General features: G+C 53.6%; 1 protein-coding gene and 1 long non-coding RNA gene across 3 annotated transcripts; one reads left to right on the top strand and one right to left on the bottom strand.

The window, feature by feature from the left end:
• Positions 1-52,565: 52,565 nt before the first annotated feature.
• Positions 52,566-178,480, top strand: LOC143773727 (uncharacterized). Its single transcript, XM_077261090.1, has 2 exons — positions 52,566-52,600; positions 177,321-178,480. The coding sequence occupies exon 2, from the start codon at positions 177,372-177,374 to the stop codon at positions 178,440-178,442; it is 1,071 nt and encodes a 356-aa protein (XP_077117205.1). The 5' UTR covers positions 52,566-52,600; positions 177,321-177,371; the 3' UTR covers positions 178,443-178,480.
• Positions 178,481-204,267: 25,787 nt separating this feature from the next.
• On the bottom strand, positions 204,268-287,669 carry LOC143776232 (uncharacterized). 2 transcript variants are annotated; one of them, XR_013215792.1, is made up of 7 exons: positions 287,408-287,669; positions 282,303-282,615; positions 280,845-280,913; positions 280,604-280,752; positions 269,037-269,243; positions 267,900-268,048; positions 204,268-204,390 (listed from the first exon to the last, which is right to left on the bottom strand). It is a non-coding gene; the product is annotated as an uncharacterized LOC143776232 (long non-coding RNA). The 2 variants fall into 2 exon arrangements; XR_013215791.1 differs by lacking the exon at positions 287,408-287,669 and having other exon boundaries at positions 282,303-282,719.
• Positions 287,670-288,358: the final 689 nt, after the last annotated feature.

Here is a 288,358-nt window from a genome sequence, read left to right as displayed (position 1 = left end):
ATCAAACACGCACTATACCCCCTCTTTGGGAAGTCTTTTGGGATGCTTTCCAACATAGTTTTAACCCTCTAGATGTAGAAGTAGGAGAATTAAGTGATTTTTCGCAAAACCTGAAAACGTCAAAAAATCTAATACCCGGCCAAGCCAAAAATGGCTGATTTTCAGCCAAAAATTTTTTTTCCACAAATCAAACACACACTATACCCCCTCTTTGGGAACTCTTTTGGGATGCTTTCCAACATAGTTTTAACCCTCTAGATGTAGAAGTAGGAGAATTAAGTGATTTTTCGCAAAACCTGAAAACGTCAAAAAATCTAATACCCGGCCAAGCCAAAAATGGCTGATTTTCAGCCAAAAATTATTTTTCCACAAATCAAACATGCACTATACCCCCTCTTTGGGAACTCTTTTGGGATACTTTCCAACATAGTTTTAACCCTCTAGATGTAGAAGTAGGAGAATTAAGTGATTTTTCGCAAAACCTGAAAACGTCAAAAAATCTAATACCCGGCCAAGCCAAAAATGCTGATTTTCAGCCAAAATTTTTTTTTCCACAAATCAATCACGCACTATACCCCCTCTTTGGGAACTCTTTTGGGATGCTTTCCAACATAGTTTTAACCCTCTAGATGTAGAAGTAGGAGAATTAAGTGATTTTTCGCAAAACCTGAAAACGTCAAAAAATCTAATACCCGGCCAAGCCAAAAATGGCTGATTTTCAGCCAAAAATTTTTTTTCCACAAATCAAACACGCACTATACCCCCTCTTTGGGAAGTCTTTTGGGATGCTTTCCAACATAGTTTTAACCCTCTAGATGTAGAAGTAGGAGAATTAAGTGATTTTTCGCAACACCTGAAAACGTCAAAAAATCTAATACCCGGCCAAGCCAAAAATGGCTGATTTTCATCCAAATTTTTTTTTCCACAAATCAAACACGCACTATACCCCCTCTTTGGGAACTCTTTTGGGATGCTTTCCAACATAGTTTTAACCCTCTAGATGTAGAAGTAGGAGAATTAAGTGATTTTTCGCAAAACCTGAAAACGTCAAAAAATCTAATACCCGGCCAAGCCAAAAATGGCTGATTTTCAGCCAAAATTTTTTTTTCCACAAATCAAACACGCACTATACCCTCTCTTTGGGAACTCTTTTGGGATGCTTTCCAACATAGTTTTAACCCTCTAGATGTACAAGTAGGAGAATTAAGTGATTTTTCACAAAACCTGAAAACGTCAAAAAGTCCAATACCCGACCAAGCCAAAAATGGCTGATTTTCAGTCAAAATTTTTTTTTCCACAAATCAAACACACACTATACCCCCTCTTTGGGAACTCTTTTGGGATGCTTTCCAACATAGTTTTAACCCTCCAGATGTACAAGTAGGAGAATTAAGTGATTTTTCGCAAAGCCTGAAAACGTCAAAAAATCTAATACCTGGCCAAGCCAAAAATGGCTGATTTTCAGCCAAAATTTTTTTTTCCACAAATCAAACACGCACTATACCCTCTCTTTGGGAACTCTTTTGGGATGCTTTCCAACATAGTTTTAACCCTCTAGATGTAGAAGTAGGAGAATTAAGTGATTTTTCGCAAAACCTGAAAACGTCAAAAAATCTAATACCCGGCCAAGCCAAAAATGGCTGATTTTCAGCCAAAAATTATTTTTCCACAAATCAAACACGCACTATACCCCCTCTTTGGGAGCTCTTTTGGGATGCTTTCCAACATAGTTTTAACCCTCTAGATGTAGAAGTAGGAGAATTAAGTGATTTTTCGCAAAACCTGAAAACGTCAAAAAATCTAATACCCGGCCAAGCCAAAAATGGCTGATTTTCAGCCAAAATTTTTTTTTCCACAAATCAATCACGCACTATACCCCCTCTTTGGGAACTCTTTTGGGATGCTTTCCAACATAGTTTTAACCTTCTAGATGTAGAAGTAGGAGAATTAAGTGATTTTTCGCAAAACCTGAAAACGTCAAAAAATCTAATACCCGGCCAAGCCAAAAATGGCTGATTTTCAGCCAAAATTGTTTTTTCCACAAATCAAACATGCACTATACCCCCTCTTTGGGAAGTCTTTTGGGATGCTTTCCAACATAGTTTTAACCCTCTAGATGTAGAAGTAGGAGAATTAAGTGATTTTTCGCAAAACCTGAAAACGTCAAAAAATCTAATACCCGGCCAAGCCAAAAATGGCTACTTTTCAGCCCAAATTTTTTTTTCCACAAATCAAACACGCACTATACCCCCTCTTTGGGAACTCTTTTGGGATGCTTTCCAACACAGTTTTAACCCTCTAGATGTAGAAGTAGGAGAATTAAGTGATTTTTCGCAAAACCTGAAAACGTCAAAAAATCTAATACCCGGCCAAGCCAAAAATGGCTGATTTTCAGCCAAAAATTTTTTTTCCACAAATCAAACACGCACTATACCCCCTCTTTGGGAAGTCTTTTGGGATGCTTTCCAACATAGTTTTAACCCTCTAGATGTAGAAGTAGGAGAATTAAGTGATTTTTCGCAACACCTGAAAACGTCAAAAAATCTAATACCCGGCCAAGCCAAAAATGGCTGATTTTCAGCCAAATTTTTTTTTTCCACAAATCAAACACGCACTATACCCCCTCTTTGGGAACTCTTTTGGGATGCTTTCCAACATAGTTTTAACCCTCTAGATGTAGAAGTAGGAGAATTAAGTGATTTTTCGCAAAACCTGAAAACGTCAAAAAATCTAATACCCGGCCAAGCCAAAAATGGCTGATTTTCAGCCAAAATTTTTTTTTCCACAAATCAAACACGCACTATACCCTCTCTTTGGGAACTCTTTTGGGATGCTTTCCAACATAGTTTTAACCGTCTAGATGTACAAGTAGGAGAATTAAGTGATTTTTCACAAAACCTGAAAACGTCAAAAAGTCCAATACCCGACCAAGCCAAAAATGGCTGATTTTCAGTCAAAATTTTTTTTTCCACAAATCAAACACACACTATACCCCCTCTTTGGGAACTCTTTTGGGATGCTTTCCAACATAGTTTTAACCCTCCAGATGTACAAGTAGGAGAATTAAGTGATTTTTCGCAAAGCCTGAAAACGTCAAAAAATCTAATACCTGGCCAAGCCAAAAATGGCTGATTTTCAGCTAAATTTTTTTTTTCACAAATCAAACACGCACTATACCCCCTCTTTGGGAACTCTTTTGGGATGCTTTCCAACATAGTTTTAACCCTCTAGATGTAGAAGTAGGATAATTAAGTGATTTTTCGCAAAACCTGAAAACGTCAAAAAATCTAATACCCGGCCAAGCCAAAAATGGCTGATTTTCAGCCAAAATTTTTTTTCCACAAATCAAACACGCACTATACCCTCTCTTTGGGAACTCTTTTGGGATGCTTTCCAACATAGTTTTAACCCTCTAGATGTAGAAGTAGGAGAATTAAGTGATTTTTCGCAAAACCTGAAAACGTCAAAAAATCTAATACCCGGCCAAGCCAAAAATGGCTGATTTTCAGCCAAAATTTTTTTTTCCACAAATCAAACACGCACTATACCCCCTCTTTGGGAACTCTTTTGGGATGCTTTCCAACATAGTTTTAACCCTCTAGATGTAGAAGTAGGAGAATTAAGTGATTTTTCGCAAAACCTGAAAACGTCAAAAAATCTAATACCCGGCCAAGCCAAAAATGGCTGATTTTCAGCCAAAAATTATTTTTCCACAAATCAAACACGCACTATACCCCCTCTTTGGGAGCTCTTTTGGGATGCTTTCCAACATAGTGTTAACCCTCTAGATGTAGAAGTAGGAGAATTAAGTGATTTTTCACAAAACCTGAAAACGTCAAAAAATCTAATACCCGGCCAAGCCAAAAATGGCTGATTTTCAACCCAAATTTTGTTTTCCACAAATCAAACACGCACTATACAACCCTCTTTGGGAACTCTTTTTGGATACTTTCCAACATAGTTTTAACCCTCTAGATGTAGAAGTAGGAGAATTTAGTGATTTTTCGCAAAACCTGAAAACGTCAAAAAATCTAATACCCGGCCAAGCCAAAAATGCTGATTTTCAGCCAAAATTTTTTTTTCCACAAATCAATCACGCACTATACCCCCTCTTTGGGAACTCTTTTGGGATGCTTTCCAACATAGTTTTAACCCTCTAGATGTAGAAGTAGGAGAATTAAGTGATTTTTCGCAAAACCTGAAAACGTCAAAAAATCTAATACCCGGCCAAGCCAAAAATGGCTGATTTTCAGCCAAATTTTTTTTTTCCACAAATCAAACACGCACTATACCCCCTCTTTGGGAACTCTTTTTGGATGCTTTCCAACATAGTTTTAACCCTCTAGATGTAGAAGTAGGAGAATTAAGTGATTTTTCGCAAAACCTGAAAACGTCAAAAAATCTAATACCCGGCCAAGCCAAAAATGGCTGATTTTCAGCCAAAATTTTTTTTTCCACAAATCAAACACGCACTATACCCTCTCTTTGGGAACTCTTTTGGGATGCTTTCCAACATAGTTTTAACCCTCTAGATGTACAAGTAGGAGAATTAAGTGATTTTTCACAAAACCTGAAAACGTCAAAAAGTCCAATACCCGACCAAGCCAAAAATGGCTGATTTTCAGTCAAAATTTTTTTTTCCACAAATCAAACACACACTATACCCCCTCTTTGGGAACTCTTTTGGGATGCTTTCCAACATAGTTTTAACCCTCCAGATGTACAAGTAGGAGAATTAAGTGATTTTTCGCAAAGCCTGAAAACGTCAAAAAATCTAATACCTGGCCAAGCCAAAAATGGCTGATTTTCAGCCAAAATTTTTTTTTCCACAAATCAAACACGCACTATACCCTCTCTTTGGGAACTCATTTGGGATGCTTTCCAACATAGTTTTAACCTTCTAGATGTAGAAGTAGGAGAATTAAGTGATTTTTCGCAAAACCTGAAAACGTCAAAAAATCTAATACCCGGCCAAGCCAAAAATGGCTGATTTTCAGCCAAAATTTGTTTTTCTACAAATCAAACATGCACTATACCCCCTCTTTGGGAAGTCTTTTGGGATGCTTTCCAACATAGTTTTAACCCTCTAGATGTAGAAGTAGGAGAATTAAGTGATTTTTCGCAAAACCTGAAAACGTCAAAAAATCTAATACCCGGCCAAGCCAAAAATGGCTGATTTTCAGCCAAAATTTTTTTTTCCACAAATCAAACACGCACTATACCCCCTCTTTGGGAACTCTTTTGGGATGCTTTCCAACATAGTTTTAACCCTCTAGATGTAGAAGTAGGAGAATTAAGTGATTTTTCGCAAAACCTGAAAACGTCAAAAAATCTAATACCCGGCCAAGCCAAAAATGGCTGATTTTCAGCCAAAAATTATTTTTCCACAAATCAAACACGCACTATACCCCCTCTTTGGGAGCTCTTTTGGGATGCTTTCCAACATAGTTTTAACCCTCTAGATGTAGAAGTAGGAGAATTAAGTGATTTTTCACAAAACCTGAAAACGTCAAAAAGTCCAATACCCGACCAAGCCAAAAATGGCTGATTTTCAGTCAAAATTTTTTTTATTCCACAAATCAAACACACACTATACCCCCTCTTTGGGAACTCTTTTGGGATGCTTTCCAACATAGTTTTAACCCTCCAGATGTACAAGTAGGAGAATTAAGTGATTTTTCGCAAAGCCTGAAAACGTCAAAAAATCTAATACCTGGCCAAGCCAAAAATGGCTGATTTTCAGCTAAATTTTTTTTTTCACAAATCAAACACGCACTATACCCCCTCTTTGGGAACTCTTTTGGGATGCTTTCCAACATAGTTTTAACCCTCTAGATGTAGAAGTAGGATAATTAAGTGATTTTTCGCAAAACCTGAAAACGTCAAAAAATCTAATACCCGGCCAAGCCAAAAATGGCTGATTTTCAGCCAAAATTTTTTTTTCCACAAATCAAACACGCACTATACCCTCTCTTTGGGAACTCTTTTGGGATGCTTTCCAACATAGTTTTAACCTTCTAGATGTAGAAGTAGGAGAATTAAGTGATTTTTCGCAAAACCTGAAAACGTCAAAAAATCTAATACCCGGCCAAGCCAAAAATGGCTGATTTTCAGCCAAATTTTTTTTTTCCACAAATCAAACACGCACTATACCCCCTCTTTGGGAACTCTTTTGGGATGCTTTCCAACATAGTTTTAACTCTCTAGATGTAGAAGTAGGAGAATTAAGTGATTTTTCGCAAAACCTGAAAACGTCAAAAAATCTAATACCCGGCCAAGCCAAAAATGGCTGATTTTCAGCCAAAAATTTTTTTCCACAAATCAAACACGCACTATACCCTCTCTTTGGGAACTCTTTTGGGATGCTTTCCAACATAGTTTTAACCCTCTAGATGTAGAAGTAGGAGAATTAAGTGATTTTTCGCAAAACCTGAAAACGTCAAAAAATCTAATACCCGGCCAAGCCAAAAATGGCTGATTTTCAGCCAAAATTTTTTTTTCCACAAATCAAACACGCACTATACCCCCTCTTTGGGAACTCTTTTGGGATGCTTTCCAACATAGTTTTAACCCTCTAGATGTAGAAGTAGGAGAATTAAGTGATTTTTCGCAAAACCTGAAAACGTCAAAAAATCTAATACCCGGCCAAGCCAAAAATGGCTGATTTTCAGCCAAATTTTTTTTTTCCACAAATCAAACACGCACTATACCCCCTCTTTGGGAACTCTTTTTGGATGCTTTCCAACATAGTTTTAACCCTCTAGATGTAGAAGTAGGAGAATTAAGTGATTTTTCGCAAAACCTGAAAACGTCAAAAAATCTAATACCCGGCCAAGCCAAAAATGGCTGATTTTCAGCCAAAATTTTTTTTTCCACAAATCAAACACGCACTATACCCTCTCTTTGGGAACTCTTTTGGGATGCTTTCCAACATAGTTTTAACCCTCTAGATGTACAAGTAGGAGAATTAAGTGATTTTTCACAAAACCTGAAAACGTCAAAAAGTCCAATACCCGACCAAGCCAAAAATGGCTGATTTTCAGTCAAAATTTTTTTTTCCACAAATCAAACACACACTATACCCCCTCTTTGGGAACTCTTTTGGGATGCTTTCCAACATAGTTTTAACCCTCCAGATGTACAAGTAGGAGAATTAAGTGATTTTTCGCAAAGCCTGAAAACGTCAAAAAATCTAATACCTGGCCAAGCCAAAAATGGCTGATTTTCAGCCAAAATTTTTTTTTCCACAAATCAAACACGCACTATACCCTCTCTTTGGGAACTCATTTGGGATGCTTTCCAACATAGTTTTAACCTTCTAGATGTAGAAGTAGGAGAATTAAGTGATTTTTCGCAAAACCTGAAAACGTCAAAAAATCTAATACCCGGCCAAGCCAAAAATGGCTGATTTTCAGCCAAAATTTGTTTTTCTACAAATCAAACATGCACTATACCCCCTCTTTGGGAAGTCTTTTGGGATGCTTTCCAACATAGTTTTAACCCTCTAGATGTAGAAGTAGGAGAATTAAGTGATTTTTCGCAAAACCTGAAAACGTCAAAAAATCTAATACCCGGCCAAGCCAAAAATGGCTGATTTTCAGCCAAAATTTTTTTTTCCACAAATCAAACACGCACTATACCCCCTCTTTGGGAACTCTTTTGGGATGCTTTCCAACATAGTTTTAACCCTCTAGATGTAGAAGTAGGAGAATTAAGTGATTTTTCGCAAAACCTGAAAACGTCAAAAAATCTAATACCCGGCCAAGCCAAAAATGGCTGATTTTCAGCCAAAAATTATTTTTCCACAAATCAAACACGCACTATACCCCCTCTTTGGGAGCTCTTTTGGGATGCTTTCCAACATAGTTTTAACCCTCTAGATGTAGAAGTAGGAGAATTAAGTGATTTTTCACAAAACCTGAAAACGTCAAAAAGTCCAATACCCGACCAAGCCAAAAATGGCTGATTTTCAGTCAAAATTTTTTTTATTCCACAAATCAAACACACACTATACCCCCTCTTTGGGAACTCTTTTGGGATGCTTTCCAACATAGTTTTAACCCTCCAGATGTACAAGTAGGAGAATTAAGTGATTTTTCGCAAAGCCTGAAAACGTCAAAAAATCTAATACCTGGCCAAGCCAAAAATGGCTGATTTTCAGCTAAATTTTTTTTTTCACAAATCAAACACGCACTATACCCCCTCTTTGGGAACTCTTTTGGGATGCTTTCCAACATAGTTTTAACCCTCTAGATGTAGAAGTAGGATAATTAAGTGATTTTTCGCAAAACCTGAAAACGTCAAAAAATCTAATACCCGGCCAAGCCAAAAATGGCTGATTTTCAGCCAAAATTTTTTTTTCCACAAATCAAACACGCACTATACCCTCTCTTTGGGAACTCTTTTGGGATGCTTTCCAACATAGTTTTAACCTTCTAGATGTAGAAGTAGGAGAATTAAGTGATTTTTCGCAAAACCTGAAAACGTCAAAAAATCTAATACCCGGCCAAGCCAAAAATGGCTGATTTTCAGCCAAATTTTTTTTTTCCACAAATCAAACACGCACTATACCCCCTCTTTGGGAACTCTTTTGGGATGCTTTCCAACATAGTTTTAACTCTCTAGATGTAGAAGTAGGAGAATTAAGTGATTTTTCGCAAAACCTGAAAACGTCAAAAAATCTAATACCCGGCCAAGCCAAAAATGGCTGATTTTCAGCCAAAAATTTTTTTCCACAAATCAAACACGCACTATACCCTCTCTTTGGGAACTCTTTTGGGATGCTTTCCAACATAGTTTTAACCCTCTAGATGTAGAAGTAGGAGAATTAAGTGATTTTTCGCAAAACCTGAAAACGTCAAAAAATCTAATACCCGGCCAAGCCAAAAATGGCTGATTTTCAGCCAAAATTTTTTTTTCCACAAATCAAACACGCACTATACCCCCTCTTTGGGAACTCTTTTGGGATGCTTTCCAACATAGTTTTAACCCTCTAGATGTAGAAGTAGGAGAATTTAGTGATTTTTCGCAAAACCTGAAAACGTCAAAAAATCTAATACCCGGCCAAGCCAAAAATGCTGATTTTCAGCCAAAATTTTTTTTTCCACAAATCAATCACGCACTATACCCCCTCTTTGGGAACTCTTTTGGGATGCTTTCCAACATAGTTTTAACCCTCTAGATGTAGAAGTAGGAGAATTAAGTGATTTTTCGCAAAACCTGAAAACGTCAAAAAATCTAATACCCGGCCAAGCCAAAAATGGCTGATTTTCAGCCAAAATTTTTTTTTCCACAAATCAAACACGCACTATACCCCCTCTTTGGGAAGTCTTTTGGGATGCTTTCCAACATAGTTTTAACCCTCTAGATGTAGAAGTAGGAGAATTAAGTGATTTTTCGCAACACCTGAAAACGTCAAAAAATCTAATACCCGGCCAAGCCAAAAATGGCTGATTTTCAGCCAAATTTTTTTTTTCCACAAATCAAACACGCACTATACCCCCTCTTTGGGAACTCTTTTGGGATGCTTTCCAACATAGTTTTAACCCTCTAGATGTACAAGTAGGAGAATTAAGTGATTTTTCGCAAAACCTGAAAACGTCAAAAAATCTAATACCCGGCCAAGCCAAAAATGGCTGATTTTCAGCCAAAATTTTTTTTTCCACAAATCAAACACGCACTATACCCTCTCTTTGGGAACTCTTTTGGGATGCTTTCCAACATAGTTTTAACCCTCTAGATGTACAAGTAGGAGAATTAAGTGATTTTTCACAAAACCTGAAAACGTCAAAAAGTCCAATACCCGACCAAGCCAAAAATGGCTGATTTTCAGTCAAAATTTTTTTTTCCACAAATCAAACACACACTATACCCCCTCTTTGGGAACTCTTTTGGGATGCTTTCCAACATAGTTTTAACCCTCCAGATGTACAAGTAGGAGAATTAAGTGATTTTTCGCAAAGCCTGAAAACGTCAAAAAATCTAATACCTGGCCAAGCCAAAAATGGCTGATTTTCAGCCAAAATTTTTTTTTCCACAAATCAAACACGCACTATACCCTCTCTTTGGGAACTCATTTGGGATGCTTTCCAACATAGTTTTAACCTTCTAGATGTAGAAGTAGGAGAATTAAGTGATTTTTCGCAAAACCTGAAAACGTCAAAAAATCTAATACCCGGCCAAGCCAAAAATGGCTGATTTTCAGCCAAAATTTTTTTTTCTACAAATCAAACATGCACTATACCCCCTCTTTGGGAAGTCTTTTGGGATGCTTTCCAACATAGTTTTAACCCTCTAGATGTAGAAGTAGGAGAATTAAGTGATTTTTCGCAAAACCTGAAAACGTCAAAAAATCTAATACCCGGCCAAGCCAAAAATGGCTGATTTTCAGCCAAAATTTTTTTTTCCACAAATCAAACACGCACTATACCCCCTCTTTGGGAACTCTTTTGGGATGCTTTCCAACATAGTTTTAACCCTCTAGATGTAGAAGTAGGAGAATTAAGTGATTTTTCGCAAAACCTGAAAACGTCAAAAAATCTAATACCCGGCCAAGCCAAAAATGGCTGATTTTCAGCCAAAAATTATTTTTCCACAAATCAAACACGCACTATACCCCCTCTTTGGGAGCTCTTTTGGGATGCTTTCCAACATAGTTTTAACCCTCTAGATGTAGAAGTAGGAGAATTAAGTGATTTTTCACAAAACCTGAAAACGTCAAAAAGTCCAATACCCGACCAAGCCAAAAATGGCTGATTTTCAGTCAAAATTTTTTTTATTCCACAAATCAAACACACACTATACCCCCTCTTTGGGAACTCTTTTGGGATGCTTTCCAACATAGTTTTAACCCTCCAGATGTACAAGTAGGAGAATTAAGTGATTTTTCGCAAAGCCTGAAAACGTCAAAAAATCTAATACCTGGCCAAGCCAAAAATGGCTGATTTTCAGCTAAATTTTTTTTTTCACAAATCAAACACGCACTATACCCCCTCTTTGGGAACTCTTTTGGGATGCTTTCCAACATAGTTTTAACCCTCTAGATGTAGAAGTAGGATAATTAAGTGATTTTTCGCAAAACCTGAAAACGTCAAAAAATCTAATACCCGGCCAAGCCAAAAATGGCTGATTTTCAGCCAATATTTTTTTTTTCCACAAATCAAACACGCACTATACCCTCTCTTTGGGAACTCTTTTGGGATGCTTTCCAACATAGTTTTAACCTTCTAGATGTAGAAGTAGGAGAATTAAGTGATTTTTCGCAAAACCTGAAAACGTCAAAAAATCTAATACCCGGCCAAGCCAAAAATGGCTGATTTTCAGCCAAAATTTTTTTTTCCACAAATCAAACACGCACTATACCCCCTCTTTGGGAACTCTTTTGGGATGCTTTCCAACATAGTTTTAACCCTCTAGATGTAGAAGTAGGAGAATTAAGTGATTTTTCGCAACACCTGAAAACGTCAAAAAATCTAATACCCGGCCAAGCCAAAAATGGCTGATTTTCAGCCAAATTTTTTTTTTCCACAAATCAAACACGCACTATACCCCCTCTTTGGGAACTCTTTTGGGATGCTTTCCAACATAGTTTTAACCCTCTAGATGTACAAGTAGGAGAATTAAGTGATTTTTCGCAAAACCTGAAAACGTCAAAAAATCTAATACCCGGCCAAGCCAAAAATGGCTGATTTTCAGCCAAAATTTTTTTTTCCACAAATCAAACACGCACTATACCCTCTCTTTGGGAACTCTTTTGGGATGCTTTCCAACATAGTTTTAACCCTCTAGATGTACAAGTAGGAGAATTAAGTGATTTTTCACAAAACCTGAAAACGTCAAAAAGTCCAATACCCGACCAAGCCAAAAATGGCTGATTTTCAGTCAAAATTTTTTTTTCCACAAATCAAACACACACTATACCCCCTCTTTGGGAACTCTTTTGGGATGCTTTCCAACATAGTTTTAACCCTCCAGATGTACAAGTAGGAGAATTAAGTGATTTTTCGCAAAGCCTGAAAACGTCAAAAAATCTAATACCTGGCCAAGCCAAAAATGGCTGATTTTCAGCCAAAATTTTTTTTTCCACAAATCAAACACGCACTATACCCTCTCTTTGGGAACTCATTTGGGATGCTTTCCAACATAGTTTTAACCTTCTAGATGTAGAAGTAGGAGAATTAAGTGATTTTTCGCAAAACCTGAAAACGTCAAAAAATCTAATACCCGGCCAAGCCAAAAATGGCTGATTTTCAGCCAAAATTTTTTTTTCTACAAATCAAACATGCACTATACCCCCTCTTTGGGAAGTCTTTTGGGATGCTTTCCAACATAGTTTTAACCCTCTAGATGTAGAAGTAGGAGAATTAAGTGATTTTTCGCAAAACCTGAAAACGTCAAAAAATCTAATACCCGGCCAAGCCAAAAATGGCTGATTTTCAGCCAAAATTTTTTTTTCCACAAATCAAACACGCACTATACCCCCTCTTTGGGAACTCTTTTGGGATGCTTTCCAACATAGTTTTAACCCTCTAGATGTAGAAGTAGGAGAATTAAGTGATTTTTCGCAAAACCTGAAAACGTCAAAAAATCTAATACCCGGCCAAGCCAAAAATGGCTGATTTTCAGCCAAAAATTATTTTTCCACAAATCAAACACGCACTATACCCCCTCTTTGGGAGCTCTTTTGGGATGCTTTCCAACATAGTTTTAACCCTCTAGATGTAGAAGTAGGAGAATTAAGTGATTTTTCACAAAACCTGAAAACGTCAAAAAGTCCAATACCCGACCAAGCCAAAAATGGCTGATTTTCAGTCAAAATTTTTTTTATTCCACAAATCAAACACACACTATACCCCCTCTTTGGGAACTCTTTTGGGATGCTTTCCAACATAGTTTTAACCCTCCAGATGTACAAGTAGGAGAATTAAGTGATTTTTCGCAAAGCCTGAAAACGTCAAAAAATCTAATACCTGGCCAAGCCAAAAATGGCTGATTTTCAGCTAAATTTTTTTTTTCACAAATCAAACACGCACTATACCCCCTCTTTGGGAACTCTTTTGGGATGCTTTCCAACATAGTTTTAACCCTCTAGATGTAGAAGTAGGATAATTAAGTGATTTTTCGCAAAACCTGAAAACGTCAAAAAATCTAATACCCGGCCAAGCCAAAAATGGCTGATTTTCAGCCAATATTTTTTTTTTCCACAAATCAAACACGCACTATACCCTCTCTTTGGGAACTCTTTTGGGATGCTTTCCAACATAGTTTTAACCTTCTAGATGTAGAAGTAGGAGAATTAAGTGATTTTTCGCAAAACCTGAAAACGTCAAAAAATCTAATACCCGGCCAAGCCAAAAATGGCTGATTTTCAGCCAAATTTTTTTTTTCCACAAATCAAACACGCACTATACCCCCTCTTTGGGAACTCTTTTGGGATGCTTTCCAACATAGTTTTAACCCTCTAGATGTAGAAGTAGGAGAATTAAGTGATTTTTCGCAACACCTGAAAACGTCAAAAAATCTAATACCCGGCCAAGCCAAAAATGGCTGATTTTCAGCCAAAATTTTTTTTTCCACAAATCAAACACGCACTATACCCTCTCTTTGGGAACTCTTTTGGGATGCTTTCCAACATAGTTTTAACCCTCTAGATGTACAAGTAGGAGAATTAAGTGATTTTTCACAAAACCTGAAAACGTCAAAAAGTCCAATACCCGACCAAGCCAAAAATGGCTGATTTTCAGTCAAAATTTTTTTTTCCACAAATCAAACACACACTATACCCCCTCTTTGGGAACTCTTTTGGGATGCTTTCCAACATAGTTTTAACCCTCCAGATGTACAAGTAGGAGAATTAAGTGATTTTTCGCAAAGCCTGAAAACGTCAAAAAATCTAATACCTGGCCAAGCCAAAAATGGCTGATTTTCAGCCAAAATTTTTTTTTCCACAAATCAAACACGCACTATACCCTCTCTTTGGGAACTCATTTGGGATGCTTTCCAACATAGTTTTAACCTTCTAGATGTAGAAGTAGGAGAATTAAGTGATTTTTCGCAAAACCTGAAAACGTCAAAAAATCTAATACCCGGCCAAGCCAAAAATGGCTGATTTTCAGCCAAAATTTTTTTTTCTACAAATCAAACATGCACTATACCCCCTCTTTGGGAAGTCTTTTGGGATGCTTTCCAACATAGTTTTAACCCTCTAGATGTAGAAGTAGGAGAATTAAGTGATTTTTCGCAAAACCTGAAAACGTCAAAAAATCTAATACCCGGCCAAGCCAAAAATGGCTGATTTTCAGCCAAAATTTTTTTTTCCACAAATCAAACACGCACTATACCCCCTCTTTGGGAACTCTTTTGGGATGCTTTCCAACATAGTTTTAACCCTCTAGATGTAGAAGTAGGAGAATTAAGTGATTTTTCGCAAAACCTGAAAACGTCAAAAAATCTAATACCCGGCCAAGCCAAAAATGGCTGATTTTCAGCCAAAAATTATTTTTCCACAAATCAAACACGCACTATACCCCCTCTTTGGGAGCTCTTTTGGGATGCTTTCCAACATAGTTTTAACCCTCTAGATGTAGAAGTAGGAGAATTAAGTGATTTTTCACAAAACCTGAAAACGTCAAAAAGTCCAATACCCGACCAAGCCAAAAATGGCTGATTTTCAGTCAAAATTTTTTTTATTCCACAAATCAAACACACACTATACCCCCTCTTTGGGAACTCTTTTGGGATGCTTTCCAACATAGTTTTAACCCTCCAGATGTACAAGTAGGAGAATTAAGTGATTTTTCGCAAAGCCTGAAAACGTCAAAAAATCTAATACCTGGCCAAGCCAAAAATGGCTGATTTTCAGCTAAATTTTTTTTTTCACAAATCAAACACGCACTATACCCCCTCTTTGGGAACTCTTTTGGGATGCTTTCCAACATAGTTTTAACCCTCTAGATGTAGAAGTAGGAGAATTAAGTGATTTTTCGCAACACCTGAAAACGTCAAAAAATCTAATACCCGGCCAAGCCAAAAATGGCTGATTTTCAGCCAAAATTTTTTTTTCCACAAATCAAACACGCACTATACCCTCTCTTTGGGAACTCTTTTGGGATGCTTTCCAACATAGTTTTAACCCTCTAGATGTACAAGTAGGAGAATTAAGTGATTTTTCACAAAACCTGAAAACGTCAAAAAGTCCAATACCCGACCAAGCCAAAAATGGCTGATTTTCAGTCAAAATTTTTTTTTCCACAAATCAAACACACACTATACCCCCTCTTTGGGAACTCTTTTGGGATGCTTTCCAACATAGTTTTAACCCTCCAGATGTACAAGTAGGAGAATTAAGTGATTTTTCGCAAAGCCTGAAAACGTCAAAAAATCTAATACCTGGCCAAGCCAAAAATGGCTGATTTTCAGCCAAAATTTTTTTTTCCACAAATCAAACACGCACTATACCCTCTCTTTGGGAACTCATTTGGGATGCTTTCCAACATAGTTTTAACCTTCTAGATGTAGAAGTAGGAGAATTAAGTGATTTTTCGCAAAACCTGAAAACGTCAAAAAATCTAATACCCGGCCAAGCCAAAAATGGCTGATTTTCAGCCAAAATTTTTTTTTCTACAAATCAAACATGCACTATACCCCCTCTTTGGGAAGTCTTTTGGGATGCTTTCCAACATAGTTTTAACCCTCTAGATGTAGAAGTAGGAGAATTAAGTGATTTTTCGCAAAACCTGAAAACGTCAAAAAATCTAATACCCGGCCAAGCCAAAAATGGCTGATTTTCAGCCAAAATTTTTTTTTCCACAAATCAAACACGCACTATACCCCCTCTTTGGGAACTCTTTTGGGATGCTTTCCAACATAGTTTTAACCCTCTAGATGTAGAAGTAGGAGAATTAAGTGATTTTTCGCAAAACCTGAAAACGTCAAAAAATCTAATACCCGGCCAAGCCAAAAATGGCTGATTTTCAGCCAAAAATTATTTTTCCACAAATCAAACACGCACTATACCCCCTCTTTGGGAGCTCTTTTGGGATGCTTTCCAACATAGTTTTAACCCTCTAGATGTAGAAGTAGGAGAATTAAGTGATTTTTCACAAAACCTGAAAACGTCAAAAAGTCCAATACCCGACCAAGCCAAAAATGGCTGATTTTCAGTCAAAATTTTTTTTATTCCACAAATCAAACACACACTATACCCCCTCTTTGGGAACTCTTTTGGGATGCTTTCCAACATAGTTTTAACCCTCCAGATGTACAAGTAGGAGAATTAAGTGATTTTTCGCAAAGCCTGAAAACGTCAAAAAATCTAATACCTGGCCAAGCCAAAAATGGCTGATTTTCAGCTAAATTTTTTTTTCACAAATCAAACACGCACTATACCCCCTCTTTGGGAACTCTTTTGGGATGCTTTCCAACATAGTTTTAACCCTCTAGATGTAGAAGTAGGATAATTAAGTGATTTTTCGCAAAACCTGAAAACGTCAAAAAATCTAATACCCGGCCAAGCCAAAAATGGCTGATTTTCAGCCAATATTTTTTTTTTCCACAAATCAAACACGCACTATACCCTCTCTTTGGGAACTCTTTTGGGATGCTTTCCAACATAGTTTTAACCTTCTAGATGTAGAAGTAGGAGAATTAAGTGATTTTTCGCAAAACCTGAAAACGTCAAAAAATCTAATACCCGGCCAAGCCAAAAATGGCTGATTTTCAGCCAAATTTTTTTTTTCCACAAATCAAACACGCACTATACCCCCTCTTTGGGAACTCTTTTGGGATGCTTTCCAACATAGTTTTAACCCTCTAGATGTAGAAGTAGGAGAATTAAGTGATTTTTCGCAACACCTGAAAACGTCAAAAAATCTAATACCCGGCCAAGCCAAAAATGGCTGATTTTCAGCCAAAATTTTTTTTTCCACAAATCAAACACGCACTATACCCTCTCTTTGGGAACTCTTTTGGGATGCTTTCCAACATAGTTTTAACCCTCTAGATGTACAAGTAGGAGAATTAAGTGATTTTTCACAAAACCTGAAAACGTCAAAAAGTCCAATACCCGACCAAGCCAAAAATGGCTGATTTTCAGTCAAAATTTTTTTTTCCACAAATCAAACACACACTATACCCCCTCTTTGGGAACTCTTTTGGGATGCTTTCCAACATAGTTTTAACCCTCCAGATGTACAAGTAGGAGAATTAAGTGATTTTTCGCAAAGCCTGAAAACGTCAAAAAATCTAATACCCGGCCAAGCCAAAAATGCTGATTTTCAGCCCAAATTTTTTTTTCCACAAATCAAACACGCACTATACCCTCTCTTTGGGAACTCATTTGGGATGCTTTCCAACATAGTTTTAACCCTCTAGATGTAGAAGTAGGAGAATTAAGTGATTTTTCGCAAAACCTGAAAACGTCAAAAAATCTAATACCCGGCCAAGCCAAAAATGGCTGATTTTCAGCCAAAATTTTTTTTTCCACAAATCAAACACGCACTATACCCTCTCTTTGGGAACTCTTTTGGGATGCTTTCCAACATAGTTTTAACCCTCTAGATGTACAAGTAGGAGAATTAAGTGATTTTTCACAAAACCTGAAAACGTCAAAAAGTCCAATACCCGACCAAGCCAAAAATGGCTGATTTTCAGCCAAAATTTTTTTTTCCACAAATCAAACACACACTATACCCCCTCTTTGGGAACTCTTTTGGGATGCTTTCCAACATAGTTTTAACCCTCCAGATGTACAAGTAGGAGAATTAAGTGATTTTTCGCAAAACCTGAAAACGTCAAAAAATCTAATACCCGGCCAAGCCAAAAATGGCTGATTTTCAGCCAAAATTTTTTTTTCTACAAATCAAACATGCACTATACCCCCTCTTTGGGAAGTCTTTTGGGATGCTTTCCAACATAGTTTTAACCCTCTAGATGTAGAAGTAGGAGAATTAAGTGATTTTTCGCAAAACCTGAAAACGTCAAAAAATCTAATACCCGGCCAAGCCAAAAATGGCTGATTTTCAGCCAAAATTTTTTTTTCCACAAATCAAACACGCACTATACCCCCTCTTTGGGAACTCTTTTGGGATGCTTTCCAACATAGTTTTAACCCTCTAGATGTAGAAGTAGGAGAATTAAGTGATTTTTCGCAAAACCTGAAAACGTCAAAAAATCTAATACCCGGCCAAACCAAAAATGGCTGATTTTCAGCCAAAAATTATTTTTCCACAAATCAAACACGCACTATACCCCCTCTTTGGGAGCTCTTTTGGGATGCTTTCCAACATAGTTTTAACCCTCTAGATGTAGAAGTAGGAGAATTAAGTGATTTTTCGCAAAACCTGAAAACGTCAAAAAATCTAATACCCGGCCAAGCCAAAAATGGCTGATTTTCAGCCAAAATTTTTTTTTCCACAAATCAATCACGCACTATACCCCCTCTTTGGGAACTCTTTTGGGATGCTTTCCAACATAGTTTTAACCTTCTAGATGTAGAAGTAGGAGAATTAAGTGATTTTTCGCAAAACCTGAAAACGTCAAAAAATCTAGTACCCGGCCAAGCCAAAAATGGCTGATTTTCAGCCCAAATTTTTTTTTCCACAAATCAAACACGCACTATACCCCCTCTTTGGGAAGTCTTTTGGGATGCTTTCCAACATAGTTTTAACCCTCTAGATGTAGAAGTAGGAGAATTAAGTGATTTTTCGCAACACCTGAAAACGTCAAAAAATCTAATACCCGGCCAAGCCAAAAATGGCTGATTTTCAGCCAAATTTTTTTTTTCCACAAATCAAACACGCACTATACCCCCTCTTTGGGAACTCTTTTGGGATGCTTTCCAACATAGTTTTAACCCACTAGATGTAGAAGTAGGAGAATTAAGTGATTTTTCGCAAAACCTGAAAACGTCAAAAAATCTAATACCCGGCCAAGCCAAAAATGCTGATTTTCAGCCCAAATTTTTTTTTCCACAAATCAATCACGCACTATACCCCCTCTTTGGGAACTCTTTTGGGATGCTTTCCAACATAGTTTTAACCCTCTAGATGTAGAAGTAGGAGAATTAAGTGATTTTTCGCAAAACCTGAAAACGTCAAAAAATCTAATACCCGGCCAAGCCAAAAATGGCTGATTTTCAGCCAAAATTTTTTTTTCCACAAATCAAACACGCACTATACCCTCTCTTTGGGAACTCTTTTGGGATGCTTTCCAACATAGTTTTAACCCTCTAGATGTAGAAGTAGGAGAATTAAGTGATTTTTCGCAAAACCTGAAAACGTCAAAAAATCTAATACCCGGCCAAGCCAAAAATGGCTGATTTTCAGCCAAAATTTTTTTTTCCACAAATCAATCACGCACTATACCCCCTCTTTGGGAACTCTTTTGGGATGCTTTCCAACATAGTTTTAACCTTCTAGATGTAGAAGTAGGAGAATTAAGTGATTTTTCGCAAAACCTGAAAACGTCAAAAAATCTAGTACCCGGCCAAGCCAAAAATGGCTGATTTTCAGCCCAAATTTTTTTTTCCACAAATCAAACACGCACTATACCCCCTCTTTGGGAAGTCTTTTGGGATGCTTTCCAACATAGTTTTAACCCTCTAGATGTAGAAGTAGGAGAATTAAGTGATTTTTCGCAACACCTGAAAACGTCAAAAAATCTAATACCCGGCCAAGCCAAAAATGGCTGATTTTCAGCCAAATTTTTTTTTTCCACAAATCAAACACGCACTATACCCCCTCTTTGGGAACTCTTTTGGGATGCTTTCCAACATAGTTTTAACTCACTAGATGTAGAAGTAGGAGAATTAAGTGATTTTTCGCAAAACCTGAAAACGTCAAAAAATCTAATACCCGGCCAAGCCAAAAATGCTGATTTTCAGCCCAAATTTTTTTTTCCACAAATCAATCACGCACTATACCCCCTCTTTGGGAACTCTTTTGGGATGCTTTCCAACATAGTTTTAACCCTCTAGATGTAGAAGTAGGAGAATTAAGTGATTTTTCGCAAAACCTGAAAACGTCAAAAAATCTAATACCCGGCCAAGCCAAAAATGGCTGATTTTCAGCCAAAATTTTTTTTTCCACAAATCAAACACGCACTATACCCTCTCTTTGGGAACTCTTTTGGGATGCTTTCCAACATAGTTTTAACCCTCTAGATGTACAAGTAGGAGAATTAAGTGATTTTTCACAAAACCTGAAAACGTCAAAAAGTCCAATACCCGACCAAGCCAAAAATGGCTGATTTTCAGCCAAAATTTTTTTTTCCACAAATCAAACACACACTATACCCCCTCTTTGGGAACTCTTTTGGGATGCTTTCCAACATAGTTTTAACCCTCCAGATGTACAAGTAGGAGAATTAAGTGATTTTTCGCAAAACCTGAAAACGTCAAAAAATCTAATACCCGGCCAAGCCAAAAATGGCTGATTTTCAGCCAAAATTTTTTTTTCTACAAATCAAACATGCACTATACCCCCTCTTTGGGAAGTCTTTTGGGATGCTTTCCAACATAGTTTTAACCCTCTAGATGTAGAAGTAGGAGAATTAAGTGATTTTTCGCAAAACCTGAAAACGTCAAAAAATCTAATACCCGGCCAAGCCAAAAATGGCTGATTTTCAGCCAAAATTTTTTTTTCCACAAATCAAACACGCACTATACCCCCTCTTTGGGAACTCTTTTGGGATGCTTTCCAACATAGTTTTAACCCTCTAGATGTAGAAGTAGGAGAATTAAGTGATTTTTCGCAAAACCTGAAAACGTCAAAAAATCTAATACCCGGCCAAACCAAAAATGGCTGATTTTCAGCCAAAAATTATTTTTCCACAAATCAAACACGCACTATACCCCCTCTTTGGGAGCTCTTTTGGGATGCTTTCCAACATAGTTTTAACCCTCTAGATGTAGAAGTAGGAGAATTAAGTGATTTTTCGCAAAACCTGAAAACGTCAAAAAATCTAATACCCGGCCAAGCCAAAAATGGCTGATTTTCAGCCAAAATTTTTTTTTCCACAAATCAATCACGCACTATACCCCCTCTTTGGGAACTCTTTTGGGATGCTTTCCAACATAGTTTTAACCTTCTAGATGTAGAAGTAGGAGAATTAAGTGATTTTTCGCAAAACCTGAAAACGTCAAAAAATCTAGTACCCGGCCAAGCCAAAAATGGCTGATTTTCAGCCCAAATTTTTTTTTCCACAAATCAAACACGCACTATACCCCCTCTTTGGGAAGTCTTTTGGGATGCTTTCCAACATAGTTTTAACCCTCTAGATGTAGAAGTAGGAGAATTAAGTGATTTTTCGCAACACCTGAAAACGTCAAAAAATCTAATACCCGGCCAAGCCAAAAATGGCTGATTTTCAGCCAAATTTTTTTTTTCCACAAATCAAACACGCACTATACCCCCTCTTTGGGAACTCTTTTGGGATGCTTTCCAACATAGTTTTAACCCTCTAGATGTAGAAGTAGGAGAATTAAGTGATTTTTCGCAAAACCTGAAAACGTCAAAAAATCTAATACCCGGCTGTCATGATCTCAATGGCAAGAGAACATAGCATAAGCATATATAGGAACTAGCTCTTGGAAGATGGGAACTGAGCTGACCATGAACTAAACCTAACGCACAACTAGCAGTGGCCGGGTAGCATGCCTACGTTGATTCTAGATGCCCAGCCCAGCCGGAGGACTAAATAAAGCTAGCAGAGGAAAATATTAGTCCTAGCTCACCTCTAGAGAAATACCCCGAAAGGAGACAGAGGCCCCCCACATGTATTGGCGGTGAGTTGAGATGAAATAACAAACGTAGTATGAAAATAGGTTTAGCAAATTTGAGGTCCACTTACTACATAGCAGAAGACAGAAAGGACACTTTCATGGTCAGCTGAAAACCCTATCAAAAAACACCATCCAGAAATTACTTTAAAACTCTGGCATTAACTCATAACACCAGAGTGGCAATTCCCGTTCACAAGAGCTTTCCAGACACAGTAACGAAACTACAGCTGTGAACTGGAACAAAATGCAAAAACAAACATGGACAAGAGTCCAACTTATCTAGTAGTTGTCTAGGAGCAGGAACAAGCACAGAGAGGCTTCTGATAACATTGTTGACCGGCAAGCAACTAACAGAGCAGCAAGGTTATATAGCGACTCCCACATCTTGATGGGAACAGGTGAACAGAGAAGATGAAGACACCAGTTCAATTCCACCAGTAGCCACCGGGGGAGCCCAGAATCCAAATTCACAACAGTACCCCCCCCTCAAGGAGGGGGCACCGAACCCTCACCAGAACCACCAGGGCGATCAGGATGGGCCCTATGAAAGGCACGAACCAGATCGGAGTCATGAACATCAGATGCATTCACCCAAGAATTATCCTCCTGGCCGTATCCCTTCCACTTGACCAGATACTGGAGTCTCCGTCTGGAAACACGAGAGTCCAAGATTTTCTCCACAACGTACTCCAACTCACCCTCAACCAACACCGGAGCAGGAGGCTCAACGGAAGGCACAACCGGTACCTCATACCTGCGCAATAATGACCGATGAAAAACGTTATGAATAGAAAAGGATGCAGGGAGGTCCAAACGGAAGGAAACAGGGTTAAGAATCTCCAATATCTTATACGGGCCGATAAACCGAGGCTTAAACTTAGGAGAAGAGACCCTCAAAGGGACAAAACGAGAAGACAACCACACCAAATCCCCAACAGAAAGCCGAGGACCAACACGACGGTGGCGGTTGGCAAAAAGCTGAGTCTTCTCCTGGGACAACCTCAAATTGTCCACCACCTGCCCCCAGATCTGATGCAATCTCTCCACCAGAGCATCCACTCCAGGACAATCCGAAGATTCCACCTGACCAGAGGAAAATCGAGGATGAAACCCCGAATTACAGAAAAACGGGGACACCAAAGTGGCAGAGCTGGCCCGATTATTGAGAGCGAACTCCGCCAATGGCAAAAAAGCAACCCAATCATCCTGGTCAGCAGACACAAAACACCTCAGATATGTCTCCAGGGTCTGATTAATCCGCTCGGTCTGGCCATTCGTCTGAGGATGGAAAGCGGACGAAAAAGATAAATCTATGCCCATCCTAGCACAGAATGCCCGCCAAAATCTAGACACGAATTGGGTCCCTCTGTCAGAAACGATATTCTCAGGAATACCATGCAAACGAACAACATTTTGAAAAAACAGAGGAACCAACTCGGAAGAAGAAGGTAACTTGGGCAGAGGAACCAAATGGACCATCTTAGAAAAACGGTCACACACCACCCAGATGACAGACATCTTCTGAGAAACAGGCAGATCTGAAATAAAATCCATCGAGATGTGCGTCCAAGGCCTCTTAGGAATAGGCAAGGGCAACAATAATCCACTAGCCCGAGAACAACAAGGCTTGGCCCGAGCACAAACGTCACAAGACTGCACAAAGCCTCGCACATCTCGTGACAGGGAAGGCCACCAGAAGGACCTTGCCACCAAATCCCTGGTACCAAAAATGCCAGGATGACCTGCCAACGCAGAAGAATGAACCTCAGAGATGACTCTACTGGTCCAATCATCAGGAACAAACAGTTTATCAGGTGGGCAACGATCAGGTCTCTCCGCCTGAAACTCCTGCAAGGCCCGCCGCAGGTCTGGAGAAACGGCTGACAATACCACTCCATCCTTAAGGATACCTGTGGGCTCAGAGTTACCAGGCGAGTCAGGCTCAAAACTCCTAGAAAGGGCATCCGCCTTAACATTCTTAGAACCCGGTAGGTATGACACCACAAAATTAAACCGAGAGAAAAATAATGACCAGCGCGCCTGTCTAGGATTCAGGCGCCTGGCGGTCTCAAGATAAATCAAATTTTTGTGGTCAGTCAATACCACCACCTGATGTCTGGCCCCCTCGAGCCAATGGCGCCACTCCTCAAAAGCCCACTTCATGGCCAAAAGCTCCCGATTCCCAACATCATAATTCCGCTCAGCGGGCGAAAATTTACGGGAAAAGAAGGCACAAGGCCTCATCACGGAGCAGTCAGAACTTTTCTGCGACAACACTGCCCCAGCTCCGATCTCAGAAGCGTCGACCTCAACCTGAAAAGGTAGAGCAACATCAGGCTGACGCAACACAGGGGCAGAGGAAAAACGGCGCTTAAGCTCCCGAAAGGCCTCCACAGCATCAGGGGACCAATCAGCAACATCAGCACCCTTCTTAGTCAAATCGGTCAATGGCTTAGCAATATCCGAAAAACCAGCAATAAATCGACGATAAAAGTTAGCAAAGCCCAAAAATTTCTGAAGACTCTTAAGAGAAGAGGGCTGCGTCCAATCACAAATAGCTTGAACCTTGACAGGATCCATTTCAATGGAAGAGGGGGAAAAAATATATCCCAAAAAGGAAATCCTCTGTACCCCAAAAACACACTTAGAACCCTTCACACACAAAGAATTAGACCGCAAAACCTGAAAAACCCTCCTGACTTGCTGGACATGAGAGTCCCAGTCATCCGAAAAAATCAGAATATCATCCAGATACACAATCATAAATTTATCCAAATAATCGCGAAAAATATCATGCATAAAGGACTGGAAAACTGACGGAGCATTAGAAAGACCAAAAGGCATCACTAAATACTCAAAGTGGCCCTCGGGCGTATTAAATGCGGTTTTCCACTCATCCCCCTGCCTGATTCGCACCAAATTATACGCCCCACGAAGGTCAATCTTAGAGAACCACTTGGCCCCCTTTATGCGAGCAAACAAATCAGTCAGCAACGGCAATGGGTATTGATATTTAACAGTGATTTTATTCAAAAGCCGATAATCAATACATGGTCTCAAAGAGCCGTCTTTTTTTGACACAAAGAAAAAACCGGCTCCTAAGGGAGATGACGATGGACGAATATGTCCCTTTTCCAAGGACTCCTTTATATATTCTCGCATAGCAGCATGTTCAGGCACAGACAGATTAAATAAACGACCCTTTGGGTATTTACTACCCGGGATTAAATCTATGGCACAATCGCACTCTCGGTGCGGAGGTAACGAACCAAGCTTGGATTCTTCAAAGACGTCACGATAGTCAGACAGGAACTCAGGAATTTCAGAGGGAATGGATGATGAAATGGAAACCACAGGTACATCCCCATGAGCCCCCTTACATCCCCAGCTCAACACAGACATAGCTCTCCAGTCGAGGACTGGGTTGTGAGATTGCAGCCAAGGCAATCCTAGCACCAAATCATCATGTAGATTATACAGCACCAGAAAGCGAATAATCTCCTGGTGATCCGGATTAATACGCATAGTTACTTGTGTCCAGTATTGTGGTTGATTATTAGCCAATGGGGTGGAGTCGATCCCCTTCAGAGGAATAGAAGTCTCCAAAGGCTCTAAATCATACCCACAGCGTTTGGCAAAGGACCAATCCATAAGACTCAAAGCGGCGCCAGAGTCGACATAGGCGTCCGTGGTAATAGATGACAAAGAGCAAATCAGGGTCACAGATAGAATAAATTTAGACGGTAAGGTGCAAATGGAAACAGATTTACCAAGCTTTTTAGTGCGCTTAGAGCATGCTGATATAACATGAGTAGAATCACCACAATAGAAACACAACCCATTTTTCCGTCTAAAATTCTGCCGCTCGCTTCGGGACAGAATTCTATCACACTGCATACTCTCTGGCGACTTCTCAGTGGACACCGCCAGATGGTGCACTGGTTTGCGCTCCCGCAAACGCCTATCGATCTGAATAGCCATTGTCATGGACTCATTCAGACCCGCAGGCACAGGGAACCCCACCATAACATCCTTAATGGCATCAGAGAGACCCTCTCTGAAAGTCGCCGCCAGGGCGCACTCATTCCACTGAGTAAGCACAGACCATTTACGGAATCTTTGGCAGTAAATTTCCGCTTCATCTTGCCCCTGAGATAGGGACATCAAAGTTTTTTCTGCCTGAAGTTCCAAATGAGGTTCGTCATAAAGCAACCCCAAGGCCAGAAAAAACGCATCCACATTGAGCAACGCAGGATCCCCTGGTGTCAATGAAAAAGCCCAGTCTTGAGGGTCGCCCCGGAGCAAGGAAATCACAATCCTGACCTGCTGTGCAGGGTCTCCGGCAGAGCGAGATTTCAGAGACAAAAATAATTTGCAATTATTTCGAAAATTCTGAAACCCGGATCTATTCCCCGAGAAAAATTCCGGCAAAGGAATTCTCGGCTCAGATACAGGTGCATGACAAACAAAATCTTGCAAATTTTGTACCTTCGTGGCGAGATTATTCAAACCTGCAGTTACACTCTGAAGATCCATTACAAACAGGTGGACACAGAGCCATTCAAGGGTTAAGAGGAGGTAAGAAGCAGCTAGACAGCAATTAAGGGCTAGGCAGCCAAACTCTGAGGGGAAAAAAAAAAAAAAATTTCCCTTCAACACTTCTTTTTCTCCTGCTTCAGCCCAAACAATTAACACTTTGCGGGCCGGTCAAACTGTCATGATCTCAATGGCAAGAGAACATAGCATAAGCATATATAGGAACTAGCTCTTGGAAGATGGGAACTGAGCTGACCATGAACTAAACCTAACGCACAACTAGCAGTGGCCGGGTAGCATGCCTACGTTGATTCTAGATGCCCAGCCCAGCCGGAGGACTAAATAAAGCTAGCAGAGGAAAATATTAGTCCTAGCTCACCTCTAGAGAAATACCCCGAAAGGAGACAGAGGCCCCCCACATGTATTGGCGGTGAGTTGAGATGAAATAACAAACGTAGTATGAAAATAGGTTTAGCAAATTTGAGGTCCACTTACTACATAGCAGAAGACAGAAAGGACACTTTCATGGTCAGCTGAAAACCCTATCAAAAAACACCATCCAGAAATTACTTTAAAACTCTGGCATTAACTCATAACACCAGAGTGGCAATTCCCGTTCACAAGAGCTTTCCAGACACAGTAACGAAACTACAGCTGTGAACTGGAACAAAATGCAAAAACAAACATGGACAAGAGTCCAACTTATCTAGTAGTTGTCTAGGAGCAGGAACAAGCACAGAGAGGCTTCTGATAACATTGTTGACCGGCAAGCAACTAACAGAGCAGCAAGGTTATATAGCGACTCCCACATCTTGATGGGAACAGGTGAACAGAGAAGATGAAGACACCAGTTCAATTCCACCAGTAGCCACCGGGGGAGCCCAGAATCCAAATTCACAACAGTACCCCCCCCTCAAGGAGGGGGCACCGAACCCTCACCAGAACCACCAGGGCGATCAGGATGGGCCCTATGAAAGGCACGAACCAGATCGGAGTCATGAACATCAGATGCATTCACCCAAGAATTATCCTCCTGGCCGTATCCCTTCCACTTGACCAGATACTGGAGTCTCCGTCTGGAAACACGAGAGTCCAAGATTTTCTCCACAACGTACTCCAACTCACCCTCAACCAACACCGGAGCAGGAGGCTCAACGGAAGGCACAACCGGTACCTCATACCTGCGCAATAATGACCGATGAAAAACGTTATGAATAGAAAAGGATGCAGGGAGGTCCAAACGGAAGGAAACAGGGTTAAGAATCTCCAATATCTTATACGGGCCGATAAACCGAGGCTTAAACTTAGGAGAAGAGACCCTCAAAGGGACAAAACGAGAAGACAACCACACCAAATCCCCAACAGAAAGCCGAGGACCAACACGACGGTGGCGGTTGGCAAAAAGCTGAGTCTTCTCCTGGGACAACCTCAAATTGTCCACCACCTGCCCCCAGATCTGATGCAATCTCTCCACCAGAGCATCCACTCCAGGACAATCCGAAGATTCCACCTGACCAGAGGAAAATCGAGGATGAAACCCCGAATTACAGAAAAACGGGGACACCAAAGTGGCAGAGCTGGCCCGATTATTGAGAGCGAACTCCGCCAATGGCAAAAAAGCAACCCAATCATCCTGGTCAGCAGACACAAAACACCTCAGATATGTCTCCAGGGTCTGATTAATCCGCTCGGTCTGGCCATTCGTCTGAGGATGGAAAGCGGACGAAAAAGATAAATCTATGCCCATCCTAGCACAGAATGCCCGCCAAAATCTAGACACGAATTGGGTCCCTCTGTCAGAAACGATATTCTCAGGAATACCATGCAAACGAACAACATTTTGAAAAAACAGAGGAACCAACTCGGAAGAAGAAGGTAACTTGGGCAGAGGAACCAAATGGACCATCTTAGAAAAACGGTCACACACCACCCAGATGACAGACATCTTCTGAGAAACAGGCAGATCTGAAATAAAATCCATCGAGATGTGCGTCCAAGGCCTCTTAGGAATAGGCAAGGGCAACAATAATCCACTAGCCCGAGAACAACAAGGCTTGGCCCGAGCACAAACGTCACAAGACTGCACAAAGCCTCGCACATCTCGTGACAGGGAAGGCCACCAGAAGGACCTTGCCACCAAATCCCTGGTACCAAAAGGTCCACTTACTACATAGCAGAAGACAGAAAGGACACTTTCATGGTCAGCTGAAAACCCTATCAAAAAACACCATCCAGAAATTACTTTAAAACTCTGGCATTAACTCATAACACCAGAGTGGCAATTCCCGTTCACAAGAGCTTTCCAGACACAGTAACGAAACTACAGCTGTGAACTGGAACAAAATGCAAAAACAAACATGGACAAGAGTCCAACTTATCTAGTAGTTGTCTAGGAGCAGGAACAAGCACAGAGAGGCTTCTGATAACATTGTTGACCGGCAAGCAACTAACAGAGCAGCAAGGTTATATAGCGACTCCCACATCTTGATGGGAACAGGTGAACAGAGAAGATGAAGACACCAGTTCAATTCCACCAGTAGCCACCGGGGGAGCCCAGAATCCAAATTCACAACACCCGGCCAAGCCAAAAATGGCTGATTTTCAGCCAAAATTTTTTTTTCCACAAATCAAACACGCACTATACCCTCTCTTTGGGAACTCTTTTGGGATGCTTTCCAACATAGTTTTAACCCTCTAGATGTACAAGTAGGAGAATTAAGTGATTTTTCACAAAACCTGAAAACGTCAAAAAGTCCAATACCCGACCAAGCCAAAAATGGCTGATTTTCAGTCAAAATTTTTTTTATTCCACAAATCAAACACACACTATACCCCCTCTTTGGGAACTCTTTTGGGATGCTTTCCAACATAGTTTTAACCCTCCAGATGTACAAGTAGGAGAATTAAGTGATTTTTCGCAAAGCCTGAAAACGTCAAAAAATCTAATACCTGGCCAAGCCAAAAATGGCTGATTTTTAGCTAATTTTTTTTTTTCACAAATCAAACACGCACTATACCCCCTCTTTGGGAACTCTTTTGGGATGCTTTCCAACATAGTTTTAACCCTCTAGATGTAGAAGTAGGATAATTAAGTGATTTTTCGCAAAACCTGAAAACGTCAAAAAATCTAATACCCGGCCAAGCCAAAAATGGCTGATTTTCAGCCAAAATTTTTTTTTCCACAAATCAAACACGCACTATACCCTCTCTTTGGGAACTCTTTTGGGATGCTTTCCAACATAGTTTTAACCTTCTAGATGTAGAAGTAGGAGAATTAAGTGATTTTTCGCAAAACCTGAAAACGTCAAAAAATCTAATACCCGGCCAAGCCAAAAATGGCTGATTTTCAGCCAAATTTTTTTTTTCCACAAATCAAACACGCACTATACCCCCTCTTTGGGAACTCTTTTGGGATGCTTTCCAACATAGTTTTAACCCTCTAGATGTAGAAGTAGGAGAATTAAGTGATTTTTCGCAAAACCTGAAAACGTCAAAAAATCTAATACCCGGCCAAGCCAAAAATGGCTGATTTTCAGCCAAAAATTTTTTTTCCACAAATCAAACACGCACTATACCCCCTCTTTGGGAACTCTTTTGGGATGCTTTCCAACATAGTTTTAACCCTCTAGATGTAGAAGTAGGAGAATTAAGTGATTTTTCACAAAACCTGAAAACGTCAAAAAATCTAATACCCGGCCAAGCCAAAAATGGCTGATTTTCAGCCAAAATTTTTTTTTACACAAATCAAACACGCACTATACCCCTTCTTTGGGAAGTCTTTTGGGATGCTTTCCAACATAGTTTTAACCCTCTAGATGTAGAAGTAGGAGAATTAAGTGATTTTTCGCAACACCTGAAAACGTCAAAAAATCTAATACCCGGCCAAGCCATAAATGGCTGATTTTCAGCCAAAAATTTTTTTTCCACAAATCAAACACACACTATACCCCCTCTTTGGGAACTCTTTTGGGATGCTTTCCAACATAGTTTTAACCCTCTAGATGTAGAAGTAGGAGAATTAAGTGATTTTTCGCAAAACCTGAAAACGTCAAAAAATCTAATACCCGGCCAAGCCAAAAATGGCTGATTTTCAGCCAAAATTTTGTTTTCCACAAATCAAACACGCACTATACCCCCTCTTTGGGAACTCTTTTGGGATGCTTTCCAACATAGTGTTAACCCTCTAGATGTAGAAGTAGGAGAATTAAGTGATTTTTCACAAAACCTGAAAACGTCAAAAAATCTAATACCCGGCCAAGCCAAAAATGGCTGATTTTCAGCCCAAATTTTGTTTTCCACAAATCAAACACGCACTATACCCCCTCTTTGGGAACTCTTTTGGGATACTTTCCAACATAGTTTTAACCCTCTAGATGTAGAAGTAGGAGAATTAAGTGATTTTTCGCAAAACCTGAAAACGTCAAAAAATCTAATACCCGGCCAAGCCAAAAATGCTGATTTTCAGCCAAAAATTTTTTTTCCACAAATCAATCACGCACTATACCCCCTCTTTGGGAACTCTTTTGGGATGCTTTCCAACATAGTTTTAACCCTCTAGATGTAGAAGTAGGAGAATTAAGTGATTTTTCGCAAAACCTGAAAACGTCAAAAAATCTAATACCCGGCCAAGCCAAAAATGGCTGATTTTCAGCCAAAATTTTTTTTTCCACAAATCAAACACGCACTATACCCCCTCTTTGGGAAGTCTTTTGGGATGCTTTCCAACATAGTTTTAACCCTCTAGATGTAGAAGTAGGAGAATTAAGTGATTTTTCGCAACACCTAAAAACGTCAAAAAATCTAATACCCGGCCAAGCCAAAAATGGCTGATTTTCAGCCAAATTTTTTTTTTCCACAAATCAAACACGCACTATACCCCCTCTTTGGGAACTCTTTTGGGATGCTTTCCAACATAGTTTTAACCCTCTAGATGTAGAAGTAGGAGAATTAAGTGATTTTTCGCAAAACCTGAAAACGTCAAAAAATCTAATACCCGGCCAAGCCAAAAATGGCTGATTTTCAGCCAAAATTTTTTTTTCCACAAATCAAACACGCACTATACCCTCTCTTTGGGAACTCTTTTGGGATGCTTTCCAACATAGTTTTAACCCTCTAGATGTACAAGTAGGAGAATTAAGTGATTTTTCACAAAACCTGAAAACGTCAAAAAGTCCAATACCCGACCAAGCCAAAAATGGCTGATTTTCAGTCAAAATTTTTTTTTCCACAAATCAAACACACACTATACCCCCTCTTTGGGAACTCTTTTGGGATGCTTTCCAACATAGTTTTAACCCTCCAGATGTACAAGTAGGAGAATTAAGTGATTTTCCGCAAAGCCTGAAAACGTCAAAAAATCTAATACCTGGCCAAGCCAAAAATGGCTGATTTTCAGCCAAAATTTTTTTTTCCACAAATCAAACACGCACTATACCCTCTCTTTGGGAACTCTTTTGGGATGCTTTCCAACATAGTTTTAACCTTCTAGATGTAGAAGTAGGAGAATTAAGTGATTTTTCGCAAAACCTGAAAACGTCAAAAAATCTAATACCCGGCCAAGCCAAAAATGGCTGATTTTCAGCCAAAATTTTTTTTTCCACAAATCAAACACACACTATACCCCCTCTTTGGGAACTCTTTTGGGATGCTTTCCAACATAGTTTTAACCCTCCAGATGTACAAGTAGGAGAATTAAGTGATTTTTCGCAAAGCCTGAAAACGTCAAAAAATCTAATACCTGGCCAAGCCAAAAATGGCTGATTTTCAGCCAAATTTTTTTTTTCCACAAATCAAACACGCACTATACCCTCTCTTTGGGAACTCTTTTGGGATGCTTTCCAACATAGTTTTAACCTTCTAGATGTAGAAGTAGGAGAATTAAGTGATTTTTCGCAAAACCTGAAAACGTCAAAAAATCTAATACCCGGCCAAGCCAAAAATGGCTGATTTTCAGCCAAAATTTTTTTTTCTACAAATCAAACATGCACTATACCCCCTCTTTGGGAAGTCTTTTGGGATGCTTTCCAACATAGTTTTAACCCTCTAGATGTAGAAGTAGGAGAATTAAGTGATTTTTCGCAAAACCTGAAAACGTCAAAAAATCTAATACCCGGCCAAGCCAAAAATGGCTGATTTTCAGCCAAAAATTTTTTTTCCACAAATCAAACACGCACTATACCCCCTCTTTGGGAACTCTTTTGGGATGCTTTCCAACATAGTTTTAACCCTCTAGATGTAGAAGTAGGAGAATTAAGTGATTTTTCGCAAAACCTGAAAACGTCAAAAAATCTAATACCCGGCCAAGCCAAAAATGGCTGATTTTCAGCCAAAAATTATTTTTCCACAAATCAAACACGCACTATACCCCCTCTTTGGGAGCTCTTTTGGGATGCTTTCCAACATAGTTTTAACCCTCTAGATGTAGAAGTAGGAGAATTAAGTGATTTTTCGCAAAACCTGAAAACGTCAAAAAATCTAATACCCGGCCAAGCCAAAAATGGCTGATTTTCAGCCAAAATTTTTTTTTCCACAAATCAATCACGCACTATACCCCCTCTTTGGGAACTCTTTTGGGATGCTTTCCAACATAGTTTTAACCTTCTAGATGTAGAAGTAGGAGAATTAAGTGATTTTTCGCAAAACCTGAAAACGTCAAAAAATCTAATACCCGGCCAAGCCAAAAATGGCTGATTTTCAGCCAAAATTGTTTTTTCCACAAATCAAACATGCACTATACCCCCTCTTTGGGAAGTCTTTTGGGATGCTTTCCAACATAGTTTTAACCCTCTAGATGAAGAAGTAGGAGAATTAAGTGATTTTTCGCAAAACCTGAAAACGTCAAAAAATCTAATACCCGGCCAAGCCAAAAATGGCTGATTTTTTTTCCACAAATCAAACACGCACTATACCCCCTCTTTGGGAACTCTTTTGGGATGCTTTCCAACATAGTTTTAACCCTCTAGATGTAGAAGTAGGAGAATTAAGTGATTTTTCGCAAAACCTGAAAACGTCAAAAAATCTAATACCCGGCCAAGCCAAAAATGGCTGATTTTCAGCCAAAATTTTTTTTTCCACAAATCAAACACGCACTATACCCCCTCTTTGGGAAGTCTTTTGGGATGCTTTCCAACATAGTTTTAACCCTCTAGATGTAGAAGTAGGAGAATTAAGTGATTTTTCGCAACACCTGAAAACGTCAAAAAATCTAATACCCGGCCAAGCCAAAAATGGCTGATTTTCAGCCAAATTTTTTTTTTCCACAAATCAAACACGCACTATACCCCCTCTTTGGGAACTCTTTTGGGATGCTTTCCAACATAGTTTTAACCCTCTAGATGTAGAAGTAGGATAATTAAGTGATTTTTCGCAAAACCTGAAAACGTCAAAAAATCTAATACCCGGCCAAGCCAAAAATGGCTGATTTTCAGCCAAAATTTTTTTTTCCACAAATCAAACACGCACTATACCCTCTCTTTGGGAACTCTTTTGGGATGCTTTCCAACATAGTTTTAACCCTCTAGATGTACAAGTAGGAGAATTAAGTGATTTTTCACAAAACCTGAAAACGTCAAAAAGTCCAATACCCGACCAAGCCAAAAATGGCTGATTTTCAGTCAAAAAATTTTTTTCCACAAATCAAACACACACTATACCCCCTCTTTGGGAACTCTTTTGGGATGCTTTCCAACATAGTTTTAACCCTCCAGATGTACAAGTAGGAGAATTAAGTGATTTTTCGCAAAGCCTGAAAACGTCAAAAAATCTAATACCTGGCCAAGCCAAAAATGGCTGATTTTCAGCTAAATTTTTTTTTTCACAAATCAAACACGCACTATACCCCCTCTTTGGGAACTCTTTTGGGATGCTTTCCAACATAGTTTTAACCCTCTAGATGTAGAAGTAGGATAATTAAGTGATTTTTCGCAAAACCTGAAAACGTCAAAAAATCTAATACCCGGCCAAGCCAAAAATGGCTGATTTTCAGCCAAAATTTTTTTTTCCACAAATCAAACACGCACTATACCCTCTCTTTGGGAACTCTTTTGGGATGCTTTCCAACATAGTTTTAACCTTCTAGATGTAGAAGTAGGAGAATTAAGTGATTTTTCGCAAAACCTGAAAACGTCAAAAAATCTAATACCCGGCCAAGCCAAAAATGGCTGATTTTCAGCCAAATTTTTTTTTTCCACAAATCAAACACGCACTATACCCCCTCTTTGGGAACTCTTTTGGGATGCTTTCCAACATAGTTTTAACTCTCTAGATGTAGAAGTAGGAGAATTAAGTGATTTTTCGCAAAACCTGAAAACGTCAAAAAATCTAATACCCGGCCAAGCCAAAAATGGCTGATTTTCAGCCAAAAATTTTTTTTCCACAAATCAAACACGCACTATACCCCCTCTTTGGGAAGTCTTTTGGGATGCTTTCCAACATAGTTTTAACCCTCTAGATGTAGAAGTAGGAGAATTAAGTGATTTTTCGCAACACCTGAAAACGTCAAAAAATCTAATACCCGGCCAAGCCAAAAATGGCTGATTTTCAGCCAAATTTTTTTTTTCCACAAATCAAACACGCACTATACCCCCTCTTTGGGAACTCTTTTGGGATGCTTTCCAACATAGTTTTAACCCTCTAGATGTAGAAGTAGGAGAATTAAGTGATTTTTCGCAAAACCTGAAAACGTCAAAAAATCTAATACCCGGCCAAGCCAAAAATGGCTGATTTTCAGCCAAAATTTTTTTTTCCACAAATCAAACACGCACTATACCCTCTCTTTGGGAACTCTTTTGGGATGCTTTCCAACATAGTTTTAACCCTCTAGATGTACAAGTAGGAGAATTAAGTGATTTTTCACAAAACCTGAAAACGTCAAAAAGTCCAATACCCGACCAAGCCAAAAATGGCTGATTTTCAGTCAAAATTTTTTTTATTCCACAAATCAAACACACACTATACCCCCTCTTTGGGAACTCTTTTGGGATGCTTTCCAACATAGTTTTAACCCTCCAGATGTACAAGTAGGAGAATTAAGTGATTTTTCGCAAAGCCTGAAAACGTCAAAAAATCTAATACCTGGCCAAGCCAAAAATGGCTGATTTTTAGCTAATTTTTTTTTTTCACAAATCAAACACGCACTATACCCCCTCTTTGGGAACTCTTTTGGGATGCTTTCCAACATAGTTTTAACCCTCTAGATGTAGAAGTAGGATAATTAAGTGATTTTTCGCAAAACCTGAAAACGTCAAAAAATCTAATACCCGGCCAAGCCAAAAATGGCTGATTTTCAGCCAAAATTTTTTTTTCCACAAATCAAACACGCACTATACCCTCTCTTTGGGAACTCTTTTGGGATGCTTTCCAACATAGTTTTAACCTTCTAGATGTAGAAGTAGGAGAATTAAGTGATTTTTCGCAAAACCTGAAAACGTCAAAAAATCTAATACCCGGCCAAGCCAAAAATGGCTGATTTTCAGCCAAATTTTTTTTTTCCACAAATCAAACACGCACTATACCCCCTCTTTGGGAACTCTTTTGGGATGCTTTCCAACATAGTTTTAACCCTCTAGATGTAGAAGTAGGAGAATTAAGTGATTTTTCGCAAAACCTGAAAACGTCAAAAAATCTAATACCCGGCCAAGCCAAAAATGGCTGATTTTCAGCCAAAAAATTTTTTTCCACAAATCAAACACGCACTATACCCCCTCTTTGGGAACTCTTTTGGGATGCTTTCCAACATAGTTTTAACCCTCTAGATGTAGAAGTAGGAGAATTAAGTGATTTTTCACAAAACCTGAAAACGTCAAAAAATCTAATACCCGGCCAAGCCAAAAATGGCTGATTTTCAGCCAAAATTTTTTTTTCCACAAATCAAACACGCACTATACCCCCTCTTTGGGAAGTCTTTTGGGATGCTTTCCAACATAGTTTTAACCCTCTAGATGTAGAAGTAGAATTAAGTGATTTTTCGCAACACCTGAAAACGTCAAAAAATCTAATACCCGGCCAAGCCATAAATGGCTGATTTTCAGCCAAAAATTTTTTTTCCACAAATCAAACACACACTATACCCCCTCTTTGGGAACTCTTTTGGGATGCTTTCCAACATAGTTTTAACCCTCTAGATGTAGAAGTAGGAGAATTAAGTGATTTTTCGCAAAACCTGAAAACGTCAAAAAATCTAATACCCGGCCAAGCCAAAAATGGCTGATTTTCAGCCAAAAATTATTTTTCCACAAATCAAACACGCACTATACCCCCTCTTTGGGAGCTCTTTTGGGATGCTTTCCAACATAGTGTTAACCCTCTAGATGTAGAAGTAGGAGAATTAAGTGATTTTTCACAAAACCTGAAAACGTCAAAAAATCTAATACCCGGCCAAGCCAAAAATGGCTGATTTTCAGCCCAAATTTTGTTTTCCACAAATCAAACACGCACTATACCCCCTCTTTGGGAACTCTTTTGGGATACTTTCCAACATAGTTTTAACCCTCTAGATGTAGAAGTAGGAGAATTAAGTGATTTTTCGCAAAACCTGAAAACGTCAAGAAATCTAATACCCGGCCAAGCCAAAAATGTTGATTTTCAGCCAAAATTTTTTTTTCCACAAATCAATCACGCACTATACCCCCTCTTTGGGAACTCTTTTGGGATGCTTTCCAACATAGTTTTAACCCTCTAGATGTAGAAGTAGGAGAATTAAGTGATTTTTCGCAAAACCTGAAAACGTCAAAAAATCTAATACCCGGCCAAGCCAAAAATGGCTGATTTTCAGCCAAAATTTTTTTTTCCACAAATCAAACACGCACTATACCCCCTCTTTGGGAAGTCTTTTGGGATGCTTTCCAACATAGTTTTAACCCTCTAGATGTAGAAGTAGGAGAATTAAGTGATTTTTCGCAACACCTGAAAACGTCAAAAAATCTAATACCCGGCCAAGCCAAAAATGGCTGATTTTCAGCCAAATTTTTTTTTTCCACAAATCAAACACGCACTATACCCCCTCTTTGGGAACTCTTTTGGGATGCTTTCCAACATAGTTTTAACCCTCTAGATGTAGAAGTAGGAGAATTAAGTGATTTTTCGCAAAACCTGAAAACGTCAAAAAATCTAATACCCGGCCAAGCCAAAAATGGCTGATTTTCAGCCAAAATTTTTTTTTCCACAAATCAAACACGCACTATACCCTCTCTTTGGGAACTCTTTTGGGATGCTTTCCAACATAGTTTTAACCCTCTAGATGTACAAGTAGGAGAATTAAGTGATTTTTCACAAAACCTGAAAACGTCAAAAAGTCCAATACCCGACCAAGCCAAAAATGGCTGATTTTCAGTCAAAATTTTTTTTCCCACAAATCAAACACACACTATACCCCCTCTTTGGGAACTCTTTTGGGATGCTTTCCAACATAGTTTTAACCCTCCAGATGTACAAGTAGGAGAATTAAGTGATTTTTCGCAAAGCCTGAAAACGTCAAAAAATCTAATACCTGGCCAAGCCAAAAATGGCTGATTTTCAGCCAAAATTTTTTTTTCCACAAATCAAACACGCACTATACCCTCTCTTTGGGAACTCTTTTGGGATGCTTTCCAACATAGTTTTAACCTTCTAGATGTAGAAGTAGGAGAATTAAGTGATTTTTCGCAAAACCTGAAAACGTCAAAAAATCTAATACCCGGCCAAGCCAAAAATGGCTGATTTTCAGCCAAAATTTTTTTTTCCACAAATCAAACACACACTATACCCCCTCTTTGGGAACTCTTTTGGGATGCTTTCCAACATAGTTTTAACCCTCCAGATGTACAAGTAGGAGAATTAAGTGATTTTTCGCAAAGCCTGAAAACGTCAAAAAATCTAATACCTGGCCAAGCCAAAAATGGCTGATTTTCAGCCAAAATTTTTTTTTCCACAAATCAAACACGCACTATACCCTCTCTTTGGGAACTCTTTTGGGATGCTTTCCAACATAGTTTTAACCTTCTAGATGTAGAAGTAGGAGAATTAAGTGATTTTTCGCAAAACCTGAAAACGTCAAAAAATCTAATACCCGGCCAAGCCAAAAATGGCTGATTTTCAGCCAAAATTTTTTTTTCTACAAATCAAACATGCACTATACCCCCTCTTTGGGAACTCTTTTGGGATGCTTTCCAACATAGTTTTAACCCTCTAGATGTAGAAGTAGGAGAATTAAGTGATTTTTCGCAAAACCTGAAAACGTCAAAAAATCTAATACCCGGCCAAGCCAAAAATGGCTGATTTTCAGCCAAAATTTTTTTTTCCACAAATCAAACACGCACTATACCCTCTCTTTGGGAACTCTTTTGGGATGCTTTCCAACATAGTTTTAACCCTCTAGATGTACAAGTAGGAGAATTAAGTGATTTTTCACAAAACCTGAAAACGTCAAAAAGTCCAATACCCGACCAAGCCAAAAATGGCTGATTTTCAGTCAAAATTTTTTTTCCCACAAATCAAACACACACTATACCCCCTCTTTGGGAACTCTTTTGGGATGCTTTCCAACATAGTTTTAACCCTCCAGATGTACAAGTAGGAGAATTAAGTGATTTTTCGCAAAGCCTGAAAACGTCAAAAAATCTAATACCTGGCCAAGCCAAAAATGGCTGATTTTCAGCCAAAATTTTTTTTTCCACAAATCAAACACGCACTATACCCTCTCTTTGGGAACTCTTTTGGGATGCTTTCCAACATAGTTTTAACCTTCTAGATGTAGAAGTAGGAGAATTAAGTGATTTTTCGCAAAACCTGAAAACGTCAAAAAATCTAATACCCGGCCAAGCCAAAAATGGCTGATTTTCAGCCAAAATTTTTTTTTCCACAAATCAAACACACACTATACCCCCTCTTTGGGAACTCTTTTGGGATGCTTTCCAACATAGTTTTAACCCTCCAGATGTACAAGTAGGAGAATTAAGTGATTTTTCGCAAAGCCTGAAAACGTCAAAAAATCTAATACCTGGCCAAGCCAAAAATGGCTGATTTTCAGCCAAAATTTTTTTTTCCACAAATCAAACACGCACTATACCCTCTCTTTGGGAACTCTTTTGGGATGCTTTCCAACATAGTTTTAACCTTCTAGATGTAGAAGTAGGAGAATTAAGTGATTTTTCGCAAAACCTGAAAACGTCAAAAAATCTAATACCCGGCCAAGCCAAAAATGGCTGATTTTCAGCCAAAATTTTTTTTTCTACAAATCAAACATGCACTATACCCCCTCTTTGGGAAGTCTTTTGGGATGCTTTCCAACATAGTTTTAACCCTCTAGATGTAGAAGTAGGAGAATTAAGTGATTTTTCGCAAAACCTGAAAACGTCAAAAAATCTAATACCCGGCCAAGCCAAAAATGGCTGATTTTCAGCCAAAAATTATTTTTCCACAAATCAAACACGCACTATACCCCCTCTTTGGGAGCTCTTTTGGGATGCTTTCCAACATAGTTTTAACCCTCTAGATGTAGAAGTAGGAGAATTAAGTGATTTTTCGCAAAACCTGAAAACGTCAAAAAATCTAATACCCGGCCAAGCCAAAAATGGCTGATTTTCAGCCAAAATTTTTTTTTCCATAAATCAATCACGCACTATACCCCCTCTTTGGGAACTCTTTTGGGATGCTTTCCAACATAGTTTTAACCTTCTAGATGTAGAAGTAGGAGAATTAAGTGATTTTTCGCAAAACCTGAAAACGTCAAAAAATCTAATACCCGGCCAAGCCAAAAATGGCTGATTTTCAGCCAAAATTGTTTTTTCCACAAATCAAACATGCACTATACCCCCTCTTTGGGAAGTCTTTTGGGATGCTTTCCAACATAGTTTTAACCCTCTAGATGTAGAAGTAGGAGAATTAAGTGATTTTTCGCAAAACCTGAAAACGTCAAAAAATCTAATACCCGGCCAAGCCAAAAATGGCTGAGGATGACTTGCTTTGCTCCCCATTCATTTTTCCCATAGGAGCCACCTGTGGTAGCACCCCCAGGGCCCCTCCCTTAGCCAACTGTGGTGTCGACCTGCCACAGGTGGTTCGGCCGGTTCCGCGCTAACATGGGGGCCTATGGAGCTCGCTTCTGCGAAGTGATCCTAGAGATTGACTCCGGGTACCCTTCCACTAGACCCTGGGTCGCGGCGGACGCACGCGCGAGCGCGTGCGTCCGCCGCAACCACGTTTTTAGTCGTTCGCACCCGTTTCCAGGCACTTTGGCGATGGATTAGCGCTCGGTTTCGATCTTCGGACCGATTCTGGGCGGTTTGGCGCGTTTCTGGGGCGAAAATGTACATTTTCGCTTTTTTGGGGCGCGCTAAAGTTTTCTCCAGAGTTAGCTAGTGGCCATAGAAAACCGACAACCGTTACCGGGTTTTGGAGTTTGCGTGCACCACCGAACATTTACCACAAGATGGAGCTCCTGCCTCGCAGTTGTTTAATGAGGTCTACAGTTGGCTACCGCTCATTGACAATCAATGAACCGTTAGCCAGTTCTGGAGCTGCTAAACATCAGCCACAAGGTGGAGCCCTTTCAATGTAACCGTGTATTACAGTGTAGAACCGGCTAACGCTTATTCAAAAGCAACGCTTCGTTACCCACTTCTGCAGTTGCTAAACATTCACCACAAGGTGGAGCTCTTTGCAAACGTGTAATGGAATCTACGACTGCTAACTAGCACCTAGCCGGTTTTTGGCAGAAATAGCGTAGCTTGGTGGAAATAACCACGCATGCTATTTCTTTGCGCTGTCAATATAACGGTACGCTTGCTGACGCAGTCCCTTCACCGCAGCATCCGTTTCTACGCTTAGGTAGCTTGCGGAGTAACAAACAAAAAACTTTGGGTTTTTTCGGCGCGATATTTCTTTGAGCGGTCAATATAGACACCATACACTCGCAGATAGTGTGAAGGTACCTTAACAACGGACGCTGCAGTGAAGGGACTAAGCAACTTTAGAACGATAACGATAGCGATCCGTGACGGCCGTTGTGTTTGACACGCAGCAGCGATCATGATCCTGTACGTGTACTATTTATATGTACACTAGATGGTGGCCCGATTCTCTGGATGGCATTCTCCAGCACTACGTGTGCTATTTATATGGGCACTGGATGGCATTCTCCAGCACCATGTGTACTATTGGTGTGGTCACTGGATGGCATTCTCCAGCACTACGTGTGCCACTTATACGGGCATTGGACGGCATTCTCCAGCACTATGTGTACTGTTGGTGCGGGCACTCACTGGATGGCATTCTCCAGCACTACGTGTGCTATTTATATGAGCAGCAGACGGCATTCTCCAGCAGCATGTGTACTATTGGTGTTTGGCACTGGATGGCATTCTCCAGCACTACGTGTGCCATTTATATGGGCATTGGATGACATTCTCCAGCACCATGTGTACTATTGGTGTGGGCACTGGATGGCATTCTCCAGCATTACGTGTGCCTCTTATATGGGCATTGGATGACATTCTCCAGCACCATGTGTACTATTGGTGTGGGCACTGGATGGCTTTCTCCAGCACTACGTGTGCTATTTATATGGGCAGTGGATGGCATTCTCCAGCGCTACGTGTGCCATTTCTATGGGCATTGGATGGCATTCTCCAGCACCATGTGTACTATTGGTGTGGGCACCGGATGGCATTCTCCAGCACTATGTGTGCTATTTATATGGGCAGTGGATGGCATTCTCCAGCGCTACGTGTGCCATTTCTATGGGCATTGGATGGCATTCTCCAGCACCATATGTACTATTGGTGTGGGCACTGGATGGCATTCTCCAGCACTATGTGTGCTATTTATACGGGCAGCAGACGGCATTCTCCAGCACTATGTGTTCTTATTGGTGTGGGCACTGGATGGCATTCTCCAGCACTACGTGTGCCACTTATATGGGCATTGGATGACATTCTCCAGCACCATGTGTACTATTGGTGTGGGCACTGGATGGCATTCTCCAGCATTACGTGTGCCACTTATATGGGCATTGGATGACATTCTCCAGCACCATGTGTACTATTGGTGTGGGCACTGGATGGCATTCTCCAGCACTATGTGTGCTATTTATATGGGCAGTGGATGGCATTCTCCAGCACTACGTGTGCCATTTCTATGGGCATTGGATGGCATTCTCCAGCACCATATGTACTATTGGTGTGGGCACTGGATGGCAGTCTCCAGCACTATGTGTACTGTTGGTGCGGGCACTGGATGTCATTCTCCAGCACCATGTGTACTTTTGGTGCGGGCACTGGATGGCAGTGTCCAGCAATGCGTGTGCCATTTCTATGGGCATTGGAAGGCATTCTCCAGCACCATGGGTACTGTTGGTGCGGGCACTGGATGGCAGTCTCCAACACTGCGTGTGCCATTTCTATGGGCATTGTACGGCATTTTCCAGCACTGTGTGTACTGTTGGTGCGGGCACTGGATGGCATTCTCCAGCACTATGTGTACTTTTGGTGCGGGCACTGGATGGCATTCTCCAGCACCAGGGGTGACTCCAGAAGCGGCTAACGAGCATGATAAAGGCGTCCGTTAGCCAGATGTGGAGAAAAATGCAGCAGGGCTGACTCCAGAAGCGGCTAACGAGCATGATAAAGGCGTCCGTTAGCCGGATGTGGAGAAAAATGCAGCAGGGCTGACTCCAGAAGCGGCTAACGAGCATGATAAAGGCGTCCGTTAGCCGGATGTGGAGAAAAATGCAGCAGGGCTGACTCCAGAAGCGGCTAACGAGCATGATAAAGGCGTCCGTTAGCCAGATGTGGAGAAAAATGCAGCAGGGCTGACTCCAGAAGTGGCTAACGAGCATGATAAAGGCGTCCGTTAGCCAGATGTGGAGAAACATGGCCGACCCCGGCATTCTCCAGCACTATGTGTACTGTTGGTGCGGGCACTGGATGGCAGTCTCCAGCGCTGCGTGTGTCATTTCTATGGGCATTGGAAGGCATTCTCCAGCACCATGGGTACTGTTGGTGCGGGCACTGGATGGCATTCTCCAGCACCATGTGTACTTTTGGTGCGGGCACTTGGATGGCAGTCTCCAGCACTATGTGTACTGTTGGTGCGGGCACTGGATGGCAGTCTCCAGCACTGCGTGTGTCATTTCTATGGGCATTGGAAGGCATTCTCCAGCACCATGGGTACTGTTGGTGCGGGCACTGGATGGCAGTCTCCAGCACCATGTGTACTTTTGGTGCGGGCACTTGGATGGCAGTCTCCAGCACTATGTGTACTGTTGGTGCGGGAACTGGATGTCATTCTCCAGCACCATGTGTACTTTTGGTGCGGGCACTGGATGGCAGTCTCCAGCACTGCGTGTGCCATTTCTATGGGCATTGGAAGGCATTCTCCAGCACCATGGGTACTGTTGGTGTGGGCACTGGATGGCATTCTCCAGCACCATGTGTACTTTTGGTGAGGGCACTTGGATGGCAGTCTCCAGCACTATGTGTACTTTTGGTGCGGGCACTGGATGGCAGTCTCCAGCACTGCGTGTGCCATTTCTATGGGCATTGGAAGGCATTCTCCAGCACCATGGGTACTGTTGGTGTGGGCACTGGATGGCATTCTCCAGCACCATGTGTACTTTTGGTGCGGGCACTGGAAGGCAGTCTCCAGCACCATGTGTACTGTTGGTGCGGGCACTGGATGGCAGTCTCCAGCACTATGTGTACTGTTGGTGTGGGCACTGGATGGCATTCTCCAGCACCATGTGTACTTTTGGTGCGGGCACTGGATGGCAGTCTCCAGCACCATATGTACTTTTGGTGCGGGCACTGGATGGCAGTCTCCAGCACTATGTGTACTGTTGGTGCGGGCACTGGATGTCATTCTCCAGCACCATGTGTACTTTTGGTGCGGGCACTGGATGTCATTCTCCAGCACCATGTGTACTTTTGGTGCGGGCACTGGATGGCAGTCTCCAGCACTGTGTGTACTGTTGTGCAGACACTGGATGGCATTCTCCAGCACCATGTGTACTTTTGGTGCGGGCACTGGATGTCATTCTCCAGCACCATGTGTACTTTTGGTGCGGGCACTGGATGGCAGTCTCGAGCACTATGTGTACTGTTGGTGCGGGCACTATATGGCAGTCTCCAGCACTGCGTGTGCCGTTGCTATGGGCATTGGAAGGCATTCTCCAGCACCATGTGTACTGTTGGTGCGGGCACTGGATGTCATTCTCCAGCACCATGTGTACTTTTGGTGCGGGCACTATATGGCAGTCTCCAGCACTGCGTGTGCCGTTGCTATGGGCATTGGAAGGCATTCTCCAGCACCATGGGTACTGTTGGTGCGGGCACTGGATGGCATTCTCCAGCACCATGTGTACTTTTGGTGCGGGCACTTGGATGGCAGTCTCCAGCACTATGTGTACTGTTGGTGCGGGCACTGGATGGCAGTCTCCAGCACTGCGTGTGTCATTTCTATGGGCATTGGAAGGCATTCTCCAGCACCATGGGTACTGTTGGTGCGGGCACTGGATGGCATTCTCCAGCACCATGTGTACTTTTGGTGCGGGCACTTGGATGGCAGTCTCCAGCACTATGTGTACTGTTGGTGCGGGAACTGGATGTCATTCTCCAGCACCATGTGTACTTTTGGTGCGGGCACTGGATGGCAGTCTCCAGCACTGCGTGTGCCATTTCTATGGGCATTGGAAGGCATTCTCCAGCACCATGGGTACTGTTGGTGTGGGCACTGGATGGCATTCTCCAGCACCATGTGTACTTTTGGTGAGGGCACTTGGATGGCAGTCTCCAGCACTATGTGTACTTTTGGTGCGGGCACTGGATGGCAGTCTCCAGCACTGCGTGTGCCATTTCTATGGGCATTGGAAGGCATTCTCCAGCACCATGGGTACTGTTGGTGTGGGCACTGGATGGCATTCTCCAGCACCATGTGTACTTTTGGTGCGGGCACTGGAAGGCAGTCTCCAGCACCATGTGTACTGTTGGTGCGGGCACTGGATGGCAGTCTCCAGCACTATGTGTACTGTTGGTGTGGGCACTGGATGGCATTCTCCAGCACCATGTGTACTTTTGGTGCGGGCACTGGATGGCAGTCTCCAGCACCATATGTACTTTTGGTGCGGGCACTGGATGGCAGTCTCCAGCACTATGTGTACTGTTGGTGCGGGCACTGGATGTCATTCTCCAGCACCATGTGTACTTTTGGTGCGGGCACTGGATGTCATTCTCCAGCACCATGTGTACTTTTGGTGCGGGCACTGGATGGCAGTCTCCAGCACTGTGTGTACTGTTGGTGCAGACACTGGATGGCATTCTCCAGCACCATGTGTACTTTTGGTGCGGGCACTGGATGTCATTCTCCAGCACCATGTGTACTTTTGGTGCGGGCACTGGATGGCAGTCTCGAGCACTATGTGTACTGTTGGTGCGGGCACTATATGGCAGTCTCCAGCACTGCGTGTGCCGTTGCTATGGGCATTGGAAGGCATTCTCCAGCACCATGTGTACTGTTGGTGCGGGCACTGGATGTCATTCTCCAGCACCATGTGTACTTTTGGTGCGGGCACTATATGGCAGTCTCCAGCACTGCGTGTGCCGTTGCTATGGGCATTGGAAGGCATTCTCCAGCACCATGGGTACTGTTGGTGCGGGCACTGGATGGCATTCTCCAGCAGCAGGGCTGACTCCAGAAGCGGCTAACGAGCGTGATAAAGGCGTCCGTTAGCCAGATGTGGAGAAAAATGCAGCAGGGCTGACTCCAGAAGCGGCTAACGAGCATGACAAAGGCATCCGTTAGCCAGATGTGGAGAAACATGGCCGACCCCGGCATTCTCCAGCACTATGTGTACTGTTGGTGCGGGCACTGGATGGCAGTCTCCAGCACTGCGTGTGTCATTTCTATGGGCATTGGAAGGCATTCTCCAGCACCATGGGTACTGTTGGTGCGGGCACTGGATGGCATTCTCCAGCACTATGTGTACTGTTGGTGCGGGCACTGGATGACAGTCTCCAGCACTATGTGTACTGTTGGTGCGGGCACTGGATGGCATTCTCCAGCACTGCGTGTGCCATTGCTATGGGCATCGGAAGGCATTCTCCAGCACCATGGGTACTGTTGGTGCGGGCACTGGATGGCAGTCTCCAGCACTATGTGTACTGTTGGTGCGGGCATTGGATGGCAGTCTCCAGCACTGCGTGTGCCATTTCTATGGGCATTGTACGGCATTTTCCAGCACTATGTGTACTGTTGGTGCGGGCACTGGATGGCAGTCTCCAGCACTATGTGTACTGTTGGTGCGGGCACTGGATGGCATTCTCCAGCACCAGGGGTGACTGCAGAAGTGGCTAACGAGCATGATAAAGGCGTCCCGTCAGCCGACCACGCCCCTCTCCAGCAGCGGGGGTGACTCCAGAAGCGGCTAACGAGCGTGATAAAGGCGTCCGTTAGCCAGATGTGGAGAAAAATTGCCGACCCCGCCCCTCTCCAGCAGCCGGGGTGGCTCCAGAAGCGGCTAACGAGCATGATAAAGGCGTCCGTTAGCCGGTTGTGGAGAAACATGGCCGACCCCGGCATTCTCCAGCACCATGTGTACTATTGGTGTTTGGCACTGGATGGCATTCTCCAGCACTACGTGTGCCACTTATATGGCCATTGGATGACATTCTCCAGCACCATGTGTACTATTGGTGTGGGCACTGGATGGCATTCTCCAGCACTACGTGTGCCACTTATATGGGCATTGGATGACATTCTCCAGCACCATGTGTACTATTGGTGTGGGCACTGGATGGCATTCTCCAGAACTATGTGTGCTATTTATATGGGCAGTGGATGGCATTCTCCAGCACTACGTGTGCCATTTCTATGGGCATTGGATGGCATTCTCCAGCACCATGTGTACTATTGGTGTGGGCACTGGATGGCATTCTCCAGCACTATGTGTGCTATTTATCTGGGCAGCAGACGGTATTCTCCAGCACTATGTGTTCTTTTTGGTGTGGGCACTGGATGGCATTCTCCAGCACTACGTGTGCCACTTATATGGGCATTGGATGACATTCTCCAGCACCATGTGTACTTTTGGTGTGGGCACTGGAAGGCATTCTCCAGCACTATGTGTTCTTTTTGGTGTGGGCACTGGATGGCATTCTCCAGCACTATGTGTACTATTGGTGTGGGCACTGGATGTCACATATGTCCCGTTAACACTAAACAGGAACAGTTTGAGAAAGCTCCATTCATTTTTCCCATAGGGACCACATATGGTCCGGATTTCCCCACATGTTTCTGGGCACTCCGATGCTAACACGGTAAGGTTTTCAATGTTTTTTTCTGTTAAGTCATCCTGTAGGATGTGTGTAGGTACTCTTCTACCTAACTGTGGGTTGCAGCGGGCGCCTGCGCAATTGCGTGGGTTCGCCGCAACCTCCTTATGAGCATGTTTTCCATGGCCTTGCGTTGGCTCATGCGCCATTTCTCTCTACAGCCTGTTTTAAAGCTTATTAGAGGGTTTCGGGTGCAAAAGCATACATTTTTGTGTTTTTCGTGGCGCCAAAATACGATTCGCTGAGTTGGATAACAGACAGCTATATGTGACTTTCCGCTGCCAATTAAAGAGTTGCTTTATGGTGTAAAAAAACAAACTTGTATGTACTGTATGTAATGGATGTAATGTTAAGTAGGTCTCACATATATATATATATATATATATATATATATATATATATATATATATATATATATATATATATAAAGTATGTCCCGTTAACACTAAAGAGGAACAGTTTGAGAAAGCTCCATTCATTTTTCCCATAGGGACCACATATGGTCCGGATTTCCCCACATGTTTCTGGGCACTCCGACGCTAACACGATAAGGTTTTCAATTTTTTTTTCTGTTAGGTCATCCTGTAGGATGTGTGTAGGTACTCTTCTACCTAACTGTGGGTTGCAGCGGGTGCCTGCGCAATTGCGTGGGTTCGCCGCAACCTCCTTATGAGCATGTTTTCCATGGCCTTAAATAAAATAAATATGTCCCCTTAGCCAGGTAGTAGACAAACATTGAAGACTATGGCATTCTCCAGCACATTGTGTACTATTGGTGTGGGCACTGGATGGCATTCTCCAGCACTATGTGTACTGTTGGTGCGGGCACTGGATGGCATTCTCCAGCACTACGTGTGCCACTTATATGGGCATTATACGGCATTTTCCAGCACTATGTGCACTATTGGTGTGGGCACTGGATGGCATTCTCCAGCACCATGTGTACTATTGGTGTTTGGCACTGGATGGCATTCTCCAGCACTATGTGTACTGTTGGTGCGGGAACTGGATGGCATTCTCCAGCACCAGGGGTGATTGCAGAAGCGGCTAACGAGCATGATAAAGGCATCCCGTCAGCCGACCATGCCCCTCTCCAGCACCAGGGGTGACTGCAGAAGCGGCTAACGAGCATAATAAAGACGTCCGTTAGCCGGTTGTGGAGAAACATGGCCGACCCCGGCATTCTCCAGCAACATGTGTACTATTGGTGTGGGCACTGGATGGAGTCCTTGACACTGAGAAAAATTTCCGCTGGAGGTGTACCGAGGACGCTTCCAGAAGCCTGGGGAAGATTTTCTGGAAGCGTCCTTGACACTTAGAAAAATTTTGAGAAAATCTCGATTTTGTGAAAAATGTCACATTTCCCCTACTTCCACCCCAGGGGGGCGTCAATATGTTGTAAAGCACCCCAAGGCAGTGACCTAAATGTGGGTGAAGTTTGCGGTGCACGGGCGGAAAGTTGAATTTTTGGATGAAAATCCATATTTTCATACTTTGAAATTTTCAGGCGTGTGTCAGACTTCCAGGCGGGGGCAGCCGCCGGAGGTGTACCGGGGACGCTTCCAGGAGCCTGGGGAAGATTTTCTGGAAGCGTCCTTGACACTTAGAAAAATTTTGAGAAATTTCCGATTTTGTGAAAAATGTCACATTTCCCCTACTTCCACCCCAGGGGGGCGTCAATATGTTGTAAAGCACCCCAGGGCAGTGACCTGAATGAGGGTGAAGTTTGCGGTGCACGGGCGGAAAGTTGAATTTTTGGATGAAAATGCATATTTTCATACTTTGAAATTTTCAGGCGTGTGTCAGACTTCCAGGCGGGGGCAGCCGCCGGAGGTGTACCGGGGACGCTTCCAGGAGCCTGGGGAAGATTTTCTGGAAGCGTCCTTGACACTTAGAAAAATTTTGAGAAATTTCCGATTTTGTGAAAAATGTCACATTTCCCCTACTTCCACCCCAGGGGGGCGTCAATATGTTGTAAAGCACCCCAAGGCAGTGACCTAAATGAGGGTGAAGTTTGCGGTGCACGGGCGGAAAGTTGAATTTTTGGATGAAAATGCGTATTTTCATACTTTGAAATTTTCAGGCGTGTGTCAGACTTCCAGGCAGGGGCAGCCGCCGGAAGTGTACCGGGGACGCTTCCAGGAGCCTGGGGAAGATTTTCTGGAAGCGTCCTTGACACTTAGAAAAATTTTGAGAAATTTCCGATTTTGTGAAAAATGTCACATTTCCCCTACTTCCACCCCAGGGGGGCGTCAATATGTTGTAAAGCACCCCAGGGCAGTGACCTGAATGAGGGTGAAGTTTGCAGTGCACGGGCGGAAAGTTGAATTTTTGGATGAAAATGCATATTTTCATACTTTGAAATTTTCAGGCGTGTGTCAGACTTCCAGGCGGGGGCAGCCGCCGGAGGTGTACCGGGGACGCTTCCAGGAGCCTGGGGAAGATTTTCTGGAAGCGTCCTTGACACTTAGAAAAATTTTGAGAAATTTCCGATTTTGTGAAAAATGTCACATTTCCCCTACTTCCACCCCAGGGGGGCATCAATATGTTGTAAAGCACCCCAAGGCAGTGACCTGAATGAGGGTGAAGTTTGCGGTGCACGGGCGGAAAGTTGAATTTTTGGATGAAAATGCATATTTTCATACTTTGAAATTTTCAGGCGTGTGTCAGACTTCCAGGCGGGGGCAGCCGCCGGAGGTGTACCGGGGACGCTTCCAGGAGCCTGGGGAAGATTTTCTGGAAGCGTCCTTGACACTTAGAAAAATTTTGAGAAATTTCCGATTTTGTGAAAAATGTCACATTTCCCCTACTTCCACCCCAGGGGGGCGTCAATATGTTGTAAAGCACCCCAGGGCAGTGACCTGAATGAGGGTGAAGTTTGCGGTGCACGGGCGGAAAGTTGAATTTTTGGATGAAAATGCGTATTTTCATACTTTGAAATTTTCAGGCGTGTGTCAGACTTCCAGGCGGGGGCAGCCGCCGGAGGTGTACCGGGGACGCTTCCAGGAGCCTGGGGAAGATTTTCTGGAAGCGTCCTTGACACTTAGAAAAAATTTTGAGAAAATCCTGATTTTATGGGCATTGGAAGGCATTCTCCAGCACCATGTGTACTGTTGGTGTGGGCACTGGATGGCATTCTCCAGCACTATGTGTGCTATTTATATGAGCAGCAGACGGCATTCTCCAGCACTATGTGTTCTTTTTGGTGTGGGCACTGGATGGCATTCTCCAGCACTATGTGTACTATTGGTGTGGGCACTGGATGTCACATATGTCCCGTTAACACTAAAGAGGAACAGTTTGAGAAAGCTCCATTCATTTTTCCCATAGGGACCACATATGGTCCGGATTTCCCCACATGTTTCTGGACACTCCTACGCTAACACGGTAAGGTTTTCAACATTTTTTTCCATTAAGTCATCCTGTAGGATGTGTTTAGGTACTCTTCCACCTAACTGTGGGTTGCAGCGGGCGCCTGCGCAATTGCGTGGGTTCGCCGCGACCTCCTCATGAGCGTGTTTTCCGTGGCCTTGCGTTGATTCATGCTCCTTTTCTCTCTACAGCCTGTTTTAAAGCTTATTAGAGGGTTTCGGGTGCAAAAGCATACATTTTCGTGTTTTTCGTGGCGCCAAAATACGATTCGCTGAGTTGGATAACGGACAGCTCTATGTGACTGTCCGCTGCCAATTAAAGAGTTGCTTTACGGTGTAAAAAAACAAACTTGTATGTACTGTATGTAATGGATGTAATGTTAAGTAGGTCTCACACATATATATTCATATATATATATATATATATATATATATATATATATATATATAGTATGTCCCGTTAACACTAAAGAGGAACAGTTTGAGAAAGCTCCATTCATTTTTCCCATAGGGACCACATATGGTCCGGATTTCCCCACATGTTTCTGGACACTCCTACGCTAACACGGTAAGGTTTTCAACGTTTTTTTCCGTTAAGTCATCCTGTAGGATGTGTGTAGGTACTCCTCCACCTAACTGTGGGTTGCAGCGGGCGCCTGCGCAATTGCGTGGGTTCGCCGCGACCTCCTCATGAGCGTGTTTTCCGTGGCCTTGCGTTGATTCATGCTCCTTTTCTCTCTACAGCCTGTTTTAAAGCTTATTAGAGGGTTTCGGGTGCAAAAGCATACATTTTCGTGTTTTTCGTGGCGCCAAAATACGATTCGCTGAGTTGGATAACGGACAGCTCTATGTGACTGTCCGCTGCCAATTAAAGAGTTGCTTTACGGTGTAAAAAAACAAACTTGTATGTACTGTATGTAATGGATGTAATGTTAAGTAGGTCTCACACATATATATACATATATATATATATATATATATATATATATATATAGTATGTCCCGTTAACACTAAAGAGGAACAGTTTGAGAAAGCTCCATTCATTTTTCCCATAGGGACCACATATGGTCCGGATTTCCCCACATGTTTCTGGACACTCCTACGCTAACACGGTAAGGTTTTCAACGTTTTTTTCCGTTAAGTCATCCTGTAGGATGTGTGTAGGTACTCTTCCACCTAACTGTGGGTTGCAGCGGGCGCCTGCGCAATTGCGTGGGTTCGCCGCGACCTCCTCATGAGCGTGTTTTCCGTGGCCTTGCGTTGATTCATGCTCCTTTTCTCTCTACAGCCTGTTTTAAAGCTTATTAGAGGGTTTCGGGTGCAAAAGCATACATTTTCGTGTTTTTCGTGGCGCCAAAATACGATTCGCTGAGTTGGATAACGGACAGCTCTATGTGACTGTCCGCTGCCAATTAAAGAGTTGCTTTACGGTGTAAAAAACGTAAACTTTTATGTATTTAACGTATGCAATGTTAAGTAGGTCACATATATTTATAAAGTATGTCCCGTTAACACTAAAGAGGAACAGTTTGAGAAAGCTCCATTCATTTTTCCCATAGGGACCACATATGGTCCGGATTTCCCCACATGTTTCTGGACACTCCTACGCTAACACGGTAAGGTTTTCAACGTTTTTTTCCTTTAAGTCATCCTGTAGGATGTGTGTAGGTACTCTTCTACCTAACTGTGGGTTGCAGCGGGCGCCTGCGCAATTGCGTGGGTTCGCCGCAACCTCCTTATCAGCGTGTTTTCCGTGGCCTTAAATAAAATAAATATGTCCCCTAAGCCAGTTGTAGAGAAACGTTGAAGACTATGGCATTCTCCACCACTATGTGTACTATTGGTGTGGGCACTGGATGGCATTCTCCAGCAATATGTGTACTATTGGTGTTGGCAGTGGATGGCATTCTCCAGCACTATGTGTGCTATTTATATTGGCAGTGGTTGGCATTCTCCAGCACTATGTGTGCTATTTATATGGGCAGTGGGGGGTCCCTGTTTGGGGCCAATATCTCTGGAATCCCAAGTCTCAGCCGGCCGAGGGGGGGTCTTAACATTTGTGGGAGAGTCTGTGCTCTCACCACCTGAAATATCTAGTGCCTATGTCAGTCAACCAGGGAGATATAAGCGTTTATCTCCCTATGAGGACTCCAATTCATTTGGGACTTTGAAATATTTTTTTTCACTTGCAGAGTCCGTTCCGGGTAAGAAAGCCCATATGCTCGGGTTTCTTACCCAGATCGGACCCTGTCATTTTCATTGAAGGGGGAGCTCACGGTCCCGGCCTCGTTTCTCCGGAACCACACGTGTGCTATTTATATGGGCATTGGAAGGCATTCTCCAGCACCATGTGTACTGTTGGTGCGGGCACTGGATGTCATTCTCCAGCACCATGTGTACTTTTGGTGCGGGCACTGGATGGCAGTCTCCAGCACTGCGTGTGCCATTTCTATGGGCATTGTACGGCATTTTCCAGCACCCTGTGTACTGTCGGTGCGGGCACTGGATGGCATTCTCCAGCACCATGTGTACTTTTGGTGCGGGCGCTGGATGGCAGTCTCCAGCACGATGTGTACTGTTGGTGCGGGCACTGGATGGCATTCTCCAGCACCAGGGGTGACTGCAGAAGCGGCTAACGAGCATGATAAAGGCGTCCCGTCAGCCGAACACGCCCCTCTCCAGCAGCGGGGCTGACTCCAGAAGCGGCTAACGAGCGTGATAAAGGCGTCCGTTAGCCGGATCTGGAGAAAAATGGCCGACCCCAGCAGCAGGGCTGACTCCAGAAGCGGCTAACGAGCATGATAAAGGCGTCCGTTAGCCGGATCTGGAGAAAAATGGCCGACCCCGCCCCTCCAGCAGCAGGGCTGACTCCAGAAGCGGCTAACGAGCATGATAAAGGCGTCCGTTAGCCGGATCTGGAGAAATATGGCCGACCCCGCCCCTCCAGCAGCAGGGCTGACTCCAGAAGCGGCTAACGAGCATGATAAAGGCGTCCGTTAGCCGGATCTGGAGAAAAAATGGCCGACCCCGCCCCTCTCCAGCAGCCAGGGCGGCTCCAGAAGCGGCTAACGAGCATGATAAAGGCGTCCGTTAGCCAGATGTGGAGAAACATGGCCGACCCGGCATTCTCCAGCACTATGTGTACTGTTGGTGCGGGCACTGGATGGCATTCTCCAGCACTGCGTGTGCCATTGCTATGGGCATTGGAAGGCATTCTCCAGCACCATGGGTACTGTTGGTGCGGGCACTGGATGGCATTCTCCAGCACCATGTGTACTTTTGGTGCGGGCACTGGATGGCAGTCTCCAGCACTATGTGTACTGTTGGTGCGGGCACTGGATGGCATTCTCCAGCACTACGTGTGCCATTGCTATGGGCATCGGAAGGCATTCTCCAGCACCATGGGTACTGTTGGTGCGGGCACTGGATGGCATTCTCCAGCACTATGTGTACTGTTGGTGCGGGCACTGGATGGCAGTCTCCAGCACTGCGTGTGCCATTTCTATGGGCATTGTACGGCATTTTCCAGCACTGTGTGTACTGTTGGTGCGGGCACTGGATGGCATTCTCCAGCACCATGGGTACTGTTGGTGCGGGCGCTGGATGGCATTCTCCAGCACCATGTGTACTTTTGGTGCGGGCACTGGATGGCAGTCTCCAGCACTATGTGTACTGTTGGTGCGGGCACTGGATGGCATTCTCCAGCACTGCGTGTGCCATTGCTATGGGCATCGGAAGGCATTCTCCAGCACCATGGGTACTGTTGGTGCGGGCACTGGATGGCATTCTCCAGCACTATGTGTACTGTTGGTGCGGGCACTGGATGGCAGTCTCCAGCACTGCGTGTGCCATTTCTATGGGCATTGTACGGCATTTTCCAGCACCGTGTGTACTGTCGGTGCGGGCACTGGATGGCATTCTCCAGCACCATGTGTACTTTTGGTGCGGGCGCTGGATGGCAGTCTCCAGCACGATGTGTACTGTTGGTGCGGGCACTGGATGGCATTCTCCAGCACCAGGGGTGACTGCAGAAGCGCCTAACGAGCATGATAAAGGCGTCCCGTCAGCCGAACACGCCCCTCTCCAGCAGCGGGGCTGACTCCAGAAGCGGCTAACGAGCGTGATAAAGGCGTCCGTTAGCCGGATCTGGAGAAAAATGGCCGACCCCAGCAGCAGGGCTGACTCCAGAAGCGGCTAACGAGCGTGATAAAGGCGTCCGTTAGCCGGATCTGGAGAAAAATGGCCGACCCCAGCAGCAGGGCTGACTCCAGAAGCGGCTAACGAGCATGATAAAGGCGTCCGTTAGCCGGATCTGGAGAAAAATGGCCGACCCCGCCCCTCCAGCAGCAGGGCTGACTCCAGAAGCGGCTAACGAGCATGATAAAGGCGTCCGTTAGCCGGATCTGGAGAAACATGGCCGACCCGGCATTCTCCAGCACTATGTGTACTGTTGGTGCGGGCACTGGATGGCATTCTCCAGCACTGCGTGTGCCATTGCTATGGGCATTGGAAGGCATTCTCCAGCACCATGGGTACTGTTGGTGCGGGCACTGGATGGCATTCTCCAGCACCATGTGTACTTTTGGTGCGGGCACTGGATGGCAGTCTCCAGCACTATGTGTACTGTTGGTGCGGGCACTGGATGGCATTCTCCAGCACTACGTGTGCCATTGCTATGGGCATCGGAAGGCATTCTCCAGCACCATGGGTACTGTTGGTGCGGGCACTGGATGGCATTCTCCAGCACTATGTGTACTGTTGGTGCGGGCACTGGATGGCAGTCTCCAGCACTGCGTGTGCCATTTCTATGGGCATTGTACGGCATTTTCCAGCACTGTGTGTACTGTTGGTGCGGGCACTGGATGGCATTCTCCAGCACCATGGGTACTGTTGGTGCGGGCGCTGGATGGCATTCTCCAGCACCATGTGTACTTTTGGTGCGGGCACTGGATGGCAGTCTCCAGCACTATGTGTACTGTTGGTGCGGGCACTGGATGGCATTCTCCAGCACTGCGTGTGCCATTGCTATGGGCATCGGAAGGCATTCTCCAGCACCATGGGTACTGTTGGTGCGGGCACTGGATGGCATTCTCCAGCACTATGTGTACTGTTGGTGCGGGCACTGGATGGCAGTCTCCAGCACTGCGTGTGCCATTTCTATGGGCATTGTACGGCATTTTCCAGCACCGTGTGTACTGTCGGTGCGGGCACTGGATGGCATTCTCCAGCACCATGTGTACTTTTGGTGCGGGCGCTGGATGGCAGTCTCCAGCACGATGTGTACTGTTGGTGCGGGCACTGGATGGCATTCTCCAGCACCAGGGGTGACTGCAGAAGCGCCTAACGAGCATGATAAAGGCGTCCCGTCAGCCGAACACGCCCCTCTCCAGCAGCGGGGCTGACTCCAGAAGCGGCTAACGAGCGTGATAAAGGCGTCCGTTAGCCGGATCTGGAGAAAAATGGCCGACCCCAGCAGCAGGGCTGACTCCAGAAGCGGCTAACGAGCGTGATAAAGGCGTCCGTTAGCCGGATCTGGAGAAAAATGGCCGACCCCAGCAGCAGGGCTGACTCCAGAAGCGGCTAACGAGCATGATAAAGGCGTCCGTTAGCCGGATCTGGAGAAAAATGGCCGACCCCGCCCCTCCAGCAGCAGGGCTGACTCCAGAAGCGGCTAACGAGCATGATAAAGGCGTCCGTTAGCCGGATCTGGAGAAACATGGCCGACCCGGCATTCTCCAGCACTATGTGTACTGTTGGTGCGGGCACTGGATGGCATTCTCCAGCACTGCGTGTGCCATTGCTATGGGCATTGGAAGGCATTCTCCAGCACCATGGGTACTGTTGGTGCGGGCACTGGATGGCATTCTCCAGCACCATGTGTACTTTTGGTGCGGGCACTGGATGGCAGTCTCCAGCACTATGTGTACTGTTGGTGCGGGCACTGGATGGCATTCTCCAGCACTACGTGTGCCATTGCTATGGGCATCGGAAGGCATTCTCCAGCACCATGGGTACTGTTGGTGCGGGCACTGGATGGCATTCTCCAGCACTATGTGTACTGTTGGTGCGGGCACTGGATGGCAGTCTCCAGCACTGCGTGTGCCATTTCTATGGGCATTGTACGGCATTTTCCAGCACTGTGTGTACTGTTGGTGCGGGCACTGGATGGCATTCTCCAGCACCATGGGTACTGTTGGTGCGGGCGCTGGATGGCATTCTCCAGCACCATGTGTACTTTTGGTGCGGGCACTGGATGGCAGTCTCCAGCACTATGTGTACTGTTGGTGCGGGCACTGGATGGCATTCTCCAGCACTGCGTGTGCCATTGCTATGGGCATCGGAAGGCATTCTCCAGCACCATGGGTACTGTTGGTGCGGGCACTGGATGGCATTCTCCAGCACTATGTGTACTGTTGGTGCGGGCACTGGATGGCAGTCTCCAGCACTGCGTGTGCCATTTCTATGGGCATTGTACGGCATTTTCCAGCACCGTGTGTACTGTCGGTGCGGGCACTGGATGGCATTCTCCAGCACCATGTGTACTTTTGGTGCGGGCGCTGGATGGCAGTCTCCAGCACGATGTGTACTGTTGGTGCGGGCACTGGATGGCATTCTCCAGCACCAGGGGTGACTGCAGAAGCGCCTAACGAGCATGATAAAGGCGTCCCGTCAGCCGAACACGCCCCTCTCCAGCAGCGGGGCTGACTCCAGAAGCGGCTAACGAGCGTGATAAAGGCGTCCGTTAGCCGGATCTGGAGAAAAATGGCCGACCCCAGCAGCAGGGCTGACTCCAGAAGCGGCTAACGAGCGTGATAAAGGCGTCCGTTAGCCGGATCTGGAGAAAAATGGCCGACCCCAGCAGCAGGGCTGACTCCAGAAGCGGCTAACGAGCATGATAAAGGCGTCCGTTAGCCGGATCTGGAGAAAAATGGCCGACCCCGCCCCTCCAGCAGCAGGGCTGACTCCAGAAGCGGCTAACGAGCATGATAAAGGCGTCCGTTAGCCGGATCTGGAGAAACATGGCCGACCCGGCATTCTCCAGCACTATGTGTACTGTTGGTGCGGGCACTGGATGGCATTCTCCAGCACTGCGTGTGCCATTGCTATGGGCATTGGAAGGCATTCTCCAGCACCATGGGTACTGTTGGTGCGGGCACTGGATGGCATTCTCCAGCACCATGTGTACTTTTGGTGCGGGCACTGGATGGCAGTCTCCAGCACTATGTGTACTGTTGGTGCGGGCACTGGATGGCATTCTCCAGCACTACGTGTGCCATTGCTATGGGCATCGGAAGGCATTCTCCAGCACCATGGGTACTGTTGGTGCGGGCACTGGATGGCATTCTCCAGCACTATGTGTACTGTTGGTGCGGGCACTGGATGGCAGTCTCCAGCACTGCGTGTGCCATTTCTATGGGCATTGTACGGCATTTTCCAGCACTGTGTGTACTGTTGGTGCGGGCACTGGATGGCATTCTCCAGCACCATGGGTACTGTTGGTGCGGGCGCTGGATGGCATTCTCCAGCACCATGTGTACTTTTGGTGCGGGCACTGGATGGCAGTCTCCAGCACTATGTGTACTGTTGGTGCGGGCACTGGATGGCATTCTCCAGCACTGCGTGTGCCATTGCTATGGGCATCGGAAGGCATTCTCCAGCACCATGGGTACTGTTGGTGCGGGCACTTGATGGCATTCTCCAGCACTATGTGTACTGTTGGTGCGGGCACTGGATGGCAGTCTCCAGCACTGCGTGTGCCATTTCTATGGGCATTGTACGGCATTTTCCAGCACCGTGTGTACTGTCGGTGCGGGCACTGGATGGCATTCTCCAGCACCATGTGTACTTTTGGTGCGGGCGCTGGATGGCAGTCTCCAGCACGATGTGTACTGTTGGTGCGGGCACTGGATGGCATTCTCCAGCACCAGGGGTGACTGCAGAAGCGCCTAACGAGCATGATAAAGGCGTCCCGTCAGCCGAACACGCCCCTCTCCAGCAGCGGGGCTGACTCCAGAAGCGGCTAACGAGCGTGATAAAGGCGTCCGTTAGCCGGATCTGGAGAAAAATGGCCGACCCCAGCAGCAGGGCTGACTCCAGAAGCGGCTAACGAGCGTGATAAAGGCGTCCGTTAGCCGGATCTGGAGAAAAATGGCCGACCCCGCCCCTCCAGCAGCAGGGCTGACTCCAGAAGCGGCTAACGAGCATGATAAAGGCGTCCGTTAGCCGGATCTGGAGAAAAAATGGCCGACCCCGCCCCTCTCCAGCAGCCAGGGCGGCTCCAGAAGCGGCTAACGAGCATGATAAAGGCGTCCGTTAGCCAGATGTGGAGAAACATGGCCGACCCGGCATTCTCCAGCACTATGTGTACTGTTGGTGTGGGCACTGGATGGCATTCTCCAGCACTGCGTGTGCCATTGCTATGGGCATTGGAAGGCATTCTCCAGCACCATGGGTACTGTTGGTGCGGGCACTGGATGGCATTCTCCAGCACCATGTGTACTTTTGGTGCGGGCACTGGATGGCAGTCTCCAGCACTATGTGTACTGTTGGTGCGGGCACTGGATGGCATTCTCCAGCACTACGTGTGCCATTGCTATGGGCATCGGAAGGCATTCTCCAGCACCATGGGTACTGTTGGTGCGGGCACTGGATGGCATTCTCCAGCACTATGTGTACTGTTGGTGCGGGCACTGGATGGCAGTCTCCAGCACTGCGTGTGCCATTTCTATGGGCATTGTACGGCATTTTCCAGCACTGTGTGTACTGTTGGTGCGGGCACTGGATGGCATTCTCCAGCACCATGTGTACTTTTGGTGCGGGCACTGGATGGCAATCTCCAGCACTGCGTGTGCCATTTCTATGGGCATTGTACGGCATTTTCCAGCACCCTGTGTACTGTCGGTGCGGGCACTGGATGGCATTCTCCAGCACCATGTGTACTTTTGGTGCGGGCGCTGGATGGCAGTCTCCAGCACGATGTGTACTGTTGGTGCGGGCACTGGATGGCATTCTCCAGCACCAGGGGTGACTGCAGAAGCGGCTAACGAGCATGATAAAGGCGTCCCGTCAGCCGAACACGCCCCTCTCCAGCAGCGGGGCTGACTCCAGAAGCGGCTAACGAGCGTGATAAAGGCGTCCGTTAGCCGGATCTGGAGAAAAATGGCCGACCCCAGCAGCAGGGCTGACTCCAGAAGCGGCTAACGAGCATGATAAAGGCGTCCGTTAGCCGGATCTGGAGAAAAATGGCCGACCCCGCCCCTCCAGCAGCAGGGCTGACTCCAGAAGCGGCTAACGAGCTTGATAAAGGCGTCCGTTAGCCGGATCTGGAGAAATATGGCCGACCCCGCCCCTCCAGCAGCAGGGCTGACTCCAGAAGCGGCTAACGAGCATGATAAAGGCGTCCGTTAGCCGGATCTGGAGAAAAAATGGCCGACCCCGCCCCTCTCCAGCAGCCAGGGCGGCTCCAGAAGCGGCTAACGAGCATGATAAAGGCGTCCGTTAGCCAGATGTGGAGAAACATGGCCGACCCGGCATTCTCCAGCACTATGTGTACTGTTGGTGCGGGCACTGGATGGCATTCTCCAGCACTGCGTGTGCCATTGCTATGGGCATTGGAAGGCATTCTCCAGCACCATGGGTACTGTTGGTGCGGGCACTGGATGGCATTCTCCAGCACCATGTGTACTTTTGGTGCGGGCACTGGATGGCAGTCTCCAGCACTATGTGTACTGTTGGTGCGGGCACTGGATGGCATTCTCCAGCACTACGTGTGCCATTGCTATGGGCATCGGAAGGCATTCTCCAGCACCATGGGTACTGTTGGTGCGGGCACTGGATGGCATTCTCCAGCACTATGTGTACTGTTGGTGCGGGCACTGGATGGCAGTCTCCAGCACTGCGTGTGCCATTTCTATGGGCATTGTACGGCATTTTCCAGCACTGTGTGTACTGTTGGTGCGGGCACTGGATGGCATTCTCCAGCACCATGGGTACTGTTGGTGCGGGCGCTGGATGGCATTCTCCAGCACCATGTGTACTTTTGGTGCGGGCACTGGATGGCAGTCTCCAGCACTATGTGTACTGTTGGTGCGGGCACTGGATGGCATTCTCCAGCACTGCGTGTGCCATTGCTATGGGCATCGGAAGGCATTCTCCAGCACCATGGGTACTGTTGGTGCGGGCACTGGATGGCATTCTCCAGCACTATGTGTACTGTTGGTGCGGGCACTGGATGGCAGTCTCCAGCACTGCGTGTGCCATTTCTATGGGCATTGTACGGCATTTTCCAGCACCGTGTGTACTGTCGGTGCGGGCACTGGATGGCATTCTCCAGCACCATGTGTACTTTTGGTGCGGGCGCTGGATGGCAGTCTCCAGCACGATGTGTACTGTTGGTGCGGGCACTGGATGGCATTCTCCAGCACCAGGGGTGACTGCAGAAGCGCCTAACGAGCATGATAAAGGTGTCCCGTCAGCCGAACACGCCCCTCTCCAGCAGCGGGGCTGACTCCAGAAGCGGCTAACGAGCGTGATAAAGGCGTCCGTTAGCCGGATCTGGAGAAAAATGGCCGACCCCAGCAGCAGGGCTGACTCCAGAAGCGGCTAACGAGCGTGATAAAGGCGTCCGTTAGCCGGATCTGGAGAAAAATGGCCGACCCCAGCAGCAGGGCTGACTCCAGAAGCGGCTAACGAGCATGATAAAGGCGTCCGTTAGCCGGATCTGGAGAAAAATGGCCGACCCCGCCCCTCCAGCAGCAGGGCTGACTCCAGAAGCGGCTAACGAGCATGATAAAGGCGTCCGTTAGCCGGATCTGGAGAAACATGGCCGACCCGGCATTCTCCAGCACTATGTGTACTGTTGGTGCGGGCACTGGATGGCATTCTCCAGCACTGCGTGTGCCATTGCTATGGGCATTGGAAGGCATTCTCCAGCACCATGGGTACTGTTGGTGCGGGCACTGGATGGCATTCTCCAGCACCATGTGTACTTTTGGTGCGGGCACTGGATGGCAGTCTCCAGCACTATGTGTACTGTTGGTGCGGGCACTGGATGGCATTCTCCAGCACTACGTGTGCCATTGCTATGGGCATCGGAAGGCATTCTCCAGCACCATGGGTACTGTTGGTGCGGGCACTGGATGGCATTCTCCAGCACTATGTGTACTGTTGGTGCGGGCACTGGATGGCAGTCTCCAGCACTGCGTGTGCCATTTCTATGGGCATTGTACGGCATTTTCCAGCACTGTGTGTACTGTTGGTGCGGGCACTGGATGGCATTCTCCAGCACCATGGGTACTGTTGGTGCGGGCGCTGGATGGCATTCTCCAGCACCATGTGTACTTTTGGTGCGGGCACTGGATGGCAGTCTCCAGCACTATGTGTACTGTTGGTGCGGGCACTGGATGGCATTCTCCAGCACTGCGTGTGCCATTGCTATGGGCATCGGAAGGCATTCTCCAGCACCATGGGTACTGTTGGTGCGGGCACTGGATGGCATTCTCCAGCACTATGTGTACTGTTGGTGCGGGCACTGGATGGCAGTCTCCAGCACTGCGTGTGCCATTTCTATGGGCATTGTACGGCATTTTCCAGCACCGTGTGTACTGTCGGTGCGGGCACTGGATGGCATTCTCCAGCACCATGTGTACTTTTGGTGCGGGCGCTGGATGGCAGTCTCCAGCACGATGTGTACTGTTGGTGCGGGCACTGGATGGCATTCTCCAGCACCAGGGGTGACTGCAGAAGCGCCTAACGAGCATGATAAAGGCGTCCCGTCAGCCGAACACGCCCCTCTCCAGCAGCGGGGCTGACTCCAGAAGCGGCTAACGAGCGTGATAAAGGCGTCCGTTAGCCGGATCTGGAGAAAAATGGCCGACCCCAGCAGCAGGGCTGACTCCAGAAGCGGCTAACGAGCGTGATAAAGGCGTCCGTTAGCCGGATCTGGAGAAAAATGGCCGACCCCGCCCCTCCAGCAGCAGGGCTGACTCCAGAAGCGGCTAACGAGCATGATAAAGGCGTCCGTTAGCCGGATCTGGAGAAAAAATGGCCGACCCCGCCCCTCTCCAGCAGCCAGGGCGGCTCCAGAAGCGGCTAACGAGCATGATAAAGGCGTCCGTTAGCCAGATGTGGAGAAACATGGCCGACCCGGCATTCTCCAGCACTATGTGTACTGTTGGTGTGGGCACTGGATGGCATTCTCCAGCACTGCGTGTGCCATTGCTATGGGCATTGGAAGGCATTCTCCAGCACCATGGGTACTGTTGGTGCGGGCACTGGATGGCATTCTCCAGCACCATGTGTACTTTTGGTGCGGGCACTGGATGGCAGTCTCCAGCACTATGTGTACTGTTGGTGCGGGCACTGGATGGCATTCTCCAGCACTACGTGTGCCATTGCTATGGGCATCGGAAGGCATTCTCCAGCACCATGGGTACTGTTGGTGCGGGCACTGGATGGCATTCTCCAGCACTATGTGTACTGTTGGTGCGGGCACTGGATGGCAGTCTCCAGCACTGCGTGTGCCATTTCTATGGGCATTGTACGGCATTTTCCAGCACTGTGTGTACTGTTGGTGCGGGCACTGGATGGCATTCTCCAGCACCATGGGTACTGTTGGTGCGGGCGCTGGATGGCATTCTCCAGCACCATGTGTACTTTTGGTGCGGGCACTGGATGGCAGTCTCCAGCACTATGTGTACTGTTGGTGCGGGCACTGGATGGCATTCTCCAGCACTGCGTGTGCCATTGCTATGGGCATCGGAAGGCATTCTCCAGCACCATGGGTACTGTTGGTGCGGGCACTGGATGGCATTCTCCAGCACTATGTGTACTGTTGGTGCGGGCACTGGATGGCAGTCTCCAGCACTGCGTGTGCCATTTCTATGGGCATTGTACGGCATTTTCCAGCACCGTGTGTACTGTCGGTGCGGGCACTGGATGGCATTCTCCAGCACCATGTGTACTTTTGGTGCGGGCGCTGGATGGCAGTCTCCAGCACGATGTGTACTGTTGGTGCGGGCACTGGATGGCATTCTCCAGCACCAGGGGTGACTGCAGAAGCGCCTAACGAGCATGATAAAGGCGTCCCGTCAGCCGAACACGCCCCTCTCCAGCAGCGGGGCTGACTCCAGAAGCGGCTAACGAGCGTGATAAAGGCGTCCGTTAGCCGGATCTGGAGAAAAATGGCCGACCCCAGCAGCAGGGCTGACTCCAGAAGCGTCTAACGAGCGTGATAAAGGCGTCCGTTAGCCGGATCTGGAGAAAAATGGCCGACCCCAGCAGCAGAGCTGACTCCAGAAGCGGCTAACGAGCATGATAAAGGCGTCCGTTAGCCGAATCTGGAGAAAAATGGCCGACCCCGCCCCTCCAGCAGCAGGGCTGACTCCAGAAGCGGCTAACGAGCATGATAAAGGCGTCCGTTAGCCGGATCTGGAGAAACATGGCCGACCCGGCATTCTCCAGCACTATGTGTACTGTTGGTGCGGGCACTGGATGGCATTCTCCAGCACTGCGTGTGCCATTGCTATGGGCATTGGAAGGCATTCTCCAGCACCATGGGTACTGTTGGTGCGGGCACTGGATGGCATTCTCCAGCACCATGTGTACTTTTGGTGCGGGCACTGGATGGCAGTCTCCAGCACTATGTGTACTGTTGGTGCGGGCACTGGATGGCATTCTCCAGCACTACGTGTGCCATTGCTATGGGCATCGGAAGGCATTCTCCAGCACCATGGGTACTGTTGGTGCGGGCACTGGATGGCATTCTCCAGCACTATGTGTACTGTTGGTGCGGGCACTGGATGGCAGTCTCCAGCACTGCGTGTGCCATTTCTATGGGCATTGTACGGCATTTTCCAGCACTGTGTGTACTGTTGGTGCGGGCACTGGATGGCATTCTCCAGCACCATGGGTACTGTTGGTGCGGGCGCTGGATGGCATTCTCCAGCACCATGTGTACTTTTGGTGCGGGCACTGGATGGCAGTCTCCAGCACTATGTGTACTGTTGGTGCGGGCACTGGATGGCATTCTCCAGCACTGCGTGTGCCATTGCTATGGGCATCGGAAGGCATTCTCCAGCACCATGGGTACTGTTGGTGCGGGCACTGGATGGCATTCTCCAGCACTATGTGTACTGTTGGTGCGGGCACTGGATGGCAGTCTCCAGCACTGCGTGTGCCATTTCTATGGGCATTGTACGGCATTTTCCAGCACCGTGTGTACTGTCGGTGCGGGCACTGGATGGCATTCTCCAGCACCATGTGTACTTTTGGTGCGGGCGCTGGATGGCAGTCTCCAGCACGATGTGTACTGTTGGTGCGGGCACTGGATGGCATTCTCCAGCACCAGGGGTGACTGCAGAAGCGCCTAACGAGCATGATAAAGGCGTCCCGTCAGCCGAACACGCCCCTCTCCAGCAGCGGGGCTGACTCCAGAAGCGGCTAACGAGCGTGATAAAGGCGTCCGTTAGCCGGATCTGGAGAAAAATGGCCGACCCCAGCAGCAGGGCTGACTCCAGAAGCGGCTAACGAGCATGATAAAGGCGTCTGTTAGCCGGATCTGGAGAAAAATGGCCGACCCCGCCCCTCCAGCAGCAGGGCTGACTCCAGAAGCAGCTAACGAGCATGATAAAGGCGTCCGTTAGCCGGATCTGGTAAAAAAAATGGCCGACCCCGCCCCTTTCCAGCAGCCAGGGCGGCTCCAGAAGCGGCTAACGAGCATGATAAAGGCGTCCGTTAGCCAGATGTGGAGAAACATGGCCGACCCGGCATTCTCCAGCACTATGTGTACTGTTGGTGCGGGCACTGGATGGCATTCTCCAGCACTGCGTGTGCCATTGCTATGGGCATTGGAAGGCATTCTCCAGCACCATGGGTACTGTTGGTGCGGGCACTGGATGGCATTCTCCAGCACCATGTGTACTTTTGGTGCGGGCACTGGATGGCAGTCTCCAGCACTATGTGTACTGTTGGTGCGGGCACTGGATGGCATTCTCCAGCACTACGTGTGCCATTGCTATGGGCATCGGAAGGCATTCTCCAGCACCATGGGTACTGTTGGTGCGGGCACTGGATGGCATTCTCCAGCACTATGTGTACTGTTGGTGCGGGCACTGGATGGCAGTCTCCAGCACTGCGTGTGCCATTTCTATGGGCATTGTACGGCATTTTCCAGCACTGTGTGTACTGTTGGTGCGGGCACTGGATGGCATTCTCCAGCACCATGGGTACTGTTGGTGCGGGCGCTGGATGGCATTCTCCAGCACCATGTGTACTTTTGGTGCGGGCACTGGATGGCAGTCTCCAGCACTATGTGTACTGTTGGTGCGGGCACTGGATGGCATTCTCCAGCACTGCGTGTGCCATTGCTATGGGCATCGGAAGGCATTCTCCAGCACCATGGGTACTGTTGGTGCGGGCTCTGGATGGCATTCTCCAGCACTATGTGTACTGTTGGTGCGGGCACTGGATGGCAGTCTCCAGCACTGCGTGTGCCATTTCTATGGGCATTGTACGGCATTTTCCAGCACCGTGTGTACTGTCGGTGCGGGCACTGGATGGCATTCTCCAGCACCATGTGTACTTTTGGTGCGGGCGCTGGATGGCAGTCTCCAGCACTATGTGTACTGTTGGTGCGGGCACTGGATGGCATTCTCCAGCACCAGGGGTGACTGCAGAAGCGGCTAACGAGCATGATAAAGGCGTCCCGTCAGCCGAACACGCCCCTCTCCAGCAGCGGGGCTGACTCCAGAAGCGGCTAACGAGCGTGATAAAGGCGTCCGTTAGCCGGATCTGGAGAAAAATGACCGACCCCGCCCCTCTCCAGCAGCAGGGGCGGCTCCAGAAGCGGCTAACGAGCATGATAAAGGCGTCCGTTAGCCGGATCTGGGGAAAAATGGCCGACCCCGCCCCTCCAGCAGCAGGGCTGACTCCAGAAGCGGCTAACGAGCATGATAAAGGCGTCCGTTAGCCGGATCTGGAGAAAAATGGCCGACCCCGCCCCTCCAGCAGCAGGGCTGACTCCAGAAGCGGCTAACGAGCATGAAAAAGGCGTCCGTTAGCCGGATCTGGAGAAAAAATGGCCGACCCCGCCCCTCCAGCAGCAGGGCTGACTCCAGAAGCGGCTAACGAGCATGATAAAGGCGTCCGTTAGCCGGATCTGGAGAAAAAATGGCCGACCCCGCCCCTCTCCAGCAGCCGGGGCGGCTCCAGAAGCGGCTAACGAGCATGATAAAGGCGTCCGTTAGCCAGATGTGGAGAAACATGGCCGACCCGGCATTCTCCAGCACTATGTGTACTGTTGGTGCGGGCACTGGATGGCATTCTCCAGCACTGCGTGTGCCATTGCTATGGGCATTGGAAGGCATTCTCCAGCACCATGGGTACTGTTGGTGCGGGCACTGGATGGCATTCTCCAGCACCATGTGTACTTTTGGTGCGGGCACTGGATGGCAGTCTCCAGCACTATGTGTACTGTTGGTGCGGGCACTGGATGGCATTCTCCAGCACTACGTGTGCCATTGCTATGGGCATCGGAAGGCATTCTCCAGCACCATGGGTACTGTTGGTGCGGGCACTGGATGGCATTCTCCAGCACTATGTGTACTGTTGGTGCGGGCACTGGATGGCAGTCTCCAGCACTGCGTGTGCCATTTCTATGGGCATTGTACGGCATTTTCCAGCACTGTGTGTACTGTTGGTGCGGGCACTGGATGGCATTCTCCAGCACCATGGGTACTGTTGGTGCGGGCGCTGGATGGCATTCTCCAGCACCATGTGTACTTTTGGTGCGGGCACTGGATGGCAGTCTCCAGCACTATGTGTACTGTTGGTGCGGGCACTGGATGGCATTCTCCAGCACTGCGTGTGCCATTGCTATGGGCATCGGAAGGCATTCTCCAGCACCATGGGTACTGTTGGTGCGGGCACTGGATGGCATTCTCCAGCACTATGTGTACTGTTGGTGCGGGCACTGGATGGCAGTCTCCAGCACTGCGTGTGCCATTTCTATGGGCATTGTACGGCATTTTCCAGCACCGTGTGTACTGTCGGTGCGGGCACTGGATGGCATTCTCCAGCACCATGTGTACTTTTGGTGCGGGCGCTGGATGGCAGTCTCCAGCACGATGTGTACTGTTGGTGCGGGCACTGGATGGCATTCTCCAGCACCAGGGGTGACTGCAGAAGCGCCTAACGAGCATGATAAAGGCGTCCCGTCAGCCGAACACGCCCCTCTCCAGCAGCGGGGCTGACTCCAGAAGCGGCTAACGAGCGTGATAAAGGCGTCCGTTAGCCGGATCTGGAGAAAAATGGCCGACCCCAGCAGCAGGGCTGACTCCAGAAGCGGCTAACGAGCATGATAAAGGCGTCCGTTAGCCGGATCTGGAGAAAAATGGCCGACCCCGCCCCTCCAGCAGCAGGGCTGACTCCAGAAGCGGCTAACGAGCATGATAAAGGCGTCCGTTAGCCGGATCTGGAGAAAAATGGCCGACCCCGCCCCTCCAGCAGCAGGGCTGACTCCAGAAGCGGCTAACGAGCATGATAAAGGCGTCCGTTAGCCGGATCTGGAGAAAAATGGCCGACCCCGCCCCTCCAGCAGCAGGGCTGACTCCAGAAGCGGCTAACGAGCATGATAAAGGCGTCTGTTAGCCGGATCTGGAGAAAAAATGGCCGACCCCGCCCCTCTCCAGCAGCCAGGGCGGCTCCAGAAGCGGCTAACGAGCATGATAAAGGCGTCCGTTAGCCAGATGTGGAGAAACATGGCCGACCCGGCATTCTCCAGCACTATGTGTACTGTTGGTGCGGGCACTGGATGGCATTCTCCAGCACTGCGTGTGCCATTGCTATGGGCATTGGAAGGCATTCTCCAGCACCATGGGTACTGTTGGTGCGGGCACTGGATGGCATTCTCCAGCACCATGTGTACTTTTGGTGCGGGCACTGGATGGCAGTCTCCAGCACTATGTGTACTGTTGGTGCGGGCACTGGATGGCATTCTCCAGCACTACGTGTGCCATTGCTATGGGCATCGGAAGGCATTCTCCAGCACCATGGGTACTGTTGGTGCGGGCACTGGATGGCATTCTCCAGCACTATGTGTACTGTTGGTGCGGGCACTGGATGGCAGTCTCCAGCACTGCGTGTGCCATTTCTATGGGCATTGTACGGCATTTTCCAGCACTGTGTGTACTGTTGGTGCGGGCACTGGATGGCATTCTCCAGCACCATGGGTACTGTTGGTGCGGGCGCTGGATGGCATTCTCCAGCACCATGTGTACTTTTGGTGCGGGCACTGGATGGCAGTCTCCAGCACTATGTGTACTGTTGGTGCGGGCACTGGATGGCATTCTCCAGCACTGCGTGTGCCATTGCTATGGGCATCGGAAGGCATTCTCCAGCACCATGGGTACTGTTGGTGCAGGCAATGGATGGCATTCTCCAGCACTATGTGTACTGTTGGTGCGGGCACTGGATGGCAGTCTCCAGCACTGCGTGTGCCATTTCTATGGGCATTGTACGGCATTTTCCAGCACCGTGTGTACTGTCGGTGCGGGCACTGGATGGCATTCTCCAGCACCATGTGTACTTTTGGTTCGGGCGCTGGATGGCAGTCTCCAGCACGATGTGTACTGTTGGTGCGGGCACTGGATGGCATTCTCCAGCACCAGGGGTGACTGCAGAAGCGCCTAACGAGCATGATAAAGGCGTCCCGTCAGCCGAACACGCCCCTCTCCAGCAGCGGGGCTGACTCCAGAAGCGGCTAACGAGCGTGATAAAGGCGTCCGTTAGCCGGATCTGGAGAAAAATGGCCGACCCCAGCAGCAGGGCTGACTCCAGAAGCGGCTAACGAGCATGATAAAGGCGTCCGTTAGCCGGATCTGGAGAAAAATGGCCGACCCCGCCCCTCCAGCAGCAGGGCTGACTCCAGAAGCGGCTAACGAGCATGATAAAGGCGTCCGTTAGCCGGATCTGGTAAAAAAAATGGCCGACCCCGCCCCTCTCCAGCAGCCAGGGCGGCTCCAGAAGCGGCTAACGAGCATGATAAAGGCGTCCGTTAGCCAGATGTGGAGAAACATGGCCGACCCGGCATTCTCCAGCACTATGTGTACTGTTGGTGCGGGCACTGGATGGCATTCTCCAGCACTGCGTGTGCCATTGCTATGGGCATTGGAAGGCATTCTCCAGCACCATGGGTACTGTTGGTGCGGGCACTGGATGGCATTCTCCAGCACCATGTGTACTTTTGGTGCGGGCACTGGATGGCAGTCTCCAGCACTATGTGTACTGTTGGTGCGGGCACTGGATGGCATTCTCCAGCACTACGTGTGCCATTGCTATGGGCATCGGAAGGCATTCTCCAGCACCATGGGTACTGTTGGTGCGGGCACTGGATGGCATTCTCCAGCACTATGTGTACTGTTGGTGCGGGCACTGGATGGCAGTCTCCAGCACTGCGTGTGCCATTTCTATGGGCATTGTACGGCATTTTCCAGCACTGTGTGTACTGTTGGTGCGGGCACTGGATGGCATTCTCCAGCACCATGGGTACTGTTGGTGCGGGCGCTGGATGGCATTCTCCAGCACCATGTGTACTTTTGGTGCGGGCACTGGATGGCAGTCTCCAGCACTATGTGTACTGTTGGTGCGGGCACTGGATGGCATTCTCCAGCACTGCGTGTGCCATTGCTATGGGCATCGGAAGGCATTCTCCAGCACCATGGGTACTGTTGGTGCGGGCTCTGGATGGCATTCTCCAGCACTATGTGTACTGTTGGTGCGGGCACTGGATGGCAGTCTCCAGCACTGCGTGTGCCATTTCTATGGGCATTGTACGGCATTTTCCAGCACCGTGTGTACTGTTGGTGCGGGCACTGGATGGCATTCTCCAGCACCATGTGTACTTTTGGTGCGGGCGCTGGATGGCAGTCTCCAGCACTATGTGTACTGTTGGTGCGGGCACTGGATGGCATTCTCCAGCACCAGGGGTGACTGCAGAAGCGGCTAACGAGCATGATAAAGGCGTCCCGTCAGCCGAACACGCCCCTCTCCAGCAGCGGGGCTGACTCCAGAAGCGGCTAACGAGCGTGATAAAGGCGTCCGTTAGCCGGATCTGGAGAAAAATGACCGACCCCGCCCCTCTCCAGCAGCAGGGGCGGCTCCAGAAGCGGCTAACGAGCATGATAAAGGCGTCCGTTAGCCGGATCTGGAGAAAAATGGCCGACCCCGCCCCTCCAGCAGCAGGGCTGACTCCAGAAGCGGCTAACGAGCATGATAAAGGCGTCCGTTAGCCGGATCTGGAGAAAAATGGCCGACCCCGCCCCTCCAGCAGCAGGGCTGACTCCAGAAGCGGCTAACGAGCATGATAAAGGCGTCCGTTAGCCGGATCTGGAGAAAAAATGGCCGACCCCGCCCCTCTCCAGCAGCCGGGGCGGCTCCAGAAGCGGCTAACGAGCATGATAAAGGCGTCCGTTAGCCAGATGTGGAGAAACATGGCCGACCCGGCATTCTCCAGCACTATGTGTACTGTTGGTGCGGGCACTGGATGGCATTCTCCAGCACTGCGTGTGCCATTGCTATGGGCATTGGAAGGCATTCTCCAGCACCATGGGTACTGTTGGTGCGGGCACTGGATGGCATTCTCCAGCACCATGTGTACTTTTGGTGCGGGCACTGGATGGCAGTCTCCAGCACTATGTGTACTGTTGGTGCGGGCACTGGATGGCATTCTCCAGCACTACGTGTGCCATTGCTATGGGCATCGGAAGGCATTCTCCAGCACCATGGGTACTGTTGGTGCGGGCACTGGATGGCATTCTCCAGCACTATGTGTACTGTTGGTGCGGGCACTGGATGGCAGTCTCCAGCACTGCGTGTGCCATTTCTATGGGCATTGTACGGCATTTTCCAGCACTGTGTGTACTGTTGGTGCGGGCACTGGATGGCATTCTCCAGCACCATGGGTACTGTTGGTGCGGGCGCTGGATGGCATTCTCCAGCACCATGTGTACTTTTGGTGCGGGCACTGGATGGCAGTCTCCAGCACTATGTGTACTGTTGGTGCGGGCACTGGATGGCATTCTCCAGCACTGCGTGTGCCATTGCTATGGGCATCGGAAGGCATTCTCCAGCACCATGGGTACTGTTGGTGCGGGCACTGGATGGCATTCTCCAGCACTATGTGTACTGTTGGTGCGGGCACTGGATGGCAGTCTCCAGCACTGCGTGTGCCATTTCTATGGGCATTGTACGGCATTTTCCAGCACCGTGTGTACTGTCGGTGCGGGCACTGGATGGCATTCTCCAGCACCATGTGTACTTTTGGTGCGGGCGCTGGATGGCAGTCTCCAGCACGATGTGTACTGTTGGTGCGGGCACTGGATGGCATTCTCCAGCACCAGGGGTGACTGCAGAAGCGCCTAACGAGCATGATAAAGGCGTCCCGTCAGCCGAACACGCCCCTCTCCAGCAGCGGGGCTGACTCCAGAAGCGGCTAACGAGCGTGATAAAGGCGTCCGTTAGCCGGATCTGGAGAAAAATGGCCGACCCCAGCAGCAGGGCTGACTCCAGAAGCGGCTAACGAGCATGATAAAGGCGTCTGTTAGCCGGATCTGGAGAAAAATGGCCGACCCCGCCCCTCCAGCAGCAGGGCTGACTCCAGAAGCGGCTAACGAGCATGATAAAGGCGTCCGTTAGCCGGATCTGGTAAAAAAAATGGCCGACCCCGCCCCTCTCCAGCAGCCAGGGCGGCTCCAGAAGCGGCTAACGAGCATGATAAAGGCGTCCGTTAGCCAGATGTGGAGAAACATGGCCGACCCGGCATTCTCCAGCACTATGTGTACTGTTGGTGCGGGCACTGGATGGCATTCTCCAGCACTGCGTGTGCCATTGCTATGGGCATTGGAAGGCATTCTCCAGCACCATGGGTACTGTTGGTGCGGGCACTGGATGGCATTCTCCAGCACCATGTGTACTTTTGGTGCGGGCACTGGATGGCAGTCTCCAGCACTATGTGTACTGTTGGTGCGGGCACTGGATGGCATTCTCCAGCACTACGTGTGCCATTGCTATGGGCATCGGAAGGCATTCTCCAGCACCATGGGTACTGTTGGTGCGGGCACTGGATGGCATTCTCCAGCACTATGTGTACTGTTGGTGCGGGCACTGGATGGCAGTCTCCAGCACTGCGTGTGCCATTTCTATGGGCATTGTACGGCATTTTCCAGCACTGTGTGTACTGTTGGTGCGGGCACTGGATGGCATTCTCCAGCACCATGGGTACTGTTGGTGCGGGCGCTGGATGGCATTCTCCAGCACCATGTGTACTTTTGGTGCGGGCACTGGATGGCAGTCTCCAGCACTATGTGTACTGTTGGTGCGGGCACTGGATGGCATTCTCCAGCACTGCGTGTGCCATTGCTATGGGCATCGGAAGGCATTCTCCAGCACCATGGGTACTGTTGGTGCGGGCTCTGGATGGCATTCTCCAGCACTATGTGTACTGTTGGTGCGGGCACTGGATGGCAGTCTCCAGCACTGCGTGTGCCATTTCTATGGGCATTGTACGGCATTTTCCAGCACCGTGTGTACTGTCGGTGCGGGCACTGGATGGCATTCTCCAGCACCATGTGTACTTTTGGTGCGGGCGCTGGATGGCAGTCTCCAGCACTATGTGTACTGTTGGTGCGGGCACTGGATGGCATTCTCCAGCACCAGGGGTGACTGCAGAAGCGGCTAACGAGCATGATAAAGGCGTCCCGTCAGCCGAACACGCCCCTCTCCAGCAGCGGGGCTGACTCCAGAAGCGGCTAACGAGCGTGATAAAGGCGTCCGTTAGCCGGATCTGGAGAAAAATGACCGACCCCGCCCCTCTCCAGCAGCAGGGGCGGCTCCAGAAGCGGCTAACGAGCATGATAAAGGCGTCCGTTAGCCGGATCTGGAGAAAAATGGCCGACCCCGCCCCTCCAGCAGCAGGGCTGACTCCAGAAGCGGCTAACGAGCATGATAAAGGCGTCCGTTAGCCGGATCTGGAGAAAAATGGCCGACCCCGCCCCTCCAGCAGCAGGGCTGACTCCAGAAGCGGCTAACGAGCATGAAAAAGGCGTCCGTTAGCCGGATCTGGAGAAAAAATGGCCGACCCCGCCCCTCCAGCAGCAGGGCTGACTCCAGAAGCGGCTAACGAGCATGATAAAGGCGTCCGTTAGCCGGATCTGGAGAAAAAATGGCCGACCCCGCCCCTCTCCAGCAGCCGGGGCGGCTCCAGAAGCGGCTAACGAGCATGATAAAGGCGTCCGTTAGCCAGATGTGGAGAAACATGGCCGACCCGGCATTCTCCAGCACTATGTGTACTGTTGGTGCGGGCACTGGATGGCATTCTCCAGCACTGCGTGTGCCATTGCTATGGGCATTGGAAGGCATTCTCCAGCACCATGGGTACTGTTGGTGCGGGCACTGGATGGCATTCTCCAGCACCATGTGTACTTTTGGTGCGGGCACTGGATGGCAGTCTCCAGCACTATGTGTACTGTTGGTGCGGGCACTGGATGGCATTCTCCAGCACTACGTGTGCCATTGCTATGGGCATCGGAAGGCATTCTCCAGCACCATGGGTACTGTTGGTGCGGGCACTGGATGGCATTCTCCAGCACTATGTGTACTGTTGGTGCGGGCACTGGATGGCAGTCTCCAGCACTGCGTGTGCCATTTCTATGGGCATTGTACGGCATTTTCCAGCACTGTGTGTACTGTTGGTGCGGGCACTGGATGGCATTCTCCAGCACCATGGGTACTGTTGGTGCGGGCGCTGGATGGCATTCTCCAGCACCATGTGTACTTTTGGTGCGGGCACTGGATGGCAGTCTCCAGCACTATGTGTACTGTTGGTGCGGGCACTGGATGGCATTCTCCAGCACTGCGTGTGCCATTGCTATGGGCATCGGAAGGCATTCTCCAGCACCATGGGTACTGTTGGTGCGGGCACTGGATGGCATTCTCCAGCACTATGTGTACTGTTGGTGCGGGCACTGGATGGCAGTCTCCAGCACTGCGTGTGCCATTTCTATGGGCATTGTACGGCATTTTCCAGCACCGTGTGTACTGTCGGTGCGGGCACTGGATGGCATTCTCCAGCACCATGTGTACTTTTGGTGCGGGCGCTGGATGGCAGTCTCCAGCACGATGTGTACTGTTGGTGCGGGCACTGGATGGCATTCTCCAGCACCAGGGGTGACTGCAGAAGCGCCTAACGAGCATGATAAAGGCGTCCCGTCAGCCGAACACGCCCCTCTCCAGCAGCGGGGCTGACTCCAGAAGCGGCTAACGAGCGTGATAAAGGCGTCCGTTAGCCGGATCTGGAGAAAAATGGCCGACCCCAGCAGCAGGGCTGACTCCAGAAGCGGCTAACGAGCATGATAAAGGCGTCCGTTAGCCGGATCTGGAGAAAAATGGCCGACCCCGCCCCTCCAGCAGCAGGGCTGACTCCAGAAGCGGCTAACGAGCATGATAAAGGCGTCCGTTAGCCGGATCTGGAGAAAAATGGCCGACCCCGCCCCTCCAGCAGCAGGGCTGACTCCAGAAGCGGCTAACGAGCATGATAAAGGCGTCCGTTAGCCGGATCTGGAGAAAAATGGCCGACCCCGCCCCTCCAGCAGCAGGGCTGACTCCAGAAGCGGCTAACGAGCATGATAAAGGCGTCCGTTAGCCGGATCTGGAGAAAAAATGGCCGACCCCGCCCCTCTCCAGCAGCCAGGGCGGCTCCAGAAGCGGCTAACGAGCATGATAAAGGCGTCCGTTAGCCAGATGTGGAGAAACATGGCCGACCCGGCATTCTCCAGCACTATGTGTACTGTTGGTGCGGGCACTGGATGGCATTCTCCAGCACTGCGTGTGCCATTGCTATGGGCATTGGAAGGCATTCTCCAGCACCATGGGTACTGTTGGTGCGGGCACTGGATGGCATTCTCCAGCACCATGTGTACTTTTGGTGCGGGCACTGGATGGCAGTCTCCAGCACTATGTGTACTGTTGGTGCGGGCACTGGATGGCATTCTCCAGCACTACGTGTGCCATTGCTATGGGCATCGGAAGGCATTCTCCAGCACCATGGGTACTGTTGGTGCGGGCACTGGATGGCATTCTCCAGCACTATGTGTACTGTTGGTGCGGGCACTGGATGGCAGTCTCCAGCACTGCGTGTGCCATTTCTATGGGCATTGTACGGCATTTTCCAGCACTGTGTGTACTGTTGGTGCGGGCACTGGATGGCATTCTCCAGCACCATGGGTACTGTTGGTGCGGGCGCTGGATGGCATTCTCCAGCACCATGTGTACTTTTGGTGCGGGCACTGGATGGCAGTCTCCAGCACTATGTGTACTGTTGGTGCGGGCACTGGATGGCATTCTCCAGCACTGCGTGTGCCATTGCTATGGGCATCGGAAGGCATTCTCCAGCACCATGGGTACTGTTGGTGCGGGCACTGGATGGCATTCTCCAGCACTATGTGTACTGTTGGTGCGGGCACTGGATGGCAGTCTCCAGCACTGCGTGTGCCATTTCTATGGGCATTGTACGGCATTTTCCAGCACCGTGTGTACTGTCGGTGCGGGCACTGGATGGCATTCTCCAGCACCATGTGTACTTTTGGTGCGGGCGCTGGATGGCAGTCTCCAGCACGATGTGTACTGTTGGTGCGGGCACTGGATGGCATTCTCCAGCACCAGGGGTGACTGCAGAAGCGCCTAACGAGCATGATAAAGGCGTCCCGTCAGCCGAACACGCCCCTCTCCAGCAGCGGGGCTGACTCCAGAAGCGGCTAACGAGCGTGATAAAGGCGTCCGTTAGCCGGATCTGGAGAAAAATGGCCGACCCCAGCAGCAGGGCTGACTCCAGAAGCGGCTAACGAGCGTGATAAAGGCGTCCGTTAGCCGGATCTGGAGAAAAATGGCCGACCCCAGCAGCAGGGCTGACTCCAGAAGCGGCTAACGAGCATGATAAAGGCGTCCGTTAGCCGGATCTGGAGAAAAATGGCCGACCCCGCCCCTCCAGCAGCAGGGCTGACTCCAGAAGCGGCTAACGAGCATGATAAAGGCGTCCGTTAGCCGGATCTGGAGAAACATGGCCGACCCGGCATTCTCCAGCACTATGTGTACTGTTGGTGCGGGCACTGGATGGCATTCTCCAGCACTGCGTGTGCCATTGCTATGGGCATTGGAAGGCATTCTCCAGCACCATGGGTACTGTTGGTGCGGGCACTGGATGGCATTCTCCAGCACCATGTGTACTTTTGGTGCGGGCACTGGATGGCAGTCTCCAGCACTATGTGTACTGTTGGTGCGGGCACTGGATGGCATTCTCCAGCACTACGTGTGCCATTGCTATGGGCATCGGAAGGCATTCTCCAGCACCATGGGTACTGTTGGTGCGGGCACTGGATGGCATTCTCCAGCACTATGTGTACTGTTGGTGCGGGCACTGGATGGCAGTCTCCAGCACTGCGTGTGCCATTTCTATGGGCATTGTACGGCATTTTCCAGCACTGTGTGTACTGTTGGTGCGGGCACTGGATGGCATTCTCCAGCACCATGGGTACTGTTGGTGCGGGCGCTGGATGGCATTCTCCAGCACCATGTGTACTTTTGGTGCGGGCACTGGATGGCAGTCTCCAGCACTATGTGTACTGTTGGTGCGGGCACTGGATGGCATTCTCCAGCACTGCGTGTGCCATTGCTATGGGCATCGGAAGGCATTCTCCAGCACCATGGGTACTGTTGGTGCGGGCACTGGATGGCATTCTCCAGCACTATGTGTACTGTTGGTGCGGGCACTGGATGGCAGTCTCCAGCACTGCGTGTGCCATTTCTATGGGCATTGTACGGCATTTTCCAGCACCGTGTGTACTGTCGGTGCGGGCACTGGATGGCATTCTCCAGCACCATGTGTACTTTTGGTGCGGGCGCTGGATGGCAGTCTCCAGCACGATGTGTACTGTTGGTGCGGGCACTGGATGGCATTCTCCAGCACCAGGGGTGACTGCAGAAGCGCCTAACGAGCATGATAAAGGCGTCCCGTCAGCCGAACACGCCCCTCTCCAGCAGCGGGGCTGACTCCAGAAGCGGCTAACGAGCGTGATAAAGGCGTCCGTTAGCCGGATCTGGAGAAAAATGGCCGACCCCAGCAGCAGGGCTGACTCCAGAAGCGGCTAACGAGCGTGATAAAGGCGTCCGTTAGCCGGATCTGGAGAAAAATGGCCGACCCCAGCAGCAGGGCTGACTCCAGAAGCGGCTAACGAGCATGATAAAGGCGTCCGTTAGCCGGATCTGGAGAAAAATGGCCGACCCCGCCCCTCCAGCAGCAGGGCTGACTCCAGAAGCGGCTAACGAGCATGATAAAGGCGTCCGTTAGCCGGATCTGGAGAAACATGGCCGACCCGGCATTCTCCAGCACTATGTGTACTGTTGGTGCGGGCACTGGATGGCATTCTCCAGCACTGCGTGTGCCATTGCTATGGGCATTGGAAGGCATTCTCCAGCACCATGGGTACTGTTGGTGCGGGCACTGGATGGCATTCTCCAGCACCATGTGTACTTTTGGTGCGGGCACTGGATGGCAGTCTCCAGCACTATGTGTACTGTTGGTGCGGGCACTGGATGGCATTCTCCAGCACTACGTGTGCCATTGCTATGGGCATCGGAAGGCATTCTCCAGCACCATGGGTACTGTTGGTGCGGGCACTGGATGGCATTCTCCAGCACTATGTGTACTGTTGGTGCGGGCACTGGATGGCAGTCTCCAGCACTGCGTGTGCCATTTCTATGGGCATTGTACGGCATTTTCCAGCACTGTGTGTACTGTTGGTGCGGGCACTGGATGGCATTCTCCAGCACCATGGGTACTGTTGGTGCGGGCGCTGGATGGCATTCTCCAGCACCATGTGTACTTTTGGTGCGGGCACTGGATGGCAGTCTCCAGCACTATGTGTACTGTTGGTGCGGGCACTGGATGGCATTCTCCAGCACTGCGTGTGCCATTGCTATGGGCATCGGAAGGCATTCTCCAGCACCATGGGTACTGTTGGTGCGGGCACTGGATGGCATTCTCCAGCACTATGTGTACTGTTGGTGCGGGCACTGGATGGCAGTCTCCAGCACTGCGTGTGCCATTTCTATGGGCATTGTACGGCATTTTCCAGCACCGTGTGTACTGTCGGTGCGGGCACTGGATGGCATTCTCCAGCACCATGTGTACTTTTGGTGCGGGCGCTGGATGGCAGTCTCCAGCACGATGTGTACTGTTGGTGCGGGCACTGGATGGCATTCTCCAGCACCAGGGGTGACTGCAGAAGCGCCTAACGAGCATGATAAAGGCGTCCCGTCAGCCGAACACGCCCCTCTCCAGCAGCGGGGCTGACTCCAGAAGCGGCTAACGAGCGTGATAAAGGCGTCCGTTAGCCGGATCTGGAGAAAAATGGCCGACCCCAGCAGCAGGGCTGACTCCAGAAGCGGCTAACGAGCGTGATAAAGGCGTCCGTTAGCCGGATCTGGAGAAAAATGGCCGACCCCAGCAGCAGGGCTGACTCCAGAAGCGGCTAACGAGCATGATAAAGGCGTCCGTTAGCCGGATCTGGAGAAAAATGGCCGACCCCGCCCCTCCAGCAGCAGGGCTGACTCCAGAAGCGGCTAACGAGCATGATAAAGGCGTCCGTTAGCCGGATCTGGAGAAACATGGCCGACCCGGCATTCTCCAGCACTATGTGTACTGTTGGTGCGGGCACTGGATGGCATTCTCCAGCACTGCGTGTGCCATTGCTATGGGCATTGGAAGGCATTCTCCAGCACCATGGGTACTGTTGGTGCGGGCACTGGATGGCATTCTCCAGCACCATGTGTACTTTTGGTGCGGGCACTGGATGGCAGTCTCCAGCACTATGTGTACTGTTGGTGCGGGCACTGGATGGCATTCTCCAGCACTACGTGTGCCATTGCTATGGGCATCGGAAGGCATTCTCCAGCACCATGGGTACTGTTGGTGCGGGCACTGGATGGCATTCTCCAGCACTATGTGTACTGTTGGTGCGGGCACTGGATGGCAGTCTCCAGCACTGCGTGTGCCATTTCTATGGGCATTGTACGGCATTTTCCAGCACTGTGTGTACTGTTGGTGCGGGCACTGGATGGCATTCTCCAGCACCATGGGTACTGTTGGTGCGGGCGCTGGATGGCATTCTCCAGCACCATGTGTACTTTTGGTGCGGGCACTGGATGGCAGTCTCCAGCACTATGTGTACTGTTGGTGCGGGCACTGGATGGCATTCTCCAGCACTGCGTGTGCCATTGCTATGGGCATCGGAAGGCATTCTCCAGCACCATGGGTACTGTTGGTGCGGGCACTGGATGGCATTCTCCAGCACTATGTGTACTGTTGGTGCGGGCACTGGATGGCAGTCTCCAGCACTGCGTGTGCCATTTCTATGGGCATTGTACGGCATTTTCCAGCACCGTGTGTACTGTCGGTGCGGGCACTGGATGGCATTCTCCAGCACCATGTGTACTTTTGGTGCGGGCGCTGGATGGCAGTCTCCAGCACGATGTGTACTGTTGGTGCGGGCACTGGATGGCATTCTCCAGCACCAGGGGTGACTGCAGAAGCGCCTAACGAGCATGATAAAGGCGTCCCGTCAGCCGAACACGCCCCTCTCCAGCAGCGGGGCTGACTCCAGAAGCGGCTAACGAGCGTGATAAAGGCGTCCGTTAGCCGGATCTGGAGAAAAATGGCCGACCCCAGCAGCAGGGCTGACTCCAGAAGCGGCTAACGAGCGTGATAAAGGCGTCCGTTAGCCGGATCTGGAGAAAAATGGCCGACCCCGCCCCTCCAGCAGCAGGGCTGACTCCAGAAGCGGCTAACGAGCATGATAAAGGCGTCCGTTAGCCGGATCTGGAGAAAAAATGGCCGACCCCGCCCCTCTCCAGCAGCCAGGGCGGCTCCAGAAGCGGCTAACGAGCATGATAAAGGCGTCCGTTAGCCAGATGTGGAGAAACATGGCCGACCCGGCATTCTCCAGCACTATGTGTACTGTTGGTGTGGGCACTGGATGGCATTCTCCAGCACTGCGTGTGCCATTGCTATGGGCATTGGAAGGCATTCTCCAGCACCATGGGTACTGTTGGTGCGGGCACTGGATGGCATTCTCCAGCACCATGTGTACTTTTGGTGCGGGCACTGGATGGCAGTCTCCAGCACTATGTGTACTGTTGGTGCGGGCACTGGATGGCATTCTCCAGCACTACGTGTGCCATTGCTATGGGCATCGGAAGGCATTCTCCAGCACCATGGGTACTGTTGGTGCGGGCACTGGATGGCATTCTCCAGCACTATGTGTACTGTTGGTGCGGGCACTGGATGGCAGTCTCCAGCACTGCGTGTGCCATTTCTATGGGCATTGTACGGCATTTTCCAGCACTGTGTGTACTGTTGGTGCGGGCACTGGATGGCATTCTCCAGCACCATGTGTACTTTTGGTGCGGGCACTGGATGGCAATCTCCAGCACTGCGTGTGCCATTTCTATGGGCATTGTACGGCATTTTCCAGCACCCTGTGTACTGTCGGTGCGGGCACTGGATGGCATTCTCCAGCACCATGTGTACTTTTGGTGCGGGCGCTGGATGGCAGTCTCCAGCACGATGTGTACTGTTGGTGCGGGCACTGGATGGCATTCTCCAGCACCAGGGGTGACTGCAGAAGCGGCTAACGAGCATGATAAAGGCGTCCCGTCAGCCGAACACGCCCCTCTCCAGCAGCGGGGCTGACTCCAGAAGCGGCTAACGAGCGTGATAAAGGCGTCCGTTAGCCGGATCTGGAGAAAAATGGCCGACCCCAGCAGCAGGGCTGACTCCAGAAGCGGCTAACGAGCATGATAAAGGCGTCCGTTAGCCGGATCTGGAGAAAAATGGCCGACCCCGCCCCTCCAGCAGCAGGGCTGACTCCAGAAGCGGCTAACGAGCTTGATAAAGGCGTCCGTTAGCCGGATCTGGAGAAATATGGCCGACCCCGCCCCTCCAGCAGCAGGGCTGACTCCAGAAGCGGCTAACGAGCATGATAAAGGCGTCCGTTAGCCGGATCTGGAGAAAAAATGGCCGACCCCGCCCCTCTCCAGCAGCCAGGGCGGCTCCAGAAGCGGCTAACGAGCATGATAAAGGCGTCCGTTAGCCAGATGTGGAGAAACATGGCCGACCCGGCATTCTCCAGCACTATGTGTACTGTTGGTGCGGGCACTGGATGGCATTCTCCAGCACTGCGTGTGCCATTGCTATGGGCATTGGAAGGCATTCTCCAGCACCATGGGTACTGTTGGTGCGGGCACTGGATGGCATTCTCCAGCACCATGTGTACTTTTGGTGCGGGCACTGGATGGCAGTCTCCAGCACTATGTGTACTGTTGGTGCGGGCACTGGATGGCATTCTCCAGCACTACGTGTGCCATTGCTATGGGCATCGGAAGGCATTCTCCAGCACCATGGGTACTGTTGGTGCGGGCACTGGATGGCATTCTCCAGCACTATGTGTACTGTTGGTGCGGGCACTGGATGGCAGTCTCCAGCACTGCGTGTGCCATTTCTATGGGCATTGTACGGCATTTTCCAGCACTGTGTGTACTGTTGGTGCGGGCACTGGATGGCATTCTCCAGCACCATGGGTACTGTTGGTGCGGGCGCTGGATGGCATTCTCCAGCACCATGTGTACTTTTGGTGCGGGCACTGGATGGCAGTCTCCAGCACTATGTGTACTGTTGGTGCGGGCACTGGATGGCATTCTCCAGCACTGCGTGTGCCATTGCTATGGGCATCGGAAGGCATTCTCCAGCACCATGGGTACTGTTGGTGCGGGCACTGGATGGCATTCTCCAGCACTATGTGTACTGTTGGTGCGGGCACTGGATGGCAGTCTCCAGCACTGCGTGTGCCATTTCTATGGGCATTGTACGGCATTTTCCAGCACCGTGTGTACTGTCGGTGCGGGCACTGGATGGCATTCTCCAGCACCATGTGTACTTTTGGTGCGGGCGCTGGATGGCAGTCTCCAGCACGATGTGTACTGTTGGTGCGGGCACTGGATGGCATTCTCCAGCACCAGGGGTGACTGCAGAAGCGCCTAACGAGCATGATAAAGGTGTCCCGTCAGCCGAACACGCCCCTCTCCAGCAGCGGGGCTGACTCCAGAAGCGGCTAACGAGCGTGATAAAGGCGTCCGTTAGCCGGATCTGGAGAAAAATGGCCGACCCCAGCAGCAGGGCTGACTCCAGAAGCGGCTAACGAGCGTGATAAAGGCGTCCGTTAGCCGGATCTGGAGAAAAATGGCCGACCCCAGCAGCAGGGCTGACTCCAGAAGCGGCTAACGAGCATGATAAAGGCGTCCGTTAGCCGGATCTGGAGAAAAATGGCCGACCCCGCCCCTCCAGCAGCAGGGCTGACTCCAGAAGCGGCTAACGAGCATGATAAAGGCGTCCGTTAGCCGGATCTGGAGAAACATGGCCGACCCGGCATTCTCCAGCACTATGTGTACTGTTGGTGCGGGCACTGGATGGCATTCTCCAGCACTGCGTGTGCCATTGCTATGGGCATTGGAAGGCATTCTCCAGCACCATGGGTACTGTTGGTGCGGGCACTGGATGGCATTCTCCAGCACCATGTGTACTTTTGGTGCGGGCACTGGATGGCAGTCTCCAGCACTATGTGTACTGTTGGTGCGGGCACTGGATGGCATTCTCCAGCACTACGTGTGCCATTGCTATGGGCATCGGAAGGCATTCTCCAGCACCATGGGTACTGTTGGTGCGGGCACTGGATGGCATTCTCCAGCACTATGTGTACTGTTGGTGCGGGCACTGGATGGCAGTCTCCAGCACTGCGTGTGCCATTTCTATGGGCATTGTACGGCATTTTCCAGCACTGTGTGTACTGTTGGTGCGGGCACTGGATGGCATTCTCCAGCACCATGGGTACTGTTGGTGCGGGCGCTGGATGGCATTCTCCAGCACCATGTGTACTTTTGGTGCGGGCACTGGATGGCAGTCTCCAGCACTATGTGTACTGTTGGTGCGGGCACTGGATGGCATTCTCCAGCACTGCGTGTGCCATTGCTATGGGCATCGGAAGGCATTCTCCAGCACCATGGGTACTGTTGGTGCGGGCACTGGATGGCATTCTCCAGCACTATGTGTACTGTTGGTGCGGGCACTGGATGGCAGTCTCCAGCACTGCGTGTGCCATTTCTATGGGCATTGTACGGCATTTTCCAGCACCGTGTGTACTGTCGGTGCGGGCACTGGATGGCATTCTCCAGCACCATGTGTACTTTTGGTGCGGGCGCTGGATGGCAGTCTCCAGCACGATGTGTACTGTTGGTGCGGGCACTGGATGGCATTCTCCAGCACCAGGGGTGACTGCAGAAGCGCCTAACGAGCATGATAAAGGCGTCCCGTCAGCCGAACACGCCCCTCTCCAGCAGCGGGGCTGACTCCAGAAGCGGCTAACGAGCGTGATAAAGGCGTCCGTTAGCCGGATCTGGAGAAAAATGGCCGACCCCAGCAGCAGGGCTGACTCCAGAAGCGGCTAACGAGCGTGATAAAGGCGTCCGTTAGCCGGATCTGGAGAAAAATGGCCGACCCCGCCCCTCCAGCAGCAGGGCTGACTCCAGAAGCGGCTAACGAGCATGATAAAGGCGTCCGTTAGCCGGATCTGGAGAAAAAATGGCCGACCCCGCCCCTCTCCAGCAGCCAGGGCGGCTCCAGAAGCGGCTAACGAGCATGATAAAGGCGTCCGTTAGCCAGATGTGGAGAAACATGGCCGACCCGGCATTCTCCAGCACTATGTGTACTGTTGGTGTGGGCACTGGATGGCATTCTCCAGCACTGCGTGTGCCATTGCTATGGGCATTGGAAGGCATTCTCCAGCACCATGGGTACTGTTGGTGCGGGCACTGGATGGCATTCTCCAGCACCATGTGTACTTTTGGTGCGGGCACTGGATGGCAGTCTCCAGCACTATGTGTACTGTTGGTGCGGGCACTGGATGGCATTCTCCAGCACTACGTGTGCCATTGCTATGGGCATCGGAAGGCATTCTCCAGCACCATGGGTACTGTTGGTGCGGGCACTGGATGGCATTCTCCAGCACTATGTGTACTGTTGGTGCGGGCACTGGATGGCAGTCTCCAGCACTGCGTGTGCCATTTCTATGGGCATTGTACGGCATTTTCCAGCACTGTGTGTACTGTTGGTGCGGGCACTGGATGGCATTCTCCAGCACCATGGGTACTGTTGGTGCGGGCGCTGGATGGCATTCTCCAGCACCATGTGTACTTTTGGTGCGGGCACTGGATGGCAGTCTCCAGCACTATGTGTACTGTTGGTGCGGGCACTGGATGGCATTCTCCAGCACTGCGTGTGCCATTGCTATGGGCATCGGAAGGCATTCTCCAGCACCATGGGTACTGTTGGTGCGGGCACTGGATGGCATTCTCCAGCACTATGTGTACTGTTGGTGCGGGCACTGGATGGCAGTCTCCAGCACTGCGTGTGCCATTTCTATGGGCATTGTACGGCATTTTCCAGCACCGTGTGTACTGTCGGTGCGGGCACTGGATGGCATTCTCCAGCACCATGTGTACTTTTGGTGCGGGCGCTGGATGGCAGTCTCCAGCACGATGTGTACTGTTGGTGCGGGCACTGGATGGCATTCTCCAGCACCAGGGGTGACTGCAGAAGCGCCTAACGAGCATGATAAAGGCGTCCCGTCAGCCGAACACGCCCCTCTCCAGCAGCGGGGCTGACTCCAGAAGCGGCTAACGAGCGTGATAAAGGCGTCCGTTAGCCGGATCTGGAGAAAAATGGCCGACCCCAGCAGCAGGGCTGACTCCAGAAGCGTCTAACGAGCGTGATAAAGGCGTCCGTTAGCCGGATCTGGAGAAAAATGGCCGACCCCAGCAGCAGAGCTGACTCCAGAAGCGGCTAACGAGCATGATAAAGGCGTCCGTTAGCCGAATCTGGAGAAAAATGGCCGACCCCGCCCCTCCAGCAGCAGGGCTGACTCCAGAAGCGGCTAACGAGCATGATAAAGGCGTCCGTTAGCCGGATCTGGAGAAACATGGCCGACCCGGCATTCTCCAGCACTATGTGTACTGTTGGTGCGGGCACTGGATGGCATTCTCCAGCACTGCGTGTGCCATTGCTATGGGCATTGGAAGGCATTCTCCAGCACCATGGGTACTGTTGGTGCGGGCACTGGATGGCATTCTCCAGCACCATGTGTACTTTTGGTGCGGGCACTGGATGGCAGTCTCCAGCACTATGTGTACTGTTGGTGCGGGCACTGGATGGCATTCTCCAGCACTACGTGTGCCATTGCTATGGGCATCGGAAGGCATTCTCCAGCACCATGGGTACTGTTGGTGCGGGCACTGGATGGCATTCTCCAGCACTATGTGTACTGTTGGTGCGGGCACTGGATGGCAGTCTCCAGCACTGCGTGTGCCATTTCTATGGGCATTGTACGGCATTTTCCAGCACTGTGTGTACTGTTGGTGCGGGCACTGGATGGCATTCTCCAGCACCATGGGTACTGTTGGTGCGGGCGCTGGATGGCATTCTCCAGCACCATGTGTACTTTTGGTGCGGGCACTGGATGGCAGTCTCCAGCACTATGTGTACTGTTGGTGCGGGCACTGGATGGCATTCTCCAGCACTGCGTGTGCCATTGCTATGGGCATCGGAAGGCATTCTCCAGCACCATGGGTACTGTTGGTGCGGGCACTGGATGGCATTCTCCAGCACTATGTGTACTGTTGGTGCGGGCACTGGATGGCAGTCTCCAGCACTGCGTGTGCCATTTCTATGGGCATTGTACGGCATTTTCCAGCACCGTGTGTACTGTCGGTGCGGGCACTGGATGGCATTCTCCAGCACCATGTGTACTTTTGGTGCGGGCGCTGGATGGCAGTCTCCAGCACGATGTGTACTGTTGGTGCGGGCACTGGATGGCATTCTCCAGCACCAGGGGTGACTGCAGAAGCGCCTAACGAGCATGATAAAGGCGTCCCGTCAGCCGAACACGCCCCTCTCCAGCAGCGGGGCTGACTCCAGAAGCGGCTAACGAGCGTGATAAAGGCGTCCGTTAGCCGGATCTGGAGAAAAATGGCCGACCCCAGCAGCAGGGCTGACTCCAGAAGCGGCTAACGAGCATGATAAAGGCGTCTGTTAGCCGGATCTGGAGAAAAATGGCCGACCCCGCCCCTCCAGCAGCAGGGCTGACTCCAGAAGCAGCTAACGAGCATGATAAAGGCGTCCGTTAGCCGGATCTGGTAAAAAAAATGGCCGACCCCGCCCCTTTCCAGCAGCCAGGGCGGCTCCAGAAGCGGCTAACGAGCATGATAAAGGCGTCCGTTAGCCAGATGTGGAGAAACATGGCCGACCCGGCATTCTCCAGCACTATGTGTACTGTTGGTGCGGGCACTGGATGGCATTCTCCAGCACTGCGTGTGCCATTGCTATGGGCATTGGAAGGCATTCTCCAGCACCATGGGTACTGTTGGTGCGGGCACTGGATGGCATTCTCCAGCACCATGTGTACTTTTGGTGCGGGCACTGGATGGCAGTCTCCAGCACTATGTGTACTGTTGGTGCGGGCACTGGATGGCATTCTCCAGCACTACGTGTGCCATTGCTATGGGCATCGGAAGGCATTCTCCAGCACCATGGGTACTGTTGGTGCGGGCACTGGATGGCATTCTCCAGCACTATGTGTACTGTTGGTGCGGGCACTGGATGGCAGTCTCCAGCACTGCGTGTGCCATTTCTATGGGCATTGTACGGCATTTTCCAGCACTGTGTGTACTGTTGGTGCGGGCACTGGATGGCATTCTCCAGCACCATGGGTACTGTTGGTGCGGGCGCTGGATGGCATTCTCCAGCACCATGTGTACTTTTGGTGCGGGCACTGGATGGCAGTCTCCAGCACTATGTGTACTGTTGGTGCGGGCACTGGATGGCATTCTCCAGCACTGCGTGTGCCATTGCTATGGGCATCGGAAGGCATTCTCCAGCACCATGGGTACTGTTGGTGCGGGCTCTGGATGGCATTCTCCAGCACTATGTGTACTGTTGGTGCGGGCACTGGATGGCAGTCTCCAGCACTGCGTGTGCCATTTCTATGGGCATTGTACGGCATTTTCCAGCACCGTGTGTACTGTCGGTGCGGGCACTGGATGGCATTCTCCAGCACCATGTGTACTTTTGGTGCGGGCGCTGGATGGCAGTCTCCAGCACTATGTGTACTGTTGGTGCGGGCACTGGATGGCATTCTCCAGCACCAGGGGTGACTGCAGAAGCGGCTAACGAGCATGATAAAGGCGTCCCGTCAGCCGAACACGCCCCTCTCCAGCAGCGGGGCTGACTCCAGAAGCGGCTAACGAGCGTGATAAAGGCGTCCGTTAGCCGGATCTGGAGAAAAATGACCGACCCCGCCCCTCTCCAGCAGCAGGGGCGGCTCCAGAAGCGGCTAACGAGCATGATAAAGGCGTCCGTTAGCCGGATCTGGGGAAAAATGGCCGACCCCGCCCCTCCAGCAGCAGGGCTGACTCCAGAAGCGGCTAACGAGCATGATAAAGGCGTCCGTTAGCCGGATCTGGAGAAAAATGGCCGACCCCGCCCCTCCAGCAGCAGGGCTGACTCCAGAAGCGGCTAACGAGCATGAAAAAGGCGTCCGTTAGCCGGATCTGGAGAAAAAATGGCCGACCCCGCCCCTCCAGCAGCAGGGCTGACTCCAGAAGCGGCTAACGAGCATGATAAAGGCGTCCGTTAGCCGGATCTGGAGAAAAAATGGCCGACCCCGCCCCTCTCCAGCAGCCGGGGCGGCTCCAGAAGCGGCTAACGAGCATGATAAAGGCGTCCGTTAGCCAGATGTGGAGAAACATGGCCGACCCGGCATTCTCCAGCACTATGTGTACTGTTGGTGCGGGCACTGGATGGCATTCTCCAGCACTGCGTGTGCCATTGCTATGGGCATTGGAAGGCATTCTCCAGCACCATGGGTACTGTTGGTGCGGGCACTGGATGGCATTCTCCAGCACCATGTGTACTTTTGGTGCGGGCACTGGATGGCAGTCTCCAGCACTATGTGTACTGTTGGTGCGGGCACTGGATGGCATTCTCCAGCACTACGTGTGCCATTGCTATGGGCATCGGAAGGCATTCTCCAGCACCATGGGTACTGTTGGTGCGGGCACTGGATGGCATTCTCCAGCACTATGTGTACTGTTGGTGCGGGCACTGGATGGCAGTCTCCAGCACTGCGTGTGCCATTTCTATGGGCATTGTACGGCATTTTCCAGCACTGTGTGTACTGTTGGTGCGGGCACTGGATGGCATTCTCCAGCACCATGGGTACTGTTGGTGCGGGCGCTGGATGGCATTCTCCAGCACCATGTGTACTTTTGGTGCGGGCACTGGATGGCAGTCTCCAGCACTATGTGTACTGTTGGTGCGGGCACTGGATGGCATTCTCCAGCACTGCGTGTGCCATTGCTATGGGCATCGGAAGGCATTCTCCAGCACCATGGGTACTGTTGGTGCGGGCACTGGATGGCATTCTCCAGCACTATGTGTACTGTTGGTGCGGGCACTGGATGGCAGTCTCCAGCACTGCGTGTGCCATTTCTATGGGCATTGTACGGCATTTTCCAGCACCGTGTGTACTGTCGGTGCGGGCACTGGATGGCATTCTCCAGCACCATGTGTACTTTTGGTGCGGGCGCTGGATGGCAGTCTCCAGCACGATGTGTACTGTTGGTGCGGGCACTGGATGGCATTCTCCAGCACCAGGGGTGACTGCAGAAGCGCCTAACGAGCATGATAAAGGCGTCCCGTCAGCCGAACACGCCCCTCTCCAGCAGCGGGGCTGACTCCAGAAGCGGCTAACGAGCGTGATAAAGGCGTCCGTTAGCCGGATCTGGAGAAAAATGGCCGACCCCAGCAGCAGGGCTGACTCCAGAAGCGGCTAACGAGCATGATAAAGGCGTCCGTTAGCCGGATCTGGAGAAAAATGGCCGACCCCGCCCCTCCAGCAGCAGGGCTGACTCCAGAAGCGGCTAACGAGCATGATAAAGGCGTCCGTTAGCCGGATCTGGAGAAAAATGGCCGACCCCGCCCCTCCAGCAGCAGGGCTGACTCCAGAAGCGGCTAACGAGCATGATAAAGGCGTCCGTTAGCCGGATCTGGAGAAAAATGGCCGACCCCGCCCCTCCAGCAGCAGGGCTGACTCCAGAAGCGGCTAACGAGCATGATAAAGGCGTCTGTTAGCCGGATCTGGAGAAAAAATGGCCGACCCCGCCCCTCTCCAGCAGCCAGGGCGGCTCCAGAAGCGGCTAACGAGCATGATAAAGGCGTCCGTTAGCCAGATGTGGAGAAACATGGCCGACCCGGCATTCTCCAGCACTATGTGTACTGTTGGTGCGGGCACTGGATGGCATTCTCCAGCACTGCGTGTGCCATTGCTATGGGCATTGGAAGGCATTCTCCAGCACCATGGGTACTGTTGGTGCGGGCACTGGATGGCATTCTCCAGCACCATGTGTACTTTTGGTGCGGGCACTGGATGGCAGTCTCCAGCACTATGTGTACTGTTGGTGCGGGCACTGGATGGCATTCTCCAGCACTACGTGTGCCATTGCTATGGGCATCGGAAGGCATTCTCCAGCACCATGGGTACTGTTGGTGCGGGCACTGGATGGCATTCTCCAGCACTATGTGTACTGTTGGTGCGGGCACTGGATGGCAGTCTCCAGCACTGCGTGTGCCATTTCTATGGGCATTGTACGGCATTTTCCAGCACTGTGTGTACTGTTGGTGCGGGCACTGGATGGCATTCTCCAGCACCATGGGTACTGTTGGTGCGGGCGCTGGATGGCATTCTCCAGCACCATGTGTACTTTTGGTGCGGGCACTGGATGGCAGTCTCCAGCACTATGTGTACTGTTGGTGCGGGCACTGGATGGCATTCTCCAGCACTGCGTGTGCCATTGCTATGGGCATCGGAAGGCATTCTCCAGCACCATGGGTACTGTTGGTGCAGGCAATGGATGGCATTCTCCAGCACTATGTGTACTGTTGGTGCGGGCACTGGATGGCAGTCTCCAGCACTGCGTGTGCCATTTCTATGGGCATTGTACGGCATTTTCCAGCACCGTGTGTACTGTCGGTGCGGGCACTGGATGGCATTCTCCAGCACCATGTGTACTTTTGGTTCGGGCGCTGGATGGCAGTCTCCAGCACGATGTGTACTGTTGGTGCGGGCACTGGATGGCATTCTCCAGCACCAGGGGTGACTGCAGAAGCGCCTAACGAGCATGATAAAGGCGTCCCGTCAGCCGAACACGCCCCTCTCCAGCAGCGGGGCTGACTCCAGAAGCGGCTAACGAGCGTGATAAAGGCGTCCGTTAGCCGGATCTGGAGAAAAATGGCCGACCCCAGCAGCAGGGCTGACTCCAGAAGCGGCTAACGAGCATGATAAAGGCGTCCGTTAGCCGGATCTGGAGAAAAATGGCCGACCCCGCCCCTCCAGCAGCAGGGCTGACTCCAGAAGCGGCTAACGAGCATGATAAAGGCGTCCGTTAGCCGGATCTGGTAAAAAAAATGGCCGACCCCGCCCCTCTCCAGCAGCCAGGGCGGCTCCAGAAGCGGCTAACGAGCATGATAAAGGCGTCCGTTAGCCAGATGTGGAGAAACATGGCCGACCCGGCATTCTCCAGCACTATGTGTACTGTTGGTGCGGGCACTGGATGGCATTCTCCAGCACTGCGTGTGCCATTGCTATGGGCATTGGAAGGCATTCTCCAGCACCATGGGTACTGTTGGTGCGGGCACTGGATGGCATTCTCCAGCACCATGTGTACTTTTGGTGCGGGCACTGGATGGCAGTCTCCAGCACTATGTGTACTGTTGGTGCGGGCACTGGATGGCATTCTCCAGCACTACGTGTGCCATTGCTATGGGCATCGGAAGGCATTCTCCAGCACCATGGGTACTGTTGGTGCGGGCACTGGATGGCATTCTCCAGCACTATGTGTACTGTTGGTGCGGGCACTGGATGGCAGTCTCCAGCACTGCGTGTGCCATTTCTATGGGCATTGTACGGCATTTTCCAGCACTGTGTGTACTGTTGGTGCGGGCACTGGATGGCATTCTCCAGCACCATGGGTACTGTTGGTGCGGGCGCTGGATGGCATTCTCCAGCACCATGTGTACTTTTGGTGCGGGCACTGGATGGCAGTCTCCAGCACTATGTGTACTGTTGGTGCGGGCACTGGATGGCATTCTCCAGCACTGCGTGTGCCATTGCTATGGGCATCGGAAGGCATTCTCCAGCACCATGGGTACTGTTGGTGCGGGCTCTGGATGGCATTCTCCAGCACTATGTGTACTGTTGGTGCGGGCACTGGATGGCAGTCTCCAGCACTGCGTGTGCCATTTCTATGGGCATTGTACGGCATTTTCCAGCACCGTGTGTACTGTTGGTGCGGGCACTGGATGGCATTCTCCAGCACCATGTGTACTTTTGGTGCGGGCGCTGGATGGCAGTCTCCAGCACTATGTGTACTGTTGGTGCGGGCACTGGATGGCATTCTCCAGCACCAGGGGTGACTGCAGAAGCGGCTAACGAGCATGATAAAGGCGTCCCGTCAGCCGAACACGCCCCTCTCCAGCAGCGGGGCTGACTCCAGAAGCGGCTAACGAGCGTGATAAAGGCGTCCGTTAGCCGGATCTGGAGAAAAATGACCGACCCCGCCCCTCTCCAGCAGCAGGGGCGGCTCCAGAAGCGGCTAACGAGCATGATAAAGGCGTCCGTTAGCCGGATCTGGAGAAAAATGGCCGACCCCGCCCCTCCAGCAGCAGGGCTGACTCCAGAAGCGGCTAACGAGCATGATAAAGGCGTCCGTTAGCCGGATCTGGAGAAAAATGGCCGACCCCGCCCCTCCAGCAGCAGGGCTGACTCCAGAAGCGGCTAACGAGCATGATAAAGGCGTCCGTTAGCCGGATCTGGAGAAAAAATGGCCGACCCCGCCCCTCTCCAGCAGCCGGGGCGGCTCCAGAAGCGGCTAACGAGCATGATAAAGGCGTCCGTTAGCCAGATGTGGAGAAACATGGCCGACCCGGCATTCTCCAGCACTATGTGTACTGTTGGTGCGGGCACTGGATGGCATTCTCCAGCACTGCGTGTGCCATTGCTATGGGCATTGGAAGGCATTCTCCAGCACCATGGGTACTGTTGGTGCGGGCACTGGATGGCATTCTCCAGCACCATGTGTACTTTTGGTGCGGGCACTGGATGGCAGTCTCCAGCACTATGTGTACTGTTGGTGCGGGCACTGGATGGCATTCTCCAGCACTACGTGTGCCATTGCTATGGGCATCGGAAGGCATTCTCCAGCACCATGGGTACTGTTGGTGCGGGCACTGGATGGCATTCTCCAGCACTATGTGTACTGTTGGTGCGGGCACTGGATGGCAGTCTCCAGCACTGCGTGTGCCATTTCTATGGGCATTGTACGGCATTTTCCAGCACTGTGTGTACTGTTGGTGCGGGCACTGGATGGCATTCTCCAGCACCATGGGTACTGTTGGTGCGGGCGCTGGATGGCATTCTCCAGCACCATGTGTACTTTTGGTGCGGGCACTGGATGGCAGTCTCCAGCACTATGTGTACTGTTGGTGCGGGCACTGGATGGCATTCTCCAGCACTGCGTGTGCCATTGCTATGGGCATCGGAAGGCATTCTCCAGCACCATGGGTACTGTTGGTGCGGGCACTGGATGGCATTCTCCAGCACTATGTGTACTGTTGGTGCGGGCACTGGATGGCAGTCTCCAGCACTGCGTGTGCCATTTCTATGGGCATTGTACGGCATTTTCCAGCACCGTGTGTACTGTCGGTGCGGGCACTGGATGGCATTCTCCAGCACCATGTGTACTTTTGGTGCGGGCGCTGGATGGCAGTCTCCAGCACGATGTGTACTGTTGGTGCGGGCACTGGATGGCATTCTCCAGCACCAGGGGTGACTGCAGAAGCGCCTAACGAGCATGATAAAGGCGTCCCGTCAGCCGAACACGCCCCTCTCCAGCAGCGGGGCTGACTCCAGAAGCGGCTAACGAGCGTGATAAAGGCGTCCGTTAGCCGGATCTGGAGAAAAATGGCCGACCCCAGCAGCAGGGCTGACTCCAGAAGCGGCTAACGAGCATGATAAAGGCGTCTGTTAGCCGGATCTGGAGAAAAATGGCCGACCCCGCCCCTCCAGCAGCAGGGCTGACTCCAGAAGCGGCTAACGAGCATGATAAAGGCGTCCGTTAGCCGGATCTGGTAAAAAAAATGGCCGACCCCGCCCCTCTCCAGCAGCCAGGGCGGCTCCAGAAGCGGCTAACGAGCATGATAAAGGCGTCCGTTAGCCAGATGTGGAGAAACATGGCCGACCCGGCATTCTCCAGCACTATGTGTACTGTTGGTGCGGGCACTGGATGGCATTCTCCAGCACTGCGTGTGCCATTGCTATGGGCATTGGAAGGCATTCTCCAGCACCATGGGTACTGTTGGTGCGGGCACTGGATGGCATTCTCCAGCACCATGTGTACTTTTGGTGCGGGCACTGGATGGCAGTCTCCAGCACTATGTGTACTGTTGGTGCGGGCACTGGATGGCATTCTCCAGCACTACGTGTGCCATTGCTATGGGCATCGGAAGGCATTCTCCAGCACCATGGGTACTGTTGGTGCGGGCACTGGATGGCATTCTCCAGCACTATGTGTACTGTTGGTGCGGGCACTGGATGGCAGTCTCCAGCACTGCGTGTGCCATTTCTATGGGCATTGTACGGCATTTTCCAGCACTGTGTGTACTGTTGGTGCGGGCACTGGATGGCATTCTCCAGCACCATGGGTACTGTTGGTGCGGGCGCTGGATGGCATTCTCCAGCACCATGTGTACTTTTGGTGCGGGCACTGGATGGCAGTCTCCAGCACTATGTGTACTGTTGGTGCGGGCACTGGATGGCATTCTCCAGCACTGCGTGTGCCATTGCTATGGGCATCGGAAGGCATTCTCCAGCACCATGGGTACTGTTGGTGCGGGCACTGGATGGCATTCTCCAGCACTATGTGTACTGTTGGTGCGGGCACTGGATGGCAGTCTCCAGCACTGCGTGTGCCATTTCTATGGGCATTGTACGGCATTTTCCAGCACCGTGTGTACTGTCGGTGCGGGCACTGGATGGCATTCTCCAGCACCATGTGTACTTTTGGTGCGGGCGCTGGATGGCAGTCTCCAGCACGATGTGTACTGTTGGTGCGGGCACTGGATGGCATTCTCCAGCACCAGGGGTGACTGCAGAAGCGCCTAACGAGCATGATAAAGGCGTCCCGTCAGCCGAACACGCCCCTCTCCAGCAGCGGGGCTGACTCCAGAAGCGGCTAACGAGCGTGATAAAGGCGTCCGTTAGCCGGATCTGGAGAAAAATGGCCGACCCCAGCAGCAGGGCTGACTCCAGAAGCGGCTAACGAGCATGATAAAGGCGTCCGTTAGCCGGATCTGGAGAAAAATGGCCGACCCCGCCCCTCCAGCAGCAGGGCTGACTCCAGAAGCGGCTAACGAGCATGATAAAGGCGTCCGTTAGCCGGATCTGGAGAAAAATGGCCGACCCCGCCCCTCCAGCAGCAGGGCTGACTCCAGAAGCGGCTAACGAGCATGATAAAGGCGTCCGTTAGCCGGATCTGGAGAAAAATGGCCGACCCCGCCCCTCCAGCAGCAGGGCTGACTCCAGAAGCGGCTAACGAGCATGATAAAGGCGTCTGTTAGCCGGATCTGGAGAAAAAATGGCCGACCCCGCCCCTCTCCAGCAGCCAGGGCGGCTCCAGAAGCGGCTAACGAGCATGATAAAGGCGTCCGTTAGCCAGATGTGGAGAAACATGGCCGACCCGGCATTCTCCAGCACTATGTGTACTGTTGGTGCGGGCACTGGATGGCATTCTCCAGCACTGCGTGTGCCATTGCTATGGGCATTGGAAGGCATTCTCCAGCACCATGGGTACTGTTGGTGCGGGCACTGGATGGCATTCTCCAGCACCATGTGTACTTTTGGTGCGGGCACTGGATGGCAGTCTCCAGCACTATGTGTACTGTTGGTGCGGGCACTGGATGGCATTCTCCAGCACTACGTGTGCCATTGCTATGGGCATCGGAAGGCATTCTCCAGCACCATGGGTACTGTTGGTGCGGGCACTGGATGGCATTCTCCAGCACTATGTGTACTGTTGGTGCGGGCACTGGATGGCAGTCTCCAGCACTGCGTGTGCCATTTCTATGGGCATTGTACGGCATTTTCCAGCACTGTGTGTACTGTTGGTGCGGGCACTGGATGGCATTCTCCAGCACCATGGGTACTGTTGGTGCGGGCGCTGGATGGCATTCTCCAGCACCATGTGTACTTTTGGTGCGGGCACTGGATGGCAGTCTCCAGCACTATGTGTACTGTTGGTGCGGGCACTGGATGGCATTCTCCAGCACTGCGTGTGCCATTGCTATGGGCATCGGAAGGCATTCTCCAGCACCATGGGTACTGTTGGTGCGGGCACTGGATGGCATTCTCCAGCACTATGTGTACTGTTGGTGCGGGCACTGGATGGCAGTCTCCAGCACTGCGTGTGCCATTTCTATGGGCATTGTACGGCATTTTCCAGCACCGTGTGTACTGTCGGTGCGGGCACTGGATGGCATTCTCCAGCACCATGTGTACTTTTGGTGCGGGCGCTGGATGGCAGTCTCCAGCACGATGTGTACTGTTGGTGCGGGCACTGGATGGCATTCTCCAGCACCAGGGGTGACTGCAGAAGCGCCTAACGAGCATGATAAAGGCGTCCCGTCAGCCGAACACGCCCCTCTCCAGCAGCGGGGCTGACTCCAGAAGCGGCTAACGAGCGTGATAAAGGCGTCCGTTAGCCGGATCTGGAGAAAAATGGCCGACCCCAGCAGCAGGGCTGACTCCAGAAGCGGCTAACGAGCGTGATAAAGGCGTCCGTTAGCCGGATCTGGAGAAAAATGGCCGACCCCAGCAGCAGGGCTGACTCCAGAAGCGGCTAACGAGCATGATAAAGGCGTCCGTTAGCCGGATCTGGAGAAAAATGGCCGACCCCGCCCCTCCAGCAGCAGGGCTGACTCCAGAAGCGGCTAACGAGCATGATAAAGGCGTCCGTTAGCCGGATCTGGAGAAACATGGCCGACCCGGCATTCTCCAGCACTATGTGTACTGTTGGTGCGGGCACTGGATGGCATTCTCCAGCACTGCGTGTGCCATTGCTATGGGCATTGGAAGGCATTCTCCAGCACCATGGGTACTGTTGGTGCGGGCACTGGATGGCATTCTCCAGCACCATGTGTACTTTTGGTGCGGGCACTGGATGGCAGTCTCCAGCACTATGTGTACTGTTGGTGCGGGCACTGGATGGCATTCTCCAGCACTACGTGTGCCATTGCTATGGGCATCGGAAGGCATTCTCCAGCACCATGGGTACTGTTGGTGCGGGCACTGGATGGCATTCTCCAGCACTATGTGTACTGTTGGTGCGGGCACTGGATGGCAGTCTCCAGCACTGCGTGTGCCATTTCTATGGGCATTGTACGGCATTTTCCAGCACTGTGTGTACTGTTGGTGCGGGCACTGGATGGCATTCTCCAGCACCATGGGTACTGTTGGTGCGGGCGCTGGATGGCATTCTCCAGCACCATGTGTACTTTTGGTGCGGGCACTGGATGGCAGTCTCCAGCACTATGTGTACTGTTGGTGCGGGCACTGGATGGCATTCTCCAGCACTGCGTGTGCCATTGCTATGGGCATCGGAAGGCATTCTCCAGCACCATGGGTACTGTTGGTGCGGGCACTGGATGGCATTCTCCAGCACTATGTGTACTGTTGGTGCGGGCACTGGATGGCAGTCTCCAGCACTGCGTGTGCCATTTCTATGGGCATTGTACGGCATTTTCCAGCACCGTGTGTACTGTCGGTGCGGGCACTGGATGGCATTCTCCAGCACCATGTGTACTTTTGGTGCGGGCGCTGGATGGCAGTCTCCAGCACGATGTGTACTGTTGGTGCGGGCACTGGATGGCATTCTCCAGCACCAGGGGTGACTGCAGAAGCGCCTAACGAGCATGATAAAGGCGTCCCGTCAGCCGAACACGCCCCTCTCCAGCAGCGGGGCTGACTCCAGAAGCGGCTAACGAGCGTGATAAAGGCGTCCGTTAGCCGGATCTGGAGAAAAATGGCCGACCCCAGCAGCAGGGCTGACTCCAGAAGCGGCTAACGAGCGTGATAAAGGCGTCCGTTAGCCGGATCTGGAGAAAAATGGCCGACCCCAGCAGCAGGGCTGACTCCAGAAGCGGCTAACGAGCATGATAAAGGCGTCCGTTAGCCGGATCTGGAGAAAAATGGCCGACCCCGCCCCTCCAGCAGCAGGGCTGACTCCAGAAGCGGCTAACGAGCATGATAAAGGCGTCCGTTAGCCGGATCTGGAGAAACATGGCCGACCCGGCATTCTCCAGCACTATGTGTACTGTTGGTGCGGGCACTGGATGGCATTCTCCAGCACTGCGTGTGCCATTGCTATGGGCATTGGAAGGCATTCTCCAGCACCATGGGTACTGTTGGTGCGGGCACTGGATGGCATTCTCCAGCACCATGTGTACTTTTGGTGCGGGCACTGGATGGCAGTCTCCAGCACTATGTGTACTGTTGGTGCGGGCACTGGATGGCATTCTCCAGCACTACGTGTGCCATTGCTATGGGCATCGGAAGGCATTCTCCAGCACCATGGGTACTGTTGGTGCGGGCACTGGATGGCATTCTCCAGCACTATGTGTACTGTTGGTGCGGGCACTGGATGGCAGTCTCCAGCACTGCGTGTGCCATTTCTATGGGCATTGTACGGCATTTTCCAGCACTGTGTGTACTGTTGGTGCGGGCACTGGATGGCATTCTCCAGCACCATGGGTACTGTTGGTGCGGGCGCTGGATGGCATTCTCCAGCACCATGTGTACTTTTGGTGCGGGCACTGGATGGCAGTCTCCAGCACTATGTGTACTGTTGGTGCGGGCACTGGATGGCATTCTCCAGCACTGCGTGTGCCATTGCTATGGGCATCGGAAGGCATTCTCCAGCACCATGGGTACTGTTGGTGCGGGCACTGGATGGCATTCTCCAGCACTATGTGTACTGTTGGTGCGGGCACTGGATGGCAGTCTCCAGCACTGCGTGTGCCATTTCTATGGGCATTGTACGGCATTTTCCAGCACCGTGTGTACTGTCGGTGCGGGCACTGGATGGCATTCTCCAGCACCATGTGTACTTTTGGTGCGGGCGCTGGATGGCAGTCTCCAGCACGATGTGTACTGTTGGTGCGGGCACTGGATGGCATTCTCCAGCACCAGGGGTGACTGCAGAAGCGCCTAACGAGCATGATAAAGGCGTCCCGTCAGCCGAACACGCCCCTCTCCAGCAGCGGGGCTGACTCCAGAAGCGGCTAACGAGCGTGATAAAGGCGTCCGTTAGCCGGATCTGGAGAAAAATGGCCGACCCCAGCAGCAGGGCTGACTCCAGAAGCGGCTAACGAGCGTGATAAAGGCGTCCGTTAGCCGGATCTGGAGAAAAATGGCCGACCCCAGCAGCAGGGCTGACTCCAGAAGCGGCTAACGAGCATGATAAAGGCGTCCGTTAGCCGGATCTGGAGAAAAATGGCCGACCCCGCCCCTCCAGCAGCAGGGCTGACTCCAGAAGCGGCTAACGAGCATGATAAAGGCGTCCGTTAGCCGGATCTGGAGAAACATGGCCGACCCGGCATTCTCCAGCACTATGTGTACTGTTGGTGTGGGCACTGGATGGCATTCTCCAGCACTGCGTGTGCCATTGCTATGGGCATTGGAAGGCATTCTCCAGCACCATGGGTACTGTTGGTGCGGGCACTGGATGGCATTCTCCAGCACCATGTGTACTTTTGGTGCGGGCACTGGATGGCAGTCTCCAGCACTATGTGTACTGTTGGTGCGGGCACTGGATGGCATTCTCCAGCACTACGTGTGCCATTGCTATGGGCATCGGAAGGCATTCTCCAGCACCATGGGTACTGTTGGTGCGGGCACTGGATGGCATTCTCCAGCACTATGTGTACTGTTGGTGCGGGCACTGGATGGCAGTCTCCAGCACTGCGTGTGCCATTTCTATGGGCATTGTACGGCATTTTCCAGCACTGTGTGTACTGTTGGTGCGGGCACTGGATGGCATTCTCCAGCACCATGGGTACTGTTGGTGCGGGCGCTGGATGGCATTCTCCAGCACCATGTGTACTTTTGGTGCGGGCACTGGATGGCAGTCTCCAGCACTATGTGTACTGTTGGTGCGGGCACTGGATGGCATTCTCCAGCACTGCGTGTGCCATTGCTATGGGCATCGGAAGGCATTCTCCAGCACCATGGGTACTGTTGGTGCGGGCACTGGATGGCATTCTCCAGCACTATGTGTACTGTTGGTGCGGGCACTGGATGGCAGTCTCCAGCACTGCGTGTGCCATTTCTATGGGCATTGTACGGCATTTTCCAGCACCGTGTGTACTGTCGGTGCGGGCACTGGATGGCATTCTCCAGCACCATGTGTACTTTTGGTGCGGGCGCTGGATGGCAGTCTCCAGCACGATGTGTACTGTTGGTGCGGGCACTGGATGGCATTCTCCAGCACCAGGGGTGACTGCAGAAGCGCCTAACGAGCATGATAAAGGCGTCCCGTCAGCCGAACACGCCCCTCTCCAGCAGCGGGGCTGACTCCAGAAGCGGCTAACGAGCGTGATAAAGGCGTCCGTTAGCCGGATCTGGAGAAAAATGGCCGACCCCAGCAGCAGGGCTGACTCCAGAAGCGGCTAACGAGCGTGATAAAGGCGTCCGTTAGCCGGATCTGGAGAAAAATGGCCGACCCCGCCCCTCCAGCAGCAGGGCTGACTCCAGAAGCGGCTAACGAGCATGATAAAGGCGTCCGTTAGCCGGATCTGGAGAAAAAATGGCCGACCCCGCCCCTCTCCAGCAGCCAGGGCGGCTCCAGAAGCGGCTAACGAGCATGATAAAGGCGTCCGTTAGCCAGATGTGGAGAAACATGGCCGACCCGGCATTCTCCAGCACTATGTGTACTGTTGGTGTGGGCACTGGATGGCATTCTCCAGCACTGCGTGTGCCATTGCTATGGGCATTGGAAGGCATTCTCCAGCACCATGGGTACTGTTGGTGCGGGCACTGGATGGCATTCTCCAGCACCATGTGTACTTTTGGTGCGGGCACTGGATGGCAGTCTCCAGCACTATGTGTACTGTTGGTGCGGGCACTGGATGGCATTCTCCAGCACTACGTGTGCCATTGCTATGGGCATCGGAAGGCATTCTCCAGCACCATGGGTACTGTTGGTGCGGGCACTGGATGGCATTCTCCAGCACTATGTGTACTGTTGGTGCGGGCACTGGATGGCAGTCTCCAGCACTGCGTGTGCCATTTCTATGGGCATTGTACGGCATTTTCCAGCACTGTGTGTACTGTTGGTGCGGGCACTGGATGGCATTCTCCAGCACCATGTGTACTTTTGGTGCGGGCACTGGATGGCAGTCTCCAGCACTGCGTGTGCCATTTCTATGGGCATTGTACGGCATTTTCCAGCACCCTGTGTACTGTCGGTGCGGGCACTGGATGGCATTCTCCAGCACCATGTGTACTTTTGGTGCGGGCGCTGGATGGCAGTCTCCAGCACGATGTGTACTGTTGGTGCGGGCACTGGATGGCATTCTCCAGCACCAGGGGTGACTGCAGAAGCGGCTAACGAGCATGATAAAGGCGTCCCGTCAGCCGAACACGCCCCTCTCCAGCAGCGGGGCTGACTCCAGAAGCGGCTAACGAGCGTGATAAAGGCGTCCGTTAGCCGGATCTGGAGAAAAATGGCCGACCCCAGCAGCAGGGCTGACTCCAGAAGCGGCTAACGAGCATGATAAAGGCGTCCGTTAGCCGGATCTGGAGAAAAATGGCCGACCCCGCCCCTCCAGCAGCAGGGCTGACTCCAGAAGCGGCTAACGAGCATGATAAAGGCGTCCGTTAGCCGGATCTGGAGAAATATGGCCGACCCCGCCCCTCCAGCAGCAGGGCTGACTCCAGAAGCGGCTAACGAGCATGATAAAGGCGTCCGTTAGCCGGATCTGGAGAAAAAATGGCCGACCCCGCCCCTCTCCAGCAGCCAGGGCGGCTCCAGAAGCGGCTAACGAGCATGATAAAGGCGTCCGTTAGCCAGATGTGGAGAAACATGGCCGACCCGGCATTCTCCAGCACTATGTGTACTGTTGGTGCGGGCACTGGATGGCATTCTCCAGCACTGCGTGTGCCATTGCTATGGGCATTGGAAGGCATTCTCCAGCACCATGGGTACTGTTGGTGCGGGCACTGGATGGCATTCTCCAGCACCATGTGTACTTTTGGTGCGGGCACTGGATGGCAGTCTCCAGCACTATGTGTACTGTTGGTGCGGGCACTGGATGGCATTCTCCAGCACTACGTGTGCCATTGCTATGGGCATCGGAAGGCATTCTCCAGCACCATGGGTACTGTTGGTGCGGGCACTGGATGGCATTCTCCAGCACTATGTGTACTGTTGGTGCGGGCACTGGATGGCAGTCTCCAGCACTGCGTGTGCCATTTCTATGGGCATTGTACGGCATTTTCCAGCACTGTGTGTACTGTTGGTGCGGGCACTGGATGGCATTCTCCAGCACCATGGGTACTGTTGGTGCGGGCGCTGGATGGCATTCTCCAGCACCATGTGTACTTTTGGTGCGGGCACTGGATGGCAGTCTCCAGCACTATGTGTACTGTTGGTGCGGGCACTGGATGGCATTCTCCAGCACTGCGTGTGCCATTGCTATGGGCATCGGAAGGCATTCTCCAGCACCATGGGTACTGTTGGTGCGGGCACTGGATGGCATTCTCCAGCACTATGTGTACTGTTGGTGCGGGCACTGGATGGCAGTCTCCAGCACTGCGTGTGCCATTTCTATGGGCATTGTACGGCATTTTCCAGCACCGTGTGTACTGTCGGTGCGGGCACTGGATGGCATTCTCCAGCACCATGTGTACTTTTGGTGCGGGCGCTGGATGGCAGTCTCCAGCACGATGTGTACTGTTGGTGCGGGCACTGGATGGCATTCTCCAGCACCAGGGGTGACTGCAGAAGCGCCTAACGAGCATGATAAAGGCGTCCCGTCAGCCGAACACGCCCCTCTCCAGCAGCGGGGCTGACTCCAGAAGCGGCTAACGAGCGTGATAAAGGCGTCCGTTAGCCGGATCTGGAGAAAAATGGCCGACCCCAGCAGCAGGGCTGACTCCAGAAGCGGCTAACGAGCGTGATAAAGGCGTCCGTTAGCCGGATCTGGAGAAAAATGGCCGACCCCAGCAGCAGGGCTGACTCCAGAAGCGGCTAACGAGCATGATAAAGGCGTCCGTTAGCCGGATCTGGAGAAAAATGGCCGACCCCGCCCCTCCAGCAGCAGGGCTGACTCCAGAAGCGGCTAACGAGCATGATAAAGGCGTCCGTTAGCCGGATCTGGAGAAACATGGCCGACCCGGCATTCTCCAGCACTATGTGTACTGTTGGTGCGGGCACTGGATGGCATTCTCCAGCACTGCGTGTGCCATTGCTATGGGCATTGGAAGGCATTCTCCAGCACCATGGGTACTGTTGGTGCGGGCACTGGATGGCATTCTCCAGCACCATGTGTACTTTTGGTGCGGGCACTGGATGGCAGTCTCCAGCACTATGTGTACTGTTGGTGCGGGCACTGGATGGCATTCTCCAGCACTACGTGTGCCATTGCTATGGGCATCGGAAGGCATTCTCCAGCACCATGGGTACTGTTGGTGCGGGCACTGGATGGCATTCTCCAGCACTATGTGTACTGTTGGTGCGGGCACTGGATGGCAGTCTCCAGCACTGCGTGTGCCATTTCTATGGGCATTGTACGGCATTTTCCAGCACTGTGTGTACTGTTGGTGCGGGCACTGGATGGCATTCTCCAGCACCATGGGTACTGTTGGTGCGGGCGCTGGATGGCATTCTCCAGCACCATGTGTACTTTTGGTGCGGGCACTGGATGGCAGTCTCCAGCACTATGTGTACTGTTGGTGCGGGCACTGGATGGCATTCTCCAGCACTGCGTGTGCCATTGCTATGGGCATCGGAAGGCATTCTCCAGCACCATGGGTACTGTTGGTGCGGGCACTGGATGGCATTCTCCAGCACTATGTGTACTGTTGGTGCGGGCACTGGATGGCAGTCTCCAGCACTGCGTGTGCCATTTCTATGGGCATTGTACGGCATTTTCCAGCACCGTGTGTACTGTCGGTGCGGGCACTGGATGGCATTCTCCAGCACCATGTGTACTTTTGGTGCGGGCGCTGGATGGCAGTCTCCAGCACGATGTGTACTGTTGGTGCGGGCACTGGATGGCATTCTCCAGCACCAGGGGTGTCTGCAGAAGCGCCTAACGAGCATGATAAAGGCGTCCCGTCAGCCGAACACGCCCCTCTCCAGCAGCGGGGCTGACTCCAGAAGCGGCTAACGAGCGTGATAAAGGCGTCCGTTAGCCGGATCTGGAGAAAAATGGCCGACCCCAGCAGCAGGGCTGACTCCAGAAGCGGCTAACGAGCGTGATAAAGGCGTCCGTTAGCCGGATCTGGAGAAAAATGGCCGACCCCGCCCCTCCAGCAGCAGGGCTGACTCCAGAAGCGGCTAACGAGCATGATAAAGGCGTCCGTTAGCCGGATCTGGAGAAAAAATGGCCGACCCCGCCCCTCTCCAGCAGCCAGGGCGGCTCCAGAAGCGGCTAACGAGCATGATAAAGGCGTCCGTTAGCCAGATGTGGAGAAACATGGCCGACCCGGCATTCTCCAGCACTATGTGTACTGTTGGTGTGGGCACTGGATGGCATTCTCCAGCACTGCGTGTGCCATTGCTATGGGCATTGGAAGGCATTCTCCAGCACCATGGGTACTGTTGGTGCGGGCACTGGATGGCATTCTCCAGCACCATGTGTACTTTTGGTGCGGGCACTGGATGGCAGTCTCCAGCACTATGTGTACTGTTGGTGCGGGCACTGGATGGCATTCTCCAGCACTACGTGTGCCATTGCTATGGGCATCGGAAGGCATTCTCCAGCACCATGGGTACTGTTGGTGCGGGCACTGGATGGCATTCTCCAGCACTATGTGTACTGTTGGTGCGGGCACTGGATGGCAGTCTCCAGCACTGCGTGTGCCATTTCTATGGGCATTGTACGGCATTTTCCAGCACTGTGTGTACTGTTGGTGCGGGCACTGGATGGCATTCTCCAGCACCATGGGTACTGTTGGTGCGGGCGCTGGATGGCATTCTCCAGCACCATGTGTACTTTTGGTGCGGGCACTGGATGGCAGTCTCCAGCACTATGTGTACTGTTGGTGCGGGCACTGGATGGCATTCTCCAGCACTGCGTGTGCCATTGCTATGGGCATCGGAAGGCATTCTCCAGCACCATGGGTACTGTTGGTGCGGGCACTGGATGGCATTCTCCAGCACTATGTGTACTGTTGGTGCGGGCACTGGATGGCAGTCTCCAGCACTGCGTGTGCCATTTCTATGGGCATTGTACGGCATTTTCCAGCACCGTGTGTACTGTCGGTGCGGGCACTGGATGGCATTCTCCAGCACCATGTGTACTTTTGGTGCGGGCGCTGGATGGCAGTCTCCAGCACGATGTGTACTGTTGGTGCGGGCACTGGATGGCATTCTCCAGCACCAGGGGTGACTGCAGAAGCGCCTAACGAGCATGATAAAGGCGTCCCGTCAGCCGAACACGCCCCTCTCCAGCAGCGGGGCTGACTCCAGAAGCGGCTAACGAGCGTGATAAAGGCGTCCGTTAGCCGGATCTGGAGAAAAATGGCCGACCCCAGCAGCAGGGCTGACTCCAGAAGCGTCTAACGAGCGTGATAAAGGCGTCCGTTAGCCGGATCTGGAGAAAAATGGCCGACCCCAGCAGCAGAGCTGACTCCAGAAGCGGCTAACGAGCATGATAAAGGCGTCCGTTAGCCGAATCTGGAGAAAAATGGCCGACCCCGCCCCTCCAGCAGCAGGGCTGACTCCAGAAGCGGCTAACGAGCATGATAAAGGCGTCCGTTAGCCGGATCTGGAGAAACATGGCCGACCCGGCATTCTCCAGCACTATGTGTACTGTTGGTGCGGGCACTGGATGGCATTCTCCAGCACTGCGTGTGCCATTGCTATGGGCATTGGAAGGCATTCTCCAGCACCATGGGTACTGTTGGTGCGGGCACTGGATGGCATTCTCCAGCACCATGTGTACTTTTGGTGCGGGCACTGGATGGCAGTCTCCAGCACTATGTGTACTGTTGGTGCGGGCACTGGATGGCATTCTCCAGCACTACGTGTGCCATTGCTATGGGCATCGGAAGGCATTCTCCAGCACCATGGGTACTGTTGGTGCGGGCACTGGATGGCATTCTCCAGCACTATGTGTACTGTTGGTGCGGGCACTGGATGGCAGTCTCCAGCACTGCGTGTGCCATTTCTATGGGCATTGTACGGCATTTTCCAGCACTGTGTGTACTGTTGGTGCGGGCACTGGATGGCATTCTCCAGCACCATGGGTACTGTTGGTGCGGGCGCTGGATGGCATTCTCCAGCACCATGTGTACTTTTGGTGCGGGCACTGGATGGCAGTCTCCAACACTATGTGTACTGTTGGTGCGGGCACTGGATGGCATTCTCCAGCACTGCGTGTGCCATTGCTATGGGCATCGGAAGGCATTCTCCAGCACCATGGGTACTGTTGGTGCGGGCACTGGATGGCATTCTCCAGCACTATGTGTACTGTTGGTGCGGGCACTGGATGGCAGTCTCCAGCACTGCGTGTGCCATTTCTATGGGCATTGTACGGCATTTTCCAGCACCGTGTGTACTGTCGGTGCGGGCACTGGATGGCATTCTCCAGCACCATGTGTACTTTTGGTGCGGGCGCTGGATGGCAGTCTCCAGCACGATGTGTACTGTTGGTGCGGGCACTGGATGGCATTCTCCAGCACCAGGGGTGACTGCAGAAGCGCCTAACGAGCATGATAAAGGCGTCCCGTCAGCCGAACACGCCCCTCTCCAGCAGCGGGGCTGACTCCAGAAGCGGCTAACGAGCGTGATAAAGGCGTCCGTTAGCCGGATCTGGAGAAAAATGGCCGACCCCAGCAGCAGGGCTGACTCCAGAAGCGGCTAACGAGCATGATAAAGGCGTCTGTTAGCCGGATCTGGAGAAAAATGGCCGACCCCGCCCCTCCAGCAGCAGGGCTGACTCCAGAAGCAGCTAACGAGCATGATAAAGGCGTCCGTTAGCCGGATCTGGTAAAAAAAATGGCCGACCCCGCCCCTTTCCAGCAGCCAGGGCGGCTCCAGAAGCGGCTAACGAGCATGATAAAGGCGTCCGTTAGCCAGATGTGGAGAAACATGGCCGACCCGGCATTCTCCAGCACTATGTGTACTGTTGGTGCGGGCACTGGATGGCATTCTCCAGCACTGCGTGTGCCATTGCTATGGGCATTGGAAGGCATTCTCCAGCACCATGGGTACTGTTGGTGCGGGCACTGGATGGCATTCTCCAGCACCATGTGTACTTTTGGTGCGGGCACTGGATGGCAGTCTCCAGCACTATGTGTACTGTTGGTGCGGGCACTGGATGGCATTCTCCAGCACTACGTGTGCCATTGCTATGGGCATCGGAAGGCATTCTCCAGCACCATGGGTACTGTTGGTGCGGGCACTGGATGGCATTCTCCAGCACTATGTGTACTGTTGGTGCGGGCACTGGATGGCAGTCTCCAGCACTGCGTGTGCCATTTCTATGGGCATTGTACGGCATTTTCCAGCACTGTGTGTACTGTTGGTGCGGGCACTGGATGGCATTCTCCAGCACCATGGGTACTGTTGGTGCGGGCGCTGGATGGCATTCTCCAGCACCATGTGTACTTTTGGTGCGGGCACTGGATGGCAGTCTCCAGCACTATGTGTACTGTTGGTGCGGGCACTGGATGGCATTCTCCAGCACTGCGTGTGCCATTGCTATGGGCATCGGAAGGCATTCTCCAGCACCATGGGTACTGTTGGTGCGGGCTCTGGATGGCATTCTCCAGCACTATGTGTACTGTTGGTGCGGGCACTGGATGGCAGTCTCCAGCACTGCGTGTGCCATTTCTATGGGCATTGTACGGCATTTTCCAGCACCGTGTGTACTGTCGGTGCGGGCACTGGATGGCATTCTCCAGCACCATGTGTACTTTTGGTGCGGGCGCTGGATGGCAGTCTCCAGCACTATGTGTACTGTTGGTGCGGGCACTGGATGGCATTCTCCAGCACCAGGGGTGACTGCAGAAGCGGCTAACGAGCATGATAAAGGCGTCCCGTCAGCCGAACACGCCCCTCTCCAGCAGCGGGGCTGACTCCAGAAGCGGCTAACGAGCGTGATAAAGGCGTCCGTTAGCCGGATCTGGAGAAAAATGACCGACCCCGCCCCTCTCCAGCAGCAGGGGCGGCTCCAGAAGCGGCTAACGAGCATGATAAAGGCGTCCGTTAGCCGGATCTGGGGAAAAATGGCCGACCCCGCCCCTCCAGCAGCAGGGCTGACTCCAGAAGCGGCTAACGAGCATGATAAAGGCGTCCGTTAGCCGGATCTGGAGAAAAATGGCCGACCCCGCCCCTCCAGCAGCAGGGCTGACTCCAGAAGCGGCTAACGAGCATGAAAAAGGCGTCCGTTAGCCGGATCTGGAGAAAAAATGGCCGACCCCGCCCCTCCAGCAGCAGGGCTGACTCCAGAAGCGGCTAACGAGCATGATAAAGGCGTCCGTTAGCCGGATCTGGAGAAAAAATGGCCGACCCCGCCCCTCTCCAGCAGCCGGGGCGGCTCCAGAAGCGGCTAACGAGCATGATAAAGGCGTCCGTTAGCCAGATGTGGAGAAACATGGCCGACCCGGCATTCTCCAGCACTATGTGTACTGTTGGTGCGGGCACTGGATGGCATTCTCCAGCACTGCGTGTGCCATTGCTATGGGCATTGGAAGGCATTCTCCAGCACCATGGGTACTGTTGGTGCGGGCACTGGATGGCATTCTCCAGCACCATGTGTACTTTTGGTGCGGGCACTGGATGGCAGTCTCCAGCACTATGTGTACTGTTGGTGCGGGCACTGGATGGCATTCTCCAGCACTACGTGTGCCATTGCTATGGGCATCGGAAGGCATTCTCCAGCACCATGGGTACTGTTGGTGCGGGCACTGGATGGCATTCTCCAGCACTATGTGTACTGTTGGTGCGGGCACTGGATGGCAGTCTCCAGCACTGCGTGTGCCATTTCTATGGGCATTGTACGGCATTTTCCAGCACTGTGTGTACTGTTGGTGCGGGCACTGGATGGCATTCTCCAGCACCATGGGTACTGTTGGTGCGGGCGCTGGATGGCATTCTCCAGCACCATGTGTACTTTTGGTGCGGGCACTGGATGGCAGTCTCCAGCACTATGTGTACTGTTGGTGCGGGCACTGGATGGCATTCTCCAGCACTGCGTGTGCCATTGCTATGGGCATCGGAAGGCATTCTCCAGCACCATGGGTACTGTTGGTGCGGGCACTGGATGGCATTCTCCAGCACTATGTGTACTGTTGGTGCGGGCACTGGATGGCAGTCTCCAGCACTGCGTGTGCCATTTCTATGGGCATTGTACGGCATTTTCCAGCACCGTGTGTACTGTCGGTGCGGGCACTGGATGGCATTCTCCAGCACCATGTGTACTTTTGGTGCGGGCGCTGGATGGCAGTCTCCAGCACGATGTGTACTGTTGGTGCGGGCACTGGATGGCATTCTCCAGCACCAGGGGTGACTGCAGAAGCGCCTAACGAGCATGATAAAGGCGTCCCGTCAGCCGAACACGCCCCTCTCCAGCAGCGGGGCTGACTCCAGAAGCGGCTAACGAGCGTGATAAAGGCGTCCGTTAGCCGGATCTGGAGAAAAATGGCCGACCCCAGCAGCAGGGCTGACTCCAGAAGCGGCTAACGAGCATGATAAAGGCGTCCGTTAGCCGGATCTGGAGAAAAATGGCCGACCCCGCCCCTCCAGCAGCAGGGCTGACTCCAGAAGCGGCTAACGAGCATGATAAAGGCGTCCGTTAGCCGGATCTGGAGAAAAATGGCCGACCCCGCCCCTCCAGCAGCAGGGCTGACTCCAGAAGCGGCTAACGAGCATGATAAAGGCGTCCGTTAGCCGGATCTGGAGAAAAATGGCCGACCCCGCCCCTCCAGCAGCAGGGCTGACTCCAGAAGCGGCTAACGAGCATGATAAAGGCGTCTGTTAGCCGGATCTGGAGAAAAAATGGCCGACCCCGCCCCTCTCCAGCAGCCAGGGCGGCTCCAGAAGCGGCTAACGAGCATGATAAAGGCGTCCGTTAGCCAGATGTGGAGAAACATGGCCGACCCGGCATTCTCCAGCACTATGTGTACTGTTGGTGCGGGCACTGGATGGCATTCTCCAGCACTGCGTGTGCCATTGCTATGGGCATTGGAAGGCATTCTCCAGCACCATGGGTACTGTTGGTGCGGGCACTGGATGGCATTCTCCAGCACCATGTGTACTTTTGGTGCGGGCACTGGATGGCAGTCTCCAGCACTATGTGTACTGTTGGTGCGGGCACTGGATGGCATTCTCCAGCACTACGTGTGCCATTGCTATGGGCATCGGAAGGCATTCTCCAGCACCATGGGTACTGTTGGTGCGGGCACTGGATGGCATTCTCCAGCACTATGTGTACTGTTGGTGCGGGCACTGGATGGCAGTCTCCAGCACTGCGTGTGCCATTTCTATGGGCATTGTACGGCATTTTCCAGCACTGTGTGTACTGTTGGTGCGGGCACTGGATGGCATTCTCCAGCACCATGGGTACTGTTGGTGCGGGCGCTGGATGGCATTCTCCAGCACCATGTGTACTTTTGGTGCGGGCACTGGATGGCAGTCTCCAGCACTATGTGTACTGTTGGTGCGGGCACTGGATGGCATTCTCCAGCACTGCGTGTGCCATTGCTATGGGCATCGGAAGGCATTCTCCAGCACCATGGGTACTGTTGGTGCAGGCAATGGATGGCATTCTCCAGCACTATGTGTACTGTTGGTGCGGGCACTGGATGGCAGTCTCCAGCACTGCGTGTGCCATTTCTATGGGCATTGTACGGCATTTTCCAGCACCGTGTGTACTGTCGGTGCGGGCACTGGATGGCATTCTCCAGCACCATGTGTACTTTTGGTTCGGGCGCTGGATGGCAGTCTCCAGCACGATGTGTACTGTTGGTGCGGGCACTGGATGGCATTCTCCAGCACCAGGGGTGACTGCAGAAGCGCCTAACGAGCATGATAAAGGCGTCCCGTCAGCCGAACACGCCCCTCTCCAGCAGCGGGGCTGACTCCAGAAGCGGCTAACGAGCGTGATAAAGGCGTCCGTTAGCCGGATCTGGAGAAAAATGGCCGACCCCAGCAGCAGGGCTGACTCCAGAAGCGGCTAACGAGCATGATAAAGGCGTCCGTTAGCCGGATCTGGAGAAAAATGGCCGACCCCGCCCCTCCAGCAGCAGGGCTGACTCCAGAAGCGGCTAACGAGCATGATAAAGGCGTCCGTTAGCCGGATCTGGTAAAAAAAATGGCCGACCCCGCCCCTCTCCAGCAGCCAGGGCGGCTCCAGAAGCGGCTAACGAGCATGATAAAGGCGTCCGTTAGCCAGATGTGGAGAAACATGGCCGACCCGGCATTCTCCAGCACTATGTGTACTGTTGGTGCGGGCACTGGATGGCATTCTCCAGCACTGCGTGTGCCATTGCTATGGGCATTGGAAGGCATTCTCCAGCACCATGGGTACTGTTGGTGCGGGCACTGGATGGCATTCTCCAGCACCATGTGTACTTTTGGTGCGGGCACTGGATGGCAGTCTCCAGCACTATGTGTACTGTTGGTGCGGGCACTGGATGGCATTCTCCAGCACTACGTGTGCCATTGCTATGGGCATCGGAAGGCATTCTCCAGCACCATGGGTACTGTTGGTGCGGGCACTGGATGGCATTCTCCAGCACTATGTGTACTGTTGGTGCGGGCACTGGATGGCAGTCTCCAGCACTGCGTGTGCCATTTCTATGGGCATTGTACGGCATTTTCCAGCACTGTGTGTACTGTTGGTGCGGGCACTGGATGGCATTCTCCAGCACCATGGGTACTGTTGGTGCGGGCGCTGGATGGCATTCTCCAGCACCATGTGTACTTTTGGTGCGGGCACTGGATGGCAGTCTCCAGCACTATGTGTACTGTTGGTGCGGGCACTGGATGGCATTCTCCAGCACTGCGTGTGCCATTGCTATGGGCATCGGAAGGCATTCTCCAGCACCATGGGTACTGTTGGTGCGGGCTCTGGATGGCATTCTCCAGCACTATGTGTACTGTTGGTGCGGGCACTGGATGGCAGTCTCCAGCACTGCGTGTGCCATTTCTATGGGCATTGTACGGCATTTTCCAGCACCGTGTGTACTGTTGGTGCGGGCACTGGATGGCATTCTCCAGCACCATGTGTACTTTTGGTGCGGGCGCTGGATGGCAGTCTCCAGCACTATGTGTACTGTTGGTGCGGGCACTGGATGGCATTCTCCAGCACCAGGGGTGACTGCAGAAGCGGCTAACGAGCATGATAAAGGCGTCCCGTCAGCCGAACACGCCCCTCTCCAGCAGCGGGGCTGACTCCAGAAGCGGCTAACGAGCGTGATAAAGGCGTCCGTTAGCCGGATCTGGAGAAAAATGACCGACCCCGCCCCTCTCCAGCAGCAGGGGCGGCTCCAGAAGCGGCTAACGAGCATGATAAAGGCGTCCGTTAGCCGGATCTGGAGAAAAATGGCCGACCCCGCCCCTCCAGCAGCAGGGCTGACTCCAGAAGCGGCTAACGAGCATGATAAAGGCGTCCGTTAGCCGGATCTGGAGAAAAATGGCCGACCCCGCCCCTCCAGCAGCAGGGCTGACTCCAGAAGCGGCTAACGAGCATGATAAAGGCGTCCGTTAGCCGGATCTGGAGAAAAAATGGCCGACCCCGCCCCTCTCCAGCAGCCGGGGCGGCTCCAGAAGCGGCTAACGAGCATGATAAAGGCGTCCGTTAGCCAGATGTGGAGAAACATGGCCGACCCGGCATTCTCCAGCACTATGTGTACTGTTGGTGCGGGCACTGGATGGCATTCTCCAGCACTGCGTGTGCCATTGCTATGGGCATTGGAAGGCATTCTCCAGCACCATGGGTACTGTTGGTGCGGGCACTGGATGGCATTCTCCAGCACCATGTGTACTTTTGGTGCGGGCACTGGATGGCAGTCTCCAGCACTATGTGTACTGTTGGTGCGGGCACTGGATGGCATTCTCCAGCACTACGTGTGCCATTGCTATGGGCATCGGAAGGCATTCTCCAGCACCATGGGTACTGTTGGTGCGGGCACTGGATGGCATTCTCCAGCACTATGTGTACTGTTGGTGCGGGCACTGGATGGCAGTCTCCAGCACTGCGTGTGCCATTTCTATGGGCATTGTACGGCATTTTCCAGCACTGTGTGTACTGTTGGTGCGGGCACTGGATGGCATTCTCCAGCACCATGGGTACTGTTGGTGCGGGCGCTGGATGGCATTCTCCAGCACCATGTGTACTTTTGGTGCGGGCACTGGATGGCAGTCTCCAGCACTATGTGTACTGTTGGTGCGGGCACTGGATGGCATTCTCCAGCACTGCGTGTGCCATTGCTATGGGCATCGGAAGGCATTCTCCAGCACCATGGGTACTGTTGGTGCGGGCACTGGATGGCATTCTCCAGCACTATGTGTACTGTTGGTGCGGGCACTGGATGGCAGTCTCCAGCACTGCGTGTGCCATTTCTATGGGCATTGTACGGCATTTTCCAGCACCGTGTGTACTGTCGGTGCGGGCACTGGATGGCATTCTCCAGCACCATGTGTACTTTTGGTGCGGGCGCTGGATGGCAGTCTCCAGCACGATGTGTACTGTTGGTGCGGGCACTGGATGGCATTCTCCAGCACCAGGGGTGACTGCAGAAGCGCCTAACGAGCATGATAAAGGCGTCCCGTCAGCCGAACACGCCCCTCTCCAGCAGCGGGGCTGACTCCAGAAGCGGCTAACGAGCGTGATAAAGGCGTCCGTTAGCCGGATCTGGAGAAAAATGGCCGACCCCAGCAGCAGGGCTGACTCCAGAAGCGGCTAACGAGCATGATAAAGGCGTCTGTTAGCCGGATCTGGAGAAAAATGGCCGACCCCGCCCCTCCAGCAGCAGGGCTGACTCCAGAAGCGGCTAACGAGCATGATAAAGGCGTCCGTTAGCCGGATCTGGTAAAAAAAATGGCCGACCCCGCCCCTCTCCAGCAGCCAGGGCGGCTCCAGAAGCGGCTAACGAGCATGATAAAGGCGTCCGTTAGCCAGATGTGGAGAAACATGGCCGACCCGGCATTCTCCAGCACTATGTGTACTGTTGGTGCGGGCACTGGATGGCATTCTCCAGCACTGCGTGTGCCATTGCTATGGGCATTGGAAGGCATTCTCCAGCACCATGGGTACTGTTGGTGCGGGCACTGGATGGCATTCTCCAGCACCATGTGTACTTTTGGTGCGGGCACTGGATGGCAGTCTCCAGCACTATGTGTACTGTTGGTGCGGGCACTGGATGGCATTCTCCAGCACTACGTGTGCCATTGCTATGGGCATCGGAAGGCATTCTCCAGCACCATGGGTACTGTTGGTGCGGGCACTGGATGGCATTCTCCAGCACTATGTGTACTGTTGGTGCGGGCACTGGATGGCAGTCTCCAGCACTGCGTGTGCCATTTCTATGGGCATTGTACGGCATTTTCCAGCACTGTGTGTACTGTTGGTGCGGGCACTGGATGGCATTCTCCAGCACCATGGGTACTGTTGGTGCGGGCGCTGGATGGCATTCTCCAGCACCATGTGTACTTTTGGTGCGGGCACTGGATGGCAGTCTCCAGCACTATGTGTACTGTTGGTGCGGGCACTGGATGGCATTCTCCAGCACTGCGTGTGCCATTGCTATGGGCATCGGAAGGCATTCTCCAGCACCATGGGTACTGTTGGTGCGGGCTCTGGATGGCATTCTCCAGCACTATGTGTACTGTTGGTGCGGGCACTGGATGGCAGTCTCCAGCACTGCGTGTGCCATTTCTATGGGCATTGTACGGCATTTTCCAGCACCGTGTGTACTGTCGGTGCGGGCACTGGATGGCATTCTCCAGCACCATGTGTACTTTTGGTGCGGGCGCTGGATGGCAGTCTCCAGCACTATGTGTACTGTTGGTGCGGGCACTGGATGGCATTCTCCAGCACCAGGGGTGACTGCAGAAGCGGCTAACGAGCATGATAAAGGCGTCCCGTCAGCCGAACACGCCCCTCTCCAGCAGCGGGGCTGACTCCAGAAGCGGCTAACGAGCGTGATAAAGGCGTCCGTTAGCCGGATCTGGAGAAAAATGACCGACCCCGCCCCTCTCCAGCAGCAGGGGCGGCTCCAGAAGCGGCTAACGAGCATGATAAAGGCGTCCGTTAGCCGGATCTGGAGAAAAATGGCCGACCCCGCCCCTCCAGCAGCAGGGCTGACTCCAGAAGCGGCTAACGAGCATGATAAAGGCGTCCGTTAGCCGGATCTGGAGAAAAATGGCCGACCCCGCCCCTCCAGCAGCAGGGCTGACTCCAGAAGCGGCTAACGAGCATGAAAAAGGCGTCCGTTAGCCGGATCTGGAGAAAAAATGGCCGACCCCGCCCCTCCAGCAGCAGGGCTGACTCCAGAAGCGGCTAACGAGCATGATAAAGGCGTCCGTTAGCCGGATCTGGAGAAAAAATGGCCGACCCCGCCCCTCTCCAGCAGCCGGGGCGGCTCCAGAAGCGGCTAACGAGCATGATAAAGGCGTCCGTTAGCCAGATGTGGAGAAACATGGCCGACCCGGCATTCTCCAGCACTATGTGTACTGTTGGTGCGGGCACTGGATGGCATTCTCCAGCACTGCGTGTGCCATTGCTATGGGCATTGGAAGGCATTCTCCAGCACCATGGGTACTGTTGGTGCGGGCACTGGATGGCATTCTCCAGCACCATGTGTACTTTTGGTGCGGGCACTGGATGGCAGTCTCCAGCACTATGTGTACTGTTGGTGCGGGCACTGGATGGCATTCTCCAGCACTACGTGTGCCATTGCTATGGGCATCGGAAGGCATTCTCCAGCACCATGGGTACTGTTGGTGCGGGCACTGGATGGCATTCTCCAGCACTATGTGTACTGTTGGTGCGGGCACTGGATGGCAGTCTCCAGCACTGCGTGTGCCATTTCTATGGGCATTGTACGGCATTTTCCAGCACTGTGTGTACTGTTGGTGCGGGCACTGGATGGCATTCTCCAGCACCATGGGTACTGTTGGTGCGGGCGCTGGATGGCATTCTCCAGCACCATGTGTACTTTTGGTGCGGGCACTGGATGGCAGTCTCCAGCACTATGTGTACTGTTGGTGCGGGCACTGGATGGCATTCTCCAGCACTGCGTGTGCCATTGCTATGGGCATCGGAAGGCATTCTCCAGCACCATGGGTACTGTTGGTGCGGGCACTGGATGGCATTCTCCAGCACTATGTGTACTGTTGGTGCGGGCACTGGATGGCAGTCTCCAGCACTGCGTGTGCCATTTCTATGGGCATTGTACGGCATTTTCCAGCACCGTGTGTACTGTCGGTGCGGGCACTGGATGGCATTCTCCAGCACCATGTGTACTTTTGGTGCGGGCGCTGGATGGCAGTCTCCAGCACGATGTGTACTGTTGGTGCGGGCACTGGATGGCATTCTCCAGCACCAGGGGTGACTGCAGAAGCGCCTAACGAGCATGATAAAGGCGTCCCGTCAGCCGAACACGCCCCTCTCCAGCAGCGGGGCTGACTCCAGAAGCGGCTAACGAGCGTGATAAAGGCGTCCGTTAGCCGGATCTGGAGAAAAATGGCCGACCCCAGCAGCAGGGCTGACTCCAGAAGCGGCTAACGAGCATGATAAAGGCGTCCGTTAGCCGGATCTGGAGAAAAATGGCCGACCCCGCCCCTCCAGCAGCAGGGCTGACTCCAGAAGCGGCTAACGAGCATGATAAAGGCGTCCGTTAGCCGGATCTGGAGAAAAATGGCCGACCCCGCCCCTCCAGCAGCAGGGCTGACTCCAGAAGCGGCTAACGAGCCTGATAAAGGCGTCCGTTAGCCGGATCTGGAGAAAAATGGCCGACCCCGCCCCTCCAGCAGCAGGGCTGACTCCAGAAGCGGCTAACGAGCATGATAAAGGCGTCTGTTAGCCGGATCTGGAGAAAAAATGGCCGACCCCGCCCCTCTCCAGCAGCCAGGGCGGCTCCAGAAGCGGCTAACGAGCATGATAAAGGCGTCCGTTAGCCAGATGTGGAGAAACATGGCCGACCCGGCATTCTCCAGCACTATGTGTACTGTTGGTGCGGGCACTGGATGGCATTCTCCAGCACTGCGTGTGCCATTGCTATGGGCATTGGAAGGCATTCTCCAGCACCATGGGTACTGTTGGTGCGGGCACTGGATGGCATTCTCCAGCACCATGTGTACTTTTGGTGCGGGCACTGGATGGCAGTCTCCAGCACTATGTGTACTGTTGGTGCGGGCACTGGATGGCATTCTCCAGCACTACGTGTGCCATTGCTATGGGCATCGGAAGGCATTCTCCAGCACCATGGGTACTGTTGGTGCGGGCACTGGATGGCATTCTCCAGCACTATGTGTACTGTTGGTGCGGGCACTGGATGGCAGTCTCCAGCACTGCGTGTGCCATTTCTATGGGCATTGTACGGCATTTTCCAGCACTGTGTGTACTGTTGGTGCGGGCACTGGATGGCATTCTCCAGCACCATGGGTACTGTTGGTGCGGGCGCTGGATGGCATTCTCCAGCACCATGTGTACTTTTGGTGCGGGCACTGGATGGCAGTCTCCAGCACTATGTGTACTGTTGGTGCGGGCACTGGATGGCATTCTCCAGCACTGCGTGTGCCATTGCTATGGGCATCGGAAGGCATTCTCCAGCACCATGGGTACTGTTGGTGCGGGCACTGGATGGCATTCTCCAGCACTATGTGTACTGTTGGTGCGGGCACTGGATGGCAGTCTCCAGCACTGCGTGTGCCATTTCTATGGGCATTGTACGGCATTTTCCAGCACCGTGTGTACTGTCGGTGCGGGCACTGGATGGCATTCTCCAGCACCATGTGTACTTTTGGTGCGGGCGCTGGATGGCAGTCTCCAGCACGATGTGTACTGTTGGTGCGGGCACTGGATGGCATTCTCCAGCACCAGGGGTGACTGCAGAAGCGCCTAACGAGCATGATAAAGGCGTCCCGTCAGCCGAACACGCCCCTCTCCAGCAGCGGGGCTGACTCCAGAAGCGGCTAACGAGCGTGATAAAGGCGTCCGTTAGCCGGATCTGGAGAAAAATGGCCGACCCCAGCAGCAGGGCTGACTCCAGAAGCGGCTAACGAGCATGATAAAGGCATCCGTTAGCCGGATCTGGAGAAAAATGGCCGACCCCGCCCCTCCAGCAGCAGGGCTGACTCCAGAAGCGGCTAACGAGCATGATAAAGGCGTCCGTTAGCCGGATCTGGTAAAAAAAATGGCCGACCCCGCCCCTCTCCAGCAGCCAGGGCGGCTCCAGAAGCGGCTAACGAGCATGATAAAGGCGTCCGTTAGCCAGATGTGGAGAAACATGGCCGACCCGGCATTCTCCAGCACTATGTGTACTGTTGGTGCGGGCACTGGATGGCATTCTCCAGCACTGCGTGTGCCATTGCTATGGGCATTGGAAGGCATTCTCCAGCACCATGGGTACTGTTGGTGCGGGCACTGGATGGCATTCTCCAGCACCATGTGTACTTTTGGTGCGGGCACTGGATGGCAGTCTCCAGCACTATGTGTACTGTTGGTGCGGGCACTGGATGGCATTCTCCAGCACTACGTGTGCCATTGCTATGGGCATCGGAAGGCATTCTCCAGCACCATGGGTACTGTTGGTGCGGGCACTGGATGGCATTCTCCAGCACTATGTGTACTGTTGGTGCGGGCACTGGATGGCAGTCTCCAGCACTGCGTGTGCCATTTCTATGGGCATTGTACGGCATTTTCCAGCACTGTGTGTACTGTTGGTGCGGGCACTGGATGGCATTCTCCAGCACCATGGGTACTGTTGGTGCGGGCGCTGGATGGCATTCTCCAGCACCATGTGTACTTTTGGTGCGGGCACTGGATGGCAGTCTCCAGCACTATGTGTACTGTTGGTGCGGGCACTGGATGGCATTCTCCAGCACTGCGTGTGCCATTGCTATGGGCATCGGAAGGCATTCTCCAGCACCATGGGTACTGTTGGTGCGGGCTCTGGATGGCATTCTCCAGCACTATGTGTACTGTTGGTGCGGGCACTGGATGGCAGTCTCCAGCACTGCGTGTGCCATTTCTATGGGCATTGTACGGCATTTTCCAGCACCGTGTGTACTGTTGGTGCGGGCACTGGATGGCATTCTCCAGCACCATGTGTACTTTTGGTGCGGGCGCTGGATGGCAGTCTCCAGCACTATGTGTACTGTTGGTGCGGGCACTGGATGGCATTCTCCAGCACCAGGGGTGACTGCAGAAGCGGCTAACGAGCATGATAAAGGCGTCCCGTCAGCCGAACACGCCCCTCTCCAGCAGCGGGGCTGACTCCAGAAGCGGCTAACGAGCGTGATAAAGGCGTCCGTTAGCCGGATCTGGAGAAAAATGACCGACCCCGCCCCTCTCCAGCAGCAGGGGCGGCTCCAGAAGCGGCTAACGAGCATGATAAAGGCGTCCGTTAGCCGGATCTGGAGAAAAATGGCCGACCCCGCCCCTCCAGCAGCAGGGCTGACTCCAGAAGCGGCTAACGAGCATGATAAAGGCGTCCGTTAGCCGGATCTGGAGAAAAATGGCCGACCCCGCCCCTCCAGCAGCAGGGCTGACTCCAGAAGCGGCTAACGAGCATGATAAAGGCGTCCGTTAGCCGGATCTGGAGAAAAAATGGCCGACCCCGCCCCTCTCCAGCAGCCGGGGCGGCTCCAGAAGCGGCTAACGAGCATGATAAAGGCGTCCGTTAGCCAGATGTGGAGAAACATGGCCGACCCGGCATTCTCCAGCACTATGTGTACTGTTGGTGCGGGCACTGGATGGCATTCTCCAGCACTGCGTGTGCCATTGCTATGGGCATTGGAAGGCATTCTCCAGCACCATGGGTACTGTTGGTGCGGGCACTGGATGGCATTCTCCAGCACCATGTGTACTTTTGGTGCGGGCACTGGATGGCAGTCTCCAGCACTATGTGTACTGTTGGTGCGGGCACTGGATGGCATTCTCCAGCACTACGTGTGCCATTGCTATGGGCATCGGAAGGCATTCTCCAGCACCATGGGTACTGTTGGTGCGGGCACTGGATGGCATTCTCCAGCACTATGTGTACTGTTGGTGCGGGCACTGGATGGCAGTCTCCAGCACTGCGTGTGCCATTTCTATGGGCATTGTACGGCATTTTCCAGCACTGTGTGTACTGTTGGTGCGGGCACTGGATGGCATTCTCCAGCACCATGGGTACTGTTGGTGCGGGCGCTGGATGGCATTCTCCAGCACCATGTGTACTTTTGGTGCGGGCACTGGATGGCAGTCTCCAGCACTATGTGTACTGTTGGTGCGGGCACTGGATGGCATTCTCCAGCACTGCGTGTGCCATTGCTATGGGCATCGGAAGGCATTCTCCAGCACCATGGGTACTGTTGGTGCGGGCACTGGATGGCATTCTCCAGCACTATGTGTACTGTTGGTGCGGGCACTGGATGGCAGTCTCCAGCACTGCGTGTGCCATTTCTATGGGCATTGTACGGCATTTTCCAGCACCGTGTGTACTGTCGGTGCGGGCACTGGATGGCATTCTCCAGCACCATGTGTACTTTTGGTGCGGGCGCTGGATGGCAGTCTCCAGCACGATGTGTACTGTTGGTGCGGGCACTGGATGGCATTCTCCAGCACCAGGGGTGACTGCAGAAGCGCCTAACGAGCATGATAAAGGCGTCCCGTCAGCCGAACACGCCCCTCTCCAGCAGCGGGGCTGACTCCAGAAGCGGCTAACGAGCGTGATAAAGGCGTCCGTTAGCCGGATCTGGAGAAAAATGGCCGACCCCAGCAGCAGGGCTGACTCCAGAAGCGGCTAACGAGCATGATAAAGGCGTCCGTTAGCCGGATCTGGAGAAAAATGGCCGACCCCGCCCCTCCAGCAGCAGGGCTGACTCCAGAAGCGGCTAACGAGCATGATAAAGGCGTCCGTTAGCCGGATCTGGAGAAAAATGGCCGACCCCGCCCCTCCAGCAGCAGGGCTGACTCCAGAAGCGGCTAACGAGCATGATAAAGGCGTCCGTTAGCCGGATCTGGAGAAAAATGGCCGACCCCGCCCCTCCAGCAGCAGGGCTGACTCCAGAAGCGGCTAACGAGCATGATAAAGGCGTCCGTTAGCCGGATCTGGAGAAAAAATGGCCGACCCCGCCCCTCTCCAGCAGCCAGGGCGGCTCCAGAAGCGGCTAACGAGCATGATAAAGGCGTCCGTTAGCCAGATGTGGAGAAACATGGCCGACCCGGCATTCTCCAGCACTATGTGTACTGTTGGTGCGGGCACTGGATGGCATTCTCCAGCACTGCGTGTGCCATTGCTATGGGCATTGGAAGGCATTCTCCAGCACCATGGGTACTGTTGGTGCGGGCACTGGATGGCATTCTCCAGCACCATGTGTACTTTTGGTACGGGCACTGGATGGCAGTCTCCAGCACTATGTGTACTGTTGGTGCGGGCACTGGATGGCATTCTCCAGCACTACGTGTGCCATTGCTATGGGCATCGGAAGGCATTCTCCAGCACCATGGGTACTGTTGGTGCGGGCACTGGATGGCATTCTCCAGCACTATGTGTACTGTTGGTGCGGGCACTGGATGGCAGTCTCCAGCACTGCGTGTGCCATTTCTATGGGCATTGTACGGCATTTTCCAGCACTGTGTGTACTGTTGGTGCGGGCACTGGATGGCATTCTCCAGCACCATGGGTACTGTTGGTGCGGGCGCTGGATGGCATTCTCCAGCACCATGTGTACTTTTGGTGCGGGCACTGGATGGCAGTCTCCAGCACTATGTGTACTGTTGGTGCGGGCACTGGATGGCATTCTCCAGCACTGCGTGTGCCATTGCTATGGGCATCGGAAGGCATTCTCCAGCACCATGGGTACTGTTGGTGCGGGCACTGGATGGCATTCTCCAGCACTATGTGTACTGTTGGTGCGGGCACTGGATGGCAGTCTCCAGCACTGCGTGTGCCATTTCTATGGGCATTGTACGGCATTTTCCAGCACCGTGTGTACTGTCGGTGCGGGCACTGGATGGCATTCTCCAGCACCATGTGTACTTTTGGTGCGGGCGCTGGATGGCAGTCTCCAGCACGATGTGTACTGTTGGTGCGGGCACTGGATGGCATTCTCCAGCACTATGTGTACTGTTGGTGCGGGCACTGGATGGCAGTCTCCAGCACTGCGTGTGCCATTTCTATGGGCATTGTACGGCATTTTCCAGCACCGTGTGTACTGTCGGTGCGGGCACTGGATGGCATTCTCCAGCACCATGTGTACTTTTGGTGCGGGCGCTGGATGGCAGTCTCCAGCACGATGTGTACTGTTGGTGCGGGCACTGGATGGCATTCTCCAGCACCAGGGGTGACTGCAGAAGCGCCTAACGAGCATGATAAAGGCGTCCCGTCAGCCGAACACGCCCCTCTCCAGCAGCGGGGCTGACTCCAGAAGCGGCTAACGAGCGTGATAAAGGCGTCCGTTAGCCGGATCTGGAGAAAAATGGCCGACCCCAGCAGCAGGGCTGACTCCAGAAGCGGCTAACGAGCGTGATAAAGGCGTCCGTTAGCCGGATCTGGAGAAAAATGGCCGACCCCGCCCCTCCAGCAGCAGGGCTGACTCCAGAAGCGGCTAACGAGCATGATAAAGGCGTCCGTTAGCCGGATCTGGAGAAAAAATGGCCGACCCCGCCCCTCTCCAGCAGCCAGGGCGGCTCCAGAAGCGGCTAACGAGCATGATAAAGGCGTCCGTTAGCCAGATGTGGAGAAACATGGCCGACCCGGCATTCTCCAGCACTATGTGTACTGTTGGTGTGGGCACTGGATGGCATTCTCCAGCACTGCGTGTGCCATTGCTATGGGCATTGGAAGGCATTCTCCAGCACCATGGGTACTGTTGGTGCGGGCACTGGATGGCATTCTCCAGCACCATGTGTACTTTTGGTGCGGGCACTGGATGGCAGTCTCCAGCACTATGTGTACTGTTGGTGCGGGCACTGGATGGCATTCTCCAGCACTACGTGTGCCATTGCTATGGGCATCGGAAGGCATTCTCCAGCACCATGGGTACTGTTGGTGCGGGCACTGGATGGCATTCTCCAGCACTATGTGTACTGTTGGTGCGGGCACTGGATGGCAGTCTCCAGCACTGCGTGTGCCATTTCTATGGGCATTGTACGGCATTTTCCAGCACTGTGTGTACTGTTGGTGCGGGCACTGGATGGCATTCTCCAGCACCATGTGTACTTTTGGTGCGGGCACTGGATGGCAATCTCCAGCACTGCGTGTGCCATTTCTATGGGCATTGTACGGCATTTTCCAGCACCCTGTGTACTGTCGGTGCGGGCACTGGATGGCATTCTCCAGCACCATGTGTACTTTTGGTGCGGGCGCTGGATGGCAGTCTCCAGCACGATGTGTACTGTTGGTGCGGGCACTGGATGGCATTCTCCAGCACCAGGGGTGACTGCAGAAGCGGCTAACGAGCATGATAAAGGCGTCCCGTCAGCCGAACACGCCCCTCTCCAGCAGCGGGGCTGACTCCAGAAGCGGCTAACGAGCGTGATAAAGGCGTCCGTTAGCCGGATCTGGAGAAAAATGGCCGACCCCAGCAGCAGGGCTGACTCCAGAAGCGGCTAACGAGCATGATAAAGGCGTCCGTTAGCCGGATCTGGAGAAAAATGGCCGACCCCGCCCCTCCAGCAGCAGGGCTGACTCCAGAAGCGGCTAACGAGCTTGATAAAGGCGTCCGTTAGCCGGATCTGGAGAAATATGGCCGACCCCGCCCCTCCAGCAGCAGGGCTGACTCCAGAAGCGGCTAACGAGCATGATAAAGGCGTCCGTTAGCCGGATCTGGAGAAAAAATGGCCGACCCCGCCCCTCTCCAGCAGCCAGGGCGGCTCCAGAAGCGGCTAACGAGCATGATAAAGGCGTCCGTTAGCCAGATGTGGAGAAACATGGCCGACCCGGCATTCTCCAGCACTATGTGTACTGTTGGTGCGGGCACTGGATGGCATTCTCCAGCACTGCGTGTGCCATTGCTATGGGCATTGGAAGGCATTCTCCAGCACCATGGGTACTGTTGGTGCGGGCACTGGATGGCATTCTCCAGCACCATGTGTACTTTTGGTGCGGGCACTGGATGGCAGTCTCCAGCACTATGTGTACTGTTGGTGCGGGCACTGGATGGCATTCTCCAGCACTACGTGTGCCATTGCTATGGGCATCGGAAGGCATTCTCCAGCACCATGGGTACTGTTGGTGCGGGCACTGGATGGCATTCTCCAGCACTATGTGTACTGTTGGTGCGGGCACTGGATGGCAGTCTCCAGCACTGCGTGTGCCATTTCTATGGGCATTGTACGGCATTTTCCAGCACTGTGTGTACTGTTGGTGCGGGCACTGGATGGCATTCTCCAGCACCATGGGTACTGTTGGTGCGGGCGCTGGATGGCATTCTCCAGCACCATGTGTACTTTTGGTGCGGGCACTGGATGGCAGTCTCCAGCACTATGTGTACTGTTGGTGCGGGCACTGGATGGCATTCTCCAGCACTGCGTGTGCCATTGCTATGGGCATCGGAAGGCATTCTCCAGCACCATGGGTACTGTTGGTGCGGGCACTGGATGGCATTCTCCAGCACTATGTGTACTGTTGGTGCGGGCACTGGATGGCAGTCTCCAGCACTGCGTGTGCCATTTCTATGGGCATTGTACGGCATTTTCCAGCACCGTGTGTACTGTCGGTGCGGGCACTGGATGGCATTCTCCAGCACCATGTGTACTTTTGGTGCGGGCGCTGGATGGCAGTCTCCAGCACGATGTGTACTGTTGGTGCGGGCACTGGATGGCATTCTCCAGCACCAGGGGTGACTGCAGAAGCGCCTAACGAGCATGATAAAGGCGTCCCGTCAGCCGAACACGCCCCTCTCCAGCAGCGGGGCTGACTCCAGAAGCGGCTAACGAGCGTGATAAAGGCGTCCGTTAGCCGGATCTGGAGAAAAATGGCCGACCCCAGCAGCAGGGCTGACTCCAGAAGCGGCTAACGAGCGTGATAAAGGCGTCCGTTAGCCGGATCTGGAGAAAAATGGCCGACCCCAGCAGCAGGGCTGACTCCAGAAGCGGCTAACGAGCATGATAAAGGCGTCCGTTAGCCGGATCTGGAGAAAAATGGCCGACCCCGCCCCTCCAGCAGCAGGGCTGACTCCAGAAGCGGCTAACGAGCATGATAAAGGCGTCCGTTAGCCGGATCTGGAGAAACATGGCCGACCCGGCATTCTCCAGCACTATGTGTACTGTTGGTGCGGGCACTGGATGGCATTCTCCAGCACTGCGTGTGCCATTGCTATGGGCATTGGAAGGCATTCTCCAGCACCATGGGTACTGTTGGTGCGGGCACTGGATGGCATTCTCCAGCACCATGTGTACTTTTGGTGCGGGCACTGGATGGCAGTCTCCAGCACTATGTGTACTGTTGGTGCGGGCACTGGATGGCATTCTCCAGCACTACGTGTGCCATTGCTATGGGCATCGGAAGGCATTCTCCAGCACCATGGGTACTGTTGGTGCGGGCACTGGATGGCATTCTCCAGCACTATGTGTACTGTTGGTGCGGGCACTGGATGGCAGTCTCCAGCACTGCGTGTGCCATTTCTATGGGCATTGTACGGCATTTTCCAGCACTGTGTGTACTGTTGGTGCGGGCACTGGATGGCATTCTCCAGCACCATGGGTACTGTTGGTGCGGGCGCTGGATGGCATTCTCCAGCACCATGTGTACTTTTGGTGCGGGCACTGGATGGCAGTCTCCAGCACTATGTGTACTGTTGGTGCGGGCACTGGATGGCATTCTCCAGCACTGCGTGTGCCATTGCTATGGGCATCGGAAGGCATTCTCCAGCACCATGGGTACTGTTGGTGCGGGCACTGGATGGCATTCTCCAGCACTATGTGTACTGTTGGTGCGGGCACTGGATGGCAGTCTCCAGCACTGCGTGTGCCATTTCTATGGGCATTGTACGGCATTTTCCAGCACCGTGTGTACTGTCGGTGCGGGCACTGGATGGCATTCTCCAGCACCATGTGTACTTTTGGTGCGGGCGCTGGATGGCAGTCTCCAGCACGATGTGTACTGTTGGTGCGGGCACTGGATGGCATTCTCCAGCACCAGGGGTGACTGCAGAAGCGCCTAACGAGCATGATAAAGGCGTCCCGTCAGCCGAACACGCCCCTCTCCAGCAGCGGGGCTGACTCCAGAAGCGGCTAACGAGCGTGATAAAGACGTCCGTTAGCCGGATCTGGAGAAAAATGGCCGACCCCAGCAGCAGGGCTGACTCCAGAAGCGGCTAACGAGCGTGATAAAGGCGTCCGTTAGCCGGATCTGGAGAAAAATGGCCGACCCCGCCCCTCCAGCAGCAGGGCTGACTCCAGAAGCGGCTAACGAGCATGATAAAGGCGTCCGTTAGCCGGATCTGGAGAAAAAATGGCCGACCCCGCCCCTCTCCAGCAGCCAGGGCGGCTCCAGAAGCGGCTAACGAGCATGATAAAGGCGTCCGTTAGCCAGATGTGGAGAAACATGGCCGACCCGGCATTCTCCAGCACTATGTGTACTGTTGGTGTGGGCACTGGATGGCATTCTCCAGCACTGCGTGTGCCATTGCTATGGGCATTGGAAGGCATTCTCCAGCACCATGGGTACTGTTGGTGCGGGCACTGGATGGCATTCTCCAGCACCATGTGTACTTTTGGTGCGGGCACTGGATGGCAGTCTCCAGCACTATGTGTACTGTTGGTGCGGGCACTGGATGGCATTCTCCAGCACTACGTGTGCCATTGCTATGGGCATCGGAAGGCATTCTCCAGCACCATGGGTACTGTTGGTGCGGGCACTGGATGGCATTCTCCAGCACTATGTGTACTGTTGGTGCGGGCACTGGATGGCAGTCTCCAGCACTGCGTGTGCCATTTCTATGGGCATTGTACGGCATTTTCCAGCACTGTGTGTACTGTTGGTGCGGGCACTGGATGGCATTCTCCAGCACCATGGGTACTGTTGGTGCGGGCGCTGGATGGCATTCTCCAGCACCATGTGTACTTTTGGTGCGGGCACTGGATGGCAGTCTCCAGCACTATGTGTACTGTTGGTGCGGGCACTGGATGGCATTCTCCAGCACTGCGTGTGCCATTGCTATGGGCATCGGAAGGCATTCTCCAGCACCATGGGTACTGTTGGTGCGGGCACTGGATGGCATTCTCCAGCACTATGTGTACTGTTGGTGCGGGCACTGGATGGCAGTCTCCAGCACTGCGTGTGCCATTTCTATGGGCATTGTACGGCATTTTCCAGCACCGTGTGTACTGTCGGTGCGGGCACTGGATGGCATTCTCCAGCACCATGTGTACTTTTGGTGCGGGCGCTGGATGGCAGTCTCCAGCACGATGTGTACTGTTGGTGCGGGCACTGGATGGCATTCTCCAGCACCAGGGGTGACTGCAGAAGCGCCTAACGAGCATGATAAAGGCGTCCCGTCAGCCGAACACGCCCCTCTCCAGCAGCGGGGCTGACTCCAGAAGCGGCTAACGAGCGTGATAAAGGCGTCCGTTAGCCGGATCTGGAGAAAAATGGCCGACCCCAGCAGCAGGGCTGACTCCAGAAGCGTCTAACGAGCGTGATAAAGGCGTCCGTTAGCCGGATCTGGAGAAAAATGGCCGACCCCAGCAGCAGAGCTGACTCCAGAAGCGGCTAACGAGCATGATAAAGGCGTCCGTTAGCCGAATCTGGAGAAAAATGGCCGACCCCGCCCCTCCAGCAGCAGGGCTGACTCCAGAAGCGGCTAACGAGCATGATAAAGGCGTCCGTTAGCCGGATCTGGAGAAACATGGCCGACCCGGCATTCTCCAGCACTATGTGTACTGTTGGTGCGGGCACTGGATGGCATTCTCCAGCACTGCGTGTGCCATTGCTATGGGCATTGGAAGGCATTCTCCAGCACCATGGGTACTGTTGGTGCGGGCACTGGATGGCATTCTCCAGCACCATGTGTACTTTTGGTGCGGGCACTGGATGGCAGTCTCCAGCACTATGTGTACTGTTGGTGCGGGCACTGGATGGCATTCTCCAGCACTACGTGTGCCATTGCTATGGGCATCGGAAGGCATTCTCCAGCACCATGGGTACTGTTGGTGCGGGCACTGGATGGCATTCTCCAGCACTATGTGTACTGTTGGTGCGGGCACTGGATGGCAGTCTCCAGCACTGCGTGTGCCATTTCTATGGGCATTGTACGGCATTTTCCAGCACTGTGTGTACTGTTGGTGCGGGCACTGGATGGCATTCTCCAGCACCATGGGTACTGTTGGTGCGGGCGCTGGATGGCATTCTCCAGCACCATGTGTACTTTTGGTGCGGGCACTGGATGGCAGTCTCCAGCACTATGTGTACTGTTGGTGCGGGCACTGGATGGCATTCTCCAGCACTGCGTGTGCCATTGCTATGGGCATCGGAAGGCATTCTCCAGCACCATGGGTACTGTTGGTGCGGGCACTGGATGGCATTCTCCAGCACTATGTGTACTGTTGGTGCGGGCACTGGATGGCAGTCTCCAGCACTGCGTGTGCCATTTCTATGGGCATTGTACGGCATTTTCCAGCACCGTGTGTACTGTCGGTGCGGGCACTGGATGGCATTCTCCAGCACCATGTGTACTTTTGGTGCGGGCGCTGGATGGCAGTCTCCAGCACGATGTGTACTGTTGGTGCGGGCACTGGATGGCATTCTCCAGCACCAGGGGTGACTGCAGAAGCGCCTAACGAGCATGATAAAGGCGTCCCGTCAGCCGAACACGCCCCTCTCCAGCAGCGGGGCTGACTCCAGAAGCGGCTAACGAGCGTGATAAAGGCGTCCGTTAGCCGGATCTGGAGAAAAATGGCCGACCCCAGCAGCAGGGCTGACTCCAGAAGCGGCTAACGAGCATGATAAAGGCGTCTGTTAGCCGGATCTGGAGAAAAATGGCCGACCCCGCCCCTCCAGCAGCAGGGCTGACTCCAGAAGCAGCTAACGAGCATGATAAAGGCGTCCGTTAGCCGGATCTGGTAAAAAAAATGGCCGACCCCGCCCCTTTCCAGCAGCCAGGGCGGCTCCAGAAGCGGCTAACGAGCATGATAAAGGCGTCCGTTAGCCAGATGTGGAGAAACATGGCCGACCCGGCATTCTCCAGCACTATGTGTACTGTTGGTGCGGGCACTGGATGGCATTCTCCAGCACTGCGTGTGCCATTGCTATGGGCATTGGAAGGCATTCTCCAGCACCATGGGTACTGTTGGTGCGGGCACTGGATGGCATTCTCCAGCACCATGTGTACTTTTGGTGCGGGCACTGGATGGCAGTCTCCAGCACTATGTGTACTGTTGGTGCGGGCACTGGATGGCATTCTCCAGCACTACGTGTGCCATTGCTATGGGCATCGGAAGGCATTCTCCAGCACCATGGGTACTGTTGGTGCGGGCACTGGATGGCATTCTCCAGCACTATGTGTACTGTTGGTGCGGGCACTGGATGGCAGTCTCCAGCACTGCGTGTGCCATTTCTATGGGCATTGTACGGCATTTTCCAGCACTGTGTGTACTGTTGGTGCGGGCACTGGATGGCATTCTCCAGCACCATGGGTACTGTTGGTGCGGGCGCTGGATGGCATTCTCCAGCACCATGTGTACTTTTGGTGCGGGCACTGGATGGCAGTCTCCAGCACTATGTGTACTGTTGGTGCGGGCACTGGATGGCATTCTCCAGCACTGCGTGTGCCATTGCTATGGGCATCGGAAGGCATTCTCCAGCACCATGGGTACTGTTGGTGCGGGCTCTGGATGGCATTCTCCAGCACTATGTGTACTGTTGGTGCGGGCACTGGATGGCAGTCTCCAGCACTGCGTGTGCCATTTCTATGGGCATTGTACGGCATTTTCCAGCACCGTGTGTACTGTCGGTGCGGGCACTGGATGGCATTCTCCAGCACCATGTGTACTTTTGGTGCGGGCGCTGGATGGCAGTCTCCAGCACTATGTGTACTGTTGGTGCGGGCACTGGATGGCATTCTCCAGCACCAGGGGTGACTGCAGAAGCGGCTAACGAGCATGATAAAGGCGTCCCGTCAGCCGAACACGCCCCTCTCCAGCAGCGGGGCTGACTCCAGAAGCGGCTAACGAGCGTGATAAAGGCGTCCGTTAGCCGGATCTGGAGAAAAATGACCGACCCCGCCCCTCTCCAGCAGCAGGGGCGGCTCCAGAAGCGGCTAACGAGCATGATAAAGGCGTCCGTTAGCCGGATCTGGGGAAAAATGGCCGACCCCGCCCCTCCAGCAGCAGGGCTGACTCCAGAAGCGGCTAACGAGCATGATAAAGGCGTCCGTTAGCCGGATCTGGAGAAAAATGGCCGACCCCGCCCCTCCAGCAGCAGGGCTGACTCCAGAAGCGGCTAACGAGCATGAAAAAGGCGTCCGTTAGCCGGATCTGGAGAAAAAATGGCCGACCCCGCCCCTCCAGCAGCAGGGCTGACTCCAGAAGCGGCTAACGAGCATGATAAAGGCGTCCGTTAGCCGGATCTGGAGAAAAAATGGCCGACCCCGCCCCTCTCCAGCAGCCGGGGCGGCTCCAGAAGCGGCTAACGAGCATGATAAAGGCGTCCGTTAGCCAGATGTGGAGAAACATGGCCGACCCGGCATTCTCCAGCACTATGTGTACTGTTGGTGCGGGCACTGGATGGCATTCTCCAGCACTGCGTGTGCCATTGCTATGGGCATTGGAAGGCATTCTCCAGCACCATGGGTACTGTTGGTGCGGGCACTGGATGGCATTCTCCAGCACCATGTGTACTTTTGGTGCGGGCACTGGATGGCAGTCTCCAGCACTATGTGTACTGTTGGTGCGGGCACTGGATGGCATTCTCCAGCACTACGTGTGCCATTGCTATGGGCATCGGAAGGCATTCTCCAGCACCATGGGTACTGTTGGTGCGGGCACTGGATGGCATTCTCCAGCACTATGTGTACTGTTGGTGCGGGCACTGGATGGCAGTCTCCAGCACTGCGTGTGCCATTTCTATGGGCATTGTACGGCATTTTCCAGCACTGTGTGTACTGTTGGTGCGGGCACTGGATGGCATTCTCCAGCACCATGGGTACTGTTGGTGCGGGCGCTGGATGGCATTCTCCAGCACCATGTGTACTTTTGGTGCGGGCACTGGATGGCAGTCTCCAGCACTATGTGTACTGTTGGTGCGGGCACTGGATGGCATTCTCCAGCACTGCGTGTGCCATTGCTATGGGCATCGGAAGGCATTCTCCAGCACCATGGGTACTGTTGGTGCGGGCACTGGATGGCATTCTCCAGCACTATGTGTACTGTTGGTGCGGGCACTGGATGGCAGTCTCCAGCACTGCGTGTGCCATTTCTATGGGCATTGTACGGCATTTTCCAGCACCGTGTGTACTGTCGGTGCGGGCACTGGATGGCATTCTCCAGCACCATGTGTACTTTTGGTGCGGGCGCTGGATGGCAGTCTCCAGCACGATGTGTACTGTTGGTGCGGGCACTGGATGGCATTCTCCAGCACCAGGGGTGACTGCAGAAGCGCCTAACGAGCATGATAAAGGCGTCCCGTCAGCCGAACACGCCCCTCTCCAGCAGCGGGGCTGACTCCAGAAGCGGCTAACGAGCGTGATAAAGGCGTCCGTTAGCCGGATCTGGAGAAAAATGGCCGACCCCAGCAGCAGGGCTGACTCCAGAAGCGGCTAACGAGCATGATAAAGGCGTCCGTTAGCCGGATCTGGAGAAAAATGGCCGACCCCGCCCCTCCAGCAGCAGGGCTGACTCCAGAAGCGGCTAACGAGCATGATAAAGGCGTCCGTTAGCCGGATCTGGAGAAAAATGGCCGACCCCGCCCCTCCAGCAGCAGGGCTGACTCCAGAAGCGGCTAACGAGCATGATAAAGGCGTCCGTTAGCCGGATCTGGAGAAAAATGGCCGACCCCGCCCCTCCAGCAGCAGGGCTGACTCCAGAAGCGGCTAACGAGCATGATAAAGGCGTCTGTTAGCCGGATCTGGAGAAAAAATGGCCGACCCCGCCCCTCTCCAGCAGCCAGGGCGGCTCCAGAAGCGGCTAACGAGCATGATAAAGGCGTCCGTTAGCCAGATGTGGAGAAACATGGCCGACCCGGCATTCTCCAGCACTATGTGTACTGTTGGTGCGGGCACTGGATGGCATTCTCCAGCACTGCGTGTGCCATTGCTATGGGCATTGGAAGGCATTCTCCAGCACCATGGGTACTGTTGGTGCGGGCACTGGATGGCATTCTCCAGCACCATGTGTACTTTTGGTGCGGGCACTGGATGGCAGTCTCCAGCACTATGTGTACTGTTGGTGCGGGCACTGGATGGCATTCTCCAGCACTACGTGTGCCATTGCTATGGGCATCGGAAGGCATTCTCCAGCACCATGGGTACTGTTGGTGCGGGCACTGGATGGCATTCTCCAGCACTATGTGTACTGTTGGTGCGGGCACTGGATGGCAGTCTCCAGCACTGCGTGTGCCATTTCTATGGGCATTGTACGGCATTTTCCAGCACTGTGTGTACTGTTGGTGCGGGCACTGGATGGCATTCTCCAGCACCATGGGTACTGTTGGTGCGGGCGCTGGATGGCATTCTCCAGCACCATGTGTACTTTTGGTGCGGGCACTGGATGGCAGTCTCCAGCACTATGTGTACTGTTGGTGCGGGCACTGGATGGCATTCTCCAGCACTGCGTGTGCCATTGCTATGGGCATCGGAAGGCATTCTCCAGCACCATGGGTACTGTTGGTGCAGGCAATGGATGGCATTCTCCAGCACTATGTGTACTGTTGGTGCGGGCACTGGATGGCAGTCTCCAGCACTGCGTGTGCCATTTCTATGGGCATTGTACGGCATTTTCCAGCACCGTGTGTACTGTCGGTGCGGGCACTGGATGGCATTCTCCAGCACCATGTGTACTTTTGGTTCGGGCGCTGGATGGCAGTCTCCAGCACGATGTGTACTGTTGGTGCGGGCACTGGATGGCATTCTCCAGCACCAGGGGTGACTGCAGAAGCGCCTAACGAGCATGATAAAGGCGTCCCGTCAGCCGAACACGCCCCTCTCCAGCAGCGGGGCTGACTCCAGAAGCGGCTAACGAGCGTGATAAAGGCGTCCGTTAGCCGGATCTGGAGAAAAATGGCCGACCCCAGCAGCAGGGCTGACTCCAGAAGCGGCTAACGAGCATGATAAAGGCGTCCGTTAGCCGGATCTGGAGAAAAATGGCCGACCCCGCCCCTCCAGCAGCAGGGCTGACTCCAGAAGCGGCTAACGAGCATGATAAAGGCGTCCGTTAGCCGGATCTGGTAAAAAAAATGGCCGACCCCGCCCCTCTCCAGCAGCCAGGGCGGCTCCAGAAGCGGCTAACGAGCATGATAAAGGCGTCCGTTAGCCAGATGTGGAGAAACATGGCCGACCCGGCATTCTCCAGCACTATGTGTACTGTTGGTGCGGGCACTGGATGGCATTCTCCAGCACTGCGTGTGCCATTGCTATGGGCATTGGAAGGCATTCTCCAGCACCATGGGTACTGTTGGTGCGGGCACTGGATGGCATTCTCCAGCACCATGTGTACTTTTGGTGCGGGCACTGGATGGCAGTCTCCAGCACTATGTGTACTGTTGGTGCGGGCACTGGATGGCATTCTCCAGCACTACGTGTGCCATTGCTATGGGCATCGGAAGGCATTCTCCAGCACCATGGGTACTGTTGGTGCGGGCACTGGATGGCATTCTCCAGCACTATGTGTACTGTTGGTGCGGGCACTGGATGGCAGTCTCCAGCACTGCGTGTGCCATTTCTATGGGCATTGTACGGCATTTTCCAGCACTGTGTGTACTGTTGGTGCGGGCACTGGATGGCATTCTCCAGCACCATGGGTACTGTTGGTGCGGGCGCTGGATGGCATTCTCCAGCACCATGTGTACTTTTGGTGCGGGCACTGGATGGCAGTCTCCAGCACTATGTGTACTGTTGGTGCGGGCACTGGATGGCATTCTCCAGCACTGCGTGTGCCATTGCTATGGGCATCGGAAGGCATTCTCCAGCACCATGGGTACTGTTGGTGCGGGCTCTGGATGGCATTCTCCAGCACTATGTGTACTGTTGGTGCGGGCACTGGATGGCAGTCTCCAGCACTGCGTGTGCCATTTCTATGGGCATTGTACGGCATTTTCCAGCACCGTGTGTACTGTTGGTGCGGGCACTGGATGGCATTCTCCAGCACCATGTGTACTTTTGGTGCGGGCGCTGGATGGCAGTCTCCAGCACTATGTGTACTGTTGGTGCGGGCACTGGATGGCATTCTCCAGCACCAGGGGTGACTGCAGAAGCGGCTAACGAGCATGATAAAGGCGTCCCGTCAGCCGAACACGCCCCTCTCCAGCAGCGGGGCTGACTCCAGAAGCGGCTAACGAGCGTGATAAAGGCGTCCGTTAGCCGGATCTGGAGAAAAATGACCGACCCCGCCCCTCTCCAGCAGCAGGGGCGGCTCCAGAAGCGGCTAACGAGCATGATAAAGGCGTCCGTTAGCCGGATCTGGAGAAAAATGGCCGACCCCGCCCCTCCAGCAGCAGGGCTGACTCCAGAAGCGGCTAACGAGCATGATAAAGGCGTCCGTTAGCCGGATCTGGAGAAAAATGGCCGACCCCGCCCCTCCAGCAGCAGGGCTGACTCCAGAAGCGGCTAACGAGCATGATAAAGGCGTCCGTTAGCCGGATCTGGAGAAAAAATGGCCGACCCCGCCCCTCTCCAGCAGCCGGGGCGGCTCCAGAAGCGGCTAACGAGCATGATAAAGGCGTCCGTTAGCCAGATGTGGAGAAACATGGCCGACCCGGCATTCTCCAGCACTATGTGTACTGTTGGTGCGGGCACTGGATGGCATTCTCCAGCACTGCGTGTGCCATTGCTATGGGCATTGGAAGGCATTCTCCAGCACCATGGGTACTGTTGGTGCGGGCACTGGATGGCATTCTCCAGCACCATGTGTACTTTTGGTGCGGGCACTGGATGGCAGTCTCCAGCACTATGTGTACTGTTGGTGCGGGCACTGGATGGCATTCTCCAGCACTACGTGTGCCATTGCTATGGGCATCGGAAGGCATTCTCCAGCACCATGGGTACTGTTGGTGCGGGCACTGGATGGCATTCTCCAGCACTATGTGTACTGTTGGTGCGGGCACTGGATGGCAGTCTCCAGCACTGCGTGTGCCATTTCTATGGGCATTGTACGGCATTTTCCAGCACTGTGTGTACTGTTGGTGCGGGCACTGGATGGCATTCTCCAGCACCATGGGTACTGTTGGTGCGGGCGCTGGATGGCATTCTCCAGCACCATGTGTACTTTTGGTGCGGGCACTGGATGGCAGTCTCCAGCACTATGTGTACTGTTGGTGCGGGCACTGGATGGCATTCTCCAGCACTGCGTGTGCCATTGCTATGGGCATCGGAAGGCATTCTCCAGCACCATGGGTACTGTTGGTGCGGGCACTGGATGGCATTCTCCAGCACTATGTGTACTGTTGGTGCGGGCACTGGATGGCAGTCTCCAGCACTGCGTGTGCCATTTCTATGGGCATTGTACGGCATTTTCCAGCACCGTGTGTACTGTCGGTGCGGGCACTGGATGGCATTCTCCAGCACCATGTGTACTTTTGGTGCGGGCGCTGGATGGCAGTCTCCAGCACGATGTGTACTGTTGGTGCGGGCACTGGATGGCATTCTCCAGCACCAGGGGTGACTGCAGAAGCGCCTAACGAGCATGATAAAGGCGTCCCGTCAGCCGAACACGCCCCTCTCCAGCAGCGGGGCTGACTCCAGAAGCGGCTAACGAGCGTGATAAAGGCGTCCGTTAGCCGGATCTGGAGAAAAATGGCCGACCCCAGCAGCAGGGCTGACTCCAGAAGCGGCTAACGAGCATGATAAAGGCGTCTGTTAGCCGGATCTGGAGAAAAATGGCCGACCCCGCCCCTCCAGCAGCAGGGCTGACTCCAGAAGCGGCTAACGAGCATGATAAAGGCGTCCGTTAGCCGGATCTGGTAAAAAAAATGGCCGACCCCGCCCCTCTCCAGCAGCCAGGGCGGCTCCAGAAGCGGCTAACGAGCATGATAAAGGCGTCCGTTAGCCAGATGTGGAGAAACATGGCCGACCCGGCATTCTCCAGCACTATGTGTACTGTTGGTGCGGGCACTGGATGGCATTCTCCAGCACTGCGTGTGCCATTGCTATGGGCATTGGAAGGCATTCTCCAGCACCATGGGTACTGTTGGTGCGGGCACTGGATGGCATTCTCCAGCACCATGTGTACTTTTGGTGCGGGCACTGGATGGCAGTCTCCAGCACTATGTGTACTGTTGGTGCGGGCACTGGATGGCATTCTCCAGCACTACGTGTGCCATTGCTATGGGCATCGGAAGGCATTCTCCAGCACCATGGGTACTGTTGGTGCGGGCACTGGATGGCATTCTCCAGCACTATGTGTACTGTTGGTGCGGGCACTGGATGGCAGTCTCCAGCACTGCGTGTGCCATTTCTATGGGCATTGTACGGCATTTTCCAGCACTGTGTGTACTGTTGGTGCGGGCACTGGATGGCATTCTCCAGCACCATGGGTACTGTTGGTGCGGGCGCTGGATGGCATTCTCCAGCACCATGTGTACTTTTGGTGCGGGCACTGGATGGCAGTCTCCAGCACTATGTGTACTGTTGGTGCGGGCACTGGATGGCATTCTCCAGCACTGCGTGTGCCATTGCTATGGGCATCGGAAGGCATTCTCCAGCACCATGGGTACTGTTGGTGCGGGCTCTGGATGGCATTCTCCAGCACTATGTGTACTGTTGGTGCGGGCACTGGATGGCAGTCTCCAGCACTGCGTGTGCCATTTCTATGGGCATTGTACGGCATTTTCCAGCACCGTGTGTACTGTCGGTGCGGGCACTGGATGGCATTCTCCAGCACCATGTGTACTTTTGGTGCGGGCGCTGGATGGCAGTCTCCAGCACTATGTGTACTGTTGGTGCGGGCACTGGATGGCATTCTCCAGCACCAGGGGTGACTGCAGAAGCGGCTAACGAGCATGATAAAGGCGTCCCGTCAGCCGAACACGCCCCTCTCCAGCAGCGGGGCTGACTCCAGAAGCGGCTAACGAGCGTGATAAAGGCGTCCGTTAGCCGGATCTGGAGAAAAATGACCGACCCCGCCCCTCTCCAGCAGCAGGGGCGGCTCCAGAAGCGGCTAACGAGCATGATAAAGGCGTCCGTTAGCCGGATCTGGAGAAAAATGGCCGACCCCGCCCCTCCAGCAGCAGGGCTGACTCCAGAAGCGGCTAACGAGCATGATAAAGGCGTCCGTTAGCCGGATCTGGAGAAAAATGGCCGACCCCGCCCCTCCAGCAGCAGGGCTGACTCCAGAAGCGGCTAACGAGCATGAAAAAGGCGTCCGTTAGCCGGATCTGGAGAAAAAATGGCCGACCCCGCCCCTCCAGCAGCAGGGCTGACTCCAGAAGCGGCTAACGAGCATGATAAAGGCGTCCGTTAGCCGGATCTGGAGAAAAAATGGCCGACCCCGCCCCTCTCCAGCAGCCGGGGCGGCTCCAGAAGCGGCTAACGAGCATGATAAAGGCGTCCGTTAGCCAGATGTGGAGAAACATGGCCGACCCGGCATTCTCCAGCACTATGTGTACTGTTGGTGCGGGCACTGGATGGCATTCTCCAGCACTGCGTGTGCCATTGCTATGGGCATTGGAAGGCATTCTCCAGCACCATGGGTACTGTTGGTGCGGGCACTGGATGGCATTCTCCAGCACCATGTGTACTTTTGGTGCGGGCACTGGATGGCAGTCTCCAGCACTATGTGTACTGTTGGTGCGGGCACTGGATGGCATTCTCCAGCACTACGTGTGCCATTGCTATGGGCATCGGAAGGCATTCTCCAGCACCATGGGTACTGTTGGTGCGGGCACTGGATGGCATTCTCCAGCACTATGTGTACTGTTGGTGCGGGCACTGGATGGCAGTCTCCAGCACTGCGTGTGCCATTTCTATGGGCATTGTACGGCATTTTCCAGCACTGTGTGTACTGTTGGTGCGGGCACTGGATGGCATTCTCCAGCACCATGGGTACTGTTGGTGCGGGCGCTGGATGGCATTCTCCAGCACCATGTGTACTTTTGGTGCGGGCACTGGATGGCAGTCTCCAGCACTATGTGTACTGTTGGTGCGGGCACTGGATGGCATTCTCCAGCACTGCGTGTGCCATTGCTATGGGCATCGGAAGGCATTCTCCAGCACCATGGGTACTGTTGGTGCGGGCACTGGATGGCATTCTCCAGCACTATGTGTACTGTTGGTGCGGGCACTGGATGGCAGTCTCCAGCACTGCGTGTGCCATTTCTATGGGCATTGTACGGCATTTTCCAGCACCGTGTGTACTGTCGGTGCGGGCACTGGATGGCATTCTCCAGCACCATGTGTACTTTTGGTGCGGGCGCTGGATGGCAGTCTCCAGCACGATGTGTACTGTTGGTGCGGGCACTGGATGGCATTCTCCAGCACCAGGGGTGACTGCAGAAGCGCCTAACGAGCATGATAAAGGCGTCCCGTCAGCCGAACACGCCCCTCTCCAGCAGCGGGGCTGACTCCAGAAGCGGCTAACGAGCGTGATAAAGGCGTCCGTTAGCCGGATCTGGAGAAAAATGGCCGACCCCAGCAGCAGGGCTGACTCCAGAAGCGGCTAACGAGCATGATAAAGGCGTCCGTTAGCCGGATCTGGAGAAAAATGGCCGACCCCGCCCCTCCAGCAGCAGGGCTGACTCCAGAAGCGGCTAACGAGCATGATAAAGGCGTCCGTTAGCCGGATCTGGAGAAAAATGGCCGACCCCGCCCCTCCAGCAGCAGGGCTGACTCCAGAAGCGGCTAACGAGCATGATAAAGGCGTCCGTTAGCCGGATCTGGAGAAAAATGGCCGACCCCGCCCCTCCAGCAGCAGGGCTGACTCCAGAAGCGGCTAACGAGCATGATAAAGGCGTCTGTTAGCCGGATCTGGAGAAAAAATGGCCGACCCCGCCCCTCTCCAGCAGCCAGGGCGGCTCCAGAAGCGGCTAACGAGCATGATAAAGGCGTCCGTTAGCCAGATGTGGAGAAACATGGCCGACCCGGCATTCTCCAGCACTATGTGTACTGTTGGTGCGGGCACTGGATGGCATTCTCCAGCACTGCGTGTGCCATTGCTATGGGCATTGGAAGGCATTCTCCAGCACCATGGGTACTGTTGGTGCGGGCACTGGATGGCATTCTCCAGCACCATGTGTACTTTTGGTGCGGGCACTGGATGGCAGTCTCCAGCACTATGTGTACTGTTGGTGCGGGCACTGGATGGCATTCTCCAGCACTACGTGTGCCATTGCTATGGGCATCGGAAGGCATTCTCCAGCACCATGGGTACTGTTGGTGCGGGCACTGGATGGCATTCTCCAGCACTATGTGTACTGTTGGTGCGGGCACTGGATGGCAGTCTCCAGCACTGCGTGTGCCATTTCTATGGGCATTGTACGGCATTTTCCAGCACTGTGTGTACTGTTGGTGCGGGCACTGGATGGCATTCTCCAGCACCATGGGTACTGTTGGTGCGGGCGCTGGATGGCATTCTCCAGCACCATGTGTACTTTTGGTGCGGGCACTGGATGGCAGTCTCCAGCACTATGTGTACTGTTGGTGCGGGCACTGGATGGCATTCTCCAGCACTGCGTGTGCCATTGCTATGGGCATCGGAAGGCATTCTCCAGCACCATGGGTACTGTTGGTGCGGGCACTGGATGGCATTCTCCAGCACTATGTGTACTGTTGGTGCGGGCACTGGATGGCAGTCTCCAGCACTGCGTGTGCCATTTCTATGGGCATTGTACGGCATTTTCCAGCACCGTGTGTACTGTCGGTGCGGGCACTGGATGGCATTCTCCAGCACCATGTGTACTTTTGGTGCGGGCGCTGGATGGCAGTCTCCAGCACGATGTGTACTGTTGGTGCGGGCACTGGATGGCATTCTCCAGCACCAGGGGTGACTGCAGAAGCGCCTAACGAGCATGATAAAGGCGTCCCGTCAGCCGAACACGCCCCTCTCCAGCAGCGGGGCTGACTCCAGAAGCGGCTAACGAGCGTGATAAAGGCGTCCGTTAGCCGGATCTGGAGAAAAATGGCCGACCCCAGCAGCAGGGCTGACTCCAGAAGCGGCTAACGAGCGTGATAAAGGCGTCCGTTAGCCGGATCTGGAGAAAAATGGCCGACCCCAGCAGCAGGGCTGACTCCAGAAGCGGCTAACGAGCATGATAAAGGCGTCCGTTAGCCGGATCTGGAGAAAAATGGCCGACCCCGCCCCTCCAGCAGCAGGGCTGACTCCAGAAGCGGCTAACGAGCATGATAAAGGCGTCCGTTAGCCGGATCTGGAGAAACATGGCCGACCCGGCATTCTCCAGCACTATGTGTACTGTTGGTGCGGGCACTGGATGGCATTCTCCAGCACTGCGTGTGCCATTGCTATGGGCATTGGAAGGCATTCTCCAGCACCATGGGTACTGTTGGTGCGGGCACTGGATGGCATTCTCCAGCACCATGTGTACTTTTGGTGCGGGCACTGGATGGCAGTCTCCAGCACTATGTGTACTGTTGGTGCGGGCACTGGATGGCATTCTCCAGCACTACGTGTGCCATTGCTATGGGCATCGGAAGGCATTCTCCAGCACCATGGGTACTGTTGGTGCGGGCACTGGATGGCATTCTCCAGCACTATGTGTACTGTTGGTGCGGGCACTGGATGGCAGTCTCCAGCACTGCGTGTGCCATTTCTATGGGCATTGTACGGCATTTTCCAGCACTGTGTGTACTGTTGGTGCGGGCACTGGATGGCATTCTCCAGCACCATGGGTACTGTTGGTGCGGGCGCTGGATGGCATTCTCCAGCACCATGTGTACTTTTGGTGCGGGCACTGGATGGCAGTCTCCAGCACTATGTGTACTGTTGGTGCGGGCACTGGATGGCATTCTCCAGCACTGCGTGTGCCATTGCTATGGGCATCGGAAGGCATTCTCCAGCACCATGGGTACTGTTGGTGCGGGCACTGGATGGCATTCTCCAGCACTATGTGTACTGTTGGTGCGGGCACTGGATGGCAGTCTCCAGCACTGCGTGTGCCATTTCTATGGGCATTGTACGGCATTTTCCAGCACCGTGTGTACTGTCGGTGCGGGCACTGGATGGCATTCTCCAGCACCATGTGTACTTTTGGTGCGGGCGCTGGATGGCAGTCTCCAGCACGATGTGTACTGTTGGTGCGGGCACTGGATGGCATTCTCCAGCACCAGGGGTGACTGCAGAAGCGCCTAACGAGCATGATAAAGGCGTCCCGTCAGCCGAACACGCCCCTCTCCAGCAGCGGGGCTGACTCCAGAAGCGGCTAACGAGCGTGATAAAGGCGTCCGTTAGCCGGATCTGGAGAAAAATGGCCGACCCCAGCAGCAGGGCTGACTCCAGAAGCGGCTAACGAGCGTGATAAAGGCGTCCGTTAGCCGGATCTGGAGAAAAATGGCCGACCCCAGCAGCAGGGCTGACTCCAGAAGCGGCTAACGAGCATGATAAAGGCGTCCGTTAGCCGGATCTGGAGAAAAATGGCCGACCCCGCCCCTCCAGCAGCAGGGCTGACTCCAGAAGCGGCTAACGAGCATGATAAAGGCGTCCGTTAGCCGGATCTGGAGAAACATGGCCGACCCGGCATTCTCCAGCACTATGTGTACTGTTGGTGCGGGCACTGGATGGCATTCTCCAGCACTGCGTGTGCCATTGCTATGGGCATTGGAAGGCATTCTCCAGCACCATGGGTACTGTTGGTGCGGGCACTGGATGGCATTCTCCAGCACCATGTGTACTTTTGGTGCGGGCACTGGATGGCAGTCTCCAGCACTATGTGTACTGTTGGTGCGGGCACTGGATGGCATTCTCCAGCACTACGTGTGCCATTGCTATGGGCATCGGAAGGCATTCTCCAGCACCATGGGTACTGTTGGTGCGGGCACTGGATGGCATTCTCCAGCACTATGTGTACTGTTGGTGCGGGCACTGGATGGCAGTCTCCAGCACTGCGTGTGCCATTTCTATGGGCATTGTACGGCATTTTCCAGCACTGTGTGTACTGTTGGTGCGGGCACTGGATGGCATTCTCCAGCACCATGGGTACTGTTGGTGCGGGCGCTGGATGGCATTCTCCAGCACCATGTGTACTTTTGGTGCGGGCACTGGATGGCAGTCTCCAGCACTATGTGTACTGTTGGTGCGGGCACTGGATGGCATTCTCCAGCACTGCGTGTGCCATTGCTATGGGCATCGGAAGGCATTCTCCAGCACCATGGGTACTGTTGGTGCGGGCACTGGATGGCATTCTCCAGCACTATGTGTACTGTTGGTGCGGGCACTGGATGGCAGTCTCCAGCACTGCGTGTGCCATTTCTATGGGCATTGTACGGCATTTTCCAGCACCGTGTGTACTGTCGGTGCGGGCACTGGATGGCATTCTCCAGCACCATGTGTACTTTTGGTGCGGGCGCTGGATGGCAGTCTCCAGCACGATGTGTACTGTTGGTGCGGGCACTGGATGGCATTCTCCAGCACCAGGGGTGACTGCAGAAGCGCCTAACGAGCATGATAAAGGCGTCCCGTCAGCCGAACACGCCCCTCTCCAGCAGCGGGGCTGACTCCAGAAGCGGCTAACGAGCGTGATAAAGGCGTCCGTTAGCCGGATCTGGAGAAAAATGGCCGACCCCAGCAGCAGGGCTGACTCCAGAAGCGGCTAACGAGCGTGATAAAGGCGTCCGTTAGCCGGATCTGGAGAAAAATGGCCGACCCCAGCAGCAGGGCTGACTCCAGAAGCGGCTAACGAGCATGATAAAGGCGTCCGTTAGCCGGATCTGGAGAAAAATGGCCGACCCCGCCCCTCCAGCAGCAGGGCTGACTCCAGAAGCGGCTAACGAGCATGATAAAGGCGTCCGTTAGCCGGATCTGGAGAAACATGGCCGACCCGGCATTCTCCAGCACTATGTGTACTGTTGGTGCGGGCACTGGATGGCATTCTCCAGCACTGCGTGTGCCATTGCTATGGGCATTGGAAGGCATTCTCCAGCACCATGGGTACTGTTGGTGCGGGCACTGGATGGCATTCTCCAGCACCATGTGTACTTTTGGTGCGGGCACTGGATGGCAGTCTCCAGCACTATGTGTACTGTTGGTGCGGGCACTGGATGGCATTCTCCAGCACTACGTGTGCCATTGCTATGGGCATCGGAAGGCATTCTCCAGCACCATGGGTACTGTTGGTGCGGGCACTGGATGGCATTCTCCAGCACTATGTGTACTGTTGGTGCGGGCACTGGATGGCAGTCTCCAGCACTGCGTGTGCCATTTCTATGGGCATTGTACGGCATTTTCCAGCACTGTGTGTACTGTTGGTGCGGGCACTGGATGGCATTCTCCAGCACCATGGGTACTGTTGGTGCGGGCGCTGGATGGCATTCTCCAGCACCATGTGTACTTTTGGTGCGGGCACTGGATGGCAGTCTCCAGCACTATGTGTACTGTTGGTGCGGGCACTGGATGGCATTCTCCAGCACTGCGTGTGCCATTGCTATGGGCATCGGAAGGCATTCTCCAGCACCATGGGTACTGTTGGTGCGGGCACTGGATGGCATTCTCCAGCACTATGTGTACTGTTGGTGCGGGCACTGGATGGCAGTCTCCAGCACTGCGTGTGCCATTTCTATGGGCATTGTACGGCATTTTCCAGCACCGTGTGTACTGTCGGTGCGGGCACTGGATGGCATTCTCCAGCACCATGTGTACTTTTGGTGCGGGCGCTGGATGGCAGTCTCCAGCACGATGTGTACTGTTGGTGCGGGCACTGGATGGCATTCTCCAGCACCAGGGGTGACTGCAGAAGCGCCTAACGAGCATGATAAAGGCGTCCCGTCAGCCGAACACGCCCCTCTCCAGCAGCGGGGCTGACTCCAGAAGCGGCTAACGAGCGTGATAAAGGCGTCCGTTAGCCGGATCTGGAGAAAAATGGCCGACCCCAGCAGCAGGGCTGACTCCAGAAGCGGCTAACGAGCGTGATAAAGGCGTCCGTTAGCCGGATCTGGAGAAAAATGGCCGACCCCGCCCCTCCAGCAGCAGGGCTGACTCCAGAAGCGGCTAACGAGCATGATAAAGGCGTCCGTTAGCCGGATCTGGAGAAAAAATGGCCGACCCCGCCCCTCTCCAGCAGCCAGGGCGGCTCCAGAAGCGGCTAACGAGCATGATAAAGGCGTCCGTTAGCCAGATGTGGAGAAACATGGCCGACCCGGCATTCTCCAGCACTATGTGTACTGTTGGTGTGGGCACTGGATGGCATTCTCCAGCACTGCGTGTGCCATTGCTATGGGCATTGGAAGGCATTCTCCAGCACCATGGGTACTGTTGGTGCGGGCACTGGATGGCATTCTCCAGCACCATGTGTACTTTTGGTGCGGGCACTGGATGGCAGTCTCCAGCACTATGTGTACTGTTGGTGCGGGCACTGGATGGCATTCTCCAGCACTACGTGTGCCATTGCTATGGGCATCGGAAGGCATTCTCCAGCACCATGGGTACTGTTGGTGCGGGCACTGGATGGCATTCTCCAGCACTATGTGTACTGTTGGTGCGGGCACTGGATGGCAGTCTCCAGCACTGCGTGTGCCATTTCTATGGGCATTGTACGGCATTTTCCAGCACTGTGTGTACTGTTGGTGCGGGCACTGGATGGCATTCTCCAGCACCATGTGTACTTTTGGTGCGGGCACTGGATGGCAGTCTCCAGCACTGCGTGTGCCATTTCTATGGGCATTGTACGGCATTTTCCAGCACCCTGTGTACTGTCGGTGCGGGCACTGGATGGCATTCTCCAGCACCATGTGTACTTTTGGTGCGGGCGCTGGATGGCAGTCTCCAGCACGATGTGTACTGTTGGTGCGGGCACTGGATGGCATTCTCCAGCACCAGGGGTGACTGCAGAAGCGGCTAACGAGCATGATAAAGGCGTCCCGTCAGCCGAACACGCCCCTCTCCAGCAGCGGGGCTGACTCCAGAAGCGGCTAACGAGCGTGATAAAGGCGTCCGTTAGCCGGATCTGGAGAAAAATGGCCGACCCCAGCAGCAGGGCTGACTCCAGAAGCGGCTAACGAGCATGATAAAGGCGTCCGTTAGCCGGATCTGGAGAAAAATGGCCGACCCCGCCCCTCCAGCAGCAGGGCTGACTCCAGAAGCGGCTAACGAGCATGATAAAGGCGTCCGTTAGCCGGATCTGGAGAAATATGGCCGACCCCGCCCCTCCAGCAGCAGGGCTGACTCCAGAAGCGGCTAACGAGCATGATAAAGGCGTCCGTTAGCCGGATCTGGAGAAAAAATGGCCGACCCCGCCCCTCTCCAGCAGCCAGGGCGGCTCCAGAAGCGGCTAACGAGCATGATAAAGGCGTCCGTTAGCCAGATGTGGAGAAACATGGCCGACCCGGCATTCTCCAGCACTATGTGTACTGTTGGTGCGGGCACTGGATGGCATTCTCCAGCACTGCGTGTGCCATTGCTATGGGCATTGGAAGGCATTCTCCAGCACCATGGGTACTGTTGGTGCGGGCACTGGATGGCATTCTCCAGCACCATGTGTACTTTTGGTGCGGGCACTGGATGGCAGTCTCCAGCACTATGTGTACTGTTGGTGCGGGCACTGGATGGCATTCTCCAGCACTACGTGTGCCATTGCTATGGGCATCGGAAGGCATTCTCCAGCACCATGGGTACTGTTGGTGCGGGCACTGGATGGCATTCTCCAGCACTATGTGTACTGTTGGTGCGGGCACTGGATGGCAGTCTCCAGCACTGCGTGTGCCATTTCTATGGGCATTGTACGGCATTTTCCAGCACTGTGTGTACTGTTGGTGCGGGCACTGGATGGCATTCTCCAGCACCATGGGTACTGTTGGTGCGGGCGCTGGATGGCATTCTCCAGCACCATGTGTACTTTTGGTGCGGGCACTGGATGGCAGTCTCCAGCACTATGTGTACTGTTGGTGCGGGCACTGGATGGCATTCTCCAGCACTGCGTGTGCCATTGCTATGGGCATCGGAAGGCATTCTCCAGCACCATGGGTACTGTTGGTGCGGGCACTGGATGGCATTCTCCAGCACTATGTGTACTGTTGGTGCGGGCACTGGATGGCAGTCTCCAGCACTGCGTGTGCCATTTCTATGGGCATTGTACGGCATTTTCCAGCACCGTGTGTACTGTCGGTGCGGGCACTGGATGGCATTCTCCAGCACCATGTGTACTTTTGGTGCGGGCGCTGGATGGCAGTCTCCAGCACGATGTGTACTGTTGGTGCGGGCACTGGATGGCATTCTCCAGCACCAGGGGTGACTGCAGAAGCGCCTAACGAGCATGATAAAGGCGTCCCGTCAGCCGAACACGCCCCTCTCCAGCAGCGGGGCTGACTCCAGAAGCGGCTAACGAGCGTGATAAAGGCGTCCGTTAGCCGGATCTGGAGAAAAATGGCCGACCCCAGCAGCAGGGCTGACTCCAGAAGCGGCTAACGAGCGTGATAAAGGCGTCCGTTAGCCGGATCTGGAGAAAAATGGCCGACCCCAGCAGCAGGGCTGACTCCAGAAGCGGCTAACGAGCATGATAAAGGCGTCCGTTAGCCGGATCTGGAGAAAAATGGCCGACCCCGCCCCTCCAGCAGCAGGGCTGACTCCAGAAGCGGCTAACGAGCATGATAAAGGCGTCCGTTAGCCGGATCTGGAGAAACATGGCCGACCCGGCATTCTCCAGCACTATGTGTACTGTTGGTGCGGGCACTGGATGGCATTCTCCAGCACTGCGTGTGCCATTGCTATGGGCATTGGAAGGCATTCTCCAGCACCATGGGTACTGTTGGTGCGGGCACTGGATGGCATTCTCCAGCACCATGTGTACTTTTGGTGCGGGCACTGGATGGCAGTCTCCAGCACTATGTGTACTGTTGGTGCGGGCACTGGATGGCATTCTCCAGCACTACGTGTGCCATTGCTATGGGCATCGGAAGGCATTCTCCAGCACCATGGGTACTGTTGGTGCGGGCACTGGATGGCATTCTCCAGCACTATGTGTACTGTTGGTGCGGGCACTGGATGGCAGTCTCCAGCACTGCGTGTGCCATTTCTATGGGCATTGTACGGCATTTTCCAGCACTGTGTGTACTGTTGGTGCGGGCACTGGATGGCATTCTCCAGCACCATGGGTACTGTTGGTGCGGGCGCTGGATGGCATTCTCCAGCACCATGTGTACTTTTGGTGCGGGCACTGGATGGCAGTCTCCAGCACTATGTGTACTGTTGGTGCGGGCACTGGATGGCATTCTCCAGCACTGCGTGTGCCATTGCTATGGGCATCGGAAGGCATTCTCCAGCACCATGGGTACTGTTGGTGCGGGCACTGGATGGCATTCTCCAGCACTATGTGTACTGTTGGTGCGGGCACTGGATGGCAGTCTCCAGCACTGCGTGTGCCATTTCTATGGGCATTGTACGGCATTTTCCAGCACCGTGTGTACTGTCGGTGCGGGCACTGGATGGCATTCTCCAGCACCATGTGTACTTTTGGTGCGGGCGCTGGATGGCAGTCTCCAGCACGATGTGTACTGTTGGTGCGGGCACTGGATGGCATTCTCCAGCACCAGGGGTGTCTGCAGAAGCGCCTAACGAGCATGATAAAGGCGTCCCGTCAGCCGAACACGCCCCTCTCCAGCAGCGGGGCTGACTCCAGAAGCGGCTAACGAGCGTGATAAAGGCGTCCGTTAGCCGGATCTGGAGAAAAATGGCCGACCCCAGCAGCAGGGCTGACTCCAGAAGCGGCTAACGAGCGTGATAAAGGCGTCCGTTAGCCGGATCTGGAGAAAAATGGCCGACCCCGCCCCTCCAGCAGCAGGGCTGACTCCAGAAGCGGCTAACGAGCATGATAAAGGCGTCCGTTAGCCGGATCTGGAGAAAAAATGGCCGACCCCGCCCCTCTCCAGCAGCCAGGGCGGCTCCAGAAGCGGCTAACGAGCATGATAAAGGCGTCCGTTAGCCAGATGTGGAGAAACATGGCCGACCCGGCATTCTCCAGCACTATGTGTACTGTTGGTGTGGGCACTGGATGGCATTCTCCAGCACTGCGTGTGCCATTGCTATGGGCATTGGAAGGCATTCTCCAGCACCATGGGTACTGTTGGTGCGGGCACTGGATGGCATTCTCCAGCACCATGTGTACTTTTGGTGCGGGCACTGGATGGCAGTCTCCAGCACTATGTGTACTGTTGGTGCGGGCACTGGATGGCATTCTCCAGCACTACGTGTGCCATTGCTATGGGCATCGGAAGGCATTCTCCAGCACCATGGGTACTGTTGGTGCGGGCACTGGATGGCATTCTCCAGCACTATGTGTACTGTTGGTGCGGGCACTGGATGGCAGTCTCCAGCACTGCGTGTGCCATTTCTATGGGCATTGTACGGCATTTTCCAGCACTGTGTGTACTGTTGGTGCGGGCACTGGATGGCATTCTCCAGCACCATGGGTACTGTTGGTGCGGGCGCTGGATGGCATTCTCCAGCACCATGTGTACTTTTGGTGCGGGCACTGGATGGCAGTCTCCAGCACTATGTGTACTGTTGGTGCGGGCACTGGATGGCATTCTCCAGCACTGCGTGTGCCATTGCTATGGGCATCGGAAGGCATTCTCCAGCACCATGGGTACTGTTGGTGCGGGCACTGGATGGCATTCTCCAGCACTATGTGTACTGTTGGTGCGGGCACTGGATGGCAGTCTCCAGCACTGCGTGTGCCATTTCTATGGGCATTGTACGGCATTTTCCAGCACCGTGTGTACTGTCGGTGCGGGCACTGGATGGCATTCTCCAGCACCATGTGTACTTTTGGTGCGGGCGCTGGATGGCAGTCTCCAGCACGATGTGTACTGTTGGTGCGGGCACTGGATGGCATTCTCCAGCACCAGGGGTGACTGCAGAAGCGCCTAACGAGCATGATAAAGGCGTCCCGTCAGCCGAACACGCCCCTCTCCAGCAGCGGGGCTGACTCCAGAAGCGGCTAACGAGCGTGATAAAGGCGTCCGTTAGCCGGATCTGGAGAAAAATGGCCGACCCCAGCAGCAGGGCTGACTCCAGAAGCGTCTAACGAGCGTGATAAAGGCGTCCGTTAGCCGGATCTGGAGAAAAATGGCCGACCCCAGCAGCAGAGCTGACTCCAGAAGCGGCTAACGAGCATGATAAAGGCGTCCGTTAGCAGAATCTGGAGAAAAATGGCCGACCCCGCCCCTCCAGCAGCAGGGCTGACTCCAGAAGCGGCTAACGAGCATGATAAAGGCGTCCGTTAGCCGGATCTGGAGAAACATGGCCGACCCGGCATTCTCCAGCACTATGTGTACTGTTGGTGCGGGCACTGGATGGCATTCTCCAGCACTGCGTGTGCCATTGCTATGGGCATTGGAAGGCATTCTCCAGCACCATGGGTACTGTTGGTGCGGGCACTGGATGGCATTCTCCAGCACCATGTGTACTTTTGGTGCGGGCACTGGATGGCAGTCTCCAGCACTATGTGTACTGTTGGTGCGGGCACTGGATGGCATTCTCCAGCACTACGTGTGCCATTGCTATGGGCATCGGAAGGCATTCTCCAGCACCATGGGTACTGTTGGTGCGGGCACTGGATGGCATTCTCCAGCACTATGTGTACTGTTGGTGCGGGCACTGGATGGCAGTCTCCAGCACTGCGTGTGCCATTTCTATGGGCATTGTACGGCATTTTCCAGCACTGTGTGTACTGTTGGTGCGGGCACTGGATGGCATTCTCCAGCACCATGGGTACTGTTGGTGCGGGCGCTGGATGGCATTCTCCAGCACCATGTGTACTTTTGGTGCGGGCACTGGATGGCAGTCTCCAGCACTATGTGTACTGTTGGTGCGGGCACTGGATGGCATTCTCCAGCACTGCGTGTGCCATTGCTATGGGCATCGGAAGGCATTCTCCAGCACCATGGGTACTGTTGGTGCGGGCACTGGATGGCATTCTCCAGCACTATGTGTACTGTTGGTGCGGGCACTGGATGGCAGTCTCCAGCACTGCGTGTGCCATTTCTATGGGCATTGTACGGCATTTTCCAGCACCGTGTGTACTGTCGGTGCGGGCACTGGATGGCATTCTCCAGCACCATGTGTACTTTTGGTGCGGGCGCTGGATGGCAGTCTCCAGCACGATGTGTACTGTTGGTGCGGGCACTGGATGGCATTCTCCAGCACCAGGGGTGACTGCAGAAGCGCCTAACGAGCATGATAAAGGCGTCCCGTCAGCCGAACACGCCCCTCTCCAGCAGCGGGGCTGACTCCAGAAGCGGCTAACGAGCGTGATAAAGGCGTCCGTTAGCCGGATCTGGAGAAAAATGGCCGACCCCAGCAGCAGGGCTGACTCCAGAAGCGGCTAACGAGCATGATAAAGGCGTCTGTTAGCCGGATCTGGAGAAAAATGGCCGACCCCGCCCCTCCAGCAGCAGGGCTGACTCCAGAAGCAGCTAACGAGCATGATAAAGGCGTCCGTTAGCCGGATCTGGTAAAAAAAATGGCCGACCCCGCCCCTTTCCAGCAGCCAGGGCGGCTCCAGAAGCGGCTAACGAGCATGATAAAGGCGTCCGTTAGCCAGATGTGGAGAAACATGGCCGACCCGGCATTCTCCAGCACTATGTGTACTGTTGGTGCGGGCACTGGATGGCATTCTCCAGCACTGCGTGTGCCATTGCTATGGGCATTGGAAGGCATTCTCCAGCACCATGGGTACTGTTGGTGCGGGCACTGGATGGCATTCTCCAGCACCATGTGTACTTTTGGTGCGGGCACTGGATGGCAGTCTCCAGCACTATGTGTACTGTTGGTGCGGGCACTGGATGGCATTCTCCAGCACTACGTGTGCCATTGCTATGGGCATCGGAAGGCATTCTCCAGCACCATGGGTACTGTTGGTGCGGGCACTGGATGGCATTCTCCAGCACTATGTGTACTGTTGGTGCGGGCACTGGATGGCAGTCTCCAGCACTGCGTGTGCCATTTCTATGGGCATTGTACGGCATTTTCCAGCACTGTGTGTACTGTTGGTGCGGGCACTGGATGGCATTCTCCAGCACCATGGGTACTGTTGGTGCGGGCGCTGGATGGCATTCTCCAGCACCATGTGTACTTTTGGTGCGGGCACTGGATGGCAGTCTCCAGCACTATGTGTACTGTTGGTGCGGGCACTGGATGGCATTCTCCAGCACTGCGTGTGCCATTGCTATGGGCATCGGAAGGCATTCTCCAGCACCATGGGTACTGTTGGTGCGGGCTCTGGATGGCATTCTCCAGCACTATGTGTACTGTTGGTGCGGGCACTGGATGGCAGTCTCCAGCACTGCGTGTGCCATTTCTATGGGCATTGTACGGCATTTTCCAGCACCGTGTGTACTGTCGGTGCGGGCACTGGATGGCATTCTCCAGCACCATGTGTACTTTTGGTGCGGGCGCTGGATGGCAGTCTCCAGCACTATGTGTACTGTTGGTGCGGGCACTGGATGGCATTCTCCAGCACCAGGGGTGACTGCAGAAGCGGCTAACGAGCATGATAAAGGCGTCCCGTCAGCCGAACACGCCCCTCTCCAGCAGCGGGGCTGACTCCAGAAGCGGCTAACGAGCGTGATAAAGGCGTCCGTTAGCCGGATCTGGAGAAAAATGACCGACCCCGCCCCTCTCCAGCAGCAGGGGCGGCTCCAGAAGCGGCTAACGAGCATGATAAAGGCGTCCGTTAGCCGGATCTGGGGAAAAATGGCCGACCCCGCCCCTCCAGCAGCAGGGCTGACTCCAGAAGCGGCTAACGAGCATGATAAAGGCGTCCGTTAGCCGGATCTGGAGAAAAATGGCCGACCCCGCCCCTCCAGCAGCAGGGCTGACTCCAGAAGCGGCTAACGAGCATGAAAAAGGCGTCCGTTAGCCGGATCTGGAGAAAAAATGGCCGACCCCGCCCCTCCAGCAGCAGGGCTGACTCCAGAAGCGGCTAACGAGCATGATAAAGGCGTCCGTTAGCCGGATCTGGAGAAAAAATGGCCGACCCCGCCCCTCTCCAGCAGCCGGGGCGGCTCCAGAAGCGGCTAACGAGCATGATAAAGGCGTCCGTTAGCCAGATGTGGAGAAACATGGCCGACCCGGCATTCTCCAGCACTATGTGTACTGTTGGTGCGGGCACTGGATGGCATTCTCCAGCACTGCGTGTGCCATTGCTATGGGCATTGGAAGGCATTCTCCAGCACCATGGGTACTGTTGGTGCGGGCACTGGATGGCATTCTCCAGCACCATGTGTACTTTTGGTGCGGGCACTGGATGGCAGTCTCCAGCACTATGTGTACTGTTGGTGCGGGCACTGGATGGCATTCTCCAGCACTACGTGTGCCATTGCTATGGGCATCGGAAGGCATTCTCCAGCACCATGGGTACTGTTGGTGCGGGCACTGGATGGCATTCTCCAGCACTATGTGTACTGTTGGTGCGGGCACTGGATGGCAGTCTCCAGCACTGCGTGTGCCATTTCTATGGGCATTGTACGGCATTTTCCAGCACTGTGTGTACTGTTGGTGCGGGCACTGGATGGCATTCTCCAGCACCATGGGTACTGTTGGTGCGGGCGCTGGATGGCATTCTCCAGCACCATGTGTACTTTTGGTGCGGGCACTGGATGGCAGTCTCCAGCACTATGTGTACTGTTGGTGCGGGCACTGGATGGCATTCTCCAGCACTGCGTGTGCCATTGCTATGGGCATCGGAAGGCATTCTCCAGCACCATGGGTACTGTTGGTGCGGGCACTGGATGGCATTCTCCAGCACTATGTGTACTGTTGGTGCGGGCACTGGATGGCAGTCTCCAGCACTGCGTGTGCCATTTCTATGGGCATTGTACGGCATTTTCCAGCACCGTGTGTACTGTCGGTGCGGGCACTGGATGGCATTCTCCAGCACCATGTGTACTTTTGGTGCGGGCGCTGGATGGCAGTCTCCAGCACGATGTGTACTGTTGGTGCGGGCACTGGATGGCATTCTCCAGCACCAGGGGTGACTGCAGAAGCGCCTAACGAGCATGATAAAGGCGTCCCGTCAGCCGAACACGCCCCTCTCCAGCAGCGGGGCTGACTCCAGAAGCGGCTAACGAGCGTGATAAAGGCGTCCGTTAGCCGGATCTGGAGAAAAATGGCCGACCCCAGCAGCAGGGCTGACTCCAGAAGCGGCTAACGAGCATGATAAAGGCGTCCGTTAGCCGGATCTGGAGAAAAATGGCCGACCCCGCCCCTCCAGCAGCAGGGCTGACTCCAGAAGCGGCTAACGAGCATGATAAAGGCGTCCGTTAGCCGGATCTGGAGAAAAATGGCCGACCCCGCCCCTCCAGCAGCAGGGCTGACTCCAGAAGCGGCTAACGAGCATGATAAAGGCGTCCGTTAGCCGGATCTGGAGAAAAATGGCCGACCCCGCCCCTCCAGCAGCAGGGCTGACTCCAGAAGCGGCTAACGAGCATGATAAAGGCGTCTGTTAGCCGGATCTGGAGAAAAAATGGCCGACCCCGCCCCTCTCCAGCAGCCAGGGCGGCTCCAGAAGCGGCTAACGAGCATGATAAAGGCGTCCGTTAGCCAGATGTGGAGAAACATGGCCGACCCGGCATTCTCCAGCACTATGTGTACTGTTGGTGCGGGCACTGGATGGCATTCTCCAGCACTGCGTGTGCCATTGCTATGGGCATTGGAAGGCATTCTCCAGCACCATGGGTACTGTTGGTGCGGGCACTGGATGGCATTCTCCAGCACCATGTGTACTTTTGGTGCGGGCACTGGATGGCAGTCTCCAGCACTATGTGTACTGTTGGTGCGGGCACTGGATGGCATTCTCCAGCACTACGTGTGCCATTGCTATGGGCATCGGAAGGCATTCTCCAGCACCATGGGTACTGTTGGTGCGGGCACTGGATGGCATTCTCCAGCACTATGTGTACTGTTGGTGCGGGCACTGGATGGCAGTCTCCAGCACTGCGTGTGCCATTTCTATGGGCATTGTACGGCATTTTCCAGCACTGTGTGTACTGTTGGTGCGGGCACTGGATGGCATTCTCCAGCACCATGGGTACTGTTGGTGCGGGCGCTGGATGGCATTCTCCAGCACCATGTGTACTTTTGGTGCGGGCACTGGATGGCAGTCTCCAGCACTATGTGTACTGTTGGTGCGGGCACTGGATGGCATTCTCCAGCACTGCGTGTGCCATTGCTATGGGCATCGGAAGGCATTCTCCAGCACCATGGGTACTGTTGGTGCAGGCAATGGATGGCATTCTCCAGCACTATGTGTACTGTTGGTGCGGGCACTGGATGGCAGTCTCCAGCACTGCGTGTGCCATTTCTATGGGCATTGTACGGCATTTTCCAGCACCGTGTGTACTGTCGGTGCGGGCACTGGATGGCATTCTCCAGCACCATGTGTACTTTTGGTTCGGGCGCTGGATGGCAGTCTCCAGCACGATGTGTACTGTTGGTGCGGGCACTGGATGGCATTCTCCAGCACCAGGGGTGACTGCAGAAGCGCCTAACGAGCATGATAAAGGCGTCCCGTCAGCCGAACACGCCCCTCTCCAGCAGCGGGGCTGACTCCAGAAGCGGCTAACGAGCGTGATAAAGGCGTCCGTTAGCCGGATCTGGAGAAAAATGGCCGACCCCAGCAGCAGGGCTGACTCCAGAAGCGGCTAACGAGCATGATAAAGGCGTCCGTTAGCCGGATCTGGAGAAAAATGGCCGACCCCGCCCCTCCAGCAGCAGGGCTGACTCCAGAAGCGGCTAACGAGCATGATAAAGGCGTCCGTTAGCCGGATCTGGTAAAAAAAATGGCCGACCCCGCCCCTCTCCAGCAGCCAGGGCGGCTCCAGAAGCGGCTAACGAGCATGATAAAGGCGTCCGTTAGCCAGATGTGGAGAAACATGGCCGACCCGGCATTCTCCAGCACTATGTGTACTGTTGGTGCGGGCACTGGATGGCATTCTCCAGCACTGCGTGTGCCATTGCTATGGGCATTGGAAGGCATTCTCCAGCACCATGGGTACTGTTGGTGCGGGCACTGGATGGCATTCTCCAGCACCATGTGTACTTTTGGTGCGGGCACTGGATGGCAGTCTCCAGCACTATGTGTACTGTTGGTGCGGGCACTGGATGGCATTCTCCAGCACTACGTGTGCCATTGCTATGGGCATCGGAAGGCATTCTCCAGCACCATGGGTACTGTTGGTGCGGGCACTGGATGGCATTCTCCAGCACTATGTGTACTGTTGGTGCGGGCACTGGATGGCAGTCTCCAGCACTGCGTGTGCCATTTCTATGGGCATTGTACGGCATTTTCCAGCACTGTGTGTACTGTTGGTGCGGGCACTGGATGGCATTCTCCAGCACCATGGGTACTGTTGGTGCGGGCGCTGGATGGCATTCTCCAGCACCATGTGTACTTTTGGTGCGGGCACTGGATGGCAGTCTCCAGCACTATGTGTACTGTTGGTGCGGGCACTGGATGGCATTCTCCAGCACTGCGTGTGCCATTGCTATGGGCATCGGAAGGCATTCTCCAGCACCATGGGTACTGTTGGTGCGGGCTCTGGATGGCATTCTCCAGCACTATGTGTACTGTTGGTGCGGGCACTGGATGGCAGTCTCCAGCACTGCGTGTGCCATTTCTATGGGCATTGTACGGCATTTTCCAGCACCGTGTGTACTGTTGGTGCGGGCACTGGATGGCATTCTCCAGCACCATGTGTACTTTTGGTGCGGGCGCTGGATGGCAGTCTCCAGCACTATGTGTACTGTTGGTGCGGGCACTGGATGGCATTCTCCAGCACCAGGGGTGACTGCAGAAGCGGCTAACGAGCATGATAAAGGCGTCCCGTCAGCCGAACACGCCCCTCTCCAGCAGCGGGGCTGACTCCAGAAGCGGCTAACGAGCGTGATAAAGGCGTCCGTTAGCCGGATCTGGAGAAAAATGACCGACCCCGCCCCTCTCCAGCAGCAGGGGCGGCTCCAGAAGCGGCTAACGAGCATGATAAAGGCGTCCGTTAGCCGGATCTGGAGAAAAATGGCCGACCCCGCCCCTCCAGCAGCAGGGCTGACTCCAGAAGCGGCTAACGAGCATGATAAAGGCGTCCGTTAGCCGGATCTGGAGAAAAATGGCCGACCCCGCCCCTCCAGCAGCAGGGCTGACTCCAGAAGCGGCTAACGAGCATGATAAAGGCGTCCGTTAGCCGGATCTGGAGAAAAAATGGCCGACCCCGCCCCTCTCCAGCAGCCGGGGCGGCTCCAGAAGCGGCTAACGAGCATGATAAAGGCGTCCGTTAGCCAGATGTGGAGAAACATGGCCGACCCGGCATTCTCCAGCACTATGTGTACTGTTGGTGCGGGCACTGGATGGCATTCTCCAGCACTGCGTGTGCCATTGCTATGGGCATTGGAAGGCATTCTCCAGCACCATGGGTACTGTTGGTGCGGGCACTGGATGGCATTCTCCAGCACCATGTGTACTTTTGGTGCGGGCACTGGATGGCAGTCTCCAGCACTATGTGTACTGTTGGTGCGGGCACTGGATGGCATTCTCCAGCACTACGTGTGCCATTGCTATGGGCATCGGAAGGCATTCTCCAGCACCATGGGTACTGTTGGTGCGGGCACTGGATGGCATTCTCCAGCACTATGTGTACTGTTGGTGCGGGCACTGGATGGCAGTCTCCAGCACTGCGTGTGCCATTTCTATGGGCATTGTACGGCATTTTCCAGCACTGTGTGTACTGTTGGTGCGGGCACTGGATGGCATTCTCCAGCACCATGGGTACTGTTGGTGCGGGCGCTGGATGGCATTCTCCAGCACCATGTGTACTTTTGGTGCGGGCACTGGATGGCAGTCTCCAGCACTATGTGTACTGTTGGTGCGGGCACTGGATGGCATTCTCCAGCACTGCGTGTGCCATTGCTATGGGCATCGGAAGGCATTCTCCAGCACCATGGGTACTGTTGGTGCGGGCACTGGATGGCATTCTCCAGCACTATGTGTACTGTTGGTGCGGGCACTGGATGGCAGTCTCCAGCACTGCGTGTGCCATTTCTATGGGCATTGTACGGCATTTTCCAGCACCGTGTGTACTGTCGGTGCGGGCACTGGATGGCATTCTCCAGCACCATGTGTACTTTTGGTGCGGGCGCTGGATGGCAGTCTCCAGCACGATGTGTACTGTTGGTGCGGGCACTGGATGGCATTCTCCAGCACCAGGGGTGACTGCAGAAGCGCCTAACGAGCATGATAAAGGCGTCCCGTCAGCCGAACACGCCCCTCTCCAGCAGCGGGGCTGACTCCAGAAGCGGCTAACGAGCGTGATAAAGGCGTCCGTTAGCCGGATCTGGAGAAAAATGGCCGACCCCAGCAGCAGGGCTGACTCCAGAAGCGGCTAACGAGCATGATAAAGGCGTCTGTTAGCCGGATCTGGAGAAAAATGGCCGACCCCGCCCCTCCAGCAGCAGGGCTGACTCCAGAAGCGGCTAACGAGCATGATAAAGGCGTCCGTTAGCCGGATCTGGTAAAAAAAATGGCCGACCCCGCCCCTCTCCAGCAGCCAGGGCGGCTCCAGAAGCGGCTAACGAGCATGATAAAGGCGTCCGTTAGCCAGATGTGGAGAAACATGGCCGACCCGGCATTCTCCAGCACTATGTGTACTGTTGGTGCGGGCACTGGATGGCATTCTCCAGCACTGCGTGTGCCATTGCTATGGGCATTGGAAGGCATTCTCCAGCACCATGGGTACTGTTGGTGCGGGCACTGGATGGCATTCTCCAGCACCATGTGTACTTTTGGTGCGGGCACTGGATGGCAGTCTCCAGCACTATGTGTACTGTTGGTGCGGGCACTGGATGGCATTCTCCAGCACTACGTGTGCCATTGCTATGGGCATCGGAAGGCATTCTCCAGCACCATGGGTACTGTTGGTGCGGGCACTGGATGGCATTCTCCAGCACTATGTGTACTGTTGGTGCGGGCACTGGATGGCAGTCTCCAGCACTGCGTGTGCCATTTCTATGGGCATTGTACGGCATTTTCCAGCACTGTGTGTACTGTTGGTGCGGGCACTGGATGGCATTCTCCAGCACCATGGGTACTGTTGGTGCGGGCGCTGGATGGCATTCTCCAGCACCATGTGTACTTTTGGTGCGGGCACTGGATGGCAGTCTCCAGCACTATGTGTACTGTTGGTGCGGGCACTGGATGGCATTCTCCAGCACTGCGTGTGCCATTGCTATGGGCATCGGAAGGCATTCTCCAGCACCATGGGTACTGTTGGTGCGGGCTCTGGATGGCATTCTCCAGCACTATGTGTACTGTTGGTGCGGGCACTGGATGGCAGTCTCCAGCACTGCGTGTGCCATTTCTATGGGCATTGTACGGCATTTTCCAGCACCGTGTGTACTGTCGGTGCGGGCACTGGATGGCATTCTCCAGCACCATGTGTACTTTTGGTGCGGGCGCTGGATGGCAGTCTCCAGCACTATGTGTACTGTTGGTGCGGGCACTGGATGGCATTCTCCAGCACCAGGGGTGACTGCAGAAGCGGCTAACGAGCATGATAAAGGCGTCCCGTCAGCCGAACACGCCCCTCTCCAGCAGCGGGGCTGACTCCAGAAGCGGCTAACGAGCGTGATAAAGGCGTCCGTTAGCCGGATCTGGAGAAAAATGACCGACCCCGCCCCTCTCCAGCAGCAGGGGCGGCTCCAGAAGCGGCTAACGAGCATGATAAAGGCGTCCGTTAGCCGGATCTGGAGAAAAATGGCCGACCCCGCCCCTCCAGCAGCAGGGCTGACTCCAGAAGCGGCTAACGAGCATGATAAAGGCGTCCGTTAGCCGGATCTGGAGAAAAATGGCCGACCCCGCCCCTCCAGCAGCAGGGCTGACTCCAGAAGCGGCTAACGAGCATGAAAAAGGCGTCCGTTAGCCGGATCTGGAGAAAAAATGGCCGACCCCGCCCCTCCAGCAGCAGGGCTGACTCCAGAAGCGGCTAACGAGCATGATAAAGGCGTCCGTTAGCCGGATCTGGAGAAAAAATGGCCGACCCCGCCCCTCTCCAGCAGCCGGGGCGGCTCCAGAAGCGGCTAACGAGCATGATAAAGGCGTCCGTTAGCCAGATGTGGAGAAACATGGCCGACCCGGCATTCTCCAGCACTATGTGTACTGTTGGTGCGGGCACTGGATGGCATTCTCCAGCACTGCGTGTGCCATTGCTATGGGCATTGGAAGGCATTCTCCAGCACCATGGGTACTGTTGGTGCGGGCACTGGATGGCATTCTCCAGCACCATGTGTACTTTTGGTGCGGGCACTGGATGGCAGTCTCCAGCACTATGTGTACTGTTGGTGCGGGCACTGGATGGCATTCTCCAGCACTACGTGTGCCATTGCTATGGGCATCGGAAGGCATTCTCCAGCACCATGGGTACTGTTGGTGCGGGCACTGGATGGCATTCTCCAGCACTATGTGTACTGTTGGTGCGGGCACTGGATGGCAGTCTCCAGCACTGCGTGTGCCATTTCTATGGGCATTGTACGGCATTTTCCAGCACTGTGTGTACTGTTGGTGCGGGCACTGGATGGCATTCTCCAGCACCATGGGTACTGTTGGTGCGGGCGCTGGATGGCATTCTCCAGCACCATGTGTACTTTTGGTGCGGGCACTGGATGGCAGTCTCCAGCACTATGTGTACTGTTGGTGCGGGCACTGGATGGCATTCTCCAGCACTGCGTGTGCCATTGCTATGGGCATCGGAAGGCATTCTCCAGCACCATGGGTACTGTTGGTGCGGGCACTGGATGGCATTCTCCAGCACTATGTGTACTGTTGGTGCGGGCACTGGATGGCAGTCTCCAGCACTGCGTGTGCCATTTCTATGGGCATTGTACGGCATTTTCCAGCACCGTGTGTACTGTCGGTGCGGGCACTGGATGGCATTCTCCAGCACCATGTGTACTTTTGGTGCGGGCGCTGGATGGCAGTCTCCAGCACGATGTGTACTGTTGGTGCGGGCACTGGATGGCATTCTCCAGCACCAGGGGTGACTGCAGAAGCGCCTAACGAGCATGATAAAGGCGTCCCGTCAGCCGAACACGCCCCTCTCCAGCAGCGGGGCTGACTCCAGAAGCGGCTAACGAGCGTGATAAAGGCGTCCGTTAGCCGGATCTGGAGAAAAATGGCCGACCCCAGCAGCAGGGCTGACTCCAGAAGCGGCTAACGAGCATGATAAAGGCGTCCGTTAGCCGGATCTGGAGAAAAATGGCCGACCCCGCCCCTCCAGCAGCAGGGCTGACTCCAGAAGCGGCTAACGAGCATGATAAAGGCGTCCGTTAGCCGGATCTGGAGAAAAATGGCCGACCCCGCCCCTCCAGCAGCAGGGCTGACTCCAGAAGCGGCTAACGAGCCTGATAAAGGCGTCCGTTAGCCGGATCTGGAGAAAAATGGCCGACCCCGCCCCTCCAGCAGCAGGGCTGACTCCAGAAGCGGCTAACGAGCATGATAAAGGCGTCTGTTAGCCGGATCTGGAGAAAAAATGGCCGACCCCGCCCCTCTCCAGCAGCCAGGGCGGCTCCAGAAGCGGCTAACGAGCATGATAAAGGCGTCCGTTAGCCAGATGTGGAGAAACATGGCCGACCCGGCATTCTCCAGCACTATGTGTACTGTTGGTGCGGGCACTGGATGGCATTCTCCAGCACTGCGTGTGCCATTGCTATGGGCATTGGAAGGCATTCTCCAGCACCATGGGTACTGTTGGTGCGGGCACTGGATGGCATTCTCCAGCACCATGTGTACTTTTGGTGCGGGCACTGGATGGCAGTCTCCAGCACTATGTGTACTGTTGGTGCGGGCACTGGATGGCATTCTCCAGCACTACGTGTGCCATTGCTATGGGCATCGGAAGGCATTCTCCAGCACCATGGGTACTGTTGGTGCGGGCACTGGATGGCATTCTCCAGCACTATGTGTACTGTTGGTGCGGGCACTGGATGGCAGTCTCCAGCACTGCGTGTGCCATTTCTATGGGCATTGTACGGCATTTTCCAGCACTGTGTGTACTGTTGGTGCGGGCACTGGATGGCATTCTCCAGCACCATGGGTACTGTTGGTGCGGGCGCTGGATGGCATTCTCCAGCACCATGTGTACTTTTGGTGCGGGCACTGGATGGCAGTCTCCAGCACTATGTGTACTGTTGGTGCGGGCACTGGATGGCATTCTCCAGCACTGCGTGTGCCATTGCTATGGGCATCGGAAGGCATTCTCCAGCACCATGGGTACTGTTGGTGCGGGCACTGGATGGCATTCTCCAGCACTATGTGTACTGTTGGTGCGGGCACTGGATGGCAGTCTCCAGCACTGCGTGTGCCATTTCTATGGGCATTGTACGGCATTTTCCAGCACCGTGTGTACTGTCGGTGCGGGCACTGGATGGCATTCTCCAGCACCATGTGTACTTTTGGTGCGGGCGCTGGATGGCAGTCTCCAGCACGATGTGTACTGTTGGTGCGGGCACTGGATGGCATTCTCCAGCACCAGGGGTGACTGCAGAAGCGCCTAACGAGCATGATAAAGGCGTCCCGTCAGCCGAACACGCCCCTCTCCAGCAGCGGGGCTGACTCCAGAAGCGGCTAACGAGCGTGATAAAGGCGTCCGTTAGCCGGATCTGGAGAAAAATGGCCGACCCCAGCAGCAGGGCTGACTCCAGAAGCGGCTAACGAGCATGATAAAGGCATCCGTTAGCCGGATCTGGAGAAAAATGGCCGACCCCGCCCCTCCAGCAGCAGGGCTGACTCCAGAAGCGGCTAACGAGCATGATAAAGGCGTCCGTTAGCCGGATCTGGTAAAAAAAATGGCCGACCCCGCCCCTCTCCAGCAGCCAGGGCGGCTCCAGAAGCGGCTAACGAGCATGATAAAGGCGTCCGTTAGCCAGATGTGGAGAAACATGGCCGACCCGGCATTCTCCAGCACTATGTGTACTGTTGGTGCGGGCACTGGATGGCATTCTCCAGCACTGCGTGTGCCATTGCTATGGGCATTGGAAGGCATTCTCCAGCACCATGGGTACTGTTGGTGCGGGCACTGGATGGCATTCTCCAGCACCATGTGTACTTTTGGTGCGGGCACTGGATGGCAGTCTCCAGCACTATGTGTACTGTTGGTGCGGGCACTGGATGGCATTCTCCAGCACTACGTGTGCCATTGCTATGGGCATCGGAAGGCATTCTCCAGCACCATGGGTACTGTTGGTGCGGGCACTGGATGGCATTCTCCAGCACTATGTGTACTGTTGGTGCGGGCACTGGATGGCAGTCTCCAGCACTGCGTGTGCCATTTCTATGGGCATTGTACGGCATTTTCCAGCACTGTGTGTACTGTTGGTGCGGGCACTGGATGGCATTCTCCAGCACCATGGGTACTGTTGGTGCGGGCGCTGGATGGCATTCTCCAGCACCATGTGTACTTTTGGTGCGGGCACTGGATGGCAGTCTCCAGCACTATGTGTACTGTTGGTGCGGGCACTGGATGGCATTCTCCAGCACTGCGTGTGCCATTGCTATGGGCATCGGAAGGCATTCTCCAGCACCATGGGTACTGTTGGTGCGGGCTCTGGATGGCATTCTCCAGCACTATGTGTACTGTTGGTGCGGGCACTGGATGGCAGTCTCCAGCACTGCGTGTGCCATTTCTATGGGCATTGTACGGCATTTTCCAGCACCGTGTGTACTGTTGGTGCGGGCACTGGATGGCATTCTCCAGCACCATGTGTACTTTTGGTGCGGGCGCTGGATGGCAGTCTCCAGCACTATGTGTACTGTTGGTGCGGGCACTGGATGGCATTCTCCAGCACCAGGGGTGACTGCAGAAGCGGCTAACGAGCATGATAAAGGCGTCCCGTCAGCCGAACACGCCCCTCTCCAGCAGCGGGGCTGACTCCAGAAGCGGCTAACGAGCGTGATAAAGGCGTCCGTTAGCCGGATCTGGAGAAAAATGACCGACCCCGCCCCTCTCCAGCAGCAGGGGCGGCTCCAGAAGCGGCTAACGAGCATGATAAAGGCGTCCGTTAGCCGGATCTGGAGAAAAATGGCCGACCCCGCCCCTCCAGCAGCAGGGCTGACTCCAGAAGCGGCTAACGAGCATGATAAAGGCGTCCGTTAGCCGGATCTGGAGAAAAATGGCCGACCCCGCCCCTCCAGCAGCAGGGCTGACTCCAGAAGCGGCTAACGAGCATGATAAAGGCGTCCGTTAGCCGGATCTGGAGAAAAAATGGCCGACCCCGCCCCTCTCCAGCAGCCGGGGCGGCTCCAGAAGCGGCTAACGAGCATGATAAAGGCGTCCGTTAGCCAGATGTGGAGAAACATGGCCGACCCGGCATTCTCCAGCACTATGTGTACTGTTGGTGCGGGCACTGGATGGCATTCTCCAGCACTGCGTGTGCCATTGCTATGGGCATTGGAAGGCATTCTCCAGCACCATGGGTACTGTTGGTGCGGGCACTGGATGGCATTCTCCAGCACCATGTGTACTTTTGGTGCGGGCACTGGATGGCAGTCTCCAGCACTATGTGTACTGTTGGTGCGGGCACTGGATGGCATTCTCCAGCACTACGTGTGCCATTGCTATGGGCATCGGAAGGCATTCTCCAGCACCATGGGTACTGTTGGTGCGGGCACTGGATGGCATTCTCCAGCACTATGTGTACTGTTGGTGCGGGCACTGGATGGCAGTCTCCAGCACTGCGTGTGCCATTTCTATGGGCATTGTACGGCATTTTCCAGCACTGTGTGTACTGTTGGTGCGGGCACTGGATGGCATTCTCCAGCACCATGGGTACTGTTGGTGCGGGCGCTGGATGGCATTCTCCAGCACCATGTGTACTTTTGGTGCGGGCACTGGATGGCAGTCTCCAGCACTATGTGTACTGTTGGTGCGGGCACTGGATGGCATTCTCCAGCACTGCGTGTGCCATTGCTATGGGCATCGGAAGGCATTCTCCAGCACCATGGGTACTGTTGGTGCGGGCACTGGATGGCATTCTCCAGCACTATGTGTACTGTTGGTGCGGGCACTGGATGGCAGTCTCCAGCACTGCGTGTGCCATTTCTATGGGCATTGTACGGCATTTTCCAGCACCGTGTGTACTGTCGGTGCGGGCACTGGATGGCATTCTCCAGCACCATGTGTACTTTTGGTGCGGGCGCTGGATGGCAGTCTCCAGCACGATGTGTACTGTTGGTGCGGGCACTGGATGGCATTCTCCAGCACCAGGGGTGACTGCAGAAGCGCCTAACGAGCATGATAAAGGCGTCCCGTCAGCCGAACACGCCCCTCTCCAGCAGCGGGGCTGACTCCAGAAGCGGCTAACGAGCGTGATAAAGGCGTCCGTTAGCCGGATCTGGAGAAAAATGGCCGACCCCAGCAGCAGGGCTGACTCCAGAAGCGGCTAACGAGCATGATAAAGGCGTCCGTTAGCCGGATCTGGAGAAAAATGGCCGACCCCGCCCCTCCAGCAGCAGGGCTGACTCCAGAAGCGGCTAACGAGCATGATAAAGGCGTCCGTTAGCCGGATCTGGAGAAAAATGGCCGACCCCGCCCCTCCAGCAGCAGGGCTGACTCCAGAAGCGGCTAACGAGCATGATAAAGGCGTCCGTTAGCCGGATCTGGAGAAAAATGGCCGACCCCGCCCCTCCAGCAGCAGGGCTGACTCCAGAAGCGGCTAACGAGCTTGATAAAGGCGTCCGTTAGCCGGATCTGGAGAAAAAATGGCCGACCCCGCCCCTCTCCAGCAGCCAGGGCGGCTCCAGAAGCGGCTAACGAGCATGATAAAGGCGTCCGTTAGCCAGATGTGGAGAAACATGGCCGACCCGGCATTCTCCAGCACTATGTGTACTGTTGGTGCGGGCACTGGATGGCATTCTCCAGCACTGCGTGTGCCATTGCTATGGGCATTGGAAGGCATTCTCCAGCACCATGGGTACTGTTGGTGCGGGCACTGGATGGCATTCTCCAGCACCATGTGTACTTTTGGTACGGGCACTGGATGGCAGTCTCCAGCACTATGTGTACTGTTGGTGCGGGCACTGGATGGCATTCTCCAGCACTACGTGTGCCATTGCTATGGGCATCGGAAGGCATTCTCCAGCACCATGGGTACTGTTGGTGCGGGCACTGGATGGCATTCTCCAGCACTATGTGTACTGTTGGTGCGGGCACTGGATGGCAGTCTCCAGCACTGCGTGTGCCATTTCTATGGGCATTGTACGGCATTTTCCAGCACTGTGTGTACTGTTGGTGCGGGCACTGGATGGCATTCTCCAGCACCATGGGTACTGTTGGTGCGGGCGCTGGATGGCATTCTCCAGCACCATGTGTACTTTTGGTGCGGGCACTGGATGGCAGTCTCCAGCACTATGTGTACTGTTGGTGCGGGCACTGGATGGCATTCTCCAGCACTGCGTGTGCCATTGCTATGGGCATCGGAAGGCATTCTCCAGCACCATGGGTACTGTTGGTGCGGGCACTGGATGGCATTCTCCAGCACTATGTGTACTGTTGGTGCGGGCACTGGATGGCAGTCTCCAGCACTGCGTGTGCCATTTCTATGGGCATTGTACGGCATTTTCCAGCACCGTGTGTACTGTCGGTGCGGGCACTGGATGGCATTCTCCAGCACCATGTGTACTTTTGGTGCGGGCGCTGGATGGCAGTCTCCAGCACGATGTGTACTGTTGGTGCGGGCACTGGATGGCATTCTCCAGCACCAGGGGTGACTGCAGAAGCGCCTAACGAGCATGATAAAGGCGTCCCGTCAGCCGAACACGCCCCTCTCCAGCAGCGGGGCTGACTCCAGAAGCGGCTAACGAGCGTGATAAAGGCGTCCGTTAGCCGGATCTGGAGAAAAATGGCCGACCCCAGCAGCAGGGCTGACTCCAGAAGCGGCTAACGAGCATGATAAAGGCGTCCGTTAGCCGGATCTGGAGAAAAATGGCCGACCCCGCCCCTCCAGCAGCAGGGCTGACTCCAGAAGCGGCTAACGAGCATGATAAAGGCGTCCGTTAGCCGGATCTGGAGAAAAATGGCCGACCCCGCCCCTCCAGCAGCAGGGCTGACTCCAGAAGCGGCTAACGAGCATGATAAAGGCGTCCGTTAGCCGGATCTGGAGAAAAATGGCCGACCCCGCCCCTCCAGCAGCAGGGCTGACTCCAGAAGCGGCTAACGAGCATGATAAAGGCGTCCGTTAGCCGGATCTGGAGAAAAAATGGCCGACCCCGCCCCTCTCCAGCAGCCAGGGCGGCTCCAGAAGCGGCTAACGAGCATGATAAAGGCGTCCGTTAGCCAGATGTGGAGAAACATGGCCGACCCGGCATTCTCCAGCACTATGTGTACTGTTGGTGCGGGCACTGGATGGCATTCTCCAGCACTGCGTGTGCCATTGCTATGGGCATTGGAAGGCATTCTCCAGCACCATGGGTACTGTTGGTGCGGGCACTGGATGGCATTCTCCAGCACCATGTGTACTTTTGGTGCGGGCACTGGATGGCAGTCTCCAGCACTATGTGTACTGTTGGTGCGGGCACTGGATGGCATTCTCCAGCACTACGTGTGCCATTGCTATGGGCATCGGAAGGCATTCTCCAGCACCATGGGTACTGTTGGTGCGGGCACTGGATGGCATTCTCCAGCACTATGTGTACTGTTGGTGCGGGCACTGGATGGCAGTCTCCAGCACTGCGTGTGCCATTTCTATGGGCATTGTACGGCATTTTCCAGCACTGTGTGTACTGTTGGTGCGGGCACTGGATGGCATTCTCCAGCACCATGGGTACTGTTGGTGCGGGCGCTGGATGGCATTCTCCAGCACCATGTGTACTTTTGGTGCGGGCACTGGATGGCAGTCTCCAGCACTATGTGTACTGTTGGTGCGGGCACTGGATGGCATTCTCCAGCACTGCGTGTGCCATTGCTATGGGCATCGGAAGGCATTCTCCAGCACCATGGGTACTGTTGGTGCGGGCACTGGATGGCATTCTCCAGCACTATGTGTACTGTTGGTGCGGGCACTGGATGGCAGTCTCCAGCACTGCGTGTGCCATTTCTATGGGCATTGTACGGCATTTTCCAGCACCGTGTGTACTGTCGGTGCGGGCACTGGATGGCATTCTCCAGCACCATGTGTACTTTTGGTGCGGGCGCTGGATGGCAGTCTCCAGCACGATGTGTACTGTTGGTGCGGGCACTGGATGGCATTCTCCAGCACCAGGGGTGACTGCAGAAGCGCCTAACGAGCATGATAAAGGCGTCCCGTCAGCCGAACACGCCCCTCTCCAGCAGCGGGGCTGACTCCAGAAGCGGCTAACGAGCGTGATAAAGGCGTCCGTTAGCCGGATCTGGAGAAAAATGGCCGACCCCAGCAGCAGGGCTGACTCCAGAAGCGGCTAACGAGCATGATAAAGGCGTCCGTTAGCCGGATCTGGAGAAAAATGGCCGACCCCGCCCCTCTCCAGCAGCGGGGCTGACTCCAGAAGCGGCTAACGAGCATGATAAAGGCGTCCGTTAGCCGGATCTGGAGAAAAATGGCCGACCCCGCCCCTCTCCAGCAGCGGGGCTGACTCCAGAAGCGGCTAACGAGCGTGATAAAGGCGTCCGTTAGCCGGATCTGGAGAAAAAATGGCCGACCCCGCCCCTCTCCAGCAGCCGGGGCGGCTCCAGAAGCGGCTAACGAGCATGATAAAGGCGTCCGTTAGCCAGATGTGGAGAAACATGGCCGACCCGGCATTCTCCAGCACTATGTGTACTGTTGGTGCGGGCACTGGATGGCATTCTCCAGCACTGCGTGTGCCATTGCTATGGGCATTGGAAGGCATTCTCCAGCACCATGGGTACTGTTGGTGCGGGCACTGGATGGCATTCTCCAGCACCATGTGTACTTTTGGTGCGGGCACTGGATGGCAGTCTCCAGCACTATGTGTACTGTTGGTGCGGGCACTGGATGGCATTCTCCAGCACTACGTGTGCCATTGCTATGGGCATTGGAAGGCATTCTCCAGCACCATGGGTACTGTTGGTGCGGGCACTGGATGGCATTCTCCAGCACTATGTGTACTGTTGGTGCGGGCACTGGATGGCAGTCTCCAGCACTGCGTGTGCCATTTCTATGGGCATTGTATGGCATTTTCCAGCACTGTGTGTACTGTTGGTGCGGGCACTGGATGGCATTCTCCAGCACCATGGGTACTGTTGGTGCGGGCGCTGGATGGCATTCTCCAGCACCATGTGTACTTTTGGTGCGGGCACTGGATGGCAGTCTCCAGCACTATGTGTACTGTTGGTGCGGGCACTGGATGGCATTCTCCAGCACTGCGTGTGCCATTGCTATGGGCATCGGAAGGCATTCTCCAGCACCATGGGTACTGTTGGTGCGGGCTCTGGATGGCATTCTCCAGCACTATGTGTACTGTTGGTGCGGGCACTGGATGGCAGTCTCCAGCACTGCGTGTGCCATTTCTATGGGCATTGTACGGCATTTTCCAGCACCGTGTGTACTGTTGGTGCGGGCACTGGATGGCATTCTCCAGCACCATGTGTACTTTTGGTGCGGGCGCTGGATGGCAGTCTCCAGCACTATGTGTACTGTTGGTGCGGGCACTGGATGGCATTCTCCAGCACCAGGGGTGACTGCAGAAGCGGCTAACGAGCATGATAAAGGCGTCCCGTCAGCCGAACACGCCCCTCTCCAGCAGCGGGGCTGACTCCAGATGCGGCTAACGAGCGTGATAAAGGCGTCCGTTAGCCGGATCTGGAGAAAAATGACCGACCCCGCCCCTCTCCAGCAGCAGGGGCGGCTCCAGAAGCGGCTAACGAGCATGATAAAGGCGTCCGTTAGCCGGATCTGGAGAAAATTGGCCGACCCCGCCCCTCCAGCAGCAGGGCTGACTCCAGAAGCGGCTAACGAGCATGATAAAGGTGTCCGTTAGCCGGATCTGGAGAAAAATGGCCGACCCCGCCCCTCTCCAGCAGCGGGGCTGACTCCAGAAGCGGCTAACGAGCATGATAAAGGCGTCCGTTAGCCGGATCTGGAGAAAAATGGCCGACCCCGCCCCTCTCCAGCAGCGGGGCTGACTCCAGAAGCGGCTAACGAGCATGATAAAGGCATCCGTTAGCCAGATGTGGAGAAACATGGCCGACCCGGCATTCTCCAGCACTATGTGTACTGTTGGTGCGGGCACTGGATGGCATTCTCCAGCACTGCGTGTGCCATTGCTATGGGCATTGGAAGGCATTCTCCAGCACCATGGGTACTGTTGGTGCGGGCACTGGATGGCATTCTCCAGCACCATGTGTACTTTTGGTGCGGGCACTGGATGGCAGTCTCCAGCACTATGTGTACTGTTGGTGCGGGCACTGGATGGCATTCTCCAGCACTACGTGTGCCATTGCTATGGGCATTGGAAGGCATTCTCCAGCACCATGGGTACTGTTGGTGCGGGCACTGGATGGCATTCTCCAGCACTATGTGTACTGTTGGTGCGGGCACTGGATGGCAGTCTCCAGCACTGCGTGTGCCATTTCTATGGGCATTGTACGGCATTTTCCAGCACTGTGTGTACTGTTGGTGCGGGCACTGGATGGCATTCTCCAGCACCATGGGTACTGTTGGTGCGGGCGCTGGATGGCATTCTCCAGCACCATGTGTACTTTTGGTGCGGGCACTGGATGGCAGTCTCCAGCACTATGTGTACTGTTGGTGCGGGCACTGGATGGCATTCTCCAGCACTGCGTGTGCCATTGCTATGGGCATCGGAAGGCATTCTCCAGCACCATGGGTACTGTTGGTGCGGGCTCTGGATGGCATTCTCCAGCACTATGTGTACTGTTGGTGCGGGCACTGGATGGCAGTCTCCAGCACTGCGTGTGCCATTTCTATGGGCATTGTACGGCATTTTCCAGCACCGTGTGTACTGTTGGTGCGGGCACTGGATGGCATTCTCCAGCACCATGTGTACTTTTGGTGCGGGCGCTGGATGGCAGTCTCCAGCACTATGTGTACTGTTGGTGCGGGCACTGGATGGCATTCTCCAGCACCAGGGGTGACTGCAGAAGCGGCTAACGAGCATGATAAAGGCGTCCCGTCAGCCGAACACGCCCCTCTCCAGCAGCGGGGCTGACTCCAGAAGCGGCTAACGAGCGTGATAAAGGCGTCCGTTAGCCGGATCTGGAGAAAAAATGGCCGACCCCGCCCCTCTCCAGCAGCCGGGGCGGCTCCAGAAGCGGCTAACGAGCATGATAAAGGCGTCCGTTAGCCAGATGTGGAGAAACATGGCCGACCCGGCATTCTCCAGCACTATGTGTACTGTTGGTGCGGGCACTGGATGGCATTCTCCAGCACTGCGTGTGCCATTGCTATGGGCATTGGAAGGCATTCTCCAGCACCATGGGTACTGTTGGTGCGGGCACTGGATGGCATTCTCCAGCACCATGTGTACTTTTGGTGCGGGCACTGGATGGCAGTCTCCAGCACTATGTGTACTGTTGGTGCGGGCACTGGATGGCATTCTCCAGCACTACGTGTGCCATTGCTATGGGCATTGGAAGGCATTCTCCAGCACCATGGGTACTGTTGGTGCGGGCACTGGATGGCATTCTCCAGCACTATGTGTACTGTTGGTGCGGGCACTGGATGGCAGTCTCCAGCACTGCGTGTGCCATTTCTATGGGCATTGTACGGCATTTTCCAGCACTGTGTGTACTGTTGGTGCGGGCACTGGATGGCATTCTCCAGCACCATGGGTACTGTTGGTGCGGGCGCTGGATGGCATTCTCCAGCACCACGTGTACTTTTGGTGCGGGCACTGGATGGCAGTCTCCAGCACTATGTGTACTGTTGGTGCGGGCACTGGATGGCAGTCTCCAGCACTGCGTGTGCCATTTCTATGGGCATTGTACGGCATTTTCCAGCACTGTGTGTACTGTTGGTGCGGGCACTGGATGGCATTCTCCAGCACCATGGGTACTGTTGGTGCGGGCGCTGGATGGCATTCTCCAGCACCATGTGTACTTTTGGTGCGGGCACTGGATGGCAGTCTCCAGCACTATGTGTACTGTTGGTGCGGGCACTGGATGGCATTCTCCAGCACTGCGTGTGCCATTGCTATGGGCATCGGAAGGCATTCTCCAGCACCATGGGTACTGTTGGTGCGGGCTCTGGATGGCATTCTCCAGCACTATGTGTACTGTTGGTGCGGGCACTGGATGGCAGTCTCCAGCACTGCGTGTGCCATTTCTATGGGCATTGTACGGCATTTTCCAGCACCGTGTGTACTGTTGGTGCGGGCACTGGATGGCATTCTCCAGCACCATGTGTACTTTTGGTGCGGGCGCTGGATGGCAGTCTCCAGCACTATGTGTACTGTTGGTGCGGGCACTGGATGGCATTCTCCAGCACCAGGGGTGACTGCAGAAGCGGCTAACGAGCATGATAAAGGCATCCCGTCAGCCGAACACGCCCCTCTCCAGCAGCGGGGCTGACTCCAGAAGCGGCTAACGAGCGTGATAAAGGCGTCCGTTAGCCGGATCTGGAGAAAAAATGGCCGACCCCGCCCCTCTCCAGCAGCCGGGGCGGCTCCAGAAGCGGCTAACGAGCATGATAAAGGCGTCCGTTAGCCAGATGTGGAGAAACATGGCCGACCCGGCATTCTCCAGCACTATGTGTACTGTTGGTGCGGGCACTGGATGGCATTCTCCAGCACTGCGTGTGCCATTGCTATGGGCATTGGAAGGCATTCTCCAGCACCATGGGTACTGTTGGTGCGGGCACTGGATGGCATTCTCCAGCACCATGTGTACTTTTGGTGCGGGCACTGGATGGCAGTCTCCAGCACTATGTGTACTGTTGGTGCGGGCACTGGATGGCATTCTCCAGCACTACGTGTGCCATTGCTATGGGCATTGGAAGGCATTCTCCAGCACCATGGGTACTGTTGGTGCGGGCACTGGATGGCATTCTCCAGCACTATGTGTACTGTTGGTGCGGGCACTGGATGGCAGTCTCCAGCACTGCGTGTGCCATTTCTATGGGCATTGTACGGCATTTTCCAGCACTGTGTGTACTGTTGGTGCGGGCACTGGATGGCATTCTCCAGCACCATGGGTACTGTTGGTGCGGGCGCTGGATGGCATTCTCCAGCACCACGTGTACTTTTGGTGCGGGCACTGGATGGCAGTCTCCAGCACTATGTGTACTGTTGGTGCGGGCACTGGATGGCATTCTCCAGCACTGCGTGTGCCATTGCTATGGGCATCGGAAGGCATTCTCCAGCACCATGGGTACTGTTGGTGCGGGCTCTGGATGGCATTCTCCAGCACTATGTGTACTGTTGGTGCGGGCACTGGATGGCAGTCTCCAGCACTGCGTGTGCCATTTCTATGGGCATTGTACGGCATTTTCCAGCACCGTGTGTACTGTCGGTGCGGGCACTGGATGGCATTCTCCAGCACCATGTGTACTTTTGGTGCGGGCGCTGGATGGCAGTCTCCAGCACTATGTGTACTGTTGGTGCGGGCACTGGATGGCATTCTCCAGCACCAGGGGTGACTGCAGAAGCGGCTAACGAGCATGATAAAGGCGTCCCGTCAGCCGAACACGCCCCTCTCCAGCAGCGGGGCTGACTCCAGAAGCGGCTAACGAGCATGATAAAGGCGTCCGTTAGCCGGATCTGGAGAAAAATGGCCGACCCCGCCCCTCTCCAGCAGCGGGGCTGACTCCAGAAGCGGCTAACGAGCGTGGTAAAGGCGTCCGTTAGCCGGATCTGGAGAAAAATGGCCGACCCCGCCCCTCTCCAGCAGCAGGGGTGGCTCCAGAAGCGGCTAACGAGCATGATAAAGGCGTCCGTTAGCCGGATCTGGAGAAAATTGGCCGACCCCGCCCCTCTCCAGCAGCAGGGGCGGCTCCAGAAGCGGCTAACGAGCATGATAAAGGCGTCCGTTAGCCGGATCTGGAGAAAAATGGCCGACCCCGCCCCTCTCCAGCAGCCGGGGCGGCTCCAGAAGCGGCTAACGAGCATGATAAAGGCGTCCGTTAGCCAGATGTGGAGAAACATGGCCGACCCGGCATTCTCCAGCACTATGTGTACTGTTGGTGCGGGCACTGGATGGCATTCTCCAGCACTGCGTGTGCCATTGCTATGGGCATTGGAAGGCATTCTCCAGCACCATGGGTACTGTTGGTGCGGGCACTGGATGGCATTCTCCAGCACTATGTGTACTGTTGGTGCGGGCACTGGATGGCAGTCTCCAGCACTGCGTGTGCCATTTCTATGGGCATTGTACGGCATTTTCCAGCACTGTGTGTACTGTTGGTGCGGGCACTGGATGGCATTCTCCAGCACCATGGGTACTGTTGGTGCGGGCACTGGATGGCATTCTCCAGCACCACGTGTACTTTTGGTGCGGGCACTGGATGGCAGTCTCCAGCACTATGTGTACTGTTGGTGCGGGCACTGGATGGCATTCTCCAGCACTGCGTGTGCCATTGCTATGGGCATCGGAAGGCATTCTCCAGCACCATGGGTACTGTTGGTGCGGGCACTGGATGGCAGTCTCCAGCACTGCGTGTGCCATTTCTATGGGCATTGTACGGCATTTTCCAGCACCGTGTGTACTGTTGGTGCGGGCACTGGATGGCATTCTCCAGCACCATGTGTACTTTTGGTGCGGGCGCTGGATGGCAGTCTCCAGCACTATGTGTACTGTTGGTGCGGGCACTGGATGGCATTCTCCAGCACCAGGGGTGACTGCAGAAGCGGCTAACGAGCATGATAAAGGCGTCCCGTCAGCCGAACACGCCCCTCTCCAGCAGCGGGGCTGACTCCAGAAGCGGCTAACGAGCATGATAAAGGCGTCCGTTAGCCGGATCTGGAGAAAAATGGCCGACCCCGCCCCTCCAGCAGCAGGGCTGACTCCAGAAGCGGCTAACGAGCATGATAAAGGCGTCCGTTAGCCGGATCTGGAGAAACATGGCCGACCCCGCCCCTCTCCAGCAGCCGGGGCTGACTCCAGAAGCGGCTAACGAGCGTGGTAAAGGCGTCCGTTAGCCGGATCTGGAGAAAAATGGCCGACCCCGCCCCTCTCCAGCAGTGGGGCTGACTCCAGAAGCGGCTAACGAGCGTGGTAAAGGCGTCCGTTAGCCGGATCTGGAGAAAAATGGCCGACCCCGCCCCTCTCCAGCAGCCGGGGTGGCTCCAGAAGCGGCTAACGAGCATGATAAAGGCGTCCGTTAGCCGGATCTGGAGAAACATGCCGACCCCGGCATTCTCCAGCACTATGTGTACTGTTGGTGCGGGCACTGGATGGCATTCTCCAGCACTATGTGTACTGTTGGTGCGGGCACTGGATGGCAGTCTCCAGCACTATGTGTACTGTTGGTGCGGGCACTGGATGGCAGTCTCCAGCACTATGTGTACTGTTGGTGCGGGCACTGGATGGCATTCTCCAGCACTGCGTGTGCCATTGCTATGGGCATTGGAAGGCATTCTCCAGCACCATGGGTACTGTTGGTGCGGGCACTGGATGGCATTCTCCAGCACTATGTGTACTGTTGGTGCGGGCATTGCATGGCAGTCTCCAGCACTGCGTGTGCCATTTCTATGGGCATTGTACGGCATTTTCCAGCACTATGTGTACTGTTGGTGCGGGCACTGGATGACATTCTCCAGCACCATGTGTACTTTTGGTGCGGGCACTGGATGGCATTCTCCAGCACTATGTGTACTGTTGGTGCGGGCACTGGATGGCAGTCTCCAGCACTATGTGTACTGTTGGTGCGGGCACTGGATGGCATTCTCCAGCACTGCGTGTGCCATTGCTATGGGCATTGGAAGGCATTCTCCAGCACCATGGGTACTGTTGGTGCGGGCACTGGATGGCATTCTCCAGCACTATGTGTACTGTTGGTGCGGGCACTGGATGGCAGTCTCCAGCACTGCGTGTGCCATTTCTATGGGCATTGTACGGCATTTTCCAGCACTGTGTGTACTGTTGATGCGGGCACTGGATGGCATTCTCCAGCACCATGTGTACTTTTGGTGCGGGCACTGGATGGCAGTCTCCAGCACCATGGGTACTGTTGGTGCGGGCACTGGATGGCATTCTCCAGCACCATGTGTACTGTTTGTGTGGGCACTGGAAGGCATTCTCCAGCACCATGTGTACTATTGTTGTGGGCACTGGATGGCATTCTCCAGCACTATGTTTACTATTGGTGTGGGCATTGGACAGCATTCTCCAGCACTATGTGTACTATTGGTGTGGGCATTGGATGGCATTCTCCAGCACCATGTGTACTATTGGTGTGGGCACTGGATGGCATTCTCCAGCACTACGTGTGCCACGTATATGGGCATTGGATGGCATTCTCCAGCACTATGTGTACTGTTGGCGTGGGCACTGGATGGCATTCTCCAGCACTATGTGTGCTATTTATATGGGCAGTGGATGGCATTCTCCATTTGTCCTCTTTGTTTGAGATACTGTTTAGCAGTATGTAGACATTGTATGACATCACTGAGAAAAGAGTGTTCTCTATGCAACTGACCAGAACATTACTGATGTCACCGCTCTGTAGGCAAAGTTTATGGAGCACCAGAATGACGGTCCATAGCCTTTGGTCATCTCAATCCCTTCATTATCTACGAGATCCGGTTATGTAGGTAAAGTAGCGGCTTTTCTTGGTACTGCAACTAAAAGCAATAAATAGGACTGAGCTGTAATGCTGGATACAGCTGTGATTATATGTTATATAGTCGTGTTACACTACCCTCACTTCTTGTAACCTACAAGTGTACAAAGATATTATACGGTCACCATGTGACAAGTGGGCCTGTGTGACTTCAAAATGCCAAGGCTGAATTTTAGTCTCAGTCCAGCCCTGCTGTCCATTCATAATAAGCACAGACAAGATAAAGATCCCCAACCAGTGGCGCAGCTTGAAACTCATGTGCCCAGATGCGAAAGCTCCAACGGGGCCCCCAAATAATTTGAATCTTTAATAGCAATAGTCTTTTTCCATGGGCCACAGGGCCCCCTAGGCTCCAGGGCCCGGTGCGATTGCAACCCCTGCACCTGTTGTAGTTACACCCCTGTCCCCAACTCACATCAGGAGTGCAAGATACCAGGTAGTTTCAGCTGCATCACATCTAATGTGGGATACTTAATTATATGTACCAAGTGTCCATCTGGGGGTCTGTATGTGGGGGAGACAGGGCAGAAACTGGGAATAAGAAGGGATTCTTACCACCACACAATAAGAGAAAAAAAAATGGCAATACCTGTGACAATACATTTTTGTCTCCTTGATCATAGCACAATGGACATGAAATTACTTCAAATCTCACAGAAGTCACTGGCACAGCAATGGGAAGTAAAATGGCCCCACAGTATGCAAATCTGTTCATGGCCAAACTTGAAAGCGACTTTTTGTCCTCATGTCCCATCAGGCCTCTGGCGTACTACCGCTACATTGATGACATTTTAATCATCTGGACGGAGTCTGAACCACAGCTAAAGTCGTTCCATGAACAGTTTAATCAATTTCATCCTACCATCAACTTGACACTCAACTACTCCTGCACTGAAATTAACTTTTTGGACACCATCATTAAGCTGCAGAACAATAAAATAGAGACATCCCTGTATCAGAAGCCAATCGACCGTCCAACATACCTTAAATGGGACAGTTTCCATCCAAAACACATAAAAAACTCCATTGTCTACAGCCAAGCCATCAGATACAATCGTATATGTTCCAACCCAATGGATAGAGATGAACACCTGGGTTGCCTCAGAAAGACCTTTTTGAATCAGGGCTACCATCCAAGAACAATTGAAAATCAGATTACAAGAGCCACCAGAATATCAAGGAATCACCTGCTACATTACAAAACTAAAGAAGAAAATAACCGGGTGCCTCTAGTGGTCACCTACAATCCAAATCTGGAGGCGCTAAGGGGAGCTGCACGGAAATTACAACCTTTACTGCAAAAAGATGCCCGCTTACAATCCATTTTTCCAGACCCCCCACTACTGTGTTTTAGGCAGCCCCCAAATCTAAGAAGCATCATTGTCAGAAGCTCCCTGTCCTCTCCAACAGCTGCAGGTACCTTTCCCTGCAATCAGAAAAAATGTAAAACCTGTCCATTTATAATGACCACGGGCAAGATAAAGATCCCCAATTCACATCAGGACTACAAGATACCAGGTACTTTCAGCTGCGTCACTTCTAATGTGGTGTACCTAATTATTTGTACTAAATGTCCAACTGGGGGCCTGTATGTGGGGGAGACAGGGCAGAAACTGAGAACAAGGACACCGTTCTCTCTTGGTTCTCCTCCTATCTCTCTGGCCGATCCTTCACTGTATGTTTTGCTGGTTCCTCCTCCTCTCACCTTCCCCTTACTGTTGGGGTTCCTCAAGGATCAGTCCTAGGCCCCCTCCTCTTCTCTTTGTATACTGCCCCTATTGGACAAACAATCAGTAGATTTGGTTTCCAGTACCATCTCTATGCTGACGACACCCAATTATATACCTCTTCTCCTGTTATCACGCCGACCTTTTTAGAAAACACCAGTGATTGTCTTACCGCTGTCTCTAACATCATGTCCTCCCTCTATCTGAAACTGAACCTGTCAAAAACTGAACTCCTCGTGTTCTCTCCCTCTACAAACCTACCTTTGCCCGACATTGCCATCTCTGTGTGCGGTTCCACCATTACTCCAAAGCAACATGCCCGCTGCCTTGGAGTCATCCTTGATTCCGAGCTTTCATTCACCCCCCACATCCGATCACTGGCTCGCTCTTCTTATCTGCATCTCAAAAACATTTCCAGAATTCGCCCTTTTCTTACTTTCGACTCTGCAAAAACTCTTACTGTCTCACTTATTCATTCTCGTCTGGACTATTGTAACTCTCTACTAATTGGCCTACCTTTTACCAGACTCTCCCCGCTCCAATCTGTCCTGAATGCTGCTGCCAGGATCATATTCCTCGCCAACCGTTACACCGATGCCTCTACCTTGTGCCAGTCATTACACTGGCTACCCATCCAATCCAGAATCCAGTACAAAACTACTACCCTCATCCACAAAGCACTCCATGGCTCAGCACCACCCTACATCTCCTCTCTGGTCTCAGTCTACCAACCTACCCGTGCCCTCCGCTCTGCTAATGACCTCAGGTTAGCATCCTCAATAATCAGAACCTCCCACTCCCGTCTCCAAGACTTTACACGTGCGGCGCCGATTCTTTGGAATGCACTACCTAGGTTAATACAATTAATCTCCAATCCCCACAGTTTTAAGCGTGCCCTAAAAACTCATTTTGTTCAGATTGGCCTACCGCCTCAACGCATTAACCTAATTATCCCTGTGTGGCCTATTAATAAAAATACAACAACATAATCACGTTCCTCCATCATGTTCTCATACACTTTTTGCAGTTAATAGCCTCTGTGTCTGTACTGTTACATACTTAGGCAGTTAACTGGTTCATGCAGCTTTACATGAACACCCGAGCCTTACACTATGGCTGGTCCAAATAACTAAAGCAATTGTTACCATCCACCTCTCGTGTCTCCCCTTTTCCTCATAGATTGTAAGCTTGCGAGCAGGGCCCTCATTCCTACTGGTATCTGTTTTGAACTGTGATTTCTGTTATGCTGTAATGTCTATTGTCTGTACAAGTCCCCTCTATAAGTTGTAAAGCGCTGCGGAATATGTTGGCGCTATATAAATAAAATTATTATTATTATAAATTATTATTAACTCTCATCGCCATACAATAAAAGAAAAAAGAATGGATATACCTGTGGCAATACATTTCTGTCTCCCAAATCATAGCATTATGGACATGAAATTACTTGTATTGAAAAGTAACTTCAAAACTCAGAGAGACAGAAGAGTCTGGGAGTATAAACTGATGACGACCTTTGACACTCTAAATGCAGGAATGAATGTGTCACACGGATTTATGTCTTTTTACATCAACTAATGAACTTGCCCCTCAGACCATGTGGGGTCATCACAACAGAACGAGACCCTAATCACAGGACAATAAAACAATCCTTATCTAAGAATTGGCCCAATATTTATGGACGTAACTGTTTATCACCCATGGTAATTCTGCTTCATGTCACCTAGCTCATCCATGGTTTTTTTTCCCCTCCTTTTTTTTTTTTTTCTCTATACTATGTTGTGCATAAATATGTGATTCTTCAGAATTTGTTTTAGTCTTTGCCTGATGAAGAGACGTATGTAGTCTCGAAAGCTTGCAATTTGTTACTATCTTTTCAGTTAGCCATTAAAAGGTATCAACCACTGAGGACTCTCAATTCTAAATATTTTTCAAATCTCAGAGATACAGAAAAGTCTGCGAGTAGAAACTTATAGCGACCTTGGACCCTCTCATTGCACAGATGAATGTGTCGCGTGGATTTATGTGGTCTTACATCAATTAAGGAGTTTGTTCCTGAGATCAAGTGGGGGCATCAGAGCAGAGAAACAGACTCTAATAGAACATTGACACTCCTTATCTGTGAAATTCTCTAGTATTTATGGCCACAAATGTTTATCCCCCTCTCCAACAATGATAGCTCTGCTTCACGTCACTTGCCTTAAACAATGCATTATGTTGTGTATACATATGTGATTCTTCATATTTTGTGTTATTCTGTGCCTGATAATAATAATAACTAGATGGGCATTTCCTGAAGGAAATACATGGTGCTTGAACAGCGCTGCCAGCTGCCAATGAACCTCAGGAGCAAGTCTGGCATGCAGGGCCCTGCCCCTGGGTATCCAATTTGGCCCCTTGGTAGCCACTTTGATGTGCAGGGCCCCTTGTTAGCAACTTTGGCCCCTTGGTAGCCATTTTGGCATGCAGGAATACTTGGTAGCCACTTTGGAGCACACAGCTTCTCGGTAGCCACTTTGGCCACATCCTCTTATATACAGACATCACTCCTATATACAGACACCACTCCTATATACAGACACAACTCCTACATACAGACATCCCTCTATATACAGATGCCACTACCATATACAGAGATCCCTCTATATACAGATACTACTCCTATATACAGACATACCCCTATATACAGACACCACTACAATATACAGACATCCTTCTATATACAGACACCACTCCTATATACAGACATCCCACTATATACAGACATCCCCCTATATACAGACACCACTCCTATATACAGACATCTCTCCTATATACAGACATCCCTCTATATACAGACATCTCTCCCTTATACAGACATCTCTCCTATATACAGACATACCCCTATATACAAACACCACTCCTATATACAGACATCCCCCTATATACAGACATCACTTCTATATACAGACATCCCTCTATATACAGACACCACTCCTATATACAGACACCACTCCTATATGCAGGCACCTCTCCTATATACAGACATCCCTCTATATACAGACACCACTCCTATATACAGACATCCCCCTATATACAGACACCACTCCTATATACAGATATCCCGCTATAAACAGACAACACTCCTATATACAGACATCCCCCTCTATACAGACATCACTCCTATATACAGACATCCCTCTATATACAGACATCTCTCCTATATTCAGACATCCCCCTATATACAGACACCACTCCTATATACAGACATCCCTCTATATACAGACATCTCTCCTATATTCAGACATCCCCTATATAGAGACACCACTCCTATATACAGACATCCCCCTATATACAGACACCACTCCTATATACAGACATCCCCCTATATACAGACACAACTCCTATATACAGAAATCCCTCTATATACAGACACCACTCCTATATACAGACATCCCCCTATATACAGACATTACTCCTATATACAGACATCCCTCTATATACAGACATCTCTCCTATATTCAGACATCCCCCTATATAGAGACACCACTCCTATATACAGACACAACTCCTACATACAGACATCCCTCTATATACAGACACCACTACTATATACAGAGATCCCTCTATATACAGATACCACTCCTATATACAGACATGCCCCTATATACAGACACCACTACAATAGCAGATTTGAAAAGACATTTTCAGCCTGGGTCAGATTTGGGGGCTGTCTAAGCCCATAACTCTTGTGCAGAAGGGGTCAGGCCACCCCCACTTGGCAGGAACATCCTCCAGGAGGCCACCTACACACAGCAACATCACTTGTCCCCCTGCTCCCCAGGGAATTTGAATTCAGGGGGTCACAGCATGGCTGCCCGTAGATAAAAAATGGTCGTGGTGGCGCATGCCTGAGGGGGGCACAAACGACCGCCGGAGCAGCACACAGCCCCAATAGCTGTTCCCTCTCCTCAGCCTGGTCATTAGCTTTCGAATGACACCCTAGTGGCCCCTGTGGACTCACCAAGAGTCCCAGCAGGGGCCACAATGCGTGACCTGGACAGCAGATTTGAAAATACATTTTCAGCCTGGGTCAGATTTGGGGGCTGTCTAAGCCCATAACTCTTGTGCAGAAGGGGTCAGGCCACCCCCACTTGGCAGGAATATCGTCCAGGAGGCCACCTACACACAGCAACATCACTTGTCCCCCTGCTCCCCAGGGAATTTGAATTCAGGGGGTCACAGCATGGCTGCCCGTAGATAAAAAATGTTCGTGGTGGCGCCGGCCTGAGGGGGGCACAAACGACCGCCGGAGCAGCACACAGCCCCAATAGCTGTTCCCTCTCCTCAGCCTGGTCATTAGCTTTCGAATGACACCCCAGTGGCCCCTCTGGACTCACCAAGAGTCCCTGCAGGGGCCACAATGCGTGACCTGGACAGCAGTTTTGAAAAGACATTTTCAGCCTGGGTCAGATTTGGGGGCTGTCTAAGCCCATAACTCTTGTGCAGAAGGGGTCAGGCCACCCCCACTTGGCAGGAATATCGTCCAGGAGGCCACCTACACACAGCAACATCACTTGTCCCCCTTGCTCCCCAGGGAATTTTAATTCAGGGGGTCACAGCATGGCTGCCCGTAGATAAAAAATGGTCGTGGTGGCGCCGGCCTGAGGGGGGCACAAACGACCGCCGGAGCAGCACACAGCCCCAATAGCTGTTCCCTCTCCTCAGCCTGGTCATTAGCTTTCGAATGACACCCCAGTGGCCCCTCTGGACTCACCAAGAGTCCCTGCAGGGGCCACAATGCGTGACCTGGACAGCAGTTTTGAAAAGACATTTTCAGCCTGGGTCAGATTTGGGGCTGTCTAAGCCCATAACTCTTGTGCAGAAGGGGTCAGGCCACCCCCACTTGGCAGGAATATCGTCCAGGAGGCCACCTACACAAAGCAACATCACTTGTCCCTCTGCTCCCCAGGGAATTTGAATTCAGGGGGTCACAGCATGGCTGCCCGTAGATAAAAAATGTTCGTGGTGGCGCCGGCCTGAGGGGGGCACAAACGACCGCCGGAGCAGCACACAGCCCCAATAGCTGTTCCCTCTCCTCAGCCTGGTCATTAGCTTTCGAATGACACCCCAGTGGCCCCTGTGGACTCACCAAGAGTCCCAGCAGGGGCCACAATGCGTGACCTGGACAGCAGTTTTGAAAATACATTTTCAGCCTGGGTCAGATTTGGGGGCTGTCTAAGCCCATAACTCTTGTGCAGAAGGGGTCAGGCCACCCCCACTTGGCAGGAATATCGTCCAGGAGGCCACCTACACACAGCAACATCACTTGTCCCCCTGCTCCCCAGGGAATTTGAATTCAGGGGGTCACAGCATGGCTGCCCGTAGATAAAAAATGGTCGTGGTGGCGCCGGCCTGAGGGGGGCACAAACGACCGCCGGAGCAGCACACAGCCCCAATAGCTGTTCCCTCTCCTCAGCCTGGTCATTAGCTTTCGAATGACACCCCAGTGGCCCCTGTGGACTCACCAAGAGTCCCAGCAGGGGCCACAATGCGTGACCTGGACAGCAGTTTTGAAAAGACATTTTCAGCCTGGGTCAGATTTGGGGGCTGTCTAAGCCCATAACTCTTGTGCAGAAGGGGTCAGGCCACCCCCACTTGGCAGGAATATCGTCCAGGAGGCCACCTACACACAGCAACATCACTTGTCCCCCTGCTCCCCAGGGAATTTGAATTCAGGGGGTCACAGCATGGCTGCCCGTAGATAAAAAATGGTCGTGGTGGCGCAGGCCTGAGGGGGGCACAAACGACCGCCGGAGCAGCACACAGCCCCAATAGCTGTTCCTTCTCCTCAGCCTGGTCATTAGCTTTCGAATGACACCCCAGTGGCCCCTGTGGACTCACCAAGAGTCCCAGCAGGGGCCACAATGCGTGACCTGGACAGCAGTTTTGAAAAGACATTTTCAGCCTGGGTCAGATTTGGGGGCTGTCTAAGCCCATAACTCTTGTGCAGAAGGGGTCAGGCCACCCCCACTTGGCAGGAATATCGTCCAGGAGGCCACCTACACACAGCAACATCACTTGTCCCCCTGCTCCCCAGGGAATTTGAATTCAGGGGGTCACAGCATGGCTGCCCGTAGATAAAAAATGTTCGTGGTGGCGCCGGCCTGAGGGGGGCACAAACGACCGCCGGAGCAGCACACAGCCCCAATAGCTGTTCCCTCTCCTCAGCCTGGTCATTAGCTTTCGAATGACACCCCAGTGGCCCCTCTGGACTCACCAAGAGTCCCTGCAGGGGCCACAATGCGTGACCTGGACAGCAGTTTTGAAAAGACATTTTCAGCCTGGGTCAGATTTGGGGGCTGTCTAAGCCCATAACTCTTGTGCAGAAGGGGTCAGGCCACCCCCACTTGGCAGGAATATCGTCCAGGAGGCCACCTACACACAGCAACATCACTTGTCCCCCTTGCTCCCCAGGGAATTTGAATTCAGGGGGTCACAGCATGGCTGCCCGTAGATAAAAAATGGTCGTGGTGGCGCCGGCCTGAGGGGGGCACAAACGACCGCCGGAGCAGCACACAGCCCCAATAGCTGTTCCCTCTCCTCAGCCTGGTCATTAGCTTTCGAATGACACCCCAGTGGCCCCTCTGGACTCACCAAGAGTCCCTGCAGGGGCCACAATGCGTGACCTGGACAGCAGTTTTGAAAAGACATTTTCAGCCTGGGTCAGATTTGGGGCTGTCTAAGCCCATAACTCTTGTGCAGAAGGGGTCAGGCCACCCCCACTTGGCAGGAATATCGTCCAGGAGGCCACCTACACACAGCAACATCACTTGTCCCTCTGCTCCCCAGGGAATTTGAATTCAGGGGGTCACAGCATGGCTTCCCATGGATATAAAATGGTCCTGCTTGGACAGGCCTGAGGGGGGCACAAACGACCACCGGAGCAGCACACAGCCCCAATAGCTGTTCCCTCTCCTCAGCCTGGTCATTAGCTTTCGAATGACACCCCAGTGGCCCCTGTGGACTCACCAAGAGTCCCAGCAGGGGCCACAATGCGTGACCTGGACAGCAGTTTTGAAAATACATTTTCAGCCTGGGTCAGATTTGGGGGCTGTCTAAGCCCATAACTCTTGTGCAGAAGGGGTCAGGCCACCCCCACTTGGCAGGAATATCGTCCAGGAGGCCCCCTACACACAGCAACATCACTTGTCCCCCTGCTCCCCAGGAAATTTGAATTCAGGGGGTCACAGCATGGCTGCCCGTAGATAAAAAATGGTCGTGGTGGCGCCGGCCTGAGGGGGGCACAAACGACCGCCGGAGCAGCACACAGCCCCAATAGCTGTTCCCTCTCCTCAGCCTGGTCATTAGCTTTCGAATGACACCCCAGTGGCCCCTGTGGACTCACCAAGAGTCCCTGCAGGGGCCACAATGCGTGACCTGGACAGCAGTTTTGAAAAGACATTTTCAGCCTGGGTCAGATTTGGGGGCTGTCTAAGCCCATAACTCTTGTGCAGAAGGGGTCAGGCCACCCCCACTTGGCAGGAATATCGTCCAGGAGGCCACCTACACACAGCAACATCACTTGTCCCCCTGGTCCACAGGGAATTTGAATTCAGGGGGTCACAGCATGGCTGCCCGTAGATAAAAAATGGTCGTGGTGGCGCATGCCTGAGGGGGGCACAAACGACCGCCGGAGCAGCACACAGCCCCAATAGCTGTTCCCTCTCCTCAGCCTGGTCATTAGCTTTCGAATGACACCCCAGTGGCCCCTGTGGACTCACCAAGAGTCCCTGCAGGGGCCACAATGCGTGACCTGGACAGCAGATTTGAAAATACATTTTCAGCCTGGGTCAGATTTGGGGGCTGTCTAAGCCCATAACTCTTGTGCAGAAGGGGTCAGGCCACCCCCACTTGGCAGGAATATCGTCCAGGAGGCCACCTACACACAGCAACATCACTTGTCCCCCTGCTCCCCAGGGAATTTTAATTCAGGGGGTCACAGCATGGCTGCCCGTAGATAAAAAATGGTCGTGGTGGCGCCGGCCTGAGGGGGGCACAAACGACCGCCGGAGCAGCACACAGCCCCAATAGCTGTTCCCTCTCCTCAGCCTGGTCATTAGCTTTCGAATGACACCCCAGTGGCCCCTGTGGACTCACCAAGAGTCCCAGCAGGGGCCACAATGCGTGACCTGGACAGCAGATTTGAAAATACATTTTCAGCCTGGGTCAGATTTGGGGGCTGTCTAAGCCCATAACTCTTGTGCAGAAGGGGTCAGGCCACCCCCACTTGGCAGGAATATCGTCCAGGAGGCCACCTACACACAGCTACATCACTTGTCCCCCTGCTCCCCAGTGAATTTGAATTCAGGGGGTCACAGCATGGCTGCCCGTAGATAAAAAATGGTCGTGGTGGCGCCGGCCTGAGGGGGGCACAAACGACCGCCGGAGCAGCACACAGCCCCAATAGCTGTTCCCTCTCCTCAGCCTGGTCATTAGCTTTCGAATGACACCCCAGTGGCCCCTCTGGACTCACCAAGAGTCCCTGCAGGGGCCACAATGCGTGACCTGGACAGCAGTTTTGAAAAGACATTTTCAGCCTGGGTCAGATTTGGGGCTGTCTAAGCCCATAACTCTTGTGCAGAAGGGGTCAGGCCACCCCCACTTGGCAGGAATATCGTCCAGGAGGCCACCTACACACAGCTACATCACTTGTCCCCCTGCTCCCCAGTGAATTTGAATTCAGGGGGTCACAGCATGGCTGCCCGTAGATAAAAAATGGTCGTGGTGGCGCCGGCCTGAGGGGGGCACAAACGACCGCCGGAGCAGCACACAGCCCCAATAGCTGTTCCCTCTCCTCAGCCTGGTCATTAGCTTTCGAATGACACCCCAGTGGCCCCTCTGGACTCACCAAGAGTCCCTGCAGGGGCCACAATGCGTGACCTGGACAGCAGTTTTGAAAAGACATTTTCAGCCTGGGTCAGATTTGGGGCTGTCTAAGCCCATAACTCTTGTGCAGAAGGGGTCAGGCCACCCCCACTTGGCAGGAATATCGTCCAGGAGGCCACCTACACACAGCAACATCACTTGTCCCTCTGCTCCCCAGGGAATTTGAATTCAGGGGGTCACAGCATGGCTTCCCATGGATATAAAATGGTCCTGCTTGGACAGGCCCGGGGGTGGGCACAAACGACCACCGGAGCAGCACACAGCCCCAATAGCTGTTCCCTCTCCTCAGCCTGGTCATTAGCTTTCGAATGACACCCCAGTGGCCCCTCTGGACTCACCAAGAGTCCCAGCAGGGGCCACAATGCGTGACCTGGACAGCAGTTTTGAAAATACATTTTCAGCCTGGGTCAGATTTGGGGGCTGTCTAAGCCCATAACTCTTGTGCAGAAGGGGTCAGGCCAAACCCACTTGGCAGGAATATCGTCCAGGAGGCCACCTACACACAGCAACATCACTTGTCCCCCTGCTCCCCAGGAAATTTGAATTCAGGGGGTCACAGCATGGCTGCCCGTAGATAAAAAATGGTCGTGGTGGCGCCGGCCTGAGGGGGGCACAAACGACCGCCGGAGCAGCACACAGCCCCAATAGCTGTTCCCTCTCCTCAGCCTGGTCATTAGCTTTCGAATGACACCCCAGTGGCCCCTGTGGACTCACCAAGAGTCCCTGCAGGGGCCACAATGCGTGACCTGGACAGCAGTTTTGAAAAGACATTTTCAGCCTGGGTCAGATTTGGGGGCTGTCTAAGCCCATAACTCTTGTGCAGAAGGGGTCAGGCCACCCCCACTTGGCAGGAATATCGTCCAGGAGGCCACCTACACACAGCAACATCACTTGTCCCCCTGGTCCACAGGGAATTTGAATTCAGGGGGTCACAGCATGGCTGCCCGTAGATAAAAAATGGTCGTGGTGGCGCATGCCTGAGGGGGGCACAAACGACCGCCGGAGAAGCACACAGCCCCAATAGCTGTTCCCTCTCCTCAGCCTGGTCATTAGCTTTCGAATGACACCCCAGTGGCCCCTGTGGACTCACCAAGAGTCCCAGCAGGGGCCACAATGCGTGACCTGGACAGCAGATTTGAAAATACATTTTCAGCCTGGGTCAGATTTGGGGGCTGTCTAAGCCCATAACTCTTGTGCAGAAGGGGTCAGGCCACCCCCACTTGGCAGGAATATCGTCCAGGAGGCCACCTACACACAGCAACATCACTTGTCCCCCTGCTCCCCAGGGAATTTGAATTCAGGGGGTCACAGCATGGCTGCCCGTAGATAAAAAATGGTCGTGGTGGCGCCGGCCTGAGGGGGGCACAAACGACCGCCGGAGCAGCACACAGCCCCAATAGCTGTTCCCTCTCCTCAGCCTGGTCATTAGCTTTCGAATGACACCTCAGTGGCCCCTGTGGACTCACCAAGAGTCCCTGCAGGGGCCACAATGCGTGACCTGGACAGCAGTTTTGAAAAGACATTTTCAGCCTGGGTCAGATTTGGGGGCTGTCTAATCCCATAACTCTTGTGCAGAAGGGGTCAGGCCAACCCCACTTGGCAGGAATATCGTCCAGGAGGCCACCTACACACAGCAACATCACTTGTCCCCCTGCTCCCCAGGGAATTTGAATTCAGGGGGTCACAGCATGGCTGCCCGTAGATAAAAAATGGTCGTGGTGGCGCCGGCCTGAGGGGGGCACAAACGACCGCCGGAGCAGCACACAGCCCCAATAGCTGTTCCCTCTCCTCAGCCTGGTCATTAGCTTTCGAATGACACCCCAGTGGCCCCTGTGGACTCACCAAGAGTCCCTGCAGGGGCCACAATGCGTGACCTAGACAGCAGTTTTGAAAAGACATTTTCAGCCTGGGTCAGATTTGGGGGCTGTCTAAGCCCATAACTCTTGTGCAGAAGGGGTCAGGCCACCCCCACTTGGCAGGAATATCGTCCAGGAGGCCACCTACACACAGCAACATCACTTGTCCCCCTGCTCCCCAGGGAATTTTAATTCAGGGGGTCACAGCATGGCTGCCCGTAGATAAAAAATGGTCGTGGTGGCGCATGCCTGAGGGGGGCACAAACGACCGCCGGAGCAGCACACAGCCCCAATAGCTGTTCCCTCTCCTCAGCCTGGTCATTAGCTTTCGAATGACACCCCAGTGGCCCCTGTGGACTCACCAAGAGTCCCAGCAGGGGCCACAATGCGTGACCTGGACAGCAGATTTGAAAATACATTTTCAGCCTGGGTCAGATTTGGGGGCTGTCTAAGCCCATAACTCTTGTGCAGAAGGGGTCAGGCCACCCCCACTTGGCAGGAATATCGTCCAGGAGGCCACCTACACACAGCAACATCACTTGTCCCCCTGCTCCCCAGTGAATTTGAATTCAGGGGGTCACAGCATGGCTGCCCGTAGATAAAAAATGGTCGTGGTGGCGCCGGCCTGAGGGGGGCACAAACGACCGCCGGAGCAGCACACAGCCCCAATAGCTGTTCCCTCTCCTCAGCCTGGTCATTAGCTTTCGAATGACACCTCAGTGGCCCCTGTGGACTCACCAAGAGTCCCTGCAGGGGCCACAATGCGTGACCTGGACAGCAGTTTTGAAAAGACATTTTCAGCCTGGGTCAGATTTGGGGGCTGTCTAATCCCATAACTCTTGTGCAGAAGGGGTCAGGCCACCCCCACTTGGCAGGAATATCGTCCAGGAGGACACCTACACACAGCAACATCACTTGTCCCCCTTGCTCCCCAGGGAATTTGAATTCAGGGGGTCACAGCATGGCTGCCCGTAGATAAAAAATGGTCGTGGTGGCGCCGGCCTGAGGGGGGCACAAACGACCGCCGGAGCAGCACACAGCCCCAATAGCTGTTCCCTCTCCTCAGCCTGGTCATTAGCTTTCGAATGACACCCCAGTGGCCCCTCTGGACTCACCAAGAGTCCCTGCAGGGGCCACAATGCGTGACCTGGACTGCAGTTTTGAAAAGACATTTTCAGCCTGGGTCAGATTTGGGGCTGTCTAAGCCCATAACTCTTGTGCAGAAGGGGTCAGGCCACCCCCACTTGGCAGGAATATCGTCCAGGAGGCCACCTACACAGAGCAACATCACTTGTCCCTCTGCTCCCCAGGGAATTTGAATTCAGGGGGTCACAGCATGGCTTCCCATGGATATAAAATGGTCCTGCTTGGGCAGGCCTGAGGGGGGCACAAACGACCACCGGAGCAGCACACAGCCCCAATAGCTGTTCCCTCTCCTCAGCCTGGTCATTAGCTTTCGAATGACACCCCAGTGGCCCCTGTGGACTCACCAAGAGTCCCTGCAGGGGCCACAATGCGTGACCTGGACAGCAGTTTTGAAAAGACATTTTCAGCCTGGGTCAGATTTGGGGGCTGTCTAAGCCCATAACTCTTGTGCAGAAGGGGTCAGGCCACCCCCACTTGGCAGGAATATCGTCCAGGAGGCCACCTACACACAGCAACATCACTTGTCCCCATGGTCCACAGGGAATTTGAATTCAGGGGGTCACAGCATGGCTGCCCGTAGATAAAAAATGGTCGTGGTGGCGCATGCCTGAGGGGGGCACAAACGACCGCCGGAGCAGCACACAGCCCCAATAGCTGTTCCCTCTCCTCAGCCTGGTCATTAGCTTTCGAATGACACCCCAGTGGCCCCTGTGGACTCACCAAGAGTCCCAGCAGGGGCCACAATGCGTGACCTGGACAGCAGATTTGAAAATACATTTTCAGCCTGGGTCAGATTTGGGGGCTGTCTAAGCCCATAACTCTTGTGCAGAAGGGGTCAGGCCACCCCCACTTGGCAGGAATATCGTCCAGGAGGCCCCCTACACACAGCAACATCACTTGTCCCCCTGCTCCCCAGGGAATTTGAATTCAGGGGGTCACAGCATGGCTGCCCGTAGATAAAAAATGGTCGTGGTGGCGCCGGCCTGAGGGGTGCACAAACGACCGCCGGAGCAGCACACAGCCCCAATAGCTGTTCCCTCTCCTCAGCCTGGTCATTAGCTTTCGAATGACACCTCAGTGGCCCCTGTGGACTCACCAAGAGTCCCTGCAGGGGCCACAATGCGTGACCTGGACAGCAGTTTTGAAAAGACATTTTCAGCCTGGGTCAGATTTGGGGGCTGTCTAATCCCATAACTCTTGTGCAGAAGGGGTCAGGCCAACCCCACTTGGCAGGAATATCGTGCAGGAGGCCACCTACACACAGCAACATCACTTGTCCCCCTGCTCCCCAGGGAATTTGAATTCAGGGGGTCACAGCATGGCTGCCCGTAGATAAAAAATGGTCGTGGTGGCGCCGGCCTGAGGGGGGCACAAACGACCGCCGGAGCAGCACACAGCCCCAATAGCTGTTCCCTCTCCTCAGCCTGGTCATTAGCTTTCGAATGACACCCCAGTGGCCCCTGTGGACTCACCAAGAGTCCCTGCAGGGGCCACAATGCGTGACCTAGACAGCAGTTTTGAAAAGACATTTTCAGCCTGGGTCAGATTTGGGGGCTGTCTAAGCCTATAACTCTTGTGCAGAAGGGGTCAGGCCACCCCCACTTGGCAGGAATATCGTCCAGGAGGCCACCTACACACAGCAACATCACTTGTCCCCCTGCTCCCCAGGGAATTTTAATTCAGGGGGTCACAGCATGGCTGCCCGTAGATAAAAAATGGTCGTGGTGGCGCATGCCTGAGGGGGGCACAAACGACCGCCGGAGCAGCACACAGCCCCAATAGCTGTTCCCTCTCCTCAGCCTGGTCATTAGCTTTCGAATGACACCCCAGTGGCCCCTGTGGACTCACCAAGAGTCCCAGCAGGGGCCACAATGCGTGACCTGGACAGCAGATTTGAAAATACATTTTCAGCCTGGGTCAGATTTGGGGGCTGTCTAAGCCCATAACTCTTGTGCAGAAGGGGTCAGGCCACCCCCACTTGGCAGGAATATCGTCCAGGAGGCCACCTACACACAGCAACATCACTTGTCCCCCTGCTCCCCAGTGAATTTGAATTCAGGGGGTCACAGCATGGCTGCCCGTAGATAAAAAATGGTCGTGGTGGCGCCGGCCTGAGGGGGGCACAAACGACCGCCGGAGCAGCACACAGCCCCAATAGCTGTTCCCTCTCCTCAGCCTGGTCATTAGCTTTCGAATGACACCTCAGTGGCCCCTGTGGACTCACCAAGAGTCCCTGCAGGGGCCACAATGCGTGACCTGGACAGCAGTTTTGAAAAGACATTTTCAGCCTGGGTCAGATTTGGGGGCTGTCTAATCCCATAACTCTTGTGCAGAAGGGGTCAGGCCACCCCCACTTGGCAGGAATATCGTCCAGGAGGACACCTACACACAGCAACATCACTTGTCCCCCTTGCTCCCCAGGGAATTTGAATTCAGGGGGTCACAGCATGGCTGCCCGTAGATAAAAAATGGTCGTGGTGGCGCCGGCCTGAGGGGGGCACAAACGACCGCCGGAGCAGCACACAGCCCCAATAGCTGTTCCCTCTCCTCAGCCTGGTCATTAGCTTTCGAATGACACCCCAGTGGCCCCTCTGGACTCACCAAGAGTCCCTGCAGGGGCCACAATGCGTGACCTGGACTGCAGTTTTGAAAAGACATTTTCAGCCTGGGTCAGATTTGGGGCTGTCTAAGCCCATAACTCTTGTGCAGAAGGGGTCAGGCCACCCCCACTTGGCAGGAATATCGTCCAGGAGGCCACCTACACACAGCAACATCACTTGTCCCTCTGCTCCCCAGGGAATTTGAATTCAGGGGGTCACAGCATGGCTTCCCATGGATATAAAATGGTCCTGCTTGGGCAGGCCTGAGGGGGGCACAAACGACCACCGGAGCAGCACACAGCCCCAATAGCTGTTCCCTCTCCTCAGCCTGGTCATTAGCTTTCGAATGACACCCGAGTGGCCCCTGTGGACTCACCAAGAGTCCCTGCAGGGGCCACAATGCGTGACCTGGACAGCAGTTTTGAAAAGACATTTTCAGCCTGGGTCAGATTTGGGGGCTGTCTAAGCCCATAACTCTTGTGCAGAAGGGGTCAGGCCACCCCCACTTGGCAGGAATATCGTCCAGGAGGCCACCTACACACAGCAACATCACTTGTCCCCATGGTCCACAGGGAATTTGAATTCAGGGGGTCACAGCATGGCTGCCCGTAGATAAAAAATGGTCGTGGTGGCGCCGGCCTGAGGGGTGCACAAACGACCGCCGGAGCAGCACACAGCCCCAATAGCTGTTCCCTCTCCTCAGCCTGGTCATTAGCTTTCGAATGACACCTCAGTGGCCCCTGTGGACTCACCAAGAGTCCCTGCAGGGGCCACAATGCGTGACCTGGACTGCAGTTTTGAAAAGACATTTTCAGCCTGGGTCAGATTTGGGGGCTGTCTAATCCCATAACTCTTGTGCAGAAGGGGTCAGGCCAACCCCACTTGGCAGGAATATCGTCCAGGAGGCCACCTACACACAGCAACATCACTTGTCCCCCTGCTCCCCAGGGAATTTGAATTCAGGGGGTCACAGCATGGCTGCCCGTAGATAAAAAATGGTCGTGGTGGCGCCGGCCTGAGGGGGGCACAAACGACCGCCGGAGCAGCACACAGCCCCAATAGCTGTTCCCTCTCCTCAGCCTGGTCATTAGCTTTCGAATGACACCCCAGTGGCCCCTGTGGACTCACCAAGAGTCCCTGCAGGGGCCACAATGCGTGACCTAGACAGCAGTTTTGAAAAGACATTTTCAGCCTGGGTCAGATTTGGGGGCTGTCTAAGCCCATAACTCTTGTGCAGAAGGGGTCAGGCCACCCCCACTTGGCAGGAATATCGTCCAGGAGGCCACCTACACACAGCAACATCACTTGTCCCCCTGCTCCCCAGGGAATTTTAATTCAGGGGGTCACAGCATGGCTGCCCGTAGATAAAAAATGGTCGTGGTGGCGCATGCCTGAGGGGGGCACAAACGACCGCCGGAGCAGCACACAGCCCCAATAGCTGTTCCCTCTCCTCAGCCTGGTCATTAGCTTTCGAATGACACCCCAGTGGCCCCTGTGGACTCACCAAGAGTCCCAGCAGGGGCCACAATGCGTGACCTGGACAGCAGATTTGAAAATACATTTTCAGCCTGGGTCAGATTTGGGGGCTGTCTAAGCCCATAACTCTTGTGCAGAAGGGGTCAGGCCACCCCCACTTGGCAGGAATATCGTCCAGGAGGCCACCTACACACAGCAACATCACTTGTCCCCCTGCTCCCCAGTGAATTTGAATTCAGGGGGTTACAGCATGGCTGCCCGTAGATAAAAAATGGTCGTGGTGGCGCCGGCCTGAGGGGGGCACAAACGACCGCCGGAGCAGCACACAGCCCCAATAGCTGTTCCCTCTCCTCAGCCTGGTCATTAGCTTTCGAATGACACCTCAGTGGCCCCTGTGGACTCACCAAGAGTCCCTGCAGGGGCCACAATGCGTGACCTGGACAGCAGTTTTGAAAAGACATTTTCAGCCTGGGTCAGATTTGGGGGCTGTCTAAGCCCATAACTCTTGTGCAGAAGGGGTCAGGCCACCCCCACTTGGCAGGAATATCGTCCAGGAGGCCACCTACACACAGCAACATCACTTGTCCCCCTGCTCCCCAGGGAATTTGAATTCAGGGGGTCACAGCATGGCTGCCCGTAGATAAAAAATGGTCGTGGTGGCGCCGGCCTGAGGGGGGCACAAACGACCGCCGGAGCAGCACACAGCCCCAATAGCTGTTCCCTCTCCTCAGCCTGGTCATTAGCTTTCGAATGACACCCCAGTGGCCCCTGTGGACTCACCAAGAGTCCCTGCAGGGGCCACAATGCGTGACCTGGACAGCAGTTTTGAAAAGACATTTTCAGCCTGGGTCAGATTTGGGGGCTGTCTAAGCCCATAACTCTTGTGCAGAAGGGGTCAGGCCACCCCCACTTGGCATGAATATCGTCCAGGAGGCCACCTACACACAGCAACATCACTTGTCCCCCTGGTCCACAGGGAATTTGAATTCAGGGGGTCACAGCATGGCTGCCCGTAGATTAAAAATGGTCGTGGTGGCGCATGCCTGAGGGGGGCACAAACGACCGCCGGAGCAGCACACAGCCCCAATAGCTGTTCCCTCTCCTCAGCCTGGTCATTAGCTTTCGAATGACACCCCAGTGGCCCCTGTGGACTCACCAAGAGTCCCAGCAGGGGCCACAATGCGTGACCTGGACAGCAGATTTGAAAATACATTTTCAGCCTGGGTCAGATTTGGGGGCTGTCTAAGCCCATAACTCTTGTGCAGAAGGGGTCAGGCCACCCCCACTTGGCAGGAATATCGTCCAGGAGGCCACCTACACACAGCAACATCACTTGTCCCCCTTGCTCCCCAGGGAATTTGAATTCAGGGGGTCACAGCATGGCTGCCCGTAGATAAAAAATGGTCGTGGTGGCGCCGGGCTGAGGGGGGCACAAACGACCGCCGGAGCAGCACACAGCCCCAATAGCTGTTCCCTCTCCTCAGCCTGGTCATTAGCTTTCGAATGACACCCCAGTGGCCCCTGTGGACTCACCAAGAGTCCCAGCAGGGGCCACAATGCGTGACCTGGACAGCAGATTTGAAAATACATTTTCAGCCTGGGTCAGATTTGGGGGCTGTCTAAGCCCATAACTCTTGTGCAGAAGGGGTCAGGCCACCCCCACTTGGCAGGAATATCGTCCAGGAGGCCACCTACACACAGCAACATCACTTGTCCCCCTGCTCCCCAGTGAATTTGAATTCAGGGGGTCACAGCATGGCTGCCCGTAGATAAAAAATGGTCGTGGTGGCGCCGGCCTGAGGGGGGCACAAACGACCGCCGGAGCAGCACACAGCCCCAATAGCTGTTCCCTCTCCTCAGCCTGGTCATTAGCTTTCGAATGACACCTCAGTGGCCCCTGTGGACTCACCAAGAGTCCCTGCAGGGGCCACAATGCGTGACCTGGACAGCAGTTTTGAAAAGACATTTTCAGCCTGGGTCAGATTTGGGGGCTGTCTAATCCCATAACTCTTGTGCAGAAGGGGTCAGGCCACCCCCACTTGGAAGGAATATCGTCCAGGAGGACACCTACACACAGCAACATCACTTGTCCCTCTGCTCCCCAGGGAATTTGAATTCAGGGGATCACAGCATGGCTTCCCATGGATATAAAATGGTCCTGGTTGGGCAGGACTGAGGGGGGCACAAACGACCACCGGAGCAGCACACAGCCCCAATAGCTGTTCCCTCTCCTCAGCCTGGTCATTAGCTTTCGAATGACACCCCAGTGGCCCCTGTGGACTCACCAAGAGTCCCTGCAGGGGCCACAATGCGTGACCTGGACAGCAGTTTTGAAAAGACATTTTCAGCCTTGGTCAGATTTGGGGGGTGTCTAAGCCCATAACTCTTGTGCAGAAGGGGTCAGGCCACCCCCACTTGGCAGGAATATCGTCCAGGAGGCCACCTACACACAGCAACATCACTTGTCCCCCTGGTCCACAGGGAATTTGAATTCAGGGGGTCACAGCATGGCTGCCCGTAGATAAAAAATGGTCATGGTGGCGCCGGCCTGAGGGGGGCACAAACGACCGCCGGAGCAGCACACAGCCCCAATAGCTGTTTCCTCAACTCAGCCTGTTCATTAGCTTTCGAATGACACCTCAGTGGCCCCTGTGGACTCACCAAGAGTCCCAGCAGGGGCCACAATGCGTGACCTGGACAGCAGATTTGAAAATACATTTTCAGCCTGGGTCAGATTTGGGGGCTGTCTAAGCCCATAACTCTTGTGCAGAAGGGGTCAGGCCACCCCCACTTGGCAGGAATATCGTCCAGGAGGCCACCTACACACAGCAACATCACTTGTCCCCCTGCTCCCCAGGGAATTTGAATTCAGGGGGTCACAGCATGGCTGCCCGTAGATAAAAAATGGTCGTGGTGGCGCCGGCCTGAGGGGGGCACAAACGACCGCCGGAGCAGCACACAGCCCCAATAGCTGTTCCCTCTCCTCAGCCTGGTCATTAGCTTTCGAATGACACCCCAGTGGCCCCTGTGGACTCACCAAGAGTCCCAGCAGGGGCCACAATGCGTGACCTGGACAGCAGTTTTGAAAAGACATTTTCAGCCTGGGTCAGATTTGGGGGCTGTTTAAGCCCATAACTCTTGTGCAGAAGGGGTCAGGCCACCCCCACTTGGCAGGAACATCCTCCAGGAGGCCACCTACACACAGCAACATCACTTGTCTCCCTGCTCCCCAGGGAATTTGAATTCAGGGGGTCACAGCATGGCTGCCCGTAGATAAAAAATGGTCCTGGTGGCGCAGACCTGAGGGGGGCACAAATGACCGCCGGAGCAGCACACAGCCCCAATAGCTGTTCCCTCTCCTCAGCCTGGTCATTAGCTTTCGAATGACACCTCAGTGGCCCCTCTGGACTCACCAAGAGTCCCAGCAGGGGCCACAATGTGTGACCTGGACAGCAGATTTGAAAAGGCATTTTCAGCCTGGGGCAGCCCATTATCCAGTTGCAGAGAAACATGGAAGACTGGCATTCTCCAGCACTATGTGTGCTATTTATATGGGCACTAGATGGTGGTCCGTTTCTATGGATGGCATTCTCCAGCATTACATGTGCTATTTATAAAGGCATTGGAAGGCATTCTCCAGCACTATGTGTACTATTTATATGAGCAGTGGACGGCATTCTCCAGCACCATGTGTACTATTGGTGTGGGCACTGGATGGCATTCTCCAGCACTATGTGTGCTATTTATATGAGCAGTAGACTGCATTCTCCAGCACCATGTGTACTATTTATATGGGCATTGGATGGCATTCTCCAGCACTATGTGTACTGTTGGTGCGGGCACTGGATGGCATTCTCCAGCACTACGTGTTCCACTTATATGGGCATTGTACGGCATTTTCCAGCACTATGTGTATTATTTATATGAGCAGTGGACGGCATTCTCCAGCACCATGTGTACTATTGGTGTGGGCACTGGATGGCATTCTCCAGCACTATGTGTGCTATTTATATGAGCAGTAGACTGCATTCTCCAGCACCATGGGTACTATTTATATGGGCATTGGATGGCATTCTCCAGCACTATGTGTACTGTTGGTGCGGGCACTGGATGGCATTCTCCAGCACTACGTGTGCCACTTATATGGGCATTGTACGGCATTTTCCAGCACTATGTGTACTATTGGTGTGGGCACTGGATGGCATTCTCCAGCACCATGTGTACTATAGATGTTTGGCACTGGATGGCATTCTCCAGCACTGCGTGTGCCATTTCTATGGGCATTGGAAGGCATTCTCCAGCACCATGCGTACTGTTGGTGCGGGCACTGGATGGCATTCTCCAGCACCATGCGTACTGTTGGTGCGGGCACTGCATGGCATTCTCCAGCACTACGTGTGCCACTTATATGGGCATTGGACGGCATTCTCCAGCACCATGTGTACTATTGATATGGGCATTGGATGGCATTCTCCAGCACTATGTGTGCTATTTATATGAGCAGCAGACGGCATTCTCCAGCACTATGTGTTCTTTTTGGTGTGGGCACTGAATGGCATTCTCCAGCACTACGTGTGCCACTTATATGGGCATTGGTCGGCATTCTCCAGCACTATGTGTACTGTTGGTGTGGGCACTGGATGGCATTCTCCAGCACTACGTGTGCTATTTCTATGGGCAGTGGATGGCATTCTCCAGCACTATGTGTTCTTTTTGGTGTGGGCACTGGATGGCATTCTCCATCACTACGTGTGCTATTTATATGGGCAGTGGATGGCATTCTCCAGCACTATGTGTACTGTTGGTGTGGGCACTGGATGGCATTCTCCAGCACTACGTGTGCCATTTCTATGGGCATTGGATGGCATTCTCCAGCACTATGTGTACTGTTGTGCGGGCATTGGATGGCATTCTCCAGCACTATGTGTACTGTTGGTGTGGGCACTGGACGGCATTCTCCAGCACTACGTGTGCCATTTCTATGGGCATTGGATGGCATTCTCCAGCACTATGTGTACTGTTGGTGCGGGCATTGGATGGCATTCTCCAGCACTATATGTACTGTTGGTGTGGGCACTGGATGGCAGTCTCCAGCACTGCGTGTGCCATTTCTATGGGCATTGTACGGCATTTTCCAGCACTGTGTGTACTGTCGGTGCGGGCACTGGATGGCATTCTCCAGCACCATGTGTACTTTTGGTGCGGGCGCTGGATGGCAGTCTCCAGCACCATGTGTACTGTTGGTGCGGGCACTGGATGGCATTCTCCAGCACCAGGGGTGACTGCAGAAGCGGCTAACGAGCATGATAAAGGCGTCCCGTCAGCCGACCACGCCCCTCTCCAGCAGCGGGGCTGACTCCAGAAGTGGCTAACGAGCATGATAAAGGCGTCCTTTAGCCAGATCTGGAGAAAAATGCAACGGGGCTGACTCCAGAAGCGGCTAACGAGCATGATAAAGGCGTCCGTTAGCCAGATTTGGAGAAACATGGCCGACCCCGGCATTCTCCAGCACTATGTGTACTGTTGGTGCGGGGACTGGATGACAGTCTCCAGCACTGCGTGTGCCATGTCTATGGGCATTGGAAGGCATTCTCCAGCACCATGTGTACTTTTGGTGCGGGCACTGGATGGCAGTCTCCAGCACTATGTGTACTGTTGGTGCGGGCACTGGATGGCATTGTCCAGCACTGCGTGTGCCATTGCTATGGGCATTGGAAGGCATTCTCCAGCACCATGGGTACTGTTGGTGCGGGCACTGGATGGCATTCTCCAGCACTATGTGTACTGTTGGTGCGGGCACTGGATGGCAGTCTCCAGCACTGCGTGTGCCATTTCTATGGGCATTGTACGGCATTTTCCAGCACTGTGTGTACTGTCGGTGCGGGCACTGGATGGCATTCTCCAGCACCATGTGTACTTTTGGTGCGGGCGCTGGATGGCAGTCTCCAGCACCATGTGTACTGTTGGTGCGGGCACTGGATGGCATTCTCCAGCACCAGGGGTGACTGCAGAAGCGGCTAACGAGCATGATAAAGGCGTCCGTTAGCCAGATGTGGAGAAACATGGCCGACCCCGGCATTCTCCAGCACTATGTGTACTGTTGGTGCGGGGACTGGATGACAGTCTCCAGCACTGCGTGTGCCATGTCTATGGGCATTGGAAGGCATTCTCCAGCACCATGGGTACTGTCGGTGCGGGCACTGGATGGCATTCTCCAGCACCATGTGTACTTTTGGTGCGGGCACTTGGATGGCAGTCTCCAGCACCATGTGTACTTTTGGTGCGGGCACTGGATGGCAGTCTCCAGCACTGCGTGTGCCATTTCTATGGGCATTGGAAGGCATTCTCCAGCACCATGGGTACTGTTGGTGCGGGCACTGGATGGCAGTCTCCAGCACTATGTGTACTTTTGGTGCGGGCACTGGATGGCAGTCTCCAGCACTATGTGTACTGTTGGTGCGGGCACTGGATGTCATTCTCCAGCACCATGTGTACTTTTGGTGCGGGCACTGGATGGCAGTCTCCAGCACTGTGTGTACTGTTGGTGCAGACACTGGATGGCATTCTCCAGCACCATGTGTACTTTTGGTGCGGGCACTGGATGGCAGTCTCCAGCACTATGTGTACTGTTGGTGCGGGCACTGGATGGCATTCTCCAGCACCAGGGGTGACTGCAGAAGCGGCTAACGAGCGTGATAAAGGCGTCCCGTATGCCGACCACGCCCCTCTCCAGCAGCGGGGCTGACTCCAGAAGCGGCTAACGAGCGTGATAAAGGCGTCCGTTAGCCGGATGTGGAGAAAAATGCAGCGGGGCTGACTCCAGAAGCGGCTAACGAGCATGATAAAGGCGTCCGTTAGCCAGATGTGGAGAAAAATGCAGCAGGGCTGACTCCAGAAGCGGCTAACGAGCATGATAAAGGCGTCCTTTAGCCAGATCTGGAGAAAAATGGCAGACCCCGGCATTCTCCAGCACTATGTGTACTGTTGGTGCGGGCACTGGATAGCAGTCTCCAGCACTGCGTGTGTCATTTCTATGGGCATTGGAATGCATTCTCCAGCACCATGGGTACTGTTGGTGCGGGCACTGGATGGCATTCTCCAGCACCATGGGTACTTTTGGTGCGGGCACTTGGATGGCAGTCTCCAGCACTATGTGTACTGTTGGTGCGGGCACTGGATGTCATTCTCCAGCACCATGTGTACTTTTGGTGCGGGCACTGGATGGCAGTCTCCAGCACTGCGTGTGCCATTTCTATGGGCATTGGAAGGCATTCTCCAGCACCATGGGTACTGTTGGTGCGGGCACTGGATGGCAGTCTCCAGCACTATGTGTACTTTTGGTGCGGGCACTGGATGGCAGTCTCCAGCACTATGTGTACTGTTGGTGCGGGCACTGGATGTCATTCTCCAGCACCATGTGTACTTTTGGTGCGGGCACTGGATGGCAGTCTCCAGCACTGTGTGTACTGTTGGTGCAGACACTGGATGGCATTCTCCAGCACCATGTGTACTTTTGGTGCGGGCACTGGATGGCAGTCTCCAGCACTATGTGTACTGTTGGTGCGGGCACTGGATGGCATTCTCCAGCACCATGTGTACTTTTGGTGCGGGCGCTGGATGGCAGTCTCCAGCACTATGTGTACTTTTGGTGCGGGCGCTGGATGGCAGTCTCCAGCACTATGTGTACTGTTGGTGCGGGCACTGGATGACATTCTCCAGCACTGATTCCAGAACTGGCTAACAAGCATCTATAAAGTATGTCCCGTTCTACCTTAAGAATATGTCTAGTGTGTCTTTAATATATTTTTGCTTTTATTAATAGGTTTTTTCCTCCCCTTTTTAGTTTATTTATTAATATTTTGCTAACTACCGTTACACTAATGATGAGTGTGAGGATCGTTTTGGAGTGATATGTCAGCAATCAATCCACGTGGAAGATTAAAGGATGATGTTGACCACCGATTGACCAAACCGCTGCATGACCAGCTCTCTCCTCACCCATGCCTTGTAGGTTGTGAGCCTTCGTGGGCAGGGTCCTCTCTCCTCCTGTACCAGTTATGACTTGTATTGTTTAAGATTATTGTACTTGTTTATTATGTATACCCCTCCTCACATGTAAAGCACCATGGAATAAATGGCGCTATAACAATAAATAATAATAATAATGTTGTCCCACTATTCACTCTTACTTTATATATTGTATAAAATGTATCTATTAATATTGCACGTGTATTATTCATATTTACTGTAGTTATTTGATATATACTATTGTTTAGTATTGATGCACTTTATTCTATTATGTATTATGATATTGTCACTTTATTGCACTAATGCACTTTATTTATAATATGGATATATATAGGTTCATTTATTGTAGTATCCAATGCAGTTAGTCTTGTAGATCCTCCCTACTCTTCCTCCCTTTTTTTTTTTCTTTACCACTCCTGCGTTCAGGTGCGCATGTCTGCGGTCTGTGTTCCGGAGCATCATGGAAGGCGCAGATTAGTTTAGCCATTAGGATACATTTTTACTATTTGTGAACATTTTTTGGTCTCTTGTTGCACTTGAACACCTTTACCCATGCTGAATACTTACTATCTTGTGTCAGGGTACTATTGTCCTTACATTATCCTAGTCTGTTTATGTATTGTGTATTATTTCTAATAAATTAACATTGTGAATACTTTGGACTTTTTGCTCCAATTTTCTTATGTTTTATATTATGGTTAGGAGTGTCCTTTTGGTGTACCTTTGAGACACCCACATGGGTTTGGATCTCTGTGGCACCCCTTTACTTATGCTGTCCTGTATGGTATACGTTTACTTAAGAAAGGCCTGTTGGCATGTTGGACGGAGAGACTTTGTTCACTTCTTAGAAGTGATGACTTTTTTTTTTGTTCGTTTCATTTTTCCTCTTCCCAACCTTAGCGCTGGTTGCGCATATGTGACAGATATAAGTCTGTGGTGCCCATGTTAAAATGATTATTCTTAATGCACGTATAGTGTGTGTATAATACAGAGAGGTGAGAGCATCAGTGTATATATGCATGTAGAGTGTATTTGATGCATATAGTGTGTTTAAGTATATAGGTACAGAAAGGCGAATGCATGGGTGTAAGGCCAGGGTCACACTTGCGTGTGCAATACAAGAAACTCGCATGAGTCTCTGGCATCAATACCCGGCACTGCCGCCAAAACTCGGAAAAGCGGCTTCAGCTGCATAGAAATATATACTCCAGTCCTGAGTGCCGGGTATTGATGCGTTTCTCACATTGCACACACAAGTGTGACCCTGGACTAATAGCGTGTGTACATATAGTGCATATGCAGTCTATATAGTATGTGTTTATATGCTATAGAAACATTACTGATAGAGACCATAGATTGCGAGCCCTGAGTGTTGGTGATATATGTACAGCGCTATGGAATTAATGGTGAACACATTTTATTTCACTTATAGCACAATAATCCGATAGTGCTGCACATATATTAACACATAGTGATGAGGGCCCAATGCCATCATAGCTGGAGGGTGGTGACGACACAATGTGGCTGGGTTCTGTGGTGCCGGCCACCTAGCATCCCCCCGCGTACACTTTCAGTTACCGTTAGCAGGGTGGAGACAGCCCGACAAGTGCCGCTGCTGAGGGTGTGTGGGTCTTTCCCAGATATCCCTGCACTACCCTGGATGCTAAATTGCAGCATCTGGGCTCAGGATAGTGCATCTTCCTAACAATGCATTTATTATCAGTACTAATAGATCTATTTGGCCATATTTGGCATCTGAATATATTCAATCAACACTTTCCCCCACCAATATACTAGAGGCAAACAAAATCATGTCAAACTTTTTATTTGTGGGAAAAAGTGATGAGGCCGAGGCAAAATACATTATCACAAAAACAAAATAAGAAAAAAAACTGCTTTAAAATGTAACAAATTCCAATCTCTGCTTTCAACCTGTGGAAAGAGAAAAAATCAAATTAAACATAATGCACAATGCAGAATACTATAAAAGTAAATAACGTGAGCTTGGTATTATAGTACAGAAAGGTGAAGGCTCCCTGTGAGAGGGTGTCAGGGGCAGGGAATGCTGGCCCAGAGTGGCAGGGAATGCTGGCCCAGAGTGGCAGGGAATGCTGGACAAAAGTGGCAGGGAATGCTGGCTCTGATGGGCAGAGAATGCTGGCTCTGATGGGCAGAGAATGCTGGCTCTGATGGGCAGAGAATGCTGGCCTCAAATGGCAGGGAATGCTGGCTCTGATGGGCAGAGAATGCTGGCTCTGATGGGCAGAGAATGCTGGCCTCAAATGGCAGGGAATGCTGGCTCTGATGGGCAGAGAATGCTGGCCTCAAATGGCAGGGAATGCTGGCTCTGATGGGCAGAGAATACTTGCCTCAAATGGCAGGGAATGCTGGCTCTGATGGGCAGAGAATGCTGGCTCTGATGGGCAGAGAATGCTGGCTCTGATGGGCAGAGAATGCTGGCCTCAAATGGCAGGGAATGCTGGCTCTGATGGGCAGAGAATGCTGGCCTCAAATGGCAGGGAATGCTGGCTCTGATGGGCAGAGAATACTTGCCTCAAATGGCAGGGAATGCTGGCTCTGATGGGCAGAGAATGCTGGCTCTGATGGGCAGAGAATGCTGGCCTCAAATGGCAGGGAATGCTGGCTCTGATGGGCAGAGAATGCTGGCTCTGATGGGCAGAGAATGCTGGCTCTGATGGGCAGAGAATGCTGGCTCTGATGGGCAGAGAATGCTGGCCTCAAATGGCAGGGAATGCTGGCTCTGATGGGCAGAGAATGCTGGCCTCAAATGGCAGGGAATGCTGGCTCTGATGGGCAGAGAATGCTGGCTCTGATGGGCAGAGAATGCTGGCCTCAAATGGCAGGGAATGCTGGCTCTGATGGGCAGAGAATGCTGGCCTCAAATGGCAGGGAATGCTGGCTCTGATGGGCAGAGAATGCTGGCTCTGATGGGCAGAGAATACTTGCCTCAAATGGCAGGGAATGCTGGCTCTGATGGGCAGAGAATGCTGGCTCTGATGGGCAGAGAATACTTGCCTCAAATGGCAGGGAATGCTGGCTCTGATGGGCAGAGAATGCTGGCTCTGATGGGCAGAGAATGCTGGCTCTGATGGGCAGAGAATACTTGCCTCAAATGGCAGGGAATGCTGGCTCTGATGGGCAGAGAATACTTGCCTCAAATGGCAGGGAATGCTGGCTCTGATGGGCAGAGAATACTTGCCTCAAATGGCAGGGAATGCTGGCTCTGATGGGCAGAGAATGCTGGCTCTGATGGGCAGAGAATACTTGCCTCAAATGGCAGGGAATGCTGGCTCTGATGGGCAGAGAATGCTGGCCTCAAATGGCAGGGAATGCTGGCTCTGATGGGCAGAGAATACTTGCCTCAAATGGCAGGGAATGCTGGCTCTGATGGGCAGAGAATGCTGGCCTCAAATGGCAGGGAATGCTGGCTCTGATGGGCAGAGAATGCTGGCTCTGATGGGCAGAGAATACTTGCCTCAAATGGCAGAGAATGCTGGCTCTGATGGGCAGAGAATGCTGGCTCTGATGGGCAGAGAATGCTGGCCTCAAATGGCAGGGAATGCTGGCTCTGATGGGCAGAGAATGCTGGCCTCAAATGGCAGGGAATGCTGGCTCTGATGGGCAGAGAATGCTGGCTCTGATGGGCAGAGAATGCTGGCCTCAAATGGCAGGGAATGCTGGCTCTGATGGGCAGAGAATGCTGGCCTCAAATGGCAGGGAATGCTGGCTCTGATGGGCAGAGAATGCTGGCTCTGATGGGCAGAGAATACTTGCCTCAAATGGCAGGGAATGCTGGCTCTGATGGGCAGAGAATGCTGGCTATGATGGGCAGAGAATACTTGCCTCAAATGGCAGGGAATGCTGGCTCTGATGGGCAGAGAATGCTGGCTCTGATGGGCAGAGAATGCTGGCTCTGATGGGCAGAGAATACTTGCCTCAAATGGCAGGGAATGCTGGCTCTGATGGGCAGAGAATACTTGCCTCAAATGGCAGGGAATGCTGGCTCTGATGGGCAGAGAATACTTGCCTCAAATGGCAGGGAATGCTGGCTCTGATGGGCAGAGAATGCTGGCTCTGATGGGCAGAGAATACTTGCCTCAAATGGCAGGGAATGCTGGCTCTGATGGGCAGAGAATGCTGGCCTCAAATGGCAGGGAATGCTGGCTCTGATGGGCAGAGAATACTTGCCTCAAATGGCAGGGAATGCTGGCTCTGATGGGCAGAGAATGCTGGCCTCAAATGGCGGGGAATGCTGGCTCTGATGGGCAGAGAATGCTGGCTCTGATGGGCAGAGAATACTTGCCTCAAATGGCAGGGAATGCTGGCTCTGATGGGCAGAGAATGCTGGCCTCAAATGGCAGGGAATGCTGGCTCTGATGGGCAGAGAATGCTGGCTCTGATGGGCAGAGAATGCTGGCTCTGATGGGCAGAGAATACTTGCCTCAAATGGCAGGGAATGCTGGCTCTGATGGGCAGAGAATGCTGGCTCTGATGGGCAGAGAATGCTGGCTCTGATGGGCAGAGAATACTTGCCTCAAATGGCAGGGAATGCTGGCTCTGATGGGCAGAGAATGCTGGCTCTGATGGGCAGAGAATGCTGGCTCTGATGGGCAGAGAATGCTGGCTCTGATGGGCAGAGAATACTTGCCTCAAATGGCAGGGAATGCTGGCTCTGATGGGCAGAGAATACTTGCCTCAAATGGCAGGGAATGCTGGCTCTGATGGGCAGAGAATGCTGGCTCTGATGGGCAGAGAATGCTGGCTCTGATGGGCAGAGAATGCTGGCCTCAAATAGCAGGGAATGCTGGCTCTGATGGGCAGAGAATGCTGGCCTCAAATGGCAGGGAATGCTGGCTCTGATGGGCAGAGAATACTTGCCTCAAATGGCAGGGAATGCTGGCTCTGATGGGCAGAGAATGCTGGCTCTGATGGGCAGAGAATGCTGGCCTCAAATGGCAGGGAATGCTGGCTCTGATGGGCAGAGAATGCTGGCTCTGATGGGCAGGGAATGCTGGCTCTGATGGGCAGAGAATGTTGGCTCTGATGGGCAGAGAATGCTGGCTCTGATGGGCAGAGAATGCTGGCCTCAAATGGCAGGGAATGCTGGCTCTGATGGGCAGAGAATGCTGGCCTCAAATGGCAGGGAATGCTGGCTCTGATGGGCAGAGAATGCTGGCCTCAAATGGCAGGGAATGCTGGCTCTGATGGGCAGAGAATGCTGGCTCTGATGGGCAGAGAATGCTGGCCTCAAATGGCAGGGAATGCTGGCTCTGATGGGCAGAGAATGCTGGCCTCAAATGGCAGGGAATGCTGGCTCTGATGGGCAGAGAATGCTGGCTCTGATGGGCAGAGAATGCTGGCCTCAAATGGCAGGGAATGCTGGCTCTGATGGGCAGAGAATACTTGCCTCAAATGGCAGGGAATGCTGGCTCTGATGGGCAGAGAATGCTGGCCTCAAATGGCAGGGAATGCTGGCTCTGATGGGCAGAGAATGCTGGCTCTGATGGGCAGAGAATACTTGCCTCAAATGGCAGGGAATGCTGGCTCTGATGGGCAGAGAATGCTGGCTCTGATGGGCAGAGAATACTTGCCTCAAATGGCAGGGAATGCTGGCTCTGATGGGCATAGGATGCTGGCTCTGATGGGCAGAGAATGCTGGCTCTGATGGGCAGAGAATACTTGCCTCAAATGGCAGGGAATGCTGGCTCTGATGGGCAGAGAATGCTGGCCTCAAATGGCAGGGAATGCTGGCTCTGATGGGCAGAGAATGCTGGCTCTGATGGGCAGAGAATACTTGCCTCAAATGGCAGGGAATGCTGGCTCTGATGGGCAGAGAATACTTGCCTCAAATGGCAGGGAATGCTGGCTCTGATGGGCAGAGAATACTTGCCTCAAATGGCAGGGAATGCTGGCTCTGATGGGCAGAGAATACTTGCCTCAAATGGCAGGGAATGCTGGCTCTGATGGGCAGAGAATGCTGGCTCTGATGGGCAGAGAATACTTGCCTCAAATGGCAGGGAATGCTGGCTCTGATGGGCAGAGAATGCTGGCCTCAAATGGCAGGGAATGCTGGCTCTGATGGGCAGAGAATACTTGCCTCAAATGGCAGGGAATGCTGGCTCTGATGGGCAGAGAATGCTGGCCTCAAATGGCAGGGAATGCTGGCTCTGAAGGGCAGAGAATGCTGGCTCTGATGGGCAGAGAATACTTGCCTCAAATGGCAGGGAATGCTGGCTCTGATGGGCAGAGAATGCTGGCCTCAAATGGCAGGGAATGCTGGCTCTGATGGGCAGAGAATGCTGGCTCTGATGGGCAGAGAATGCTGGCTCTGATGGGCAGAGAATACTTGCCTCAAATGGCAGGGAATGCTGGCTCTGATGGGCAGAGAATGCTGGCTCTGATGGGCAGAGAATACTTGCCTCAAATGGCAGGGAATGCTGGCTCTGATGGGCAGAGAATACTTGCCTCAAATGGCAGGGAATGCTGGCTCTGATGGGCAGAGAATACTTGCCTCAAATGGCAGGGAATGCTGGCTCTGATGGGCAGAGAATGCTGGCTCTGATGGGCAGAGAATACTTGCCTCAAATGGCAGGGAATGCTGGCTCTGATGGGCAGAGAATACTTGCCTCAAATGGCAGGGAATGCTGGCTCTGATGGGCAGAGAATGCTGGCTCTGATGGGCAGAGAATGCTGGCCTCAAATGGCAGGGAATGCTGGCTCTGATGGGCAGAGAATACTTGCCTCAAATGGCAGGGAATGCTGGCTCTGATGGGCAGAGAATGCTGGCTCTGATGGGCAGAGAATACTTGCCTCAAATGGCAGGGAATGCTGGCTCTGATGGGCAGAGAATACTTGCCTCAAATGGCAGGGAATGCTGGCTCTGATGGGCAGAGAATGCTGGCTCTGATGGGCAGAGAATACTTGCCTTAAATGGCAGGGAATGCTGGCTCTGATGGGCAGAGAATGCTGGCCTCAAATGGCAGGGAATGCTGGCTCTGATGGGCAGAGAATGCTGGCTCTGATGGGCAGAGAATGCTGGCTCTGATGGGCAGAGAATACTTGCCTCAAATGGCAGGGAATGCTGGCTCTGATGGGCAGAGAATGCTGGCCTCAAATGGCAGGGAATGCTGGCTCTGATGGGCAGAGAATACTTGCCTCAAATGGCAGGGAATGCTGGCTCTGATGGGCAGAGAATGCTGGCTCTGATGGGCAGAGAATACTTGCCTCAAATGGCAGGGAATGCTGGCTCTGATGGGCAGAGAATGCTGGCCTCAAATGGCAGGGAATGCTGGCTCTGATGGGCAGAGAATACTTGCCTCAAATGGCAGGGAATGCTGGCTCTGATGGGCAGAGAATGCTGGCCTCAAATGGCAGGGAATGCTGGCTCTGATGGGCAGAGAATGCTGGCTCTGATGGGCAGGGAATGCTGGCTCTGATGGGCAGGGAATACTTGCCTCAAATGGCAGGGAATGCTGCCTCTGATGGGCAGAGAATGCTGGCTCTGATGGGCAGAGAATACTTGCCTCAAATGGCAGGGAATGCTGGCTCTGATGGGCAGAGAATGCTGGCTCTGATGGGCAGAGAATACTTGCCTCAAATGGCAGGGAATGCTGGCTCTGATGGGCAGAGAATGCTGGCTCTGATGGGCAGAGAATACTTGCCTCAAATGGCAGGGAATGCTGGCTCTGATGGGCAGAGAATGCTGGCCTCAAATGGCAGGGAATGCTGGCTCTGATGGGCAGAGAATGCTGGCTCTGATGGGCAGAGAATACTTGCCTCAAATGGCAGGGAATGCTGGCTCTGATGAGCAGAGAATGCTGGCCTCAAATGGCAGGGAATGCTGGCTCTGATGGGCAGAGAATGCTGGCTCTGATGGGCAGAGAATACTTGCCTCAAATGGCAGGGAATGCTGGCTCTGATGGGCAGAGAATGCTGGCCTCAAATGGCAGGGAATGCTGGCTCTGATGGGCAGAGAATACTTGCCTCAAATAGCAGGGAATGCTGGCTCTGATGGGCAGAGAATGCTGGCTCTGATGGGCAGAGAATACTTGCCTCAAATGGCAGGGAATGCTGGCTCTGATGGGCAGAGAATGCTGGCCTCAAATGGCAGGGAATGCCGGCTCTGATGGGCGGAAAAAATGCTGGCTCTGATGGGCAGAGAATGCTGGCTCTGATGGGCAGAGAATACTTGCCTCAAATGGCAGGGAATTCTGGCTCTGATGGGCAGAGAATGCTGGCCTCAAATGGCAGGGAATGCTGGCTCTGATGGGCAGAGAATGCTGGCTCTGATGGGCAGAGAATGCTGGCTCTGATGGGCAGAGAATGCTGGCCTCAAATGGCAGGGAATGCTGGCTCTGATGGGCAGAGAATGCTGGCTCTGATGGGCAGAGAATACTTGCCTCAAATGGCAGGGAATGCTGGCTCTGATGGGCAGAGAATACTTGCCTCAAATGGCAGGGAATGCTGGCTCTGATGGGCAGAGAATACTTGCCTCAAATGGCAGGGAATGCTGGCTCTGATGGGCAGAGAATGCTGGCTCTGATGGGCAGAGAATACTTGCCTCAAATGGCAGGGAATGCTGGCTCTGATGGGCAGAGAATACTTGCCTCAAATGGCAGGGAATGCTGGCTCTGATGGGCAGAGAATACTTGCCTCAAATGGCAGGGAATGCTGGCTCTGATGGGCAGAGAATGCTGGCCTCAAATGGCAGGGAATGCTGGCTCTGATGGGCAGAGAATGCTGGCTCTGATGGGCAGAGAATGCTGGCTCTGATGGGCAGAGAATACTTGCCTCAAATGGCAGGGAATGCTGGCTCTGATGGGCAGAGAATGCTGGCCTCAAATGGCAGGGAATGCTGGCTCTGATGGGCAGAGAATGCTGGCTCTGATGGGCAGAGAATGCTGGCTCTGATGGGCAGAGAATACTTGCCTCAAATGGCAGGGAATGCTGGCTCTGACGGGCAGAGAATGCTGGCCTCAAATGGCAGGGAATGCTGGCTCTGATGGGCAGAGAATACTTGCCTCAAATGGCAGGGAATGCTGGCTCTGATGGGCAGAGAATGCTGGCCTCAAATGGCAGGGAATGCTGGCTCTGATGGGCAGAGAATGCTGGCTCTGATGGGCAGGGAATGCTGGCTCTGATGGGCAGGGAATGCTGGCCTCAAATGGCAGGGAATGCTGCCTCTGATGGGCAGAGAATACTTGCCTCAAATGGCAGGGAATGCTGGCTCTGATGGGCAGAGAATGCTGGCTCTGATGGGCAGAGAATACTTGCCTCAAATGGCAGGGAATGCTGGCTCTGATGGGCAGAGAATGCTGGCTCTGATGGGCAGAGAATACTTGCCTCAAATGGCAGGGAATGCTGGCTCTGATGGGCAGAGAATGCTGGCCTCAAATGGCAGGGAATGCTGGCTCTGATGGGCAGAGAATGCTGGCTCTGATGGGCAGAGAATACTTGCCTCAAATGGCAGGGAATGCTGGCTCTGATGGGCAGAGAATGCTGGCCTCAAATGGCAGGGAATGCTGGCTCTGATGGGCAGAGAATACTTGCCTCAAATGGCAGGGAATGCTGGCTCTGATGGGCAGAGAATGCTGGCTCTGATGGGCAGAGAATGCTGGCTCTGATGGGCAGAGAATACTTGCCTCACATGGCAGGGAATGCTGGCTCTGATGGGCAGAGAATGCTGGCCTCAAATGGCAGGGAATGCTGGCTCTGATGGGCAGAGAATGCTGGCTCTGATGGGCAGAGAATACTTGCCTCAAATGGCAGGGAATGCTGGCTCTGATGGGCAGAGAATGCTGGCCTCAAATGGCAGGGAATGCTGGCTCTGATGGGCAGAGAATACTTGCCTCAAATGGCAGGGAATGCTGGCTCTGATGGGCAGAGAATGCTGGCCTCAAATGGCAGGGAATGCTGGCTCTGATGGGCAGAGAATGCTGGCTCTGATGGGCAGGGAATGCTGGCTCTGATGGGCAGAGAATACTTGCCTCAAATGGCAGGGAATGCTGGCTCTGATGGGCAGAGAATGCTGGCCTCAAATGGCAGGGAATGCTGGCTCTGATGGGCAGAGAATGCTGGCTCTGATGGGCAGAGAATACTTGCCTCAAATGGCAGGGAATGCTGGCTCTGATGGGCAGAGAATGCTGGCTCTGATGGGCAGAGAATGCTGGCTCTGATGGGCAGAGAATACTTGCCTCAAGTGGCAGGGAATGCTGGCTCTGATGGGCAGAGAATGCTGGCCTCAAATGGCAGGGAATGCTGGCTCTGATGCGCAGAGAATGCTGGCTCTGATGGGCAGAGAATACTTGCCTCAAATGGCAGGGAATGCTGGCTCTGATGGGCAGAGAATGCTGGCTCTGATGGGCAGAGAATACTTGCCTCAAATGGCAGGGAATGCTGGCTCTGATGGGCAGAGAATGCTGGCTCTGATGGGCAGGGAATGCTGGCTCTGATGGGCAGAGAATACTTGCCTCAAATGGCAGGGAATGCTGCCTCTGATGGGCAGAGAATGCTGGCTCTGATGGGCAGAGAATACTTGCCTCAAATGGCAGGGAATGCTGGCTCTGATGGGCAGAGAATGCTGGCTCTGATGGGCAGAGAATACTTGCCTCAAATGGCAGGGAATGCTGGCTCTGATGGGCAGAGAATACTTGCCTCAAATGGCAGGGAATGCTGGCTCTGATGGGCAGAGAATGCTGGCCTCAAATGGCAGGGAATGCTGGCTCTGATGGGCAGAGAATGCTGGCTCTGATGGGCAGAGAATACTTGCCTCAAATGGCAGGGAATGCTGGCTCTGATGGGCAGAGAATGCTGGCCTCAAATGGCAGGGAATGCTGGCTCTGATGGGCAGAGAATGCTGGCTCTGATGGGCAGAGAATGCTGGCTCTGATGGGCAGAGAATGCTGGCTCTGATGGGCAGAGAATGCTGGCTCTGATGGGCAGAGAATACTTGCCTCAAATGGCAGGGAATGCAGGCTCTGATGGGCAGAGAATACTTGCCTCAAATGGCAGGGAATGCTGGCTCTGATGGGCAGAGAATACTTGCCTCAAATGGCAGGGAATGCTGGCTCTGATGGGCAGAGAATGCTGGCTCTGATGGGCAGAGAATACTTGCCTCAAATGGCAGGGAATGCTGGCTCTGATGGGCAGGGAATGCTGGCTCTGATGGGCAGAGAATGCTGGCTCTGATGGGCAGAGAATGCTGGCTCTGATGGGCAGAGAATACTTGCCTCAAATGGCAGGGAATGCTGGCTCTGATGGGCAGAGAATACTTGCCTCAAATGGCAGGGAATGCTGGCTCTGATGGGCAGAGAATACTTGCCTCAAATGGCAGGGAATGCTGGCTCTGATGGGCAGAGAATGCTGGCTCTGATGGGCAGAGAATGCTGGCTCTGATGGGCAGAGAATACTTGCCTCAAATGGCAGGGAATGCTGGCTCTGATGGGCAGGGAATGCAGGCTCTGATGGGCAGAGAATGCTGGCTCTGATGGGCAGAGAATGCTGGCTCTGATGGGCAGAGAATACTTGCCTCAAATGGCAGAGAATGCTGGCTCTGATGGGCAGAGAATGCTGGCTCTGATGGGCAGAGAATGCTGGCTCTGATGGGCAGAGAATACTTGCCTCAAATGGCAGGGAATGCTGGCTCTGATGGGCAAAGAATGCTGGCCTCAAATGGCAGGGAATGCTGGCTCTGATGGGCAGAGAATACTTGCCTCAAATGGCAGGGAATGCTGGCTCTGATGGGCAGAGAATGCTGGCTCTGATGGGCAGAGAATACTTGCCTCAAATGGCAGGGAATGCTGGCTCTGATGGGCAGAGAATACTTGCCTCAAATGGCAGGGAATGCTGGCTCTGATGGGCAGAGAATGCTGGCTCTGATGGGCAGAGAATGCTGGCTCTGATGGGCAGAGAATGCTGGCTCTGATGGGCAGAGAATACTTGCCTCAAATGGCAGGGAATGCTGGCTCTGATGGGCAGAGAATGCTGGCTCTGATGGGCAGAGAATGCTGGCCTCAAATGGCAGAGAATGCTGGCTCTGATGGGCAGAGAATGCTGGCTCTGATGGGCAGAGAATGCTGGCCTCAAATGGCAGAGAATGCTGGCTCTGATGGGCAGAGAATGCTGGCTCTGATGGGCAGAGAATACTTGCCTCAAATGGCAGGGAATGCTGGCTCTGATGGGCAGAGAATGCTGGCCTCAAATGGCAGGGAATGCTGGCTCTGATGGGCAGAGAATGCGGGCTCTGATGGGCAGAGAATACTTGCCTCAAATGGCAGGGAATGCTGGCTCTGATGGGCAGAGAATGTTGGCCTAAAATGGCAGAGAATGCTGGCTCTGATGGGCAGAGAATGCTGGCTCTGATGGGCAGAGAATGCTGGCCTCAAATGGCAGAGAATGCTGGCTCTGATGGGCAGAGAATACTTGCCTCAAATGGCAGGGAATGCTGGCTCTGATGGGCAGAGAATGCTGGCTCTGATGGGCAGAGAATACTTGCCTCAAATGGCAGGGAATGCTGGCTCTGATGGGCAGAGAATGCTGGCTCTGATGGGCAGAGAATACTTGCCTCAAATGGCAGGGAATGCTGGCTCTGATGGGCAGAGAATACTTGCCTCAAATGGCAGGGAATGCTGGCTCTGATGGGCAGAGAATACTTGCCTCAAATGGCAGGGAATGCTGGCTCTGATGGGCAGAGAATGCTGGCTCTGATGGGCAGAGAATACTTGCCTCAAATGGCAGGGAATGCTGGCTCTGATGGGCAGAGAATGCTGGCCTCAAATGGCAGGGAATGCTGGCTCTGATGGGCAGAGAATGCTGGCTCTGATGGGCAGAGAATGCTGGCTCCGATGGGCAGAGAATACTTGCCTCAAATGGCAGGGAATGCTGGCTCTGATGGGCAGAGAATGCTGGCCTCAAATGGCAGGGAATGCTGGCTCTGATGGGCAGAGAATGCTGGCTCTGATGGGCAGAGAATGCTGGCTCTGATGGGCAGAGAATACTTGCCTCAAATGGCAGGGAATGCTGGCTCTGATGGGCAGAGAATGCTGGCCTCAAATGGCAGGGAATGCTGGCTCTGATGGGCAGAGAATACTTGCCTCAAATGGCAGGGAATGCTGGCTCTGATGGGCAGAGAATGCTGGCCTCAAATGGCAGGGAATGCTGGCTCTGATGGGCAGAGAATGCTGGCTCTGATGGGCAGGGAATGCTGGCTCTGATGGGCAGAGAATACTTGCCTCAAATGGCAGGGAATGCTGCCTCTGATGGGCAGAGAATGCTGGCCTCAAATGGCAGGGAATGCTGCCTCTGATGGGCAGAGAATACTTGCCTCAAATGGCAGGGAATGCTGGCTCTGATGGGCAGAGAATGCTGGCTCTGATGGGCAGAGAATACTTGCCTCAAATGGCAGGGAATGCTGGCTCTGATGGGCAGAGAATACTTGCCTCAAATGGCAGGGAATGCTGGCTCTGATGGGCAGAGAATGCTGGCCTCAAATGGCAGGGAATGCTGGCTCTGATGGGCAGAGAATGCTGGCTCTGATGGGCAGAGAATACTTGCCTCAAATGGCAGGGAATGCTGGCTCTGATGGGCAGAGAATGCTGGCCTCAAATGGCAGGGAATGCTGGCTCTGATGGGCAGAGAATACTTGCCTCAAATGGCAGGGAATGCTGGCTCTGATGGGCAGAGAATGCTGGCTCTGATGGGCAGAGAATGCTGGCTCTGATGGGCAGAGAATACTTGCCTCAAATGGCAGGGAATGCTGGCTCTGATGGGCAGAGAATGCTGGCCTCAAATGGCAGGGAATGCTGGCTCTGATGGGCAGAGAATGCTGGCTCTGATGGGCAGAGAATACTTGCCTCAAATGGCAGGGAATGCTGGCTCTGATGGGCAGAGAATGCTGGCTCTGATGGGCAGAGAATGCTGGCTCTGATGGGCAGAGAATACTTTCCTCAAATGGCAGGGAATGCTGGCTCTGATGGGCAGAGAATGCTGGCCTCAAATGGCAGGGAATGCTGGCTCTGATGGGCAGAGAATGCTGGCTCTGATGGGCAGAGAATGCTGGCTCTGATGGGCAGAAAATGCTGGCCTCAAATGGCAGGGAATGCTGGCTCTGATGGGCAGAGAATACTTGCCTCAAATGGCAGGGAATGCTGGCTCTGATGGGCAGAGAATACTTGCCTCAAATGGCAGGGAATGCTGGCTCTGATGGGCAGAGAATGCTGGCCTCAAATGGCAGGGAATGCTGGCTCTGATGCGCAGAGAATGCTGGCTCTGATGGGCAGAGAATACTTGCCTCAAATGGCAGGGAATGCTGGCTCTGATGGGCAGAGAATGCTGGCTCTGATGGGCAGAGAATACTTGCCTCAAATGGCAGGCAATGCTGGCTCTGATGGGCAGAGAATGCTGGCTCTGATGGGCAGGGAATGCTGGCTCTGATGGGCAGAGAATACTTGCCTCAAATGGCAGGGAATGCTGCCTCTGATGGGCAGAGAATGCTGGCTCTGATGGGCAGAGAATACTTGCCTCAAATGGCAGGGAATGCTGGCTCTGATGGGCAGAGAATACTTGCCTCAAATGGCACGGAATGCTGGCTCTGATGGGCAGAGAATGCTGGCCTCAAATGGCAGGGCATGCTGGCTCTGATGGGCAGAGAATGCTGGCTCTGATGGGCAGAGAATACTTGCCTCAAATGGCAGGGAATGCTGGCTCTGATGGGCAGAGAATGCTGGCCTCAAATGGCAGGGAATGCTGGCTCTGATGGGCAGAGAATGCTGGCTCTGATGGGCAGAGAATGCTGGCTCTGATGGGCAGAGAATGCTGGCTCTGATGGGCAGAGAATGCTGGCTCTGATGGGCAGAGAATACTTGCCTCAAATGGCAGGGAATGCTGGCTCTGATGGGCAGAGAATACTTGCCTCAAATGGCAGGGAATGCTGGCTCTGATGGGCAGAGAATACTTGCCTCAAATGGCAGGGAATGCTGGCTCTGATGGGCAGAGAATGCTGGCTCTGATGGGCAGAGAATGCTGGCTCTGATGGGCAGAGAATACTTGCCTCAAATGGCAGGGAATGCTGGCTCTGATGGGCAGGGAATGCTGGCTCTGATGGGCAGAGAATGCTGGCTCTGATGGGCAGAGAATGCTGGCTCTGATGGGCAGAGAATACTTGCCTCAAATGGCAGGGAATGCTGGCTCTGATGGGCAGAGAATACTTGCCTCAAATGGCAGGGAATGCTGGCTCTGATGGGCAGAGAATACTTGCCTCAAATGGCAGGGAATGCTGGCTCTGATGGGCAGAGAATGCTGGCTCTGATGGGCAGAGAATGCTGGCTCTGATGGGCAGAGAATACTTGCCTCAAATGGCAGGGAATGCTGGCTCTGATGGGCAGGGAATGCTGGCTCTGATGGGCAGAGAATGCTGGCTCTGATGGGCAGAGAATGCTGGCTCTGATGGGCAGAGAATACTTGCCTCAAATGGCAGAGAATGCTGGCTCTGATGGGCAGAGAATGCTGGCTCTGATGGGCAGAGAATGCTGGCTCTGATGGGCAGAGAATACTTGCCTCAAATGGCAGGGAATGCTGGCTCTGATGGGCAGAGAATGCTGGCCTCAAATGGCAGGGAATGCTGGCTCTGATGGGCAGAGAATACTTGCCTCAAATGGCAGAGAATGCTGGCTCTGATGGGCAGAGAATACTTGCCTCAAATGGCAGGGAATGCTGGCTCTGATGGGCAGAGAATACTTGCCTCAAATGGCAGGGAATGCTGGCTCTGATGGGCAGAGAATGCTGGCTCTGATGGGCAGAGAATGCTGGCTCTGATGGGCAGAGAATACTTGCCTCAAATGGCAGGGAATGCTGGCTCTGATGGGCAGAGAATGCTGGCTCTGATGGGCAGAGAATACTTGCCTCAAATGGCAGGGAATGCTGGCTCTGATGGGCAGAGAATGCTGGCCTCAAATGGCAGGGAATGCTGGCTCTGATGGGCAGAGAATGCTGGCCTCAAATGGCAGGGAATGCTGGCTCTGATGGGCAGAGAATGCTGGCTCTGATGGGCAGAGAATACTTGCCTCAAATGGCAGGGAATGCTGGCTCTGATGGGCAGAGAATGCTGGCTCTGATGGGCAGAGAATGCTGGCCTCAAATGGCAGAGAATGTTGGCTCTGATGGGCAGAGAATGCTGGCTCTGATGGGCAGAGAATGCTGGCCTCAAATGGCAGAGAATGCTGGCTCTGATGGGCAGAGAATGCTGGCTCTGATGGGCAGAGAATACTTGCCTCAAATGGCAGGGAATGCTGGCTCTGATGGGCAGAGAATGCTGGCCTCAAATGGCAGGGAATGCTGGCTCTGATGGGCAGAGAATGCGGGCTCTGATGGGCAGAGAATACTTGCCTCAAATGGCAGGGAATGCTGGCTCTGATGGGCAGAGAATGTTGGCCTAAAATGGCAGAGAATGCTGGCTCTGATGGGCAGAGAATGCTGGCTCTGATGGGCAGAGAATGCTGGCCTCAAATGGCAGAGAATGCTGGCTCTGATGGGCAGAGAATACTTGCCTCAAATGGCAGGGAATGCTGGCTCTGATGGGCAGAGAATGCTGGCTCTGATGGGCAGAGAATACTTGCCTCAAATGGCAGGGAATGCTGGCTCTCATGGGCAGAGAATGCTGGCTCTGATGGGCAGAGAATGCTGGCTCTGATGGGCAGGGAATGCTGGCTCTGATGGGCAGAGAATACTTGCCTCAAATGGCAGGGAATGCTGGCTCTGATGGGCAGAGAATGCTGGCTCTGATGGGCAGGGAATGCTGGCTCTGATGGGCAGAGAATACTTGCCTCAAATGGCAGGGAATGCTGGCTCTGATGGGCAGAGAATGCTGGCTCTGATGGGCAGAGAATACTTGCCTCAAATGGCAGGGAATGCTGGCTCTGATGGGCAGAGAATGCTGGCTCTGATGGGCAGAGAATACTTGCCTCAAATGGCAGGGAATGCTGGCTCTGATGGGCAGAGAATGCTGGCCTCAAATGGCAGGGAATGCTGGCTCTGATGGGCAGAGAATGCTGGCTCTGATGGGCAGAGAATACTTGCCTCAAATGGCAGGGAATGCTGGCTCTGATGAGCAGAGAATGCTGGCCTCAAATGGCAGGGAATGCTGGCTCTGATGGGCAGAGAATGCTGGCTCTGATGGGCAGAGAATACTTGCCTCAAATGGCAGGGAATGCTGGCTCTGATGGGCAGAGAATGCTGGCTCTGATGGGCAGAGAATACTTGCCTCAAATGGCAGGGAATGCTGGCTCTGATGGGCAGAGAATGCTGGCCTCAAATGGCAGGGAATGCTGGCTCTGATGGGCAGAGAATGCTGGCTCTGATGGGCAGAGAATACTTGCCTCAAATGGCAGGGAATGCTGGCTCTGATGGGCAGAGAATGCTGGCCTCAAATGGCAGGGAATGCTGGCTCTGATGGGCAGAGAATGCTGGCTCTGATGGGCAGAGAATACTTGCCTCAAATGGCAGGGAATGCTGGCTCTGATGGGCAGAGAATGCTGGCCTCAAATGGCAGGGAATGCTGGCTCTGATGGGCAGAGAATACTTGCCTCAAATGGCAGGGAATGCTGGCTCTGATGGGCAGAGAATGCTGGCTCTGATGGGCAGAGAATGCTGGCTCTGATGGGCAGAGAATACTTGCCTCAAATGGCAGGGAATGCTGGCTCTGATGGGCAGAGAATGCTGGCCTCAAATGGCAGGGAATGCTGGCTCTGATGGGCAGAGAATGCTGGCTCTGATGGGCAGAGAATACTTGCCTCAAATGGCAGGGAATGCTGGCTCTGATGGGCAGAGAATGCTGGCTCTGATGGGCAGAAAATGCTGGCTCTGATGGGCAGAGAATACTTGCCTCAAATGGCAGGGAATGCTGGCTCTGATGGGCAGAGAATGCTGGCCTCAAATGGCAGGGAATGCTGGCTCTGATGGGCAGAGAATGCTGGCTCTGATGGGCAGAGAATGCTGGCCTCAAATGGCAGGGAATGCTGGCTCTGATGGGCAGAGAATGCTGGCTCTGATGGGCAGAGAATACTTGCCTCAAATGGCAGGGAATGCTGGCTCTCATGGGCAGAGAATGCTGGCTCTGATGGGCAGAGAATGCTGGCTCTGATGGGCAGGGAATGCTGGCTCTGATGGGCAGAGAATACTTGCCTCAAATGGCAGGGAATGCTGGCTCTGATGGGCAGAGAATGCTGGCTCTGATGGGCAGGGAATGCTGGCTCTGATGGGCAGAGAATACTTGCCTCAAATGGCAGGGAATGCTGGCTCTGATGGGCAGAGAATGCTGGCTCTGATGGGCAGAGAATACTTGCCTCAAATGGCAGGGAATGCTGGCTCTGATGGGCAGAGAATGCTGGCTCTGATGGGCAGAGAATACTTGCCTCAAATGGCAGGGAATGCTGGCTCTGATGGGCAGAGAATGCTGGCCTCAAATGGCAGGGAATGCTGGCTCTGATGGGCAGAGAATGCTGGCTCTGATGGGCAGAGAATACTTGCCTCAAATGGCAGGGAATGCTGGCTCTGATGAGCAGAGAATGCTGGCCTCAAATGGCAGGGAATGCTGGCTCTGATGGGCAGAGAATGCTGGCTCTGATGGGCAGAGAATACTTGCCTCAAATGGCAGGGAATGCTGGCTCTCATGGGCAGAGAATGCTGGCTCTGATGGGCAGAGAATGCTGGCTCTGATGGGCAGGGAATGCTGGCTCTGATGGGCAGAGAATACTTGCCTCAAATGGCAGGGAATGCTGCCTCTGATGGGCAGAGAATGCTGGCTCTGATGGGCAGGGAATGCTGGCTCTGATGGGCAGAGAATACTTGCCTCAAATGGCAGGGAATGCTGCCTCTGATGGGCAGAGAATGCTGGCTCTGATGGGCAGAGAATACTTGCCTCAAATGGCAGGGAATGCTGGCTCTGATGGGCAGAGAATGCTGGCTCTGATGGGCAGGGAATGCTGGCTCTGATGGGCAGAGAATACTTGCCTCAAATGGCAGGGAATGCTGCCTCTGATGGGCAGAGAATGCTGGCTCTGATGGGCAGAGAATACTTGCCTCAAATGGCAGGGAATGCTGGCTCTGATGGGCAGAGAATGCTGGCTCTGATGGGCAGAGAATACTTGCCTCAAATGGCAGGGAATGCTGGCTCTGATGGGCAGAGAATGCTGGCCTCAAATGGCAGGGAATGCTGGCTCTGATGGGCAGAGAATGCTGGCTCTGATGGGCAGAGAATGCTGGCGCTGATGGGCAGAAAATGCTGGCCTCAAATGGCAGGGAATGCTGGCTCTGATGGGCAGAGAATACTTGCCTCAAATGGCAGGGAATGCTGGCTCTGATGGGCAGAGAATGCTGGCTCTGATGGGCAGAGAATACTTGCCTCAAATGGCAGGGAATGCTGGCTCTGATGGGCAGAGAATGCTGGCCTCAAATGGCAGGGAATGCTGGCTCTGATGGGCAGAGAATGCTGGCTCTGATGGGCAGAGAATGCTGGCTCTGATGGGCAGAGAATGCTGGCTCTGATGGGCAGAGAATGCTGGCTCTGATGGGCAGAGAATACTTGCCTCAAATGGCAGGGAATGCTGGCTCTGATGGGCAGAGAATACTTGCCTCAAATGGCAGGGAATGCTGGCTCTGATGGGCAGAGAATACTTGCCTCAAATGGCAGGGAATGCTGGCTCTGATGGGCAGAGAATGCTGGCTCTGATGGGCAGAGAATGCTGGCTCTGATGGGCAGAGAATACTTGCCTCAAATGGCAGGGAATGCTGGCTCTGATGGGCAGGGAATGCTGGCTCTGATGGGCAGAGAATGCTGGCTCTGATGGGCAGAGAATACTTGCCTCAAATGGCAGGGAATGCTGGCTCTGATGGGCAGAGAATGCTGGCCTCAAATGGCAGGGAATGCTGGCTCTGATGGGCAGAGAATGCTGGCTCTGATGGGCAGAGAATGCTGGCGCTGATGGGCAGAAAATGCTGGCCTCAAATGGCAGGGAATGCTGGCTCTGATGGGCAGAGAATACTTGCCTCAAATGGCAGGGAATGCTGGCTCTGATGGGCAGAGAATGCTGGCTCTGATGGGCAGAGAATACTTGCCTCAAATGGCAGGGAATGCTGGCTCTGATGGGCAGAGAATGCTGGCCTCAAATGGCAGGGAATGCTGGCTCTGATGGGCAGAGAATGCTGGCTCTGATGGGCAGAGAATGCTGGCTCTGATGGGCAGAGAATGCTGGCTCTGATGGGCAGAGAATGCTGGCTCTGATGGGCAGAGAATACTTGCCTCAAATGGCAGGGAATGCTGGCTCTGATGGGCAGAGAATACTTGCCTCAAATGGCAGGGAATGCTGGCTCTGATGGGCAGAGAATACTTGCCTCAAATGGCAGGGAATGCTGGCTCTGATGGGCAGAGAATGCTGGCTCTGATGGGCAGAGAATACTTGCCTCAAATGGCAGGGAATGCTGGCTCTGATGGGCAGGGAATGCTGGCTCTGATGGGCAGAGAATGCTGGCTCTGATGGGCAGAGAATGCTGGCTCTGATGGGCAGAGAATGCTGGCTCTGATGGGCAGAGAATACTTGCCTCAAATGGCAGGGAATGCTGGCTCTGATGGGCAGAGAATACTTGCCTCAAATGGCAGGGAATGCTGGCTCTGATGGGCAGAGAATACTTGCCTCAAATGGCAGGGAATGCTGGCTCTGATGGGCAGAGAATGCTGGCTCTGATGGGCAGAGAATGCTGGCTCTGATGGGCAGAGAATACTTGCCTCAAATGGCAGGGAATGCTGGCTCTGATGGGCAGGGAATGCTGGCTCTGATGGGCAGAGAATGCTGGCTCTGATGGGCAGAGAATACTTGCCTCAAATGGCAGGGAATGCTGGCTCTGATGGGCAGAGAATGCTGGCCTCAAATGGCAGGGAATGCTGGCTCTGATGGGCAGAGAATGCTGGCTCTGATGGGCAGAGAATGCTGGCGCTGATGGGCAGAAAATGCTGGCCTCAAATGGCAGGGAATGCTGGCTCTGATGGGCAGAGAATACTTGCCTCAAATGGCAGGGAATGCTGGCTCTGATGGGCAGAGAATGCTGGCTCTGATGGGCAGAGAATACTTGCCTCAAATGGCAGGGAATGCTGGCTCTGATGGGCAGAGAATGCTGGCCTCAAATGGCAGGGAATGCTGGCTCTGATGGGCAGAGAATGCTGGCTCTGATGGGCAGAGAATGCTGGCTCTGATGGGCAGAGAATGCTGGCTCTGATGGGCAGAGAATGCTGGCTCTGATGGGCAGAGAATACTTGCCTCAAATGGCAGGGAATGCTGGCTCTGATGGGCAGAGAATACTTGCCTCAAATGGCAGGGAATGCTGGCTCTGATGGGCAGAGAATACTTGCCTCAAATGGCAGGGAATGCTGGCTCTGATGGGCAGAGAATGCTGGCTCTGATGGTCAGAGAATGCTGGCTCTGATGGGCAGAGAATACTTGCCTCAAATGGCAGGGAATGCTGGCTCTGATGGGCAGGGAATGCTGGCTCTGATGGGCAGAGAATGCTGGCTCTGATGGGCAGAGAATGCTGGCTCTGATGGGCAGAGAATACTTGCCTCAAATGGCAGAGAATGCTGGCTCTGATGGGCAGAGAATGCTGGCTCTGATGGGCAGAGAATGCTGGCTCTGATGGGCAGAGAATACTTGCCTCAAATGGCAGGGAATGCTGGCTCTGATGGGCAGAGAATGCTGGCTCTGATGGGCAGAGAATACTTGCCTCAAATGGCAGGGAATGCTGGCTGTGATGGGCAGAGAATGCTGGCTCTGATGGGCAGAGAATACTTGCCTCAAATGGCAGGGAATGCTGGCTCTGATGGGCAGAGAATGCTGGCTCTGATGGGCAGAGAATGCTGGCTCTGATGGGCAGAGAATACTTGCCTCAAATGGCAGGGAATGCTGGCTCTGATGGGCAGAGAATACTTGCCTCAAATGGCAGGGAATGCTGGCTCTGATGGGCAGAGAATGCTGGCCTCAAATGGCAGGGAATGCTGGCTCTGATGGGCAGAGAATGCTGGCCTCAAATGGCAGGGAATGCTGGCTCTGATGGGCAGAGAATGCTGGCTCTGATGGACAGAGAATACTTGCCTCAAATGGCAGGGAATGCTGGCTCTGATGGGCAGAGAATGCTGGCTCTGATGGGCAGAGAATGCTGGCCTCAAATGGCAGAGAATGCTGGCTCTGATGGGCAGAGAATGCTGGCTCTGATGGGCAGAGAATGCTGGCCTCAAATGGCAGAGAATGCTGGCTCTGATGGGCAGAGAATGCTGGCTCTGATGGGCAGAGAATACTTGCCTCAAATGGCAGGGAATGCTGGCTCTGATGGGCAGAGAATGCTGGCCTCAAATGGCAGGGAATGCTGGCTCTGATGGGCAGAGAATGCTGGCTCTGATGGGCAGAGAATACTTGCCTCAAATGGCAGGGAATGCTGGCTCTGATGGGCAGAGAATGTTGGCCTAAAATGGCAGAGAATGCTGGCTCTGATGGGCAGAGAATGCTGGCTCTGATGGGCAGAGAATGCTGGCCTCAAATGGCAGGGAATGCTGGCTCTGATGGGCAGAGAATGCTGGCTCTGATGGGCAGAGAATACTTGCCTCAAATGGCAGGGAATGCTGGCTCTGATGGGCAGAGAATGCTGGCTCTGATGGGCAGAGAATGCTGGCTCTGATGGGCAGGGAATGCTGGCTCTGATGGGCAGAGAATACTTGCCTCAAATGGCAGGGAATGCTGGCTCTGATGGGCAGAGAATGCTGGCTCTGATGGGCAGGGAATGCTGGCTCTGATGGGCAGAGAATACTTGCCTCAAATGGCAGGGAATGCTGGCTCTGATGGGCAGAGAATGCTGGCTCTGATGGGCAGAGAATACTTGCCTCAAATGGCAGGGAATGCTGGCTCTGATGGGCAGAGAATGCTGGCTCTGATGGGCAGAGAATGCTGGCTCTGATGGGCAGAGAATGCTGGCCTCAAATGGCAGGGAATGCTGGCTCTGATGGGCAGAGAATACTTGCCTCAAATGGCAGGGAATGCTGGCTCTGATGGGCAGAGAATGCTGGCTCTGATGGGCAGAGAATGCTGGCTCTGATGGGCAGAGAATGCTGGCCTCAAATGGCAGGGAATGCTGGCTCTGATGGGCAGAGAATACTTGCCTCAAATGGCAGGGAATGCTGGCTCTGATGGGCAGAGAATGCTGGCCTCAAATGGCAGGGAATGCTGGCTCTGATGGGCAGAGAATGCTGGCTCTGATGGGCAGAGAATACTTGCCTCAAATGGCAGGGAATGCTGGCTCTGATGGGCAGAGAATACTTGCCTCAAATGGCAGGGAATGCTGGCTCTGATGGGCAGAGAATACTTGCCTCAAATGGCAGGGAATGCTGGCTCTGATGGGCAAAGAATGCTGGCTCTGATGGGCAGAGAATGCTGGCTCTGATGGGCAGAGAATACTTGCCTCAAATGGCAGGTAATGCTGGCTCTGATGGGCAGAGAATGCTGGCCTCAAATGGCAGGGAATGCTGGCTCTGATGGGCAGAGAATGCTGGCTCTGATGGGCAGAGAATGCTGGCTCTGATGGGCAGAGAATACTTGCCTCAAATGGCAGGGAATGCTGGCTCTGATGGGCAGAGAATGCTGGCCTCAAATGGCAGGGAATGCTGGCTCTGATGGGCAGAGAATACTTGCCTCAAATGGCAGGGAATGCTGGCTCTGATGGGCAGAGAATGCTGGCCTCAAATGGCAGGGAATGCTGGCTCTGATGGGCAGAGAATGCTGGCTCTGATGGGCAGGGAATACTTGCCTCAAATGGCAGGGAATGCTGGCTCTGATGGGCAGAGAATGCTGGCTCTGATGGGCAGAGAATACTTGCCTCAAATGGCAGGGAATGCTGGCTCTGATGGGCAGAGAATGCTGGCTCTGATGGGCAGAGAATACTTGCCTCAAATGGCAGGGAATGCTGGCTCTGATGGGCAGAGAATGCTGGCCTCAAATGGCAGGGAATGCTGGCTCTGATGGGCAGAGAATGCTGGCTCTGATGGGCAGAGAATACTTGCCTCAAATGGCAGGGAATGCTGGCTCTGATGGGCAGAGAATGCTGGCTCTGATGGGCAGAGAATGCTGGCTCTGATGGGCAGAGAATACTTGCCTCAAATGGCAGGGAATGCTGGCTCTGATGGGCAGAGAATGCTGGCCTCAAATGGCAGGGAATGCTGGCTCTGATGGGCAGAGAATGCTGGCTCTGATGGGCAGAGAATGCTGGCTCTGATGGGCAGAGAATGCTGGCCTCAAATGGCAGGGAATGCTGGCTCTGATGGGCAGAGAATACTTGCCTCAAATGGCAGGGAATGCTGGCTCTGATGGGCAGGGAATGCTGGCTCTGATGGGCAGAGAATGCTGGCTCTGATGGGCAGAGAATACTTGCCTCAAATGGCAGGGAATGCTGGCTCTGATGGGCAGAGAATGCTGGCCTCAAATGGCAGGGAATGCTGGCTCTGATGCGCAGAGAATGCTGGCTCTGATGGGCAGAGAATACTTGCCTCAAATGGCAGGGAATGCTGGCTCTGATGGGCAGAGAATGCTGGCTCTGATGGGCAGAGAATACTTGCCTCAAATGGCAGGGAATGCTGGCTCTGATGGGCAGAGAATGCTGGCCTCAAATGGCAGGGAATGCTGGCTCTGATGGGCAGAGAATGCTGGCTCTGATGTGCAGAGAATACTTGCCTCAAATGGCAGGGAATGCTGGCTCTGATGGGCAGAGAATACTTGCCTCAAATGGCAGGGAATGCTGGCTCTGATGGGCAGAGAACACTTGCCTCAAATGGCAGGGAATGCTGGCTCTGATGGGCAGAGAATGCTGGCTCTGATGGGCAGAGAATACTTGCCTCAAATGGCAGGGAATGCTGGCTCTGATGGGCAGAGAATGCTGGCCTCAAATGGCAGGGAATGCTGGCTCTGATGGGCAGAGAATACTTGCCTCAAATGGCAGGGAATGCTGGCTCTGATGGGCAGAGAATACTTGCCTCAAATGGCAGGGAATGCTGGCTCTGATGGGCAGAGAATGCTGGCTCTGATGGGCAGAGAATGCTGGCTCTGATGGGCAGAGAATACTTGCCTCAAATGGCAGGGAATGCTGGCTCTGATGGGCAGAGAATGGTGGCCTCAAATGGCAGGGAATGCTGGCTCTGATGGGCAGAGAATGCTGGCTCTGATGGGCAGAGAATGCTGCCTCTGATGGGCAGAGAATACTTGCCTCAAATGGCAGGGAATGCTGGCTCTGATGGGCAGAGAATGCTGGCCTCAAATGGCAGGGAATGCTGGCTCTGATGGGCAGAGAATACTTGCCTCAAATGGCAGGGAATGCTGGCTCTGATGGGCAGAGAATGCTGGCTCTGATGGGCAGAGAATACTTGCCTCAAATGGCAGGGAATGCTGGCTCTGATGGGCAGAGAATGCTGGCCTCAAATGGCAGGGAATGCTGGCTCTGATGGGCAGAGAATGCTGGCTCTGATGGGCAGAGAATACTTGCCTCAAATGGCAGGGAATGCTGGCTCTGATGGGCAGAGAATGCTGGCCTCAAATGGCAGGGAATGCTGGCTCTGATGGGCAGAGAATGCTGGCTCTGATGGGCAGAGAATACTTGCCTCAAATGGCAGGGAATGCTGGCTCTGATGGGCAGAGAATGCTGGCTCTGATGGGCAGAGAATACTTGCCTCAAATGGCAGGGAATGCTGGCTCTGATGGGCAGAGAATGCTGGCCTCAAATGGCAGGGAATGCTGGCTCTGATGGGCAGAGAATGCTGGCTCTGATGGGCAGAGAATACTTGCCTCAAATGGCAGGGAATGCTGGCTCTGATGGGCAGAGAATGCTGGCCTCAAATGGCAGGGAATGCTGGCTCTGATGGGCAGAGAATGCTGGCTCTGATGGGCAGAGAATACTTGCCTCAAATGGCAGGGAATGCTGGCTCTGATGGGCAGAGAATACTTGCCTCAAATGGCAGGGAATGCTGGCTCTGATGGGCAGAGAACACTTGCCTCAAATGGCAGGGAATGCTGGCTCTGATGGGCAGAGAATGCTGGCTCTGATGGGCAGAGAATACTTGCCTCAAATGGCAGGGAATGCTGGCTCTGATGGGCAGAGAATGCTGGCCTCAAATGGCAGGGAATGCTGGCTCTGATGGGCAGAGAATACTTGCCTCAAATGGCAGGGAATGCTGGCTCTGATGGGCAGAGAATACTTGCCTCAAATGGCAGGGAATGCTGGCTCTGATGGGCAGAGAATGCTGGCTCTGATGGGCAGAGAATGCTGGCTCTGATGGGCAGAGAATACTTGCCTCAAATGGCAGGGAATGCTGGCTCTGATGGGCAGAGAATGGTGGCCTCAAATGGCAGGGAATGCTGGCTCTGATGGGCAGAGAATGCTGGCTCTGATGGGCAGAGAATGCTGCCTCTGATGGGCAGAGAATACTTGCCTCAAATGGCAGGGAATGCTGGCTCTGATGGGCAGAGAATGCTGGCCTCAAATGGCAGGGAATGCTGGCTCTGATGGGCAGAGAATACTTGCCTCAAATGGCAGGGAATGCTGGCTCTGATGGGCAGAGAATGCTGGCTCTGATGGGCAGAGAATACTTGCCTCAAATGGCAGGGAATGCTGGCTCTGATGGGCAGAGAATGCTGGCCTCAAATGGCAGGGAATGCTGGCTCTGATGGGCAGAGAATGCTGGCTCTGATGGGCAGAGAATACTTGCCTCAAATGGCAGGGAATGCTGGCTCTGATGGGCAGAGAATGCTGGCCTCAAATGGCAGGGAATGCTGGCTCTGATGGGCAGAGAATGCTGGCTCTGATGGGCAGAGAATACTTGCCTCAAATGGCAGGGAATGCTGGCTCTGATGGGCAGAGAATGCTGGCTCTGATGGGCAGAGAATACTTGACTCAAATGGCAGGGAATGCTGGCTCTGATGGGCAGAGAATGCTGGCCTCAAATGGCAGGGAATGCTGGCTCTGATGGGCAGAGAATGCTGGCTCTGATGGGCAGAGAATACTTGCCTCAAATGGCAGGGACTGCTGGCTCTGATGGGCAGAGAATGCTGGCTCTGATGGGCAGAGAATGCTGGCTCTGATGGGCAGAGAATACTTGCCTCAAATGGCAGGGAATGCTGGCTCTGATGGGCAGAGAATGCTGGCCTCAAATGGCAGGGAATGCTGGCTCTGATGGGCAGAGAATGCTGGCTCTGATGGGCAGAGAATGCTGGCTCTGATGGGCAAAGAATGCTGGCCTCAAATGGCAGGGAATGCTGGCTCTGATGGGCAGAGAATACTTGCCTCAAATGGCAGGGAATGCTGGCTCTGATGGGCAGGGAATGCTGGCTCTGATGGGCAGAGAATGCTGGCTCTGATGGGCAGAGAATACTTGCCTCAAATGGCAGGGAATGCTGGCTCTGATGGGCAGAGAATGCTGGCCTCAAATGGCAGGGAATGCTGGCTCTGATGGGCAGAGAATGCTGGCTCTGATGGGCAGAGAATACTTGCCTCAAATGGCAGGGAATGCTGGCTCTGATGGGCAGAGAATGTTGGCCTAAAATGGCAGAGAATGCTGGCTCTGATGGGCAGAGAATGCTGGCTCTGATGGGCAGAGAATGCTGGCCTCAAATGGCAGGGAATGCTGGCTCTGATGGGCAGAGAATGCTGGCTCTGATGGGCAGAGAATACTTGCCTCAAATGGCAGGGAATGCTGGCTCTGATGGGCAGAGAATGCTGGCTCTGATGGGCAGAGAATGCTGGCTCTGATGGGCAGGGAATGCTGGCTCTGATGGGCAGAGAATACTTGCCTCAAATGGCAGGGAATGCTGGCTCTGATGGGCAGAGAATGCTGGCTCCGATGGGCAGGGAATGCTGGCTCTGATGGGCAGAGAATACTTGCCTCAAATGGCAGGGAATGCTGGCTCTGATGGGCAGAGAATGCTGGCTCTGATGGGCAGAGAATACTTGCCTCAAATGGCAGGGAATGCTGGCTCTGATGGGCAGAGAATGCTGGCTCTGATGGGCAGAGAATGCTGGCTCTGATGGGCAGAGAATGCTGGCCTCAAATGGCAGGGAATGCTGGCTCTGATGGGCAGAGAATACTTGCCTCAAATGGCAGGGAATGCTGGCTCTGATGGGCAGAGAATGCTGGCTCTGATGGGCAGAGAATGCTGGCTCTGATGGGCAGAGAATGCTGGCCTCAAATGGCAGGGAATGCTGGCTCTGATGGGCAGAGAATACTTGCCTCAAATGGCAGGGAATGCTGGCTCTGATGGGCAGAGAATGCTGGCCTCAAATGGCAGGGAATGCTGGCTCTGATGGGCAGAGAATGCTGGCTCTGATGGGCAGAGAATACTTGCCTCAAATGGCAGGGAATGCTGGCTCTGATGGGCAGAGAATACTTGCCTCAAATGGCAGGGAATGCTGGCTCTGATGGGCAGAGAATACTTGCCTCAAATGGCAGGGAATGCTGGCTCTGATGGGCAAAGAATGCTGGCTCTGATGGGCAGAGAATGCTGGCTCTGATGGGCAGAGAATACTTGCCTCAAATGGCAGGTAATGCTGGCTCTGATGGGCAGAGAATGCTGGCCTCAAATGGCAGGGAATGCTGGCTCTGATGGGCAGAGAATGCTGGCTCTGATGGGCAGAGAATGCTGGCTCTGATGGGCAGAGAATACTTGCCTCAAATGGCAGGGAATGCTGGCTCTGATGGGCAGAGAATGCTGGCCTCAAATGGCAGGGAATGCTGGCTCTGATGGGCAGAGAATACTTGCCTCAAATGGCAGGGAATGCTGGCTCTGATGGGCAGAGAATGCTGGCCTCAAATGGCAGGGAATGCTGGCTCTGATGGGCAGAGAATGCTGGCTCTGATGGGCAGAGAATACTTGCCTCAAATGGCAGGGAATGCTGGCTCTGATGGGCAGAGAATGCTGGCTCTGATGGGCAGAGAATACTTGCCTCAAATGGCAGGGAATGCTGGCTCTGATGGGCAGAGAATGCTGGCTCTGATGGGCAGAGAATACTTGCCTCAAATGGCAGGGAATGCTGGCTCTGATGGGCAGAGAATGCTGGCCTCAAATGGCAGGGAATGCTGGCTCTGATGGGCAGAGAATGCTGGCTCTGATGGGCAGAGAATACTTGCCTCAAATGGCAGGGAATGCTGGCTCTGATGGGCAGAGAATGCTGGCCTCAAATGGCAGGGAATGCTGGCTCTGATGGGCAGAGAATGCTGGCTCTGATGGGCAGAGAATACTTGCCTCAAATGGCAGGGAATGCTGGCTCTGATGGGCAGAGAATGTTGGCCTAAAATGGCAGAGAATGCTGGCTCTGATGGGCAGAGAATGCTGGCTCTGATGGGCAGAGAATGCTGGCCTCAAATGGCAGGGAATGCTGGCTCTGATGGGCAGAGAATGCTGGCTCTGATGGGCAGAGAATACTTGCCTCAAATGGCAGGGAATGCTGGCTCTGATGGGCAGAGAATGCTGGCTCTGATGGGCAGAGAATGCTGGCTCTGATGGGCAGGGAATGCTGGCTCTGATGGGCAGAGAATACTTGCCTCAAATGGCAGGGAATGCTGGCTCTGATGGGCAGAGAATGCTGGCTCTGATGGGCAGGGAATGCTGGCTCTGATGGGCAGAGAATACTTGCCTCAAATGGCAGGGAATGCTGGCTCTGATGGGCAGAGAATGCTGGCTCTGATGGGCAGAGAATACTTGCCTCAAATGGCAGGGAATGCTGGCTCTGATGGGCAGAGAATGCTGGCTCTGATGGGCAGAGAATGCTGGCTCTGATGGGCAGAGAATGCTGGCCTCAAATGGCAGGGAATGCTGGCTCTGATGGGCAGAGAATACTTGCCTCAAATGGCAGGGAATGCTGGCTCTGATGGGCAGAGAATGCTGGCTCTGATGGGCAGAGAATGCTGGCTCTGATGGGCAGAGAATGCTGGCCTCAAATGGCAGGGAATGCTGGCTCTGATGGGCAGAGAATACTTGCCTCAAATGGCAGGGAATGCTGGCTCTGATGGGCAGAGAATGCTGGCCTCAAATGGCAGGGAATGCTGGCTCTGATGGGCAGAGAATGCTGGCTCTGATGGGCAGAGAATACTTGCCTCAAATGGCAGGGAATGCTGGCTCTGATGGGCAGAGAATACTTGCCTCAAATGGCAGGGAATGCTGGCTCTGATGGGCAGAGAATACTTGCCTCAAATGGCAGGGAATGCTGGCTCTGATGGGCAAAGAATGCTGGCTCTGATGGGCAGAGAATGCTGGCTCTGATGGGCAGAGAATACTTGCCTCAAATGGCAGGTAATGCTGGCTCTGATGGGCAGAGAATGCTGGCCTCAAATGGCAGGGAATGCTGGCTCTGATGGGCAGAGAATGCTGGCTCTGATGGGCAGAGAATGCTGGCTCTGATGGGCAGAGAATACTTGCCTCAAATGGCAGGGAATGCTGGCTCTGATGGGCAGAGAATGCTGGCTTCAAATGGCAGGGAATGCTGGCTCTGATGGGCAGAGAATACTTGCCTCAAATGGCAGGGAATGCTGGCTCTGATGGGCAGAGAATGCTGGCCTCAAATGGCAGGGAATGCTGGCTCTGATGGGCAGAGAATGCTGGCTCTGATGGGCAGAGAATACTTGCCTCAAATGGCAGGGAATGCTGGCTCTGATGGGCAGAGAATGCTGGCTCTGATGGGCAGAGAATACTTGCCTCAAATGGCAGGGAATGCTGGCTCTGATGGGCAGAGAATGCTGGCTCTGATGGGCAGAGAATACTTGCCTCAAATGGCAGGGAATGCTGGCTCTGATGGGCAGAGAATGCTGGCCTCAAATGGCAGGGAATGCTGGCTCTGATGGGCAGAGAATGCTGGCTCTGATGGGCAGAGAATACTTGCCTCAAATGGCAGGGAATGCTGGCTCTGATGGGCAGAGAATGCTGGCTCTGATGGGCAGAGAATGCTGGCTCTGATGGGCAGAGAATACTTGCCTCAAATGGCAGGGAATGCTGGCTCTGATGGGCAGAGAATGCTGGCCTCAAATGGCAGGGAATGCTGGCTCTGATGGGCAGAGAATGCTGGCTCTGATGGGCAGAGAATGCTGGCTCTGATGGGCAGAGAATGCTGGCCTCTAATGGCAGGGAATGCTGGCTCTGATGGGCAGAGAATACTTGCCTCAAATGGCAGGGAATGCTGGCTCTGATGGGCAGGGAATGCTGGCTCTGATGGGCAGAGAATGCTGGCTCTGATGGGCAGAGAATACTTGCCTCAAATGGCAGGGAATGCTGGCTCTGATGGGCAGAGAATGCTGGCCTCAAATGGCAGGGAATGCTGGCTCTGATGCGCAGAGAATGCTGGCTCTGATGGGCAGAGAATACTTGCCTCAAATGGCAGGGAATGCTGGCTCTGATGGGCAGAGAATGCTGGCTCTGATGGGCAGAGAATACTTGCCTCAAATGGCAGGGAATGCTGGCTCTGATGGGCAGAGAATGCTGGCCTCAAATGGCAGGGAATGCTGGCTCTGATGGGCAGAGAATGCTGGCTCTGATGTGCAGAGAATACTTGCCTCAAATGGCAGGGAATGCTGGCTCTGATGGGCAGAGAATACTTGCCTCAAATGGCAGGGAATGCTGGCTCTGATGGGCAGAGAACACTTGCCTCAAATGGCAGGGAATGCTGGCTCTGATGGGCAGAGAATGCTGGCTCTGATGGGCAGAGAATACTTGCCTCAAATGGCAGGGAATGCTGGCTCTGATGGGCAGAGAATGCTGGCCTCAAATGGCAGGGAATGCTGGCTCTGATGGGCAGAGAATGCTGGCTCTGATGGGCAGAGAATACTTGCCTCAAATGGCAGGGAATGCTGGCTCTGATGGGCAGAGAATGCTGGCCTCAAATGGCAGGGAATGCTGGCTCTGATGGGCAGAGAATGCTGGCTCTGATGGGCAGAGAATACTTGCCTCAAATGGCAGGGAATGCTGGCTCTGATGGGCAGAGAATGCTGGCTCTGATGGGCAGAGAATACTTGCCTCAAATGGCAGGGAATGCTGGCTCTGATGGGCAGAGAATGCTGGCTCTGATGGGCAGAGAATACTTGCCTCAAATGGCAGGGAATGCTGGCTCTGATGGGCAGAGAATGCTGGCCTCAAATGGCAGGGAATGCTGGCTCTGATGGGCAGAGAATGCTGGCTCTGATGTGCAGAGAATACTTGCCTCAAATGGCAGGGAATGCTGGCTCTGATGGGCAGAGAATACTTGCCTCAAATGGCAGGGAATGCTGGCTCTGATGGGCAGAGAACACTTGCCTCAAATGGCAGGGAATGCTGGCTCTGATGGGCAGAGAATGCTGGCTCTGATGGGCAGAGAATACTTGCCTCAAATGGCAGGGAATGCTGGCTCTGATGGGCAGAGAATGCTGGCCTCAAATGGCAGGGAATGCTGGCTCTGATGGGCAGAGAATGCTGGCTCTGATGGGCAGAGAATACTTGCCTCAAATGGCAGGGAATGCTGGCTCTGATGGGCAGAGAATGCTGGCCTCAAATGGCAGGGAATGCTGGCTCTGATGGGCAGAGAATGCTGGCTCTGATGGGCAGAGAATACTTGCCTCAAATGGCAGGGAATGCTGGCTCTGATGGGCAGAGAATGCTGGCTCTGATGGGCAGAGAATACTTGCCTCAAATGGCAGGGAATGCTGGCTCTGATGGGCAGAGAATGCTGGCCTCAAATGGCAGGGAATGCTGGCTCTGATGGGCAGAGAATGCTGGCTCTGATGGGCAGAGAATACTTGCCTCAAATGGCAGGGAATGCTGGCTCTGATGGGCAGAGAATGCTGGCCTCAAATGGCAGGGAATGCTGGCTCTGATGGGCAGAGAATGCTGGCTCTGATGGGCAGAGAATACTTGCCTCAAATGGCAGGGAATGCTGGCTCTGATGGGCAGAGAATACTTGCCTCAAATGGCAGGGAATGCTGGCTCTGATGGGCAGAGAACACTTGCCTCAAATGGCAGGGAATGCTGGCTCTGATGGGCAGAGAATGCTGGCTCTGATGGGCAGAGAATACTTGCCTCAAATGGCAGGGAATGCTGGCTCTGATGGGCAGAGAATGCTGGCCTCAAATGGCAGGGAATGCTGGCTCTGATGGGCAGAGAATACTTGCCTCAAATGGCAGGGAATGCTGGCTCTGATGGGCAGAGAATACTTGCCTCAAATGGCAGGGAATGCTGGCTCTGATGGGCAGAGAATGCTGGCTCTGATGGGCAGAGAATGCTGGCTCTGATGGGCAGAGAATACTTGCCTCAAATGGCAGGGAATGCTGGCTCTGATGGGCAGAGAATGGTGGCCTCAAATGGCAGGGAATGCTGGCTCTGATGGGCAGAGAATGCTGGCTCTGATGGGCAGAGAATGCTGCCTCTGATGGGCAGAGAATACTTGCCTCAAATGGCAGGGAATGCTGGCTCTGATGGGCAGAGAATGCTGGCCTCAAATGGCAGGGAATGCTGGCTCTGATGGGCAGAGAATACTTGCCTCAAATGGCAGGGAATGCTGGCTCTGATGGGCAGAGAATGCTGGCTCTGATGGGCAGAGAATACTTGCCTCAAATGGCAGGGAATGCTGGCTCTGATGGGCAGAGAATGCTGGCCTCAAATGGCAGGGAATGCTGGCTCTGATGGGCAGAGAATGCTGGCTCTGATGGGCAGAGAATACTTGCCTCAAATGGCAGGGAATGCTGGCTCTGATGGGCAGAGAATGCTGGCCTCAAATGGCAGGGAATGCTGGCTCTGATGGGCAGAGAATGCTGGCTCTGATGGGCAGAGAATACTTGCCTCAAATGGCAGGGAATGCTGGCTCTGATGGGCAGAGAATGCTGGCTCTGATGGGCAGAGAATACTTGCCTCAAATGGCAGGGAATGCTGGCTCTGATGGGCAGAGAATGCTGGCCTCAAATGGCAGGGAATGCTGGCTCTGATGGGCAGAGAATGCTGGCTCTGATGGGCAGAGAATACTTGCCTCAAATGGCAGGGACTGCTGGCTCTGATGGGCAGAGAATGCTGGCTCTGATGGGCAGAGAATGCTGGCTCTGATGGGCAGAGAATGCTGGCCTCAAATGGCAGGGAATGCTGGCTCTGATGGGCAGAGAATGCTGGCTCTGATGGGCAGAGAATGCTGGCTCTGATGGGCAAAGAATGCTGGCCTCAAATGGCAGGGAATGCTGGCTCTGATGGGCAGAGAATACTTGCCTCAAATGGCAGGGAATGCTGGCTCTGATGGGCAGGGAATGCTGGCTCTGATGGGCAGAGAATGCTGGCTCTGATGGGCAGAGAATACTTGCCTCAAATGGCAGGGAATGCTGGCTCTGATGGGCAGAGAATGCTGGCCTCAAATGGCAGGGAATGCTGGCTCTGATGCGCAGAGAATGCTGGCTCTGATGGGCAGAGAATACTTGCCTCAAATGGCAGGGAATGCTGGCTCTGATGGGCAGAGAATGCTGGCTCTGATGGGCAGAGAATACTTGCCTCAAATGGCAGGGAATGCTGGCTCTGATGGGCAGAGAATGCTGGCTCTGATGGGCAGGGAATGCTGGCTCTGATGGGCAGAGAATACTTGCCTCAAATGGCAGGGAATGCTGCCTCTGATGGGCAGAGAATGCTGGCTCTGATGGGCAGAGAATACTTGCCTCAAATGGCAGGGAATGCTGGCTCTGATGGGCAGAGAATGCTGGCTCTGATGGGCAGAGAATACTTGCCTCAAATGGCAGGGAATGCTGGCTCTGATGGGCAGAGAATACTTGCCTCAAATGGCAGGGAATGCTGGCTCTGATGGGCAGAGAATACTTGCCTCAAATGGCAGGGAATGCTGGCCTCAAATGGCAGGGAATGCTGGCTCTGATGGGCAGAGAATGCTGGCTCTGATGGGCAGAGAATGCTGGCTCTGATGGGCAGAGAATACTTGCCTCAAATGGCAGGGAATGCTGGCTCTGATGGGCAGAGAATGCTGGCCTCAAATGGCAGGGAATGCTGGCTCTGATGGGCAGAGAATGCTGGCTCTGATGGGCAGAGAATGCTGGCTCTGATGGGCAGAGAATGCTGGCTCTGATGGGCAGAGAATGCTGGCTCTGATGGGCAGAGAATACTTGCCTCAAATGGCAGGGAATGCTGGCTCTGATGGGCAGAGAATACTTGCCTCAAATGGCAGGGAATGCTGGCTCTGATGGGCAGAGAATACTTGCCTCAAATGGCAGGGAATGCTGGCTCTGATGGGCAGAGAATGCTGGCCTAAAATGGCAGAGAATGCTGGCTCTGATGGGCAGAGAATGCTGGCTCTGATGGGCAGAGAATACTTGCCTCAAATGGCAGGGAATGCTGGCTCTGATGGGCAGAGAATACTTGCCTCAAATGGCAGGGAATGCTGGCTCTGATGGGCAGAGAATGCTGGCTCTGATGGGCAGAGAATGCTGGCTCTGATGGGCAGAGAATACTTGCCTCAAATGGCAGGGAATGCTGGCTCTGATGGGCAGGGAATGCTGGCTCTGATGGGCAGAGAATGCTGGCTCTGATGGGCAGAGAATGCTGGCTCTGATGGGCAGAGAATACTTGCCTCAAATGGCAGAGAATGCTGGCTCTGATGGGCAGAGAATGCTGGCTCTGATGGGCAGAGAATGCTGGCTCTGATGGGCAGAGAATACTTGCCTCAAATGGCAGGGAATGCTGGCTCTGATGGGCAGAGAATGCTGGCTCTGATGGGCAGAGAATGCTGGCCTCAAATGGCAGGGAATGCTGGCTCTGATGGGCAGAGAATACTTGCCTCAAATGGCAGGGAATGCTGGCTCTGATGGGCAGAGAATGCTGGCTCTGATGGGCAGAGAATACTTGCCTCAAATGGCAGGGAATGCTGGCTCTGATGGGCAGAGAATGCTGGCTCTGATGGGCAGAGAATACTTGCCTCAAATGGCAGGGAATGCTGGCTCTGATGGGCAGAGAATGCTGGCTCTGATGGGCAGAGAATGCTGGCCTCAAATGGCAGGGAATGCTGGCTCTGATGGGCAGAGAATACTTGCCTCAAATGGCAGGGAATGCTGGCTCTGATGGGCAGAGAATGCTGGCTCTGATGGGCAGAGAATGCTGGCTCTGATGGGCAGAGAATACTTGCCTCAAATGGCAGGGAATGCTGGCTCTGATGGGCAGAGAATGCTGGCTCTGATGGGCAGAGAATACTTGCCTCAAATGGCAGGGAATGCTGGCTCTGATGGGCAGAGAATGCTGGCTCTGATGGGCAGAGAATACTTGCCTCAAATGGCAGGGAATGCTGGCTCTGATGGGCAGGGAATGCTGGCTCTGATGGGCAGAGAATACTTGCCTCAAATGGCAGGGAATGCTGGCTCTGATGGGCAGAGAATACTTGCCTCAAATGGCAGGGAATGCTGGCTCTGATGGGCAGAGAATGCTGGCTCTGATGGGCAGAGAATGCTGGCTCTGATGGGCAGAGAATACTTGCCTCAAATGGCAGGGAATGCTGGCTCTGATGGGCAGGGAATGCTGGCTCTGATGGGCAGAGAATGCTGGCTCTGATGGGCAGAGAATACTTGCCTCAAATGGCAGGGAATGCTGGCTCTGATGGGCAGAGAATGCTGGCCTCAAATGGCAGGGAATGCTGGCTCTGATGGGCAGAGAATGCTGGCTCTGATGGGCAGAGAATGCTGGCGCTGATGGGCAGAAAATGCTGGCCTCAAATGGCAGGGAATGCTGGCTCTGATGGGCAGAGAATACTTGCCTCAAATGGCAGGGAATGCTGGCTCTGATGGGCAGAGAATGCTGGCTCTGATGGGCAGAGAATACTTGCCTCAAATGGCAGGGAATGCTGGCTCTGATGGGCAGAGAATGCTGGCCTCAAATGGCAGGGAATGCTGGCTCTGATGGGCAGAGAATGCTGGCTCTGATGGGCAGAGAATGCTGGCTCTGATGGGCAGAGAATGCTGGCTCTGATGGGCAGAGAATGCTGGCTCTGATGGGCAGAGAATACTTGCCTCAAATGGCAGGGAATGCTGGCTCTGATGGGCAGAGAATACTTGCCTCAAATGGCAGGGAATGCTGGCTCTGATGGGCAGAGAATACTTGCCTCAAATGGCAGGGAATGCTGGCTCTGATGGGCAGAGAATGCTGGCTCTGATGGGCAGAGAATGCTGGCTCTGATGGGCAGAGAATACTTGCCTCAAATGGCAGGGAATGCTGGCTCTGATGGGCAGGGAATGCTGGCTCTGATGGGCAGAGAATGCTGGCTCTGATGGGCAGAGAATGCTGGCTCTGATGGGCAGAGAATACTTGCCTCAAATGGCAGAGAATGCTGGCTCTGATGGGCAGAGAATGCTGGCTCTGATGGGCAGAGAATGCTGGCTCTGATGGGCAGAGAATACTTGCCTCAAATGGCAGGGAATGCTGGCTCTGATGGGCAGAGAATGCTGGCTCTGATGGGCAGAGAATACTTGCCTCAAATGGCAGGGAATGCTGGCTGTGATGGGCAGAGAATGCTGGCTCTGATGGGCAGAGAATACTTGCCTCAAATGGCAGGGAATGCTGGCTCTGATGGGCAGAGAATGCTGGCTCTGATGGGCAGAGAATGCTGGCTCTGATGGGCAGAGAATACTTGCCTCAAATGGCAGGGAATGCTGGCTCTGATGGGCAGAGAATACTTGCCTCAAATGGCAGGGAATGCTGGCTCTGATGGGCAGAGAATGCTGGCCTCAAATGGCAGGGAATGCTGGCTCTGATGGGCAGAGAATGCTGGCCTCAAATGGCAGGGAATGCTGGCTCTGATGGGCAGAGAATGCTGGCTCTGATGGGCAGAGAATACTTGCCTCAAATGGCAGGGAATGCTGGCTCTGATGGGCAGAGAATGCTGGCTCTGATGGGCAGAGAATGCTGGCCTCAAATGGCAGAGAATGCTGGCTCTGATGGGCAGAGAATGCTGGCTCTGATGGGCAGAGAATGCTGGCCTCAAATGGCAGAGAATGCTGGCTCTGATGGGCAGAGAATGCTGGCTCTGATGGGCAGAGAATACTTGCCTCAAATGGCAGGGAATGCTGGCTCTGATGGGCAGAGAATGCTGGCCTCAAATGGCAGGGAATGCTGGCTCTGATGGGCAGAGAATGCTGGCTCTGATGGGCAGAGAATACTTGCCTCAAATGGCAGGGAATGCTGGCTCTGATGGGCAGAGAATGTTGGCCTAAAATGGCAGAGAATGCTGGCTCTGATGGGCAGAGAATGCTGGCTCTGATGGGCAGAGAATGCTGGCCTCAAATGGCAGGGAATGCTGGCTCTGATGGGCAGAGAATGCTGGCTCTGATGGGCAGAGAATACTTGCCTCAAATGGCAGGGAATGCTGGCTCTGATGGGCAGAGAATGCTGGCTCTGATGGGCAGAGAATGCTGGCTCTGATGGGCAGGGAATGCTGGCTCTGATGGGCAGAGAATACTTGCCTCAAATGGCAGGGAATGCTGGCTCTGATGGGCAGAGAATGCTGGCTCTGATGGGCAGGGAATGCTGGCTCTGATGGGCAGAGAATACTTGCCTCAAATGGCAGGGAATGCTGGCTCTGATGGGCAGAGAATGCTGGCTCTGATGGGCAGAGAATACTTGCCTCAAATGGCAGGGAATGCTGGCTCTGATGGGCAGAGAATGCTGGCTCTGATGGGCAGAGAATGCTGGCTCTGATGGGCAGAGAATGCTGGCCTCAAATGGCAGGGAATGCTGGCTCTGATGGGCAGAGAATACTTGCCTCAAATGGCAGGGAATGCTGGCTCTGATGGGCAGAGAATGCTGGCTCTGATGGGCAGAGAATGCTGGCTCTGATGGGCAGAGAATGCTGGCCTCAAATGGCAGGGAATGCTGGCTCTGATGGGCAGAGAATACTTGCCTCAAATGGCAGGGAATGCTGGCTCTGATGGGCAGAGAATGCTGGCCTCAAATGGCAGGGAATGCTGGCTCTGATGGGCAGAGAATGCTGGCTCTGATGGGCAGAGAATACTTGCCTCAAATGGCAGGGAATGCTGGCTCTGATGGGCAGAGAATACTTGCCTCAAATGGCAGGGAATGCTGGCTCTGATGGGCAGAGAATACTTGCCTCAAATGGCAGGGAATGCTGGCTCTGATGGGCAAAGAATGCTGGCTCTGATGGGCAGAGAATGCTGGCTCTGATGGGCAGAGAATACTTGCCTCAAATGGCAGGTAATGCTGGCTCTGATGGGCAGAGAATGCTGGCCTCAAATGGCAGGGAATGCTGGCTCTGATAGGCAGAGAATGCTGGCTCTGATGGGCAGAGAATGCTGGCTCTGATGGGCAGAGAATACTTGCCTCAAATGGCAGGGAATGCTGGCTCTGATGGGCAGAGAATGCTGGCCTCAAATGGCAGGGAATGCTGGCTCTGATGGGCAGAGAATACTTGCCTCAAATGGCAGGGAATGCTGGCTCTGATGGGCAGAGAATGCTGGCCTCAAATGGCAGGGAATACTGGCTCTGATGGGCAGAGAATGCTGGCTCTGATGGGCAGAGAATACTTGCCTCAAATGGCAGGGAATGCTGGCTCTGATGGGCAGAGAATGCTGGCTCTGATGGGCAGAGAATACTTGCCTCAAATGGCAGGGAATGCTGGCTCTGATGGGCAGAGAATGCTGGCTCTGATGGGCAGAGAATACTTGCCTCAAATGGCAGGGAATGCTGGCTCTGATGGGCAGAGAATGCTGGCCTCAAATGGCAGGGAATGCTGGCTCTGATGGGCAGAGAATGCTGGCTCTGATGGGCAGAGAATACTTGCCTCAAATGGCAGGGAATGCTGGCTCTGATGGGCAGAGAATGCTGGCTCTGATGGGCAGAGAATACTTGCCTCAAATGGCAGGGAATGCTGGCTCTGATGGGCAGAGAATGCTGGCTCTGATGGGCAGAGAATGCTGGCTCTGATGGGCAGAGAATACTTGCCTCAAATGGCAGGGAATGCTGGCTCTGATGGGCAGAGAATGCTGGCCTCAAATGGCAGGGAATGCTGGCTCTGATGGGCAGAGAATGCTGGCTCTGATGGGCAGAGAATGCTGGCTCTGATGGGCAGAGAATGCTGGCCTCAAATGGCAGGGAATGCTGGCTCTGATGGGCAGAGAATACTTGCCTCAAATGGCAGGGAATGCTGGCTCTGATGGGCAGGGAATGCTGGCTCTGATGGGCAGAGAATGCTGGCTCTGATGGGCAGAGAATACTTGCCTCAAATGGCAGGGAATGCTGGCTCTGATGGGCAGAGAATGCTGGCCTCAAATGGCAGGGAATGCTGGCTCTGATGCGCAGAGAATGCTGGCTCTGATGGGCAGAGAATACTTGCCTCAAATGGCAGGGAATGCTGGCTCTGATGGGCAGAGAATGCTGGCTCTGATGGGCAGAGAATACTTGCCTCAAATGGCAGGGAATGCTGGCTCTGATGGGCAGAGAATGCTGGCCTCAAATGGCAGGGAATGCTGGCTCTGATGGGCAGAGAATGCTGGCTCTGATGGGCAGAGAATACTTGCCTCAAATGGCAGGGAATGCTGGCTCTGATGGGCAGAGAATACTTGCCTCAAATGGCAGGGAATGCTGGCTCTGATGGGCAGAGAACACTTGCCTCAAATGGCAGGGAATGCTGGCTCTGATGGGCAGAGAATGCTGGCTCTGATGGGCAGAGAATACTTGCCTCAAATGGCAGGGAATGCTGGCTCTGATGGGCAGAGAATGCTGGCCTCAAATGGCAGGGAATGCTGGCTCTGATGGGCAGAGAATACTTGCCTCAAATGGCAGGGAATGCTGGCTCTGATGGGCAGAGAATACTTGCCTCAAATGGCAGGGAATGCTGGCTCTGATGGGCAGAGAATGCTGGCTCTGATGGGCAGAGAATGCTGGCTCTGATGGGCAGAGAATACTTGCCTCAAATGGCAGGGAATGCTGGCTCTGATGGGCAGAGAATGGTGGCCTCAAATGGCAGGGAATGCTGGCTCTGATGGGCAGAGAATGCTGGCTCTGATGGGCAGAGAATGCTGCCTCTGATGGGCAGAGAATACTTGCCTCAAATGGCAGGGAATGCTGGCTCTGATGGGCAGAGAATGCTGGCCTCAAATGGCAGGGAATGCTGGCTCTGATGGGCAGAGAATACTTGCCTCAAATGGCAGGGAATGCTGGCTCTGATGGGCAGAGAATGCTGGCTCTGATGGGCAGAGAATACTTGCCTCAAATGGCAGGGAATGCTGGCTCAGATGGGCAGAGAATGCTGGCCTCAAATGGCAGGGAATGCTGGCTCTGATGGGCAGAGAATGCTGGCTCTGATGGGCAGAGAATACTTGCCTCAAATGGCAGGGAATGCTGGCTCTGATGGGCAGAGAATGCTGGCCTCAAATGGCAGGGAATGCTGGCTCTGATGGGCAGAGAATGCTGGCTCTGATGGGCAGAGAATACTTGCCTCAAATGGCAGGGAATGCTGGCTCTGATGGGCAGAGAATGCTGGCTCTGATGGGCAGAGAATACTTGCCTCAAATGGCAGGGAATGCTGGCTCTGATGGGCAGAGAATGCTGGCCTCAAATGGCAGGGAATGCTGGCTCTGATGGGCAGAGAATGCTGGCTCTGATGGGCAGAGAATACTTGCCTCAAATGGCAGGGAATGCTGGCTCTGATGGGCAGAGAATGCTGGCCTCAAATGGCAGGGAATGCTGGCTCTGATGGGCAGAGAATGCTGGCTCTGATGGGCAGAGAATACTTGCCTCAAATGGCAGGGAATGCTGGCTCTGATGGGCAGAGAATACTTGCCTCAAATGGCAGGGAATGCTGGCTCTGATGGGCAGAGAACACTTGCCTCAAATGGCAGGGAATGCTGGCTCTGATGGGCAGAGAATGCTGGCTCTGATGGGCAGAGAATACTTGCCTCAAATGGCAGGGAATGCTGGCTCTGATGGGCAGAGAATGCTGGCCTCAAATGGCAGGGAATGCTGGCTCTGATGGGCAGAGAATACTTGCCTCAAATGGCAGGGAATGCTGGCTCTGATGGGCAGAGAATACTTGCCTCAAATGGCAGGGAATGCTGGCTCTGATGGGCAGAGAATGCTGGCTCTGATGGGCAGAGAATGCTGGCTCTGATGGGCAGAGAATACTTGCCTCAAATGGCAGGGAATGCTGGCTCTGATGGGCAGAGAATGGTGGCCTCAAATGGCAGGGAATGCTGGCTCTGATGGGCAGAGAATGCTGGCTCTGATGGGCAGAGAATGCTGCCTCTGATGGGCAGAGAATACTTGCCTCAAATGGCAGGGAATGCTGGCTCTGATGGGCAGAGAATGCTGGCCTCAAATGGCAGGGAATGCTGGCTCTGATGGGCAGAGAATACTTGCCTCAAATGGCAGGGAATGCTGGCTCTGATGGGCAGAGAATGCTGGCTCTGATGGGCAGAGAATACTTGCCTCAAATGGCAGGGAATGCTGGCTCTGATGGGCAGAGAATGCTGGCCTCAAATGGCAGGGAATGCTGGCTCTGATGGGCAGAGAATGCTGGCTCTGATGGGCAGAGAATACTTGCCTCAAATGGCAGGGAATGCTGGCTCTGATGGGCAGAGAATGCTGGCCTCAAATGGCAGGGAATGCTGGCTCTGATGGGCAGAGAATGCTGGCTCTGATGGGCAGAGAATACTTGCCTCAAATGGCAGGGAATGCTGGCTCTGATGGGCAGAGAATGCTGGCTCTGATGGGCAGAGAATACTTGCCTCAAATGGCAGGGAATGCTGGCTCTGATGGGCAGAGAATGCTGGCCTCAAATGGCAGGGAATGCTGGCTCTGATGGGCAGAGAATGCTGGCTCTGATGGGCAGAGAATACTTGCCTCAAATGGCAGGGACTGCTGGCTCTGATGGGCAGAGAATGCTGGCTCTGATGGGCAGAGAATGCTGGCTCTGATGGGCAGAGAATACTTGCCTCAAATGGCAGGGAATGCTGGCTCTGATGGGCAGAGAATGCTGGCCTCAAATGGCAGGGAATGCTGGCTCTGATGGGCAGAGAATGCTGGCCTCAAATGGCAGGGAATGCTGGCTCTGATGGGCAGAGAATACTTGCCTCAAATGGCAGGGAATGCTGGCTCTGATGGGCAGGGAATGCTGGCTCTGATGGGCAGAGAATGCTGGCTCTGATGGGCAGAGAATACTTGCCTCAAATGGCAGGGAATGCTGGCTCTGATGGGCAGAGAATGCTGGCCTCAAATGGCAGGGAATGCTGGCTCTGATGCGCAGAGAATGCTGGCTCTGATGGGCAGAGAATACTTGCCTCAAATGGCAGGGAATGCTGGCTCTGATGGGCAGAGAATGCTGGCTCTGATGGGCAGAGAATACTTGCCTCAAATGGCAGGGAATGCTGGCTCTGATGGGCAGAGAATGCTGGCTCTGATGGGCAGGGAATGCTGGCTCTGATGGGCAGAGAATACTTGCCTCAAATGGCAGGGAATGCTGCCTCTGATGGGCAGAGAATGCTGGCTCTGATGGGCAGAGAATACTTGCCTCAAATGGCAGGGAATGCTGGCTCTGATGGGCAGAGAATGCTGGCTCTGATGGGCAGAGAATACTTGCCTCAAATGGCAGGGAATGCTGGCTCTGATGGGCAGAGAATACTTGCCTCAAATGGCAGGGAATGCTGGCTCTGATGGGCAGAGAATACTTGCCTCAAATGGCAGGGAATGCTGGCCTCAAATGGCAGGGAATGCTGGCTCTGATGGGCAGAGAATGCTGGCTCTGATGGGCAGAGAATGCTGGCTCTGATGGGCAGAGAATACTTGCCTCAAATGGCAGGGAATGCTGGCTCTGATGGGCAGAGAATGCTGGCCTCAAATGGCAGGGAATGCTGGCTCTGATGGGCAGAGAATGCTGGCTCTGATGGGCAGAGAATGCTGGCTCTGATGGGCAGAGAATGCTGGCTCTGATGGGCAGAGAATGCTGGCTCTGATGGGCAGAGAATACTTGCCTCAAATGGCAGGGAATGCTGGCTCTGATGGGCAGAGAATACTTGCCTCAAATGGCAGGGAATGCTGGCTCTGATGGGCAGAGAATACTTGCCTCAAATGGCAGGGAATGCTGGCTCTGATGGGCAGAGAATGCTGGCCTAAAATGGCAGAGAATGCTGGCTCTGATGGGCAGAGAATGCTGGCTCTGATGGGCAGAGAATACTTGCCTCAAATGGCAGGGAATGCTGGCTCTGATGGGCAGAGAATACTTGCCTCAAATGGCAGGGAATGCTGGCTCTGATGGGCAGAGAATGCTGGCTCTGATGGGCAGAGAATGCTGGCTCTGATGGGCAGAGAATACTTGCCTCAAATGGCAGGGAATGCTGGCTCTGATGGGCAGGGAATGCTGGCTCTGATGGGCAGAGAATGCTGGCTCTGATGGGCAGAGAATGCTGGCTCTGATGGGCAGAGAATACTTGCCTCAAATGGCAGAGAATGCTGGCTCTGATGGGCAGAGAATGCTGGCTCTGATGGGCAGAGAATGCTGGCTCTGATGGGCAGAGAATACTTGCCTCAAATGGCAGGGAATGCTGGCTCTGATGGGCAGAGAATGCTGGCTCTGATGGGCAGAGAATGCTGGCCTCAAATGGCAGGGAATGCTGGCTCTGATGGGCAGAGAATACTTGCCTCAAATGGCAGGGAATGCTGGCTCTGATGGGCAGAGAATGCTGGCTCTGATGGGCAGAGAATACTTGCCTCAAATGGCAGGGAATGCTGGCTCTGATGGGCAGAGAATGCTGGCTCTGATGGGCAGAGAATACTTGCCTCAAATGGCAGGGAATGCTGGCTCTGATGGGCAGAGAATGCTGGCTCTGATGGGCAGAGAATGCTGGCCTCAAATGGCAGGGAATGCTGGCTCTGATGGGCAGAGAATGCTGGCTCTGATGGGCAGAGAATACTTGCCTCAAATGGCAGGGAATGCTGGCTCTGATGGGCAGAGAATGCTGGCCTAAAATGGCAGGGAATGCTGGCTCTGATGGGCAGAGAATACTTGCCTCAAATGGCAGAGAATGCTGGCTCTGATGGGCAGAGAATGCTGGCCTCAAATGGCAGGGAATGCTGGCTCTGATGGGCAGAGAATGCTGGCCTCAAATGGCGGGGAATGCTGGCTCTGATGGGCAGGGAATGCTGGCTCTGATGGGCAGAGAATACTTGCCTCAAATGGCAGGGAATGCTGGCTCTGATGGGCAGAGAATACTTGCCTCAAATGGCAGGGAATGCTGGCTCTGATGGGCAGAGAATGCTGGCTCTGATGGGCAGAGAATGCTGGCCTCAAATGGCAGGGAATGCTGGCTCTGATGGGCAGAGAATGCTGGCCTCAAATGGCAGGGAATGCTGGCTCTGATGGGCAGAGAATGCTGGCTCTGATGGGCAGAGAATACTTGCCTCAAATGGCAGGGAATGCTGGCACTGATGGGCAGAGAATGCTGGCCTCAAATGGCAGGGAATGCTGGCTCTGATGGGCAGAGAATACTTGCCTCAAATGGCAGGGAATGCTGGCTCTGATGGGCAGAGAATGCTGGCTCTGATGGGCAGGGAATGCTGGCTCTGATGGGCAGAGAATACTTGCCTCAAATGGCAGGGAATGCTGGCTCTGATGGGCAGAGAATACTTGCCTCAAATGGCAGGGAATGCTGGCTCTGATGGGCAGAGAATACTGGCTCTGATGGGCAGAGAATGCTGGCTCTGATGGGCAGAGAATGCTGGCTCTGATGGGCAGAGAATACTTGCCTCAAATGGCAGGGAATGCTGGCTCTGATGGGCAGAGAATACTTGCCTCAAATGGCAGGGAATGCTGGCTCTGATGGGCAGAGAATACTGGCTCTGATGGGCAGAGAATCCTGGCCTAAAATGGCAGAGAATGCTGGCTCTGATGGGCAGAGAATGCTGGCTCTGATGGGCAGAGAATGCTGGCCTCAAATGGCAGGGAATGCTGGCTCTGATGGGCAGAGAATGCTGGCTCTGATGGGCAGAGAATACTTGCCTCAAATGGCAGGGAATGCTGGCTCTGATGGGCAGAGAATACTTGCCTCAAATGGCAGGGAATGCTGGCTCTGATGGGCAGAGAATGCTGGCCTAAAATGGCAGAGAATGCTGGCTCTGATGGGCAGAGAATGCTGGCTCTGATGGGCAGAGAATGCTGGCTCTGATGGGCAGAGAATGCTGGCTCTGATGGGCAGAGAATGCTGGCCTCAAATGGCAGGGAATGCTGGTTCTGATGGGCAGAGAATGCTGGCTCTGATGGGCAGAGAATACTTGCCTCAAATGGCAGGGAATGCTGGCTCTGATGGGCAGGGAATGCTGGCCTCAAATGGCAGGGAATGCTGGCTCTGATGGGCAGAGAATGCTGGCTCTGATGGGCAGGGAATGCTGGCTCTGATGGGCAGGGAATGCTGGCCTCAAATGGCAGGGAATGCTGGCTCTGATGGGCAGAGAATAACTTGTCTCAAATGGCAGGGAATGCTGGCTCTGATGGGCAGAGAATGCTGGCCTCAAATGGCAGGGAATGCTGGCTCTGATGGGCAGAGAATACTTGCCTCAAATGACAGGGAATGCTGGCTCTGATGGGCAGAGAATGCTGGCTCTGATGGGCAGGGAATGCTGGCTCTGATGGGCAGAGAATACTTGCCTCAAATGGCAGGGAATGCTGGCTCTGATGGGCAGAGAATGCTGGCTCTGATGGGCAGAGAATGCTGGCCTCAAATGGCAGGGAATGCTGGCTCTGATGGGCAGAGAATGCTGGCTCTGATGGGCAGAGAATACTTGCCTCAAATGGCAGGGAATGCTGGCTCTGATGGGCAGAGAATGCTGGCTCTGATGGGCAGGGAATGCTTGCCTAAAACGGCAGGGAATGCTGGCTCTGATGGGCAGAGAATGCTGGCTCTGATGGGCAGGGAATGCTGGCTCTGATGGGCAGAGAATGCTGGCCTCAAATGGCAGGGAATGCTGGCTCTGATGGGCAGAGAATACTTGCCTCAAATGGCAGGGAATGCTGGCTCTGATGGGCAGAGAATACTTGCCTCAAATGGCAGGGAATGCTGGCTCTGATGGGCAGAGAATGCTGGCTCTGATGGGCAGGGAATGCTGGCCTCAAATGGCAGGGAATGCTGGCTCTGATGGGCAGAGAATGCTGCCTCTGATGGGCAGGGAATGCTGGCTCTGATGGGCAGAGAATGCTGGCCTCAAATGGCAGGGAATGCTGGCTCTGATGGGCAGAGAATGCTGCCTCTGATTGGCAGAGAACACTTGCCTCAAATGGCAGGGAATGCAGGCTCTGATGGGCAGAGAATGCTGGCCTCAAATGGCAGAGAATGCTGGCTCTGATGGGCAGAGAATGCTGGCTCTGATGGGCAGAGAATACTTGCCTCAATTGGCAGGGAATGCTGGCTCTGATGGGCAGGGAATGCTGGCTCTGATGGGCAGAGAATGCTTGCCTAAAATGGCAGGGAATGCTGGCTCTGATGGGCAGGGAATGCTTGCCTAAAATGGCAGGGAATGCTGGCTCTGATGGGCAGAGAATACTTGCCTCAAATGGCAGGGAATGCTGGCTCTGATGGGCAGAGAATACTTACCTCAAATGGCAGGGAATGCTGGCTCTGATGGGCAGAGAATACTTGCCTCAAATTGCAGGGAATGCTTGCCTAAAATGGCAGGGAATGCTGGCTCTGATGGGCAGAGAATGCTGGCTCTGGTGGGCAGAGTATGCTTGCCTCAAATGGCAGGGAATGCTGGCTCTGATGGGCAGAGAATGCTGGCTCTGATGGGCAGAGAATACTTGCCTCAAATGGCAGGGAATGCTGGCTCTGATGGGCAGAGAATGCTGGCCTAAAATGGCAGGGAATGCTTGCCTCAAATGGCAGGGAATGCTGGCTCTGATGGGCAGAGAATGCTGGCCTAAAATGGCAGGGAATGCTTGCCTAAAATGGCAGGGAATGCTGGCTCTGATGGGCAGAGAATACTTGCCTCAAATGGCAGGGAATGCTGGCTCTGATGGGCAGAGAATACTTGCCTCAAATGGCAGGGAATGCTGGCTCTGATGGGCAGAGAATACTTGCCTGAAATGGCAGGGAATGCTGGCTCTGATGGGCAGAGAATACTTGCCTAAAATGGCAGGGAATGCTGGCTCTGATGGGCAGAGAATGCTGGCCTCAAATGGCAGGGAATGCTGGCTCTGATGGGCAGAGAATGCTGGCTCTGATGGGCAGAGAATACTTGCCTCAAATGGCAGGGAATGCTGGCTCTGATGGGCAGGGAATGCTGGCTCTGATGGGCAGAGAATACTTGCCTCAAATGGCAGGGAATGCTTGCCTAAAATGGCAGGGAATGCTGGCTCTGATGGGCAGAGAATACTTGCCTCAAATGGCAGGGAATGCTGGCTCTGATGGGCAGAGAATGCTGGCTCTGGTGGGCAGAGAATGCTTGCCTCAAATGGCAGGGAATGCTGGCTATGATGGACAGAGAATGCTGGCTCTGATGGGCAGAGAATGCTGGCCTAAAATGGCAAGGAATGCTTGCCTCAAATGACAGGGAATGCTGGCTCTGAAGGGCAGAGAATGCTGGCCTAAAATGGCAGGGAATGCTTGCCTAAAATGACAGGGAATGCTGGCTCTGATGGGCAGAGAATGCTGGCTCTGATGGGCAGAGAATACTTGCCTCAAATGGCAGGGAATGCTGGCTCTGATGGGCAGAGAATACTTGCCTGAAATGGCAGGGAATGCTGGCTCTGATGGGCAGAGAATGCTGGCTCTGATGGGCAGAGAATACTTGCCTCAAATGGCAGGGAATGCTGGCTGTGATGGGCAGAGAATGCTGGCTCTGATGGGCAGAGAATACTTGCCTCAAATGGCAGGGAATGCTGGCTCTGATGGGCAGAGAATGCTGGCTCTGATGGGCAGAGAATACTTGCCTCAAATGGCAGGGAATGCTGGCTCTGATGGGCAGAGAATGCTGGCTCTGATGGGCAGAGAATGCTGGCCTAAAATGGCAGGGAATGCTGGCTCTGATGGGCAGAGAATGCTGGCCTCAAATGGCAGGGAATGCTGGCTCTGATGGGCAGAGAATACTTGCCTCAAATGGCAGGGAATGCTGGCTCTGATGGGCAGAGAATGCTGGCCTAAAATGGCAGGGAATGCTTGCCTAAAATGGCAGGGAATGCTGGCTCTGATGGGCAGAGAATACTTGCCTCAAATGGCAGGGAATGCTGGCTCTGATGGGCAGAGAATACTTGCCTCAAATGGCAGGGAATGCTGGCTCTGATGGGCAGGGAATACTTGCCTAAAATGGCAGGGAATGCTGGCTCTGATGGGCAGAGAATGTTGGCCTAAAATGGCAGAGAATGCTGGCTCTGATGGGCAGAGAATGCTGGCTCTGATGGGCAGAGAATGCTGGCCTCAAATGGCAGGGAATGCTGGCTCTGATGGGCAGAGAATGCTGGCTCTGATGGGCAGAGAATACTTGCCTCAAATGGCAGGGAATGCTGGCTCTGATGGGCAGAGAATGTTGGCCTAAAATGGCAGAGAATGCTGGCTCTGATGGGCAGAGAATGCTGGCTCTGATGGGCAGAGAATGCTGGCCTCAAATGGCAGGGAATGCTGGCTCTGATGGGCAGAGAATGCTGGCTCTGATGGGCAGAGAATACTTGCCTCAAATGGCAGGGAATGCTGGCTCTGATGGGCAGAGAATGCTGGCTCTGATGGGCAGAGAATGCTGGCTCTGATGGGCAGGGAATGCTGGCTCTGATGGGCAGAGAATACTTGCCTCAAATGGCAGGGAATGCTGGCTCTGATGGGCAGAGAATGCTGGCTCTGATGGGCAGGGAATGCTGGCTCTGATGGGCAGAGAATACTTGCCTCAAATGGCAGGGAATGCTGGCTCTGATGGGCAGAGAATGCTGGCTCTGATGGGCAGAGAATACTTGCCTCAAATGGCAGGGAATGCTGGCTCTGATGGGCAGAGAATGCTGGCTCTGATGGGCAGAGAATGCTGGCTCTGATGGGCAGAGAATGCTGGCCTCAAATGGCAGGGAATGCTGGCTCTGATGGGCAGAGAATACTTGCCTCAAATGGCAGGGAATGCTGGCTCTGATGGGCAGAGAATGCTGGCTCTGATGGGCAGAGAATGCTGGCTCTGATGGGCAGAGAATGCTGGCCTCAAATGGCAGGGAATGCTGGCTCTGATGGGCAGAGAATACTTGCCTCAAATGGCAGGGAATGCTGGCTCTGATGGGCAGAGAATGCTGGCCTCAAATGGCAGGGAATGCTGGCTCTGATGGGCAGAGAATGCTGGCTCTGATGGGCAGAGAATACTTGCCTCAAATGGCAGGGAATGCTGGCTCTGATGGGCAGAGAATACTTGCCTCAAATGGCAGGGAATGCTGGCTCTGATGGGCAGAGAATACTTGCCTCAAATGGCAGGGAATGCTGGCTCTGATGGGCAAAGAATGCTGGCTCTGATGGGCAGAGAATGCTGGCTCTGATGGGCAGAGAATACTTGCCTCAAATGGCAGGTAATGCTGGCTCTGATGGGCAGAGAATGCTGGCCTCAAATGGCAGGGAATGCTGGCTCTGATGGGCAGAGAATGCTGGCTCTGATGGGCAGAGAATGCTGGCTCTGATGGGCAGAGAATACTTGCCTCAAATGGCAGGGAATGCTGGCTCTGATGGGCAGAGAATGCTGGCCTCAAATGGCAGGGAATGCTGGCTCTGATGGGCAGAGAATACTTGCCTCAAATGGCAGGGAATGCTGGCTCTGATGGGCAGAGAATGCTGGCCTCAAATGGCAGGGAATACTGGCTCTGATGGGCAGAGAATGCTGGCTCTGATGGGCAGAGAATACTTGCCTCAAATGGCAGGGAATGCTGGCTCTGATGGGCAGAGAATGCTGGCTCTGATGGGCAGAGAATACTTGCCTCAAATGGCAGGGAATGCTGGCTCTGATGGGCAGAGAATGCTGGCTCTGATGGGCAGAGAATACTTGCCTCAAATGGCAGGGAATGCTGGCTCTGATGGGCAGAGAATGCTGGCCTCAAATGGCAGGGAATGCTGGCTCTGATGGGCAGAGAATGCTGGCTCTGATGGGCAGAGAATACTTGCCTCAAATGGCAGGGAATGCTGGCTCTGATGGGCAGAGAATGCTGGCTCTGATGGGCAGAGAATGCTGGCTCTGATGGGCAGAGAATACTTGCCTCAAATGGCAGGGAATGCTGGCTCTGATGGGCAGAGAATGCTGGCCTCAAATGGCAGGGAATGCTGGCTCTGATGGGCAGAGAATGCTGGCTCTGATGGGCAGAGAATGCTGGCTCTGATGGGCAGAGAATGCTGGCCTCAAATGGCAGGGAATGCTGGCTCTGATGGGCAGAGAATACTTGCCTCAAATGGCAGGGAATGCTGGCTCTGATGGGCAGGGAATGCTGGCTCTGATGGGCAGAGAATGCTGGCTCTGATGGGCAGAGAATACTTGCCTCAAATGGCAGGGAATGCTGGCTCTGATGGGCAGAGAATGCTGGCCTCAAATGGCAGGGAATGCTGGCTCTGATGCGCAGAGAATGCTGGCTCTGATGGGCAGAGAATACTTGCCTCAAATGGCAGGGAATGCTGGCTCTGATGGGCAGAGAATGCTGGCTCTGATGGGCAGAGAATACTTGCCTCAAATGGCAGGGAATGCTGGCTCTGATGGGCAGAGAATGCTGGCCTCAAATGGCAGGGAATGCTGGCTCTGATGGGCAGAGAATGCTGGCTCTGATGGGCAGAGAATACTTGCCTCAAATGGCAGGGAATGCTGGCTCTGATGGGCAGAGAATACTTGCCTCAAATGGCAGGGAATGCTGGCTCTGATGGGCAGAGAACACTTGCCTCAAATGGCAGGGAATGCTGGCTCTGATGGGCAGAGAATGCTGGCTCTGATGGGCAGAGAATACTTGCCTCAAATGGCAGGGAATGCTGGCTCTGATGGGCAGAGAATGCTGGCCTCAAATGGCAGGGAATGCTGGCTCTGATGGGCAGAGAATACTTGCCTCAAATGGCAGGGAATGCTGGCTCTGATGGGCAGAGAATACTTGCCTCAAATGGCAGGGAATGCTGGCTCTGATGGGCAGAGAATGCTGGCTCTGATGGGCAGAGAATGCTGGCTCTGATGGGCAGAGAATACTTGCCTCAAATGGCAGGGAATGCTGGCTCTGATGGGCAGAGAATGGTGGCCTCAAATGGCAGGGAATGCTGGCTCTGATGGGCAGAGAATGCTGGCTCTGATGGGCAGAGAATGCTGCCTCTGATGGGCAGAGAATACTTGCCTCAAATGGCAGGGAATGCTGGCTCTGATGGGCAGAGAATGCTGGCTGTCATGATCTCTGCAGGCAGAGATCATAGCAAGCCTATAGAGGGACAAGCTCTCGGAAGATGGAACTATACTGACCATGAACTAAGCCTGCCGCGCAACTAGAAATAGCCAGGTAGCATTTCCTATTTATCGCTAGATGCCCAGCTCTGGCCTAAGACCTAAATAGCTAGCAGAGGGAAATATAAGACCTGGCTCACCTCTAGAGAAATATTCCAAAGAAGACAGTAGCCCCCCACATATAATGACGGTGAGTTCAGATGAAACTACAAACGCAGCAGGAAAATAGTCTTAGCAAATTTGAGGTCCGATTACTAGATAGCAGAAGACAGATAGTATACTTTCATGGTCAGCAGAAAAACACTAACAAAACACCATCCAGAGATTACCTTAAACTCTGGCATTAACTCATAACGCCAGAGTAGCAATCCCTGATCAACGAGAGCTTTCCAGACACAGTAACAAAACTTCAGCTGTGAACTGGAACAAATAGGCAAAACAAAACATGGACAAAAGTCCAACTTATCTAGTAGTTGTCTAGAAGCAGGAACAAGCACTGAGAGGCATCAGATAACATTGTTGACCGGCAAGAAACCACCAGAGAAATGAGCTTAAATAGCGACACCCACTACTGATGGAACCAGGTGAAACAGGAAAGAGGATGACAAGTCCAATTCCACAAGCGGCCACCGGGGGAGCCCAGAATCCAAATTCACAACAGTACCCCCCCCTCAAGGAGGGGGCACCGAACCCTCACCAGATCCACCAGGGCGACCAGGATGAGCCCTATGGAAGGCACGAACAAGATCAGAAGCATGAACATCAGATGCATTGACCCAAGAATTATCCTCCTGGCCGTAACCCTTCCAGTTGACCAGATACTGGAGTTTCCGTCTGGAAACACGAGAGTCCAAAATTTTCTCCACAACGTACTCCAACTCACCCTCAACCAACACCGGAGCAGGAGGCTCAACTGAAGGTACAACAGGTACCTCATACCTGCGCAGTAACGACCGATGAAAAACGTTATGAATGGAAAAGGACGCAGGGAGGTCCAAACGGAAAGAAACAGGATTAAGAATCTCCAATATTCTATAAGGGCCGATGAACCGAGGTTTAAACTTAGGAGAAGAGACCCTCATAGGGACAAAACGAGAAGACAACCACACTAAATCTCCAACACAAAGCCGAGAACCAACACGACGATGACGGTTGGCAAAACGCTGAGTCTTCTCCTGGGACAACTTCAAATTGTCCATAACCTGCCCCCAGATGTGATGCAATCTCTCCACCACCGCATCCACTCCAGGACAATCCGAGGATTCCACCTGACCGGAGGAAAATCGAGGGTGAAACCCCGAATTACAGAAAAACGGGGACACCAAGGTGGAAGAACTGGCCCGATTATTGAGGGCGAACTCTGCCAATGGCAAAAAAGCAACCCAATCATCCTGGTCAGCAGAGACAAAACACCTCAGATATGTCTCAAGGGTCTGATTAGTCCGCTCGGTCTGGCCATTAGTCTGAGGGTGAAAAGCAGATGAAAAAGACAAATCTATGCCCATCCTAGCACAGAATGCCCGCCAAAATCTAGACACAAATTGGGTACCTCTGTCAGAAACAATATTCTCAGGAATACCGTGCAATCGGACAACATTCTGAAAAAACAGAGGAACCAACTCAGAAGAAGAAGGCAACTTGGGCAGAGGAACCAAATGGACCATTTTAGAGAAACGGTCACAGACCACCCAGATGACAGACATCTTCTGGGAAACAGGCAGATCTGAAATAAAATCCATCGAGATGTGTGTCCAAGGCCTCTTAGGAATAGGCAAGGGCAACAGCAGTCCGCTAGCCCGAGAACTACAAGACTTGGCCCGAGCACAAACGTCACATGACTGCACAAAGACTCGCACATCTCGTGACAGGGAAGGCCACCAGAAGGATCTTGCCACCAAATCCCTGGTACCAAAAATTCCGGGATGACCTGCCAATGCAGAAGAATGTACCTCAGAGATGACTCTGCTGGTCCAATCATCCGGAACAAACAGTCTATCAGGCGGACAACGATCCGGTCTATCCGCCTGAAACTCTTGCAAGGACCGCCGCAGATCAGGAGAAACGGCCGACAAAATTACTCCCTCCCTAAGGATACCTGTGGGTTCAGAATTACCAGGAGAGTCCGGGTCAAAACTCCTAGAAAGGGCATCTGCCTTAACATTCTTAGAACCCGGTAGGTATGACACCACAAAATTAAAGCGAGAAAAAAATAAAGACCAGCGCGCCTGTCTAGGATTCAGGCGTCTGGCAGTCTCAAGATAAATCAAATTTTTGTGGTCAGTCAATACCACCACCTGATGCCTAGCCCCCTCGAGCCAATGGCGCCACTCCTCAAACGCCCACTTCATGGCCAAAAGCTCCCGATTCCCAACATCATAATTCCGCTCTGCGGGCGAAAATTTGCGAGAAAAGAAGGCACAAGGCCTAATGACGGAGCAGTCGGAACCTTTCTGCGACAACACTGCCCCAGCTCCGATCTCCGAAGCGTCAACCTCAACCTGAAAAGGCAGATTCACATCAGGCTGACGCAACACAGGGGCAGAGGCAAAACGGCGCTTAAGCTCCTGAAAGGCCTCTACAGCATGAGGGGACCAATTAGCAACATCAGCGCCTTGTCTGGTCAAATCAGTCAGTGGTTTAACGACATCCGAAAAACCAGCAATAAATCGGCGGTAAAAGTTGGCAAAGCCCAAAAATCTCTGAAGACCCTTAAGAGAGGAGGGCTGAGTCCAGTCACAAATAGCTTGCACCTTGACGGGATCCATCTCAATGGAAGAGGGAGAAAAAATATACCCCAAAAAGGAAATTTTCTGGACCCCAAAAACGCACTTAGACCCCTTCACACATAAAGAATTAGACCGCAGAACCTGAAAAACTCTCCTGACCTGCTGGACATGAGAGTCCCAGTCATCAGAAAAAATCAGAATATCATCCAGATATATTATCATAAATTTATCCAGAAAATCGCGGAAAATATCATGCATAAAAGACTGGAAAACTGAAGGGGCATTAGAAAGACCAAAAGGCATGACCAAATACTCAAAGTGGCCCTCGGGCGTATTAAATGCGGTCTTCCACTCATCCCCCTGCCTGATCCGCACCAAATTATACGCCCCACGAAGATCAATTTTAGAGAACCACTTAGCACCCTCTATACGAGCAAACAAATCAGTAAGCAATGGCAATGGGTATTGATACTTAACAGTGATCTTATTCAGAAGCCGATAATCAATACATGGTCTCAAAGAGCCGTCTTTTTTTGAGACAAAGAAAAACCCAGCTCCCAAGGGAGAAGAAGATGGACGAATATGTCCCTTTTCCAAAGACTCCTTTATATATTCCCGCATAGCAGCATGTTCCGGCACAGACAAATTAAACAAACGACCCTTTGGATATTTACAACCCGGTATCAAATCTATGGCACAATCGCACTCACGGTGCGGAGGTAACGACCCAAGCTTGGGTTCGTCAAAGACGTCTTGATAATCAGAGAGGAACTCAGGGACTTCAGAGGGAATGGACGACGAAATAGAAACCAAAGGTACGTCCCCATGAATACCCTTACATCCCCAGCTCAACACAGACATTGCTCTCCAGTCCAAGACTGGGTTGTGAGACTGCAACCAGGCAGACTGGAGGAAGAAAAAAAAAAAAAAAATTCCAGCAGACTTCTTATAACTCTCCTTTCTCAACCTGGGTCTTTAACACTTTATTGGCCGGTCAAACTGTCATGATCTCTGCAGGCAGAGATCATAGCAAGCCTATAGAGGGACAAGCTCTCGGAAGATGGAACTATACTGACCATGAACTAAGCCTGCCGCGCAACTAGAAATAGCCAGGTAGCATTTCCTATTTATCGCTAGATGCCCAGCTCTGGCCTAAGACCTAAATAGCTAGCAGAGGGAAATATAAGACCTGGCTCACCTCTAGAGAAATATTCCAAAGAAGACAGTAGCCCCCCACATATAATGACGGTGAGTTCAGATGAAACTACAAACGCAGCAGGAAAATAGTCTTAGCAAATTTGAGGTCCGATTACTAGATAGCAGAAGACAGATAGTATACTTTCATGGTCAGCAGAAAAACACTAACAAAACACCATCCAGAGATTACCTTAAACTCTGGCATTAACTCATAACGCCAGAGTAGCAATCCCTGATCAACGAGAGCTTTCCAGACACAGTAACAAAACTTCAGCTGTGAACTGGAACAAATAGGCAAAACAAAACATGGACAAAAGTCCAACTTATCTAGTAGTTGTCTAGAAGCAGGAACAAGCACTGAGAGGCATCAGATAACATTGTTGACCGGCAAGAAACCACCAGAGAAATGAGCTTAAATAGCGACACCCACTACTGATGGAACCAGGTGAAACAGGAAAGAGGATGACAAGTCCAATTCCACAAGCGGCCACCGGGGGAGCCCAGAATCCAAATTCACAACAGCTGGCCTCAAATGGCAGGGAATGCTGGCTCTGATGGGCAGAGAATACTTGCCTCAAATGGCAGGGAATGCTGGCTCTGATGGGCAGAGAATGCTGGCTCTGATGGGCAGAGAATACTTGCCTCAAATGGCAGGGAATGCTGGCTCAGATGGGCAGAGAATGCTGGCCTCAAATGGCAGGGAATGCTGGCTCTGATGGGCAGAGAATGCTGGCTCTGATGGGCAGAGAATACTTGCCTCAAATGGCAGGGAATGCTGGCTCTGATGGGCAGAGAATGCTGGCCTCAAATGGCAGGGAATGCTGGCTCTGATGGGCAGAGAATGCTGGCTCTGATGGGCAGAGAATACTTGCCTCAAATGGCAGGGAATGCTGGCTCTGATGGGCAGAGAATGCTGGCTCTGATGGGCAGAGAATACTTGCCTCAAATGGCAGGGAATGCTGGCTCTGATGGGCAGAGAATGCTGGCCTCAAATGGCAGGGAATGCTGGCTCTGATGGGCAGAGAATGCTGGCTCTGATGGGCAGAGAATACTTGCCTCAAATGGCAGGGAATGCTGGCTCTGATGGGCAGAGAATGCTGGCCTCAAATGGCAGGGAATGCTGGCTCTGATGGGCAGAGAATGCTGGCTCTGATGGGCAGAGAATACTTGCCTCAAATGGCAGGGAATGCTGGCTCTGATGGGCAGAGAATACTTGCCTCAAATGGCAGGGAATGCTGGCTCTGATGGGCAGAGAACACTTGCCTCAAATGGCAGGGAATGCTGGCTCTGATGGGCAGAGAATGCTGGCTCTGATGGGCAGAGAATACTTGCCTCAAATGGCAGGGAATGCTGGCTCTGATGGGCAGAGAATGCTGGCCTCAAATGGCAGGGAATGCTGGCTCTGATGGGCAGAGAATACTTGCCTCAAATGGCAGGGAATGCTGGCTCTGATGGGCAGAGAATACTTGCCTCAAATGGCAGGGAATGCTGGCTCTGATGGGCAGAGAATGCTGGCTCTGATGGGCAGAGAATGCTGGCTCTGATGGGCAGAGAATACTTGCCTCAAATGGCAGGGAATGCTGGCTCTGATGGGCAGAGAATGGTGGCCTCAAATGGCAGGGAATGCTGGCTCTGATGGGCAGAGAATGCTGGCTCTGATGGGCAGAGAATGCTGCCTCTGATGGGCAGAGAATACTTGCCTCAAATGGCAGGGAATGCTGGCTCTGATGGGCAGAGAATGCTGGCCTCAAATGGCAGGGAATGCTGGCTCTGATGGGCAGAGAATACTTGCCTCAAATGGCAGGGAATGCTGGCTCTGATGGGCAGAGAATGCTGGCTCTGATGGGCAGAGAATACTTGCCTCAAATGGCAGGGAATGCTGGCTCTGATGGGCAGAGAATGCTGGCCTCAAATGGCAGGGAATGCTGGCTCTGATGGGCAGAGAATGCTGGCTCTGATGGGCAGAGAATACTTGCCTCAAATGGCAGGGAATGCTGGCTCTGATGGGCAGAGAATGCTGGCCTCAAATGGCAGGGAATGCTGGCTCTGATGGGCAGAGAATGCTGGCTCTGATGGGCAGAGAATACTTGCCTCAAATGGCAGGGAATGCTGGCTCTGATGGGCAGAGAATGCTGGCTCTGATGGGCAGAGAATACTTGCCTCAAATGGCAGGGAATGCTGGCTCTGATGGGCAGAGAATGCTGGCCTCAAATGGCAGGGAATGCTGGCTCTGATGGGCAGAGAATGCTGGCTCTGATGGGCAGAGAATACTTGCCTCAAATGGCAGGGACTGCTGGCTCTGATGGGCAGAGAATGCTGGCTCTGATGGGCAGAGAATGCTGGCTCTGATGGGCAGAGAATACTTGCCTCAAATGGCAGGGAATGCTGGCTCTGATGGGCAGAGAATGCTGGCCTCAAATGGCAGGGAATGCTGGCTCTGATGGGCAGAGAATGCTGGCTCTGATGGGCAGAGAATGCTGGCTCTGATGGGCAGAGAATGCTGGCCTCAAATGGCAGGGAATGCTGGCTCTGATGGGCAGAGAATACTTGCCTCAAATGGCAGGGAATGCTGGCTCTGATGGGCAGGGAATGCTGGCTCTGATGGGCAGAGAATGCTGGCTCTGATGGGCAGAGAATACTTGCCTCAAATGGCAGGGAATGCTGGCTCTGATGGGCAGAGAATGCTGGCCTCAAATGGCAGGGAATGCTGGCTCTGATGCGCAGAGAATGCTGGCTCTGATGGGCAGAGAATACTTGCCTCAAATGGCAGGGAATGCTGGCTCTGATGGGCAGAGAATGCTGGCTCTGATGGGCAGAGAATACTTGCCTCAAATGGCAGGGAATGCTGGCTCTGATGGGCAGAGAATGCTGGCTCTGATGGGCAGGGAATGCTGGCTCTGATGGGCAGAGAATACTTGCCTCAAATGGCAGGGAATGCTGCCTCTGATGGGCAGAGAATGCTGGCTCTGATGGGCAGAGAATACTTGCCTCAAATGGCAGGGAATGCTGGCTCTGATGGGCAGAGAATGCTGGCTCTGATGGGCAGAGAATACTTGCCTCAAATGGCAGGGAATGCTGGCTCTGATGGGCAGAGAATACTTGCCTCAAATGGCAGGGAATGCTGGCTCTGATGGGCAGAGAATACTTGCCTCAAATGGCAGGGAATGCTGGCCTCAAATGGCAGGGAATGCTGGCTCTGATGGGCAGAGAATGCTGGCTCTGATGGGCAGAGAATGCTGGCTCTGATGGGCAGAGAATACTTGCCTCAAATGGCAGGGAATGCTGGCTCTGATGGGCAGAGAATGCTGGCCTCAAATGGCAGGGAATGCTGGCTCTGATGGGCAGAGAATGCTGGCTCTGATGGGCAGAGAATGCTGGCTCTGATGGGCAGAGAATGCTGGCTCTGATGGGCAGAGAATGCTGGCTCTGATGGGCAGAGAATACTTGCCTCAAATGGCAGGGAATGCTGGCTCTGATGGGCAGAGAATACTTGCCTCAAATGGCAGGGAATGCTGGCTCTGATGGGCAGAGAATACTTGCCTCAAATGGCAGGGAATGCTGGCTCTGATGGGCAGAGAATGCTGGCCTAAAATGGCAGAGAATGCTGGCTCTGATGGGCAGAGAATGCTGGCTCTGATGGGCAGAGAATACTTGCCTCAAATGGCAGGGAATGCTGGCTCTGATGGGCAGAGAATACTTGCCTCAAATGGCAGGGAATGCTGGCTCTGATGGGCAGAGAATGCTGGCTCTGATGGGCAGAGAATGCTGGCTCTGATGGGCAGAGAATACTTGCCTCAAATGGCAGGGAATGCTGGCTCTGATGGGCAGGGAATGCTGGCTCTGATGGGCAGAGAATGCTGGCTCTGATGGGCAGAGAATGCTGGCTCTGATGGGCAGAGAATACTTGCCTCAAATGGCAGAGAATGCTGGCTCTGATGGGCAGAGAATGCTGGCTCTGATGGGCAGAGAATGCTGGCTCTGATGGGCAGAGAATACTTGCCTCAAATGGCAGGGAATGCTGGCTCTGATGGGCAGAGAATACTTGCCTCAAATGGCAGGGAATGCTGGCTCTGATGGGCAGAGAATGCTGGCTCTGATGGGCAGAGAATACTTGCCTCAAATGGCAGGGAATGCTGGCTCTGATGGGCAGAGAATGCTGGCTCTGATGGGCAGAGAATACTTGCCTCAAATGGCAGGGAATGCTGGCTCTGATGGGCAGAGAATGCTGGCTCTGATGGGCAGAGAATGCTGGCCTCAAATGGCAGGGAATGCTGGCTCTGATGGGCAGAGAATGCTGGCTCTGATGGGCAGAGAATACTTGCCTCAAATGGCAGGGAATGCTGGCTCTGATGGGCAGAGAATGCTGGCCTAAAATGGCAGGGAATGCTGGCTCTGATGGGCAGAGAATACTTGCCTCAAATGGCAGAGAATGCTGGCTCTGATGGGCAGAGAATGCTGGCCTCAAATGGCAGGGAATGCTGGCTCTGATGGGCAGAGAATGCTGGCCTCAAATGGCGGGGAATGCTGGCTCTGATGGGCAGGGAATGCTGGCTCTGATGGGCAGAGAATACTTGCCTCAAATGGCAGGGAATGCTGGCTCTGATGGGCAGAGAATACTTGCCTCAAATGGCAGGGAATGCTGGCTCTGATGGGCAGAGAATGCTGGCTCTGATGGGCAGAGAATGCTGGCCTCAAATGGCAGGGAATGCTGGCTCTGATGGGCAGAGAATGCTGGCCTCAAATGGCAGGGAATGCTGGCTCTGATGGGCAGAGAATGCTGGCTCTGATGGGCAGAGAATACTTGCCTCAAATGGCAGGGAATGCTGGCACTGATGGGCAGAGAATGCTGGCCTCAAATGGCAGGGAATGCTGGCTCTGATGGGCAGAGAATACTTGCCTCAAATGGCAGGGAATGCTGGCTCTGATGGGCAGAGAATGCTGGCTCTGATGGGCAGGGAATGCTGGCTCTGATGGGCAGAGAATACTTGCCTCAAATGGCAGGGAATGCTGGCTCTGATGGGCAGAGAATACTTGCCTCAAATGGCAGGGAATGCTGGCTCTGATGGGCAGAGAATACTGGCTCTGATGGGCAGAGAATGCTGGCTCTGATGGGCAGAGAATGCTGGCTCTGATGGGCAGAGAATACTTGCCTCAAATGGCAGGGAATGCTGGCTCTGATGGGCAGAGAATACTTGCCTCAAATGGCAGGGAATGCTGGCTCTGATGGGCAGAGAATACTGGCTCTGATGGGCAGAGAATCCTGGCCTAAAATGGCAGAGAATGCTGGCTCTGATGGGCAGAGAATGCTGGCTCTGATGGGCAGAGAATGCTGGCCTCAAATGGCAGGGAATGCTGGCTCTGATGGGCAGAGAATGCTGGCTCTGATGGGCAGAGAATACTTGCCTCAAATGGCAGGGAATGCTGGCTCTGATGGGCAGAGAATACTTGCCTCAAATGGCAGGGAATGCTGGCTCTGATGGGCAGGGAATGCTGGCCTAAAATGGCAGAGAATGCTGGCTCTGATGGGCAGAGAATGCTGGCTCTGATGGGCAGAGAATGCTGGCTCTGATGGGCAGAGAATGCTGGCTCTGATGGGCAGAGAATGCTGGCCTCAAATGGCAGGGAATGCTGGTTCTGATGGGCAGAGAATGCTGGCTCTGATGGGCAGAGAATACTTGCCTCAAATGGCAGGGAATGCTGGCTCTGATGGGCAGGGAATGCTGGCCTCAAATGGCAGGGAATGCTGGCTCTGATGGGCAGAGAATGCTGGCTCTGATGGGCAGGGAATGCTGGCTCTGATGGGCAGGGAATGCTGGCCTCAAATGGCAGGGAATGCTGGCTCTGATGGGCAGAGAATAACTTGTCTCAAATGGCAGGGAATGCTGGCTCTGATGGGCAGAGAATGCTGGCCTCAAATGGCAGGGAATGCTGGCTCTGATGGGCAGAGAATACTTGCCTCAAATGACAGGGAATGCTGGCTCTGATGGGCAGAGAATGCTGGCTCTGATGGGCAGGGAATGCTGGCTCTGATGGGCAGAGAATACTTGCCTCAAATGGCAGGGAATGCTGGCTCTGATGGGCAGAGAATGCTGGCTCTGATGGGCAGAGAATGCTGGCCTCAAATGGCAGGGAATGCTGGCTCTGATGGGCAGAGAATGCTGGCTCTGATGGGCAGAGAATACTTGCCTCAAATGGCAGGGAATGCTGGCTCTGATGGGCAGAGAATGCTGGCTCTGATGGGCAGGGAATGCTTGCCTAAAACGGCAGGGAATGCTGGCTCTGATGGGCAGAGAATGCTGGCTCTGATGGGCAGGGAATGCTGGCTCTGATGGGCAGAGAATGCTGGCCTCAAATGGCAGGGAATGCTGGCTCTGATGGGCAGAGAATACTTGCCTCAAATGGCAGGGAATGCTGGCTCTGATGGGCAGAGAATACTTGCCTCAAATGGCAGGGAATGCTGGCTCTGATGGGCAGAGAATGCTGGCTCTGATGGGCAGGGAATGCTGGCCTCAAATGGCAGGGAATGCTGGCTCTGATGGGCAGAGAATGCTGCCTCTGATGGGCAGGGAATGCTGGCTCTGATGGGCAGAGAATGCTGGCCTCAAATGGCAGGGAATGCTGGCTCTGATGGGCAGAGAATGCTGCCTCTGATTGGCAGAGAACACTTGCCTCAAATGGCAGGGAATGCAGGCTCTGATGGGCAGAGAATGCTGGCCTCAAATGGCAGAGAATGCTGGCTCTGATGGGCAGAGAATGCTGGCTCTGATGGGCAGAGAATACTTGCCTCAATTGGCAGGGAATGCTGGCTCTGATGGGCAGGGAATGCTGGCTCTGATGGGCAGAGAATGCTTGCCTAAAATGGCAGGGAATGCTGGCTCTGATGGGCAGGGAATGCTTGCCTAAAATGGCAGGGAATGCTGGCTCTGATGGGCAGAGAATACTTGCCTCAAATGGCAGGGAATGCTGGCTCTGATGGGCAGAGAATACTTACCTCAAATGGCAGGGAATGCTGGCTCTGATGGGCAGAGAATACTTGCCTCAAATTGCAGGGAATGCTTGCCTAAAATGGCAGGGAATGCTGGCTCTGATGGGCAGAGAATGCTGGCTCTGGTGGGCAGAGTATGCTTGCCTCAAATGGCAGGGAATGCTGGCTCTGATGGGCAGAGAATGCTGGCTCTGATGGGCAGAGAATACTTGCCTCAAATGGCAGGGAATGCTGGCTCTGATGGGCAGAGAATGCTGGCCTAAAATGGCAGGGAATGCTTGCCTCAAATGGCAGGGAATGCTGGCTCTGATGGGCAGAGAATGCTGGCCTAAAATGGCAGGGAATGCTTGCCTAAAATGGCAGGGAATGCTGGCTCTGATGGGCAGAGAATACTTGCCTCAAATGGCAGGGAATGCTGGCTCTGATGGGCAGAGAATACTTGCCTCAAATGGCAGGGAATGCTGGCTCTGATGGGCAGAGAATACTTGCCTGAAATGGCAGGGAATGCTGGCTCTGATGGGCAGAGAATACTTGCCTAAAATGGCAGGGAATGCTGGCTCTGATGGGCAGAGAATGCTGGCCTCAAATGGCAGGGAATGCTGGCTCTGATGGGCAGAGAATGCTGGCTCTGATGGGCAGAGAATACTTGCCTCAAATGGCAGGGAATGCTGGCTCTGATGGGCAGGGAATGCTGGCTCTGATGGGCAGAGAATACTTGCCTCAAATGGCAGGGAATGCTTGCCTAAAATGGCAGGGAATGCTGGCTCTGATGGGCAGAGAATACTTGCCTCAAATGGCAGGGAATGCTGGCTCTGATGGGCAGAGAATGCTGGCTCTGGTGGGCAGAGAATGCTTGCCTCAAATGGCAGGGAATGCTGGCTATGATGGACAGAGAATGCTGGCTCTGATGGGCAGAGAATGCTGGCCTAAAATGGCAAGGAATGCTTGCCTCAAATGACAGGGAATGCTGGCTCTGAAGGGCAGAGAATGCTGGCCTAAAATGGCAGGGAATGCTTGCCTAAAATGACAGGGAATGCTGGCTCTGATGGGCAGAGAATGCTGGCTCTGATGGGCAGAGAATACTTGCCTCAAATGGCAGGGAATGCTGGCTCTGATGGGCAGAGAATACTTGCCTGAAATGGCAGGGAATGCTGGCTCTGATGGGCAGAGAATGCTGGCTCTGATGGGCAGAGAATACTTGCCTCAAATGGCAGGGAATGCTGGCTGTGATGGGCAGAGAATGCTGGCTCTGATGGGCAGAGAATACTTGCCTCAAATGGCAGGGAATGCTGGCTCTGATGGGCAGAGAATGCTGGCTCTGATGGGCAGAGAATACTTGCCTCAAATGGCAGGGAATGCTGGCTCTGATGGGCAGAGAATGCTGGCTCTGATGGGCAGAGAATGCTGGCCTAAAATGGCAGGGAATGCTGGCTCTGATGGGCAGAGAATGCTGGCCTCAAATGGCAGGGAATGCTGGCTCTGATGGGCAGAGAATACTTGCCTCAAATGGCAGGGAATGCTGGCTCTGATGGGCAGAGAATGCTGGCCTAAAATGGCAGGGAATGCTTGCCTAAAATGGCAGGGAATGCTGGCTCTGATGGGCAGAGAATACTTGCCTCAAATGGCAGGGAATGCTGGCTCTGATGGGCAGAGAATACTTGCCTCAAATGGCAGGGAATGCTGGCTCTGATGGGCAGGGAATACTTGCCTAAAATGGCAGGGAATGCTGGCTCTGATGGGCAGAGAATGCTGGCCTAAAATGGCAGGGAATGCTGGCTCTGATGGGCAGAGAATGCTGGCTCTGATGGGCAGGGAATGCTGGCCTAAAATGGCAGAGAATGCTGGCTCTGAGTGGCAGGGAATGCTGGCTCTGAGGGGGTGTGGATTGGTGTAGAGGGGCTGTGTGGTGATGTAGAGGCCTACAGAGCCACACAGCCCCCTGGTGTGACTTCCCGAGTGCCATGACAGCTGACTGTATATACATGTATACACATACATGTATGTACATGTGCCATGACCGCTCCTTAGACCATACATACATGGATTGTCACTTACCCAAACCGAGGATGAAGAGGCTTAGCTGCTCCACATGATGATGATGGAGGCCGGAGAGCAGTGTTCCTTCATAGCGATGTCGTCCATTAAGGAAACTTGGAGTCCTTGTCCCGCCAGTTCTTGAGCCAGTGTACACGATGCCTTGTTACCTATTGGAAAAAAAAAAGGGAAAAAAAAAGGAAATTATTGAATTTTGACATTATTTTTATTCTAAGCCCTATTATTTCTACTGGTACATTAACCCCTTGTTCCACGAGCGTATATTCCCAGCAGACACAAAGCGAGGGGGCGACTGTCCCAAGTGTTACCTACTGAGAGAACAATAATTAATAAGGGAAATATTGCATTCATAATTAGTGTTCACAGCAAAGTGACTGTGCTCAGCTCCCCCTAACCCTCCCCTACCCCACAGGGAACGCCTGTACCCCGCCATGCCCCCCACAGCTGACCCCATACACCCTGCTCAGCTCACCGTCCCCCTCCAGGGACAGCCTGTCTCCCACCGCAGAGCCCCCCCCCCCCCACACACAGCTGACCCCATACAGACGTGCAGCGATGGTGCCGATACGGGCTCAAGGGGCTGAATGAGGGTGACAGAAGCTAGAGGAGGCTGTCAGGGGGTGGAGGAGGCTGTCAGGGGATGGAGGAGGCTGACAGGGGATGGAGGAGGCTGACAGGGGATGGAGGAGGCTGACAGGGGATGGAGGAGGCTGACAGGGGGATGGAGGAGGCTGTCAGGGGATGGAGGAGGCTGTCAGGGGATGGAGGAGGCTGTCAGGGGCTGGAGGAGGCTGACAGGGGATGGAGGAGGCTTCAGATCTCTCTCAGCATAAAAGAGAATTGTTGGAGTCTCTCCTTCTCCATAATCCTGAACCTTCGGCTTGATATTGTGATTCTTCCTCGAATGGTTTATCATCCGTCCAAAAGTGAACGGGATGTCAGGGTGGCAATCACAGGGTGCTTCCATTGCATTAATGCACATTTTATGTCCTTTATGTGTAAAAAAGTACATGTACGACATTCCTAGCAGTGATTTCTGCAATGCTTCCCCTTCTGTAGAGTCCATAGTTTTTCCATGATAATCACACACTACATCTCCTTTTTTAAAAGCATGGCTGGTCTTTACGGTGTGCCCACCTTTTGTGCTGTCCTCTATTATAACTAGTCCTTTCCATTTTTGTGTCCTCACAAGCTCTTTGATCTCCTCTGTACGGTCCGTTTTCCTTTGCTTTTGGGGTTTCCAAACATATAACACTTCTTGTATGGTTGGTATACTTGTTTTCCATCCCTGTTGCTTCACGTAGATTGACAGTAGTTTTGTTTTGGGGCATTTCCTGAAAGATTCTAAATATGCAATAAAAAATTAGAATGAGCAGCACATATACCATGTTTTTTTGTTTTTGCTTTGCTTTTTGCTTTAGAAGATGCACCCCAAATTTGGTAAAGGAAAAGAGAAAACATTGTTTTAATGTTAAATGGGGCCTGTCTTCTAATGCCAGTGGCTGTCTTAGACAATTATCTATATACATAAGAGGCTGTCAGGGGCTGGAGGAGGCTGTCAGGGCACGGAGGAGGCTGTCAGGGGCTGGAGGAGGCTGTCAGACCCTACATATGGCTAATGCAAGGTAAACCCGATTTTCCGTCCCGCAAGAGGGACCGGTGTCCCTCTTGCGGGACGAAAATTTGGGTTTACCTTGCATTTGTCATAAGTAGTGTCTCAGAGGCTGGAGAGAGTGTCAGAGGCTGGAGGAGGCTGTCAGAGGCTGGAGGAGGCTGTCAGAGGCTGGAGGAGGCTGTCAGGGGCAGGAGGAGGCTGACAGGGGATGGAGGAGGCTGTCAGGGGAAGGAGGAGGCTGTCAGGGGCAGGAGGAGGCTGTCAGGGGCAAGAGGAGGCTGTCAGGGGATGGAGGAGGCTGTCAGGGGCAGGAGGAGGCTGTCAGGGGAAGGAGGAGGCTGTCAGGGGAAGGAGGAGGCTGTCAGGGGCAAGAAGAGGCTGTCTGGGGATGGAGGAGGCTGTCAGGGGCAGGAGGAGGCTGTCAGGGGCAAGAGGAGGCTGTCAGGGGAAGGAGGAGGCTGTCAGGGGAAGGAGGAGGCTGTCAGGGGCAAGAGGAGGCTGTCAGGGGATGGAGGAGGCTGTCAGGGGCAGGAGGAGGCTGTCATGGGCAGGAGGAGGCTGTCAGGGGAAGGAGGAGGCTGTCAGGGGCAAGAGGCTGTCTGGGGATGGAGGAGGCTGTCTGGGGATGGAGGAGGCTGTCAGGGGCAGGAGGAGGCTGTCAGGGGCAGGAGGAGGCTGTCTGGGGATGGAGGAGGCTGTCTGGGGATGGAGGAGGCTGTCTGGGGATGGAGGAGGCTGTCATGGGCAGGAGGCGGCTGTCTGGGGATGGAGGCGGCTGTCTGGGGATGGAGGCGGCTGTCTGGGGATGGAGGAGGCTGTCAGGGCATGGAGGAGGCTGCCAGGGCATGGAGGAGCCTGTCAGGGCATGGAGGAGCCTGTCAGGGCATGGAGGAGCCTGTCAGGGCATGGAGGAGGCTGTCAGGGGCTGGAAGAGGCTGTCAGGGGCTGTCAGACCCTACATATGGCTAATGCAAGGTAAACCCGATTTTCCGTCCCGCAAGAGGGACCGGTGTCCCTCTTGCGGGACAAAAATTTGGGTTTACCTTGCATTTGTCATAAGTAGTGTCTCAGAGGCTGGAGAGGCTGTCAGGGCATGGAGGATGCAGTGGGTGAGAATGCAGTGAGGATGCAGTGGGTGAGAATGCAGTGAGGATGCAGTGGATGAGAATGCAGTGAGGATGCAGTGGGTGAGAATGCAGTGAGGATGCAGTGGGTGAGAATGCAGTGAGGATGCAGTGGGTGAGAATGCAGTGGGTGAGAATGCAGTGGGTGAGAATGCAGTGGGTGAGAATGCAGTGGGTGAGAATGCAGTGAGGATGCAGTGGGTGAGAATGCAGTGAGAATGCAGTGGGTGAGAATGCAGTGAGACTGCAGTGGGTGAGAATGCAGTGGGTGAGAATGCAGTGGGTGAGAATGCAGTGAGAATGCAGTGGGTGAGAATGCAGTGAGAATGCAGTGAGGATGCAGTGGGTGAGAATGCAGTGGCAATGCAGTGGGTGAGAATGCAGTGAGAATGCAGTGGGTGAGAATGCAGTGGATGAGAATGCAGTGAGAATGCAGTGGGTGAGAATGCAGTGAGAATGCAGTGGGTGAGAATGCAGTGGGTGAGAATGCAGTGAGAATGCAGTGGGTGAGAATGCAGTGGGTGAGAATGCAGTGGCAATGCAGTGGGTGAGAATGCAGTGAGACTGCAGTGGGTGAGAATGCAGTGAGAATGCAGTGGCAATGCAGTGGGTGAGAATGCAGTGAGACTGCAGTGGGTGAGAATGCAGTGAGAATGCAGTGGGTGAGAATGCAGTGAGTGAGAATGCAGTGAGAATGCAGTGGGTGAGAATGCAGTGAGAATGCAGTGGGTGAGAATGCAGTGAGAATGCAGTGGGTGAGAATGCAGTGGGTGAGAATGCAGTGAGAATGCAGTGGGTGAGAATGCAGTGAGAATGCAGTGGGTGAGAATGCAGTGGGTGAGAATGCAGTGGCAATGCAGTGGGCGAGAATGCAGTGGCAATGCAGTGGCAATGCAGTGGGTGAGAATGCAGTGGCAATGCAGTGGGTGAGAATGCAGTGGGTGAGAATGCAGTGGCAATGCAGTGGGTGAGAATGCAGTGAGACTGCAGTGGGTGAGAATGCAGTGAGAATGCAGTGGGTGAGAATGCAGTGAGAATGCAGTGGGTGAGAATGCAGTGGGTGAGAATGCAGTGGGTGAGAATGCAGTGAGAATGCAGTGGGTGAGAATGCAGTGAGAATGCAGTGGGTGAGAATGCAGTGGGTGAGAATGCAGTGAGAATGCAGTGGGTGAGAATGCAGTGAGAATGCAGTGGGTGAGAATGCAGTGAGAATGCAGTGGGTGAGAATGCAGTGGGTGAGAATGCAGTGGGTGAGAATGCAGTGAGAATGCAGTGGCTGAGAATGCAGTGAGAATGCAGTGGCTGAGAATGCAGTGGCTGAGAATGCAGTGGCTGAGAATGCAGTGGCAATGCAGTGGCTGAGAATGCAGTGAGGAGGCTGTCAGGGCCTGGAGGAGGCTGTCAGGGCCTGGAGGAGGCTGTCATGGGCAGGAGGAGGCTGTCATGGGCAGGAGGAGGCTGTCAGGGGCAGGAGGAGGCTGTCTGGGGATGGAGGAGGCTGTCTGGGGATGGAGGAGGCTGTCAGGGGAAGGAGGAGGCTGTCAGGGGAAGGAGGAGGCTGTCAGGGGCAAGAGGAGGCTGTCTGGGGATGGAGGAGGCTGTCTGGGGATGGAGGAGGCTGTCTGGGGATGGAGGAGGCTGTCTGGGGATGGAGGAGGCTGTCTGGGGATGGAGGAGGCTGTCAGGGCATGGAGGAGGCTGTCAGGGCATGGAGGAGGCTGTCAGGGGCAAGAGGAGGCTGTCTGGGGATGGAGGAGGCTGTCTGGGGATGGAGGAGGCTGTCAGGGGCAGGAGGAGGCTGTCTGGGGATGGAGGAGGCTGTCAGGGGCAGGAGGAGGCTGTCTGGGGATGGAGGAGGCTGTCTGGGGATGGAGGAGGCTGTCAGGGGCAGGAGGAGGCTGTCATGGGCAGGAGGAGGCTGTCATGGGCAGGAGGAGGCTGTCAGGGCATGGAGGAGGCTGTCACGGGAAGGAGGAGGCTGTCAGGGGCAGGAGGAGGCTGTCAGGGGCAAGAGGAGGCTGTCTGGGGCAGGAGGAGGCTCTCTGGGGATGGAGGAGGCTGTCTGGGGATGGAGGAGGCTGTCTGGGGATGGAGGAGGCTGTCTGGGGATGGAGGAGGCTGTCAGGCCATGGAGGAGGCTGTCAGGCCATGGAGGAGGCTGTCAGGCCATGGAGGAGGCTGTCAGGCCATGCAGGAGGCTGTCAGGCCATGCAGGAGGCTGTCAGGCCATGGAGGAGGCTGCCAGGGGATGGAGGAGGCTGTCAGGGGCTGGAGGAGGCTGTCAGACGCTACATATGGCAAATGCAAGGTAAACCCGATTCCCGTCCCACCTGCGGGACTCCGGTCCCTCTTGCGGGACGAAATTCGGGTTTACCTTGCATTTGTCATAAGTAGTGTCTCAGGGGCAGGAGGAGGCTGTCAGGGGCAGGAGGAGGCTGTCAGGGGCAGGAGGAGGCTGTCAGGGGCAGGAGGAGGCTGTCAGGCCATGGAGGAGGCTGTCAGGCCATGGAAGAGGCTGTCAGGCCATGGAGGAGGCTGTCAGGCCATGGAGGAGGCTGTCAGGCCATGGAGGAGGCTGACAGGGGATGGAGGAGGCTGACAGGGGATGGAGGAGGCTGTCAGGGGCTGGAGGAGGCTGTCAGGGGTTAGGAGGAGGCTGTCAGGGGCAGGAGGAGGCTGTCAGGGGCAGGAGGAGGCTGTCAGGCCATGGAGGAGGCTGTCAGGCCATGGAGGAGGCTGTCAGGCCATGGAGGAGGCTGTCAGGCCATGGAGGAGGCTGTCAGGCCATGGAGGAGGCTGTCAGGTCATGGAGGAGGCTGTCAGGTCATGGAGGAGGCTGTCAGGCCATGGAGGAGGCTGACAGGGGATGGAGGAGGCTGTCAGACGCTACATATGGCAAATGCAAGGTAAACCCGATTCCCGTCCCACGTGCGGGACTCCGGTCCCTCTTGCGGGACGAAATTCGGGTTTACCTTGCATTTGTCATAAGTAGTGTCTCAGAGGCTGGAGAGGCTGTCAGGGGCAGGAAGAGGCTGTCAGGGCGTGGAGGAGGCTGTCAGGGCGTGGAGGAGGCTGTCAGGGCGTGGAGGAGGCTGTCAGGGCGAGGAGGAGGCTGTCAGGGCGTGGAGGAGGCTGTCAGGGCGTGGAGGAGGCTGTCAGGGCTTGGAGGAGGCTGTCAGGGCGTGGAGGAGGCTGTCAGGGCGTGGAGGAGGCTGTCAGGGCGTGGAGGAGGCTGTCAGGGCGTGGAGGAGGCTGTCAAGGGCTGGAGGAGGCTGACAGAGGATGGAGGAGGCTGTCAGACGCTACATATGGCAAATGCAAGGTAAACCCGATTCCCGTCCCACGTGCGGGACTCCGGTCCCTCTTGCGGGACGAAATTCGGGTTTACCTTGCATTTGTCATAAGTAGTGTCTCAGGGGCGTGGAGGAGGCTGTCAGGGGCGTGGAGGAGGCTGTCAGGGGCGTGGAGGAGGCTGTCAGGGGCGTGGAGGAGGCTGTCAGGGCGTGGAGGAGGCTGTCAGGGCGTGGAGGAGGCTGTCAGGGCGTGGAGGAGGCTGTCAGGGGCAGGAGGAGGCTGTCAGGGGCAGGAGGAGGCTGTCAGGGGCAGGAGGAGGCTGTCAGGCCATGGAGGAGGCTGTCAGGCCATGGAGGAGGCTGTCAGGCCATGGAGGAGGCTGTCAGGCCATGGAGGAGGCTGTCAGGCCTTGCAGGAGGCTGTCAGGCCATGCAGGAGGCTGTCAGGCCATGGAGGAGGCTGTCAGGCCATGGAGGAGGCTGACAGGGGATGGAGGAGGCTGTCAGGGGCTGGAGGAGGCTGTCAGACGCTACATATGGCAAATGCAAGGTAAACCCGATTCCCGTCCCACCTGCGGGACTCCGGTCCCTCTTGCGGGACGAAATTCGGGTTTACCTTGCATTTGTCATAAGTAGTGTCTCAGGGGCAGGAGGAGGCTGTCAGGGGCAGGAGGAGGCTGTCAGGGGCAGGAGGAGGCTGTCAGGCCATGGAGGAGGCTGTCAGGGGCAGGAGGAGGCTGTCAGGCCATGGAGGAGGCTGTCAGGGGCAGGAGGAGGCTGTCAGGCCATGGAGGAGGCTGTCAGGCCATGGAGGAGGCTGTCAGGCCATGGAGGAGGCTGTCAGGCCATGGAGGAGGCTGTCAGGCCATGGAGGAGGCTGTCAGGCCATGGAGGAGGCTGACAGGGGATGGAGGAGGCTGTCAGGGGCAGGAGGAGGCTGTCAGGGGCAGGAGGAGGCTGTCAGGGGCAGGAGGAGGCTGTCAGGGGCTGGAGGAGGCTGTCAGGGGCTGGAGGAGGCTGTCAGGCCATGGAGGAGGCTGTCAGGCCATGGAGGAGGCTGTCAGGCCATGGAGGAGGCTGTCAGGCCATGGAGGAGGCTGTCAGGCCATGGAGGAGGCTGACAGGGGATGGAGGAGGCTGTCAGGGGCTGGAGGAGGCTGTCAGACGCTACATATGGCAAATGCAAGGTAAACCCGATTCCCGTCCCACCTGCGGGACTCCGGTCCCTCTTGCGGGACGAAATTCGGGTTTACCTTGCATTTGTCATAAGTAGTGTGTCAGGGGCAGGAGGAGGCTGTCAGGGGCAGGAGGAGGCTGTCAGGGGCAGGAGGAGGCAGTCAGGGGCAGGAGGAGGCAGTCAGGGGCAGGAGGAGGCAGTCAGGGGCAGGAGGAGGCTGTCAGGGGCAGGAGGAGGCTGTCAGGCCATGGAGGAGGCTGTCAGGCCATGGAGGAGGCTGTCAGGCCATGGAGGAGGCTGTCAGGCCATGGAGGAGGCTGTCAGGCCATGGAGGAGGCTGTCAGGCCATGGAGGAGGCTGTCAGGCCATGGAGGAGGCTGACAGGGGATGGAGGAGGCTGTCAGGGGCAGGAGGAGGCTGTCAGGCCATGGAGGAGGCTGTCAGGCCATGGAGGAGGCTGTCAGGCCATGGAGGAGGCTGTCAGGCCATGGAGGAGGCTGACAGGGGATGGAGGAGGCTGACAGGGGATGGAGGAGGCTGACAGGGGATGGAGGAGGCTGTCAGGGGCAGGAGGAGGCTGTCAGGGGCAGGAGGAGGCAGTCAGGGGCAGGAGGAGGCAGTCAGGGGCAGGAGGAGGCAGTCAGGGGCAGGAGGAGGCAGTCAGGGGCAGGAGGAGGCAGTCAGGGGCAGGAGGAGGCTGTCAGGCCATGGAGGAGGCTGTCAGGCCATGGAGGAGGCTGTCAGGCCATGGAGGAGGCTGTCAGGCCATGGAGGAGGCTGACAGGGGATGGAGGAGGCTGACAGGGGATGGAGGAGGCTGACAGGGGATGGAGGAGGCTGTCAGGGGCAGGAGGAGGCAGTCAGGGGCAGGAGGAGGCTGTCAGGGGCAGGAGGAGGCTGTCAGGGGCAGGAGGAGGCTGTCAGGCCATGGAGGAGGCTGTCAGGCCATGGAGGAGGCTGTCAGGCCATGGAGGAGGCTGACAGGGGATGGAGGAGGCTGACAGGGGATGGAGGAGGCTGACAGGGGATGGAGGAGGCTGTCAGGGGCAGGAGGAGGCAGTCAGGGGCAGGAGGAGGCTGTCAGGGGCAGGAGGAGGCAGTCAGGGGCAGGAGGAGGCAGTCAGGGGCAGGAGGAGGCAGTCAGGGGCAGGAGGAGGCAGTCAGGGGCAGGAGGAGGCTGTCAGGGGCAGGAGGAGGCTGTCAGGGGCAGGAGGAGGCTGTCAGGCCATGGAGGAGGCTGTCAGGCCATGGAGGAGGCTGTCAGGCCATGGAGGAGGCTGTCAGGCCATGGAGGAGGCTGTCAGGCCATGGAGGAGGCTGTCAGGCCATGGAGGCGGCTGTCAGGCCATGGAGGAGGCTGTCAGGCCATGCAGGAGGCTGTCAGGCCATGGAGGAGGCTGACAGGGGATGGAGGAGGCTGTCAGGGGCTGGAGGAGGCTGTCAGACGCTACATATGGCAAATGCAAGGTAAACCCGATTCCCGTCCCACGTGCGGGACTCCGGTCCCTCTTGCGGGACGAAATTCGGGTTTACCTTGCATTTGTCATAAGTAGTGTCTCAGAGGCTGGAGAGGCTGTCAGGGGCAGGAAGAGGCTGTCAGGGCGTGGAGGAGGCTGTCAGGGCGTGGAGGAGGCTGTCAGGGCGTGGAGGAGGCTGTCAGGGCGTGGAGGAGGCTGTCAGGGCGTGGAGGAGGCTGTCAGGGCGTGGAGGAGGCTGTCAGGCCATGGAGGAGGCTGTCAGGCCATGGAGGAGGCTGTCAGGCCATGGAGGAGGCTGTCAGGCCATGGAGGAGGCTGACAGGGGATGGAGGAGGCTGTCAGGGGCTGGAGGAGGCTGTCAGGGGCAGGAGGAGGCTGTCAGGGGCAGGAGGAGGCTGTCAGGGGCAGGAGGAGGCTGTCAGGCCATGGAGGAGGCTGTCAGGCCATGGAGGAGGCTGTCAGGCCATGGAGGAGGCTGTCAGGCCATGGAGGAGGCTGACAGGCCATGGAGGAGGCTGACAGGCCATGGAGGAGGCTGACAGGGGATGGAGGAGGCTGTCAGGCCATGGAGGAGGCTGTCAGGCCATGGAGGAGGCTGTCAGGCCATGGAGGAGGCTGTCAGGCCATGGAGGAGGCTGTCAGGCCATGAAGGAGACTGTCAGGCCATGGAGGAGGCTGTCAGGCCATGGAGGAGGCTGTCAGGCCATGGAGGAGGCTGTCAGGCCATGGAGGAGGCTGACAGGCCATGGAGGAGGCTGACAGGGGATGGAGGAGGCTGTCAGGCCATGGAGGAGGCTGTCAGGCCATGGAGGAGGCTGTCAGGCCATGGAGGAGGCTGTCAGGCCATGGAGGAGGCTGTCAGGCCATGGAGGAGGCTGTCAGGCCATGGAGGAGGCTGTCAGGCCATGGGGGAGGCTGTCAGGCCATGGAGGAGGCTGTCAGGCCATGGAGGAGGCTGTCAGGCCATGGAGGAGGCTGTCAGGCCATGGAGGAGGCTGTCAGGCCATGGAGGAGGCTGACAGGGGATGGAGGAGGCTGACAGGGGCTGGAGGAGGCTGTCAGGGGCAGGAGGAGGCTGTCAGGGGCAGGAGGAGGCTGTCAGGGGCAGGAGGAGGCTGTCAGGGGCAGGAGGAGGCTGTCAGGCCATGGAGGAGGCTGTCAGGCCATGGAGGAGGCTGTCAGGCCATGGAGGAGGCTGTCAGGCCATGGAGGAGGCTGACAGGCCATGGAGGAGGCTGACAGGGGATGGAGGAGGCTGACAGGGGATGGAGGAGGCTGTCAGGGGCTGGAGGAGGCTGTCAGGGGCAGGAGGAGGCTGTCAGGGGCAGGAGGAGGCTGTCAGGCCATGGAGGAGGCTGTCAGGCCATGGAGGAGGCTGTCAGGCCATGGAGGAGGCTGTCAGGCCATGGAGGAGGCTGTCAGGTCATGGAGGAGGCTGTCAGGTCATGGAGGAGGCTGTCAGGTCATGGAGGAGGCTGTCAGGCCATGGAGGAGGCTGTCAGGCCATGGAGGAGGCTGTCAGGCCATGGAGGAGGCTGTCAGGCCATGGAGGAGGCTGACAGGGGATGGAGGAGGCTGTCAGGGGCTGGAGGAGGCTGTCAGACGCTACATATGGCAAATGCAAGGTAAACCCGATTCCCGTCCCACCTGCGGGACTCCGGTCCCTCTTGCGGGACGAAATTCGGGTTTACCTTGCATTAGTCATAAGTAGTGTCTCAGGGGCAGGAGGAGGCTGTCAGGGGCAGGAGGAGGCTGTCAGGGGCAGGAGGAGGCTGTCAGGGGCAGGAGGAGGCTGTCAGGGACAGGAGGAGGCTGTCAGGAACAGGAGGAGGCTGTCAGGCCATGGAGGAGGCTGTCAGGCCATGGAGGAGGCTGTCAGGCCATGGAGGAGGCTGTCAGGCCATGGAGGAGGCTGTCAGGCCATGGAGGAGGCTGTCAGGCCATGGAGGAGGCTGTCAGGCCAAGGAGGAGGCTGTCAGGCCATGGAGGAGGCTGTCTGGGCATGGAGGAGGCTGCCTGGGGATGGAGGAGGCTGTCTGGGGCTGGAGGAGGGTCACTGAGGGCCTGGGGTGGCAGAGCTTGTGGCGTGCTGCAGGAGCCAATAAAGGGGGCAGAGTGAGTATGTGGGCCTGGTATGGTGCTGTAGAGGCTGTGTGGCACTGACGGGAAGCTGGCCCAGAGTGGCAGAGAATGCTGGCCCAGAGTGGCAGGGGATGCAGACCCTGGGTGCCAGAGAATGCAGACCCTGGGTGCCAGAGAATGCAGACCCTGGGTGCCAGAGAATGCAGACCCTGGGTGCCAGAGAATGCAGACCCTGGGTGCCAGAGAATGCAGACCCTGGGTGCCACAGAATGCAGACCCTGGGTGCCACAGAATGCAGACCCTGGGTGCCACAGAATGCAGACCCTGGGTGCCACAGAATGCAGACCCTGGGTGCCACAGAATGCAGACCCTGGGTGCCACAGAATGCAGACCCTGGGTGCCACAGAATGCAGACCCTGGGTGCCACAGAATGCAGACCCTGGGTGCCACAGAATGCAGACCCTGGGTGCCACAGAATGCAGACCCTGGGTGCCACAGAATGCAGACCCTGGGTGCCACAGAATGCAGACCCTGGGTGCCACAGAATGCAGACCCTGGGTGCCACAGAATGCAGACCCTGGGTGCCACAGAATGCAGACCCTGGGTGCCACAGAATGCAGACCCTGGGTGCCACAGAATGCAGACCCTGGGTGCCACAGAATGCAGACCCTGGGTGCCACAGAATGCAGACCCTGGGTGCCACAGAATGCAGACCCTGGGTGCCACAGAATGCAGACCCTGGGTGCCACAGAATGCAGACCCTGGGTGCCACAGAATGCAGACCCTGGGTGCCACAGAATGCAGACCCTGGGTGCCACAGAATGCAGACCCTGGGTGCCACAGAATGCAGACCCTGGGTGCCACAGAATGCAGACCCTGGGTGCCACAGAATGCTGACCCTGGGTGCCACAGAATGCAGACCCTGGGTGCCACAGAATGCTGACCCTGGGTGCCACAGAATGCTGACCCTGGGTGCCACAGAATGCAGACTCTGGGTGCCACAGAATGCAGACCCTGGGTGCCACAGAATGCAGACCCTGGGTGGCAGTGAACGCTGACCCTGGGTGGCAGAGAACGCTGACCCTGGGTGGCAGAGAACGCTGACCCTGGGTGGCAGAGAACGCTGACCCTGGGTGGCAGAGAACGCTGACCCTGGGTGGCAGAGAACGCTGACCCTGGGTGGCAGAGAACGCTGACCCTGGGTGGCAGAGAACGCGGACCCTGGGTGGCAGAGAACGCGGACCCTGGGTGGCAGAGAACGCGGACCCTGGGTGGCAGAGAACACTGACTCTGGGTGGCAGAGAACGCTGACTCTGGGTGGCAGAGAACGCTGACTCTGGGTGGCAGAGAACGCTGACTCTGGGTGGCAGAGAACGCTGACTCTGGGTGGCAGAGAACGCTGACTCTGGGTGGCAGAGAACGCTGACTCTGGGTGGCAGAGAACGCTGACTCTGGGTGGCAGAGAACGCTGACTCTGGGTGGCAGAGAACACTGACTCTGGGTGGCAGAGAACGCTGACTCTGGGTGGCAGAGAACGTTGACTCTGGGTGGCAGAGAACGCTGACTCTGGGTGGCAGAGAACGCTGACTCTGGGTGGCAGAGAACGCTGACTCTGGGTGGCAGAGAACGCTGACCCTGGGTGGCAGAGAACGCTGACCCTGGGTGGCAGAGAACGCTGACTCTGGGTGGCAGAGAATGCTGACTCTGGGTGGCAGAGAATGCTGGCTCTGAGGGGCTGTGAATACTGGCTCTGAGGGGCTGTGGATTGGTGTAGAGGGGCTGTGTGGTGATGTAGAGGCCTACAGAGCCACACAGCCCCCTGGTGTGACTTCCCGAGTGCCATGACAGCTGACTGTATATACATGTATACACATACATGTATGTACATGTGCCATGACCGATCCTTAGACCATACATACATGGATTGTCACTTACCCAAACCGAGGATGAAGAGGCTTAGCTGCTCCACATGATGATGATGGAGGCCGGAGAGCAGTGTTCCTCCATAGCGATGTCGTCCATTAAGGAAACTTGGTGTCCTTGTCCCGCCAGTTCTTGAGCCAGTGTCCACGATGCCTTGTTACCTATTGGAAAAAAAAAAAGGGAAAAAAAGGAAATTATTGAATTTTGACATTATTTTTATTCTAAGCCCTATTATTTCTACTGGTACATTAACCTCTTGTTCCACGAGCGTATATTCCCAGCAGACACACAGCGAGCGGGCGACTGTCCCAAGTGTTACCTACTGAGAGACAGGGAAAGAAAGAACAATAATTAATAAGGGAAATATTGCATTCATAATTAGTGTTCACAGCAAAGTGACTGAGCTCAGCTCCCCCTAACCCTCCCCTACCCCACAGGGAACGCCTGTACCCCGCCATGCCCCCCACAGCTGACCCTATACATTGTCCTCACCTCCCCCTGCAGGGACCCAGCCTCCCCGCAGTGCCCCCCACAGCTGACCCCATACACCTTGCTCAGCTCACCGTCCCCATCCAGGGACAGCCTGTCTCCCCCACAGTGCCCCCCCATACACTGCGCTCAGCTCACTGTCCCCCTCCAGGGACAGTCTGTCTCCCCCGCAGTGTCCCCCCATACACTGAGGAGGGTGTCAGTGGCTGGAGGAGGGTGTCAGTGGCTGGAGGAGGGTGTCAGTGGCTGGAGGAGGGTGTCAGTGGCTGGAGGAGGGTGTCAGTGGCTGGAGGAGGGTGTCTGGGGATGGAGGAGGGTGTCTGGGGATGGAGGAGGGTGTCTGGGGATGGAGGAGGGTGTCTGGGGATGGAGGAGGCTGTAAGGGGATGGAGGAGGCTGTAAGGGGATGGAGGAGGCTGTAAGGGGATGGAGGAGGGTCTCAAGGGCTGGAGGAGGGTCTCAAGGGCTGGAGGAGGGTCACTGAGGGCCTGGGGTGGCAGAGCTTGTGGCGTGCTGCAGGAGCCAATAAAGGGGGCAGAGTGAGTATGTGGGCCTGGTATGGTGCTGTAGAGGCTGTGTGGCACTGACGGGAAGCTGGCCCAGAGTGCCAGAGAATGCAGACCCTGGGTGCCAGAGAATGCAGACCCTGGGTGCCAGAGAATGCAGACCCTGGGTGCCAGAGAATGCAGACCCTGGGTGCCAGAGAATGCAGACCCTGGGTGCCAGAGAATGCAGACCCTGGGTGCCAGAGAATGCAGACCCTGGGTGCCAGAGAATGCAGACCCTGGGTGCCAGAGAATGCAGACCCTGGGTGCCAGAGAAAGCAGACCCTGGGTGCCAGAGAAAGCAGACCCTGGGTGGCAGAGAACGCAGACCCTGGGTGGCAGAGAACGCAGACCCTGGGTGCCAGAGAACGCAGACCCTGGGTGCCAGAGAACGCAGACCCTGGGTGCCAGAGAACGCAGACCCTGGGTGCCAGAGAACGCTGACTCTGGGTGGCAGAGAACGCTGACTCTGGGTGGCAGAGAATGCTGGCTCTGAGGGGCTGTAGATTGGTGTAGAGGGGCTGTGTGGTGATGTAGAGGCCTACAGAGCCACACAGCCCCCTGGTGTGACTTCCCGAGTGCCATGACAGCTGACTGTATATACATGTATACACATACATGTATGTACATGTGCCATGACCGCTCCTTAGACCATACATACATGGATTGTCACTTACCCAAACCGAGGATGAAGAGGCTTAGCTGCTCCACATGATGATGGAGGCCGGAGAGCAGTGTTCCTCCATAGCGATGTCACCCGTTAGGGAAACTTGGTGTCCTTGTCCCGCCAGTTCTTGAGCCAGTGTCCACGATGCCTTGTTACCTATTTGAAAAAAAAAGGAAATTGAATTTTTAAATAATTTTTATTCTAAGCCCTATAAATTCTACTGGTACATTAACCCCTTCTTCCATGAGCGTATATTCCCAGCAGACACATAGCAAACGGGCGACTGTCCCAAGAGCTTCCTGTGGGTGACGCTCTGTTACCTACTGAGAGACAGGGAAATAAAAAATAATAATTAATAAGGGAAATATTGTATTTTATAATTAGTGTTCATAGCAGTAACAACACAGCCCTCCTAACCCTCCCCTGACCCCACAGGGACTGCCTGTACCCCCGCCATGCCCCTCACAGTTGACCCCATATGCTGAGCTCTGCTCCCCCTCCCCTTTCCCCTACAGAAACAGCCTAAGGGAGGCCGTGAGAGCCTATCATCATCGGTCGGAGGCCGTGAGAGCCTATCATCGGTCGGAGGCCGTGAGAGCCTATCATCGGTCGGAGGCCGTGAGAGCCTATCATCGGTCGGAGGCCGTGAGAGCCTATCATCGGTCGGAGGCCGTGAGAGCCTATCATCGGTCGGAGGCCGTGAGAGCCTATCATAGGTCGGAGGCCGTGAGAGCCTATCATCGGTCGGAGGCCGTGAGCGCCAGTCGGAGGCTGTGGGAGGCCGTGAGCGCCGGTTGGAGGCCGTGAGCGCCTATCATCGGTCGGAGGCCGTGAGCGCCTATCATCGGTCGGAGGCCGTGAGAGCCTATCATCGGTCGGAGGCCGTGAGAGCCTATCATCGGTCGGAGGCCGTGAGAGCCTATCATCGGTCGGAGGCCGTGAGAGCCTATCATCGGTCGGAGGCCGTGAGAGCCTATCATCGGTCGGAGGCCGTGAGAGCCTATCATCGGTCGGAGGCCGTGAGAGCCTATCATCGGTCGGAGGCCGTGAGAGCCTATCATCGGTCGGAGGCCGTGAGAGCCTATCATCGGTCGGAGGCCGTGAGAGCCTATCATCGGTCGGAGGCCGTGAGAGCCTATCATAGGTCGGAGGCCGTGAGAGCCTATCATCGGTCGGAGGCCGTGAGAGCCTATCATCGGTCGGAGGCCGTGAGCGCCAGTCGGAGGCTGTGGGAGGCCGTGAGCGCCGGTTGGAGGCCGTGAGCGCCTATCATCGGTCGGAGGCCGTGAGCGCCTATCATCGGTCGGAGGCCGTGAGAGCCTATCATCGGTCGGAGGCCGTGAGAGCCTATCATCGGTCGGAGGCCGTGAGAGCCTATCATCGGTCGGAGGCCGTGAGAGCCTATCATCGGTCGGAGGCCGTGAGAGCCTATCATCGGTCGGAGGCCGTGAGAGCCTATCATCGGTCGGAGGCCGTGAGAGCCTATCATCGGTCGGAGGCCGTGAGAGCCTATCATCGGTCGGAGGCCGTGAGCGCCAGTCGGAGGCTGTGGGAGGCCGTGAGCGCCGGTTGGAGGCCGTGAGCGCCTATCATCGGTCGGAGGCCGTGAGCGCCTATCATCGGTCGGAGGCCGTGAGAGCCTATCATCGGTCGGAGGCCGTGAGAGCCTATCATCGGTCGGAGGCCGTGAGAGCCTATCATCGGTCGGAGGCCGTGAGAGCCTATCATCGGTCGGAGGCCGTGAGAGCCTATCATCGGTCGGAGGCCGTGAGAGCCTATCATCGGTCGGAGGCCGTGAGAGCCTATCATCGGTCGGAGGCCGTGAGAGCCTATCATCGGTCGGAGGCCGTGAGAGCCTATCATCGGTCGGAGGCCGTGAGCGCCAGTCGGAGGATGTGGGAGGCCGTGAGCGCCGGTTGGAGGCCGTGAGCACCAGTCGGAGGCCGTCTGAGGCCGTGAGAGCCTATCATCGGTCAGAGGCCGTGAGAGCCTATCATCGGTCGGAGGCCGTGAGAGCCTATCATCGGTCGGAGGCCGTGAGAGCCTATCATCGGTCGGAGGCCGTGAGCGCCAGTCGGAGGCTGTGGGAGGCCGTGAGCGCCGGTTGGAGGCCGTGAGCGCCTATCATCGGTCGGAGGCCGTGAGAGCCTATCATCGGTCGGAGGCCGTGAGAGCCTATCATCGGTCGGAGGCCGTGAGAGCCTATCATCGGTCGGAGGCCGTGAGAGCCTATCATCGGTCGGAGGCCGTGAGAGCCTATCATCGGTCGGAGGCCGTGAGAGCCTATCATCGGTCGGAGGCCGTGAGAGCCTATCATCGGTCGGAGGCCGTGAGAGCCTATCATCGGTCGGAGGCCGTGAGCGCCAGTCGGAGGCTGTGGGAGGCCGTGAGCGCCGGTTGGAGGCCGTGAGCGCCTATCATCGGTCGGAGGCCGTGAGAGCCTATCATCGGTCGGAGGCCGTGAGAGCCTATCATCGGTCGGAGGCCGTGAGAGCCTATCATCGGTCGGAGGCCGTGAGAGCCTATCATCGGTCGGAGGCCGTGAGAGCCTATCATCGGTCGGAGGCCGTGAGAGCCTATCATCGGTCGGAGGCCGTGAGAGCCTATCATCGGTCGGAGGCCGTGAGAGCCTATCATCGGTCGGAGGCCGTGAGAGCCTATCATCGGTCGGAGGCCGTGAGAGCCTATCATCGGTCGGAGGCCGTGAGAGCCTATCATCGGTCGGAGGCCGTGAGAGCCTATCATCGGTCGGAGGCCGTGAGAGCCTATCATCGGTCGGAGGCCGTGAGAGCCTATCATCGGTCGGAGGCCGTGAGAGCCTATCATCGGTCGGAGGCCGTGAGAGCCTATCATCGGTCGGAGGCCGTGAGAGCCTATCATCGGTCGGAGGCCGCGAGAGCCTATTGGAGGCCGTGAGCGCCAGTCGGAGGCTGTGAGCCAGTCGGAGGCTGTGGGAGGCCGTGAGAGCCTATCATCGGTCGGAGGCCGCGAGAGCCTATCATCGGTCGGAGGCCGTGAGAGCCTATCATCGGTCGGAGGCCGTGAGAGCCTATCATCGGTCGGAGGCCGTGAGAGCCTATCATCGGTCGGAGGCCGTGAGAGCCTATCATCTACCTACCTGTCTCCCCCGCAGTGCCCCCCCATGCTGTGCAGAGCTCACCGTCCCCCTCCAGGGACCTGTCTCCCCCATACACTGTGCTCAGCTCACCGTCCCCCTCCAGGGACAGCCTGTCTCCCCCCCGCAGTGCCCCCCCATACACTGCGCTCAGCTCACGGTCCCCTTCCAGGGACAGCCTGTCCCCCCCTGCAGTGCCCCCCCCCATACACTCTGCTCAGCTCACGGTCCCCTTCCAGGGACAGATGTCCCCCCCGCAGTGCCCCCCATACACTGGGCTCAGTTCACGGTCCCCTTCCAGGGACAGCCTATCTCCCCCCGCAGTGCCCCCCCATACACTCTGCTCAGTTCACGGTCCCCTTCCAGGGACAGATGTCCCCCCCGCAGTGCCCCCCATACACTGTGCTCAGTTCACGGTCCCCTTCCAGGGACAGCCTATCTCCCCCCGCAGTGCCCCCCCATACACTGCTCAGCTCACGGTCCCCTTCCAGGGACAGATGTCCCCCCCGCAGTGCCCCCCATACACTGTGCTCAGTTCACGGTCCCCTTCCAGGGACAGCCTATCTCCCCCCGCAGTGCCCCCCCATACACTCTGCTCAGCTCACGGTCCCCTTCCAGGGACAGATGTCCCCCCCGCAGTGCCCCCCATACACTGTGCTCAGTTCACGGTCCCCTTCCAGGGACAGCCTATCTCCCCCCGCAGTGCCCCCCCATACACTCTGCTCAGCTCACGGTCCCCTTCCAGGGACAGATGTCCCCCCCGCAGTGCCCCCCATACACTGTGCTCAGTTCAGGGTCCCCTTCCAGGGACAGCCTATCTCCCCCCGCAGTGCCCCCCCCATACACTCTGCTCAGCTCACGGTCCCCTTCCAGGGACAGATGTCCCCCCCGCAGTGCCCCCCATACACTGTGCTCAGTTCAGGGTCCCCTTCCAGGGACAGCCTATCTCCCCCCGCAGTGCCCCCCCATACACTCTGCTCAGCTCACGGTCCCCTTCCAGGGACAGATGTCCCCCCCGCAGTGCCCCCCATACACTGCGCTCAGTTCACGGTCCCCTTCCAGGGACAGCCTATCTCCCCCCGCAGTGCCCCCCCATACACTCTGCTCAGCTCACGGTCCCCTTCCAGGTACAGCCTATCTCCCCCCGCAGTGCCCCCCCATACACTCTGCTCAGCTCACGGTCCCCTTCCAGGGACAGATGTCCCCCCCGCAGTGCCCCCCATACACTGTGCTCAGTTCACGGTCCCCTTCCATGGACAGCCTATCTCCCCCCGCAGTGCCCCCCATACACTCTGCTCAGCTCACGGTCCCCTTCCAGGGACAGATGTCCCCCCCGCAGTGCCCCCCATACACTGTGCTCAGTTCACGGTCCCCTTCCAGGGACAGCCTATCTCCCCCCGCAGTGCCCCCCCATACACTCTGCTCAGCTCACGGTCCCCTTCCAGGGACAGATGTCCCCCCCGCAGTGCCCCCCATACACTGTGCTCAGTTCACGGTCCCCTTCCAGGGACAGCCTATCTCCCCCCGCACTGCCCCCCCATACACTCTGCTCAGCTCACGGTCCCCTTCCAGGGACAGATGTCCCCCCCGCAGTGCCCCCCATACACTGTGCTCAGTTCACGGTCCCCTTCCAGGGACAGCCTATCTCCCCCCGCACTGCCCCCCCATACACTCTGCTCAGCTCACGGTCCCCTTCCAGGGACAGATGTCCCCCCCGCAGTGCCCCCCATACACTGTGCTCAGTTCACGGTCCCCTTCCAGGGACAGCCTATCTCCCCCCGCAGTGCCCCCCCATACACTCTGCTCAGCTCACGGTCCCCTTCCAGGGACAGATGTCCCCCCCGCAGTGCCCCCCATACACTGTGCTCAGTTCACGGTCCCCTTCCAGGGACAGATGTCCCCCCCGCAGTGCCCCCCATACACTCTGCTCAGCTCACGGTCCCCCCCCCCCCTCTCCCTACAGCTGACCCCATACAGACATGCAGCGGGCTTATACTTACCGGCCGGCAGCTCCAAGCTTCAAATCTGGCGCTCACAGGTCACGTCACTGTTGCTTCCGTCATACCGGGAAAGCAGCGGGCGGGCTCGGCGCCATGTCACACAGAGAGCCCGGCCGCCCCTCCCCCGCTTCACCGTACAGCCGGGCAGAGGATGTGTTCATTGTGCTGCAGCCGCACGGCGCTGACTCCGCCCCCCGAGCCTTCACTACAGGGGACGAGTCACAGGCAGCCCGGCGTGTCACAGGAGTCCTCCCCCTTCCACTGTGTACACATGCCGGCGAGTGAGTTCCGGGTTCCGGCCGCACAGCGGGGACCCCGCCCACCGGCCAGACAGTGCTGAGGAGGGGGATGGGTGACAAGCTCCTCACACACCGCCCCTCCCCCGCCACTGTCCGCCGTAACAGCACACAGCCGGGGAAGGAATGAGCCCCAGGGGGCACGGCACTGGCCCCGCCCACCACGGGTATCACTGGCCCTGACCCCGCCCACCGCGCACCAGACAGCGAAGCACAGGTGGACATCGATGAGCCCCGTGGGCACGCAGCGCTGACTCCGCCCACAGCGCACCACACAGCCGTGCACACGGGGACATCTATGAGCCCCGGGGCACACAGCGCTGACTCCGCCCACACCGCACCACGCAGCGGAGCACGGGGAGGGGGGGGGGGAGCTATGAGCCCCAGGGGCAAACGGCGCTGACTCCGCCCACCCTGCACCACACAGCGCTGACTCCGCCCACCCTGCACCACACACCGTAGCAGAGGGGGATAGCTAATGAGCCCCATGGGCACACGATGCTGACCCCCGCCCACCCTGCTTCACAGCAGCGTCCGTTTTCACGCTCACCGGTCGATTTAGGGCGCAAAAACGTAAACTGTATTTTTGGGGGGATTTTGTCGCTCAAATTCTCCGCAGCGTCCGTTTTCACGCTCACCGGTCGACTTAGGGCGC

This window comes from Ranitomeya variabilis, chromosome 5 (genome assembly GCF_051348905.1).
Source record: "Ranitomeya variabilis isolate aRanVar5 chromosome 5, aRanVar5.hap1, whole genome shotgun sequence".
Taxonomy (NCBI): Eukaryota; Metazoa; Chordata; class Amphibia; order Anura; family Dendrobatidae; genus Ranitomeya; species Ranitomeya variabilis.
This window is presented reverse-complemented; position numbering and strand designations above follow the sequence as displayed.

What these genes read in the sequence shown, in the direction of transcription:
- LOC143773727 (XM_077261090.1), top strand. Translation starts at nt 177,372, where the DNA reads ATGGGAAGTAAAATGGCCCCACAGTATGCAAATCTGTTCATGGCCAAA.